The sequence below is a fragment of the Phalacrocorax aristotelis genome, chromosome 13 (assembly GCF_949628215.1).
Source record: "Phalacrocorax aristotelis chromosome 13, bGulAri2.1, whole genome shotgun sequence".
NCBI classification, from domain to species: Eukaryota; Metazoa; Chordata; class Aves; order Suliformes; family Phalacrocoracidae; genus Phalacrocorax; species Phalacrocorax aristotelis.
This window is the reverse complement of record NC_134288.1, coordinates 18,643,602-18,931,959: the sequence shown is the minus strand read 5'-3', so window position 1 is coordinate 18,931,959 and position 288,358 is coordinate 18,643,602. Positions and strand designations below refer to the sequence as shown.

The window sequence follows — 288,358 nt, the reverse complement described above, 5'->3', positions numbered from 1 at the left end:
CAGCAAGGAGCTGGACAGAGAGAGATGAGGACAAACAAATAGCACGGGTCTACGTGACAGAGAACGTGGAATTAGAACACAGAGAGAGGGAGCCGGACAGAGAGAGAGGCCGAGAGAAAAATCTAGACGGGCTACAGCAGGCAGAGGCAGGGATTAAAACCTACGGACAGGGAGCTGGACAGAGAGAGACGGAGGTCACAGGGAACAGCGGCGGGTGCAGGAAGAACAGGAATTCACAAATAGGGCAAGGGAGCTCGACAGAGAAGAACTCAGAAAGGCAAGAACAGTAGCAGGGTGCAGAGCAGAGCAGACGAATGAAAAAGCGCGGGGGGAGCGTTGAGGCAGACAGAGAGAGATTAAGAAAAAAGTCACGGGCTACGTGGCAAAGCAGGAGGAATTCAGAAACGGGGATGGCAACCAAGGGAGAGTGAGCTGGTGAAGGACAACGGGCATTCCAAGTGAGGGACGGGGAGCTGGGAAAAGCGAGGCAGAGAAAAACAGAATCACAGAGAGAATCACACAAAGCCAGAAAAGAAGAAACTGAGCAACAGGAACAGGTGTAACCAAAGCGATGAAATCAACCAACCAGAGACGGTGTTCCATTACGGGAACATGGAGCGTACGAATCAGCACACCTGTTGATCTGCATTTTAGTCCCTAGGCGATCGTTAATGTCAGCAGAACAACAGACAACGTGCTTCTGTCAGAAAAGGATGACAAAACGCGCTTTCGTGGAGCGGACTGAGAGAACTAGCCAAGACTGCCAAGATTAAGAGCCGAGAAGGCAAAAGGCAATTCTGGCAGGGGGAGATCGCGACCACCGACTCACGGACCACCACCGAGCCTGCGCAGCGATTTACATACGGAACGAGCAAGTTTGTACCGATCAGCAGACAGGACAATAATGAATGTGTATGAATACGTAAAATTTTGATCTACAAATTGTACGGGAAAGGTGCGTGAGGTACGCACGCCAGGAGGAGCGATCCCCCGTGCATCCGGCGCCGTGAATAAAGAATGCCCGCTCTTTAATACTAAATTGGCGTTGAGGAGTCGTCTCCGATTTTACCGCCTTTTCCGGTAACGCAGGGAGTCAGACCGAGAGGGCCAGAGAAAGACAAAAATACCGACAGGCTACAGGACAGAGCAGGAGGAGTAAAAAAATAAAAACGGAGCCAGAGCCAGGCAGAGAGAGGCGGAGAAAGAACAAGTAGCCACAGGCTACAGGACAGAGAGAGGGAGGACTGAAAAGACGGGGAGGCAGGGAGCCACTCAGAGCGAGACGGAGAAAGAAGGTGCGGGGCGGGGGGGAACCTTTTGCAGCAGGTAAGGAAAGAGAGGGGGCCGGGGGAGAGACAGGGAGGGCCCAGGACGTACAAGAGAGGCAACGGGGCCCCACTGGCCCAGGACTCACCGCGACTCTCGCTCTCAGCGCTGCTGGCACAATTTAGCCGTTCAGATGCTTCTTTCCCCTCCTCTCCTCCCTGCCTCTTCTGCAGCTCCAGACTCTAGGCCGACCTCCACCTGAAGAGAACGCAGGGGTGTCTTACAGCTCTTACGAGATGAGGCTTCCTAGGCACGTAGCCTAGCTCGCTCGTGCCCTACACGCCCGTACCCAACTCCGGGTTACGCGTACAGACCCTGCGGTGCACGTTGGTGGCCTGTCCCGCTGCGGGCTATGAAGGGGGATCCTTCCTCCCTCACCTGCAGGGACAGGCTCTCTCTTGCCTGCAGCAGGAAAGCAGCTGGCAGCCAGAGCGCCTTCAGTTTCTTCTTCTTTACCTTTCGTTGGTGTCTCCAGCTTCAGCCGAGGCAGCTCCTCTCCACAGCCGGGAAGGGCTCTGTGTGTCCCTTTTCGGCCCTGCGCTGCGAGGACGGCGAGGCCAGGCAGAGAGAAGCCACGCGAGCCTGAGACGGCCGCAGTCAACGGCATCCCCGGGGGAAGGACAGACAACCACGTCCTCAGCACGGTCTCTGGGAGAGGGAAAGAAGAAACAGCGACCGTCATTACCGTCGCTCGACCCTGGCCAAAGCCTCTCCTCGCGCAGGGGCTTCTGGACACGCCGCTCCTTCCCTGCGCTACTGCTAAGGGCCCCTGCGCCGAGGGGGAATCCAGTGCGCTTGAGGGCCGGCTCGCTGCCTTCACGACAGGGCCTGGGGGCGGCCAAGGGCTACGCGGCACGCTGCAGGGGAGGTGCCGGACCTGGGGGCAGGCGCACGGGGCAAGGGGGGCCAGGGGAGGCTGAGCGGGAGCTCCGGTGAGCCGGGGAGGCGGCCATCATCTGCGCCCTGGGCACGGGGAAAAGGTCACCGTCCTCCTCCTCCTTTCCATCTTCCCTTCTGTCAGCTCCCGGGGAACTCACCGCTTCTCGGGGAGCGGCCGCACCCGCAAGCCCCCAGAAATCAACACGAATCCAACCCCAAATACACCGCGCGTACCGTACGCGGCACGGCCGCCCGGCACCCGAGCGCCGGAAGACCGCGCCTCCCGCCACGCCCCGGCGAACCACGTGACGGCGCCGGCAGCCACTGCGCCTGGACTACAGCTCCCGGCATGCTCTGCGACACAACACGGCCGCCCGGCAGCCGCGCGCCACCAGGACTACAGCTCCCGGCATGCTCTGCGACACAACACGGCCGCACGGCCAGCCCGCAGCCACACCACCACAGCTCCCGGAATGCCGCGAGCCCGCCCTCCCGCTCTCTGACCCTGCGGGGCACCGTCCCTCCCGCCGATGCACCCGGAACCCCCACCGAGCCCTCACCACAGCCTCGCTCTCCCCACAGCTCCGCTCCGACCCGGCGCTGCCCCGCCGCAGCCCTCCTCGGGGCTTTACCCGGGACCCAGCGGCCCACCCCCCAGCTCCCGCTCACCTTCTCCCTCGCTACAGTCGCAGCCCGCTGACGCTCGGCCACAGCTCCGCTCCGCCCTCGGCTCTCACTGGCCCCCCGGAGCAGGGCACCACCCCTTTTCCAGGGAGGAGCCGGCACCGTCAGCCCCACTGCCCGCACCTGGGGCTCCTCCAGCCCCCGCGCGCAGCTGAGGCGCAGCAGCAACGGGGGGCCCCTCCCCTCACCCCCACAGTGCACCACCTCCTCCCCTGGGCTCCATCACAGCCCCTTGCCCCACGCAAAGGCAGCACAAACGCAGCCCTGAGGGCAAAGGAGAGGGCAGGTGTTTGTGCAGGCGCACATGCGTAACAAGTCCCAGGAGCGATTCGTGGCTCAGGGTCCCCAACGCTCCCACTGCCCCAAGGCCACCTCGGCCGCCGTTGCCGCAGCCGCACGGAGCTGGTGGTGGCTGGGATAGTGCTCATTTTCTCCAGAGTAGCTAGGAAGGGATAAGTTTTGGATTTATGCTCAAAACAACATTAATAATGTAGAGATGTTTTGGTTCTTGCTGAGCACCGCTTCCACAGTCAGGGCCTCTTCTGGTTCTCTCAGTGCCCCACCAGCAAGTATGCTGGGAGAGGACACAGCTGGGAAAGCTTTCCCAGCTAACTGACCAAAGGGATATTCCATACCATTTGACATCACGCTCAGCACACGCAGCTGGGGGAAGAAGGGGGAGTCCTTGGGGGCTACGGCATTTCTCTTCCTAAGTAACCGTTACACATGACAGAGCCCTGCTTTCCCAGAAACAGCTCAACACCTGCCCGCCGAAAAGGAGGAGCGAATTAATTCCTTGCTTTGCTTCCACGCACAGCTTTTGCTTTACCTATTAAACCGTCTTGATCTCAACCCATGATTTTTCTCACTTTTACCCTTCCAGCTCTCTCCCCCAGCCCACTGAGGGTGGAGCGAGCAAGCAGCTCCCTGGTGCAGAGTTGCCAGCTGAGGCTAAGCCACGGCACGCGCTTGTCCCGGTTTGGCAGGGAACGGACCGTCCGTCGCCTGGCTCCTGGAGCGACGGGCTGCTGGGCAGAGGGGGAGGCCACCAAAGGTGAGGAGCAGGGCACAGGACAGTAGGAGGAGAGAAGACAAGAGCGGCACCCGGCTGGGGGGGGGGGGGGGCGTGTGTGCGTGTAGTGAGAAGGCACGAGGCAGGGAACAGGACGGCCAGAGGAGGACAGGGAGCCTGACGGAGCTGGAGATAAAAGCAGCAGAGAGAGGGGAAGAGCAGGACACAGACCAACAAAGAAGGATGAGGAGCAGGCTGGAGACGCACAAAGAACCTGGGGCAGGCAGCACGACAGCGAGGGAGGAAAGAAGAACAGGGGCAGGAAGCTGGACCGAGCGAGATGGAGACAGACAAGATAAGCGACAAGAACAGGGCAGAAAGGGAAGAATGAAGCCACGGGGACAGGGAGCCGAGACAGCCAACGACGGAGGGAAGGGGCCGGGGAGGGAACACCACAAAACAAACCACGGGGCTACGTGGTACAGAGCACGAGAAGGCAGAGAATTAAGAATCAGGGACAGGGAGCCAGAAAAACAACAACAAAAAAACCACCAAAACAAAGGGAGATGGAGAGCAAAAGGAATCGCAATGCGTACAGAGAGAAGAGAGAAACAATTCTAAAATAGGGTCACGGGGAAGCCAGAGACAGCAAGACGGAGAAAGGACAGAAGCTACAGGCTACAGGGCAGAGAGGGAAGAATTAATGAATAGACGCAGAGAGCTGGGCAGAAAGAGGTGGAGAAAGGCTGAAGATCACACGGCCAACAGGGAAGAGAGAAGAGAGAAGAGAGGGAGGAATTTTAAAAACAGGGGCAAGAAGCCAGAGAGAGGGAGAGGGAGGCAACAATAAATGGGGACAAGCCACAGGGCAGCGAGGAGGGAATCGATGAATAAGAACAGGAGACCAAAGAGAACGCAACGTAGAATGGAAAAAAGGAACAGCGGCCCAACAGGGAAGGAGGAATTAAAGATCAGGCACTGGGAGGCAGACAGAGACACATGAAGAAAAAAGTGGAAAAAAAAAAAAAACAAACAACAACGGCAACGGGCTACAAAGACAGACAGAGAGGGAAGAAATAAAACATCGCAGCAAGGAGCTGGACAGAGAGAGATGAGGACAAACAAATAGCACGGGTCTACGTGACAGAGAACGTGGAATTAGAACACAGAGAGAGGGAGCCGGACAGAGAGAGAGGCCGAGAGAAAAATCTAGACGGGCTACAGCGGGCAGAGGCAGGGATTAAAACCTACGGACAGGGAGCTGGACAGAGAGAGACGGAGGTCACAGGGAACAGCGGCGGGTGCAGGAAGAACAGGAATTCACAAATAGGGCAAGGGAGCTCGACAGAGAAGAACTCAGAAAGGCAAGAACAGTAGCAGGGTGCAGAGCAGAGCAGACGAATGAAAAAGCGCGGGGGGAGCGTTGAGGCAGACAGAGAGAGATTAAGAAAAAAAGTCACGGGCTACGTGGCAAAGCAGGAGGAATTCAGAAACGGGGATGGCAACCAAGGAGAGTGAGCTGGTGAAGGACAACGGGCATTCCAAGTGAGGGACGGGGAGCTGGGAAAAGCGAGGCAGAGAAAAACAGAATCACAGAGAGAATCACACAAAGCCAGAAAAGAAGAAACTGAGCAACAGGAACAGGTGTAACCAAAGCGATGAAATCAACCAACCAGAGACGGTGTTCCATTACGGGAACATGGAGCGTACGAATCAGCGCACCTGTTGATCTGCATTTTAGTCCCTAGGCGATCGTTAATGTCAGCAGAACAACAGACAACGTGCTTCTGTCAGAAAAGGATGACAAAACGCGCTTTCGTGGAGCGGACTGAGAGAACTAGCCAAGACTGCCAAGATTAAGAGCCGAGAAGGCAAAAGGCAATTCTGGCAGGGGGAGATCGCGACCACCGACTCACGGACCACCACCGAGCCTGCGCAGCGATTTACATACGGAACGAGCAAGTTTGTACCGATCAGCAGACAGGACAATAATGAATGTGTATGAATACGTAAAATTTTGATCTACAAATTGTACGGGAAAGGTGCGTGAGGTACGCACGCCAGGAGGAGCGATCCCCCGTGCATCCGGCGCCGTGAATAAAGAATGCCCGCTCTTTAATACTAAATTGGCGTTGAGGAGTCGTCTCCGATTTTACCGCCTTTTCCGGTAACGCAGGGAGTCAGACCGAGAGGGCCAGAGAAAGACAAAAATACGACAGGCTACAGGACAGAGCAGGAGGAGTAAAAAAATAAAAACGGAGCCAGAGCCAGGCAGAGAGAGGCGGAGAAAGAACAAGTAGCCACAGGCTACAGGACAGAGAGAGGGAGGACTGAAAAGACGGGGAGGCAGGGAGCCACTCAGAGCGAGACGGAGAAAGAAGGTGCGGGGCGGGGGGGAACCTTTTGCAGCAGGTAAGGAAAGAGAGGGGGCCGGGGGAGAGACAGGGAGGGCCCAGGACGTACAAGAGAGGCAACGGGGCCCCACTGGCCCAGGACTCACCGCGACTCTCGCTCTCAGCGCTGCTGGCACAATTTAGCCGTTCAGATGCTTCTTTCCCCTCCTCTCCTCCCTGCCTCTTCTGCAGCTCCAGACTCTAGGCCGACCTCCACCTGAAGAGAACGCAGGGGTGTCTTACAGCTCTTACGAGATGAGGCTTCCTAGGCACGTAGCCTAGCTCGCTCGTGCCCTACACGCCCGTACCCAACTCCGGGTTACGCGTACAGACCCTGCGGTGCACGTTGGTGGCCTGTTCCCGCTGCGGGCTATGAAGGGGGATCCTTCCTCCCTCACCTGCAGGGACAGGCTCTCTCTTGCCTGCAGCAGGAAAGCAGCTGGCAGCCAGAGCGCCTTCAGTTTCTTCTTCTTTACCTTTCGTTGGTGTCTCCAGCTTCAGCCGAGGCAGCTCCTCTCCACAGCCGGGAAGGGCTCTGTGTGTCCCTTTTCGGCCCTGCGCTGCGAGGACGGCGAGGCCGGGCAGAGAGAAGCCACGCGAGCCTGAGACGGCCGCAGTCAACAGCATCCCCGGGGAAGGACAGACAACCACGTCCTCAGCACGGTCTCTGGGAGAGGGAAAGAAGAAACAGCGACCGTCATTACCGTCGCTCGACCCTGGCCAAAGCCTCTCCTCGCGCAGGGGCTTCTGGACACGCCGCTCCTTCCCTGCGCTACTGCTAAGGGCCCCTGCGCCGAGGGGGAATCCAGTGCGCTTGAGGGCCGGCTCGCTGCCTTCACGACAGGGCCTGGGGGCGGCCAAGGGCTACGCGGCACGCTGCAGGGGAGGTGCCGGACCTGGGGGCAGGCGCACGGGGCAAGGGGGGCCAGGGGAGGCTGAGCGGGAGCTCCGGTGAGCCGGGGAGGCGGCCATCATCTGCGCCCTGGGCACGGGGAAAAGGTCACCGTCCTCCTCCTCCTTTCCATCTTCCCTTCTGTCAGCTCCCGGGGAACTCACCGCTTCTCGGGGAGCGGCCGCACCCGCAAGCCCCCAGAAATCAACACGAATCCAACCCCAAATACACCGCGCGTACCGTACGCGGCACGGCCGCCCGGCACCCGAGCGCCGGAAGACCGCGCCTCCCGCCACGCCCCGGCGAACCACGTGACGGCGCCGGCAGCCACTGCGCCTGGACTACAGCTCCCGGCATGCTCTGCGACACAACACGGCCGCCCGGCAGCCGCGCGCCACCAGGACTACAGCTCCCGGCATGCTCTGCGACACAACACGGCCGCCCGGCAGCCGCGCGCCACCAGGACTACAGCTCCCGGCATGCTCTGCGACACAACACGGCCGCACGGCCAGCCCGCAGCCACACCACCACAGCTCCCGGAATGCCGCGAGCCCGCCCTCCCGCTCTCTGACCCTGCGGGGCACCGTCCCTCCCGCCGATGCACCCGGAACCCCCACCGAGCCCTCACCACAGCCTCGCTCTCCCCACAGCTCCGCTCCGACCCGGCGCTGCCCCGCCGCAGCCCTCCTCGGGGCTTTACCCGGGACCCAGCGGCCCACCCCCCAGCTCCCGCTCACCTTCTCCCTCGCTACAGTCGCAGCCCGCTGACGCTCGGCCACAGCTCCGCTCCGCCCCTCGGCTCTCACTGGCCCCCCCGGAGCAGGGCACCACCCCTTTTCCAGGAGGAGCCGGCACCGTCAGCCCCACTGCCCGCACCTGGGGCTCCTCCAGCCCCCCGCGCGCAGCTGAGGCGCAGCAGCAACGGGGGGCCCCTCCCCTCACCCCCACAGTGCACCACCTCCTCCCCTGGGCTCCATCACAGCCCCTTGCCCCACGCAAAGGCAGCACAAACGCAGCCCTGAGGGCAAAGGAGAGGGCAGGTGTTTGTGCAGGCGCACATGCGTAACAAGTCCCAGGAGCGATTCGTGGCTCAGGGTCCCCAACGCTCCCACTGCCCCAAGGCCACCTCGGCCGCCGTTGCCGCAGCCGCACGGAGCTGGTGGTGGCTGGGATAGTGCTCATTTTCTCCAGAGTAGCTAGGAAGGGATAAGTTTTGGATTTATGCTCAAAACAACATTAATAATGTAGAGATGTTTTGGTTCTTGCTGAGCACCGCTTCCACAGTCAGGGCCTCTTCTGGTTCTCTCAGTGCCCCACCAGCAAGTATGCTGGGAGAGGACACAGCTGGGAAAGCTTTCCCAGCTAACTGACCAAAGGGATATTCCATACCATTTGACATCACGCTCAGCACACGCAGCTGGGGGAAGAAGGGGGAGTCTTGGGGGCTACGGCATTTCTCTTCCTAAGTAACCGTTACACATGACAGAGCCCTGCTTTCCCAGAAACAGCTCAACACCTGCCCGCCGAAAAGGAGGAGCGAATTAATTCCTTGCTTTGCTTCCACGCACAGCTTTTGCTTTACCTATTAAACCGTCTTGATCTCAACCCATGATTTTTCTCACTTTTACCCTTCCAGCTCTCTCCCCCAGCCCACTGAGGGTGGAGCGAGCAAGCAGCTCCCTGGTGCAGAGTTGCCAGCTGAGGCTAAGCCACGGCACGCGCTTGTCCCGGTTTGGCAGGGAACGGACCGTCCGTCGCCTGGCTCCTGGAGCGACGGGCTGCTGGGCAGAGGGGGAGGCCACCAAAGGTGAGGAGCAGGGCACAGGACAGTAGGAGGAGAGAAGACAAGAGCGGCACCCGGCTGGGGGGGGGGGGGGCGTGTGTGCGTGTAGTGAGAAGGCACGAGGCAGGGAACAGGACGGCCAGAGGAGGACAGGGAGCCTGACGGAGCTGGAGATAAAAGCAGCAGAGAGAGGGGAAGAGCAGGACACAGACCAACAAAGAAGGATGAGGAGCAGGCTGGAGACGCACAAAGAACCTGGGGCAGGCAGCACGACAGCGAGGGAGGAAAGAAGAACAGGGGCAGGAAGCTGGACCGAGCGAGATGGAGACAGACAAGATAAGCGACAAGAACAGGGCAGAAAGGGAAGAATGAAGCCACGGGGACAGGGAGCCGAGACAGCCAACGACGGAGGGAAGGGCCGGGGAGGGAACACCACAAAACAAACCACGGGGCTACGTGGTACAGAGCACGAGAAGGCAGAGAATTAAGAATCAGGGACAGGGAGCCAGAAAAACAACAACAAAAAAACCACCAAAACAAAGGGAGATGGAGAGCAAAAGGAATCGCAATGCGTACAGAGAGAAGAGAGAAACAATTCTAAAATAGGGTCACGGGGAAGCCAGAGACAGCAAGACGGAGAAAGGACAGAAGCTACAGGCTACAGGGCAGAGAGGGAAGAATTAATGAATAGACGCAGAGAGCTGGGCAGAAAGAGGTGGAGAAAGGCTGAAGATCACACGGCCAACAGGGAAGAGAGAAGAGAGAAGAGAGGGAGGAATTTTAAAAACAGGGGCAAGAAGCCAGAGAGAGGGAGAGGGAGGCAACAATAAATGGGGACAAGCCACAGGGCAGCGAGGAGGGAATCGATGAATAAGAACAGGAGACCAAAGAGAACGCAACGTAGAATGGAAAAAAGGAACAGCGGCCCAACAGGGAAGGAGGAATTAAAGATCAGGCACTGGGAGGCAGACAGAGACACATGAAGAAAAAAGTGGAAAAAAAAAAAAAACAAACAACAACGGCAACGGGCTACAAAGACAGACAGAGAGGGAAGAAATAAAACATCGCAGCAAGGAGCTGGACAGAGAGAGATGAGGACAAACAAATAGCACGGGTCTACGTGACAGAGAACGTGGAATTAGAACACAGAGAGAGGGAGCCGGACAGAGAGAGAGGCCGAGAGAAAAATCTAGACGGGCTACAGCGGGCAGAGGCAGGGATTAAAACCTACGGACAGGGAGCTGGACAGAGAGAGACGGAGGTCACAGGGAACAGCGGCGGGTGCAGGAAGAACAGGAATTCACAAATAGGGCAAGGGAGCTCGACAGAGAAGAACTCAGAAAGGCAAGAACAGTAGCAGGGTGCAGAGCAGAGCAGACGAATGAAAAAGCGCGGGGGGAGCGTTGAGGCAGACAGAGAGAGATTAAGAAAAAAGTCACGGGCTACGTGGCAAAGCAGGAGGAATTCAGAAACGGGGATGGCAACCAAGGGAGAGTGAGCTGGTGAAGGACAACGGGCATTCCAAGTGAGGGACGGGGAGCTGGGAAAAGCGAGGCAGAGAAAAACAGAATCACAGAGAGAATCACACAAAGCCAGAAAAGAAGAAACTGAGCAACAGGAACAGGTGTAACCAAAGCGATGAAATCAACCAACCAGAGACGGTGTTCCATTACGGGAACATGGAGCGTACGAATCAGCGCACCTGTTGATCTGCATTTTAGTCCCCTAGGCGATCGTTAATGTCAGCAGAACAACAGACAACGTGCTTCTGTCAGAAAAGGATGACAAAACGCGCTTTCGTGGAGCGGACTGAGAGAACTAGCCAAGACTGCCAAGATTAAGAGCCGAGAAGGCAAAAGGCAATTCTGGCAGGGGGAGATCGCGACCACCGACTCACGGACCACCACCGAGCCTGCGCAGCGATTTACATACGGAACGAGCAAGTTTGTACCGATCAGCAGACAGGACAATAATGAATGTGTATGAATACGTAAAATTTTGATCTACAAATTGTACGGGAAAGGTGCGTGAGGTACGCACGCCAGGAGGAGCGATCCCCCGTGCATCCGGCGCCGTGAATAAAGAATGCCCGCTCTTTAATACTAAATTGGCGTTGAGGAGTCGTCTCCGATTTTACCGCCTTTTCCGGTAACGCAGGGAGTCAGACCGAGAGGGCCAGAGAAAGACAAAAATACCGACAGGCTACAGGACAGAGCAGGAGGAGTAAAAAAATAAAAACGGAGCCAGAGCCAGGCAGAGAGAGGCGGAGAAAGAACAAGTAGCCACAGGCTACAGGACAGAGAGAGGAGGACTGAAAAGACGGGGAGGCAGGGAGCCACTCAGAGCGAGACGGAGAAAGAAGGTGCGGGGCGGGGGGGAACCTTTTGCAGCAGGTAAGGAAAGAGAGGGGGCCGGGGGAGAGACAGGGAGGGCCCAGGACGTACAAGAGAGGCAACGGGGCCCCACTGGCCCAGGACTCACCGCGACTCTCGCTCTCAGCGCTGCTGGCACAATTTAGCCGTTCAGATGCTTCTTTCCCCTCCTCTCCTCCCTGCCTCTTCTGCAGCTCCAGACTCTAGGCCGACCTCCACCTGAAGAGAACGCAGGGGTGTCTTACAGCTCTTACGAGATGAGGCTTCCTAGGCACGTAGCCTAGCTCGCTCGTGCCCTACACGCCCGTACCCAACTCCGGGTTACGCGTACAGACCCTGCGGTGCACGTTGGTGGCCTGTCCCGCTGCGGGCTATGAAGGGGGATCCTTCCTCCCTCACCTGCAGGGACAGGCTCTCTCTTGCCTGCAGCAGGAAAGCAGCTGGCAGCCAGAGCGCCTTCAGTTTCTTCTTCTTTACCTTTCGTTGGTGTCTCCAGCTTCAGCCGAGGCAGCTCCTCTCCACAGCCGGGAAGGGCTCTGTGTGTCCCTTTTCGGCCCTGCGCTGCGAGGACGGCGAGGCCGGGCAGAGAGAAGCCACGCGAGCCTGAGACGGCCGCAGTCAACAGCATCCCCGGGGGAAGGACAGACAACCACGTCCTCAGCACGGTCTCTGGGAGAGGGAAAGAAGAAACAGCGACCGTCATTACCGTCGCTCGACCCTGGCCAAAGCCTCTCCTCGCGCAGGGGCTTCTGGACACGCCGCTCCTTCCCTGCGCTACTGCTAAGGGCCCCTGCGCCGAGGGGGAATCCAGTGCGCTTGAGGGCCGGCTCGCTGCCTTCACGACAGGGCCTGGGGGCGGCCAAGGGCTACGCGGCACGCTGCAGGGGAGGTGCCGGACCTGGGGGCAGGCGCACGGGGCAAGGGGGGCCAGGGGAGGCTGAGCGGGAGCTCCGGTGAGCCGGGGAGGCGGCCATCATCTGCGCCCTGGGCACGGGGAAAAGGTCACCGTCCTCCTCCTCCTTTCCATCTTCCCTTCTGTCAGCTCCCGGGGAACTCACCGCTTCTCGGGGAGCGGCCGCACCCGCAAGCCCCCAGAAATCAACACGAATCCAACCCCAAATACACCGCGCGTACCGTACGCGGCACGGCCGCCCGGCACCCGAGCGCCGGAAGACCGCGCCTCCCGCCACGCCCCGGCGAACCACGTGACGGCGCCGGCAGCCACTGCGCCTGGACTACAGCTCCCGGCATGCTCTGCGACACAACACGGCCGCCCGGCAGCCGCGCGCCACCAGGACTACAGCTCCCGGCATGCTCTGCGACACAACACGGCCGCCCGGCAGCCGCGCGCCACCAGGACTACAGCTCCCGGCATGCTCTGCGACACAACACGGCCGCACGGCCAGCCCGCAGCCACACCACCACAGCTCCCGGAATGCCGCGAGCCCGCCCTCCCGCTCTCTGACCCTGCGGGGCACCGTCCCTCCCGCCGATGCACCCGGAACCCCCACCGAGCCCTCACCACAGCCTCGCTCTCCCCACAGCTCCGCTCCGACCCGGCGCTGCCCCGCCGCAGCCCTCCTCGGGGCTTTACCCGGGACCCAGCGGCCCACCCCCCAGCTCCCGCTCACCTTCTCCCTCGCTACAGTCGCAGCCCGCTGACGCTCGGCCACAGCTCCGCTCCGCCCTCGGCTCTCACTGGCCCCCCGGAGCAGGGCACCACCCCTTTTCCAGGGAGGAGCCGGCACCGTCAGCCCCACTGCCCGCACCTGGGGCTCCTCCAGCCCCCGCGCGCAGCTGAGGCGCAGCAGCAACGGGGGGCCCCTCCCCTCACCCCCACAGTGCACCACCTCCTCCCCTGGGCTCCATCACAGCCCCTTGCCCCACGCAAAGGCAGCACAAACGCAGCCCTGAGGGCAAAGGAGAGGGCAGGTGTTTGTGCAGGCGCACATGCGTAACAAGTCCCAGGAGCGATTCGTGGCTCAGGGTCCCCAACGCTCCCACTGCCCCAAGGCCACCTCGGCCGCCGTTGCCGCAGCCGCACGGAGCTGGTGGTGGCTGGGATAGTGCTCATTTTCTCCAGAGTAGCTAGGAAGGGATAAGTTTTGGATTTATGCTCAAAACAACATTAATAATGTAGAGATGTTTTGGTTCTTGCTGAGCACCGCTTCCACAGTCAGGGCCTCTTCTGGTTCTCTCAGTGCCCCACCAGCAAGTATGCTGGGAGAGGACACAGCTGGGAAAGCTTTCCCAGCTAACTGACCAAAGGGATATTCCATACCATTTGACATCACGCTCAGCACACGCAGCTGGGGGAAGAAGGGGGAGTCCTTGGGGGCTACGGCATTTCTCTTCCTAAGTAACCGTTACACATGACAGAGCCCTGCTTTCCCAGAAACAGCTCAACACCTGCCCGCCGAAAAGGAGGAGCGAATTAATTCCTTGCTTTGCTTCCACGCACAGCTTTTGCTTTACCTATTAAACCGTCTTGATCTCAACCCATGATTTTTCTCACTTTTACCCTTCCAGCTCTCTCCCCCAGCCCACTGAGGGTGGAGCGAGCAAGCAGCTCCCTGGTGCAGAGTTGCCAGCTGAGGCTAAGCCACGGCACGCGCTTGTCCCGGTTTGGCAGGGAACGGACCGTCCGTCGCCTGGCTCCTGGAGCGACGGGCTGCTGGGCAGAGGGGGAGGCCACCAAAGGTGAGGAGCAGGGCACAGGACAGTAGGAGGAGAGAAGACAAGAGCGGCACCCGGCTGGGGGGGGGGGGGGGGCGTGTGTGCGTGTAGTGAGAAGGCACGAGGCAGGGAACAGGACGGCCAGAGGAGGACAGGGAGCCTGACGGAGCTGGAGATAAAAGCAGCAGAGAGAGGGGAAGAGCAGGACACAGACCAACAAAGAAGGATGAGGAGCAGGCTGGAGACGCACAAAGAACCTGGGGCAGGCAGCACGACAGCGAGGGAGGAAAGAAGAACAGGGGCAGGAAGCTGGACCGAGCGAGATGGAGACAGACAAGATAAGCGACAAGAACAGGGCAGAAAGGGAAGAATGAAGCCACGGGGACAGGGAGCCGAGACAGCCAACGACGGAGGGAAGGGGCCGGGGAGGGAACACCACAAAACAAACCACGGGGCTACGTGGTACAGAGCACGAGAAGGCAGAGAATTAAGAATCAGGGACAGGGAGCCAGAAAAACAACAACAAAAAAACCACCAAAACAAAGGGAGATGGAGAGCAAAAGGAATCGCAATGCGTACAGAGAGAAGAGAGAAACAATTCTAAAATAGGGTCACGGGGAAGCCAGAGACAGCAAGACGGAGAAAGGACAGAAGCTACAGGCTACAGGGCAGAGAGGGAAGAATTAATGAATAGACGCAGAGAGCTGGGCAGAAAGAGGTGGAGAAAGGCTGAAGATCACACGGCCAACAGGGAAGAGAGAAGAGAGAAGAGAGGGAGGAATTTTAAAAACAGGGGCAAGAAGCCAGAGAGAGGGAGAGGGAGGCAACAATAAATGGGGACAAGCCACAGGGCAGCGAGGAGGGAATCGATGAATAAGAACAGGAGACCAAAGAGAACGCAACGTAGAATGGAAAAAAGGAACAGCGGCCCAACAGGGAAGGAGGAATTAAAGATCAGGCACTGGGAGGCAGACAGAGACACATGAAGAAAAAAGTGGAAAAAAAAAAAACAAACAACAACGGCAACGGGCTACAAAGACAGACAGAGAGGGAAGAAATAAAACATCGCAGCAAGGAGCTGGACAGAGAGAGATGAGGACAAACAAATAGCACGGGTCTACGTGACAGAGAACGTGGAATTAGAACACAGAGAGAGGGAGCCGGACAGAGAGAGAGGCCGAGAGAAAAATCTAGACGGGCTACAGCGGGCAGAGGCAGGGATTAAAACCTACGGACAGGGAGCTGGACAGAGAGAGACGGAGGTCACAGGGAACAGCGGCGGGTGCAGGAAGAACAGGAATTCACAAATAGGGCAAGGGAGCTCGACAGAGAAGAACTCAGAAAGGCAAGAACAGTAGCAGGGTGCAGAGCAGAGCAGACGAATGAAAAAGCGCGGCGGGAGCGTTGAGGCAGACAGAGAGAGATTAAGAAAAAAGTCACGGGCTACGTGGCAAAGCAGGAGGAATTCAGAAACGGGGATGGCAACCAAGGGAGAGTGAGCTGGTGAAGGACAACGGGCATTCCAAGTGAGGGACGGGGAGCTGGGAAAAGCGAGGCAGAGAAAAACAGAATCACAGAGAGAATCACACAAAGCCAGAAAAGAAGAAACTGAGCAACAGGAACAGGTGTAACCAAAGCGATGAAATCAACCAACCAGAGACGGTGTTCCATTACGGGAACATGGAGCGTACGAATCAGCGCACCTGTTGATCTGCATTTTAGTCCCTAGGCGATCGTTAATGTCAGCAGAACAACAGACAACGTGCTTCTGTCAGAAAAGGATGACAAAACGCGCTTTCGTGGAGCGGACTGAGAGAACTAGCCAAGACTGCCAAGATTAAGAGCCGAGAAGGCAAAAGGCAATTCTGGCAGGGGGAGATCGCGACCACCGACTCACGGACCACCACCGAGCCTGCGCAGCGATTTACATACGGAACGAGCAAGTTTGTACCGATCAGCAGACAGGACAATAATGAATGTGTATGAATACGTAAAATTTTGATCTACAAATTGTACGGGAAAGGTGCGTGAGGTACGCACGCCAGGAGGAGCGATCCCCCGTGCATCCGGCGCCGTGAATAAAGAATGCCCGCTCTTTAATACTAAATTGGCGTTGAGGAGTCGTCTCCGATTTTACCGCCTTTTCCGGTAACGCAGGGAGTCAGACCGAGAGGGCCAGAGAAAGACAAAAATACCGACAGGCTACAGGACAGAGCAGGAGGAGTAAAAAAATAAAAACGGAGCCAGAGCCAGGCAGAGAGAGGCGGAGAAAGAACAAGTAGCCACAGGCTACAGGACAGAGAGAGGGAGGACTGAAAAGACGGGGAGGCAGGGAGCCACTCAGAGCGAGACGGAGAAAGAAGGTGCGGGGCGGGGGGGAACCTTTTGCAGCAGGTAAGGAAAGAGAGGGGGCCGGGGGAGAGACAGGGAGGGCCCCAGGGACGTACAAGAGAGGCAACGGGGCCCCACTGGCCCAGGACTCACCGCGACTCTCGCTCTCAGCGCTGCTGGCACAATTTAGCCGTTCAGATGCTTCTTTCCCCTCCTCTCCTCCCTGCCTCTTCTGCAGCTCCAGACTCTAGGCCGACCTCCACCTGAAGAGAACGCAGGGGTGTCTTACAGCTCTTACGAGATGAGGCTTCCTAGGCACGTAGCCTAGCTCGCTCGTGCCCTACACGCCCGTACCCAACTCCGGGTTACGCGTACAGACCCTGCGGTGCACGTTGGTGGCCTGTCCCGCTGCGGGCTATGAAGGGGGATCCTTCCTCCCTCACCTGCAGGGACAGGCTCTCTCTTGCCTGCAGCAGGAAAGCAGCTGGCAGCCAGAGCGCCTTCAGTTTCTTCTGCTTTACCTTTCGTTGGTGTCTCCAGCTTCAGCCGAGGCAGCTCCTCTCCACAGCCGGGAAGGGCTCTGTGTGTCCCTTTTCGGCCCTGCGCTGCGAGGACGGCGAGGCCAGGCAGAGAGAAGCCACGCGAGCCTGAGACGGCCGCAGTCAACGGCATCCCCGGGGGAAGGACAGACAACCACGTCCTCAGCACGGTCTCTGGGAGAGGGAAAGAAGAAACAGCGACCGTCATTACCGTCGCTCGACCCTGGCCAAAGCCTCTCCTCGCGCAGGGGCTTCTGGACACGCCGCTCCTTCCCTGCGCTACTGCTAAGGGCCCCTGCGCCGAGGGGGAATCCAGTGCGCTTGAGGGCCGGCTCGCTGCCTTCACGACAGGGCCTGGGGGCGGCCAAGGGCTACGCGGCACGCTGCAGGGGAGGTGCCGGACCTGGGGGCAGGCGCACGGGGCAAGGGGGGCCAGGGGAGGCTGAGCGGGAGCTCCGGCGAGCCGGGGAGGCGGCCATCATCTGCGCCCTGGGGCACGGGGAAAAGGTCACCGTCCCTCCTCCTCCTTTCCATCTTCCCTTCTGTCAGCTCCCGGGGGAACTCACCGCTTCTCGGGGAGCGGCCGCACCTGGAAGCCCCCAGAAATCAACACGAATCCAACCCCAAATACACCCGCGCGTTACCGTACGCGGCACGGCCGCCCGGCACCCGAGCGCCGGAAGACCGCGCCTCCCGCCACGCCCCGGCGAACCACGTGACGGCGCCGGCAGCCACTGCGCCTGGACTACAGCTCCCGGCATGCTCTGCGACACAACACGGCCGCCCGGCAGCCACTGCGCCACCAGGACTACAGCTCCCGGCATGCTCTGCGACACAACACGGCCGCCCGGCAGCCCACAGCCACACCACCACAGCTCCCGGAATGCCGCGAGCCCGCCCTCCCGCTCTCTGACCCCTGCGGGGCACCGTCCCTCCCGCCGATGCACCCGGAACCCCCACCGAGCCCTCACCACAGCCTCGCTCTCCCCACAGCTCCGCTCCGACCCGGCGCTGCCCGCCGCAGCCCTCCTCGGGGCTTTACCCGGGACCCAGCGGCCCACCCCCCAGCTCCCGCTCACCTTCTCCCTCGCTACAGTCGCAGCCCGCTGACGCTCGGCCACAGCTCCGCTCCGCCCTCGGCTCTCACTGGCCCCCCGGAGCAGGGCACCACCCCTTTTCCAGGGAGGAGCCGGCACCGTCAGCCCCACTGCCCGCACCTGGGGCTCCTCCAGCCCCCGCGCGCAGCTGAGGCGCAGCAGCAACGGGGGGCCCCTCCCCTCACCCCCACAGTGCACCACCTCCTCCCCTGGGCTCCATCACAGCCCCTTGCCCCACGCAAAGGCAGCACAAACGCAGCCCTGAGGGCAAAGGAGAGGGCAGGTGTTTGTGCAGGCGCACACGCGTAACAAGTCCCAGGAGCGATTCGTGGCTCAGGGTCCCCAACGCTCCCACTGCCCCAAGGCCACCTCGGCCGCCGTTGCCGCAGCCGCACGGAGCTGGTGGTGGCTGGGATAGTGCTCATTTTCTCCAGAGTAGCTAGGAAGGGATAAGTTTTGGATTTATGCTCAAAACAACGTTAATAATGTAGAGATGTTTTGGTTCTTGCTGAGCACCGCTTCCACAGTCAGGGCCTCTTCTGGTTCTCTCAGTGCCCCACCAGCAAGTATGCTGGGAGAGGACACAGCTGGGAAAGCTTTCCCAGCTAACTGACCAAAGGGATATTCCATACCATTTGACATCACGCTCAGCACACGCAGCTGGGGGAAGAAGGGGGAGTCCTTGGGGGCTACGGCATTTCTCTTCCTAAGTAACCGTTACACATGACAGAGCCCTGCTTTCCCAGAAACAGCTCAACACCTGCCCGCCGAAAAGGAGGAGCGAATTAATTCCTTGCTTTGCTTCCACGCACAGCTTTTGCTTTACCTATTAAACCGTCTTGATCTCAACCCATGATTTTTCTCACTTTTACCCTTCCAGCTCTCTCCCCCAGCCCACTGAGGGTGGAGCGAGCAAGCAGCTCCCTGGTGCAGAGTTGCCAGCTGAGGCTAAGCCACGGCACGCGCTTGTCCCGGTTTGGCAGGGAACGGACCGTCCATCACCTGGCTCCTGGGCAGAGGGGGAGGCCACCAAAGGTGAGGAGCAGGGCACAGGACAGTAGGAAGAGAGAAGAGAAGAGCGGCATCCGGCTGGACGGGGGCGGGGGGGCGTGTGTGCGTGTAGCGAGAAGGCACGAGGCAGGGAACAGGACGGCCAGAGAAGGACAGGGAGCCTGACGGAGCTGGAGATAAAAGCAGCAGAGAGAGGGGAAGAGAGGCAGCAGAAAGAGGGAAGAGCAGGACACAGACCAACAAAGAAGGATGAGGAGCAGGCTGGAGACGCACAAAGAACCTGGGGCAGGCAGCACGACAGCGAGGGAGGAAAGAAGAATAGGGGCAGGAAGCTGGACCGAGCGCGATGGAGAAAGACAAGATAAGCGACAAGAACAGGGCAGAAAGGGAAGAATGAAGCCACGGGGACAGGGAGCCGAGACAGCCAACGACGGAGGGAAGGGGCCGGGGAGGGAACACCACAAAACAAACCACGGGGCTACGTGGTACAGAGCACGAGAAGGCAGAGAATTAAGAATCAGGGACAGGGAGCCAGAAAAACAACAACAAAACAACACCCAAAACAAAGGGAGATGGGGAGCAAAAGGAATCGCAATGCGTACAGAAAGAAGAGAGAAACAATTCTAAAAGAGGGTCACGGGGAAGCCAGAGACAGCAAGATGGAGAAAGGACAAAAGCTACAGGCTACAGGGCAGAGAGGGAAGAATTAATGAATAGACACAGAGAGCTGGGCAGAAAGAGATGGAGAAAGGCTGAAGATCACACGGCCGACAGGGAAGAGAGAAGAGAGGGAGGAATTTTAAAAACAGGGGCAAGAAGCCAGAGAGAGGGAGAGGGAGGCAACACTAAAATGGGGACAAGCCACAGGGCGGCGAGGAGGGAACCGATGAATAAGAACAGGAGACCAAAGAGAACACAACGTAGAATGGAAAAAAGGAACAGCGGCCCAACAGGGAAGGAGGAATTAAAGATCAGGCACCGGGAGGCAGACAGAGACAAATGAAGAAACAAGGGGGGGGGGGGGGGGGGGGGGTGGGAACAAAACCACAACAACAGCAATGGGCTACAAAGACAGACAGAGAGGGAAGAAATAAAACATAGCAGCAAGGAGCTGGACAGAGAGAGATGAGGACAAACAAATAGCACGGGTCTACGTGACAGAGAACGTGGAATTAGAACACAGAGAGAGGGAGCCGGACAGAGAGAGAGGCCGAGAGAAAAATCTAGACGGGCTACAGCGGGCAGAGGCAGGAATTAAAACCTAGGGACAGGGAGCTGGACAGAGAGAGACGGAGATCACAGGGAACAGCGGCGGGTGCAGGAAGAACAGGAATTCATGAATAGGGAAAGGGAGCTGGACAGAGAAGAACTCAGAAAGGCAAGAACAGTAGCAGGGTACAGAGCAGAGCAGACGAATTAAAAAGCGCGGCGGGAGCGTTGAGGCAGACAGAGAGAGATTAAGAAAAAAGTCACGGGCTACGTGGCAAAGCAGGAGGAATTCAGAAACGGGGATGGCAACCAAGGGAGAGTGAGCTGGTGAAGGATAACGGGCATTCAAAGTAGAGGGACGGGGAGCTGGGAAAAGCGAGGCAGAGAAAAACAGAATCACAGAGAGAATCAAACAAAGCCAAAAAAGAAGAAACTGAACAACAGGAACAGGTGTAACCAAAGCGATGACATCAACCAACCAGAGACGGTGTTCCGTTACGGGAACATGGAGCGTACGAATCAGTGTATCTGTCGATCTGCATTTTAGTCACTAGGCGATCGTTAACGTCAACAGAACAACAGACAACGTGCTTCTGTCAGAAAAGGACGACAAAACGCGCTTTCGTGTAGCGGACTGAGAAAACTAGCCAAGACTGCCAAGATTAAGAGCCAAGAAGGCAAAAGGCAATTCTGGCAGGGGGAGATCGCGACCACCGACTCACGGACCACCACCGAGCCTGCGCAGTAATTTACATACGGAACGAGCAAGTTTGTACCGATCAGTAGACAGGACAATAATGAATGTGTATGAATACCTACAATTTTGATCTACAAATTGAACGGGAAAGGTGTGTGAGGTACGCACGCCACGAGGAGCGATCCCCCGTGCGTCTGGCACCGTGAATAAACAACGCCTGCTCTTTAATACTAAATTGGCGTTGAGGAGTTGTTTCCGATTTTACCGCCTTTTTCGGTAACGCAGGGAGTCAGACCAAGAGGGCCAGAGAAAGACACAATACCGACAGGCTACAGGACAGAGCAGGAGGAATAAAAAATAAAAACGGAGCCAGAGCCAGGCAGAGAGAGGCGGAGAAAGAAAAAGTAGCCACAGGCTACAGGACAGAGAGAGGGAGGACTGAAAAGACGGGGAGGCAGGGAGCCACTCAGAGCGAGATGGAGAAAGAAGGTGCGGGGAGCGCAAAAAAAAAAAAATAAAAAAAAATTTTGCAGCAGGTAAGGAAAGAGAGGGGGCCAGGGGAGAGACAGGGAGGGCCCAGGATGCACAAGAGAGGCAACGGGGCCCCAGTGGCCCAGGACTCACCGCGACTCTCGCTCTCAGCGCTGCTGGCACAATTTAGCCGTTCAGATGCTTCTTTCCCCTCCTCTCCTCCCTGCCTCTTCTGCAGCTCCAGACTCTAGGCCGACCTCCACCTAAAGAGGATACATGGGTGTCTTACCGCTCTTACGAGATGAGGCTTCCTAGGCACGTAGCCTAGCTCGCTCGTGCCCTACACGCCCGTACCGAACTGCGGGTTACGCGTACAGACCCTGCGGTGCACGTTGGTGGCCTGTCCCGCTGCGGGCTATGAAGGGGGATCCTTCCTCCCTCACCTGCAGGGACAGGCTCTCTCTTGCCTGCAGCAGGAAGGCAGCTGGCAGCCAGAGCGCCTTCAGTTTCTTCTGCTTTACCTTTCGTTGGCGTCTCCAGCTTCAGCCGAGGCAGCTCCTGTCCACAGCCGGGAAGGGCTCTGTGTGTCCCTTTTTGCCCCGGCGCTGCGAGGATGGCAAAGCCGGGCAGAGAGAAGCCACGCAAGCCTGAGACGGCCGCAGTCAACGGCATCCCCGGGGGAAGGACAGACAACCACGTCCTCAGCACGGTCTCTGGGAGAGGGAAAGAAGAAACAGCGACCGTCGTTACCGTCGATCGACCCTGACCAAAGCCTCTCCTTGCGCAGGGGCTTCTGGACACAGCGCCCCTTCCCCGCGCTACTGCTAAGGGCCCCTGCGCCGAGGGGGAATCCAGTGCGCTTGAGGGCCGGCTCGCTGCCTTCACGACAGGGCCTGGGGGCGGCCAAGGGCTACGCAGCACGCTTCAGGGGAGGTGCCGGGGCTGGGGGCAGGCGCACGGGGCAAGGGGGGGCCAGGGGAGGCTGAGCGGGAGCTCCGGCGAGCCGGGGAGGCGGCCATCATCTGCGCCCTGGGCAGGGGGAAAAGGTCCTCCTCCTTTCCCTCTTCCCTTCTGTCAGCTCCCGGGGAACTCACCGCTTCTCGGGGAGCGGCCGCACCTGGAAGCCCCCAGAAATCAACACGAATCCAACCCCAAAAATACACCGCGCGTCCCGTACGCGGCACGGCCGCCCGGCACCCGAGCACCGGAAGACCGCGCCTCCAGCCACGCCCCGGCGAACCACGTGACAGGGCCGGCAGCCACTGCGCCAGGACTACACCTCCCGGCACGCTCTCCGCCACAACACGGCCGCACGGCCAGCCGGCAGGCACACCACCACAGCTCCCGGCACGCCGCCAGCCCGCCCTCCCCGCTCTCGGACCCTGCGGGGCACCGTCCCTCCCGCCGATGCACCCGGAAGCCCCACCGAGCCCTCACCACAGCCTCGCTCTCCCCACCGCCCGCTCCGACCCGGCGCTGCCCCGCCGCAGCCCTCCTCGGGGCTTTACCCGGGACGCAGCGGTCCACCACCCAGCCCCCGCTCACCTCCTCCCTCGCTACAGTCGCAGCCCGCTGACGCTCGGCCACAGCTCCGCTCCGCTCCGCCCTCGGCTCACACTGGCCCCCCGGAGCCGGGCACCACCCCTTTTCCAGGGAGGAGCCGGCACCGTCAGCCCCACTGCCCGCACCTGGGGCCCCTCCATCCAGACCCCGCCCACAGCTGAGGCGCAGCAGCAACGGGGGGCCCCCTCCCCTCACCCCCACAGTGCACCACCTCCTCCCCTGGGCTCCATCACAGCCCCTTGCCCCACGCAAAGGGAGCGCAAACGCAGCCCTGAGGGCAAAGGAGAGGGCAGGTGTTTGTGCAGGCACGCACGTAACAAGTCCCAGGAGCCATTCGTGGCTCAGGGTCCCCAACGCTCCCACTGCCCCAAGGCCACCTCGGCCGCCGTTGCCGCAGCCGCACGGAGCTGGTGGTGGCTGGGATAGTGCTCATTTTCTCCACAGTAGCTAGGAAGGGATACGTTTTGGATTTATGCTCAAAACACCGTTAATAATGTAGAGATGTTTTGGTTCTTGCTGAGCACTGCTTCCACAGTCAGGGCCTCTTCTGGTTCTCTCAGTGCCTCACCAGCAAGTAGGCTGGGAGAGGACACAGCTGGGAAAGCTTTCCCAGCTAACTGACCAAAGGGATATTCCATACCATTTGACATCATGCTCAGCACACGCAGCTGGGGGAAGAAGGGGGAGTCCTTGGGGGGCGGGGGGGGGCGGGGGGGGGGGGCTATGGCATTTCTCTCCCTAAGTAACCATTACACATGACAGAGCCCTGCTTTCCCAGAGGTGGCTCAACACCTGCCCGCCAAAAAGGAGGAGTGAATTAATTCCTTGCTTTGCTTCCACGCACAGCTTTTGCTTTACCTATTAAACAGTCTTGATCTCAACCCATGATTTTTCTCACTCTTACCCTTCCAGCTCTCTCCCCCAGCCCACTGAGGGTGGAGCGAGCAAGCAGCTCCCTGGTGCAGAGTTGCCAGCTGGGGCTAAGCCACGGCACGCGCTTGTCCTGGTTTGGCAGGGAACGGACCGTCCATCACCTGGCTCCTGGGCAGAGGGGGAGGCCACCAAAGGTGAGGAGCAGGGCACAGGACAGTAGGAAGAGAGAAGAGAAGAGCGGCATCCGGCTGGACGGGGGCGGGGGGGCGTGTGTGCGTGTAGCGAGAAGGCACGAGGCAGGGAACAGGACGGCCAGAGAAGGACAGGGAGCCTGACGGAGCTGGAGATAAAAGCAGCAGAGAGAGGGGAAGAGCAGGACACAGACCAACAAAGAAGGAAGAGGAGCAGGCTGGAGACGCACAAAGAACCTGGGGCAGGCAGCACGACAGCGAGGGAGGAAAGAAGAATAGGGGCAGGAAGCTGGACCGAGCGCGATGGAGAAAGACAAGATAAGCGACAAGAACAGGGCAGAAAGGGAAGAATGAAGCCACGGGGACAGGGAGCCGAGACAGCCAACGACGGAGGGAAGGGGCCGGGGAGGGAACACCACAAAACAAACCACGGGGCTACGTGGTACAGAGCACGAGAAGGCAGAGAATTAAGAATCAGGGACAGGGAGCCAGAAAAACAACAACAAAACAACACCCAAAACAAAGGGAGATGGGGAGCAAAAGGAATCGCAATGCGTACAGAAAGAAGAGAGAAACAATTCTAAAAGAGGGTCACGGGGAAGCCAGAGACAGCAAGATGGAGAAAGGACAAAAGCTACAGGCTACAGGGCAGAGAGGGAAGAATTAATGAATAGACACAGAGAGCTGGGCAGAAAGAGATGGAGAAAGGCTGAAGATCACACGGCCGACAGGGAAGAGAGAAGAGAGGGAGGAATTTTAAAAACAGGGGCAAGAAGCCAGAGAGAGGGAGAGGGAGGCAACACTAAAATGGGGACAAGCCACAGGGCGGCGAGGAGGGAACCGATGAATAAGAACAGGAGACCAAAGAGAACACAACGTAGAATGGAAAAAAGGAACAGCGGCCCAACAGGGAAGGAGGAATTAAAGATCAGGCACCGGGAGGCAGACAGAGACAAATGAAGAAACAAGGGGGGGGGGGGGGGAACAAAACCACAACAACAGCAATGGGCTACAAAGACAGACAGAGAGGGAAGAAATAAAACATAGCAGCAAGGAGCTGGACAGAGAGAGATGAGGACAAACAAATAGCACGGGTCTACGTGACAGAGAACGTGGAATTAGAACACAGAGAGAGGGAGCCGGACAGAGAGAGAGGCCGAGAGAAAAATCTAGACGGGCTACAGCGGGCAGAGGCAGGAATTAAAACCTAGGGACAGGGAGCTGGACAGAGAGAGACGGAGATCACAGGGAACAGCGGCGGGTGCAGGAAGAACAGGAATTCATGAATAGGGAAAGGGAGCTGGACAGAGAAGAACTCAGAAAGGCAAGAACAGTAGCAGGGTACAGAGCAGAGCAGACGAATTAAAAAGCGCGGCGGGAGCGTTGAGGCAGACAGAGAGAGATTAAGAAAAAAGTCACGGGCTACGTGGCAAAGCAGGAGGAATTCAGAAACGGGGATGGCAACCAAGGGAGAGTGAGCTGGTGAAGGATAACGGGCATTCAAAGTAGAGGGACGGGGAGCTGGGAAAAGCGAGGCAGAGAAAAACAGAATCACAGAGAGAATCAAACAAAGCCAAAAAAGAAGAAACTGAACAACAGGAACAGGTGTAACCAAAGCGATGACATCAACCAACCAGAGATGGTGTTCCGTTACGGGAACATGGAGCGTACGAATCAGTGTATCTGTCGATCTGCATTTTAGTCACTAGGCGATCGTTAACGTCAACAGAACAACAGACAACGTGCTTCTGTCAGAAAAGGACGACAAAACGCGCTTTCGTGTAGCGGACTGAGAAAACTAGCCAAGACTGCCAAGATTAAGAGCCAAGAAGGCAAAAGGCAATTCTGGCAGGGGGAGATCGCGACCACCGACTCACGGACCACCACCGAGCCTGCGCAGTAATTTACATACGGAACGAGCAAGTTTGTACCGATCAGTAGACAGGACAATAATGAATGTGTATGAATACCTACAATTTTGATCTACAAATTGAACGGGAAAGGTGTGTGAGGTACGCACGCCACGAGGAGCGATCCCCCGTGCGTCTGGCGCCGTGAATAAACAACGCCTGCTCTTTAATACTAAATTGGCGTTGAGGAGTTGTTTCCGATTTTACCGCCTTTTTCGGTAACGCAGGGAGTCAGACCAAGAGGGCCAGAGAAAGACACAATACCGACAGGCTACAGGACAGAGCAGGAGGAATAAAAAGTAAAAACGGAGCCAGAGCCAGGCAGAGAGAGGCGGAGAAAGAAAAAGTAGCCACAGGCTACAGGACAGAGAGAGGGAGGACTGAAAAGACGGGGAGGCAGGGAGCCACTCAGAGCGAGATGGAGAAAGAAGGTGCGGGGAGCGCAAAAAAAAAAAATAAAAAAAAATTTTGCAGCAGGTAAGGAAAGAGAGGGGGCCAGGGGAGAGGCAGGGAGGGCCCAGGATGCACAAGAGAGGCAACGGGGCCCCAGTGGCCCAGGACTCACCGCGACTCTCGCTCTCAGCGCTGCTGGCACAATTTAGCCGTTCAGATGCTTCTTTCCCCTCCTCTCCTCCCTGCCTCTTCTGCAGCTCCAGACTCTAGGCCGTCCTCCACCTAAAGAGAATACATGGGTGTCTTACCGCTCTTACGAGATGAGGCTTCCTAGGCACGTAGCCTAGCTCGCTCGTGCCAGAGCTGGGGGCAGGCGCACGGGGCAAGGGGGGCCAGGGGAGGCTGAGGGGGAAGCTCTGGTGAGCTGGGGAGTCGGCCACCTTCTGTGCCCTGGGCAGGGGGAAGGGGTCATCATCCTCCTCCTCCTTTCCCTCTTCCCTTCTATCAGCTCCTAGGTAACTCCTGGGGCTGCCCTCACCCGCTCGCCTTTAGCATACCAGAAGCCTGCCTCGGTGGGTCGTTTAAAGCTTCCCATCCCACCAGCCCCAGTAGTGCAGGCACACAAGGAGACACCCCTGCACCCACCAAAGGGGCTCACTCACCTCGCCGGCAGCCCTAGGCCTCACCCGACACAGGGAATCGTGTCCGACACACCACCACGCTGCAGCAGGAGCGGAGGAGGCCTTTCCTTACCAGGAAGCAGCAACGAGTACGGCGGCATCACCTCGCAGGCACTGCAGCATCGCAGGGCTGTTACCTGCAGAGAGAGCAATGGGGATCACAGGGATGCCACCGCGCGTGCGCGGCTCCCCAGCTCAGTACCCAATTCTGGTCGCTGGGCAGCAGCATTATCTGAATTACTCTTCTCGATTAATACCATCCAGAAACCGTAACTTGGCTGCATCCACAGAGCTTCTATTCCTCTGCACCTTTCCCCCTCGCAGCCCCAGCAGCACCGTTCATTGCCTCTGCACCAAACAGCAAAGCGTCTCGAGCATTTGTCCTTTCCTCTCGACTGCTTAAAAAAATCTGGTGCTTGCTACTGTCCATGCCACTGCCCCCCTCATGCCCGAGGGAGGAGAAGCAGCACAGCAAACCTGGGGAACAAGGTTGGGTTCCCCACCCCCGCAGAATAAGCCCCAGGAACTGCTTGTAGGCATGTGGCATCAGGGTTGTGATGGGGTTTTGTTTTGGTTTTGTTTTCTTCCCTGCCTTCTTTACATAATGTAATAATTGGGGTTGCTTTTCCAAACTACTGAGTTCTGTGGGGACTTTTTGTGCTTTTACCCTACAAAAAATGGTCATTTTCACTTTCGGTTTTGTGCATGAGAATGGTTGGTGGGTGCTTTTAGGTGGTTGCTCCTTCCCCACCGCCACCCTTTTTTTCCTTTCCAGCTGCACAAATCCAGCTGGAGTTGGCTTTCCCAGAAGCCCCAAGTTGTTTTCTTTCCACCAGAATTCTTTCTGTTTTTTCACCCCCCATTGCAGACCCAGAGTCGGGGGGTTTGGGGTATTTTTGTGCCCAGGCAGCAGCTCCCAGGCTGCATAAGCAGCCCCACAGGGGGAAGTCCCCGTTTGAGGGAATCGGCCCCAAACTGGGATGGGAAAGTGAAGGAGAAAAAACCCTGAATAACCTGAAAAAGAACACCTACTCCAGCCCACCAAGCACCGGTCACCTTGCCTGACTCACCTCCAGGGCCCAGATCATGCTCGGCTCATCGCTTAGCACCCTCGGATCACAAAAGAAAAAAAGAGTAAAACCCATAATGGAGCCCTATAGCCATCAGTCACATCTTCCCTCCAGTACTACACAGACTCACCTTCTTACAGCGCTCCCCTGGGCTCTCCTCTGTTGCCCTGCACGACTCATCCGTCTGCACCTGGAAAAACAGTGTTACTGAACAAGTCACCTGGAGGCACAGCAACAGCTTAACCATTCCACAGCTCTTGTGCCCACGTAGGAATACCATCTAGAGCCCAACTACAGCCTGCCGTTAAAGGAAATGCATTAAATCAAACGTTAAGCCCTCGCACATACAAGCCGGAACAGCAAAAACACGGCATGCTCGCGCACCCAGGGCGCAGCCCGACGGAGGTCCACGCGCACCTCGCCGTTTTGATGCAGAGCCACCTAGCATCCCTGCTAGCACAGCTGCAGGTGCAACAACAGTTTCACCTACACCCACCTCTGCGCGCAGCGCTTCTGAAGCTTTAAACTGAAAGCCCTACCTTGACGCTTGGCCACACTAGAAGCGAGCTGTAGCTAGAACTCCACAGAAACACAGCAACACAAATTGCACACCCACAGCGGCGACAGCTTCGCAGCTATTCAGACCAGGAACAACAGAGAAAAGTAAAACTGCTTCATCACCCGCACAGGAAAAGCGGCAGACGGAGACAAAGGGTCAGCATTCATAGCCCTTACAGAACACAGGCATTCTCTCTCCTTCCATTCCTAAACCCATCCCCACTTAGGTCTAAATATCACAGCCCTGCTGTGGCAATATCGAGAGCGGGGAACAAGAGACCTGCCGCCGGCCGTTTGTGCGGCAGGACACAAAAACAGAGGGACATGTTTTGCCACACACAACCCTGAATCTCCTGAAAATTTATGTTTACTAAAAATAGCCATTGGGAACATATTCCCAAAAACATTTGGCAATGAAACTTTTGTGTGTTTGACACCCGCACATTTTCTGGGAACTTGCTATTTGCTTCCTGGTTTTGCTGGTCTTCCCTCAGAAATTCTACCTGCAGCCAAGTTACTCCCACCCGCCCGACCCGTTCAAGCATTCACCTTCCTGGTATTACCAGCACATTGACACAGGGGAGGAACTTAACTGCTCTTCTAAAACTACCCAAATGACAATTACAGCCCTGAAAGAGGAGTGGAAGAAAAGAAAAGGAGAGATCAGGCAGCAAAAATGCTCTGCAGGCTGCTGCCAGCCAACACTGCACTCTTTTGTTAAAGCTACCCCGCCCCCCCCAAATGCAAACAAAAAAACCCATGACTTAGTGGAGTGCGTTTTTTGTTGTTTTTTTTTTTTTCTTTTCAGCAGTCCTTTTGGAGCTCATCCCTGTCTCAGCATCTTGTCTTGTCAGAGCACGAAGTGCAGATGATCTGTATCCCGATAACATTTGCATGGGATGAATACATTTTCAGAAATAGACCAGATCTGTGAGACTCGTGTCACCTTTGTGGTTTTAATAATCGTAACTCAATTTTATCAACTGACACACTTGTGAGAACTAATTAACTTTGAAACTTAGCCTCTCCTTGGGGAAGAAACGTGTTAGACACCAAATGAAACTGATTCAGAGCTCCGAACCACGATGGAGCCGATAGAGCTGTTGTGACTTAGTTTGTATGATTAATTAATTGGTTAATAACTATCCTAAGCAGCACAGAAAGAAGAGCTGGACCCAAAGAGGGTGCGCTGCGCTGGATCCAAAAAGCACCCTTCCTCCAGAGACACCCACCTCAGGTGGCGAGTTCGCTCTGGTTCATGCTGGCCTCCCGAACTTCGGGGTCCAATATGACCGGACCCCCACCTCCGGGGAGGGTCCTCGTACCCTGCCCAACCCCTGCTTTCCCCTGCAGCCCCCAATGCCCCCACCCCACCCCGCCCCACCAGCCTGCACAAGCAGCCAAACCGGCTTCTGCTTTTGGCCCCCAAACCAGCTCACTTTGGGACCGTTTCTCAGCCAAAAAGCCCAGCTGCTGAGCCTGTTCTCAAGTCCCAAAAATGCAGCACTTGACCTCTGCTCCTCAGCCCAAAACCACACGACTTAGTCCCCTCGCTCAGGCCCTCAAAACGCACGACTCGATCTGTTTCGGGGCCCCGGCGTCAGCCACAGGAGCCTGGTCTCAAGGCCCAGGAACAGAAGAGCTGTGCTCTCCCCGTTCAGGGACCAAACCAGCTGAGCCTGGCTGCATCCCGGCCCCCTCCGCAGTCCCCACGGGCAACGCTCAGGGCCGCGGAGAGCGCAGCCACCCCACAGCCCTGCACCCCCACGGCCCACGCGGGCACTGTCGGGGAGGCCTTGGGAACTGAACTGCACGGGCCCGGCCCCGCACCCCGGTGGGGCAGCCCAGCGCCGGCCCGGCAGCGCTTTCTTCCTGCTCTCGCAGGCCTCGTTTCCCCAGCATCGCCGGGCCCGCACCCCAACCCCACAGGGGGCCGGGCCCAGCCCGCCTCCAGCAAACCGTGGCGGCAGCAGCCGGGGTCCTTGCCTGCCTCGCGGGCAAGGGGGGACCCACGCGGCACCACAGGAGCCCCCGCCGGGGTCGCCGCCGCCGCCCGACCCCAACGAGGAGCAGCCGAGAGCCGGGTGGGGCTGCCCCTACTTCCCCACGGCCGGGCACAGGCTCGGCCCCAAAACCCAACCACCGACCCACGACAGCGCTCGGCCCGGGGCCACTGCTGCCCGCAACCCCCCCACGGGGACTCCGCGGACCGGGAGACCCCACAGCCGAAACCCACCGACCCACAGCGCGCCCGGCCACGCGGCTCCTCACCTGCCCCCCGGCGCGGCTCCGGCTGCCCCACGGCCCGGCACGGAGCCGAACCCGGCCACCGGACCGTCCGCCGCCCCCCCACCCACCCCCCCGGACGCTCCGGGACGGTTTTCGCTCTGACGCCTCGAGCCGAGCCGGCCCCGCTCCTCCGAGCTACCGGCGGTGCCCGCTCTGCTGCTCGGGGCCGGGCCCTGTTCTCGCCCAGCCGCGAGAAGCCGCCCCGGGGTCTCCTCGGTGCGTCCAGCCGCGTGCCGTGCCGGAGCGGGGAGAGCCGGGTACGAGCGCGGAGCCCTGGGGCAGGGGTTGCCCCAGTGCCGCCGACGGTGTGGGGGTCTGTAGTCCCCCCCCCGCCCCACGCGGGGGGCGCACACACGGTACACCCGCGGGCAGGGGCATCCCCGGGGAGCCGTGCGGCTGGGCTGCGCCGTAGGAGGGAAAGGTGATGTTGGTTTCCCATTTTCCCCGCAGACCGATCCTCCCCCCCTCCCCCGTACTGAGTCGCCCCCCCCCCCCGCCCACCCCTTCCCGCGCGTTACAGCCCGCGAAAAAGCTTTTAACAACCCGATCGACAACACTCCCTTTATCCCTCTTCCAGCAGCAGCAGCGAGAGATTAAGCCAACTGCAGCAGAGAGGAAGAAGGCAAGGAGAGCCTTTTCAAGCAAGGGCAGGACAAAAATGCACGGGGTGGACAGGCACAGGAGAGGCTGCATTATCTGGAAAGCACAACACCTACCCAAGGGCAGAAAATAAGGAATGAATCGTTTCCAAGGAGCTGCAGCAGACGAATCACCTTTTCCTTTATTGCTCTCCTGCCCTTTGTTATCCAAAGCGATAGGCTTCACCACCGGGCAGAAAATATCTGCCTAGATTTACACGGACAACCAGAAACAATCAAGCCACCCAGGAAAAAGTTCACAGCAGAGGTATAACACATCAGCAGCTAAAACATTTGTTACGCAGGCACAACTAGGCACTAAACAAAGGCTTTCCAACACTGGAGGTCTAGAACAGGTAGACATTAGCACAGAAGCACAAGGGGCTCTGTCACCTTGCACAAATCTCCCCGTGCCTACACACGCACACGTTCAGAAGTTATTTATCAGAAAACGCCCAACTAGGCCATTTGCCACAGTCACCAAACTCACGACGTGATAACACGACATGACACACGAGGTGGGCTCAGAGTTTTAAGGCAAAAATACCTCCCCCGCCCCCCACCCGAGATCTTTCAGGCTCCAGACCTGCCATCTCCCCGCACCAAACCTACCCGGCCAAAGGGCTTCAGGTGGCCCAAAACACAGTACACAGAAAATAGATGGGGAAAGCCCTACATTGTGCAAAAGCGAACGATGCCCGACCAGGGCTTCTCTGCGGGGCCCGGGCCCGGCGCGGAGCCGCCCCCCCCACCCCGGGGTCGGGGTCGGGCCCGGGCCCGGGCCCGGCGCGGAGCCGCCCCCCCCACCCCGGGGTCGGGGTCGGGCCCGGGCCCGGGCCCGGCGCGGAGCCGCCCCCCCCACCCCGGGGTCGGGGTCGGGCCCGGGCCCGGGCCCGGCGCGGAGCCGCCCCCCCCACCCCGGGGTCGGGGTCGGGCCCGGGCCCGGGCCCGGCGCGGAGCCGCCCCCCCCACCCCGGGGTCGGGGTCGGGCCCGGGCCCGGGCCCGGCGCGGAGCCGCCCCCCCCACCCCGGGGTCGGGGTCGGGCCCGGGCCCGGGCCCGGCGCGGAGCCGCCCCCCCCACCCCGGGGTCGGGGTCGGGCCCGGCACGGAGCCCCCTCCTCCACCCCGGCCCGGCCCGGGCCCGCACGGAGCCTCCACCGCTGCCCGAACTCACCCACCAGCGCTCTCCGGCCCCTGGCCACGGCTGCGCTGCTCTTCCAGGCGGCTGCCGCAGGCGAGGGTCGGGCGCTGCCAGGCCTCCAGGAGTCCCGAGTGGCTGCCGGCCACCGCAGGGGATGGCTGCCTGCGGCCGGACTGCCGCGGCGCTCCCCGCGCAGGTCCGAGCAGTCTCCGCCGGCCACGGGATTCCCACGCCGGGCCGCAGAGGGGCCCCGGCACCGCAAAGAGACACCTCGCGACCCGGCCGCCCCACGCACCCCTCCCACCTCCGCTCCGCCGCGCCGCGCCACCGGAAGCCCGAGCTCCGCGGGGCGGCCCTTAGAGGGCGGCCGGAAGGACCGGCCCCCACCGGCCCCTCCCCCGCGCCGGACCGCCCCCGCGCCCAGCCGTTGAGCGCCACCGCCCCCTGCTGGCCGGGCCGCGCTCAGCTCGCGAGGGCGCCGTGGGCCGGGCGGGGCGGGACGCGCCGGCTCGGGGCCGGCTCCTTTCGGGGCGAGCGGGCGAGCGGGAAACCCCTGCGGGCCCTGGTCACGGCCGGGCAGAGCCGCGCGCCCTCCGAGAGCTGCTGAACGCGGCTGCCGCTCGTGACACATACCGAGCCGTCCGCGACGGGAGCGAGCAGAGGAGGAAGGGGCCGGCGGCCACGGGGCCCTGGCCGCAGGCGGGGGTGGGCTGGGGCCCGTGGGGCCGCCCTGCTGGGTCACTGCCCTGCGCCGCACCGCGCTGGGGGCTGGGGCCCGACCGGCGCCGGGGGACCGGGGGCAGCCACGAGCAGAGGGTCTGAGCTTAGCCACGGCCTGCAAAACACCCCGAAGCGTGAGACGCTGCAAGGCCAAGGTGGTCCTTGGCAATGGGGGGTGCCTGGGCTCGGCCTCCGCCTTACCCGTCCTGGGTCTGCGTGGCGTTCCAGGGAAATGGTGTTTTCCTTGTGCGGAAGGTGGGCTGGCCGTTCGGCCGTGACCCGGCCGTTACCGATGCTGCCAAAGGCACTCGCACGCTCTGGCCCATTACTGCTGTGGTACCGCACTGTAGCAGAAAGAAGAGGTGTTGTGTTTTCTCACAAAAAGCCTCCTATGGTCAGTTGAAGAAATAACCTCCTTCCGTGGCACTGACTCTTTTCGTACAGTCCATAGCCGGCTTTCGGCTTTTGTCTTTACAGCATTCAGTTTGCTTTCTGCCAAGCTTTCTACCTGCTGTGAAACATTTGGATGGTTTTTTCTTGTTGTTTTTTTTTTCCCCTACTTGCTCCACATCTCCCACACCAACCACCCAGCGCAGCTCGCCTTTCAGCCCCAGACCGAGGAGCCTTGCCGTGGGACGGCCCTTACATGTCAGCAGAGTTGTTCCAGCTCTCACCCTGTCCCTACCAGCTGAGGACGTCTGTGTCCGTGGGAGACACCCAGAAACTCCCCTGCAGCGTGGCAGTCCCCTGCCCGTCAGTGAAAACTGCGGCAATATCGGCTAAGTTTAAAAGCGTCGGCAGGAGGTGCAGAATATGTAAATAAAGTGGTGGTTGGCTGCCGGGTATGGGTGCAATATAAATACATTTTGTTTACAGGCCTTCGTGCCTATTCAGCATTGAACGGCACTGCAGCCCACCCACCCCGGGGCTCGGAGAAGGGTCTCTCCAAGGGCACAACCTAAGACAGTGCAGGAAGCCCAGCTGCCACGCTCCCAGTCGCTACGGACGCTTGCTTACAGTTACACCGACGAGGGTACGGATGAGGCTGGAACTAGCAGAAATGCTGATTCTTCTGGCCTTTTATTTGTGGAAGGTACAGCGTGCGAGCCTCGGCGGCTCACAGGAGAAGCGTGCAGTGCTGCCGGACTCTCATTCTCAGCTCACGTACTACTGCCAAAGCTCCTGCCCTGTGCTATGCCAGATGCCGGCTGGCGTGAGCACCTGGGCTCCTGAGGGACCCCCTTGTCCTGAGAGCCAGAAGTACTCACTTCCCTTTGCATGAGGCCTGTAGGAGATATACCCTGCAATTTTAAAAATCTGTATCAAATGTGGCAGACTCAAAAGAGGGCATTTTTAAAAAGGCAGGTTTGTTTTCTTTTTTAACTTTACCATCTACAGCCTAGCAAAGAGCTCCCTTTCAGTGTCAGTCGCTTGGCTTTCTCCCCTAGTGACGAGGTCCCAGCCTCCCACTGAGATCTCGCTGGAGATATTCTCAGTTTCCCTCGAGTACGTGGCTGCCCTGGCCCGAGGCCAGCAAAGAAGCTGACTTTGCCCATGCCTGAATCAGCAACACGTCCAGCAGGCGACTTGCAGAGCCCAGGGAACCGTCGTAAAGAGGTTTGGGGGTGGGGCGCGCCACATCTGTGGCATCGGCCGTGGGAAAGGACCGGCGCAGTAAAACAGGTGGGTGAAACCGCGGTCCGCGCCAATACTTGCTGCTGCCTGGGGCATCGCTTTGCTGCGGGTCAAGTCAGATGCTCTCTGTAAGAGTCAGTCAGAGTAAAGGCAGTAGAAGATTTTTTTTCTGCTCGTTTTAACAAAGGCTGGACGGAGCCCATAGAGGAAGGCACTACGCGTCTTGCTGGGTTTGTTTCCCTGCCTTCTCGTAAGCTGTTGCAGAAACTTGCACGAGCAAAGCCTGTGCAAGCTGATGATGACAGCCACACACGGTTGAAGAGGGAGCAGACGGTGAGAGCAGACGTACGCGCTCAGGCTGTGCGCTGGAAGCTAATGCTAATGCTGCAAAATAAAGAGTGGATTTTCTTTTTCGGGTTTAGGTGAGCGCTAAACATTACATGTGCGTATGTGTGTGTGTCTCTCGCAGGTTTTTGTCATACACCCCGCCCTCCCGCCCCAAAAAAACAACCCACACATGCCACGCGTTAAACAGTGGTTTTCCATTGTACTTAGACATGCTTACATAGGTGTGTTGGTTTGTTATTTTTTTTAATGCAGAAACAGCAATACGATAGATTTAATACAGCTAGCAATTAGATGGGTGTAGCTTTAGAGCGTCGGCTGTTTACAAAGCAACTGCACACCTTCTTTAACTCACAGTTTAAACAAATAAACTTGCAGTGCATCACACGTGCTTTGTACAGTCACGTTCCACACAGCAGGTCAGATGCTTCACCCTGCCTTGTCCTTGTTCCCCCGACTCCGACGGGACCGCCAAGGCCATCCTGGGGACAGCGCCACTTTCTAGCAGCTGGGTTGCTTGCCTGGACGCCCCACAGACAAACAATCATTTCCCCACTGAACCTCTTCTCAAATATTTTCCTACCCCTGCAGGCCCCATGTCCTTTGGTTCATATTTCCTTTTTTCCGGGCTTGATGCACAGGACCGATGATTTCCAGAAACAGAAACAGAGGCTGATTCAGTCCAGGCTAAACATTCTCTGACCTAAACCAAACTGCCTTCGAAGAGATAGCTGTACTGTAGGCACCACCTCGGGAACAGAAGTTGCCCTGTCATAAAAAAAAAAAAAAAAAAAAGAAGGAAAACAAGGCATTTCAGGCTGAGGAGGCTGAACGGTGTGCTGGGGGTGGTGGGGGGTTGGAAAGAAACAGTTCAGACGATTAGAGCGAGCTTAGCGTTGCAAAGCGTGCCATTATTTTTAATTTGGCAGTCAGAAGAAAATAGATTCTGACACTGATTTCCTGTGTGCTGCGGGAGTTCTCTCCTCAGCATTCCTGTGCACCATTTTACTTTTGTGTTCCGTCCGCTTCGCTTTTGCGCTGTAGCTCTCCGGTTCTAGCTACGCTTCCCACCACCCCCATTACTCTTTGACAAGCCCAGCTCTCACTGTGCTTCTCTTCCCGTATGCGCGTGCAGGGAAAAGCCCGCGCGTCTGCCACTACAGGACACACTCTGGGAGGCAGGAGAGATGATGACGCCCCCTGACAGAGGACACAGCTGAGAGGCGGTCCACCGGGGCTGGGGTGATGGCAGCACCTTCCCTCAGCTGCCCCATCCAAGCACGGGTGCAGGTGAGCACTGAGGAGAGACAAGCAGGCAGGAGCCGCAGAGCGAGAGAGAAAATAAAATTCACGGGTGGGTGCTACTTATGTCTCATTTTTAGCGCAAGGGATGAATTCTCAGCACATTCTTGGAGCTGCCCCTTTGGGACTCATGGAGAAGAGGGAGGTTGGCCACGCAGTGCAGCCCAGCTCTGCTTCCCCTAAATGGTTTTACTGTTCAGGTGTTTCCCTAATCTGGCCGGTACCCCTGCAAAGAGTTTGGGATTTCTGCTGCCTCTCCGGGCCAGCCACAGACCCTGACTTCATCGCAGCGAATGACCCTGCACTCCTCAGAGCGGTTGCCGAGTCACATCCCGCTGCCTTCCCTGCAGAACTGGAGACCCTTTTTCAGCCCTTGCCCCCTCTTCTCTCAGCTCGTTGCCCATCCCTTTATCAGTGCCGGCACCGATCCTGCCTCCAGCTCGCCCTGTCTCCACCTGCGAGCGCCCAACACGAGCTAAATGTCTCCTCAAGGACGCACGGAAGAGACGCGCGGGTAACCCAGCACAGACCCCCTGCAAACATCTTCTTTCCATTTTCTTTCCTCTCCTGACACGAAGAGATGACTTAGGAAAAGCGTACTGCTCACATTTCGCCTGCACTGCTTCTACATTCACTTTCGCTCTCCTTGGCAGTAATTAATAGCGGTGGTTGGGGAGGGCTGGGGCATTCCCCCAAAGCGGCTGCAGTTACATCCGGGCGGTTGTGGCACTCCATTAGCTTTGTAATTTTAAATCTAAATCTTCTGGAATTGTTAGTTCTGGTCAGGAACCACCCGCACCTGCAAATTTTCTTAATGCCTACACTTGAACCCAGCCACTGTTTAACAGCTCACCTTTATTTCTCTTCATTTAAGAATCTAAAGCTTCGTTTACTGCTTGGGTTGGAAGCAGGAGCTGTCGCTGCCTCTGAACTTTCTAACAGCCCTGTTACCATTTCAGTATTACCCACTCCCAATTTAGCTTTCCAGTTCAATTTTCATTGTAGATCCTAAAACTTTCCTTATTTTGTTTCTGATCAGGAGTCATTAATGCCTGCAGTTGATTTAATAACGGCTGTATTTAGATTGAGCTATTAATGACTCGCAACTCTATTTATGGCATAAAAAAGGACTGCCTTTATTTTTTTTTAATTACAGATTAGGAATAATGACTGCCTGGTTTGTTCAGTAATAGCTGCGATTAAATTTAGTCACGACTCATCCCTAAATAATATGTGTTTATTTGCACTCTAACAATTTAACCTTCCCCTTACTGGTCAGGGGCACCGACAAGTGCCCGTGCGTACCTCCGCTCCCCCTGCGCCAGCTCCCCAGGGAACAGCCTCTTACCCTGACCAGAGTCTGCAGCGGCCCGTTGTTGTCCCAGCTCCTCGCCCTCGAGCGGCGGATCCGCTGCTGCCCAGAGGGGACGGAAATGCGCGGGGTAAAGCTCTCCGGGCTGCCTGCATCCCGTGCGGAGGCAGTGAGCTCAGCAGCCTGTACGCTGTTGGGGCCGAGCCAACAGCCTGAGGAGGAGTCACAGGGCGTAGCTGTTTCTGCAACAACCACGCTTTCCCGCCTGGCTGGACAAGAAAGTGGGGCCTGCGGGGGCCTGGAGAGGCAGCATCGCTGTAGGTTGTGCCACGGCTGTTGAGAGGCCAAGGCAACACCTGAAACAGTGAACGGCGCAACTAGTGAAAACCCCCAAGGTTCCGGGTTCAGTAAAGACAGGAATTGCAGCAGCACAATAAAATGATCTCACGAGGGGGAAAAAAACCCAGCAAAGCAAAAACCAAACCCCAAACAGAACACCACACCACTAAACCGTCTCACCGCCCCCTCAGCGCCCAAAACAGCATCCTGGGAGAAAAAAAGCAAAGCAGGCCACAAGGGACCTTTCCAGTACAGATGCTGCCAAAGAGTGCCAAGCTCTGAAATCCTTACCTCAGGCAACGCCTCCGCTTCTCTAAACGCCAGAGCACGCCTGCCCGGGGAGCTGAGACAGCCCCAAAGCTGCGACCGCCCGAGGGAACACAGCAGCACCGACGCCAGAGGAGCCCAGGGGCAGCAACAGCTGCCCGAGCCCAGGCTGGGGCTCTTCGACCCCCGGGCCCCGCCCCCGCCCTTCCCACAGCGCCCCGCGAAAGGGGCGGGCCGAGCCGCCCGAGGGGTGAAGGCCCCGGGAGCCGTACGAGAGCCACCTGGAGTTCCCGGCACGGGAGGGAGGGGGGAGAGAAAACACCCAAACCGAGCCCCCCAAGGAAACAAAACAAAGGCTTGGGCTGTTGCCGGGGGGCGGGGCCTGTCGCTAAGGGGAGAGAGCCGGCACCGCCCCCCGGGCCGTTGCCAGGGGGTGTGGCCTGTCATCACGAGGAGCTGCTGGTACCGCCCCCCCGGCCGTTGCCAGAGGGTGGGGCCTGTCACTGGCACCGCCCCCTGACCATCACCAGGGGGCGGTTCCTGTCGCTAAGGGGGTGTGTCCAAAGAGACACTGGCAATGCCCCTGGAACCATCACCACGGGCAGGCCCTGTTGCTATGGAGGGTGGGGCCAGGCAGCACCAGCAACACCCCCAGGCTGTCACCAGAGGGTGGGACCTGTTGCTAATTGGGGGTGCTGGGGAGCACAGAAGCACGGCCCCGCCCACCCAGCCCCTCGCCAGGGGGCGGGGCCTGTCGCAAAGGTGGGTGGGGCCAGGTGGGGCATTAGACCGCCCGCCCGCCCGCCCATTGCCGGGGGCGGGGCCCATTGCTAAGAGCGTGGCTAGGGGTATCAGCACCACCCTCACCGGCCTATCGCAAGGGGTCAGGACCTGTCGCTAAGGGCTGTGCCTACACGGTTCCGGCCCCCACGGTGCCGTCACCAGGTAGCGGGGGGAGGCTGGGGGGGGTGGGGGGGGTGGGTGTCACTAAGTGGCGTGGAGAAGTGAGCGCGGCAAAATGTCTCTACAGCCCGTGCATGGCCGCTGGCTGCAGTACCGCAGTTTGGTCGCACGGTAGCAGCAGAGAGCTAAAAGGTCACCACTGTGCATGTGTGGCAGCCCACCTGCAGTACGAGGGTTTGGGTGCTCGGTGGAAGTAGGGGGCAGAAAATAAAGCGCCACCGTGCACACGGAACTGCCTGGCTGCAGTACCAGAATCTGCTTGGACGGTGGCAACAGCGACCAGAGGAAAACTTCACCTCGGGAACGGGCGGCTTCCCGTCTGCAGTACCCGGTTTTGATCGACCGGTGACTGCCGTGATCAGGTAAGGGGCGGGTGGAAATCTCTACCAGGGTAGAGCAGCTCCCGCCTGCAGTCCCGGGGTGCGGTCGCTCGGTGGAAGCAGTGAGCAGAAAACAAAAGGTGGTCAATGCGCATGCGCGGCCGCCCGCCTGCAGTACCGCGGTTTGATGTCACGGTGGCAGCAGAGAGCAGAAAAAGGCGCCACTGCGCATGCGCGGCCGCCCGCCTGCAGTACACTGGCTTGTTCGCACGGTGGCAGCAGAGAGCAGAAAAAAAGAGCGCCACTGCGCATGCGCGGCCGCCCGCCTGCAGTACACTGGCTTGTTCGCACGGTGGCAGCAGAGAGCAGAAAAAGAGCGCCACTGCGCATGCGCGGCCGCCCGCCTGCAGTACCGCGTTTTGGTCGCACGGTGTCGACAGAGAGCAGGAAAAAAATGGCGCCACTGCGCATGCGCGTCTGCCCGCCTGCAGTACCGATGTTTAGTCGCACGGTGGCAGCAGAGAGCAGGAAAAAAGGGCGCCACTGCGCATGCGCGGCCGCCTGCCTGCAGTACAATGGTTTCGTCGCAGGGTGGCGGCAGAGAGCAGAGAGAGGCGCCACTGAGCATGCTCGGCCGCCCGCCTGCAGTACCGCGTTTTGGTCGCACGGTGTCGGCAGAGAGCAGAAAAGGGCGCCACTGCGCATGCGCGGCCGCCCACATTCAGTACCGATGTTTGGTCGCACGGTGGCAGCAGAGAGCAGAAAAGGGCGCCACTGCGCATGCGCGGCCGCCCGCCTGCAGTACCGCGTTTTGGTCGCACGGTGTCGACAGAGAGCAGAAAAAATGGCGCCACTGCGCATGCGCGTCTGCCCGCCTGCAGTACCGATGTTTAGTCGCACGGTGGCAGCAGAGAGCAGAAAGGGGCGCCACTGCCCATGCGCGGCCGCCCGCCTGCAGTACCGCAGTTTGGTCGCAGGGTGGCGGCAGAGAGCAAAAAAAAAATGAGCGCCACTGCGCATGCGCGGCCGGCCACATGCAGTACCGATGCTTGGTCGCACGGTGGCAGCAGAGAGCAGAAAAGGGCGCCACTGCTCATGCGCGGCCGCCCGCCTGCAGTACCGCGGTTTGGTCGCTCGGTGGCGGCAGAGAGCAGAAAAATAAAGCGCCACCGTGCATACGGAACTGCCTGGCTGCAGTACCGGAACCTGCTTGCACAGTGGCAGCAACGACCAGCGGAAAAAACCTCACCCTGGGGAACGGGCAGATCCCCATCTGCAGTAGCCTGTTTTGCTTGATCCGTGACTGCTGCGAGCGGGTAAAGGGGCGAGCCAGGGCAATCTCTACCAGGGCAGCGCAGCTCCCGCATGCAATACTGCACTGTGGTCGCTCAGTGACAGCAGCGAGCAGAGAAAAGGTGGTCACTGCACATGCGCAGCTGCCCGCCTGCAGTACCGAGTTTTTGTCGCACGGTGGCGGCAGAGAGCAGGAAAAGGGCGCCACTGCGCATGCGCGGCCGCCCGCCTGCAGTACCGATGTTTAGTCGCACGGTGGCAGCAGAGAGCAGAAAAGGGCGCCACTGCGCATGCGCGGCCGCCCGCCTGCAGTACAATGGTTTCGTCGCACGGTGGCAGCAGAGAGCAGAAAAGGGCGCCACTGCCCATGCGCGGCCGCCCGCCTGCAGTACCGCGGTTTGGTCGCTCAGTGACAGCAGCGAGCAGAGAAAAAGGTGGTCACTGCACATGCGCAGCTGCCCACCTGCAGTACCGCAGTTTGGTCGCACGGTGGCAGCGGAGCAGAAAAGGCACCACTGCACATGCACAGCTGCCCACCTGCAGTGCGAGGGTTTGGGCGCTCAGTGGAAGAAGGGGGGCAGAAAATAAAGCGCCACCGCGCATACGGAACGGCCCGGCTGCAGTACCAGAATCTGCTTGCACCGTGGCAGCAGCGACCAGCGGAAAAAACTCACCCTGGGAACGGGCGGCTCCCCGTCTGCAGTACCCGATTATGGTCGATCAGTGACTGCCGCGAGCGGGGGGAATCTTTACCAGGGTAGTGCAGCTCCCCCCTGCTGTTCCGCGGTTCGGTCACTCAGCAGCAGCAGCGAGCAGGGCCACAACATCGCCACTGCGCATGTGTCTGTTCCGAGTGCAGTACCGCAGTTTGGCCGCGCGGCGGCAGCAGGGACAGACCATCGCCACTGCGCATGCGCGATTCCCGGCTGCCGTAGCACAGCACGGTGGCAGCAGCGCAATCTCCATGACTCTTCTCTGAGGCAAGACCCGCGCCGGCTCTGGGTCACGTTCGCCGGGATAATGGAACTGTTACTGCGTGCGCAGAGCTCCTGTTTCTCTGCACCTTCTCCACTCCCGCAGCCCCAGCAGTGCCAGTCGTTGCCTCCGCACCACCCAGCACCAAAGTGCCTCCAGCATTTTAGTCCTTCCATCTCGACTGCTTTAAAAATCAGGTGGCCGTTACTGTCCTCCCTCCTGCCCCACTCACCCCCACCCCACGCCCTAGGGAGGAGAAGCAGCACAAACGACCTGGGGAGAAAGGTCCCCTTTCCCACCCCCACACTCCCCTGGAGTAAGCCCCATCAGTTGCTGTAGGCCTGCGGCATCAGGGCTGTGACAGGGAGAGCAGCAAGTCAACAGGTCCTAGAGGGTTAAAGAAGAAAATCAATCAGGGGAACACAGCTGCCCTTCCGAAGGCAGGCTGCCTGGGGTGAGGGGGGCAGCTGTGCGTCGGGGCACGGGGCAGCCAGGCCGACCAGGTGCCAGTGGCTGACCTGCAAAGGAGTTGTGCACTGCTGATCCTTGGGCTTCCTTGGCTTGTCAGCACCTCGCCTCTGCACTGCCAGGACCCTGCTCTGCTCATCCTGTGTAAGCACAAGGCTTCAGCGAGCACAGAACAGGAGGCCAGGGGAAGCGGGGCGGGGGGGGAGGATGTCACTGGGGAAAAAAAGTCATGCGGGAAGAGACGGACACTGCTGGACAGGGGCATGTCTGGGCAGACACACCATGGAGAACATGCATGGGGATGACTGACACCAGGGGGGTCCCCCCAGGATAATCCACAACGGGCAATTCACCTGGGCTAACCTGCAGCAGATGATCCGCTCCAGATAACTGACCCACTCCAGAGAATCCATTCCAGATAAGCCCCAGCAATGCCCCTCAAACTGCCGGTGTTTCACCCCAAATTTTCCCCAATTTGGGGTTTTTGGGTCATTCGCTTAGTGTTGGTGATTTCTGTTTGGATAGCTTGGCTTTTTTTGTTGTTGGGGTTTTTGGGGGTTTGTTCCTTTGGCTTTTTTTGCTTTTCCATAAGGTAAAAGTTGGGATTGCTTTTCCAAATGGTTCACTTCTGGGTCTCTTTGGCCCTTTCCACAACACAGAAATCGGTGATTTTTGCTCCTGGTTTTGTGCATGAGAATGGTTAGTGGGGTTCCACCCCACCCCCCCCGCTTTTTTTTTCCCCCTCCTTTCCAGCTGCACAAACCCATCAGGAGTGGGCTTTCCCAGGAGCCCCCAATTGTTTTCTTTCCCCCAAACCTGTTTGGGTGTTTTGTCTGTTTGGGGTTTTTCACCCCCCATTGCAGACCCAGACTCGGGGGCTTTGGGGTGTTTGTCTGCCCTGGCAGCAGCTCTCAGGCTGCCTACGCAGCCCCAGAGGGGGAAGTCCCCATTTGGGGGAATCAGCCCCAAATCGGGATGGGAGAAGTAGAACAAGGAAGGGGCAGCATTTGAAAGCGCTTTTGTGTCTTCAGTTGATTGGGGGGTGGGGGTGGGGTGTGTGTCTAGTTTTTAAATCCTCTCCATAAACACCTCTATCAACATGGTTTCTTTGCATTTTAAAACCTTATATAGCATAGACATTTGCACTTGTGTGTCTACTTACACATCCTTACAGAGTACATCTATATTTTATATATACTATCTATTTTACATTTACATACAATACCTGTTTAGACTTAGCTATTAAATTTACACTTACACCTATTTAGGCTATTTACACTTACACAGAATATCTATTTACACATACCTGTTTAGACTTCCATATTAACATGTATATAAACCACCTATTTAGACTAGCTATCTGCTTACTTACCCTTTGACACTTCAATATTTTTCAACTTCTCTATTTAGACATCTACTTACAGTTATACCTAGGCTTATTTCACTCTATATAACCTCTATTTAGATTACACATCTGCTTAGACTATGTAACGCACACTAAGCGTAGATGCTCGCTCTAGTCAGACTTTCTTCTGTTTTGAATTCCTTCATCTATCCTTTTACTTCATTTTAAACTCCTTTTTTTTTTGATTTAGATATATAGAGAGTCGAGTTACTTTTGTGTTTTAAAACCCTGCATCTCGATGTAGAATTTTTGTATCCTGAAATCCGTTATATAATATAGGAGAGATAAGTTCTTATTTTAAAATTCCTTTATACATCTATAAATTAATATTACATGTCAATATATATAAAATAAGAGGTTTTTGTAATAGCCCCCCTGAATTTTCAGGCATTTTGGGGCTGCAACCCCCCTTTTTGGGGGGGAACCCCTACATGACGCCCCCACTCACCTGTTCCTCTGATGCATTATCAGCTCCCCCAGTGACACCGGGGCGCCCCATGTGACATGATCACACCCCCCCCCCCCAATTTTATTCTCCCCCAAGAAGGGCACTAAACAAGGGAATCTACTCCAACCTGCAGCTCATTACTTTAATAGTGCCATTTACAAAGGTACACACACACCCCCCACACCCCCCAGAAAAGGGGGAGCTCTGCTAAAATCTAACAGGTGGGGCAGCCCCCCAAACAGCTGCAGCCCCCCCAGCCCCTGTCCGCAGGCTGGCGGCTGCCCCACGGCAGAGCAGGAGCATGCCAGAGGACGGTGTCACATCTCTCTCGGGCTCTGCTCGGCCATGCTCCCGCACTGGGACAGGCTCCCCGGGGCGCCAAACAGCCCCGGTCCCTGGGGGCCCCGACTCTCCCCACCAGGCAGCCCTCGCGGCCGCACCTGCGGGGCACCCCCTGGAGACAGAGACAGGAGCCCCCAGGCAGAGAGGTGGCCGCTTACCTTCACCACGCTTAATGACAGGCAGGCAAACCCGGGCTGGGGGGCATCTCTTGAGCATCACGAGACACTTAGAAGACATCTGAAAAACAGAAATCCCAAACTATATTTCAGCACGTTAATAAAATAGCACAGAAGAAAATGGAGGAGCTCAGTCAACATAAGGGATAGGAAGGAAATTGAGCCACAGCAAGATTCTAGGCAAACGGGTCATGTCAAAACACAACACATCCTTTAAAAGCTAGAGTGATTGGAACACTTGAAAACAGTATTAAGACTAACTGATACCATTTTGAACAGATTCTTCGCGTAACACTGAACGCTCTGGCTGGTGTTGGAAGGCGTCTCATCCCTTCCTTATGGCACCGCTGCGGGGAGATAACCCCGTGAGGCTGCGGGGCAAAGTTGTACCGTAACCGGAACCTCCGCTTACAGATCCACCGCAGCAGCTACAGCCCTCGCCCTTCCGCCGCACGTCTTGCTGCCTGGCTCCATGAAGCCTAAAGTGAAGCATGTCAAACTTGAAAGAGTAACGTAAAAAATTAAGAATAAGTCTCAGTAATTCACTTTGTGCTGAGAAGGCGGGCGCGTGTTTACGCACATCCAATATGAGCGTCTAGGCTATAAAAGCTTTCCGTTTTCCTTCTGTGTTCATTTAACTCACACAGCCATTCACACCCGCCATAAGATTATCTATCTCCAAAATACACAGCAGCAACGTGACTGGGGGGTTTTGGCGTGTTATGGAGTCGGGAGGGACGTCCGCCCAGCTGCCCCGCCCAAGAGATGCTGCTGAACTGCCAGGGATACGCGCATTGAAAGCGAGACTGAAATAAAATACTTAAGAGCGCTCCCTCAAAATACCGGCAGGAAACACCCCCCCACAACATTCAGTCGCCCCTCATTAAGTATTTACAACAAATACCTACCTGCTTAAGTACACCTAATAAATCGTACCCTACATCTGCTTGGCAGTTACAGCTGAAAGAGCGCAACTCACATCGTAAATCAGACAATGTTAGCTTTTTTTAAACTTTCATTTATGACAGAAGAGTCAGTGAGTGAAGAGATCCCCAATATGGTTTTACTTTTTTTGGGGAGAAAAAATACCACAACAAAAAACCACGCAAATCAAATCCCCAGTGTTGCAATACATAGGGCTACCAAGAAGGACCGGCAGATATGCTAATGCGTTTGGCTGTACCGAAGCATGCAGGGGAACCGTATTTTTATGGTATCTCGACTGTTACAACTGAGAACCCAAGCACTACCAATGCCATCAACCTTTGGAGTATGTGCTGTGCTTGGATCTCCGCAAGGACCATTGATTTTTTAATCTTAAAAAAAAAAAGCAATACTTTGCAAGTCTTGTGCTGATGAGTTCTACTAGCAAAGACATCGTCTCTAAGATGCACTCTGATGGCAAGTTCATAGGATGCAACCTCACTGAATAAGAAATATCTCAATTTTTCAAAATCTCTTCCTAACAAAAGTCACACTGCGGGGCTTTCAGATGGGCCAGATTATGAATCCTTTCACAACAAGAAACACACCAGCTAACCAGGATATTCTTGCAGTGGCCAGGTGCCTCTTCATCACGTGAGAAAAACAAAAAAAAACCAGGGCCAGCAGTAAGTATCACACAGGTCAACACAGATCTCTTCCAGAGCACCCCCCTCATCAAAACGAACATGCCCATCAGCTCACCTGCTCTGCACAGATTCCAGCATCACACCCCACTTCCGTCATCGCTTGTGGCACCAAATGTATCAACACACAGTAAACTACCGTTACGCTCGTGAGAAATCACCGCCCTGTGACTTCCTCATTACTACCCAGCTCACTTCAAATGCTCATACGCTGTTCCAAAGACGGCCCACGTTGTTACCTACAGAACTGAAGAGCTCGACGACGGACCACAGCATTCTCCGATCTTAGATGCTGGCCGCTGCCCCACCTTCTCAGACCTCTCATAGGCATGCGGCAGCAGCACTCCGAGCCTGCCAGCAGCACCTGCAAAAAGCCAAGTGAAAAGGCACCTCCTGAGATGCTGCCCGATGCCACAGCCTGCCCGCACCGATCCCCGTCTCGCACTCCTTTCCCTCAACAGCCTCCCACCCGGCCTACTTCACTTGCAGGTACCGTGTTCAGCTTGCCCACCGTCCGTAACACCCAAACGACACGCGTTGCTTGTAACTTCACCAGCAACACAACACCTCAGAAAAGAACTGCTACTTCAGCCCCACCAGCCACCACTTGCCTTGCTCGACTTGCCTCCGGTGCCCTGATCACGCTTTGCTCATTGCTACGCTACTTCAAACCCAAAACAAAAGAAACGCAAGGAGCAACAGAGTCATAGAGGCATCGGTCACATCTTCCCTCTATATACACCACGCACCACCTCACCCGCTTACATCGGTCCCCTCAGTTCCCCTCCGTCGCCCTGCACGACTCATCCCTCTGCATCTCCAAAACCAATACCAAACAAGTCGCCCGGTTGCACAGCAGTACCTTAATGGTTCCTGAAGACCGACTATAACCTGCCATTAGAACAAACATATGACATCAAACATGAAGCCCTACGCACGTACAAGCTTGAACACCCTGCAGAGGTAATCTGCTCAGCTGAACTCTAGCTGCCTCTCCCAGATAGCTACGGTCACGGCCTCCGAGCCCACAAAATGTCACAGTGATTACAGTCCTCGCCCGCTGAGGAGGGCCACTCAAGCCGAGATGATGGTACAACCTTCCCCCAACAGCCTTAGCATAGCAACAGATGAACCCTAACCTCTCATTGCTGTGCCACCTACCTGACTCTACACGGCCAGCAAGGCGGCTCCGAGCCAAACTCACAAAACGCACACACCAACGCTATGAGAAGCACTACAAACTGCGCGCCTCCGAGACGAGAGAATGCTCTCGGCAAACACAGAGACAACTGGATGGAAGAGGTCGTCCAGCAACAAGACCTGCGGAACCCTGACAGTGACGCAAGGAGGCCCTAACGCGATCCGAAAAGATTAGAAGAGCGTCAAGGCCCGTGATAAGAAGTTCCTCTCAAAACTGAGAGGGAGGGAGAAGGCACAAGAAGCCCAGCTACAAGACCTAAGGATGTAAGGATGCAGGGAAGAAATCACACTCCTTGAAAACGGACAGCGACAGAGAAGAGCTGTTCACGCATCTGGGAACGACACCACAGACGACAGCTGCCCAGAAACTCCTCCAACACCAGAGCGATCCACACTTTAAACTGTAACGCAAAAAAAGAAGCACCCGATGGGCGCCAGCCCCACAATTAGAACCTTGCCAGCCCCTAGGGATAGCGCTGTGCTCCTGAGAGCAAAGAGAACAAAGTCACCAGCCCCATGCGCCTCCTCACTGCGACCCGCCTCGCCTGAAATGCTCCTCAAATAGCCTTCAGTCGCATCTTCCCTTTAATCCTGCACACGGACCCGCTGCCTTAGCGTGCTCTACTCAGCTCTGCTCTATCACCCTGCGCAGCTCCATCTTCATCCTCTGCAAGAACAACATGATAGAACAAGTCACCTGGACGCACAGCAACAGCTTAACCATTCCACAGGTCTTGCTTCCACGTAGGAATACCATCTAGAGCCCAACTACTGCATGCCATTAAAGGAAATAGTTTCAATCAAATGTTAAGCCCCACGCACGTACAAGCTTGAACAGCTGAGAGATGCCCTCTGCTCAGCTAGCACTCTAGCTGCCTCTCCCAGACAGCTACGGTCATCCCCTCGGCACCCACAAAACACCCCGGAAACTACCGTCCTCGCCTGCTGCCAATGGCCACTCACTCCGACAAAGGTTGTATGCATAGACTGTTTTGGCAACACCCATATTAACATTAACCATATACCCTTATTGCTATTCTTTCCCCCGCTCTACCATTGCTACACCCCCAGGCAGAGCAGCTCTGACACAGGCATCGACGTGCACGGACCGACACTGCTCACAGATACTACAAGCGACGTGATCGAGGCACCTAAGAAAATTCTCACCAAGACGACGGATGTCCAGCCCAGAGATGCCACTGGGCAAGAAGATCTGTAGGGCAGCGAGGAAGAAGCTATAGCATCTGCAGAGAAGTCACACACTATCACCTGCGATAAAACCATATACCCACAACTAGGACGATGCACAAGCGCCAAGCCACTCTTAAAGACCTCAGAACGTTCAGGTGCAGGGAACAGGTCCCAGAAAAGGGCTCTGGGTATTCAGACGGCTCTTCAGCAGCAGTACTGAGGCCGCCTTAATCACCACCGCAAAAAGATGACCTTCTATAAAGGTCTAATATTTAAGACACAAGACAAATCTATGCAGTAGACTTAAAATTCGAGAAAGGAAGCTCTTGGTTACCATTATGCCGATGAGCCAGGGCTTGCAAAACCCTCAATATTGCTACCTAGGTGCCTGCTCAGCACAGAGAACAAGAGACACGTCGAGACCCGAGTACAGTAAGGAACAAAGACAGACTACAAAATCCACACAACACCACAAGCACAGGCAGGAACTCCCCTGCCTGGCAGATGCTTATGTTTCACAGAAAGGACACCACAACCTCTCTCGGCCCAAACGTGTCCGGTCTTTGAACAGTACCCTCCACTGATTTTACAACCCCTGCCTGCCCCACCTGCGCTTCCCCCAACCGACCGGCCACCCGCACAAAGACCGCATCGGCCCCTCAGCTTCCCTTCCAAATCCAGGGGCTCAAAAGCCATCCTTTAAAAAGGCCACACAGGCTACGTAGGATGGTGCTGCCGTCACACGGATACTCTTCATCATCTCCAAACGTGCGGTGCCATCACTCAGCGTCACACCACTCAACGCCGACCACTTCCACAACGACAGCCTCCTCGGAAGCGCTGTGAACTTCCGCTCGCCCACGCTCTAATGAGGCTGGATGTCGTGGCCGCCGCCACCTACGGCGCCTACAGAACCAGAGAGACAAGGCGACCCCTGCGCCTGGAAGCGGCCGCCCGCTCACAAACAATTCCACACCTCAAAAATAACCGCTGCTACAGTTTCCTGTTCATCGCTCACCTTGCCCGACGAGCTGGGGGCAGACATCCCGCTTTGCATATAGTTTTGTGAGTCCCTTCATTAACTAGTCACGTAGGTGCTCACACTGCACGACCCCTCCGTTGTCACGTGCTGACCTACCTTCTCACAATGCTCTGTTCGCCCCCTCCCTTCCCTGCATCTGCACCAACAGCCACATTCCAGACTCATCCTTTCCCCTACCGTGCCAACACGGCTCCGCTCACCTCCCGATCCATGCCTCCCGGGTCAGTGGCCAGGTCAGGCGCCTGCTCGCATACTTGGTCCGTCCCTGATGGCTGGGGAACCGTCACCTTCAATGCCGGGCCCACTTCTGGGGAAATACGGAGAGGCACACAGATGTTGGACACTACCTTCCAAAAGCGAGAGCTCACCATGCAAAACAAACTAACAAATCCTTTTGACTGACTTGTTTGGCAACACAGAGACCCCAAAGGCAGAAATCCCAGACGAGTGACCTCACAGCCCGCCCCGTCACAGCACACGACGCTATCTGCTCGCCTTTGCCATCATGCCTCGCTCGACTGTCCTGCTTAACCCTAGACCTATTACTTGAACTGCAAGAAAAAGTCAAACCACGCAACACACAAAAATTACAGTTCGTGTCAGATAACTCAAGCACAGGCGGACACCGATAGGCCAAATGCCAAAAGCAGTACGAGAAGCAAACGGGTGTGGCTGGTGTAGTGACACACTCTCCCTTTGTAGGTAACTCACTCCTGAGCAACTCCATCAACAGCCGCGTGGAGAACCTCTTGGCAGACAACATGCTTGAGTGGCCGCGCTGACACATACAGGGAAGGAGACTGGGCTACCGGAGGCTGCTTGCACACAGAACACGACCATTAGCTAACACTTAAACACCCCTTTCCCAACCATCCCCCGGTACCAAGACTTCGAAAACCCCTCCTCTCCTCCTGAACTGTCAGGGAAGGAACCTCACTCCCTCCCGACAGCTCCTGCCCTATATTTGCACCCCTAAATCCCCTGTCAGCCGCTCCTCGGGAGCCGCCCTTCCCACCTCTGCCCCGCGTTCTGCGAGCACCTCCTACCTTCCAGCTTCCCGCAGACTCTGTGCTCTCTACAGGCCCACAAAATAACGGAAGCCCTGATGCTTATAATCTACGAGGGACCTGCTGCAAGCTGCAAAGGTTCTCGGGACAACGTGGTACTCTGCGGGCGATCGGGAAAGGCGACGAGCAGTTCCGTAACCCGACACACACTATGCGTTACGTCCCTGCTGCTTTCTGAAGGAAGGAAGGCTAGAGCTCCATATACAGACACGTACAACACGCTCACCCTAACCCCTACCGCAGCATCTCAGCATCAGTCCTATTGAGAGATAATGTCAACAACTTGCACAACACACAGGCAAAACTGGTGGAAAAAATATAAGCTTCTACCTTTGGTCAAGTCATAAAATTCCTGGAAAACAAAACAACCAAACAAAAAAAAAACTACCACACACACAAAAAAACAAACCACAAACAAAAAACCCAGACAAAACCATAACACCCCCACAAAACCAAATAATCCAAAACACACTATTAGACCATCTTGCTACCCCTGAACACCCAACACAAACTTACTGACCCAAGGAAAAACAAAAGCTGCATACAAGTGTACTTCCTAATATATATATGCTGCTCAACTTTGACTGCTCCTTAATCTCTTACCTCAACCAGAAACCTCCCCCTCTCTAAATGTCAAAACACACCTACCCAAAGAGCTTAGACAGCTCAAAACCTGCAACCAACTCAAGGAACAGTACCAGAGAAGCCCAGGAGCAGAATGAGCCTCCCGAAAAAAGGCTGGGGCTCATCTACACCAGCGGAATGGCAAAGCAGAATGAAATCTTTTAAGAACCCCTTCTCAAAAAGTATCTCTGGTTATAAAGTAAATCATTTACTGTAAAACCATCAACCATTCGGAGTCACCCCAACGCTCTCTCTCGCTCAGTCCCTTAACAGAACTGGATCAGTCTCAAAGGACAAAAAACATGAAAAGAAACGTGGAAATACACAAGCATATCAGGAACCGTATGAAGCAGCTGAATTAACACCTCAGTAGCTGGGACAAAACTAAATTGTAAAGGACAACAAAAAAACACCCCAGGAGACGCATCGATAAAAACAGATGAAGGCTCTCTCTTCTTGCAGAAGCTCAAGAAGAGACCTGAGCCAACAGTACACAGCTTTGGGGTATCCGATACCGAAAAGAAACATACAAGACAGAAAACAGACTGCTGTGGAGCACAAAGGTGGCTTTGGCAAAGGTTCTGCCAGGACAAGAGTCACAGTTACAGGGAATGGACAGCGGCCGGCAGGGGAAACGCCGTCGGCGTGGAGGGGCCAGCGGGGGAAATGCCGCCCTCAGCTAACGCTGCGCTATCAAGCCTTAAGCCAAATCTGCAGAGTAGTTACAGGAGACGGGCATAAGATGGATGCTGAATATCACTTGATGGTCACAAAATCTCATGGGGATGGGCACCACGTAGCCTCATGGACACCCCTTAGACCCAAACACTTAACGAGAGACGCTTCTTGCCAAAATACAAGGTCGACGAGGAAAAGCCAACGGGGATGTGGGGGCAACTACCAAAATCTCAGTATGTGAGCAGGCATTACTTAAGATGGTGCAGTGGTTCCGCCAGGTCCGTCCAACCTGAGCAACGGGTTCTAATGCCTGTCTAGCAGCATCCGTGATCTCTCTCACGGCCTCCCACGTCACAGACATCTCCCTTGCCTGGGACCGCGTTTTGCATGTCCCACCCCTCCCCATCCCCGCAATGAAAATCAAACACAACAAATAAGCACTCCACTTCATCTTCTTGGCCTCCAAAAGAAGCTTCCTTCCACTGCTGAGCGTCGACACAGACATCCTCATACTGTTCCTCAAAAGCAGGCTGGCCCTCGGGTGCCCGTACTGCCAAAGGAAGATAAAATGATTATGCTCTTAAAACGAGCTCCATCATCCTCTCCTTCAGGAAATCGAATCCTGATTGCTACATACCAGAAGTTTGTGCAGGAGATGGCCGAGTCCAGCCCCGTAAATGAAGCACTCTGTGACCCTGCTTTCTCTTTTGGCCACAGCACCCGCCACCGGGGAGCCCCAAACCCCTTTGTGACTCCCTAGGAAAACCAGATACAACTAGTTCAAAACATATGGCAGGTGAGAAATGACCGACAAACACATATAGCCCACCTCAAACCAGCCAGAAAGCTGACTTCCTCCCCCACTAAACTCTCGTCTTCGACAAATACACCAAACAGAACAATGTTTACACTGAACAGAACAAAACCCTTACCCTCTGACACTCTGAAAAGGATTTGTGCACCCACCAAAATATATATATTCATGCTGTCGACCCACGTACCACACTTCCTCAGGGTCAGCCCCGCAAAGACAGGAGGACGCCCGATGCTCTCTCCACAGATACCCCGATGCTCCGCTCCCTTCTTTGCCGCTTCTGTCACAGGAAAACGCTGGGAATAAAAAAAAGGTTCAGAGAAGCAAAACAATAAACAATAGGGAGAGGGACCAGTGCAAAGGAATAGAGAGAGGAAGAGATGAACAGGAAGGACAGACAACCCCATCCTGAGCACAGCCTGTGGGAGAGGGAAAGAGGAAACAGCAACCATTATTACCGCAGATCGACCCTAACCAAAGCCTCTCCTTCCACAGGAGCTTCTGGACACACCGCTCCTTCCCTGCACTACTGCTAAGGGCCCCTGCGCCGAGGGGGAATCCAGTGCGCTTGAGGGCCGGCTCGCTGCTTTCACGACAGGGCTTGCGGGCGGCCTAGGGCTACGCCGCACGCTTCAGGGGAGGTACCGGAGCTGGGGGCAGGCGCACGGGGCAAGGGGGGGCCAGGGGAGGCTGAGGGGGAGCTCTGGTGAGCCGGGGAGGCGGCCATCATCTGCGCCCTGGGCAGGGGGAAAAGGTCATCATCCTCCTCCTTTCCCTCTTCCCTCCTGTCAGCTCCCGGGGAACTCACCGCTTCTCAGGGAGCGGCCGCACCCGCAAGCCCCCAGAAATCAACACGAATCCAACCCCAAAAATATACCTCGCGTACCGTACGCAGCACAGCCGCCCAGCACCCCAGCGCCGGAAGACCGCGCCTCCCGCCACGCCCCAGCGAACCACGTGACAGGGCCGGCAGCCACTGCGCCAGGACTACAGCTCCCGGCATGCTCTGCGGCACAACACGGCCGCCCGGCAGCCACTGCGCCCCACAAGGACTACACCTCCCGGCACGCTCTGCGGCACAACACGGCCGCCCGGCAGCCACCACCACCACCACCACAGCTCCCGGCATGCCACGAGCCCACCTTCTCCGCTCTCTCACCCTGCGGGGCACTGTCCCTCCCGCCAACGCACCCGGAAGCCCCACCGAGCCCTCAGCACAGCCTCGCTCTCCCCACCGCCCGCTCCGACCCGGCGCTGCCCCGCCGCAGCCCTCCTTGGGGCTTTACCCGGGACCCAGCGGTCCGTCATCCAGCTCCCGCTCACCTTCTCCCTCGCTACAGTCGCAGCCCGCTGACGCTCGGCCACAGCTCCGCTCCGCCCTCGACTCTCACTGGCCCCCCGGAGCAGGGCACCACCCCTTTTCTAGGGAGGAGCCGGCACCGCCAGCCCCACTGCCCGCACCTGGGGCTCCTCCAGCCCCCACCCGCAGCTGAGGCACAGCGGCAACGGGGGGCCCCCTGCCCTCACCCCCACAGTGCACCACCCCCTCCCCTGGGCTCCATCACAGCCCCTTGCCCCACGCAAAGGGAGCGCAAACGCAGCCCTGAGGGCAAAGGAGAGGGCAGGTGTTTGTGCAGGCGCGCACGTAACAAGTCCCAGGAGCCATTCGTGGCTCAGGGTCCCCAACGCTCCCCCCCTGCCCCAAGGCCACCTCGGCCACCGTTGCCGGAGCTGCACGGAGCTGGTGTTGGCTAGGATAGTGCTCATTTTCTCCACAGTAGCTAGGAAGGGGTACGTTTTGGATTTACGCTCAAAACACCGTTAATAATGTAGAGATGTTTTGGTTCTTGCTGAGCACTGCTTCCACAGTCAGGGCCTCTTCTGGTTCTCTCAGTGCCCCACCAGCAAGTAGGCTGGGAGAGGACACAGCTGGGAAAGCTTTCCCAGCTAACTGACCAAAGGGATATTCCATACCATTTGACATCATGCTCAGCACACGCAGCTGGGGGAAGAAGGGGGAGTCCTTAGGGGCTACGGCATTTCTCTCCCTGAGTAACCATTACACATGACAGAGCCCTGCTTTCCCAGAGACAGCTCAACACCTGCCCGCCAAAAAGGAGTGAATTAATTCCTTACTTTGCTTCCACGCACAGCTTTTGCTTTACCTATTAAACAGTCTTGATCTCAACCCATGATTTTTCTCACTTTTACCCTTCCAACTCTCTCCCCCAGCCCACTGAGGGTGGAGCGAGCAAGCAGCTCCCTGGTGCAGAGTTGCCAGCTGGGGCTAAGCCACGGCACGCGCTTGTCCTGGGTTTGGCAGGGAACAGACCATCAGTCACCTGGCTCCTGGAGCGATGGGCTGCTGGGCAGAGGGGGAGGCCACCAAAGGTGAGGAGCAGGGCACAGGACAGTAGGAGGAGAGAAGAGAAGAGCGGCATCCGGCTGGACGGGGGCGGGGGGGGGCGTGTGTGTGTAGTGAGAAGGCACGAGGCAGGGAACAGGACGGCCGGAGAAGGACAGGGAGCCTGATGGAGGTGGAGATAAAAGCAGCAGAGAGAGGGGAAGAGAGGCAGCAGAAAGAGGGAAGAACAGGACACAGACCAACAAAGAAGGATGAGGAGCAGGCTGGAGACGCACAAAGAACCTGGGCCAGGCAGCACAACAGCGAGGGAGGAAAGAAGAATAGGGGCAGAAAGCTGGACCGAGCAAGATGGAGACAGACAAGATAAGCAACAAGAACAGGGCAGAGAGGGAAGAATGAAGCCGCGGGGACAGGGAGCCGAGACAGCCAACGACGGAGGGAAGGGGCCGGGGAGGGAACACCACAAAACAAACCACGGGGCTACGTGGTACAGAGCATGAGAAGGCAGAGAATTAAGAATTAGGGACAGGGAGCCAGAAAAACAAAAAACAAAGCGAGATGGAGAGCAAAAGGAATCGCAATGCGTACAGAAAGAACAGAGAAACAATTCTAGAAGAGGGTCATGGGGAAGCCAGGGACAGCAAGATGGAGAAAGGACAGAAGCTACAGGCTACAGGGCAGAGGGGGAAGAATTAATGAATAGACCCAGAGCTAGGCAGAAAGAGATTGAGAAAGGCTAAAGATCACACAGCCAACAGGGAAGAGAGGGAGGAATTTTAAAAACAGGGGCAAGAAGCCAGAGAGAGGGAGAGAGAGGCAACACTAAAATGGGGACAAGCCACAGGGCAGCAAGGAGGGAATCAATGAATAAGAACAGGAGACCAAAGAGAACACATTGTAGAATGGTAAAAAGGAACAGCTGCCTACAGGGAAGGAGGAATTAAAGATCAGGAACTGGGAGGCAGACAGAGACAAATGAAGAAACAAGTGAAAAAAGAAAACAGCAATGGGTTACAAAGACAGAGAGGGAGGAAATAGAACACAGCAGCAAGGAGCTGGACAGAGAGAGATGAGGACAAACAAATAGCACGGGTCTACGTGACAGAGAACGTGGAATTAGAACACAGAGAGAGGGAGCCGGACAGAGAGAGAGGCTGAGAGAAAAATCTAGACGGGCTACAGTGGGCAGAGGCAGGAATTAAAACCTAGGGACAGGGAGCTGGACAGCGAGAGATGGAGATCACAGGGAACAGCGGTGGCTGCAGGAAGAACAGGAATTCATGAATAGGGAAAGGGAGCTGGACAGAGAAGAACTCAGAAAGGCAAGAACAGTAGCAGGGTGCAGAGCAGAGCAGACAAATTAAAAAGCGCGGCGGGAGCGTTGAGGCAGACAGAGATTAAGAAAAAAGTCACAGGCTACGTGGCAAAGCAGGAGGAATTCAGAAACGGGGATGGGAACCAAGGGAGAGTGAGCTGGTGAAGGATAACGGGCATTAAAAGTGAGGGACGGGGAGCTGGGAAAAGCAAGGCAGAGAAAAACAGAATCACAGAGAGAATCAAACAAAGCCAAAAAAGAAGAAACTGAACAACAGGAACAGGTGTAATCAAAGTGATGAAATCAACCAGAGACGGTGTTATTTTATGGGAACATGGAGCGTACGAATCAGCGCATCTGTTGATCTGCATTTTAGTCCCTAGGCGATCGTTAATGTCAACGGAACAACAGACAACGTGCTTCTGTCAGAAAAGGATGACAAAACGCATTTTTGTGTAGCGGACTGAGAAAACTAGCCAAGACTGCCAAGATTAAGAGCCAAGAAGGTAAAAGGTAGTTCTGGCAGGGGGAGATCGTGACCACCGACTCACAGACCATCACCGAGCCTGCACAGTAATTGACATATGGAACGAGCAAGTTTGTACCAATCAGTAGACAGGACAATAATGATTATGTATGAATACTTCAAGATTTTGATCTATAAATTGTACGGGAAAGGTGTGTGAGGTACGCACACCAGGAGGAGCGATCTCCTGTGCATCCGGCACTGTGAATAAAGAATGCCTGCTCTTTAATACTGAATTGGTGTTGAAGAGTTGTTTCCAATTTTACTGCGTTTTTCGGTAACACAGGGAGTTAGACCAAGAGAGCCAGAGAAAGACAAAGATACCGACAGGCTACAGGACAGAGCAGGAGGAATGAAAAACAAAGCGAGAGCCAGGCATGGAGAGGCTGAGAAAGAAAAAGTAGCCACAGGCTACAGGACAGAGAGAGGGAGGACTGAAAAGACGGGGAGGCAGGGAGCCACTCAGAGCGAGATGGAGAAAGAAAGGGCGGGGCAGGGCGGGCGGGGAATCTTTTGCAGCAGCTAAGGAAAAAACAGAGGGGGCCAGGGGAGAGACGGGGAGGGCCCAGGACACACAAGAGAGGCAACGGGGCCCCAGTGGCCCACGACTCACCGCGACTCTCGCTCTCAGCGCTGCTGGCACAATTTAGCCATTCAGATGCTTCTTTCCCCTTCTCTCCTCCCTGCCTCTTCTGCAGCTCCAGACTCTAGGCCGTCCTCCACCTGAAGAGAACATGTGGGTGTCTTACAGGTCTTATGAGATGAGGCTTCCTAGGCATGTAGCCTAACTCGCTCATGCTGGAGCTGGGGGCAGGCGCACGGCGCAAGGTGGTCCAGGGGAGGCTGAGGGGGAGCTCTGGTGAGCTGGGGAGTCGGCCACCTTCTGCGCCCTGGGCAGGAGGAAAAGGTCATCATCCTCCTCCCCCTCTTCCCTTCTATCAACTCCTAGGTAACTCCTGGGGCTGCCCTCACCCGCTCACCTTTAGCATACCTGAAGCCTGCCTCGGTGGGTCGTTTGAAGCTTCCCATCCCACCAGCCCCAGTAGCGCAGGCACACAAGGAGACACCCCTGCACACACCAAAGGGGCTCGCTCACCTCGCCGGCGGCCCTAGGCCTCACCCAACACAGGGAATCATGTCCAACACCACCACGCTGCAGCAGGAGCGGAGGCGGCCTTTCCTTACCGGGAAGCAGCAACAAGCACGGTGGCATCACCTCGCAGGCACCGCAGCATCGCAGGGCTGTTACCTGCGGAGAGAGCAATGGGGATCACAGGGACGCCACTGCGCGTGCGCGGCTCCCCAGCTCAGTACCCAATTCTGGTCGCTGGGCAGCAGCATTATCTGAATTACTCTCTCCATTAATACCATCCAGAGACCGTAACTTGGCTGCGTTCACAGAGCTTCTACTCCTCTGCACCTTTCCCCCTCGGCAGCCCCAGTAGCACCATTCATTGCCTCTGCACCAAACAGTCAAGTGTCTCGAGCATTTCAGTCCTTTCCTCTCGACTGCTTAAAAAAATCTGGTGCTTGCTACTGTCCATGCCACTGCCCGCCCCCCCCCATGACCGAGGGAGAAGCAGCACAGCTAACCTGGGGAACAAGGCTGGATTCCCCACCCTCGCAGAATAAGCCCCAGGAATTACTTGTAGGCATGTGGTATCAGGGTTGCGATAGGGTTTTGTTTTGGTTTTCCTTTTTTTCCCCGCCTGCTTACCATAATGTAATAATTGGGGTTGCTTTACCAAAATACTAAGTTCTGTGGGGATTTTTTGTGCTTTTGCCCTAAATGGTCATTTTCACTTTTGGTTTTGTGCATGAGAATGGTTGGTGGGTGGTTTTAGGCTGTTGTTCCTTCACCACCACCCTTTTTTTTCCTCCTTTCCAGCTGCACAAATCCAGCTGGAGTTGGCTTTCCCAGAAGCCCCAAGTTGTTTTCTTTCCACCAGAATTCTTTCTGTTTTTTCACCCCCCATTGCAGACCCAGAGTCGGGGGGTTTGGGGTATTTTTGTGCCCAGGCAGCAGCTCCCAGGCTGCATAAGCAGCCCCACAGGGGGAAGTCCCCGTTTGAGGGAATCGGCCCCAAACTGGGATGGGAAAGTGAAGGAGAAAAAACCCTGAATAACCTGAAAAAGAACACCTACTCCAGCCCACCAAGCACCGGTCACCTTGCCTGACTCACCTCCAGGGCCCAGATCATGCTCGGCTCATCGCTTAGCACCCTCGGATCACAAAAAAAAAAAAAAAAAAGAGTAAAACCTATAATGGAGCCCTATAGCCATCAGTCACATCTTCCCTCCAGTACTACACAGACTCACCTTCTTACAGCGCTCCCCTGGGCTCTCCTCTGTTGCCCTGCACGACTCATCCGTCTGCACCTGGAAAAACAGTGTTACTGAACAAGTCACCTGGAGACACAGCAACAGCTTAACCATTCCGCAGCTCTTGCGCCCACGTAGGAATACCATCTAGAGCCCAACTACAGCCTGTCATTAAAGGAAATGCATTAAATCAAACGTTAAGCCCTCGCACATACAAGCCGGAACAGCAAAAACACGGCACACTCGCGCACACAGGGCGCAGCCCGACGGAGGTCCATGCGCACCTCGCCGTTTTGATGCGGAGCCACCCAGCACCCCTGCGAGCACAGCTGCAAGTGCAACAGCAGTTTCACCTACACCCATTTCAGCACACAGCGCTTCTGAAGCTTTAAGCTGAAAGCCCTACCTTGACGCTTGGCCACACTAGAAGCGAGCCGTAGCTAGAACTCCACAGAAACACAGCAACACAAATTGCACACCCACAGCGGCGACAGCTTCGCAGCTATTTAGACCAGGAACAACAGAGAAAAGTAAAACTGCTTCATCACCCGCACAGGAAAAGCGGCAGACGGAGACAAAGGGTCAGCATTCATAGCCCTTACAGAACACAGGCATTCTCTCTCCTTCCATTCCTAAACCCATCCCCACTTAGGTCTAAATATCGCAGCCCTGCTGTGGCAATATCGAGAGCAGGGAACAAGAGACCTGCCGCTGACCGTTTGTGCGGCAGGACACAAAAACAGAGGGACATGTTTTGCCACACACAACCCTGAGAATCTCCTGAAAATTTATGTTTGCCAAAAATAGCCATTGGGAACATATTCCCAAAAACATTCGGCAATGAAACTTATGTGTTTGACACCCGCACATTTTTTGGGAACTTGCTATTTGCTTCCTGGTTTTGCTGGTCTTCCCTCAGAATTTCTACCTGCAGCCAAGTTATTCCCACCCGCCCGACCGGTTCAAGCATTCACCTTCCTGGTATTACCAGCACATTGAGACACAGGCGAGGAACTTAACTGCTCTTCTAAAACTATCCAAATGACAATTACAGCCCTGAAAGAGGAGTGGAAGAGAAGAAAAGGAGAGATCAGGCAGCAAAAATGCTCTGCAGGCTGCTGCCAGCCAACACTGCACTCTTTTGTTAAAGCCACCCCGCCCCCCCCAAATGCAAACAAAAAACCCCCATGACTTCGTGGAGTGCGTTTTTTTTCTTTTCAGTAGTCCTTTTGGAGCTCATCCCTGTCTCAGCATCTTGTCTTGTCAGAGCATGAAGTGCAGATGATCTGTATCCCGATGACATTTGCATGGGATGAATACATTTTCAGAAATAGACCAGATCTGTGAGACTCCTGTCACCTTTGTGGTTTTAATAATACTAACTCAATTTTATCGACTGACACACTTGTGAGAACTAATTAACTTTGAAACTTAGCCTCTCCTTGGGGAAAAAACGTGTTAGACACCAAATGAAACTGGTTCAGAGCTCCGAACCACGATGGAGCCGATAGAGCTGTTGTGACTTAGTTTGTATGATTAATTAATTGGTTAATAACTATCCTAAGCAGCACAGAAAGAAGAGCTGGACCCAAAGAGGGTGCGCTGCGCTGGATCCAAAAAGCACCCTTCCTCCAGAGACCCGCCTCAGGTGGCAAGTTCGCTCTGGTGCATGCCAGCCTCCCGAACTTCGGGGTCCGATGTGACTGGACCCCCACCTCCGGGGAGGGCCCTCGTACCCTGCCCAACCCCTGCTTTCCCCTGCAGCCCCCAATGCCCCCACCCCCCAGCCCGCACAAGCAGCCAAACCGGCTTCTGCTTTTGGCCCCCAAACCAGCTTCACTTTGGGACCATTTCTGAGCCAAAAAGCCCAGCTGCTGAGCCTGTTCAAGTCCCAAAAATGCAGCACTTGACCTCTGCTCCTCAACCCAAAACCACACGACTTAGTCCCCTCGCTCAGGCCCTCAAAACGCACGACTCGATCTGTTTCGGGGCCCCGGCGTCAGCCACAGGAGCCTGGTCTCAAGGCCCAGGAACAGAAGAGCTGTGCTCTCCCCGTTCAGGGACCAAACCAGCTGAGCCTGGCTGCGTCCCGGCCCCCTCCGCAGTCCCACAGGAAACCCTCAGGGGCGCGGAGAGCGCAGCCACCCCACAGCCCTGCACCCCCACGGCCCACGCGGGCACTGTCGGGGAGGCCTTGGGAACTGAGATGCGAGGGCCCGGCCCCGCACCCCGGCGGGGCAGCCCAGCACCGGCCCAGCAGCGCTTTCTTCCTGCTCTCGCAGCCTCGTTTCCCCAGCATCACCAGGCCCGCACCCCAACCCGAGAAGGGGCCGGGCCCAGCCCGCCTCCAGCAAACCATGGCGACAGCAGCCGGGGTCCTTGCCTGCCTCGCGGGCGAGGGGGGGACCCGCCCGGCACCACAGGAGCCCCCGCCAGGGTCGCCGCCACCGCCCAACCCTGACGAGGAGCAGCCGAGAGCCGGGTGGGGCTGCCCCTACTTCCCCACGGCCGGGCACGGGCTCGGCCCCAAAACCCAACCACCGACCCACGACAGCGCTTGGCCCGGGCCGCAGCTGCCCGCACCCACCCCCCCGGGGGCTCTGCGGACTGGAAGACCCCACAGCTGAAACCCACCAACCCACAGCGCGCCCGGCCACACGGCTCCTCACCTGCCCCCCAGCGGGCTCCGGCTGCCCCACAGCCCAGCACGGAGCCAAACCCGGCGCCAAACCCGGCCACCGGACCGTCCGCCGCCCCACCCCCACCCACCCCCGAGCTCGTCCTTCCTCCCGCCGGATGCTCGCTCCGGGCTGGTTCTCATCCCTTTTCGCTCGGACACCTCGAGCCGAGCTGGCCCCGCTCCTCCGAGCTACCGGCGGTGCCCACTCTGCTGCTCGGGGCCAGGCCCTGTTCTCGCCTGGCCACGAGAAGCCGCCCTGGGGTTTCCTCGGTGCGTCCAGCCGCGTGCCGTGCCGGAGCGGGGAGAGCCGGGTACGAGCGCGGAGCCCTGGGGCAGGGGTTGCCCCAGTGCCGCCGACGGTGTGGGGGTCTGTAGTCCCCCCCCCGCCCCACGCGGGGGGCGCACACATGGTACACCCGCGGGCAGGGGCATCCCCGGGGAGCCGTGCGGCCAAGCTGCACTGGGTAGGGGGCTGGCGCCGTACGAGGGGAAGGTGATGTTGGTTTCCCATTTTCCCCACAGCCTGATCCTCCCCCCCGCCCCGTACTGAGTTGCCCCCCCCCCCCCGCCCACCCCTTCCCGCGCGTTACAGCCCGCAAAAAAACTTTTAACAACCCGATCAACAACACTCCCTTTATCCCTCTTCCAGCAGCAGCAGCGAGAGATTAAGCCAACTGCAGCAGAGAGGAGGAAGGCAAGGACAGCCTTTTCAAGCAAGGGCAGGACAAAAATACACGGCGTGGACAGGCACAGGAGAGGCTGCATTATCTGGAAAGCACAACGCCTGCCCAAGGGCAGAAAATAAGGAACAGAGTTGTTTCCAAGGAGCTGCAGCAGACGGATCACCTTTTTCTTTATTGCTCTCCTGCCCTTTGTTATCCAAAGCGATAGGCTTCACCACCGGGCAGAAAATATCTGTCTAGATTTACATGTACAACCAGAAACAGTCAAGCCACCCAGGAAGAAGCTCGCAGCAGAGGTATAACACATCAGCAGCTAAAACATTTCTTACGCAGGCACAACTAGGCACTAAATAAAAGCTTTCCAACACTGGAGGTCTAGAACAGGTAGACATTATCACAGAAGCACAAGGGGCTCTGTCACCCTGCACAAGTCTCCCAGTGCCTACACACGCACACGTTCAGAAGTTATTTATCAGAAAACGCCCGATTGAGCCATTTGCCACAGTCACGAGACTCACTACATGATAACGCGACATGACACACGAGGTGGGCTCAGAGTTTTAAGGCAAGAAATACCTCCCCCGCCCGCTACACGAGATCTTTCAGGCTCCAGACTTGCCATCTCCCCGATCGGGGCTTCTCTGCAGGGCAAGGGGGCCCCCCCCCCCCCCGCTGCCCGGCCCCGGCCCGCAAGGGGGCCCCCCCCCCCCCGCTGCCCGGCCCCGGCCCGCAAGGGGGGCCCCCCCCCCCCCGCTGCCCGGCCCCGGCCCGCAAGCGGGGCCCCCCCCCCCCCCGCTGCCCGGCCCCGGCCCGCAAGCGGGGCCCCCCCCCCCCCCCGCTGCCCGGCCCCGGCCCGCAAGGGGGGCCCCCCCCCCCGCTGCCCGGCCCCGGCCCGCAAGGGGGGCCCCCCCCCCCGCTGCCCGAACTCACCCACCAGCGCTCTCCGGCCCCCGGCCACGGCCGCGCTGTTCTCTCAGGCGGCTGCCGCAGGCGAGGATCGGGCACCGCCAGGCCTCCAGGCGTCCCGAGTGGCTGCCGGCCACCGCAGGGGATGGCTGCCGGCGGCCGGACCGCCGCGGCACTCCCCGCCCAGCACCGAGGAGGCTTCGCCGGCCGCGGGCTTCCCACGCCGGGCCGCAAAGGGACGCCTCGCGACCCGGCCGCCCCACGCGCCGGCGCTTTGGCCTCCACAAGCACCGCTACCTCCTCAGCTCCGCCGCACCGCGCGCCACCGGCAGCCCGAGCCCCGCGGGGCGGCCCTTAAAGGGCGGCCGGAAGGACCGGCCCCCACCGGCCCCTCCCCCGCGCCGGACCGCCCCCGCGCCCAGCCGTTGAGCGCCACCGCCCCCTGCTGGCCGGGCCGCGCTCAGCTCGCGAGGGCGCCGAGGGCCGGGCGGGGCGGGACGCGCCGGCTCGGGGCCGGCTCCTTTCGGGGCGAGCGGGCGAGCGGGAAACCCCTGCGGGCCCCGGTCACGGCCGGGCAGAGCCGCGCGCCCTCCGAGAGCTGCTGAACGGGGCTGCCGCTCGTGACACATACCGAGCCGTCCGCGACGGGAGCGAGCAGAGGAGGAAGGGGCCGGCGGCCACGGGGCCCTGGCCGCAGGCACTGGGGGGGGCTGGGGCCCGTGGGGCCGCCCTGCTGGGTCACTGCCCTGCGCCGCACCGCGCTGGGGGCTGGGGCCCGACCGGCGCCAGGGGACCGGGGGCAGCCACGAGCAGGGGGCCTGAGCTTAGCCACGGCCTGCAAAACACCCCGAAGCGTGAGACGCTGCAAGGCCAAGGTGGACCTTGGCAATGGGGGCACCTGGGCTCGGCCTCCGCCTTACCCGTCCTGGGTCTGCGTGGCATTCCAGGGGAATGGTGTTTTCCTTGTGTGGAAGGTGGGCTGGCCGTTCGGCCGTGCCCCGGCCGTTACCGATCCTGCCAAAGGTGCTCGCACGCTCTGGCCCATTACTGCTGCGGTACCACGCTGTAGCAGAAAGAAGAGGTGTTGTGTTTTCTCACAAAAAGCCTCCTATGGTCAGTTGAAGAAATAACCTTTCCGTGGCACTGACTCTTTTCGTACAGTCCATAGCCGGCTTTCGGCTTTTGTCTTTACAGCATTCAGTTTGCTTTCTGCCAAGCTTTCTACCTGCTGTGAAACATTTGGATGGTTTTTTCTTGTTGGTTTTTTTTTCCCCCCTACTTGCTCCACAACTCCCACACCAACCACCCAGCGCAGCTCGCCTTTCAGCCCCCAGACCGAGGAGCCTTGCCCTTACATGTCAGCAGAGTTGTTCCAGCTCTCACCCTGTCCCTACCCAGCTGAGGACGTCTGTGTCCGTGGGAGACACCCAGAAACTCCCCCTGCAGCGTGGCAGTCCCCTGCCCCGTCAGTGAAAACTGCGGCAATATCGGCTAAGTTTAAAAGCGTTGGCAGGAGGTGCAGAATACGTAAATAAAGCGGCGGTTGGCTGCCAGGTATGGGTGCGATACAAATGCATTTTGTTTACAGGCCTTCGTGCCTATTCAGCATTGAACGGCACCTCAGCCCACCCACCCCGGGGCTCACGGGGTTTGGAGAAGGGTCTCTCCAAGGGCACAACCTAAGACAGTGCAGGAAGCCCAGCTGCCACGCTCCCAGTCGCTACGGGATGCTTGCTTACAGTTACACTGACGAGGGTACGGATGAGGCTGGAACTAGCAGAAATGCTGATTCTTCTGGCCTTTTATTTGTGGAAGGTACAGCGTGCGAGCCTTGGCGGCTCACAGGAGAAGCGTGCAGTGCTGCCTGACTCTCATTCTCAGCTCACGTACTACTGCCAAAGCTCCTGCCCTGTGCTATGCCAGATGCCGGCTGGCGTGAGCACCTGGGCTCCTGAGGGACCCCCTTGTCCTGAGAGCCAGAAGTACTCACTTCCCTTTGCATGAGGCCTGTAGGAGATATACCCTGCAATTTTAAAAATCTGTATCAAATGTGGCAGACTCAAAAGGGGGCATTTTTTAAAAGGCAGGTTTGTTTTCTTTTTTTAACTTTACGATCTACAGCCTAGCAAAGAGCTCCCTTTCAGTGTCAGTCGCTCGGCTTTCTCCCCTAGTGACGAGGTCCCAGCCTCCCAAGTGAGATCTCGCTGGAGAGATTCTCAGTTTCCCCCAAGTACGGGACTGCCCTGGCCCGAGGCCAGCGAAGAAGCTGACTTTGCCCGTGCCTGAATCAGCAACACGTCCAGCAGGCAACTTGCAGAGCCCAGGGAACCCTTGTAAAGAGGTTTGGGGGTGGGGCGCGCCACATCTGCGGCATCGGCCGTGGGAAAGGACCGGCGCAGTAAAACAGGTGGGTGAAACCGCGGTCCGCGCCAATACGTGCTGCTGCCTGGGGCATCACTTTGCTGCGGGTCAAGTCAGATGCTCTCTGTAAGAGTCAGTCAGAGTAAAGGCAGCAGAAGATTTTTTCTGCTCATTTTAACAAAGGCTGGACGGAGCCCATATAGGAAGGCACTACGCGTCTTGCTGGGTTTGTTTCCCTGCCTTCTCGTAAGCTGTTGCAGAAACTTGCACGAGCAAAGCCTGTGCAAGCTGATGACAGCCACACACGGTTGAAGAGGGAGCAGACAGTGAGAGCAGAGGCATGCTCAGGCTGTGCGCTGGAAGCTAATGCTAATGCTGCAAAATAGTGGATTTTCTTTTTTGGGTTTAGGTGAGCGCTAAACATTACATGTGCATATGTGCGTGTGTCTCGCAGGTTTTTGTCATACACCCCACCCCCCCCACCCCAAAAAAACAACCCACACATGCCATGCGTTAAACAGTGGCTTTCCGTTGTACTTAGAAGTGCTTACATAGGTGTGTTGGTTTTGGTTTTTTTTTTTTAAATGCAGAAACAGCAATACGATAGATTTAATATAGCTAGCAATTAGATGGGTGTAGCTTTAGAGCGTCGGCTGTTTACAAAGCAACTGTACACCTTCTTTGACTCACAGTTTAAACAAATGAACTTGCAGTGCATCACACGTGCTCTGTACAATCACGTTCCACACAGCAGGTCAGATGCTTCACCCTGCCTTGTCCTTGTTCCCCCGACTCCGACGGGACCGCCGAGGCCATCCTGGGGACAGCGCCACTTTCTAGCAGCTGGGTTGCTTGCCTGGACGCCCCACAGACAAACAATCATTTCCCCACTGAACCTCTTCTCAAATATTTTCCTACCCCTGCAGGCCCCACGTACGTTGGTTCATATTTCCTTTTTTCTGGGCTTTATACACAGGACCGATGATTTCCAGAAATAGAAACAGAAGCTGATTCAGTCCAGGCTAAACATTCTCTGACCTAAACCAAACTGCCTTCGAAGAGATAGCTGTACTGTAGGCACCACCTCGGGAACAGAAGTTGCCCTGTCATAAAAAAAAAAAAAAAAAAAGAAGGAAAACAAGGCATTTCAGGCTGAGGAGGCTGAACGGTGTGCTGGGGGCGGTGGGGGGTTGGAAAGAAACAGTTCAGACGATTAGAGCGAGCTTAGCGTTGCAAAGCGTGCCATTATTTTTAATTTGGCAGTCAGAAGAAAATAGATTCTGACACTGATTTCCTGTGTGCTGCGGGAGTTCTCTCCTCAGCATTCCTGTGCACCATTTTACTTTTGTGTTCCGTCCGCTTCGCTTTTGCGCTGTAGCTCTCCGGTTCTAGCTACGCTTCCCACCACCCCCATTACTCTTTGACAAGCCCAGCTCTCACTGTGCTTCCCTTCCCTTCCCTTCCCGTATGCGCGTGCAGGGAAAAGCCCGCGCGTCTGCCACTACAGGACACGCTCTGGGAGGCAGGAGAGATGACGACGCTCCCTGACAGAGGACACAGCTGAGGGGCGGTCCGCCGGGGCTGGGGTGATGGCAGCACCTTCCCTCAGCTGCCCCATCCGAGCACAGGTGCAGGTCAGCACTGAGGAGAGACAAGCAGGCAGGAGCCACAGAGCGAGAGAGAAAATAAAATTCACAGGTGGGTGCTACTTACATCTCATTTTTAGCGCAAGGGATGAATTCTCAGCACATTCTTGGAGCTGCCCCTTTGGGACTCACGGAGAAGAGGGAGGTTGGCCACACGGTGCAGCCCAGCTCTGCTTCCCCTAAATGGTTTTACTGTTCAGGTGTTGCCCTAATCTGGCCGGTACCCCTGCAAAGAGTTTGGGATTTCTGCTGCCACTCCAGGCCAGCCACAGACCCTGACTTCATCGCAGCGAATGACCCTGCACTCCTCAGAGCGGTTGCCGAGTCACATCCCGCTGCCTTCCCTGCAGAACTGGAGACCCTTTTTCAGCCCTTGCCCCCTCTTCTCTCAGCTCATTGCCCATCCCTTTATCAGTGCCGGCACCGATCCTGCCTCCAGCTCGCCCTGTCTCCACCTGCGAGCGCCCAACACGAGCTAAATGTCTCCTCAAGGATGCATGGAAGAGACGCGCGGGTAACCCAGCACAGACCCCCTGCAAACATCTTCTTTCCATTTTCTTTCCTCTCCTGACACGAAGAGATGACTTAGGAAAAAGCGTACTGCTCGCATTTCACCTGCACTGCTTCTACATTCACTTTCGCTCTCCTTGGCAGTAATTAATAGCGGTGGTTGGGGAGGGCTGGGGCATTCCCCCAAAGCGGCTGCAGTTACATCCGGGCGGTTGTGGCACTCCATTAGCTTTGTAGTTTTAAATCTAAATCTTCTGGAATTGTTAGTTCTGATCAGGAATCACCCGCACCTGCAAATTTTCTTAATACCTACGCTTGAACCCAGCCACTGTTTAACAGCTCACCTTTATTTCTCTTCATTTAAGAATCTAAAGCTTCGTTTACTGCTTGGGTTGGAAGCAGGAGCTGTCGCTGCCTCTGAACTTTCTAACAGCCCTGTTACAATTTCAGTATTACCTGCTCCCAATTTAGCTTTCCAGTTCAATTTTCATTGTAGATTCTAAAAATTTCCTTATTTTGTTTCCGATCAGGAGTCATTAATGCCTGCAGTTGATTTAATAACGGCTGTATTTAGATTGAGCTATTAATGACTCGCAACTCTATTTATGGCATAAAAAAGGACTGCCTTTATTTTTTTTTAATTACAGATTAGGAATAATGACTGCCTGGTTTGTTCAGTAATAGCTGCGATTAAATTTAGTCACGACTCATCCCTAAATAATATGTATTTATTTGCACTCTAACAATTTAACCTTCCCTTCACTGGTCAGGGGCACCGACAAGTGCCCGTGCGTACCTCCGCTCCCCCTGCGCCGGCTCCCCCGGGAACAGCCTCTTACCCTGACCAGAGTCTGCAGCGGCCCGTTGTCGTCCCAGCTCCTCGCCCTCGAGAAAGCGGCCGCCTGAAGCGGCGGCGGATCCGCTGCTGCCCAGAGGGGACGGAAATGGCGCAGGGTAAAGCTCTCCGGGCTGCCTGCGTCCCGCGCGGAGGCGGTGAGCTCAGCAGCCTGTACGCTGTTGGGGCCGAGCCAACAACCTGAGGAGGAGTCGCAGGGCGTAGCTGTTTCTGCAACAACCACGCTTTCCCGCCTGGCTGGACAAGAAAGTGGGGCCTGCGGGGGCCTGGAGAGGCAGCATCACTGTAGGTTGTACCACGGCTGTTGAGAGGCCAAGGCAACACCTGAAACAGTGAATGGCACAACTAGTGAAAACCCCCAAGGTTCCAGGTTCAGTAAAGACAGGAATTGCAGCAGCACAATAAAATGATCTTATGAGGGGAAAAAAACCAGGAAAGCAAAAAACAAACCCCAGACAGAACACCATACCACTAAACCGTCTCACCACCCCTCAGCGTCCAAAACAACATCCCGGGAGAAAAAAAGCAAAGCAGGCCACAAGGGACCTTTCTAGTACAGATGCTGCCAAAGAGTGCCAAGCTCTGGAATTCTTACCTCAGGCAACGCCTCCGCTTCTCTAAACGCCAGAGCACGCCTGCCCGGGGAGCTGAGACAGCCCCAAAGCTGCGACCGCCCGAGGGAACACAGCAGCACCGACGCCAGAGGAGCCCAGGGGCAGCAACAGCTGCCCGAGCCCAGGCTGGGGCTCTTCGACCCCCGGGCCCCGCCCCCGCCCTTCCCACAGCGCCCCGCGAAAGGGGCGGGCCGAGCCCCCCGAGGGGTGAAGGCCTCGGGAGTCGTACGAGAGGCGCCTGGAGTTCCCGGCACGGGAGGGAGGGGGGAGAGAGAAAACACCCAAACCGAGCCCCCCAAGGAAACAAAACAAAGGCTTGGGCTGTTGCCGGGGGACGGGGCCTGTCGCTAAGGGAAGGGAGCCGGCACCGCCCCTCCGGTCTGTTGCTAAGGTTGGGGGGAGACGGACCAGAGCATACTGAACCTCCCTCCCCTAGCTGCTGCCAGGGGGTGGGGCCTGTTGCTACGGTGGGGGTCCGAGGCACAACCGGCACCCCTGCCCGAGGCCAGGGGGCGGGGCCTGTCGCTACGAGGGGCGCCGGCACCGCCCCCGCGGTGCCGTTGCCGGCGGCGGAGCCTGACCTTAAGTGGAGTGGGGCCAGAGGTGTCCGATGCGGTCCCCACAGCCTGCCACCGGGGGCCGGGACCTGTCGCCAAGCGGCAGTGTGGCCAAAGGGACGCTGGCAGCCCCGCCGGCCGTCACCGGGGGCGGGGCGTTTTCCTAAGAGGGGGTGCTGGCACCGCCCTCCCCGGGTCGTTGCCAAGGGGCGGGGCATGTCGCTACGGTGTCGAGCTGGCATCCCCCCATCGCTTGTGGGCGGGGCTGTCGCTACGGATGGGAGCAGGCACCGCCCCCTGGGCCGTCGCCAGGGGCGAGGCCCGTCGGGACGTGACTTGGTGGCAGAAACTAGCCGGGCAATAAGTCGCCACCGCGCATGTGCGGCTCCCGGCCGCAGTACCGATTTCGGTCGCTCGGTAGCAGCATGATCTTAATTTTTCTTTGCTGAGTATTTACTAGGATGAGACGGGACCGGCATGTCAGCCCCGTTTATACCATCCGAGGACAGTAACTACTCACTGAGTGCACAGAGCTTATATTTCTCTGCCTTTTTCCCCCACTCTCAGCCCCAGCAGTAACATTCTTTACCTCTGTACCAAACACCATCAAAGTGGCTCGAGCATTTTAATCCTTTGCTCTCGACTGCTTTAGAAGTCTGGTGGTTGTTTCTGTCCGTGCCCTCCTCCTCCCCCCCCGGCCTTTCCCTAGGGAGAAGCAGCAAACAGACCCTGTGGCACAAGCGTGGGTTCCCTGTCCCCGAGTAAGCCCCAAGAACTGCTGAATGCATGTGGCATCAGGATTTTGACAGTGGCAGCAGCAAGTCAAGAGATGCTGGAGAGACCGTTTTGGGAAAAAAAAAAAAAAAGGCAACACAGCTGCCCTGCTGAAGGCAATCTGCTTTGTGTGAGAGGGTCAACTCTGTTTATGAGGAAACAGCTTGAAATACAACACGTCTTCTAAAAGCTAGAGTGATTTGAACACTTAAAAACAGCGTTTAGACTAATTGATACCATTTTGAACAGATTCTTCCCATAAATCTAAACACTGTTGCTGGTGTTGGGAAGTGCCTCATCACTTCCTTATGGCACTGCTGCAAGAAGATAACCCTGCGAGGCTGCAGGGCAAGGTTACACCATAATCACCACCTATGCTTACAGATCCACCACAACAGCTACAGCCCTTTCCCTGCTGCTGCGCAATTTGCTTGCTTGCTCAATGAAGCCCAAAGTGAAGTGTCAAACTAAGAGCAAAATAAAAAATCTCAGTAATTCACTTCATGCTAAAAAGGTGTGCGTGTGTTTATGCACATCCAATACAACTACCTAAGCTATCAAAGCGTTCCATTTTCTTTCTGCGTTCAACTCGCACAGCTGTTCATGCGCACCATTAGATTATCTATCTCCAAAATACACAGTAGTAACGTGACTGGGGGGTTTTTGCGTGTTATGGAGTCGGGAGGGACATCTGCCCAGCTGCCCTGCCCAAGAGATGCTGCTGAACTGCTCATCGAAAGCAAAATGGAAATAAAATACTTAAGAGCGCTCCCTCAAAATACTGGGAAAAAACCCGATAACATTCAGTTGCCTCTCTTGTTAAACATTCAGAACAAGGATCTGAAATACACCTTATTATTAAGGGTTTGTTTTGGGTTTCTTTAAGACTTAAGGTTATTTATAAGGCTTAAGGTTAGAAGGCTTAAATACACCTAATACAACTAATAAATCCTATGCTACAGCTATTTGGCAGTTACAGTTTAAACACTGCAAGTCAGTTTGTAAATAATACAATTTCAGCATTTTTCAAAGTTTCTTTTATGTTAGAAAAAATCAATGAGATAAAAGATCACACACACAGTTTTACTGGGGGGGGTGTGTGTGTGTGTGTGTAAAAATCCCCAGTGCTGCAATACTTAAGGCTATCAAAGAGGACTGGCAGATTTGCTAAATTATTTGGCTGTACTGAAGCATGCAGAGGAACACCGTTTCACGGTATCTCAACTATTACATCTGAGAACCCAAAGACCAGCCATGCCATCTTCTTTTGGCAGATGTGCTGTGCTGTGCCTGGATCTTTGGAACGAAGAAGATTTTTTTCCCCCCTTAAAAAAAGCAAAACGTCATGTACTGATGACTTCTTCTGCCAAATACATCATCTCTGAAGACCCACTTTGATGGGAAGTTCATAGAATGTAGCTTATTTGAATGAGAAATAATTCAATTTTTTAAAATATCTTTCCAACTGAAGTTAAAGTTACACACTGTGGGACTTTCAAAGGGCTCAGATTCTGAATCCTTTGTCAGCAAAACCACACATAAGCAAACTACGATGTTCCTTCAGCTGCCAGGTTGCTCTTCCTCATCTGCAAAAAAACCCCACAGCGCCAGCAATAACTATCACATGGGTCAACACAGATCTCTTCCACAACAACCACCTGCTCAAAAGCACTGTGGCCTTCTGCTCACCTGTTCCAAACAGATTCTGGCATCACATACTACAGCCACGACCACTTGTGGCACAGAGATACCAAAAGACAGAAAACTACCATTGCATGCTCAACTGTCGTGTTTAGCCTAGACCTATGTACCTGAACTGCAAGAATAAGTCAAACCACCCACAGACACACAAAAATTACAGTTACTGCCGGATGACTCAAATATAGGCAGAGATCGATAAGGCTCAGAAAGTCAGGCCAGCAAACTCCAAAAAGATATATGGGTAGCAAATGACTGTGGCTGGTATAACAACAGACTCTTTCTTTATGAATAACTAACTCCTGAACTACTCCATGGATGGCACTGAGAACCCCTTGGTAGACAGCAAGCTCAAACAAGAGCACCAACATAAACAGGACGTGAGACTGGGCTGCTGGAAGTTGCTTGCCTACAGAATGCTGCTATTAGCTAACACCACACTATAAAGTCTTAAGCCAAAACTGCACAGTAGTTACAGGAGACCCGAGTGCAGACAGATGCTGAATATAGATTCATAGAATTGTTAAGGTTGAAAAAGACCTCTAAGATCATCAAGTCCAAATGTCAACCCAACACCACCATGCCTCCTAAACCATGCCCTGAAGTGCCGCGTCTACATGCTTTTCGAACAGCTCTGGGGATGGTGTCTCTACCACCTCTCTGCACAGCCTGTTCCAATGCCTGACCACACTTTCAATAACGATATTTTTCCTAACATCCAATCTAAACCTCCCCTGATGCAGCTTGAGGCCACTTCATCTCTTCCTATCGCTAGTAACTTGGGAGAAGAGACCAACCCCCACCTCGCTACAACCTCCTTTCAGGTAGCTGTAGAGAGCAATAAGGTCCCCCCTCAGCCTCCTCTTCTCCAGGCTAAACACCCCCAGCTCCCTCAGCTGCTCCTCAACAGACTTGTGCTCTAGACCCTTCCCCAGCTTCGTTACCCTTCTCTGGACACGTTCCAGCACCTCAGTGTCCTTCTTGCACTGAGGGTCCCAAAAGCGAACACGGTATTTGAGGTGTGGCCTCACCAGTGCCAAGTACAGGGGGACGATACTACCTACATATCACTTGATGGTCACAAAATCTCATGGAGATGGGTACCACTCATAGAGACCCCTCAGACCCAAATGCTTAATGAGAGACCCTTCTTGCCAAAATACAAGCTCGATGAGGAAAAGCCAAAGGTGATGTGGACTGAACTATCAACATCACAGTACAGAAGTATGCTTTACTTCAGGTGCCAGGATGGCTCTGTCAGGTCAGTCTGACCACAGTACGTGGTTCTATTGCCTGTCCAGTTGTGTCCAAGATCTCTCACACAGCCTCCCATGTCATAGACAGCTCCCCTGTCCTGGACGGTGTTCTGCATGTTCCAGCCCCTCCCCAGCCCCCTTGATGAAAATCATACAACAAATAAGGACTCAACTTCCTCTCCTTGACCTCTGGAAGACGCTTTCTTCCTCTGCTGACAGCCAACACAGATATCCTCATGCTGTTCCTCAAATGCAGGCTGGCCCTTGGGTGCCTGTACTGCCAAAGGAAGAGAAAATTATTACGCTCTTATAACGTGCTCCATCATCCTCTCGTTCGTCAAGAAATCAAAAGAAAGCTGTCATCCTGATCGCTATATCAAAGAGGTCTGTGCAGGAGATGGCTGAGCCCATCCCCACAAATGGAAAGCTCTGCTATGATCCTGCTTTGTCTTCTGGCAACAGCACCTGCCATTGGGGAGCCCCAAACCCCTTCATAGAGTCATTAGGAAAACCAGATCCGACTAGTTCAAAACATCTGGCAAGTAAGATATGACCTAAAAACAAGTATACACCACCTTATCCCAAAACTCGCATCTTCAAAAAATACACCAAACAGAACAAAATCCTCACCCTCTGAAAGGGACTAGTGCACCCACAAAATATATACAATCATGCTATCGACCCACGTGCCACACTTCCTCAGGGTCAGCCCTGCAAAGACAGGAGGAAGCCTGATCCTACCTCCTCGGATGCCCCAGTGCCCTGCTCCTGCTCTGCCCCCCTGTCATGGGAAAACACTGGTGGGGATATCTGGGAAAAAAAAGAGGAAAGAGCCGCAGAGACCTGAATGTTAAAAGAAGACCTGACTTTATCTGCAGGAATAAACAAAAGAAATCCTGCCAAAAAAAATTCTAACTGAACCAGAAAACATAAAAACCTAGAAAACTCAAAGAGACAGGACATTGTACCACGCAGCAACTGAGACTGCCTGACAGATGAAGCCGTGAGGATGAGAGGTCTGCCACAGAAGCGGCTCCAGACCCTTGAGCCCCATTCCCTACAAAAAGGCCAAAAGCTTCCTAAGCTGAGGCTGTGGCTCATATACACCGGGCCCACTCACCGCCCTTCCCCCAGTGCCCTGGGAAAGGGGTGGGGTGAACCACCAGAAAGCATAAAAGCGACCAGAGGAGGAAGAGCAGGGAGTCTTATCATCTCACTTAAGTTTACAGTATGTAAAGCACTGAACAGAAACAGCAACCCTTACTGGAAATGACAATACCAGCTCTTCTGCTACAACCACATTTATTGCATCAGCAATACGGCTGGGTAGGGAATTAAATTTCATTTTCCTGGGACGTACATAGAAACAGCCAGATGTTGTAGTAAGCCACATAGAGAAGCAGCTCATTATACATGCGATAACAGTATTATTACCAAAAGCACCCACTGTAAGGGAAGATCAGGTTCATGACCACCTGAGGAACCTGGATATACACAAGTCTACAGGACCTGATGAGATGCATCCAAGAGTCCTGAGGGAATTGGCTGATGTAGTCGCTAAACCACTCTCCAGGATATTGGAAAAGTCGTGGCAGTCAGGTGAAGTCCCTGGGGACTGGAAGAAGGGAAAGATTATGCCCGTCTTTAAAAAGGGTAGAAGGGAGGAACTGGGGAACTACTGTCCCGTCAGCCTCGCCCCTGTGCCGGGGAAGATCATGGAACAGATCCTCCTAAAAACTATGCTAAGGCACATGGAGGACAGGGAGGTGGTTCGAGAGCACGGCTTCACCAAGGGCAAATCCTGCCTGAGCAACCTAGTGGCCTTCTCTGATAGAGTGACTACATAAGTAGACAAAAGAAGAGCAACAGATATAACCTATCTGGACTTCTGTAAAGGCTTCGACACAGTCCTCCTCTCTAAATTGGGGACATGCTTTGTAATTATCTCCTTTTTATAAAAATAAAAAACCTACAGCATTGGTCTAGACTGTTTCTCAAAACCCTAGTGTAATTCTCTAATGAGAAATATTAATAAATGTTGTCCATAAAGCAATGATGGCTAATGACATGATACCAGCTCCTCCTTTTTATCTCCATCTGTTAAACTGCTTTAAAAGGCAATTGCCTTTTAAAGTTAGGTTGCTTTAAAAGGTAAAAATACTTCAACTATTTTCTTGCCTTTCCATTCAGTCAAAGTCTTTTAGATAGTTGAAATGATGATATGCTATTAGTATGGGAATGCATGATAATTTGTGAAATAGTATCCAGATAGGCAGGAATTAGGTGAATGTTTGGACCACACTGTTTCTAAAGGTGAAAACCTGTCTAGGGTTTGAGATATATACCCAAACCTGCCTGTTGTTGCTGGGTTTGGGTTCTACACACCCTATTCCATTGTGACTCCACTGAATTTATGGAATCTATGTTTGATTCGCGTCAGAGTAGGCAAAAGAAATAAGGCCCAAGGTTTGTTATTTCTTGAAGCCAGTCACACTATGTGTTGTACTGGCTATAAAACTACTTATTAATTCAGCAATCTTTAATAAAACCTCCTGAAAAATAAACAGAGCGGAGTTCACATGGGATCAGAGGCAAATGATGCGTCCTTTCCAAAGCACTCTAAGCAATGCATTCAGGCGATAGCTTCATTAACTTTCATGCAATAATTTGCAGATAAATGCCATCAAAAAACCAAGTATTCAAGCACCACTAATATTATGAATTTGACTTTTGCACATTAAAACTCTGACAAAGCCATATTAATTATTTTTTAACTATCTCAGGATGAAAATACATCACTCGTAAGTAATTATGTAAGTAATTTCAAGCTGATTGCCTTCAAAGTGATAATAACCAAATTTAATTTCAAGGAGGATCAAGAGAATAGTCACTTGTTTCAAACATTAATTACTGATTTTAATCCTAATTCATTAAAAACAGACCTATTTTTTTTGCAGACTCAGCAGGGCATAAATTGACATTTTGCAAAATGAGTCATCATTTTGGTGTGGAGAAGTATTTTTTAAAACAGTGACTCATGACTACCAGAAGGGATTGTTAAAGAGCTCTGAGGGAGCTTTCACCTCTTAGAAAAAGCAGCCCTGTTTAGTGGCAGTTCAGCGTCTCCAGGTTGACTGGAAAAGTAGTTGTAACTCTTTGCTATTGACACTAGCCAGGGAGATGCTTTACCTTTAATTACTGGTAATTGGAGAGTGAGCTGAAGAAAACGTATCCTAAAGCAAACAGCTTTATTGAGACAAACTGGAGCAGAATAGGGAACAGTTTAAGTCACTTTAGAAGTGTTAAGGATTGGGAGGTTTATTGCTTCATTTCCAATCAAGTTGGAAATGGATAGAGAATGTGAGCAATTTGTTCTGGATTTGGTTCTGGAATGTATAGCCTTACAACAATAGGACTGGTTTTGGTTTTTTTTTTTCTCTTTTTTTCTTTCTTTTTTTTTTTTTTTTTGTCTAGCTTGCCAGTACTAGCTAGCCTGCTTCGTTAGGAGACTACCAATGCCCTCCAAAAACTTGCCAAACTTTTGGATTGTAAATTCCTTGGGGAAAGGGCTACCTTTTTAGTATGTAACTATAAAGAGTTTAACCCAATGGCTAAGTGGTCCTATATGATATATTAAGAAAAATTATAGTAATATATCAGTAATTTTTCTGAGTAGATCTTAAGCCCCAGTAGGATTATTATAACCATCATGTAACATACTGACTAGTACAACCAACCCATGGATTCTACTTCTTATTCCTGCAGCTAGTTCAACAGCTTGATTTTACTAATTGTGTGCTTTGTAAGTCCCAGGTGATCAGGACTCCATCTAAGGGATTGTACTATCATTTTATCAACAATACTTTTAGAAGATTTCCTGTTCAGCCTGCATTTTTACACTTACCAGTTTCACCCTTCTCATCTTTTTGCTCCTCAGAGAATCCATCTTAATCACAGGAAGAACTGGACACAACTTCTGTGATGGAAAAAATCAACAGAGCTACAGTTTTGACAAGGAATCATTTCAATTGTGAAGAAAAAACAGCAAAAAGGTAATCTGTGCATTTTTTGCTCCATAGAGAAGGTATTATTTTGTACTGACTCAACATGCTGTCACCCATTTGCTATACCTTCGGATACAGAGAACACAACTGAAACTAGAAACTGAGATGTTCAATGCAGCAAACACATTGTCCGAACATCATCTTTTGCAGCAGAAATGTAATGACCTGCAATGGGTGGGGGGAAGGGAAGGTAATTTATTGAAGTGGTATAGATACCAATGGATAAGCCTGGAGTTACTGTTATTTGCTGCTTAATATGGAGGGGGGGGAATCATGATGCATTAGGTAAATTGTCAGTGTAAAACAGAACAATCCATACAAGAGAGAAAGATGTTTACTGTAACAGAAAGCTATCTGTAAGATAAAAACCATCACTGAAGAGTACTCTCAGCCTTTTAATGAGCACAGGACAACAATAAAAAAAGAAAGAAGGTTGGAAATAACACTGAAGATTAAGGCCGTGTGTCAGCTGTAGCAAAAAACTGCCTAGCATAATGTAGTGCACAGGTGGAGACTGGGCAAAGAGGATAAATACTGTGTCTTCCCCTCAAAATTTCCTCCTGTATACTTGTGCTTGCAGGAGGTGGGCGGTGCAGCTCCTGGCAGATTTAAAGTCTAGGTCTCCTTACAGGGAAAATTTGGAAGCAGATGGTCTCTGGGGTACCCTGGTCCTGGTTTGGTTGGCCTGCGGCTGTCTCCCTGCAGATGAGCACAGCAGCTGGTGAGCTGAGAGCAGACAGCAAGCGCAGCATGCAGCATTTGTCAGCAGGTCTTCAGCATTGTCCCTTGGCACCCTCAACAGCAGCAGCAGCATAACAGGGGTGAGCCACTGTCACTGGTAGCTGTACAAGGAAAAAGAGTTGTCAGAGACCTTCTAAAAATAGTTCCTATTGCTCTGAACTGGGATTACTTACTCTTTTGCCCTATTGTTCTAAGGTGGCAGAATTTTACTTCACATCACTTCTATGTAAGCCATGGATGGTGTTAATACTGGGAGTCCTAGTAAAAGTTCTCATTTTGAAGATTCCCTGGTGCTATTTGTTCTTTGTTTAAGACAGCTTATGAGCCCAGTCTATTGAACACACTGTTAAGACTCTAAGACAAAGAACTGACACGGACACAGTCTGCACCCCTCATCTTGCCTCAACAGTAAAATGGGGAAAAAAAAAAAAAAAAGGCAGCTATCTCAATTGATTTCCAATAAGCAAGCAGTTAATTCCTTTTCCAGGGACTAGCTGATTGCCCAGGTGTTAGGATCAAAGGAAAAAGCAGGCTGGAAAGCAAGCCAGTTGAATTTGCCAGTGAAAAGGACAGGAACTTGATAGAAACCAATACTGATAAAGTAAGTGGGAAATGTTGGGCTCTTGGTGGATTGAGAAACATCAGGCTAGGGATCCTAATGCACTCTGTAAGACTACTTCAGTGACCCTTTCATGATCTGCACTACCCTCAGAAGGAAAGCTTACTAGTTGAGGTCTCTGTTTTTTAATTTAAATTTCTTATGCCTATTTACCTTATTTTTCTGATTGTCCTCTTCCTCCTATGTAGGAGAAGTAGCTTCTGAAACAGAACAGCATCTCCTAAAACTTGAGGTGTGACCACACAGCTCTGCATAACTTGTGAGGCAGTTGCTACACACAACTGCCTCATTCTGATTTTTGTCATTTTCTCCAGCACAAAATATTGCTTGGAGACTAGCCCATTATCGCTACTATCTATGGCACGTTGGTTGAGTTTGCTTCTCTTTGGTTTCTGTCCCAGTGTTGTACATTCAACTCTTCTGGGCCTGAAACAGGTCTCTTGGTCAGGAGCTGTCAAACCAGTAGCGCCTCTAAGTTTCTTGGAAGTGAAGTGGAAATTAAACCACTGTCAAAAACTAGAGGCTTGTCCTTGCCTTATAATAATGTTCAGGCTAATAGACTTTGAGGACTTAGGGAATTTGACAGGGTGATTTTGGCTAAGAACCAAAACCTAACATATCTCAACATGCAAAAATGGGACAGAACAGAAGTTCAGTTTTCACCACACAGGAAGCCACAAAAAACACTGTTCTTGAATCTCTCCTTTGACATGTTTCTCTCTATAGCTACAAAGAGAAGGAAGCCCAGATCGTAGTATCTTGATCAGAGGCACGGATGAAGGGATTCAACTCTTATGTTATTCTCTTCTTTCCTGGAAACCCATTGGACCCTTTCAGGTATGCAGATTTAATCTCTTCAGTGGATTACTTCAGTGAATGGAAAGTCTCCCCAAATACAAGCTCTTGGCTGGACAGGAAAATGAAGAGTTCCAATTTTAAAGACAGCTGAGAGCACTGACAACCTGAGTGTGTCATCAAAGGCAAGAGGCATTTATGAGTAGAGTAAGGTGATTAGGTAAGTCTGGCTGGCTGTCCAGAACTTCCTCGTTCTAACTGCTGGACTGCTGCACACTTTATGCAACACATACACCACGGAAGTAATAAATGTTGTAACCAGTTTTGGTATTCTGAATAAGTGTCAGAACATAAAAAGCAGAGTTTAATACCCTGAAGGAGAACTCAAGTTTCAGGGTCAAGGGAAATTTTAGATGCACAGTTGGGGCAATCAAAGGCAGCAATGCATTTTCCTGGCTCCAGTTTTTCTCTTTCTTTTTGCAGAGGAGGGGAGAAAGATCTAGTTCCTTAATTCACACCCTATAAAGACAGAATGCAGTTTTCACATAGTGGGAAAGAGATCTTTTAATTGTCCCTTGTCCTACAAAACAAAAAAGGACTTGATCATCAAATAAGGTTTTCTTTTTACTTTCTCAATCTTCTTGAAGTTCAAAAGGTTCTGCTTTAAGCAATAGCCCGAGTATTTTTAATAACCCAATAGAAATGTTCCCTGTTTCAGAATCCAGTCTGAAAGAAGATGCATCGTTATGGCCATCTGGGCAGTGATTTCTGATTGACTCGATTTCAGCTCTGACAGACACAGAGCATACAGCATACCAAACCCACACATCAGTAATGCTAAAATGACAACATGGATTAGACGATACAACACAAAAGTTGAACAAATTATATCAAGACTTTTATCTTAATGCACAATACACATGCTTAGTTAAAAGTACAGAAACATGAAACAAAATATAATACCAGTAGTACACTAGATTCCCTCAAACTTAAGTGGAAAAACCCTCTCAAATATTAGGTACATTTTTTCTTTTTACAAAACATGTGAAAATGCCAGTCCTAAAAACTGATACAAAAATATCGTCTCTGGAACATTCTCCTAAAACCATGAAAAGTTCTGTGTCATGCAAAAACATACTACATGACTTGTGTCATATCAGAATTGCCCCCCCTGCCCAGATGAGGTAATTGACGTTAGGTGCAAAATGAGCTGTAAATGCAGTGATGCTATAGCAATCTTACTTATGCTCCTGTAGCTGATCATCAGTTAACTTTTAAAGGCCTTTTAGATTTGGCCTAACCTATGATCAGGCTGCTGTGGCCATTCCCGCTCTTTGTAAAAAGGGCAAAAATGAAGGCCTTTTAAAAGTCCTCTGTCCTCTTCAAGGAGTTGTTTGTTCTATGGCATAGCACTAGTGCAGTGATTTTCATCTTGTGGAATTAGCTCACCTAGAAACACCTGTGAAAGGTTAACTACAAAAAAAGCAAACCTATTGTTCTAAGATAATCAGGTTCTTCATCTTTAATCCAGCACTGAAGTCAGCACAGGCTTCAGAATACAAAGGCGTAACCCGTTTAACTGATTGGGGTCCAGGTACCAGCAAATCTTTCTTCTGGTACACTTGATTGCAACAGTGCATCAGAGCCTGATTCTCAGGGTATATGTGCTGGCAATTAGAAGGATCTTAAATAAGCAGTATTATCTTCATGCCAAACTGTGTGATAAAAGAATTATCAATTCTTTAACAAACTAAAAGGTGCAACTCTGAAGTCCAAATTGAATAACCTCTTGCCAAGACCATATTTTAAAAATATTATTCACCTACCATTTACTTATGTTATGAATTCTGATATTCTTAAAATCAAGGAGAGGAACTGCTGAAGGTAAGGGAATCTGAAGAAACTTCACTCATAAATATGGGTTTGTTCCATTTCCCTAACAAAACCAGATGTGTTAAATTTGGTTCCTTGATGGTATTGATGCATAGTACTTCTCAATCCTGAAATGGGGCAGAGCAAGTACATAAAAAAATATACTTGGTCATCTTTCCTTATACTAAGTGCTCTCGAATAATACAGTTATGGGGATTAAAAGCAGAGATTTTTATATGTCTCTCTGCGATGCTTATCCTTTTTTCCATCTAGTTTCCTGTTGTTCAAGTCATTAGTACTACTTATATATGTAAAGCACTGTCACTTTTCAAAACAGTTTACAATTTTTCTCTCTTGAATCTTCACAATACCACTGGTAAGAAAATAGTTTCCCAGTTCCCTCCCCAAACAGCAGCAGGGACTCAGTATAGCAAAGGCAGTTGGGCATGGCGAGACTGAGTGCTCAGAAATTCGTGTCTTAAGGACACTAGAATTTTTTCAGTATATATTAAACAAAGGCTCTTTTAGTGATGTAGTGTAGTGATGCTACAACAGCACCATCAAAACTGCTATTGCATTATGCTGTTTAACACGAAACAGAATGGATTATTTTTGCATGGCAAGGAACAGAAGGATCAGAACCCAATGGCACCACAATGGTTTCTTGGTGCTAATCAAAGCCAGGACTCTCATTATAAAATGTGGGAAAAATACCTTATGCTGTTTGAAAGCTTTTCTTCCCTGTTAAGACAAACAGCTACTGCAGGCTTCTCTGAATGGCAAATTTGAACTTTGTGTTTGAGCACCCTAGTACTACACAAATACTAGTTTTAGATACAGATTGTACTGGGTAATTTAATTAATCAGTATCTTATCAGTAAGTCTATGTGCTATGTCCTTTTGTGAATAAGCTGGTTTCATGAGCCGTCTGTTGGGTTAGGGTGGGGTTTTTTTTGCCCTTTTACCAATGAACAATGACCACGTACTTAGAAGCTGTGTCAGACATGTATAATGCCAAGTGTTATGGCAGATGAAATACTATACATGCTGTTATGGACCAAGGAGCATTTCAAATTGTTTTTATTTTGAAATTCTGAGTGTTAGACCTTAATGTTTTGCATCTTCAAATTGCTTTAGAAACATGGAATAATTTCTGCTCAAAATATTCCCAAAGTAGCACTATTTGCCGATAACAAAATATGACAGAGGAAAAAGGATTTGCCAGAGTCCAAGTGGACTTTTCCCTTCAATGTTTTTTATTCTAAATGGAAATGAGATGCATATTTGTCTAAACTGTGGTTTCTCATCTAAAAACTCATCTAAATATCAGTCTGCAAATGAATACTGGAATACAAAATTGTGTAGTGCTAACAGAGAGCCAAGGCCTGGATTTGAAAAGCAGTTCACACCTTTGCAAATGCCCTGGACAAAACTGGACAAAGCAGGAACTGTTCACACTATCTCCTGTCACGGCCAAATACAGCTTCTGCAGCCAAATGGGGCTGGACTGGGAAGGGCTGCCTTGTCCCACTCAGAGAGGCTCTCCTGTGACTCTACGCACCCCTGCTTCATCTTTTAGAAGCCCCTTTGTAAAAGTGATTTCTTGTTCGCCAGAGCCTGATTGGGAAAAAGTTTCTAGGGTCCAGAGCAATTTGCAGCCAATAGTTATCCTTGATTGCTTGTACGCCTTTTTCTCCTTATGGCTGTATTTGTATTTAGATTGAACTTTCTTTACCTTTCTAATTATTGTTGTCTTATAAAGACATCAGTTGTAATTGTGTCTTAGACTAAATAAAGCAAGCTCTCCCAGTCTTATCTTGCAGAATTGTATCCACTTTATTGATACCATTTTAATATTTTTCCTCAATATCTAGCCACTGCAATGTCACTTAATTATTTGGCCTCTGCACAGTAACTCAAATAGTTCTCCATCCCCAGAGGAAATTTGCCTCCTAGTGCAGGCTGAGCTTTTGTGATTCTATCAAATTGCATCTGAGTCGTCATGTGACAAACTCTATAACCAAGGTCCTTTTATTATCAGTTAACAAGAAATATAGCAAAATACTTTGTTTAACCTTCAAATGCACGAGCTAATATTTGTACTGTAAAATTTCATCCCATTCATTTCATCCTCTTCAGTGTTCAAAGTCTTCTGGGTTTTTTTTGGTCTGTACCTTGGTCCTCCTTTAGATTAGTGCCTCCCAACTTAACATCAACCCCAGCCTCATAGTATTTGTGCTTCAGTGATTAATGAAAATGCTAAGGCAATTCAGTTACAATACGTAAGAAATTCCACTTGCAGATGCCACCCAACCCCCACTTTCTTTTCAGTGTTGCCTTCTTTCCTTTAACCAGCTGCTTACATACCTCATCAGCATGTTGCTAGTTTCCAACTTCTCCATTGTGACTGTGTTTTCCATATTTCCTACACTTCCAGTGTATCAGATGCTCCAGATCTATGAAATCTGCACTCTCTTGGTTGTGGCAGGCCTGATTCTTACTTTGCTTTTAGCCATGGAAATTCTGCAGACCTACTCTCTTTACTTGCAGGTTTGGCTTGTGCATTGCCCTCTTATTTTCCACTTGAACCTGTTCTTTCCAGCACTGGATTCAAACCTTGCAATTTTACACCATCAAAACAGTTGTTTCCTCTTCTACTTTAATAGGAAGCCTGCAGTGAAACCACATCTTGCAGCTGACGCTGCCCAAGCAGGAAGACTTTAGCTCTATGCTGCCAGTTTAGGCTGATATCAAAACCAACTTTTCCATTACAGTTTAAATTTCCGACTCCTCATCGCTCCATACAAATATCAGAATTTAAACTGTTCAACAGAACTTAGAGCTACGGAACTAAAGGGTAAAACAGAAAAATCAGATCATACCTTCTTTCCTTATAATATAAACCATCTTTTAATAATAAAAACTTCTATCGCTTTTTCAAGGAGAATAACACATGCATTTCAATGTAAAACAGTGCACAGTGTAAATGCCCTTAGATACTCTTCCACGCATCTTTAATGTTTACAGTGGCTGCCTAAGTGTGGGCCAGGATCCTCAACAGGTTGTCTAAATTGCTGCAGTTCCGCTGAACAGAGCTGATGTAGACAAAGCGAAGATCTTGGCCTAAGTGTTCTTTCTATTTTTGGGTAATTCCTACAGTTCTTATAATATTAAGCATATTTTATGCTGCAGATTCAGTAAAGAAACATCCATTTCTTCTTGAAACAGCAAAGGGCAAGAATAGCTCTTCTAAAATTAAAAAGAAGTGCATTAAAAAAAAAAAAAGATCTGCTCCTCTGGCTGCAATACAAAATGGATCCTCAGTAACAAACTCCTGTACCTGACAGCTGGCAGATGATGGATTGTCTGTGTTCCGTGCAACAGATTGCTGTAGGTCGGAGGAAACAGTTAAAAGTAAGAGATTAAAACACACACGTTCCTTCCCCAAAATTATTTCAGTCTGTGAGTGAAGAAAAAAAAAATTAAGAGACAAGGTTCAGAACAATCTGCATCCTCAAATTTGTCATAAGCCAGTTTGTGTTGAAGTGTTGAATTTAAGAGACCATCATATCCAAATGGAAAAAGTCTAATTTCAGTTTTTGAGTTGGTTTGGGTGTTAGTAAAATAAAATTAAGCCAGGTAAAAAATGAACAACCTCACAAATAAAAACCCCAAACCTTTATTTCCTGGAATATACATCACTGCAAAGCACTTCTGGATCTCCTAACTGTGAACTGTTTTAAACGAGACTGTGGAGAAACAGAGGAATGGTAAGTTTCCTATACATCCTTCTACTGACACCTGCTACAACTGAAATTCGTTAGTGATTAGGTCGTCATGTTAAGGCACTCACTCCAAAAGATTATTATTTCTGTCCTGAGACTGCCGACATGTTTCAGTTAGTTTCAACCAGTAATTTGGGAAAAAATTACTGTGCTTAGAATAATACTGACAGAATGGAGGACAATATTTCAAACAAGAAAAAATAAAGTACATTATATACCTGATTCCTCTTCTCTTTTAACTTAAAAGCATCCCTAATATATCTTAATAACTGTATTAAAGAGTACTTAAATATTGAAAGATTTTAAATAATGTAGATTTTTTTCAGTAAACTGGGAGTAGCTGTGTAATTGCCAGCATATTGGTCCCATTTTAAACAATATAATTTTTATTTAAATCTTGAATATATAATAGCGTGATTGAAAACACATTCCACTCCACATAAATAACTATAGTTCTTCTGACCTGTTTTAAAAACTACATCTGTTCAAACAATCAGATTATAAGACTGTATTTTTCCTTTGTAAGTTTCCTTTAAAATCCTTCAATCCCAATCTCTTAAATAGTACTGTATATCCAGAGTACATAATAGAGCATTAATAAAAAGAGTTAATCAAAAACCCGAAAGCTACAGTAGGTAAAACGAAGTCATGTTAAGAAGTATTATGGAATGTATACTCTGCAGCATAGAGAGATTGGTTCTCACTGGGCTGAAGTGGAAATTTACTCCAGAAGAAGTTCTTTATGTTCATATTTGAATAAACCATAGATTGTGCTATTTGTTGTTCAAAAGTGCAGGTCAGTTCATGAAATAGTGGTGTTTATGAAGCTACTGCTCAAGGACACTGACCAAAATTATGCTGGCAATTAAATGGATGCCAGATGCAGTACAGGGAGAGAGAGATGCATCATTCTAGGTTTTCTTAACCAATCTGTATCTCGAATTCCACAACTTTTAGGCGGCAGCACAGACAAGTCATTGGTAAAACTGCCCTTTCTTGAAATATTGTCACTTTTCTAGACATCTAGCAAATGGCAGTAACACCCGTCTTAGCTCTGTGGTGTTCGTTGTGAGAATTTCTTCAAGAATTCAAAGAAATACAAGGATCCCTGCACGTGCTGCAGGAGTTCAGAGGCAGATTCTTGGTGCCTGGGTCCAGCAGGTTCATCTCCTACTAAACCAGAGCAATGTCTCTTCCTCTCTTGATTCAGCGCCATCAGTGTCAGTTAGGATGGGTCCTCAGAGCTGTTCATAGTTGAATGCTTTAACGATGCTGCAATGTAGGTGCCTCTCTCACTTTTATAAATCCCCATCTGTAGGTGGCTGGCACAACCTATAGAGCCTTTACGGCAGATAAAGAGTACGGTATTAAATATCATAAGGATGATAACATAAAGTTACTGGTATAGTATACGAGAGTCAACTTCTTTATCATTCTGCAAGCTTTAGAGGTAATCTGATATCAAGAATACCGCTATTTTTAATTTTACTAATTGCAAAATCAGAAGTGCTACTAGTGACTTACTAACTACAGTATATACAATCATTGTATAAATACTATTTGAGACTTTCCATCACTCTCTTAACTTTAGCCCAATTTGGGTCTTCAACAGTCCCTTCTCTCAATTTCTTTTGTTTTAAACCCAGTTCAGCGTTTTTCCTGAACATACAAGTTCACCCCTCATACAAATTGGGGTACCAAACAGATAAAAGAACATATTTACTTGTTGCCATGGTTGAACAAACTTGAAAATTAGTAAGAATGTCTTTGGATAAATTTTTTGCATCACAAGATTAGCAAATTGAGACCAGTGGTTACCCCTAGGTGCATCTTGTCTGTCATTCATATATGACTGCTTGTGGTGTCTTTTTCTACTTTACATTTGAATAAACGCAAATCTTTTATAACTTCTCTTTCAAGCCTGCTACTACAGTGATTGAGAGACCTCAACGCTAGCAAATATAGTCTTGTAGAATTAACATTAATTCACCAGATCTCCTTTTAAGTTGGCTCAGTTTTATTTCACATTATGATGGTGGAACCCAATAGGAACACATGTATCTGAGCTTTATTGCCATGAAATAAGCCAAGTAAATAGTCCTGGAATTTGTCATTGTGATTCAGAGCGCATACGAAAGAAGAGAAATGCCTCAGCTTATGATTTCTTTGTAAAGCTGTTTCTCTTTGAACACAGCATGCTGTTAAGGTCATAAAAATGGAACCAAAGTAATGTACGGCCATTAATGAGGCAAAATAACCATGCTGCTAAGACACTGATTTATGGCACTAGGGACACGGTACAGGAGCCAACACAGACTATTATTTTATTCCTTTTGAGATAATAATTACAAACCAACAGAAGGATAAGGTTCTAAATGCGAATTATCATTCTTTATAAGGTCTCTGAGAAAATAAACCAAGGCCAGACTGTTACAGTAAGCATCATCACAGTCTCTAAAGTTTAAAATGATTTCCTATAAACATTTTGAGGAGGAGCAGATAGGAGAGAAAAAAAAATTAAAAAGAGGTGGGGCTTACTTAGACTAACTCAGAAGTCTTAATGGGTGTATAAGATATCAGTGTTTTAAGGAAGTCTTCCTGACACTGAACAAACATGTTCTTTGTAGGACACTAGCACTAGCAAATACACTCACTCTATCTGAAGGGTTGGCACAGACTTTACTAGATATTTTCTGATGCAGATTCCTTCATGCTAGAACTGTTTTGCCCTCATGTAAACAATGCCACTAACAAGAGTAGAAACAGAAGTTTCTCTGATATTTGTAGAGACTGATTATGTACATATTGTTATCTAATCATGATCATTTGTTACTACCATTGTGGGAAAAGGCTGTGTTACAGTTCATTAAAGAATATTATCTTCTCACCAATATATTAAATTGGAGGAAATTGACCAGAAAGAGATACTTTCCTTAAAAATAAAGGTATTCTTATCATGTAGAGAGATGATGAATGTCTCTAGCTACCATTAGGTGCAGTAGCGTTCACCAATGTACAGTGCTTTCCAAAGCTGTCTTCTAGACAAAAACATACATGTCTGCTGGGCAACCGATCTTCCTTAGAGCTGCGTTACTTGAAGTGCTTGCTCTTAAACCTGCTCTGCCATAACTGAAGAGTCAAGCTCTTCTAAGCACACAATAGCATTAGCCTAGGAATTATCTTTGCACATCTGCAGTCAGATTTGCCATTCAGGAAATTTTCTTTCTAAGCATTCCACAGATGGCTGTCAATCACAAGCTTTGCCAACTCTCAGCAACAGTCCAAAAAAGACCCTTCTTTCTGAGCAGTTATTTTTTATTCAGAAAATGCAGAAACCTTTGAAGTTAATGATGTGCAAACTGTAAGCAGCAAAGCTGATGAATCTACAGTGCTCTTAGTTTAGCACAGTGAGAATGAAAAAAAGGAATTTTTTCTTTTTTTCCACTATTACTACTAAGGAGAACTTTGGTTATAACAGGAACTCCACAATTATTACAGAGGCATAAAACCAGCACTCAGATGAAGTGCATAATACATAATAACCTACCGAGGTGCACACTGTGGCATTTGGTCCATCACTTTCAGATTCTTGGCAGAGATTTCAACCCTTGGTCCCTAAGGAAACAGAGAATTTATGGTACTGACAGTATCGATAAAGCACCTGATCCTTAGGGGAAAGTATTATAATAGGAGTATGGTTTCTATCTAAGAATCCATTAACTACTTTTAGAAGATTTGGAATCCACTAGGGGGATACGTTAGTCATCTGTGTTTACTTAAAAGATGGAATTAGTCCCAAAGCACTTTACAAGCACTGCTGCCTACCACTAGGGAATTTCTACTATTTAACACTGTGATTGAGACTTGGTTTTTTGTATACAGAAATTGTCTAAAATATACTGGATAGTCTCTACTTTCTAACCATCAAGGTACACTCTTTAAATAATGTACACTAAGGCATATATTTTAATTGCTGTAATGGCTGTACATGCAAAAGTAAATTAGTTCCTGTCAAATATATCTGTAACTACTCAGACATTAATAGAAATTTGGCTCTATGGGTTTGTACTGCACAAAATACAGTGCCACATCAAAATAAACTGGTGTTTGTACAATGATGTTACTGGAATGGAAACAGTGGCATGTAGCAGACACACATCCACTTACTTGCTTTCGCATGATGTCTGTAGCTTGCATGATACACTTGGGCAAAAGCCCATGACTTCGAGCCAGTATGGCTGCTTGCTCCAGAGACACACTCAGTGTACTTCTGAACATGGGAAAAAGAGATATGAAATCACAGGCCATATTTAAAAATGTATAAATGGGTATGTACAGCACACTTACCTGTTAAGTATGACTTCTGTTAGTGTTCTTATATTTAGTTTTGGGTTTTTTTTTTTAACTTAAAAAACTATAAAATTACTTCAGTCCTGCAGTTACAGTCTCGTTACACCTAGATACTGCGATTGTTTGAATCTCCAGCATCATTACTACAAGGCCGTGTTTCAGTGCTCTTCTGCACTGATTCATATAAAGTTATCCACAAATGAATCTTTTCTTTAGTCACTGATTTTGAGACACTGGAAGAACAGTGTTGTGTTTAGAATCTGCTTGCACACACCAAGATTCTAAAGCTATTTTTGAGCAACTTCCTACATTTTCAGTCTGTGACAGAAGACAACGTTGACTAAAAGTTATATGCAATGAGATCACTCAGTCAGTTACACTGAAACATAAAAAAGTTTGTGTGTCATCTCAATACTCATTAACAAAAGTATTAGAAGTCACAACCTTCCCTAAAATAAAGATGGCAGTAGATTTAGGTCCTTCTCATATTCCCTTGCCATCTACCTTTCTATTGCTTTGAAAAGAACCAAATATATTGCTCATATTTCTGGAAAGGGCAAAAGTTCTCATCACACAGGTTTCTTAAAGCTCACCTCTGCATCCCAGTGCCACACATAGTAATCTGACAGGCTCCAAGTCGATAACAGAGCTCAGAGGATATGGGCAGCAGGCCAGCTCCTGATGTGTTACTGCTAGAATATCCTGCCTGGGCTGGTTTTGCATTAATGAAAGACTTCATCAGCCTGCAAAGCTCATCCATTGCATTAATGGGGCGAATAAGCTAAACAAAGCAATTAAAAAAAAAGATTAAAAAAGCAAGCATCAGTGGCACACTTGTACCTTCAGTTATAAAGACATCTACAATTCTTTGTCCTATGTCAAAGCACAGTAATCTACACAAGAGTAACTGCCACACAGTAACAACTATTTAAAATATATATGAACTTTGGAAGTGGAAAAATACAAATAATTACTTGGGCTTGGGGCAATTTTTTTGCAACTACCACAAGTCACATAGATTGCTTATGATGTATATTACAATTGCAAAGATAGTATCTGATTTTGTCTTCCCTCCAGCAGTATTTAATGCCTTATATACATATATTCACATATGTCACTGGCTCCGGTTAGACAGACTGTCTTTATATGAGATGCTGGGAAGCACTATTTTCCTGTTGTTTTCTTCTATAACTGTGAACAAAGCATAACTTGCAAACTGAATGTTCGTTCATTTTCATGCATCTGTGGGAGAGGAAATTTAATTCACCCTGTCTATCAGATACTGTATATAGCAGGGGCAGTCAGGGTGATATGGAATCTTATTAGTGCCTAAATTAAGGGTTCTGTCACTACCCCAGTTCTGCACATTTTCTTCTAAACGAAAGAACTGTAGCCAAACTTCAGAGAAATTCACATCACTTCTTTAGGGTAGGAAGCATTTTAAAAATTATGTTTGGGTTTGTACAGGTCTACCGTATGGGTATTCCACAGCTGGGAATTTAGAGATGTAGAAATAGTATTTCTGTGAGACAATTAATTGTAGAAATAAACACAGCAACAATACCTGGTCAATCTTCACTGCAGTAGTATTGGAATCAGTGGGCAAGTTTGATCTCTCTAGGTAAAATGTCCTGCAAAAAGGCAAGGAAGGACTACATTAGTTGGTGTCTCTCATTTCAGGCACATGTATGTATACTATCTTGTATAAAACATTTGAGAAGTCTATGCTAAAAATCTTGTACTTCAAGATCTGCTTTCTTATTGAACCATTTTGACTGCAGTAATTTAAAGAGTCTGTACTAAAATAGTCCAAATCCCCCTTTTAATGTAATTTTAGCTCTGCACAAAATTCTGAAGTCAAATTAGATGGGAATTTCATCCTGTACAGAGCACTACTTCAGAACGAGCTTAACTATGGGAAGAAAATTAACAAGTTTCCCACACAATGAGGATCTCCAAAAATCATATTTGTACAAGGAACGGAGTCTCTTTTTCATTAAAAAAGTATCTTTTTCATTAAACGTTAAGGTCCTTCGCAAGGAGCGCTCTTTTCAATGTCGTTTAAGGCAAAGGAGAAGCATGAAATACCTGAGTTTACGGTAGTATTGCTGCACTTTTTCAAGTGAAATACTGTTCATTTGCTGTGGAAGTTCTTCTAGAGATGAGCCACCTGGTTGTGATTGCCCCTCCATACTCTCCAGAGCTGAAGAAGAAAACATTTTACTAAACTTAGTAGTTTTCTTTTTATTCATTTATTTATCTATCTATCATCTCACTGCCTAGCAAATGACCGTGCGATCACGGCAAGGCTGACTCTGTTACTGCATAAATTTAATGCATTTCCCAGTATGGGAGTATAGTGGTAATATCATAAAAGCTAGCTTCACAGAAAGCAGTTCTATCTAACAGTGATTACTGTCCACTAATATCCCTTTGAAGGAAATTTCCTGTATTGCATTTTGGTGTGAATATCTGCTTATCAAGCCAATATCCAGCCCAGGTGATTCTGTCATGTGTATGCTTTTAAACACACTTATCTGTAGCCTGGGAACACTTCCTGATACCATACTAGATCAGATTGTCCATTTAGTCCAATATGATGCCTCTATGGCCTTTACAGGAAGGCATAAAAAAGCTCCAAATGGGCATATCTTGTTCTCATGACTGTGTCTTATTCCAAAATCTAGCACTCCCCAGGTCCTCCTAGAATAGAAACATCTGCTTCTTAAATATATCTGTAGTTCTCAACAGCATTATGTTAAGAGCTTCATGGTCATTCTTTATTTTCAATCTTTTAACATCATCAAGTTAGCTTATTTCGCTCAAGAAAGCTTTTTATAGATACCTTTTGAAAAGAGCACCGTGTGCAGTTTCAAGCTTCCCCCATTCTGAAACCGAGAAGGCAGCTTGGAGAAGTAGTAGCTGTCAAGATAAAAGATAACCTTCAAGGCCTGACGACTTCCTTCAATGTGGTAGAAAACATGAGCATCTGGAGAAACAAAGATAAAACACTTGCTGCTTTACCACAGTAGAAGAAATGTGAAACCATTGCTCTCTGAGTTTGTTAGATTATCTAATGAGATTTCGTATCTCCACCATTAGATGAACGAGGGAGAGCCTTTACTGAGAGAATGCAGGCTCTGAAATATTATACTTAAAAAGATATACAGTTAACATAACCTAGCATTACGTTTGATGCTAATACAATAAACATGGTTAATAATTAAAATCCCATCTTATTTCATGGCATCTTATAGTCAGTAAACATGGAGAGAGATCTGGCAGGGTGGAACACAGGACACAGAAGAGCTGGGGAGAGACAGTCCTTCTACTTTAGGTAATGTGCAAACATCTGTCAGAAACTGTTCATCATCTGTCATATCTACCTGCATGCGAAATCACACTGGTAAGGTACGCTGTCACAGACCATAGTTACAAATCACAGAACGTGCCAACAGCATCCCACTACATCAGTCCTGCTTTTTATGCTGTGGGTTTGCAGTGGTAGCTGAGGGAATGCAACAGCGCTTCAGAGAAGCTGCTCACTGGTCTGCAGGTGTGACATGGTGTGCTATATTCATAATCATGGAGGATATTAACCCATAAAACAAACAAGAAAAAAGGAGCTTCAAAGAAAGAGAATACTCACTTGCTACGAGACTTTCATCCAGCTGCTTGAAATAGACAGCAACTTTGTCCAGTTCAGTCAGAGTGACCTGGACATCTTCCAGCATGGTACGCTCCTCCTTCTGTAGAGGAAAGGACCAGATATAAATAGGTTATAATCTGCCAGAAAAAGATCAGTGTCAGGAAGGTATAGTTGTTACAGGCATGCTTTGGTTCAAGAGACCTAGAACAGAATGCGGAGCTTTCCAGTAACTCCATCCTAGCCAGGTAATTACTAATGGCTCTTTAACTTTGTGATACAAGTTTAGCTACCCTTTGCTTAGATGTCATTTGATGGGAGTCACAGAGAGTAGAGAGGATTAAGGAGTGAATAAAGTTGAAAGGCTCTCTTTCTCCAAACGTTATACCTACAAATGTGAAGAACAGCCTCTCGGTTGCTGCGAAATAGATGTCCATACATTCCATACAATGTGAAGACATAGTAGTTACATATGCATACAGTTTGGATTGTATTTAAAAAAACCACCCCACACTCAATCCACAATGCTTACAAAGTCCAAAAAAAGGTCATTCCTCTACAGTGTCAGAGCTACTTGTCTTTGTTTATGCTCCTTTTTTCTTAATATTTTTAGAGTTACGGTAGCTTATCTACTGTAGCTGTGGCTTTTCTGTTCATTAGGTGCAGATGAACTGTGCAAGACCAGCTCCTCTCCTCCTTAGACATGGTCCCTCAAATACCAGCACCACGGAAGTGAGACCTGCAGTCTATCGAGTCTATAAAAGCATCTGGTGTTATGAACAAAAGCCTAGATTTTCATGTTGTCCAAACTCTTGAAATACTCAGAACTTTTTCACCTGTTTGTTGAAATGTGTGTTTTCACCAGAAGATGGCAGGCCACGCACGTGTTACCAACAACTGAGTGGTTAAAAACCTCCCTAAATGCAGCAGCATTACTCCAAATACAAAGACAGATTCTTCTAGTGTGACAGCGGGGCTGGTATTTGTGAGGAGATGAAAACGATGGGATATGGAATATTGACACATGGTTGTCAGCAGCGGGAATCCCCAGAGATTGCTGTAGTGAGAGTCTAAACATGCTGCTAGAAAGAAGGGCCCCGACTGTGCTGCGAGTGGCAGAGAAGCATACAGGGAAGTGTGAGCAGACCCAAGGGTGCCACAACTCTTCATCTTACCACAGTGGGGGAGAGAAGAGACTGGTAGTTTAGTAAAACACCAGTGGCTGCTATCTGCTCCAGCCACTTTCTGCTGGCGTCTCTGCTGCTCTCTTCGTATTCCCCGTTGTTGTTGTATCGATAGTTGAGAGCAGCCAGTAACTGCTCTGAAAAGGTGCAAATAGCAGCCACAAGAGACTGACAGAAGATGGAATCACGTCTCAGCTGTAGCTCAGTATCTGCCAGAGAAGGGGAGAGAAGCATGAAGAAGTCATGAGTATACTTATATTTAATCTCACTGCCAAAGAAGCAGTTTGCACGCACGTCTGTGTGCATGACAATTGGTTTCTGCTGTAGCTTTGCACAGACTTAACAGATAACCTCTACTTGCCGTGTGACCTGGGTATATGGCATACACCCAGCATACTCAGCAGACAGCATAGCTGGAGTACACGCATGTTTGAAAATTTTCTAGTCCACTTGACTCTTTATTACTACCTCTGCCATCTGCCTGCTCATTCTTCTGACTGGGAAGAGCTGTAACTCCTTAGCGCCATATCCAGACCGGTTCCCTTCTTTTGGTGTTTACAAACGCAACAGAATTCTTGAAAGAAGGTCTCTGCCATTACTTCTCTCCTGGGCTTTATTAGAGATTCATCTTCCCCCATCTGTCTGTATTTTGTGGTCTTCCCATATGCTTAATGCATTAACTGGGCCTGCCCATACGGTACCAATTGGTTTATGTTTCCTGGGAGAATTTCCCCTGTGTTAACTTTGCTTCCAGTCCACCTGCCAGGCAGCCACATGCTGGTCAAATCAGCCTCGTCACACTTAAGGGGATTGCAGGCCAAAGAGGCACATGAATAAGTGAAGAGCTACTTCCTAGGCACCCGAGGTTCCCTCAGCAGGCACTGCAGTACAGCAGCCTCTCATTATCAAGGCACCGTTACCCAGAGAAAGAAGCAGAAGACATCACCAAGAGGCTATGAAGACCTGGATTATTTTTATAAAGCACTGAACACAACAGACCGACTAATACACTCCAGGCCCTGGGCCATATTCTCAACTTAAGGGCAACCACTCTTCCTAGCAGTACAGAGGTGTACTGCTGGAAGTTAAGGCAAAGAGAGCTTAGGACTGCCCTCAAGGCAAGGGAATCCCTGGTGTCATAAAGCTGCCTTAGCCAGTTCAGTGCCATCTGTTCCTCCATCCTTTCCAGAGGATGTTCATGGAAATGCTGCAGGGGATGGGGCGCAGGAGAGACTTAGGGAGTCACTATGTCTGCTATCAGTAAAAACAGCCTTTATGGGCACTAGACTGATGCCACAGGCTGGTTTGGACAGACTCATGGACCAGCCCTGGCAGGAGCTGAGAATTGACTTAGAGCCATATAAATATCTCATCTTCATTCTATGAAGACTTGAGAATCAAATCTGGGACCGTGAAATAACAACAGTCTATTCCAGCTATTCATTACCTCATTTTCAAACAAAAGTACACCAAGTCAGTGTTTCAATTACAAAAAGACTGCATGTGCACTTCTGGGAAAGGCCTGTCCCTTGATCTGTGAGCACAATATTTTGTGCATGGTAATGGATTAATTAATGATGTCCACAGTGTATTTAGGTTCTGCCTGCACATTAAGGCTCTTAGTCTGCTCCTGGCTATAATTTCAGTATTCACAATCCTAACTCCTCACATGCCTGCTGTGTTTGGAAAGATGACAGAGTCCATGGTCTCACAGAAAGTTGTGCAATAGGTCTCATTTTTGCTGCATGTTCTCACCACAGCAGGAAACAGTAAAGGCCATCTGGGAAGGAGGATTGTACAAAGGAAAAAATGAAGACAGTAAAAAAAGAAAAAACAGTGCTTGTGAAACATCAGCAACCAGCCAGGTAATGCAAGAAGCCTACAGTGAATTGAAATAATGTAAACTGAAGAACAGGTGTTAGATGCATGGAAAAAAGTTGCCCTACATGCAGAGCATGAGAAATGTTAGCATCAAATGCCAGGGAAAAACCTAAATGCTAAGGAAAAACATAACATTCTGATGTATGCACATGCATGCACATAAAACTGCAAGTGTTATGGACTTCTGTATAAATGATGTTTTGCAAAAAATCAACCTCCCTTACCTGTGCATTTTAACAAGGCCAAAAGCAGCTGATTCTTCCCATCTAGAACAGCGAAGAAAAGGAATGCTTTAGTCACCATGATACCAAGGTAGATTTGATTGCATTTGGTTAACAGTCTCCTCATTCCCCGTAATCCCTGACCCCTACGTGGCCATTTCTATTTACTCTAGTAGTCCTTACTCATACAGACACGTTAATGACTGAAAAAGAAACAAGGTGTAAATCAAAGAGTTTTACAGGCTAAATGCTCTTTTAACTATCAGGAATTATTTGAAACAAATTGCACATGTAGGTGAACGCCTAAGGAGGTGATTGCTGCACAGTAAACATCAGATTCAGCTCAACTGGGCTGCAATGGTTTAAGATCTTGTAGTATCTGATTAGACTATTATATTGGAATATACTAAGCATCTGTCTCTTCCTTTTCTAAAAGGGCTGTAAAAAGCACAGGGAAATAGATCAGTCCGATATCAATCTGTCTGAATGGGCTCAAGAAATGAAATAAGGGAGAGAAAGTTCTTTGGAATTGCTGCACAGGTGAGATTTTAACATACAGCACTGGGACTCTGCAAACAATAACCTGTTACCTGTTCTTCTCCAGTGCCCAGTACAGCCCTGTTACAAACTGAGATAAAATGAACTGCTAGACTTGATTAGATCAAGATCTTTTCGCCCTGAGGCTAATAACATAGCTTTCCTTATTTACAGACCTTCCACATGTTTTTGTATGATTTCAACAAGGTTCTTGATGCGCAGTGGAAGGTTCCATGGATCTTCTTGAATGCTGGCTTGAATATTATTCCGGCACCTAACTGTGGTTTCTTCTTTCTGTTTAAATTCTAGAAAAAATGGAGTTTGTTAGCCATTAAGGAAATGCTACAGAGCTGAGAGTGGCTTGTGTGTTATATTGTGTATACAGATGAAAGCAGAGATCTAATACAGAAGGAAAAAAGGCTATTCCTATAATCTCTTGATCAGCAGTCTACTAGCATTGTTTTCAGGATTGTGGACTAAAAATCGTGTACTTGGGTGACATGCACAGTGAAGGAAGCTTTGCACTACTCAGAAAGCACAGAATTCCCTTCTGTTCTCTCTGCCTTCCATAATGTGCAGGCAGCTCTGTTGGGTAGATCTAGAGTCTCTGGCTGTGCGGAATCAGATCAACTTTTTGACTGCAGCTATCACATCCCATAATACTGATGATAAGTTATAAAATATTCTGCTTTTTTTCACATGACAGAAGCTAATTTTTTAATTACAAAGTAGAAGATTTATTTTCCATGCCTTAGCTATATAGCTAAGCCAAATACCCCATTGTTGGTGATAAAATGCATAGGCAGAGAAACACAGAAAAACTGTGCCAAAAAACTGCTCATGAACAGAAATGAGATAGCGTTCAAATTTACATCCATCACTGAAAGATGTCTATGGTAGCTATTAAACAGACACTTTGGTCCAGGATTCCAGCTGAATGTAAGCAGGGCTTGTCTGTTCCTTAGTATAATGAATGTGGGAACATCAGTTAACTAAAAAACTCTCTCAGTGTAAATAATCTAGTTTCAATAAATGAGACTCTGTTTAGGCAAAATAAAGTAAAGGAATCGAACACAGGGTGTCTGTTATTTCTTCATTCAAACAGCACATGGAAAGACTACTGTATTCTACATAAGTGTGAATGCGTTTGTACAGATGAGTTCACGTAAGAGAACTTCATAGGAGTTATTTCTGGAGTGGGGTGGGGGGTGGGGGAACAACAGAAAACAAACAACCCAGAAAAAGCTCTCTTCTAGAGTTTGTGTCTGTAACTTAAAAATAGAGCTTGTCAAAGGTTGGAGGGGAATGGCATGACTGCAGCACCTGAAGTATAGTAGGAATAGTAGCAAACATTTCAGATTTCAAATGGGAAAGGAAATGCAGCAAATGTTCAGAAAATAGAGTTCTGTGTATTTCAGTGAGAGAAGAAACCACATCCTGAGCCCCAAACCCATTAAGACTGAAGTCTCATCATGCTCCCTGAGGAAAAAGAAAACACAGTATCATTTGTTTGCTCTCTGTGGGAATCAGTTTTCAAAATAAGTGTCATGTGAGGATGAATTTACTCTGGCAATTATCCATCTGAAGAAAAGCAAACTCAGGCAGAACCTTTTGGTGCCTCAGATCTACAGTGACCAGCCCCTCATCAGCTTATCAGAGTGCTCATTTACCTTGTATCTGACCTATCTCTACCTCATACATTTTGAGAGACGTATCTGTGTTCGCATCAAAGGATAGATTTGAAGAATTGTGAAAGAGCTTTGAGGATTCAGCAGCGTGTAACAGAAGTGTTCCATCTGTTTCAGAAGGAATTAATGTGAAAATGACCTTTTAAGGATGCAAAATTTTGATGGCCATACACAGTACCTACCATTAATGTATGACTGGGTAGACTGCGTAGTTAGGTAACTCTGTGTGGCTGTATAGCATATGTATATTCATGTTAGGCTCTTAAGTCCTAGCAAATCACATTATTAAATACAATAATCCTTTTTTCTTTACCTTGCAAACTGTGGTCCATTGGAAAGTGCTTGGTTTCTTCAAAGGCCTTAGTTATTACTGGTCCTTTCAGAAGTGCATTGATTGCGTCAACCTACAATTGGAATGTTTTCAATCACTGTTAGTAAGACCTGCAGAAGAAAATCTGAACAGAACTCTTGTGGGAAAACACAAAAGGCATTACACTACTAGTATTTTGGACTGATTTCTCATGGACAAATAGCATGAAGACTTTCTAACCACGAACTGGCCTCAACAGCCTCTCACACTGAATACAGCATTTTGCACAATGATGACCTACATACTGATGACCTATAAGATAATACAAAACAGTTCTCTGGTGCTATACACCTATAAAGATATCTGTTAGCTCAAGTTGCCAGGACTCTCCTGGGATCTGTAAATGTGATCCATTTAGATCATACAAAGCATTAGAATTTTGTTCACCTCTTCATTTTTTTCATGAAAGCTTTTTTTCCATTAGTCTGATGCCTGAGATAAGGCAGGTCAACCTTGCTTAAATGACACAAGGCAACTTGAATTTTGACAGAATTGATTCCTCAAACTGTCCTATAATATACTTGCTTACACTGTACCCCAAAATCTCGATAGTTTGCCTTTGCTCAAAATACTATTTCATTCAACAATTTGATACTTCCAATTTCTTGTATTGACATTGATAAAGAGAAAGCAATTCTGTGTAAGAGTAATGCTTTACATACCTGGTTAAAAAGATGTTCCAGACAGCCATGAAGTTTGTCTTGCTTGTCTAAAGGAATCCTCATATCATTGGGAAGCTCATCCCCTAATAAAAGAAAGATGAAAAGCTTATAACTGTCTTACAAACGTAATTTGTGGTGAGGCCACAGATGACACAAGCACACCTTCACACTGGAGTGGGTGAAAAATGATTGCTGCTTTCTCTCTAACTCACAGATCAAAACACTCATGACTTTCATGCAAAAGGTCCAATAACCAAAGCAGCTTATCCCTGCCTAATACCTCTTCCATATTCCAAATTTACTGTGTTCATTAGAAAAAAACCAAACCAAATCTCTATCTTTATGTTCTTGTGATTAGTTTGGAAGAAACCACATTTGTAACTCAAACATGCAAGTGCTTATAATCAGCAAGGACTTATCATCTCTACTAAGGGGTCTGGTATGAGAAATATGCGCATAACCTATGCATATACTCACCTGATCCCATCTCATCGCTGCCCAAGTAAGAGCTATTACTCCGTACACTGGTGTACGACAACACCGAGTCCCGGTTACTGTTACACTCACTAGAAAGAAAAGCAAAGAAGGCACTGTAAGAGGATGTCTTCTTCCATTTGTAGTGACCCCTCAGTGCTTAATATATAGCCTGGATACTATAAATAATGAAAATGGACCTCATCTGGGTTGCATCATTAAACATGCTCTATGAGCATCGAGTAGGGGAGAATTAATAAAAATCTATGAGATTGAATCTCCACTAAACTCAACATTTGTTGCCAATTCTCAGGATATTACAGCATCCAACTCCAGCATATACTGAAGCTGCAGTAGCACAGATAATGGAGATGGGAGAGGAAATATAAGGAACTGAATCCATCAGAGAAACAGGCACTGCAGATCCTAAAACTATCTCAGGAAGCAGAGGAGTCGCTACAGTTGGCTTCACACCAATGTTGGCTCATGCACACCTGAAGAATTCTAGCATGAATCTCCTCAGTTTAAAGGTCACTTTATACTAACCATAACTTAACAAAAGTAATCAAAAAGGCTATGGATCTCAGTCTGTCCCCATCCAATTAAGTGACGCAGTGTTTTTAATGGTACAACCCCAAAACAAAGCCTACAAAATTCTCCATGTTGTCTCTTCCTCTGTTCTTAGTTTAGACTGAGATGAGAGAAAAATATAAGACCAATTGGAAGAACCCTAATCGGGGTTTTTGCCTGTCCTTTGTTAAACTTATTATTACAGAAATCTATTTTTTTCTGAAGAAGATCAATACTTATGGCAACTACTCTGCTGTACAAACCCTTATGAAATTTGAATTACATAAATGGTCCTGGAGAAAGAAGCATGGCTAATACAAACAAAATAATTTCTTATGTGTAATTTGCTTATTTTTGTAGCTCCTCAGTAGTATTTCAGATCAAAAACCTGTTCCAGTGCCCCATCGCCTTCATAGTGAAGAATTATTTATATATATTTTAATATATACATATCTGCACATGCTTAACTCTCTGCCTCTGTCTAATAAAGAGAAGACAGAATAATCTTTCTCATCTTACATTTATGTATAGAATTTTGGTACAAGTGACAGACCCACAGAGACTGCTTGTGATGTCACTCTGTTACCCAGAATAGATTAGTCTCAATTATAGAAACAGTTAAAACTAAACAGCGTTCATAAATGGGATTCCTATTAACAATGAAAGAAATCCAGCACACTTCCATAAAAAAGCTTCAGAGAACATGCGCAGATTTAAATCTAGCACAATAAATAGATGGCACAGATCTCAACACTGAGTCCTGGTTCTGTTTCTTTACTGACTTCATATTTGCCATCCTTGGAGTAGTTCAATACTCAACTGGACAAGACCCTAAGCCACCAATCTTGTTGGATTTGTTCTGAGGGAGAGATTGGACCATGTGGACTCCAGAGATCCCTTCCAATGTAAACTGTTCTGGCTGTCATTTCTGCAGTGCTGCATGAATGTAATATATTACTCCTTCCACTAGTACAAAACCAAGAGCAAATAAAGAATCAGGCCTGTAGTGTAGAAGTTTCAAAGACATGTCATTCATTCTGGTTTCTCTAATCCTCCCAACTCACTGTAAAGTGTCTTTACTCCTTCGTATAGGCAAAGTCCTATGGCCTTACTATAAATGTAAAAATGGCCTATTAAGGATGTAAAATTGCAATGGTCAGACATGACTGCAACTTGTTGTCCCAATTCTTCTAAAGCTGAGTTTCCAAGTATTTCCTCCCAAGAAAGACAGATTTGGAGTGTGTGATATTTCCTTTGGTAGCAAATATTCCCGGAGAAGCACCAGTCAATCATGTCCCAAAAACAAGGTTTTGAGACACCTGAATAAACATTTGCATTTGTGGTTTCAAAGGCCCATTAAGAATAAATACCTCAAAGTCTATTTCTGTTTCTCAGTGTCTTAGACATTTGGGGAACTTGTTTGCAGAACTGAATGGAAACATTCCCTTATAATAGCAGCTGTTATAAGACCAAGCAGTCTGCAAACTCTGCTGGGCTTCTGTAATTTCTAGCTATACGATATGGAAAGGGAAAGTCACGCTAGACCTATTTTTTTTTTTTTTTTTTTAATTTTATCCTATTTTCTATAAGCAAAGGTATTTTGGCATTTTTACGAGAAAAGGTTTTCTGCTGTGAGCGTCCATGGTAATAAATGTAATGAAATAACTAGTGAATACTTTACTAATGAATACAGAATAACTGACTGACTGGAAAATAATGTTATTTCAAATAATCAAACTCAGAATAAACTAGTTCTAACCATTAAGAGGGTTAGGGCTGGGGTGGTATTTTCAAGGGACTATGGGAGTTAGATGTTTAATTCCTGTATGTTTCTTTGGAAAATAAACTTAGGGGATGCAGAGCTGACACCATGACTGATACTGGATGTAGTCTATCTGGAAAACCTCAACTGAGACTTCCAACAATTGTCAAAAAGCCAATCAGGAGATCTTAAGATTGTTCTGATGGTCGTCAGATCAGCAAAAATCCAGTGTCTACTGAAGGTCTGTCAGGTCTGCTGGGTTTTGGTGCTTTCTACTACTATACTGCTCGTTGTGATGTGAGCAGCACAGTTCAGAACCAGGCAAACCTCAGCCCAGATAGAGAATTCTAGATGTTGTAGTTAAATAAAGCAAGTGCAGCAGCCTCTTATTTGATCTATAATTCTGTTCACATAACCCCAAGAACAGAAGAATTCTTGAGAACAGAGAAGGTCCAAGAAAACACTTGTAACAGGAATGAAGATACACCCTGGGGAAATCTGGACCTCCACTCTGCTAGGAGGACTCACATGGCAATTCATCACTCCTCATCACAGAGCCACACAAAGAGTGTTTATCCTCATGGAACAGCAAAAGATGCACACTTGTGTCAAGACTTACAATCTAGTACTCTTCGATTGCTTCCTTTTCATAGATCTTACTCCACGGACACTGTTCAGATTAAGATCACATGAAGTCCTTCTGGTGAACCATGGAGAAACGCACCATGTTCATTCACACATACCACACTTTGGAAAATTCAGATTGATACCTGGCCATTTTAGTCATGCAAGATGTACCTGCTGGCATATGTAAATAGTGGATAATCTGATCTAGAAAAGAATCCTGATCTATCAATTTGTCATCTACTACTACAATATTGAGAGAAAATGAGACAGACAAAGATGAGGAGAAAAGCTGCAGGTACTACATCATAATTTTAGCAAGGGTTCATGGGGCAAGAAAACCCACACAAGGTCCTCCTCCTTATTAAGTCCATACCTGGATTAGAGCTTTGAAACATTCTGTTAATAAGGTAAAAGCGGCACAAGCTTCAGGCTAACCTGTAGGAGTCTCTGAAACTCATTGTGTCATGTCCAGAGTCTTCCTGGTCCTCCTCAGAAACTTTGAAACAGACCTTCTTGATTCCACCTTGCTCGGCTTTGTCAGGATCACTCTCTTCTGTTCCCAGGGAAGGTGGAGATGTCTCCTCAGTAGATGGTGGCTCACAGGCACCACCTTCTGTAGGTTCTGTTATGGTGGACAGAAGTCTGCAAAAGTAAAACATACAGCTCTCAGGGACTGGTGGGTGGTCTCACAAATTAAATATAATGACTAAGGTTGGAATTCAGCTACGTGAAATCAAAAGCAACCCTGCCAGTATTTTACATGGACTACAGCTATCTAAAATCGCAAGCTCTGAAAGTGGTTCACTGAAATCCGTGAATTTCAGCTCACAAAAGGTCCTGTTTACACAGGTACCCTACCAACATAAGGTACAGCTTAATCACTGTAACTATGGTGGCCTGAAAGGGCTCTGGTTTTGATTCACTGAAGTCCTCACTTTTTCCATCCAAGGCACTGGGTTTCTCCTCTGGGGCAGTGTCTCAGCTTGCTGGTTCTACCCAGCAGGTACCACCCTTTCTTAAATATGTTTGAGCCAAGCCTCCATGTGCTTTACAGTCAGTTGAGGTTTTAGTGTACTTGGCTGTTGTTTTTTGTTACTGGGATTCCTGGAAGTGGCTGTGAGCAGCTTATGGCAGCTTATGGCCTTCTCCCTGCTACCAAAACCCAGTTATGCACAATACACAGACACATTACTCAAATCCTTCATTACTACTACTAGGAGACCCATGATGAAAAAACGAAAAAGACAAAAAAAAGGAAAGGAAAACATAGGTGCTGTAGAGAAAGCTGCCTGAAAACACAAGTGTTGCTTAATCTGTTTTATGACAGACAAAATCTCAAGAGTAGGGACTCTATCTATATGGAATTCCAAAACTGCTGTTGGCACCAGATAGATTCTTATATTGGAATATATAGTAAACAAAACAGTGGCTGTTGAATTCAGGTAAACTTTTTGCAGCAAAGGACAATAACATAACACATTGGTGGATCTGCACAGGAGTAGGTTTGACACAACCAGCAAGGAGCTGTAATGCAAATGCAGGTGTGAATAGGTGAGTATGAGTATGACAGTTGGGGCGGGTAGGCACAATGTGTTTTCTGAGGTTAACGCCTCCTTTTAATGAGAATTGCTCTCTGCAGTGCATATGGGATTCTTTACTCACTTATTTATCTGAATGACATATTGCTTCATTTCCTTCACTGCAATGTCAAGTTTGTTAAAAAGGTGCAAATATGAGTCCTGTATCTCCCGATCTTCCTGTTTCAGCAGAAAACTGAGTCCCCTTTCTTCCTGAATTGTTCCTCCATTCTGCTGGCCAAAGCTACCATTAAGGTCTCCATCTTCTGGGGTCAGACATCTCCAGGATGGTGCAGCCATAGTGGTGATGCAATGTTGAGTGTATGAGACTGGATTTAAGGTACCTACCAAACATTGAGGGGTGTGGTTAGTACAGCTCTCATGACTTTCCCTACTCCATCCCAAGTAATGATAGTTTAGGATAGATGGAACTTTAACATGAAAAAATTAAATTTCATGTAATTATTTTCTATAATTACATTCTATGATAAAAACATTCTTAAAAAAACCCCAAAACCAGAGAAGGTTGTTGGTTTTTTTCCCCCTGGTATGCCAACTAGATGTTTTGAATTTACTGCAGTCCAGAAACAGGCTAAATTATGGACGTAAAGACAGCAAGTGACCACACATATACTCGTATAGACAACTTGGTAAGATGCTAAAAGCATTTGTTGAAATGTTAATGAATTCAGGTTCTCAGGAGTTGGTCTTTGTTACTATTCCAGCTTTACAAACATTTACACACACACACATATATATGTATAATAGAAATAGGATTATGTCCTCACAGAAGACAAATAAAATTCCTTTTCATTTAAAAATGCTGACGTTTTGGTATGGTACTTTGCTAACCACCTTAGCTTGCATTAAAAATACTATGGAATTCTAGTATCTTCAAGCAAGCAGGGCTTCTTTATTGACCTCATTTTGAATACTCAATGCCATTCTTCAGAAGATTGGTTAAGTCTACACTTCCCTCTGTCTCTTCCAAACGTTCCTGCACTCTGACCTTCACAAGACAACGAATCAGAAGCATATTAGGTGAGATCATGACGAAGAAATGTTGGAACTCAGATAATCAGATTGTAGGACAAATGCTATGTAGCAGACATTTAGCAGAAAATAGACAGAGTAGAGGCTTTCAGCTCCAATGCATAGAATTTATTTAGTAAAGACAAAAGAAAAAAGCACTACTATCTGATTGACTCTTGTTTTCCTCTGAATGTAGCCTCTGTTCACAGTACTATCACTAATATTAGCCCCCATTCACTTTTCTTTTAGTCAGTCGCGTCTGCTAAGTGCAAACAATATTCCAGGATGCCTAATTATCATGAGATGACCACACTGCTTAGCTAGTAAAAACGTCTGACCTGAAGCCCTTCTATGCTTAAAGGCATTACTATTTTACAACACAAGGAGGCTGTCATTTTACTGTAAAATTTTAAGGAGGAAAAAAAGGTACTAGCAACATTGTGTTTCTTTGGAACTTATTTTGTCCTTGCTAAGCAGTGAAAAGACACAATTTTTTATGCAGATAAAAATCAGTATGATTTGAAGGTTAATTATCACCTTGCTCTGGATCAAGACCAATGATAGAGGGTTTCCGTCCAATGCGGATGCTGAACGACCTCCCTGCTGAGGTAGAATTTTTGGGGTATGATACCTCCATGAGGTTAACATGGCAGTTGGTGGGGCAGAAATCCATGCTGTTGAGGGAATGTGGTTCCATGATGGCTTGTTTGAAGGCTGGGCTCACCTTTGTTTTCAACTCATCTGCAAACTGGGAGAAATAAAGCAAGCATGTGCTACTTCCCTTGCAAAAAATTTATGATGCAGTACAGGCAATCTTTTTCTTTTCCTGCCTGCTGTTCCAGAATTACATGATTTCTGCTGCAGCTGGAATAACCCATTTTTTTAAAAAAAAAAAAAAGCCCATACAACAACAAATTAAAGTGATTAGTTGTGCCTTCTAGGACTCCTTTTCCAAAGAGCTCAGGTAACTGCACAAAAAAGCACACATAGTTTGTTTGCACTACGATACACTGTACTTACATTCATGTTAAATCAGACACTGATCATTCTGTTGTCATATTTATTCACTGATATGGTGGAAAAGAACTTGCAATAACATGTTTTAAGCCACAGCTCTGACAATCTGAAAGGAGTCATTTATAGATAAGGTCCTTTTTCCTCAAAACTTGCAATTTCAATAACTTGCGGAGCTGTTTTCATGCCTCTAGGACAGCTACCTCTAAAGCTGTTTGGATTCATTAATAAAGAATACTAAGACACAGTTATCACAATGATGTATTGTCTTGAGACTTCACCGATTACTAGTAGTGTTGTACCTCTTGGTAGTTCGTAAGCCTTCTGCTAATGCTTTCCAACTTAGTGTCACAGATTTGCCGGAATTCATACTGGGGCATGGTGGCCACAGCACTGCTTAGGGATATAAGTCTTTTGCAATTCCTTACAAAGTGATAGTCCTCTGCAGCAAAGGCCTCTAAAATCTAAACAAAAAGAGGATGTCAATGCTATGAGACTTGACAGTGAGGGAGAATACAGTTTTCTTCCATTGAATAAGTGGTAAAGCCCCCATGTTGTCATGGTTGCATAAAGCTGCCTTCAGAACAAGCTGCCTTTAGTACTACCCAAGGCTCACTATCATGTCTAATCCACAGAGTCATAAAACATTTCTCACAAATTTTTAGAGTAACTGAAATGGATCAAAACATCCACTGTGCACTGTCAAATTTACCTGCTCTGGCATATTTTCATTGAACACAAAAATAATGTTACTGGGACGTGACAGAAACATTTACTATTAGCTCATTATTGTGATAGACGACCAAAATACTAAGAGCACTGCTGCTTCCCAATAGCAGCAGTTCTACTTGCTTCCTTTAGTGACCCATCCAGCCTATCAGATGGCAAAAAGCTGCTTGATTTTCTTCCAAGGTAGAACAAATTCTTGCCTGAAAAGATTAATCTTGAGTATCAGCAAAGAGTATGTTACCAGACAGATAAAAGCAAGAATTCCACAGCTGAGGGCTCCCCTCCCACTACCTCAACAGCTGAAATCATGGAAGCATTTGCTCACTTGCTCATACCAAACAACCTATTACAACTTGGTGCATTCTAATGAAGAAAACTCCCCATGTGCTACCTCATCCGAAAAGCCAAGCCAAGCTACCAGAGAAATGCATATATTATCAGCTTCCCTGTTCTGTTTTTTAGGAACAAAGCTGGTCGTGTGTGTTTTCTGGTACCTTTGCAGTGAGACTGAAGCAACCTTTTGGTTCCACAATTTTCTCCAGGACTAAGGATTTGATTCCTGCACTGCTGACATATTCGTATACCACTCCATGCTCCAGGTGGGTGTTATCCACAGTCAGGCTAATTAGAGGTGTTTCTTCACCAATGATTAGTGGAGAGCTGATGGCCTGTGGTGTCTGGGCTGGAACCAAAATAACTCATTAGAGGTGTTTGGCAGCACACATGAATACAGGCATGCTTAGGGAAAAGAAACCCGTTGAGAGGTATTATCAAATGCAAAGACACAAAGACACAACCTGTGGCTCAAGGAGTCTCTGAACCATACACTGCTAGAGGCTGGGAGAATATTCTGAGGAAAACATTTGCTGCTGACCACTACTGGAGACAGTGCTAGAGGTTTAGACAATCCACATGCTCCAAACCACATTCCGATGTTCTTCCTGTGTGCATGCACACATCTATGCACAGGACACTACTTTTTAGTTCTGTTCAGCATTCAGACAGACCCCAGGAGAAGCTTTCAAAGGGAAGCGAAGTATGTGTTTATTGTTATTGGTCTTTGCCAACCTTAATGATTCTATGTTATCTCAAAGTCCTGTTTGAAATGACCCTCTAGAAGACTGCCATTTTCCCGTCCAATTTTGGGAAACGCTCCAGATGTATTTTCTGTGCAGCTATAAGACTGAGATGGCAGAGCAGGGGCACGGTGAGGAGATAACATTTTTTACACACAGCAATGGTCTTGTCACCAGAGAACAAATTTAAGTTATTGTCAGATTGAGAGTTGCCAGGGAATTGCTCACATGCCTCTACCAGGGCACTGGTCCAGCTGTTCCACCGCAGAGCTGCACTCTCTCAATCTCAAGATTACCAGGCTCACCAGACCTTAGATGGGATCTACAGCAATGTGCACCTGTTCCTGGAGAAGTTGCCAATGGCATTCAGAGAGTCCAGGCTCAGTCCTTTGGATTGAATCTGGCTTCAGTGCTCTCCTCTAACATATGCTTTCCCAAATAAATTCTCAACAGGAAGGTAAAGCAGTGGTTTTTCTGAGTTCCACTTTTCTTAGTTGGAGGAAATACATCCACAGCTTTTGCTGACACAGTGATAACATGCTCTGAAAACTTGCTCCAGATCAAAGTAATTTAAAATCTTCATCTTTATTCTTAAATCACAGAAAACGTAGATTAGTCTAGGTGGAGTTACTTGCAGACCTTCCCTCTCCAGCTGCTACTGCCCATAAGTTCCTGGTTCGTCGGGGCTACCAAATGATTAAAAAAATGCTGAGCCTTTTCATTCCAGAAACTGTCTCTCTTGTAAAGATCAGAGAGCCACAGGGATATGATTTCCCTGTGTATCTCAATCTTTTCTTCTCCTGAATAAAGTGCAGCATACAAGTCCTTCCTCTGGCAGACCTCATCCTGTTATAAAGCTTTACAAAGACAAGATATATTCTTCAATAATAATTACACTTTATATTTCGACTGCAATTTTCCTTCCTGAAGCCCCTGAATCTTCCCTAGGTTTCCATCCCCCACGAGAATCTTTACCTGATTCCTGTTGGCTATTTTGAAAGGGATCCAGTTCTGCACCTCCTTCCAGTGAAGAGTCTTCTTTGCCAGAATGACTGCCATTCAGATATGCAGTGGATGCTGCTTGCTGAACTCTGTCCTCCTCAGCATCTTCATGTGTTCTGTACACCCACTGGTACAATCCCTTTTTCAAGAGATATAGGCTTCAGCTATGACCTCAGTAAAAATGCCCGATCTCTGTATGTTTAGACCACAGAGGTGAATCTAGCTATCAATTTCATGTATTCTAAGTTGGCTGAAATATCAACATTCCCCCAGCTTTCCTCTGAACTTCAGAGAACATAAAATCTAGATCAATATCTGGGCAAAGCTCTAGTTTTAGCAATAGTTAATAATATTTAGTACTATATGCAATGTATGAATTGGCATACATACTATTTGTAGATGTTTTGCAACTATACGCAACTGTAATCAGCTCTCAGTTATACTAGGACCTTGGCATGGGAGTAAATAAGTCGAGACACACACATGTGTAAGTTGATTTTCTGAGTATTTAGTAAAGCATAAAAGCACAGAAGAAGGGGAGGAGAGAGGGAGGGCAGGAATTAATGTACTTCCTTTGAGGTTTTGTATTCATACCAGTGCTTCCTGCTGTCTAGTCCTGTAGGCTGTAAAGTGCTCCAGAACTTCCATATAATTTCCATGTGTTGCATTATTCCCATTAACTTTCAAAATACACTGCCCTGGATGAAGGCCTACAGCTGCAGCCTCAGAACCTGAAAAATCAACAGGAGACGAGTTAGACAGTAAAGCCATCTGGCTGTGGAAGAGAAAATTGGAAAGTTTGCAAAGGGTTTCTGGTTAAGAAGAGTAAGAAGAATCACCAAATCACAGGTTGGAAGGGACCTCAGGGATCATCTAGCCCAACCTTTCTGGGAAGAGCCCAGCCTAGACAAGATGGCCCAGCACCCTGTCCAGATGCCTCTTGAAGGTGTCCAATGTGGCCGAGTCATCTCCTTCCCCGGGGAGATTATTCCAATGGTGACTGTCCTCACTGTGAAAAATTTTCCTCTTGTGTCCAACCAGAATCTCCCCAAGAGCAACTTGTGTCCATCCCCCTTGTCCTCTCCATGGGACTCCTTGTAAAAAGGGAGCCTCCATCTTCTCTATAGCTGCCCCTTAAGTACTGGTATGTGGGGATGAGATCCCCTCTGAGCCTCCTTTTCTCAAGGCTAAACAACCCCAGTTCTCCCAGCCTATCCTTGTACAGCAGCTGCCCAGTCCTTGGACCATCTTGGTGGCCCTTCTCTGGGCCCCTTCCAGCCTGTCCACATACTTTTTGTATAGAGGGGACCAGAACTGGACACAGCACTCCAGGTGTGGCCTGACAAGCGCTGAGTAGAGTGGGAGAACTAGAAAAAGCTCGTTGAACGTAGTCCTGCTTCTGCTACTAAGTATTCTGAGAGCTTCGTCGTATAAGGCAAACATCATGCATCTATCCTTCATATTTTCAGTGGTGCTGGGTAAAACCGAGATCTCCTAGACCTAAATGTGTTCATGCTAGAAACTGAAATTCCTGTTGGAAATAATTTGGGATTCTTATATGGGCCTTCTAGCCTTATGATTACATTAGCTGAGGTCTTGCTTAAATGTAAACAGTTATATTTGTTTCAGCTTGTTGCACTTGAAAGATACAGAACGCTTGCATGTTACACAATTTGTTATGGTCTAAGAGAAAGACTATGAGGTATTTAAAACTACAGTAAGTCTAGAGTGCAATAACTAACTTCAATGGTTGTATTCCAGGTTCATGTGAACAAGAGTCAGACCCAGATCCAGCTCCTAGAAACCTACCGTTAGGGTGGTTAACTTCTTTAAGTTAATAACTTTATTATTTGTCAGTGTATTGACATTGGCATTGACAATTTCACTGACAAATTCCTACAGTTTTATTCCAAATGCAATTTGTCTTTTGCTAACAAATTCCTGAAAAAGGAGAATCTTTCTAGCTGGCACTTCCAGACTGCTTCAAAGTGGTTATAGGTGCTGTTATGGGAGTGTAATAAATGTGTCTCCCTGAGACCATTGTTGCATTTGAGTGCTGCCTGTTGTCCGTATACTAACTGCACATATTGGATATATGTATTTGTTCTGAAGGAAGGAAGTGGTGCATGTCTGAAAGGTCATATTTTCTGCATCTGCTGAAAATAAAGGTTAGAGCTGTGCTTTATTTGCAGCTCAGTTCACATTTCAGTTACGGAAGTAGTAAATATCTCTGTCAAACTGTGTTTCCTCTTTTTAAAAAGACCAAGGAAAGCAGTTCGCCTCTATCTTATATTGGTAATTTATAGCAGTATAAGCCAATGGAAAGGCAGAAGTAGTCTTCAAGTCTTATATCGTACTTTGTGATGTCCATTAAGAAACATGGTCTGTCTACCACCCTGCAGATCCCACAGCACATTCACAATTGCAGTGATCCAAACTGTGGCTGACCACAGGCAAAAATATTTAGGAAGCAACAGAGAGCATTATACTTCAACTTCTTCTCAGCCACCTTGGTTTTTAATTTTTATTGCCTGTGACTGTAGAGCTGTATCTTAGGAGTCTTAGAAAAAACAAGGTTAGGATATGACTATGCGAGCACAGTTGTAGCTTCTAAGAGCTCAGATGATGCTTTCTGACAAGGCTTTCCACAGTACTGTGGACTGCAGTATCCCCAGGTTTCTTCTACTATAGTATTATGTTATCCCTTGATTTGTGTTGATGGGATTAGTAACCCAACACTCAGCTCACAAAAATGATACCATTTTCTTAGACCGTATTTAGATTATAAGCACTTTGAGACAGGAACAATCTCATTGTTCTATGGTTTTACATATGAGTGCAATCCTTCTTTATGACAGGCGTTCCTAGTCATTATGGTTATTAGAATAATTTGTTAGAACTTGTTTAGGACAAGTTTGACAATGAAACGTGGATCTTTCTTGACTGAGAGATATATATACATACACACACACACTCCCCCTTTACATACACGTATATCTATTTAGCCGTACTCCAAGTTTACCTATACCACAGCCGTTCTACCTACCTCTTCCTACTGCATGAACATACGGTGGTGCTGCTCCCCGTATCTGGAAGCAAAGTGCTTCAGGACAATCTGGGATTTTAATAATCCTGCAGGAAAATCAAGGAGAAGAGAAACCAGCATTCTACGTTAGGCTGCCAGAACTCTGGGCAGTTCTAACAGCATCTTTCCCTGACATTCACAACTGTGTTTTGGATTAAAGATAACACCCACATAGTTTATAAATAAATAACAAATAAGTAGACCTGAAGAAATCATCCACTGCATCTTCATTCTCCAAGGCAGAGAATTAAAGTTTGGCACTTCCGAATTTATTACATCTTTAAGTGAATAACACAGGACAGAAACTTTCTATGGTATTCATATTCCCTTTCATTTCTAGGCAAACTTCAGTGCAGCTCTGCTGACTTATACCAGTTGAGGATCTTTTCCATTAAAAAAAAAATAGGCTGCACAAGACATCCTGGACTAGAAGTTAGCATCAAGTGCTCACTGAGACATTCAATTGTATGGCAAATTCTAGGATTACACAATCTAATAATGCCTAAGACATTAACAGAGCCAAGCTTCACCATAAGATACAACGGACCGAAAAACTGTAAGGGCTGATATTGTTAGAGTAGTCCAAAAATAAGCCAAGCTTTCAAGGGGTGGAAATTGCTTTCCCTTGGACATATAATAGTCTGAGAAGCTTCACACCTGAGACTGACAATCCTTTGATTCAATTCTGTTTGTAAACAAGGAAGCCAAAAGTTAACTGCAGTATAAAGAGTATACATCCTAACTTATTCTAGAAGCACAAGGTTCATCACTGAATGCAACCTGTGACTCTTGTATCACTCATTTATGTAATTTGTTTTCCTATTGAACAGCTTCTGCATAGCGAAGTGTTTAGAGTTTTCACTACAAATTGTAGAAGAAATGCTTAGTAACTGACATTTCTAGATAATCTTCTCTGTCTGACCATCTTGGCACTTACTCTTTTGATTTGGTGGCTACCAGAAGCCTAAGTGGCCTTCGTGAGCAGAAGGACTGGTTTAAGATGGTTTCCACTTCCGAAAATGGGCGTAGAAATATTAAGTCCTCATTGATGGAATAGATTTTTCTTCCTGTCTGCAGGCCAGCCATCTGCAAATTAAATTAACACCACTGAATACTTAGGATCATTGGCAGCATCTCTGACAGTTCAGGCACCAAGGTTCAACTGTTCTCTACTTACGGACGTTCCTAGGATTACTGTCATATGGAACATTGTATATACAGTGTTTGTTCATCAAATCTTTTGGCAGTCACCCTTAAAGCTGTCTGCATTTACAGAAAACAAAGATTTCACCAATATCTGTATAAATATGCCACATTATTTTGCAACGGATATATCTTTGTACTTTTCTGCTCCATTATTTTTTAATAGGAGACTACTGAAAAAGGAGACTATATAAAAAAAGGGGTGGGCTGAGCTAAAAAAATAGGGGACTGTTATAGACTGGCTACGATATCCAGTGAGATACGGAAGTGTGACTTCCCACAACTTACAGCTCAGGCACAGGGAGCCAAGAACAGTTTTCAACCACTAGCCATGCAAAACCCATCTACACCTAGTCATGTAAGTAAATGTAACCTCTTTTTAAGTAGTGTTAAAAATCTATTCCTGCTTTAAGCGAAGTACTGCCCTTCACCAGCCTAAAAAGCCACAAGATTTTAATTTTAATTCCTAGCTTTTGCATGTAACTTTAGTTATTTGGTCATGGCCACAGAGGAAGTCAGAGACCGATCTGATGACAGACTTGAGATCCCCTATTCCGCCCACTGGACAATAATCATAAACGTGCCTCTTGATGACCTGTACCAGTTAAAAGGTGACATAGCAGCATTTAGACTAGGTGTTAGGATATCAAGGAAAAACAAAATTCCCTTTAATGGAGTAAAAAGAAAAAAAAAAACCCACCTCCATTATTAACCCTTCCAGGCTAGAATTACTTCCTAGCACTGCAAGTTACAGCAGATGGGCTTTCTTCTAGATGTGACAAACTGTTTTCCTATTCTGCCTGGAATCCATTGACAAATTTCTAGACTTGGAAAAAGGAGATCTAAACAGTACTACTCCCACATATGAAATCTGACCTGTTGCAAAAATGATTCTGGAAACGTAGGACTGGAAAACCCTGCTGACTGTGTCTACGCCTGGCTTGGCTTTTCTTAAATATATTTAGTGGTCTGAAAGTCAGAGATCAGTTTACCTACAAAAACCTATACTTTTTTTGCTCAAATCAAAGCTATTAAAAGGAAAAACTACAAAGTGCTCTCCTTGATTTAAATTCCCAAGCTCGCTAGAGTTGACAACATCCTCCTGTGTACCTGGAAATAATGTTTTTCATCTTTTTTTAAAAAAATAATCTCTAAAATGGATAATAGGGATAAACAGCAATAGATATTTTAAGGTAGAACTTGACAAACTTTGGTTTATAATTCAATGGAAATGTTTCCGCTATTTGCACTTACTTATACTGATGAATTTATTAAAAATGAATAATTATTATATAAATTATAAAAATGTCTAAATTTATGAAGTCATCATGTTTTAGGTCTGATTCTCTCAAAGTAACTCACGCACTTAATATATGTGCAATTAGCTAAACTCTTTGCATACCAGATGTCATTCTACCTGGGGGTGACCTCTTTATATTCCTAACTTACTGCTTGTGCATACGGGACACCTACCCGCACACATAATCATAGCAAATCCATGAATGTTTGAGGTACAAAGTCACATATTAAACTCTACAAACTAGCAATTTTCAAACAAAAATCTGCTACTCTACTGGGATATAACTAACCAGACCAAAGAAGATTAGACAGCATGTGTCTGAGTAAAGACCTACAGTGTCACTGAGCTTCTGAATAACGGATGCTCCTTATGACAATTCAATGCAGTTGTCTGCATTCAGGCCATGTTTTTTCTGAAACGCCAGCAGCTTGCTATTTGCTGTTCATCTGCATGGTCGTTGGCAGACTGGCTGCTTGTTGAACGCGCCCTGTTCAAACACTAGATCTTGGCTTGTCAGTTGGCTGTTCAGAGTAAGACAGCAACCACACCTCCCAAATGGATAATTTTTCTGACTGTTGCTTCCTTCTGGAAGAGTATCATTCAACCACCAGCTCCATGTTTAAAACTTGTGGGAATAAGCCCAGCTACAATTAACCTGCAAGTGAGCTGGGTTAGAAAGGAACATTGACTTTCTGATTGTCCTTCTGAAGGCATGCAAACTTGGAACAGGCATGGGATGTGCCACAGACCAACTGCTGCTGTATGATTTTTTGGTGACCCTCCGTCTAGGTGAGCTGAGCAAGCGTTAATAGTCACAGGCAGCTGCTGCCAGAAGCATGGGGGCAAAATCTGCAGATGCAAGAGTCTCAGGCTGAGGGCTGCTCGTCATTCAGGATCAGAAAAGGAAGCGCATGAGTAGTGCCCTCTAGGGCACTATTCTATCTAAGGGCCAAAATGGAGAAGATGAACGCACACACACCAGGCAAAGAGTTCCCGAACTGCAGTTCAAGTACCCCAACAGTACAGGAATTTGATGTTCCAGCAATTCTTTTCTTAACAACTTTTAAACACATTTGGGAGCTCCTTCTGGCATAGGCAAATCTAACAGCTCACAAAACAGTTGCTAAAAAACCTTGAGAAGAAAAAAGACACTAATAATAGAAAGAACAATGCTTGGCAACTCTGATTTTGAATGAAGACCCCAAAGACCGTTGTTGCGCATGCGTGAAGTTCAATGCTGTGTGCCGCCACAACCTATGCGTGACAATTTTTTTTCCAGCTATACTAGGAAAAAAGAGATCACAATCCCAAACTCAGACAGAATGTGTTATTCTTGAATAAATCCATGCAAGTAATAGATTTGTTTCCACTTCACTGGTGAACCTGGAATCTTACTCTGGCCTAAAGTCTGACAATCCTTATGAATGCAATGCTCTGTGGTAGGCACTGTGAAGCAAAGCTGCATGTCTGAATTTTTGTCCCTAAAGAGTGTGACAGCAGGCATAGGGTCTCTAAATGGCCTACATCTGCTAAGCCACACAGAACTACATGCGGGATACCTTTCTAGTATCACAAAGCAATTAAAAACAGCCTAAAACGTAATGAAACGTAGTACTGTTGGTCCTCAGGTCTTTCCAGAATGAGCTGACAGCCCTCTGGTTCAGAGATGCACATTTCTTTTTTTTTTTCTGGAGCAATATTTTAAGATCAAGTTGAAAAGACAGGCTCGTGGTCACAGATAGTTTGTCTTGGAAGATCAAGAAAAAGATCCCGTAGAAAATTGTGTGCCTCCGTTGCCTTAAAACACAACGAATTTGCAGGATGTTCCACAGGCATCCAGACAAAGAAAGGACAGAAGGATTATCTGTCAGGCAATGGTTTACAGCAGAGGTTTAGCTTAATAAAACTTTTTGCCAATCTAGAATCTTGATTTTGAGCATGAGGTAGAGCACAGGATTGGTTTCTCTGGTGACCATGAAACAAATGAGAATCAGCAATACTGAAATAATTTGATTCTAAATCTTGAGTTAAAAATTCCTTCCCATTTGACATTCTCAACTTGCCAAAATCAGTCTGTCCACTTCAGCTGCTTGCACTGGGCCAATCACCCAGTAGGTATCTGTAGCCTAACACGGTGACCAACAACTGAACGTGGACATTAAAAAACTCTGTGATGGTTGTCCTGGACTTTTAATTAGAAGTACTGTCTTTGTGCGGCCACAATTTACTGTGAAACCCTAGACAAGTCATTTAGCGCTCTCTTATCTCCATAGGTGCTAACAGGCACCTAAGTAGCTTTTAAAAAAATCGTCTTTCAGTCTGTCTGTGCCTTAATTCTGTAAATAGAGGATCACACTGTGTTATCTACTCAAGGGTTTTGTATGGATAAACAAATAATTATTAAATACCCAGATCCTATGACATTTGGGCCATCTGTGTGCCTCAGAGAAAAAAAGCAAATATATTCTGTAGAGCTCTTGAAAAATACCAGGGAGAAAAATGAGTGCATGCTCTTTAAGGAAAAAATACAAATCTAAAAATATAGATTTCACTCAAATAAACCTGTTTCTCATTGAACATCTTTGCTATCCCTCAACAATGTTACTTTTCCTCCCTTCTCAAATTTATGTTGGTAATGAACCTGAGGTACGCTATCGTCACGCAGAGATACTGCTGTTGTCCCATCACTTATCAAAAATGTTCAGCAAGTCACCCAAAGGTGCGAAAACACTTAGCAATATATGGAAACAGTTTATTGCCACAGGAATTGTAGAAGATACCCCGTTTTCTGCTAGCTGCCTTTAAAATGAAACAGACCTTAAAAGGATGGTTTTGTACCTTTTCAAAGCACCAAAATATTCTTAGGTACCAAAACAAAAATATTTATGAATGTCAGGTCGTACCTCTGCAGAAGACCCTCGTCGAACTGACTTGACCACGATTGCTTTGTTCTTTTCTTCCATGTCAAATCCATAGTCATCCTCTTCTGGTAAAATCTTAAAAAGAGCACAAGGTAATGCCTCACAAATATGGACTTAGCTGAAAAGCCGAAGGATGGAGATGAGAAATTGGACTTTTCATTGCAAGCCACTGTTGACATAGACTTGTACATCTTAAGACTGAAAGGGACTATTAAGTCATTTGGTCTGATCTCCTACATAACATAAGCCATAAAATTTAATCTAGTTATTTCTGCATTGAGCCCTTACTATACTACAGTAGAATTTCCAGACAGTTGTCCAGTTATGATCTGCAGTGTTTAAGAAGTGAAGAATCTACTTCCAACCCTTGCAAGTTTGTTCCAATGGTTAATCAACTCTTCTATTAGAAACTGCATTTGGTTTTAACGTCTAGCCCTTCATTCTTCATTAGATCTTTCACTTTCAGGTTACGGAATTCATCAATATTCAGTATTTTCCATTGGTGAATGTACTTACTTAAATACATCCCACATACCCAATAATGAACAATCTGAGTCCGTCTTAGCTATCAGTTTCAGATAATTTGGGGATCCCAGGCCTATTTCTTATAAATAATACTACATGCTACATCATAATAGCTGGTCTGCTGGCTCAAATTATGGATGACCAGCGAGAGAACAGTTTCTGACATCCATAGGTCCTTCCTCTTAGACAACAGGCACGTAAGCCTTGTGTTAGGAAAAAAATACATGTGCTCAGTTTGCACCTTTCGTGGTTGACAGAAGACTTGGTAGTTCTTGCTTCTGAGAATCTGCTTCCTCTTATCTGCATTGAGGTCACACAGACCTGCCTTATAAATATTTTTAAAAATCATATCAATCATGGCAAATATATGTTTCACTCATCCTTTTCTAGTGGTTTATTCACAATGAAAAAAAAAGCATAACAACTCACTTCCCATTTCAAAAAAGTAAAGCAAGCCTGGCCACTGGTAAATGGACAAGTGGAAATTCTACCAGATGAACATCTCACATTTGAGCAAACACTACACATTTAAGAACCACCTGATAAATTACTGAGAATTAGGTCCTTGATTCTGATGATTCCTGTGCTATTTTAAAATACTGTCCTTTTTTGATTGAAGTCAATGTCATCAGCCCATGCACTTTGACCTTTTACAGCTGTTCACCTCAGAAATATATTAAAGAAATAGAACCATCCTTTCCTGCAGGAGCCATACAACCATGTCAAAATAATGCATGACATAATATACCTTCAGGGAAAAAATCCTCATCAGATGACATTCAGATTAAACGATGGACAGGAAAGTAAAAAGACTGAAAGGTAAGTTTGCCATTCTTAGACATTTCTAACAAAATATCTTCAAAAGCAACTCTATTTATGCACGTTTAATAAAAGGACAGATTAGAAAAATGGGTATATCGCTGGTTAAATTTTTAGCATTGCAGGTGTTTCAGCCCAACACATTATGTACTTTTATCACTTCACATTTGGGATTAAATAGAAAATTTCTAGGATAGCTCTCCCATCCTATTCTCATTTTACATTTGAGGAGACTTCAGTTTCTTTTGTTGGTTTTTGAAATCATATGTAAAAAGATATTTAAAAATCTGGAGGCTTTGATTTGCCAAACTTAAGAAGCCAGCAGCTACACAAACTTACATGACCTCTTGGGTGCAGCCACCACTACTACGTATGAAGATCTTTTATATGCTATAATTTTTAATAACCTACCTTTCTCCGTTCATTAGTACTGCAAAAATGCATTGTTTGAAAGGAAAGAACCAAAATACTTTTAAGAAGCCCCAAGTGCATCAACATTAAGAACTTTATCACCACGTTGTAAAGAAAGAAATCTCACATTCTGAATACTGACGCTCCTGTACTGGGGATACTCGCTTATGAAAAGGTAGGCTATGGATAATACTCCATATGCAATACTTGAAGGCTATGATTCATTCTTTATTACAAAGTAGCAATACCTTGCAATTCCACTGCTGAACACCATTCTTCCCTAAGGAGTCCAATGCAATTAACTAACCTGCCACCTACAAGAATTATTTCTGTGCTCTTGAAATCCAATCAGTTTTTTTAACGTAAGGCAGCAACTGTTTAATATTGAAGGACGACCATGTTAAGAAAATGAGACCGTATGTGAAATAAGCATGTTTAACCAAAACCAGAGGGCAGATGTAGTCAGAACATATGCAAAAAGAATTTTGGCAGAGATGGGGGCAGAGAGCGTGAAGAAGAAAAGCTCTGCACAGAATTGTCTATTACACCTGTACCTGTTACATTAATGAAGCATTTCTGGCATGTGGGTCACAATGCGCATGTGGTACCTCTCCATTTCTCCCCCTTTCTCTATGAGGAGGATTATGGAGTCAGGAAACGCTCGTGGCGTACGGATGCTCAGTGCCTATGAAGGGAGATTTGACAGATTTCCAGCAGAATGAAGATGACAGATGTGAAGCAGCTTGATGCTCAGCTATGGGGTAGCTTCCAGCATTGCATCATGCTAATGTCATAAGAGCATGACTTTAATGCACAGAGTATAGAGTCTGGTTTACCCACCACACTTGCTGATCCCTCAAACTCCATACAAACAAAGGGCATTGGGATGGGCACTAAGATTCCCCCAGTGAAGGTGGTGAAGGAACTGGATCCATTTTACTCTTGGCAGCCTCCCCAGGCTGCTCCTGTTGTTCACGCAGAAGCAGGAACTCTCAGCCGAAACTCCTGGGGACATCAGCAGCAGAAGAGGCAGCATAGCAGATCAACCACCATTTCCTAAACTAGGGTCCAGGATTCGCATCCTTCTCTCACAGCCTTCCCTACAGCTCCCCATCATAAACTCTCCTCTGTTGGACACACTTTAACAGTCTGATTTGGTTAGCAGTTTCTTAAGGAGCAGTGACTTCTCCAATAATGTCAAGTCTGAATGCTTCACAAAACTGATGAGGTTTCTGTGGCCCTTAGCAGCATTCATTTGAAGAGAGCTATCTTCCTGCCACCTCATCTCTTAGGTTGTTCCAGTCTCCCCAGCCTTTCAAAGTCCAAAGCTCTGGGGCACTAAAACCAGATTTGAAAAGACAAAATTTCTTTCCCGTGGGAAGCTCCAGAATCTAAGCCACCCCACCACTATTATCTTTAAAGGTATCTTTTTCCATGTTAGCAAAACAGGCTTAATATATACAATATGACTCAAGGTTTCTTCTGGTTTGTGAGCTTTGCAATTGAGCACTGAAACGGAACTGTTCATTCTGAACAGTGAAAGATTTACAGCCTAAAAGATGTTTTTTCACTTCAGAGTTCACTGTAATTTTTAGTACCCAAATCCACTCAAAGCCCTTATCTGGCCAGATACACCTGGATGATAGATGCCTCTTGTTACTGGCTTGCCAGCCTGTTTCCTTGGGAGATGAGATAAATCCTTAGAGGATGGGCTCTTATAAGTGGCTCTCTTCCCAGCGGTGTTTTCAATGATTTGAATCCTTAAGCTACAACAGACTGTGGTACACTAGTATAATGAAGAACAAAGGGAAACATCTTTTTTGCTCTCTCTCTGCTGAAATTTTGCAGAATTAGGTTGTTTTATATAAGCACAACAAATCATTCTCCTGGAATGATTGAAGATAGAAGAGATTTTTATTAAGCACCAAGCATGGCTTTATTTGAGTAATACAAATTACTATTATTTATTCATAGTTGTAGATGTATTTATTCTAGGTGAAACAGCAGTAGCAAAGCCCTGTGAATAGATGATATTTAGCATTCTAGTTTTCAGATGGTAAACTGAGGTATGGAGTGACTTAAGCTCTTGCTCAGACCACACAGTGAGTTCATGCGAGAAGTTCAATTAAAACCCAGGTAGCCCTGACTTCTGTGGTCAAACCATTGGCTTTCATTGAATATGCTACAGTACTCAGGCCCCTGCATGAGTTGAATTCCAGGACATGCCACAGCCCTGGCTGTGAACTGCACTGGGACATGGCAACTACTGTCTCCTGTAACCACCGCAACACTACTGAGAGTAAGAAATATGGGATACTCTGGAAGAATGCAGGAGATATCAGAGGTCTGGAAAGGTTTAGACTTAGAGTCCAGATCTCCAATCCAGCACAAATCTTTTGAGAATGCTACGTAAAACATACACAGGCATCATCTTCAGAAATCGCTGGAAATGCTTTTCTTTTGAGATCGGTTAAGTGATGCACTAGAGCCTTCTGGGGACTCTAGCACTGTGTGTGCATTAAACCTCTTAGGCAACTTTGATGGAGGTCCATCTCTACAGGCAACTAACCTTGTCTGATATTCAGCTCCAAGCTACCAGCTTTAATTTGTGTTGTGGTTGGCTTGGGCCAGCAAGTAGAGGTGCTTATCAGAAGTTAACAGCAGACTGCAGTAACCAAGTCACAATGCTTGGAGTCAATCCAAAATCCAAATTCTCTTCAACTACGCATGGAATGTTGTGTATTTTTTCAGTTTGTCAAGATTTATGTCCTTCAATGAGGAACAATTGCACAAATACATGAGTATTAAATTTTGTTTGAAGCACTTTTTTTCAGAGTGAAAGCACTTTTTTCTTTGGCATTTCTAATGATGTATTTGTAAAAGCTTCTGTTCTTTTCTGTTTTCAAGGGCAAGCTCTCCTGTGATAGAGCAAACTTAGATGAAGGGGGTGGGGGAAGCAGTGCATTATACGGCTAGGATTTCATGGCCGTAGAAAACATTTCAAAAGCCAGTGCTGAGGAAATCCCATTCAACTTCCTATGGTGGGATCAGGGGATGGGAAGGATCAATGCTCTATCATGAGTGTGAAGAGGCAAGTAGAGACATTCCACAGACAGCAAAGCCTCTGGATTCCAGCTGCTCATAATTGCTAAACACAGAATAACACAGAAGTCAGGAACTTTTTTTTTTTAAATAAGTGTAATGCGTTTACTGTACTGCTATTTGTGGGATCATCTTTACAAACATTCAGGGGACTGCTAATTTATTTGTGAAAACAAGGGCAACTCCTAACTTCAGCCTGAGTACTACTAATTTGACAAAAATCTGTGCCCTCTTAAGTAGGAGGTTTCTTATTCAGCATGTGCTGTTACTTTCAGATTGTTTACTTTTTGAAATGGGACTGTATTTTGATAGAGGCTGATACACTTCAGAACTACAATAATACTACTATTAAAATATATTTTGTCTTGATAATGTAGAAAATTAAAAATACCCGAACAATGGCAGTTCCCACCAACTTACGTGATACTGATCTCCGAGTGCTTTGCAAATCACAATTAAAAAAGCCCACAGTGTGTGCCACTTTTAGCCGCTTCCCTTTATCCAACAACTCTCCATGAGGAGAATCATATTAGCCTGACACTCCAATCTCTCACACTGGACACACAGAGGAATAATTTTGAGGGGCCATGGTGCTTTAAATATTAACTCTGGCCATTCAGACACAGATTGGTCTCCTTGGAGACAAGACAATAGTGAGACAGTGAAGTTTGTGTGACCCACAGGAAAAATTTTCCCATATAATGGGAATGGACCTCTGGTTCTTTTCCAGCAAATCTGCTTTTGTAGTTTCTGACCCAAGTTTTTATCCTGGCCCTACATTCTGCCAGTGTTCAAAGAGAGAAAAAGATGGACCTGGAACCACTGGCAGTAAACAAAGATCTCGGAACAAAGAGTTTGCATCAATCCAACTATCAAGTGCAAACAGCATTAGAATAATGCCAGAACAGTAAGGACTGTGATGGCATTTAGTGATGTGGGAATGTGGAGATAACAGCAATGTTGCAAAAGCACAAATATATTTGAAAATTATTTCCATAAACAAAGTAAAGCTGATACTTGATCCAGTAATGCAGGGCATATTCATATCACTATAGACAATGATGTCCTGAAATATCTGTGTTCTTATCAGTCTTTTAACTTGCATCTGAACCTACCTCACACATAAGGGTGTTTAAACTGTGTTTAAACTGTGTTCAAACTTGATGGCAGACCTCTCCCAAGATAGGAGTGCCCATTACTTTCTCCCTCCACCACACCATCACTGTGGTGCCCGCTCAGCAAACTCGAGAAACATATGGTGCCTGCAAAGACAACATCTCAGCTCCAAGCTCACTTCCAGACTCTCTCAAGGGCTTCATGGGAATAGAAAGAGGTTGGGCTGTGACCTGGATGAAAGAGTCATATGAGTCTCCTCTTTTCTCGAGACCAAGCAGAAATAGGCAGAAATTTACTTGTATTTGCACATGTGTGTATATGTGTGGGTTGTGAAGTCTAAGCTCCCAGGTAGGGCAGGACAGTCACATGCTAGAGAAGGGACCCTGCAACAGTTTTCCCTTGCTACTAGAATAAGCTATGTGGTTTGCCCAGCTAGAAAAGTTGAGCTACAGAAGTTGGAGCTCTACAGCAAAGTAGCTCAAGAATTAGTATTTATGCAGTGAAGAAAAGTCTAGCTACAGGTGCAATTCCCTATTTCAATTCTGCTCTATTATAATTTTCCTTCTCGTTCTCTGGTATAAAACCACACCAGTTTCACAGAAACATCAAGGTTTAAATTAACATATTTCTTACCAGAAGACTCTTTCCCAGGATGTTTTCCACGAGCTTGAAATCATTACGTAATTGTTTGCTCTTGGAACTGGTGCCTTCCATCTCCTCATCAGCATAGAAGCGGAAATACAAGGATTCATCCTTAAATTCACTTTTCTCCAGGACTGGAAACAATATATATGAAATACATACATACATTTACACAGACAAAGAGAGAGAAACAAAAAAGAAAGTTAAAGGAAACCCTAAACATTTCCCCAGTCTCTACAGAACAAAGACCAGATGCATCCCTATCAGTCAGTTGTTCAGTGATCTAATTTTAAGCTCCAACGTATTTTAGGGATATACTTTTCTTCACAGTGCATAATGCTCATGATATATTTGACCTCCCTGGCACGTAGAATGCATATAAAATGCAGAAGATCCTCTCGGAAGAAAGATACTACTCAATATCTTATGTTCCTTTCCCATGTCAAAATTAATATGGTAAAACTAAAAAGGAGCAAAGAGGGGTAAAATGGCTGTTTAAAGGTAAGTGAGATGGCTAAATAAACTAAGGCTTTTCAACGTAAAAAGGAACTGAGAGGGAAATAAGATCTATAAAATTCTGGAAGGTGTGACAAAGTTCTTTACCATGTTTTCAAATACGAGACCTGGGGCTTCAAATAAAAGCAGCAAGTGAAAATTTTAAAACCTGAAGAATTTCATCATTCAACATCTACTTATGCAAAGGAACTCCTTGCCAAAGCACGCTACAGAGGCCAAAAGTTTACATGGGCTGAAAACAGATCAAAACCATTATAGGGAAACAATTATTCTTACAGTCTTACCGAGTACTATGCAAATTCTCTATCAGTTATTTATAATAATCTGCTCTCAAAAACCCTACTCAAAATATGAAGAGCAAATGTTATTTATGACTACAACTGGATGTTCCATTGGACAAAATACGTTCTACTCCTAGGATTTTTTTATGTGCTCTTTGATACTGATACAGATGTGATTTGTTTACTTTCCCAGTTTAGCACCAGCATCACTGAGGATGGATGATGTCTAACTTGGCAATCTGGCACTTCAGATTTGGACACTTCGGAGATTGTGCTTGTTGTCCAAGTGGCAAGAACTAAGCAATTTTACGTTGTAGCTGACATTTCTTGGTGATATTTCAGGACAGTACTTGGCTTGTGCATTGGTCTGATGGCTCTGAGAGAGATGCAGTGAAAAAAACATTCCCCTTCTAGCTTGTCTAATCACTTCAGGGCTCATCATAACTATTGGCAAGGGGATTCACTTGGGAAGGTATTAGGGTTAGACGTTTTGTATAAGCTTGAAGACTACTTTTTAGAAGGACCTGCTGGGATGCCTGCAATTGTATACATGCAAGCATGTATGGCACAGCCTACAGAAAAGGCATTTTTCAGTCAGTCAGCTAATCTGACTTAAGTAAGAGCTCCTTTAATTGGCTGTGGGAAGTAATATTGATGCATTACCATGATGCATGAAGCTGTTATTGCAGAGTCCAACACCCAGTGCGACACCTTCCTCCCGAGTCTGACAGTCTCCCTAGAAACAAGAGGATAAATATTACACCTCAAACAACTTCCTAAGTTGAATTATTCTCCTTCCCCACCACATAGCCTGGGGCTCTGAAATTAGCAGGATGCTTTTGGTAAGGAACAATAGCAAGAAATTAAAATAGCTACCCTGTTGTCCAAATCCCATTCATTCCTATATATAGCATCTCTTGCCTCCTACAGGAACTAGGAGGACAAAGACCAGGATTCTGGAAAGCAGCTGTTTAACCCACAAAGGGACATAATATTATCTCAATGTAAAGACTCTTTATTTGTAGTCATAGTGTCAAACCCATTAGCCACAGACAATAAGACTCAGAGAGAGAAGTTGAAAGATGTTATCTATGTTCAACCAAAGGGAGAAAAACCTGAGTAAACCCAGTGTATGTGATCTCCAAAGGTCAGAATGATTAAAACTGCAGTAGCATTCTTCTCTTACACAGCAGACCTATAAACAGACTTCAGTTTCTCACTACCTGAAGCCTTGAGTGTAGTATTTCAAAACAGGTACCAAAGGTGACTTGCAAATTTACCTAAAACGACAGCATTAAGTTTTGCATCTACAATTCAGCTAAATAAAATAAATGCCTAGTTTTCTCTGTGTATCTGCTAATTTGCATGACTTTACAAACATGCTGGTTATACTTTTTAGGCAGACATGTAAGTTCTAAATAGTGCTGGTAAAAATCATCAGGCACTATTGGTCTTACCCAGATGAAAAACATTGTTAACGCTGGTCACTTGACGCAAGATTACCTGCTTCTCAGTACCTAAACGGGCACAAAAGAACCTGAGGTCTGATATCTCACTAAGAGCAGTCGGTCAGCTCATTCCATCAGGTAGAGGACCCGCTGCTCTGGCAGAGGAGCAATTTCAGTGTATTACTTCTAGTCCTACTGGGTTAGAAGCTGTATGCTACACAAGTATTACACCTTCTTTTTTCCCCTCCATCTGGAAAGCTAGATATCCTGAGGCTCAGGCAGCAACTGCAGAATAGCATACTGACTTTGTTTTAATCAAATCAGCTTGCAGACCAAGAGCGCTCTGATCTTGTCAGCAGATCATCAGTCCTGCTTCAAGTTAAGGAAAGCTGTTAAGCTGTTAAGGAGAGGCGTAGCTATTTGCCAGGCAAATATCGGCAAAGAACATTGTTATGGTGTAAAGATGCTATTTAAATACAGGAGAAAATGGGATCAGCTCTTGCCAATCAGCAGCACTACTGGATCTTGTTGAAGAGACTTTCTCAGAGGAAAAAAAGGCCTGACATTTACAAATTAAGACCTGAATTCTGTTGTCTTGGTAGGAAAAAGGCCAAGGCAATTCTGCAGGAACTGCATGATTATGTAATCACACAAGGAAAGCCTAGAAAAAAGCTTTAATAAACCTGAAGCTTAGCTTTTATTATAAACTAATTTCAAGTCTTCATACATCTTGCCTCATTTTCAACATCCTGTCATGCAACAATTCTCAACATTCACTTTGTGTTAATTTATGAGATAAATGGGTAGTGTGTTTTACAGAGGCTGGGACTTAAAAATCTAATTCATACTTTCAAATGTAAATAAACTGGAGGAGAAATGCCTTCTAACGTTACTCTCTTAGCCTTTAGTAATCTACTTTTGTTTTAGGCAACAAAACCTTTGTGTAGGAAGGCTCTAAAGCAGACTTGGCTACTCCCGATTATGTTAACTTGGCCTCAGAACATTCCCCTAGCAAATCAGCTTTCCCTAATTATAAAATATAACTTAGAATAGATCACTTCAGCTCACCTGTAAGTACTTCTAGATGTTATATAGCAATTTGTACAAATACAATGAAAGCAGTAACAAAAATCTTAAGAAAAAAGAACCACTTACAATCAACAATCTTGGCAGAACTTGTCTCATAACTTTTCATACAGAAATTAGATGTGAAACTAGATACAGTAGTTTTGACAAGATAATTTAGGTTTATTCAAACACAATCACTGAATTTGAATAAGCAGAATTATAGAAACAGTTTACAGTCAGTACCATAGTGACGAATCATGTCCAGAGCACACTATGACTATTACTACTGCCACCATTATTATTATTGTTGTTGTTGCCTAGTTCTGGTAACGATATGATGTCTAAAGCCTGCATCATGCTCCATGGCTGATTGTTTTGAGATGCGTAAGCCCAGTAATTAAGATGGTCTCTGACCTAGATTGTTTACAACCCACATGCAGGAGAAAAGAAAGCAGATAAACACAGGTAAGAACAGCAACCACAGCGCATTTAAATATTTTGTTAATATAATGGAAAAGGAGAGTTTTAAGATTATGAAGAGGGAAGGAAGCCTAAAGTAATACAATGCACAGAGGTGCAATATATACTGCAGTACGAAGAAGAAAGGGATGGCGGGAGGGATGGATGAATTGAAAGAAATAAGAGAGCAACTGGAGCAAAAGAACTTTACCAGTAGGTTTCTACTTTGCATTTGTCCCTTTACTTTCATTCTACCTTTCATGAAATTGCCATTTTAAGATTTTTAGACTTAGAACCAGGGATTCAACTGGTAGTGTGTCATCACAGAATTTCTGGGGGTCTGGATATACATCTTCCGCCAAATGAGAAAAGTACTGTTTTTGTGGCGGTGCAGTCTTTTAGCGCACCCTCAGTAGCACCTAAGATTCTGTGAAGTACAAGAGCTCTGACGTTTATAAGTGAGGCCGGTGTTCCTCTTTGTTCTCAGCCTACTGGCACACATGTACACAATATAAATTGCAGAGTCTTCTATATCTCCATATCTGGCTTTAGTACGTTCTGGTTCAATCTTAACATCAAATTCAGTAAACAGGAGAACTAACAGCAAGATTAACCTACCAGAATGAAGAGAAATGGGGAAGGAAATGAGCTACCTTTTCCAGACCAAGAGATGATGTTTTACCTTGCTATCTGAGTCTTTCTGCTGCCTACAGCTCTATGATTAGCTATTATATTGGCCAGATTAGCCCGATTACATCTCTCTTCTTTGGCCAAAGCAGACTCCCCTCCCCCCCCCCCCATCTTTCCATGAGTAAGACCCCATTAAATCACATATATCTGATATGACAACCTCAGTACTAATATCCTCGCACTCTTCTATGCTCTTAACAGGAAAACAATTGACTACTTCATTCTCATCCAATTATTTGGCACAGAGCAACCTTAAATCGTATCAATCTTATTAACATAGGAAGATGTCAAATGCAATTGCAGGAAACATTTCTGAAGGACAACATCCCTGCTTGTCAGAGGCCTGATTCTCATTCAAACTAGCCTCCCTTTATGTTATTTTGGCAGTGTAGCACTTATTGTGATCGTGAATCAGACCATCATTCAAGACGAAACCAGAATGCGCATTTGAGTCTATGATGGTGAGCAAAATGGCATGCTCTCCCTTTAGACTATCAAAGGTAAATATTTATTTTCCTAAGCTACAGGCTCTTCTCTGTAATTACAAGGTAAATGTGGGGCAACTACCATTTCTGAAGACAACGGTGTAGTTGTTGGTGTAAAACTCTAGATTCATTTTTCAATAAAATTGTACCACATCTGTACAAGATTAAATGCGATCAACATTGCTTTAAATGTCTCAGAAAACCACGAGAAACAGAAAAGATCCCCAAGAACAGCCAGTTCACCACTCCTAGGGCTTACAAAGGACCTTCTTCCTCTTTATGCTGCCAAATAATAAGTTTTCACCAAATGAACAATAAAAGAAAGCGTAAGATTTTAAGTACAAGTACTCAGAATATGATCAGTTGTGTTCTCTAGATAAACGTGTTTTATTTCCTTGTAAATGGAACTGAAAAATTAAGCTACTTGTCAAAGACAGCAGTATCTTAAAATTTTCTTACCTGTGCAATAAGCCAATCCACTAGTTTATTTGCAGGGATGACTGATTTGTAGGTCTTTAGGTGGTAGTCACGGTCTCTAATTAAGAAACAGAATTCAGGGAAAACCAGGACAAAAAGGAAAACATTTCTTTTACACTCTAAACCTACATATACTATTGTGACCTACTATTATGTAGTTGAGAAAAGAAGAATTATAGGTGGAAAAAATACGAGACTCCCAGCCACAAATAAATGAGAGAAAGAATAGGAAGCAGATACCCTTTTTCTCTAGAAGAAAGGACTGATTTTCAAACTTTTCTAACAACTTTAATTAGGAAGATATATTTCAGATCAATACTGAGCAGTGTTATTTGAAATGTCTCTAAATGTTGTTTCAAGCCATCTTCAGAGAGCTCATACTCCTGCCAGAGGCAACCAGGATAGATGTACTGAGTTGCATCTTTAACTCAGGCTAGAATATTACCACCACCAGTCCTGCTGAAAATCACATTCCTCTGGCTGGAAGTCATCTTCTAGTTTCCATCCTCAATCCACTCACATTGTTTACTTTTATTGGCTCAGTGCCAGCCCCATCTATACACTTAAATAGTTCTTACCTAGTCTTTACCCATAATGTATTCATTTACAGTGACCCTACATACTCCCTCTGTGCCCCCTTTCTCTTAGGCTCACTGAATTAACCACCTTTTAGCCTACTCTGTCAAGAGAGATTTTCCTGATTCTCCCCATCTGTTCAGGCTTTACTTCCTTCAGCAAAATACCACAGAGTAGCCAGATACAAATAGAGTACACAGTGTTCTTTCATGGCATTAGATAATTTCAGCCATTGTAAATTTAAAAAAAAAAAGTGTTGTATTTAGGTCTTGTAACACAACTTGCACCATCTCACACACAGTCCTTGTAGAGAGCAGCACTGAAATAAGGAAAAGAAACCCTATTGTAATTTGCTGCATTTAGCAGTTTTCTTCCATTCCTCTTCTCAGAGCCATGGAGATAATAGATGTTTTAAGTATTTCATAAAATATTTCTATGGAATTTTGATACAAATATAAGAGGACTATGCGGCTCAGGACATTGGGCTCTAACACCCTTCACCTCCAGGTCACTGGATTTAATCCAGCTCATGAGAAAATGAAAAGCTCTTTCCATTTTAAGGCTGTTTACTGGCCTGTGTGAAATAAGTTTTGTGGTCTTGATCCAGTTCCTAGCTCCACATCACAAAAGCCATTACCACAATTAATTTGCATTAATTGGCTCCCTCTTGTTGAGAGTCTCAGTAGAGAGGCCAAATGCTGAATGGCTATGAAGAATTAACGCCTTTCTCACTCTTGGAGGTGGTCCTTCTATTTCAAGCTTGAGGTCCACTGGCATGACTGTGGAAGGAAACTTTCACAGCCCCTGTGACTGTTTTACAGTCCAGCTGGATCTATACAGCAGCTCAAGAGAGACTTTATTCTTCAGTTCTGTCAAATCAATCTCTTTCATTAGCAGCACAACTTTTGATATTTCCTTTTTTCTAAAAATCTAAAGTCAAACCGCCATCTAGAACTCATCCTACTGATGTTTTCCTTTTACTAATCATCTATAGATACCAATATCTTGTGACTGGCTTTTGTAAATAGATGCAGCAGAAACGCCTGTGTGTTTCCAGAATGCAAGGTGTGAGAAATTAGAAAGGGAAACAGGACCAACCAACCAAGCAAACAAAAAAACAAACAAACCCCCAAACAAAACAACAACAAAAAATGACAGCATTTCCAGAAATACTCGTCCTCAGAACAAAAGCTTTCTTCATAGTGCTTACATATTTTTCAACTTGTCTTCCAGTAATGTGCTAAAACCAGCACAAAACTGTGGGAGTTTTCTGGGTACAATTTTATCTTGAGAAAATGTGCTTTTGAAACGTCAGAACAACAAAGCAAAGTATTAAAATATTGAGTACTAATGAGCGGGGTTTCCAGATTGTGAGAAGCAACTCCCAACATTTTAATACAGATGCTGACAGAGCTAGAGTTTTGAGTAAGCTGGCATCAGGGTCTTGGTCCAAGGCCCAGGCTTTCACTGCTTGTAGTTAAATGCTTGTCAGGATGAATATTTCAATATTAGTTCACTGACTTTTCCCCCCATTTCAATCTAGCCTGAAAAAGAGTAGAGCATGAATCATAGAATGTTATCCATGAGCTGTAGGTGAACACTCAAATATAGATGTATCTGAAATTTTGCAGAACCTTGCTGCCTCAGAGAAACAAGAGGAATATAATGTTCCTCACAGGGTCTAGCCCATCTACGCACTTAAGTATTGTCCATCACGTGTGTAAGTGTGAGCAAATTCTCCCACCTTCCCAAATTCCCCAAAGTAGATCAGATCAATATTCAGAACCTTCTCTACATCTAAGATTTTTCAAAATGTTTCACTTTTTATGTATCATCTCCCAAAGCAGCATGCTTTGCTTCCAGTGAGGTATGCTAGCATGACTGCCGGGATCAGCAGTCTGAAGGTGCCAGTTAAAGCAGTGGTCCAAAGACACAGCAGAAAGTAACAGGCTTTGCACAACTAACCTGGCTAAAAGCTACCTCCTTTAGGCTAACATTAGGCTTGTCAGAGGCAAAAAGACAGGATAATAAGATATGAAAGGATGACAGCCTAGGAGATTCAGTTTTCTAACAGGGAGATAAAAGGAAGAGCGAGTACGAAAGAGAATGGCAGGAAGAAGAGCCTGAACATACTGAGAATGTTAAGTCTGTCCAAAAGGATCCTAAAACTTCTGACGGTCTGCTATTTTCCACTGGTCATACACAGTTTAGATTCATGCTGTCACTAACACAGATTAATCTTGACATGAGAAGATTCTCCAGCTCAGATTCTATTACAAAAATAGCACACTGATAAAACACCACAAGACAGGCCTATGGTAGTTATTTTGTCCTTGTTGATTCCCTAAATCACAAGACTACATCTCTTTCAGTTTGTGAGTACCCTGAGGTCAGTGAAATTTTTTCAGCTTCACTTATAACTTTTCCTACTCTGCATGTGAACCGCCATCCTAAGGGGTGAAATGTGTATGTGCAAATACACACATGCATATATGAGGCTGTTTTGCTTACTAAGGGGTACATCGTGTTTTCCTGCTCTCTCCGCACCCTTCAGGCTAACTAAATTCTGTACTATTGCAGAATGGCTATTCTGGAAAAAAAACCAGAGATCTAGTTAGGCAAATTTATGACTGATGAACTGTATCTTTGCTGCTCCTTTTAGCATGACAATAACATCTCTCAGTGAAACATCTGTTGTACAATTCAGGAGCAAGAGGTCAGTTTCATTGAATTTGGGGCTCCAGCCACAGCCACCAGAGGTTTTTCTTCTTCCTCGTCAGTTTTTTGTATATATAAATGAAGTTCTCCTAAGTGAAAATGCCTGATTTCCAATTATAAACGCGTAAACAGAACACCTATATGGCTCAGGGTCGTTTCCATCATAGGCCAGAAATGTTCATCTGACGTCACAGTAAGGCAACAACATCTGAAAATCATCTCCTGGGATCTGGGAAGAGAGTTAATCAGCACTTGCAGATTATCTCAGTTCTTTAGCATTTATTTATACAGAGCTAAGTTCCAAAGATTTCCCCAAAAATTTCCAGGGTTTTTTCAATTTACAGATTCAGGTTTTATTCCACTTCAGACTGGATTTTGTTTGTTTATGATGCTTTGAATGGAAGAATCCTAGCACCACGCTGGAATCTGTTTACATTACTTTAGCATCTGTTTAGATTTTCTACAGCCCAAATAATACCGCAGCTACAATCACATTGCACAACCTGCCCTGAATCAGTAGCCGCTTATTAATCACACCCACTTTAACTCACAGAAAATGCCAGAGTACCAAATGAACTTGTGTCGCTAACAGCTCTTATGAACTGATAGAGGAAGCAAATGTCAGGAACCCAATAACACTGCTCGCTCTCTAACTCTCTCTCTCACTCTAACTCCAACTCTCCTCCCTGAACCCAGTTCCAACATCCTCCAGCAGAAGTACAACTACAGATCTAAACTGTGGAGATAGAAGTGCAGTAAAAGAGCCAAGAAAATGCAAAAAAATTACTGTTTATAATAAGAAAGAAGAAAGATTAATAGTTACATGTCATCCTTATAACAAAGCCAGGTAATAAATACAAGGGGATTATGAAGGTGAACTTACTTTACCACTGGAGTATACAGGCAGTGTAGTCGGCAGTAGAGCCTCACACCCTGAAGAAGGAAAGACAAATGGTATTACCATTTTTTCCCTTTTCAAAGAAATACTGGCTAGCTAAAGCTAGCAAAACCTGGACACTGATGTCTCTACTGTGCTGGTTTTGGCTGAGAAGGGGTTAATTCTCCTCACTGTGGGGGCTGGCTACCTTTCCAGCTTCCCGCGCTCTGCCGCGTGGCGGGGTGGGGGGGGGGGGTGGGGGGGGCAGGGCCACGGTGGGGGCGGCTGACCCCGACTGGCCAATGGCAGGTTCATTCCATACCATGTGACACCATGGCCAATATATTGAGGGGGGGCAGTGGCAGCGCGGAGGCGGCGCGGCGTCGGGTCGGCGGGCGGCAAGCAGCAAGGGGCTGCGGCGCGTGCGGTTTGTTCCGGCGGTTCGTTCCCCCTCTCCCCTCCCCTCCCCCCCTCCCCCGGGGCTTTGCGCCTCTCGTTGTTCTCCTTTACATTGCATTTCTACTGTTGTTTCTTTTAATTTTAATTATTAAACTGTTCTTACCCCAACCCACAAGCGTTACCCTTCTGATTCTCTCCCCCATCTACCGGTGGGGGAGTGAGCGAGCGACTGTGTGGGGCTGAGCTGCCGCTAAACCACAACATCTACTCAGCTGGAATTATCTATTGATGAACTTTTTTTCAAACCAGTTCCATTATCCTCTCTGTCAAACATTCTTTCCTCTTTCCCTGCCTCCAGAAAATTAAAAAATCTTTTCTTTTATCTCTAATGACCTCCATTCCAACATTTTCTCCGTTAATCCTTCCTCCTAATTAACCCATGAACTGATCTCCATAAGAGGAAATCTAATTTATTGAAAGGTATATGGGCAGATATGGGATCAACAGAAATCACTTAACATACAATTATCAGGAACGGCAGTTAAATATTGATCTCTTCTATCTCCATGAACCATAATGCCCAGATTTTCAGCAGACATGCTGTATTATGGCCTACTGTTTTCTTTCAAGACCTTTTGTTACTATATTAGGATTGTAATCAGCAGTCTTGGATTTGATTACAACTGTATTGTTATTTATTGAAAGCTTTGCTTCCTCTCCTTATAGTGATGGATAGCTTAATACAACAAAGATAAACAGCATTAGGGATCTCATATAGAACAGGTCAACAACATTCAGAGCTAGAGCAAACTCTTTTGATGCAAATCACAAGGTTCCAACTAAGAATGACAGTACAAACCTTGGACACGATGTCTTCCAATTCACTTCTTGGCTTGTACGTTCCATCATCATAGCGAAATCTGTACATCACCTGCTCATTCTTAAACTGGTGCTTATCTGAAACTAAAACATCAGTATGAAAATTAAAATTCGTCTTTTCTCTCCTTCCATGTTCTTCATAGGCCAGTTGGTACCTCTAAATCTAAGTATTTGCTGGTATCTCATTTTCTGAAGAGGGGACCCAGCTCTTCAAATTTCCCCTTATTGTGTACATAAATGCTTATGTTAACTTCTGAATAGCTCCACCCAGAAAAGCAGTTTTCTAAAATACTGCAGCTCCAATAAAATTGAAATATCTTCCTTGTACACGAGATCAAATTTATGTAAGGCTTTGGAAACAGTCCTTGTGAAGGTGATTGGGACCGTCTGACTTTTTTCAATGAGTTTTGAACAAAGTGCCTGCAAATTCCCACAAGAGTTGTCATAGCACTCAAGTAATTTTTGCAGTTGCCCAAAGTTCTGCAGAAGCGTGCTGGTGGGAGGAACTACAACTGGTAGAGGTATTCTTCTACCATGGTTCTTGTATTTACTAGTGAGTTCCCTCTAAAAATTAAAGAGTACTTTTGACAGACTGCTCTTTCACCCAGAACAGCCATTCTACAGCAAGGCAGTTAAAACCTTATTAGGTAGTGATACATACTGATAGGCTTTAAAGGCAAGGACACAAAAGATGTTTCACTGTGATAAGGAACCTTATCAAAAGAAGTGTTGGCCAAAATCAGAAAAGAGTTAAAAAAACATATCCAGTTTCAAGCAGATCTATCCAATGCACCAGACTGGAAGAGGGTTGAAGTCTATATCCAATTATATGTAGGTTTATCCTGTCTCTGCTCTAAGATAAACTATTTCAATAGAACACGGAGGTAGGGAACCCTCATACTGAAGATAACAAAGTAGTAAGTAGTCGAAATTATTTGTCTCATTGATTAGTAAATAAGTGGTAATTGTAACTAAAAAGTGCCAACTTTCAGTGTTTAAGTGTTCTAATTCAAAATAAGTAATAAAGTATCGTCCAGATTTTACAGTGTGTAGTATAGAAATGCCATTGTTCACAGCTTAATTTAATGGAGGCCATTTAAAACTATGCAGAGGAGAAGGAGGAAATCTGGAGAACAGCAAGCACTGCAGAGAGCAGATAAGGGGGCGTAGCTTAGTCACTTTCACCTTTCCTGCCTTTGCCAATGTAACAAAACCATGGCCAGATCTTTGTGCTGGGGCACCACTGAATATTTTGGATGCAGTATTTCACGGTGCAGACACAGCATTTGATGAACTGAGAGAAAAAAATTGATTTACACTACTTAAGATGCATCTTAGCATGAGTTTCATTAACCCGAAAAACTGATTGCACTGGATGACTAAAGACAATTAGACTGGGTCAGGCAGACTCAGAAGTATCAGGGCTCAGTTTGAGATTCAGTCTGCTCCTTGCAGAGTGGACAGGATAATTGTTTAGAAGGCAGAGATCAGAAATACGTACAGCCTTCCCTCATTACATAGGACACCCTGGTCTATGAATATGTAATTAAGATCCTGCTATTGGCGATATTTTTCCTTAATTTCACAGAGTAAAACAAAATTTGCAGGATCTGATGTATATCCTTTTTGTATACAGTGGAATGTCTAAGCTGTGTAAGCTATTGACTTCTTTGAGTGTCTGCATTCTCTGGATTTTGTATTTAAAAATTCATTTGAGAACTGAGTCTGCAGAAAGCATCTTTTGTGTCTGGCACACAGCAGATCAGGTTCTGCTCTCTGTGACAGGTACCAGAACTTCCACATCAGCAGTCTCAGATAAAATAGCCAGAATTAAAGGAGATACAGAGGAAATTGAGTGATAAAACACACAGAGCTCAGCATTTAGCAATATTCTGTGCCCCTGCTTCTTAGGCAGGCTGAGACATAAGCAGTTTTCACCTGACAGTCATGTTATGCCAAGTGAAAACAAAAGATAAAAGATATTGCCTAATGCAGAACAGGGGTAAGGGCTTCATTACGGTGCTTAAGTTCTTGCTACATTAGGAGACACATGATGGGATACTTTCATTTCTAATGATTTATCAAAATCTCAAGGGATATTTTCTTAAGTAAATGCAGCGCTGCAAATACCTTCCAATGTCTAGCGATAACTGTCATTAGAGACACTAACACCAGGAACTCTAACTAAAGGTAACATTAAAACCAAACCAAACGCATCTCACTCAGGGTGTTTGAAGAAGGGGAGCAGTAGCTACAACAACACAACATTTTTTGAGCTGCACATTGGTATTTGCAGAAAAAGGACACTGCTGAAAGTGTCCAAGTATAAAGTTATGGCAAGGTAAACAGTCATCATGACGTAACAAGTCTCAGGAGAGCTTTTTGCACCAACAGTGCAAGCGTACACATTCAGAACCTAGGGAAGTAAGGGTGTGAGTGCAAAAGAGCATTCTTCATCCAAAGCTGGATCCCTACACACTGAAGCCAGAGTGTTTCAGTTCTCCAAAGCCACAGTTAGGGCCAAGTACTCAAAAGCATTCAATGCTTTTGAGCTCATGCTCAAAGCCTTTCAAAGCCTGAATGTGCCTGAAAGTACGTCTTGGTACCTGGGGGTGGAAGTATATGTGCGTGAAGGATCATAGTAAGGCACATATTAGATTTCTCTATGTGTTAATTAAAAGAAGATAACAGACATCATTTCTTAACAGTGTCATTGTCACCTGAAGATAAGTTTGTGGAGCTGAGTTACCAAGAGATTAAAGCAAGACTAGCCTAATTAAATGGCTCCCCTGTTTAAATTAGTTTCCAAGAGATTGTACAGAAATGTAGACCATCTGTGACTGAAGGCCTATATGCCTTATTCCTCTGATGCGCATTCTGCAGCTAAACTCACCTGAAAGTGGAAATTGGGGTATTTGCTGTTAACTAGAATATGACTATGTTCCTCTGTCTGCATAACATAATATGAAAATAATAGGAAACAGCAAGACAACTCCGGATTTGAAGAACATAAGCTGGAGAAAGACCTTATTTTAGTTGAAACACAGATAGCATGGAAAATTTTCAAGCAAGCATCTTGTCATGCAGCACTTTTGTATGCACTATCTTTCTCTCTAAAATACCCCTCATCACAACACTTCAAGGTCATCTGCTGGGTATGATGAAGGAATATGGTGCATCACTGTTTTAAAGAGAGTCATTCTTGCCAAGTGAGCTGGAAAGAACAAATTCCACAACAAACACTCCATCGCCTCTTTTCTTTAAGACAAGCAGTCACATTAGAAGGAATGACTCATCATCTGGAAACCCTCACTCTGTTCATATCTGTGTTCCATTCTAAAAGAGCGCTGCTCAATTATTCTCTGCATTGCTGACGTTTCATATAGAAAGCTATATTTATTGACAACTACAGATTTTCAAACAAAGTACAAAGGAATATATGCCTGATACAGTCCACAACAAAGATGATGTGGAAAAATCGATCAACTGCAGGCACAAACACTTTCAGGATCACAAAAAGTCCTGTTTTCATGACATAAATTTGCCTACTCATTATTCCCAAAGTCATTAAACATTTTGAGGATTTGACAGGTATGGTACAGGAAAGTATTTTAATATCATGTGAACAGCTGCAGTCAGTTTTCCACCCTCATTTCCAGGCCATTACTGAAATCATAGAATCATAGAACCATTAACGTTGGAAAAGACCTCTAGGATCATCAAGTCCAAACGTCAGCCCAACACCACCATGCCTCCTAAACCATGCCCTGAAGTGCCATGTCTACATGTTTTTTTAACACCTCCGGGGATGGTGACTCCACCACCTCTCTGCGCAGCCTGTTCCAATGCCCAACCACACTTTCAATGAAGATATTTTTCCTAACATCCAATCTAAACCTCCCCTGATGCAGCTTGAGGCCATTTCATCTCATCCTATCGCTAGTAACTACGGAGAAGAGACCAACCCCCACCTCACTACAACCTCCTTTTAGGTAGCTGTAGAGAGCAATAAAGGTCCCCCCTCAGCCTCCTCTTCGCCAGGCTAAACCTCCCCCAGCTCCCTCAGCCGCCCCCCAGCACACTTGTGCTCCAGACCCTGCCCCAGCCCCGCTGCCCTTCTCTGGACACGCTCCAGCCCCTCAAGGGCCTTCTTGTCCCGAGGGGCCCAAACCTGAGCCCAGCATTCAAGGTGGGGCCTCACCAGTGCCGAGCACAGGGGCCCCATCCCTGCCCGGCTCCTGCTGGCCACACCAGTGCTGACACAAGCCCGGGGGCTGGTGGCCTCCTTGGCCACCTGGGCACTGCTGGCTCATGCCCAGCCGGCTGTCAGCCAGCACCCCCAGGGCCTTCTCCACCGGGCACTTTCCAGCCCCTCTGCCCCAGCCTGGAGCGTCGCCTGGGGTTGTTGTGCAGGACCTGGCACTTGGCCTTGTTAAATCTCATACAAATGACTTCAGCCTGTCCAGACCCCTCTGTGGAGCCTTCAGTCTCTGAATCTGAATTGAATCTGACATTTCTTTATGGCATGGCTCACTCACCATGATGAATAATTCCATTTTCCAATAGTGCCTGTCCCAGGTTGACCCCTTCCTCTGGTTTGCTTATCTCTCCAATCTCTGTGAGCCATGATACAAACTCACTGCAAAGGGAAGCAGAACAGAAAGAATTAGCTTTTTCACTCTGAATATAAGCAGACGTATGCCTCTGCAAGTCACCAGCCATTCACAGGAGACTCTCCTTGAACCAAGTGTGAAAACTGTTGTAAGTGATGATACCCCTACTAGGTTGCTTCATTTCCTACATTTCTGAAGGAAACGCTCTGCAAAAGATCTAGATCTCCTATCCATTACTTTTCCCACCGTCCCCCTTAGTTTTATGTAATTAGCATGCACACAAAAGGAAAGACTTGGCTTATCTATAAAGACAATAGAAATCCTTATGTTATTGACCAATCCAGACATCTAAGGGAGAAAAGGAAAGCAAGATTAATTTATGACCTTAAAAACAACAAGCTAGATAGCAGAGAAAACAGCTACTTCTACCCAAGCTATCCCTCCAAGCAGTGTTCATGGTCTGACTTAGTTACATATGCTCACCTTTCGTCACTGGGTCTGATTTCTGCTCACCCGCCCCCCCCAGTGGTGTAATTGCATTGGCTTTAATGGAATCGCAGTAAGACATGGGACAGAAGATTCAACCTACTGAATTCAAGCACAGAGCAGTAAGAGGGAGCACAAGTCCCACTGACAGGTTAATTTAAGGTCATTTACTGGAGTTGACACCTGGCAGATACATAAGCGATGCTTCTAATTTACAGACAAAAGGTGCTAAGTGTGTCTGCTCATGCAGCACAGAATACAAACGTCTCTGTGGTGAGGGGCAGAGCTGCACATATGGGCAGCATAAAAGCCAAAAATGGATAGATATGTAGGATGTTACTCAATCAGAAACAGTACAGAAAAATGGACATTGCAAGCCTCATGAATACAGCACTGCCAAAGCCCTAGGGGGCTGAGTTGTTTGCCAGGTTAATTAGCGATTATACTAGAAATGTGTTAAGTTCACAGCAAAGAACAAAAGGAATATATGAAAGTAGAGCAACATTTGGGAAATCTGAGTTCAATAAACCACTTGGGTGCTTGCCAATGTGCAGAAGGCTGCTGCTTATCAAAACCAGTATCCATGCCTCCACTTGCGGGCTCTAAATGAAATATTTTTAGTCTCTTCATGTTTATCAGAGATGACTCATCCAAGCTGTAGGTAGTATTTGCATTTTGCCTTTAGAACAACTTCAATACTGAAAACTTTGGTTTGCCGAGAGGCAACTCTGTACCCGTCATGGTGTAGAAAAAGAATCTATTCAACTATGCCAGGGGGATCCCATGGAAACCAGCAGTTTTGTAAAAGTCCTAAATCCAGAGTACTGTAGTGATGAGCCAAACTCTCTATCTCCTAAGAAAAGCTCATTCTCAATTTCTCAGTGATTCTGACCTGTTTCTAGAAGTATTTAAAAGCTGAAATAGAATATAAACTCAATAAGTTCAAGTTCAATATACAGCTGTATAAATAAATGCATGGGATATTTCTGAAGATATTAGCATTAGTTCATACTTTTTTCTGAAAACACATTTTATCTCTTGAATTATTAGATGCTATCTGATATCCAAAGGCCAAGAGAAAAAATATTTTTTGCGGCCTTAGCGTTACTCTCAGCTGCATGTAACAGAAAACCACTAAGTACGTCTCAGCACAGTTATTAGTGACTCCCTTAGGCAGGAATATCTGAACAAATGGATAGGTCACAGGCAATATGCATTGTTCAGGGAAGCCCCAGGAATGATACAGAAATTCTGCAAGTCATGACTCGATTGTACTGAGTTTCCTAGGGCTGTACCAACAAGCGACTGTTGAAAAGATATCAGCAGCGTTATTTTCTATGGGGAAGGCTGGAACATCAGCAGAAATAATGCTTTTGTCAGAGATCAGGATACCTGTAGGTATCTCAGTCTGGGCTCAGTTACCCGTTGGCAAAGTTAGGTCAAGTCCTCACGGCTGGAGCGTCAGGTGGCTGTCAAGTAAACTGAGGGCAATGAGCAGGACAGATTGTGGAGCATGTAAGAAAACAGACATTTTAATAGAAAAAGGAGTAGCAGGAAATCCCAGGTAATACTTGAGACTAAGCAAAATATCAGGGAATCCACAACCAACTCATACACATCAGCATTGGAATAACATAAATTTCTGATCTGGTACTTCTCGTTGCATGGAAAATAGGAAATGCTACATCATGCCTCCAAAACCAGAGCTTAAAGGTTTCAATTTGAATCCAGCAAGATCGGGGGGGGGGGGGATAGAAAAAAGCAACCAAATTTCCAAAAACCAATAATTTTTTTTCATAGCTGAAATATCACCAGCCTATGCCACCAGATTGCCTTCTGTCAGGCAGAAAGACAATTTACGGTTTCCTCACCCTGTACACACAAGGAATGCTGCCTGCAAACTGCCCTTACAGAGATCAGGGGAAGGGAAATGAATGGCTAATTTGCCTCTCAGAACTGCTTTCCTCCCACAGCTGATCATTTCAATCATAAACAGCTGGCGCGGAAAAGTCTTCTGAGGCCAACTAAAGTGTCTCCCTGCATGCCATCCAGGACATTTCCCCGCAACAATCTCACTGCTTCTATATCTAATCTCTGATCTGATTCGTCCATGGAGTCTCTCTTCTACTGCCTCATATATGTAATTCTTACGAATTATTTTGTAATATTTAGCCTGCGTGAAAGAGGTTTTTTTCCCAGCCAATAAAGCCCTATACTTCTAAAAAATGCATCAGGTCTCCTGATGCACAAAATTTCATTTGTGTCTGTTACATTCACAAACAGAAGACTTCTAAATTCAACCATGAGATTTGGACAGTTCTGCTGGATTTAAACATCACATGGTAAGCATTTGCTTGTATACAAAAGAGGATACAGGTTAGGCCACCAACAGCCCTGAGCTTGTGGGTGTTAAGGTATTTTTTCTTATTACTTTTGTTGATTTGAAACAGCTGTTACGAGTTACTGTACAATACAATGAGCTGTCGCTGTACAGCCTGTGTATGGCAAAACATTGAAATCAATGATTAATTTTAATAAATCACAACTGTAATGGGGGTTATGGCCTTTTCAATTAAGCTGCATCAAAGCACATCTGATCTGACCTCACAATGCCATGCCCAGAAAAGCCAGAGTCTGTTCTTTTAATTGGTATGAATTTAATTTTCAATTCAAATGCCACTTACTTGCCAAGAAAGCATTTGGGAACAGTACTTAATTTTCTCCTCCTGTCTTTGATAAGGTTCACTTTCTTGCTCATCATCATTTGGTACAGCTTCTCTCCTTTCTCTGCAATCATGACATACGCATCCCTCTCCATTCCCAGTTTCAAACCTGGAATACAAAGCAGAAATTCCTTCTAACATCAGATAAAGTGCTTGCTCTAATCAAAAGCTGAGGCCAAACAGACAAAGTGGTAGAAACACAAAAATTAACTCACTTATTTTCTGAATAAGGGGGAAATTGGGTCATTTATTTATCTGAGTACGAAACTGTCATTAGTGAGTTTAGCACCAACAAAATGCTTGCAGCTTTTCTTCTCCATTTTTACGAGTAGCTTTAAACTTACGGTTACATCACATCACAAAAAGTAGAACGGTTTACAGAACATGGAGAAGTTCCAAACAAAGCAAGATAAAACATATACATTCTGAAACTGGTTTCCTGTTGCAATTTCACTTTTGACCCTGAAAAAACTGCTGGCATAAGACTTGTTCAAGGCAGCTAAATGCTTGACAGAGCAGATGACTTTTTAAGAGTTCTATTACTTGAAGCAAAAAATACAAAACTGCTGAAATCAAATTCACATCCTTAAATAAATCAAACATTATTTTCTTATCTTTTCTTAATTAGCCTAATTACTAATACCTGTAGGCTAAAACCACAGTTTGACAATGGTATTATCCAGTCGATGAAGGAAATACTGAATGATTTAAGGAATGATAGATAATTGGATATAGAGAAAATGTCACATATGCTTTGTATGAGTTTCCACATAGCTCATGTTAACTTGAAAATTGCTATAGTCAGGAGGATGATCTCTGAAAAAAATAGGTGTCTATGTTACAACTATCGTCATAATTGGCATTTTATCGCACTCCTCCCTTCAGATTTTCAAATTATTTTAAGACAGCACATAAGAAAAGCTTTTTTGCTGCTGTAGATGTTTTGTGTCTTCTAGCCTGAATAAATAATTTAGGTTTCTGTCTATGTTATTCTAGAACTTGCAAATCTAGGCAACCCTGGAGTCCAAAACAAAGGCACAGATTTTAGACATCTCTAAGACTAGCTTGAAAACAGGCAGTCTGAATTGGTCCTGTACTTACCTGCCTAAGTTTTACAGAGATTGACATTAGGCAGAATTTAAGGGTAAGGCTAGAAATGAAAACTGTACATTCTTTGGGAAAAGCAGTTCACCCTAACTGGACATAAATCTGTTGCTTTACACTAAGACACTGAAATGGATTAGTAGTCTTCTGTGTCATCAGAGCTTTTTGAAAAAGCTTTCTAGCTTTTTGACAACCCTTAATGCATTTATTTTAGAGGCTTGAAACACACGTTCCAGAAATTAGACTTGCACAATATTTTGTCTTTCAAATACAGTATTTCTTTCATGTCTCCAATATCTGGCTAAATGTTTTTGCTTTGCAAGTCCCCTGGCTTATTGCTGTTGTTCTTCCATCCTCCTCTCCCCCCAATACTGTGATCCAATTCAATGCGAATAGTGACACGTGTAGCTGAGGCTAATCTGCAACGTGAACTTGTGATAGAAAACAGCCTGTGTAATAGTATACATGTTTTCTGCCGGTCTTACATCACTGAATTCCCCAGACTCTGATGTAAATGGCAGACTGGAATGCATATTCTACCTAACTCATCCTACTGAAGTAGGAATCTCACCAAGCTTTCTAATCCAAACACTGATATCTCTGTGACTTTGCAAGTACTCTGATTCAAAGGAGATTTTCCAATAAAGCCTGGAATGTCTGCCAGAATATCTATGCTCATCCCAAGTGCCTGTCATCAGCTGCCACATCATAAAACTATATGACAAAAAGCATCAGAAAAAACCCACTCTTACTAGCCAGTGCTGCATGGAAAACTTTGAGAAACTTTCTATGAAGTAACAGTTCTTTTTCGTTCCCAATATTTATTTCAGTCACCTCCCCATATTCTCAAGCTCCCTGTTTATATATGGTCTGTTTTTCTAGTCCTGTCTTTTTACTACTTATTATTGAAGTTTCCCTCTCCTCACATTTTACCTGATGCACAGGAAATTCCGCAGAGCGCTAGTGACCTCACAAAGTGAAAACTCACTATGAAGTGGAGACTTACTGGATCTTTTAGAGATGTGATTTAGTAAGAGCCAAGAAATGTATTTTATTAAAACAATATATCATGGGGAAGATCAGGATCCTTACAGTAGAGTGGGATGCAGAACGGACCAATGAGCACAGATCGCCAGGTCAGAATGGTAAAACATTTCCTTTTAACAAAACAAACCAACCAAACAAAAAACCAACCCCAAAACAGACCAAAACAAAATATCAAAACTGATTCCCTCTGTTGCCTTCAGGTAGTTCTTCTGAATTTACACTGTGCCTGATCTACATTTTGAAGGTAGTATGCTTGCTATTATCAAAAAGTATATTGGGGTTCATATATGATAAGGTATGTTAGAAATGTTTTATATTCTATGATAGCAAATAACACTGCAATGTGCATTGCGTTTAGCGGATTAGATGCAAAGCATTGTAACATAAAAAATAAGGTTTGGATTTCAAAGGACATTGAAGGATTTAGATTCTCTGCTTTCATTAAACTTCAGTGACAGATCTGTACTGTCTTAAAATACTTTAAAAATCTAAAGCATTATTACTTAGCAAGTACAAGTTGTGCAAACACACTGCTAAAAAGGTTTTCAGACTGACCTCCTTCAATATTAGCATAGATGAGTGATTACTCTTTACTGGGGTTGTGTGTGCACAGAGGGGAACCACTTCTAAAAGTCCGGCACAGAATGTTTTAAAATAGTGTCATTTTCTCTGGCAATGAGCTATTATTTTTCCCATTAAACAAACAGGAAAGCAGGTTCACTTGTGAAAGCCAGTTCTGACTTTTAAAGGAGCTCAGAACTTCTATCACCCACCCCTATTCATGGCTTTGCGAGCTTGCTTCTATTGTACAACACCGTTTCAAGAGAAGCTTAGTTTTTGTTTCTTTCCACAAAGAAGATAAAAGTGACAAGCATCTGCATGCATTTGTCACTGTTCTCAGTCTAAGTGTAATATTTCTACAGTTTTTATCCATGAACTGTTCTGTTTATTTCAAGATCATGGAGGCTGAGCTTGTGAGAACAAGCTTGTGCCATTGCTTCTGGAAAAAGAACGCACGGTGGATTTTCTTCTTTCCTTTTGCCAAATAATACAAATACGATTTTATCTTATTTACAAATTATTTTACCAATAAGTGAAATTGTTTAAATTTAAATGTAGTTTTTTTCACACTATTTCAATGTATCAAAGAAACAGACTCTGGCAAATAAAAATATTTGATAAATAGACCGACATGAGTCCATAAAGACCCCAAGGTATGCATTCAGAAATATTTGGTTTCATCACTTGATTTTCTTTGTCATTAAGGTTAGATTTTAGTTCTGCCTATGGAGGGAGAATGTCAACCTTTTCTCTTCCTTTCAGATGCTTATACATGCATATGCATTTCTCCTTTGTACACAAGTTCATTCAGTGCATTAGAAAATACGTTATCCACTTACTCTCCCTCTGCTCCCTTTCCTTGATTATAGCGTCCAGCCATTTCTGCTTGTCCTCTGCAGTCTTGGCCATACAGACAAACCATTTGTTTTTGGCTGTGTTGTGTATCTTCCAGCCATTTGTCACAGGGTAGCCATTGCTGTGGTAATCTGCTGTAAAATCCCAAAGCACAATGGACACAGTGAATAGAAGGCCTGCTACTTTAATCAAATCAGTGTGGAACACCTTAATTAAAGGTTGTTTCTTTGAAGAGCTTGATTGCTGGAGGTGTTCCTCATGCATCAGTCTTATTGGCTGTCCGTGTGACTTGTTGTTACTTACCACTCTGGAAGCACAAATATTAATAGGAGTATCCATGGCTAGACTGTTCAACTGACTGAACGTTTCAGTCCTAAGAGTGACACTTTGTAATTTCACCTCACAAGAACACTTGAAATATTTTAAATACAATGACATCAGTGAAAATTTCTACAATGTTTGTTCAGGTTATTTGTTCTGAACTTTCTGGGCACATGCTAACTTCTTGCACTGTAAGCATTTTTGTCTACCGGACATGGGAACACTTTAAATGTCAACTGTTTAAAGGACATAACATTAATTCCTGATTTATTACAATAGAAGCAGGGGCTGGTGTAGCCTTTGTGGACGAAATCAGAAACCCATTCAGTCTCCCTGCCTGTGTCAGAACACAAGAATCGTAACACAACTGCATTCCCATATTTCGTTCATGGCCACATTCCATGCTACTGATCTGATGCTAAGACTAATATTTGGTAGCATTCTAAATGAGAAGAAGATCCAGAAGTTCTGTTATTATAGCTGTAATGGCTTAAGATGTAAGAAATGGAAGGATGAAAGAAGATAAAGTATCTTTCACTAAATTAACTTGGATTAGAAGAAAAAATAGACAAGCTTCAGGGTACACAAACTCTTCATAAGGTCATTGCAGAGTGAGGGACTAGTGCCTGAAAGCATGTCCAGTCTTTCCACTTTATAAGTTGGTCTAATAATGAAGGAATCAGAATTTACATTGCTTACTTAAGATTTCATTAAAAGGAGATGGATGAGCAATTTTGTACCAACTTCCAACACAAGATCTGGAGTTACTGTGTTGTTAAAAGACAGTATTTGATCTCTTACCTGTTCCATCTTCCACATTCTCCACCTCCATGACTTCTGTATTTATTCGGCCCCTGAAGATATACAGGGACCCGTTGATTGACTTTGTCCGTTTAGATGTTTTTTTCCCAGTAACTCTGCCATTAGGATTTAGACTGTTAGCAACACATAAGCAAAGAGCGTAACATCTATATGCATGTATCAATCTGAGATATCACTGTTAAAGAAGGATTCCAATATAGTCTTTTCTGGTATTTCACCGTGTGTCTGATTTTACATCACCAGAATACTCAATCAACTCACAAAGATAAGCATACAACAGCATCAGTACAGTGACAAAGAGCTTATTTTGCAAGATTGTGGGAAGATTGGGATGCCTTCAAGTTTTACATTCTTGATGAATAACTGATTAAAATGCTAGTTCAACTGAACTGCACACAGCTTTGGAATGAAAACTGCAATCTCACCTGACAGTGTTACATTTGCCTCCTTTGTTTGCCTAAAGCTTTGATAAATTTGTGGTACATGTACCAAGTTTCAAATATGAAATGAAACATGTAAAGAGGGTAGTGTCACGTGGTCTGTCGTATGTGTGTTAAATGTCTTTGTATGGCAATTTTGCACCAAAGTTTACATCCTTATCCATAAGCCTTATAGTGTCTCTGTTAAAGTGTCTTACAAAATTCTGGAAAGCACTTTTTATTGCTAGTTATGTTCTTATTTTTATGTCCAGAATAGGTTTAAATCTATGCAACTTACATCTGCTGAGCTTTAATATCTAAAAGCAACCCTGATAAGTGAACCATAACACAACTGGTCAAATGATCATCATTTGAGATGGCAGGTGCTCAAACTCTGTACAGTGAAGGGATTGCTGTGGCAACTTGCCTGGAGCTCATAAGATTCAAGGAATATTGCAATAAAAACAGCTGGGGAGAAAATTTCTGTCAAAGTGAAACATCAATGATAAACTGAGGTGAGAGGAGAATCACCAAATTTTTTCTGAACAATTTTTCCTTTTACAACTAGCTTTAGTGACATATATACCTTTAGTGATGACCATATATTTACATCCAATATATATTTACATCCAATCAGACTGACAGGGACTGAGCTCTTGGAGCTATTAGGTCATTTCCTAAAGACGACTGTTGGAGTCAAAGGAAAAGCCGTCCTGGCAGCCTTAGTGAAACCCTTTAAATACTCAGCCCATTTCCCCACATGAAACATATTGTTCCTGACATCAGGATTCAATTTAAACAGCAGTCTATGATCCTTGCTAAAACACGAAACAATACTCAGCCCTGAAAATCTGTGTCATCAGTTTGTCAGACTTCCCTAAGTTTCTGCAACAGATGAGACTGCAGTCTTAGATCTAAAAATCACAGATCTAATTCTGATTCTAAACAAATCTTAAATTGGTCTCAAGAATACTACTCCTAATGTATGCTATTGTGAAAAGATATGATGCCCAAATTCAGATGGATGCATTGTTGACTACTCAGCAGAGATTGAGGCCTGAATTCTGATTGCACTTTTCAATCAAGAAAAATTCCAGTCATTTCTACAAGATAAGCATAGCATAACTGAGATGAGAACCAAGTAATGCAGTTTCAAATTAGGAGCAGACCAAGGCAGTTTTGGCGTTGGTTTGTTTTGTTGTTGGTGTCCCCCCCCACAAATTTGTGTCCCAGTAACATGTCAGTTGTTTGTCAAGCAGCCGGCCAAATGATCACACCAGCACAACTGGATAGACATTTATCTCCATCCTAGACTAATTATAAATAGCAGCTAATTGGGAGAAATATCCAAAATTCCAGTCACTCAGCAATCCCTAAATATATCTTTTACATTAGGCAATTCCCAGCAGACTTATTAAAATATTCTACTTTTTAATGGAAATCAGATTCTGGACATTTCATCAGTTCAAGCTACATTATTAGACAAAGATAAACAATATTGATCCTTTGGGAAAATCAAAGTGTTACAGCAGTCTCCTCCAAAATCAAGCCAAACTACAGGGTAGCTCAGTAAGACCTCCTGTAAAAAAACAGAGAGTTGCTTAAAAGGCAGTAGAACATTTTGTTTTCTAAATCTTAGTATTCCGGGAAAAATGCCTGGACAGAACGGGAGGGGCTAGGCTAACCTGAACTACAAAACAGTTTCTACAGTTTCTAAGAGGTCTGAAGAAGTAAAAGGTTAGATATCAAATCGATTTTTTGTTGTTGTTTTCTTAAGGAACAGTCTTCTGTTAGAAGATACACAAATTATGGAAGTCAGAATGAAATGTTTAATCTTTCTTGCTTCATTTCAGCAGAGTCAAAATGCTTCAGTTAGATAATTTTAAAAGCCATACATGATTGAATTCTGTAAATTTTTTCAATTTAAAGGTTTATATTACATTCTAATAATTTCTAATGTAGATTTCACTGAATAATTTGTACATATGTTGTATAGTATCAGCATTATCCATACAGAAAGTCTGAACATTACTGACATTATTCTTTCCCCAGCTTCATGGTTCCAAAAATTCCATTGAACAAAAAATGGCAAATAAACCCAGATTTTGAGATATGAGAACTTCCTTTGGAGAGAACACTCTGGTGTTTGAGAAGTTCTAATTGGGTTGGCCATCACCAGTAAAGTAGTATAACTTGAAGAAGGGGGAGGCTATTACAGGAAAGGGAATAGAAGTTCAATCTGGAGCATAGAGAATGCATTGTAAATTCAGAAAAGACCAAGACATGAGAATGATACCGGAGCTGTGAAGGTGAAAAGCTTAAGAACTGAAATACAGTATAACTGCTGCAGAAGCAAATTGCCCTCTATACTGCCAATGCTATTTTAGTAATAAGCAGTCGGCGTTACTAATGCTTAAGTTTTGTAAGGTGGAATGATGCAAAAATTGTTACTAGGATAAGAAAGGAAGACAACACACAGAACACATGTGCTGCAAATGGTGAACAGCAACTTGCTAATCTTCATCTCTTCCTCACTCCTTTGTGCCCCGCATCTATTTAATGTTTTGTTAGTCTTCCACTTTCCCCTTTCTTGGCTTGATATCATTTTTCACATCACCCAATTCTGCTTGGAATAACCTCACAATGAAAATTGGCGAGGCCTCCTTCTTCACATCACTCCTGGAGACCCATCTGCTCTGGGAAGCTTTCCAGCTGTAAGACCTCACTGTGTTTTTTTCTGCACTGTATCAACTTCAGTCTTTGGATTGTGCACTTCTCAGGGCGGGGAGCCTGTTACTGTCTAGCATATTTGCCCTACCATATATAGTGACTTCTTTCTCATATAGTCTAATAGCAACAGTCAAGAACAACGGAAAGTCACACATGTGACTCAGCCCTACAGAGCAACAGCAAATACAGTGAGTGATCAGTAATTGATCAGAGTTTCTACTTACAGAACTTCGGAACGGTCCCATTATAAAACCGTAAAGACAGAGGGACTTACCTGGATTTCCTCTTGCAATAGACAAGTAGATTATCAAATAGGAAGAACATTCTCTCCTGGATATTTCCTGCTGAGATTTTTAACAAAGTCCCTTGGAGCAAGAGCTGTGTGCAGATATCTGTCAGATTTGACCCCTGAAACATAGAAAAGATATATTCTTTATTTTTTACTTCCTCTGTGTGTGCAAATGAAGGATTTTTACTAAAACACTTATTTTATCTTCTTGTCATTAAACTTTGAAATAAGTGATGCACTCGTAAGGAAGAAGTCCTCTATTTCTTAACATGGCTAAACACATCATGTTTTTTCTGATTACAAAATTTTTTTGGAGTCCTCATGCACTACAATAAATCTTCCCTGTTAAGCTCCAGGAGACTTGTCCTGAAGGAGTCTTTCACTCTCAAAACAGCTGTATTGTGAGTCTCTCAAGACCATTAGTCTTCCCTTCATACCCTAGGCTATCATTGCAAATATGACAACTGATAGTTTTAGGAATACCTTAGAAAAGAATTATATTTCCTGAATATTGTAGCTCTGATACTGACTTATGTCATTATTAACCATCTCCCTCTCTGCAAAGTCATCTTAGTGGTGATGTCTCTCCAACTCTTTTGGTAGAGTATATGCAGGTGCTCTCCCTTCTGGAGTTCTAATAAACACATGCAAGTTAGAAACATAGCTGTGAAAATCAGAGATTGGGTCCTGTACACTGTGCTATCTGCTATGTGCAAGCCATTATATGCACTAGACAGTCAGAGATTCTCAAGACACTTTAGCCTATGAGGATGTCCAGAAGCTGAAAACCACAGTAGGTCGCTCTAAACCATTCACTCCCCAAACTGGTACTCAGATTATTCCTAGGAAAAGCAATCACATAGTCCTTTAAATGGGGCCCTTTAGGACCAAAGCGGTTGGTCCCAACTGAAAAAGAAGTATAGGCCTGTCCCAGGTTGCTCTCAGGACAGGCAGACTCCAAGTATCCCCACATTCTGAATGCACACAGTTGGGAATCTGCTCCTCAACTGTTCCATTGACCAAGCAAGATGGTTTGGCTAAATCTTAGGCACTAGCCTTAAATTCCTTGATGTCATATTACTTCAAAGGTACAAGAGCATCCTATCAATAAAGGTCCCTTTTCAGAAAAACACCACTTTATCTGAGACACTGGAAACATTACCACCCAGTTCTGGATCACATATTAGTTTTTGCATTTCTCTTTGAGTTGGAGGGAAGTTGTGAATGAAGCTCTGATTACACCATTTTCTAAATCAAGTGTTGCCAGCTGTGCTTTCCATGTCTTGCTTTTAGTTAACAAGGAAGCAGCTATTTTTTGAAAGGTGCCAAGTATGCAGCACTGATTCATGTGTTCCACATATATGTTTCTATACATTCTGGATAGAATGATGCTAGAACTAGCTAGATGCAATAGTTCCATCTGCTGTCCTGGTATGTTTTTATTTTCTTAATCATTCTATAGAAAGAGTTAATACATGTCCAGAAATGAGCACTTGTGATTTTGAAAATGACCAATTACCACCTACAGGAGAAATCACTGCATGTCAGAATTATGACCCCAGGGGCCTACTAGCACATACACAAATAGGAACAGAAACCAACTGACTGTATCACATAAAAGCATACTCCTCATGTGGTTTGCCCATGGAGAAATCAAGGCTTCAGAGCACCTCAATGTCAAGTACTTAATTTTCCAAAAGACACCCAAAGACAGCAAAAGTTATGAACACAGTGACGTCAATAATTGGGGGTCAATCTTCTACGAACACAGAAATCACTGGATAAAATTATCTGGCCTGTTTTGTGCAGGAAGTGAAAGCAAATGATTGCAACTGTTGCTTCTCACCCTAAAATCTAAGAATCTTTATTTTTCCATCAGACTCATCATGATGGTATCTAAACACTGTCGATGCATTTCCTGTTTGCTGTTAACCTAGCCACTTTCCATTTATACTGATTTGGGAGGTTTTTCAATAGTAAGAAACAGAGGAAGAATATTTACTTGATGTTTTCAGAGACAACACGAGATTTCTCACCCAAGTGGGTTTAAGCTGCAGGGACGGGGGAAAGATAAAGAAAACATCATAGCTGGTGGAACTGCAAATTACAGCCATTTATAAAATCAGTGATCTGCCTGAGCACTAACATGTATCTTACCACTCATCCTATTCTGTGATGGAGTTTTGCTTCCCTATGCATTTCAGACTGGAAGAATCTGGGGACATGTAGCAATTGTTCAGTAAAAATAATTTGCAAGTACTCACGAGGAGGAGCTCTTCCCACAGAAAAATCGATATAGAATACAGACAGCATATTAACTTGTTCTTCACTAAGCAAACAAAAACACTGTATACAAAAGTCGGTCTTCTCATGCATCCTCTACTTTTCTTTCCCCCTTTTTTAAACTAATCTTTGTTTCCCAGGATTAACCAGAACCAAATTGACCTGCCTGAGACTAATCCATAACATACATCTACAAGGATTCTGTGCATTCCGAAAGAATGAATCTGAGCAGAGTTCATTTTGACGAATAGACCTCTGATTAAGCTGCAGGCCTTCAGCGGCTTCCCGGACTTGGCCTACTTTAACATGTCCCCTCGTTATAATCTGTCTCCGAAAGAGACTGACAGGACGATGCCAGTATATGCTCTGTGTATGATAGTGGTAGTTGTATTTCAGAGGGAGACGCAGATTGGTGGGTGCAGATGTTGAAGAAAAATGTTGAACTATGGAAAATGCTCTAAAAAACAACTACTGCTCATAGTGAAGTTACAGATGACTCTCAAGAGCAAGAAGAGACACTGCAGAAGGAAAACGATGTTCCATTGTTCTTCATGTTGGAGATATTGAGGGTGGCATTGACAACTACAGGATGAAGATCAGATCAGGTATGGCCCATTAGCACAACTCGAAGGAAGTGCAAAGTCACAGAAACCAGTGAAATTGCTTGTTTGGTTAAACAGAAACATTAGACGAGGGAGGAAGAGCCTGTTCCAAATTATGTGAACAAATTAATGTCAAACTTCATGTTGGGCTGCTCACACACTCCCCACATTCAGGCTGCATCCCTTATCATTGTAAAATACTTGGTAAGCTGATCCTCACTTCTTTTTGACAATTTACATGCCTTGGATTAAAACAGTTGGAAGCTGTAGGCCCTGTCAAATTAGTGTGTATGGTATGTAACCATACATACAGGGTACCAGTGTTTCAGAATCCATATCCATGCTAACGGAAAAGGGAAATTTTCTATTTGATAGGAGAGATTGCCATCAGATAAAATAAAAATAGGCATAAATTTGCCATATAGACTTCCTCCTACAGCCAGCTCTGTGGCTTATATCACTGCATTGTTAAGCTAAAAAAATTATTTAACTCAGCAATTGCAGCTTTCCATAGAAAGAAGTTAGGAGCCCTTTTCATTAGGAATAAACTGTGAAATACATCTGAAAAAATAAAACCAGTTATTTACAAACATAGCACTTTGCTCTAGAGTCATAATTTGTAAGACCTCTAGCACTGTGCAAACCCGAGATAGGAAACTGTCAATCAGTTTCAAACTTCTTTACATAAACAGAAGAAGAAAATGCCATCATGTTGAGCATTGGCATGTATATATGACGTATAAAGCTAGTTTTCCTCCTTTTAAATATGCCGCTAAAAGTATTCAGAAATGTTCCACAGCTTACTGGGAGGGAAAAACACTTCTTCATTTTTGAAATTGAGCTAAGTGACCTAGGTGACTTTGTTACCAAATAGTGTATATAAACAAATCTGAAAGGGTTTTCAGCCCCAGAATGTCGCTGTAGATAAGCTAAACCCTTAAAAAAAAAAGTAAAGCAGTAACTTTGGATACCACTTCACTTATGGCATCACGGACACTTCAATAGTCGTGCCTCAGGCTCCAGAGTTCAGACCTCTTGCCTAGATGACCCATGAGTTGCATTGAACTTGAAATGGTTTTAACTGTTGCTAGAAGTCTTGCTGTATAGAACATTATATGACTTTGTTTGCTGAGCTTGCTATCCAAAAAATACACAGCTGGATATCGGGGTTGTTCTCACATCTTTAGCTGGATGCCAAGAACATCCTTCGGGGAAAAAAATGAACAAGGTTTAAAACATACACAAGAGAGAAAAAACAACCCGAAAGAGAGTCATGGAGAGCACCCAAGAGTCTGACCATGAGGAAGTTTACACGACCTCTAACAAAATGTGCTCAGCTAAGAAATCCTCAGCTGGCAATGATTAGCCTTGACATTTAAAATGTCAGCCTCACTAAATGCCGACGCCATTCTCTCCATGAGACCATTTAACACCACTGACTCCCTGTGGTGCACCTCCCAGAGGCTTCTAACTCCACTGATTCAAGGACCTCAACTAAAGTAATCACAAGATAAACTGCCAACCCTTTGCACACCATCCTAACTATCTAGTATTTCTACTGAGTGCCACCTCTTCCAGATTTCCTCTTCCCCCAGGCTTTACATTCAGGTTTTCTCTCTCTCTTATTTTTCCTCCCTTCCACAGTAAATGCTTCTAGCTACACAGATCCACCTACTGATAAACACATCCCTAGAAATGCATCCATGAGTAACTTAACTAGAGCAAAGACAAATATACCAGTTGCTTTCTTATCTAATGCTTGCTAATCTAACTTTTATCCTTTATACAGAAAATCTGTATGAAGCTAAGTGAGCTATCTTTCAAAGCTCCTGGCAAAATTAAAGGCTTGTAGGAATGGAAAGAGAGACTTCTGTTATTTATACCACTCCTGATTTCATCTTCCAGAACTATTTGTCTTTCAAATGAGTTCTGCCCATTTGAAATTTCCCTTCCTTCCTTCCTTGTTTGTTTTGCTACCATTTAGCAGCAACCTGAACACCCAAAATAAACACTAAATTCTAAACTCAAAGTAATGCCTCCCACACCTTCAAGAGAATGTATGCATCATGTAAGAAACAAAAATCCCTGTACACAGTAGGGCTCACTAAATTTCAGCCCATTAAACTGTGTAGCAAACTGCCTCCAGGAAGCTTGCTAGTCCTACATCATACCTCCCATCCTTCAATGTGGGACTGCAACTGTTCAAGGGCTTCCAGTTTCTCCATCTGCCTCTTGGTCTCGTTGATATTTGTGCAGACTGTCTTCATTGCCTGCAATGCGTTCTGGACAGCTGGGTGATCAGGATGCTTAGAGGGGGTCCTCTTAGCTAATTCCTTCAAATAAAAGGAAAGAAAACATCCAATGTAAACTTAGAAGCGGCTCATGGAAAGGCACTAGCATTAGTGTGCAATCCCACAGGAAAATGCCGGAACCACTGTAATATTAAACAGAAGTTCTGGGCACGTTCCTGTAGGTGTTCTCTGTTCTTCACCTGTGCAGGGCTTCCATTTTATATGAATGCTGCTAAATAAATGAAACAATCACTCACATTAAATATGCCAAATTAAGAGAGCTCAAGCCAAATGTTTTGCTATGTCACATATGTTTGCTTCTAGTGTGAACCAAAGCCAAATAAGTTAAAAGATTACATAAAATCATACTGTCTGCTTCAAAGACATGCGATGGACTGTTGATCTAGCCACGGTGTACCATGCTACACCAGCCCCAGTGATGTGCATCTAGTATTTCAGTGACACTGATTGGGCCCCTTCAATCACATAAAATTTATGCCCCTAGGAGGTCTTATCAGGAACCACTAGAGCTATAGAATTGGCATCTTCCATGAACTATGGCCTCACAGGAATAACGCTAGGCTGTATAGTCCACCCACAGTACTTACAGAAATGATCAGATGTGTAGATTAATCCCAACCCACTTGAAGCTTTAGGACCTAGGTTGTTTAGATCTATAACCAGTAGAAAAATGCAACCAAAGTGCAAATCAGCTTTACCTAAGAGTGGAACTGCCCCCATGAGAAGCCTGTCTCTTTCCACTGACCAAAGAGGGATACCAGTGAGACACCTCTCCTAACTCAGATACCTCAGTGTATTGGGTATCTGTACCCAGGTGCTGGCAGCGGAGGCTGCAGGGGCCTCCCTGAGGACAGGTAAGGGGCTGCCCCATGCTGGTTCCAGCCGTCTCCACAACAGACCCACAGCAGGACCCAGCTGAGTCCATCAGAGAAGCTAGTGGTGCCTCCGTGAAAAACATGTTCAAGAAAGGGCAAAACATGGCCGGGCAGAGAGGAAAAACACATGAAAAGCAGCCCTGTGAGCACCAAGGCCTGCAGAAAGGCAGGAAGAGGAGGTGCTCCAGGTGCCAGGCCAGAGATTTCCCTGCAGCCCCTGGAGAGACCAGGCTGGAGCAGGTATCTGTATCTCCCCTGCAGCCCATGGATGGAGCAGCTATCCATGCTGCAGCCTGTGGAGGACGCCATGGTACAGCAGGTGGATATTCCCTGAAAACTGTGGCAGGTGGAGACCCCACACAGGAGCAGGTTCTCCTGACAGGAACCGCAGCCCATAAAGGACCCACACAGGACCACATTTATCCTGAAGAACAGCAGCCCCAGGAGAGGAAAGCGTGACGATGAAGGAGCAGCAGAGAGGAAGTGTTACATAATGTGTGCAGTCCCCCGCTCCCCATTCCCCCCGCACCGCTTGGGGCTGGGGATAAAAGAGAGCAGTTGGGAATGCAAGAGTGAAGCTGAGCCTGGGGAAAACAGTGGTGGCTGGGGGGAAGGTGTTTTTGTTTCCCACCATCCAAATGTATTTTAACTGGCAATAAATCAAGTTGAGTCTGTTTTGCCTGTGATGGTAATAAGTGATCTCCCTATCTTTATCTTGATCCACAAGTATTTTTTAATCTTATTTGCTCCCCTACCGCGTCAAATAGTAAGAGTGAGAGAGCGCCTACATAGGCAAACAGCAGCTGGCCAAGGTCAACACATCACATGTGGATAAGCGCCTACAGCTCCGTGCATGACGAGTCTGTGTATCCAGAAATTGCAGGGAAACATACTAGCCACAGCTGTCCCACGTTTTTGTGTATCAGAAAGTATAATTATAATTTTATGAAGGAGGAAGTTCATTTACAGGAGAGTAACTTGTCCAATGGTAAACCACTTGCAAAACACACACTTTCTGGCACTCAGTTCAGTGTTTTAACCTCCAAGACAGGCCCATGGAAATGGAGAGGGGTCCCCGAAAGGCAAAGTGGGAAAAAGTGTTGGAGTTGGAAGGAGAGAGGCCAAGAGAGCAGCAGGAGTTTAGCAGAGACTCTTCCCCAGATTATGTTTAGGAGGTTAGGGTACATGTTTTGACTGGAGAGATTAACATAGAGATGAACAACATGTCTGCTCTGAAGGAGTTTAAGAGGCACTGCTTCACTTGATTAAATGCACAACAGCCTAGTTAAACACTACCCACTGAAGAACAGCAGTGGGAAGACTTGGGGCCTAACAATATCAACCAGTTTGGCAGAAGGGGTAAGCACTGTCAATCCACAACTAATCATTTTTTAGACCAATAGTATTTTATATTCAGCCACAATTGGATAAAAATACATTAAAGAAACCTCAACTAAGACTGGTAATTTCAACTTGATATATAATATGATGTTTAAGACCCACTTTTTTAGATTGCCTGGAATATTTAACTTTCTCACTATGTTTTGTTTTGCCTCAATATGTTATTTGGTTGTTTTAAAGTCCTGTGTCTAAATGGCAAACTGCTACTGAATTGCATCATTTTGCATGACACAGGAATGAGTTTGAATATAGCCAGAGAGCCTGCACAGCACTGTGGTCTGAACATAGCTAAACTGCTACAATCCATAGTTCCCACAGCTAAGGGCAAAGACAGCCCGTTACAGTTGTTGTTCATGCAAAATAACTGATTGCAAACCCCAAATGCCTGTCATGGGCACCAACTAGGCTTAATCTGTCGTTTGATTTGTCTTTTGCTTCTCCACATCAACATCTTAACCTAAGCGAGTGTCTCTTCACCATACAAAATTTTTCCATATTGACATTAATATGGAAATTAATATGGCATTAAGACCTTTGTGCCACGCTGTCTTGCTTGGCACTGACATACCCTGATTTCAGGTATGATCCTGAGTATTACTGGGGCTTGCCTTGCCTGAGTTGGTGACGCAACCTGTAACACAAGCACTGCTCCTAAACTGACACATGCAACCTCTAGATGAAATTAATTGGTACAAAGCCTGTCAGAGAGTGGAGGGATGTGGGCTGAAGTTCAAGTTCTGCTGAAGCTTGCATTAACTTCTAGTAACTATAGTAGCTGCTAATCCAACCATTTTGATAAGCCAGACACTCCGAGCTGCTAAATCAAGGAAGCTTTCCTGTGCTATTGTTGATTCATAGAGCTGCTCTACAAAGTTCTTTAGACAGGATTCACCTTTAGCATGTGAAAGGTCTGTGCATACCTAGCTGGACTTTTCTACTAGCAGGAGGTAACTGTAGAATAGACAGACTGAGGTGGTCAGATACCAGCAAATTTGGAAGGCGTATTTGAAAGGAGGAAGCTAGAGTTCAAAGTAGTACAGGTTTGTTTCTGCCTTTACACAGACCCTCTCAGTGCTTCCTCTCTGCTTCCCCACAGTGGTTGGAACAAGACTTAATTCACTAGCACTAGTAAACTACCTTGAGACCCAGTGTTACGGAAGTGCAAAGTTATTTATTTATTAGTGTCTCAGTTTGCAGAGCCTTTTAAAGTGAAATCTGCATCTTGAAATTAAACTGCTTGGCCACTGAGACTCCTTTGAGTAATGCAAGAGACAGATCTCGTGAGAATCAAAATATGGCAATGGGAGGTGCTCTCACTTCCACATAGGCAGATGCTGGAGACAGAAAGGCCCAACTGAATGGATGGGAATGTCAGATGTTTGTCCAATGAATTCTAACTATACAGTTCTTTGCATAGATTTGGTATTTTGAGATTTAACTCATAGCTACATTTTCTTTTTTCAGAAAATTATAAATGGAAATTGACAATGGCTCTTGTCAGATGGATGACAGAGATGGGTAATATGCTGACAGCTGGGAATCCCATTGAGAGAGAGGAGTTAATGATCTTAAACTCTTGGATGATTTACAGAGAAAAAGTAACACATGCACAGGAAAAAGAGGTTGGCTGCTACAAATGTCAGCTGATATCATAAATGAAATTCCCTATGGAAGTTTCTACCCAACTTTTGCTGAAGATAAGGCCAAGGAAAGTAAGTGTTCAAAAAGAAAAGGCAAGAGAGAGGTGTTGCACCTTGGTGACACTAGCCTCTGTTCCATGCTTCCAAAAGAGTATAGAATTTTGCTGTGACTCTTACTAAAAATCCATGAAGTTCTGCAGCTCAAGTGTCACCCACACTGCTTTGGAAACAGATATGTATACACCAGCACTGCCTAAACATCCCTTTCTGAAATATCAGCAAGACACAGAGAAAGAACCCTTCATCCCCAGCAGGCCTCTGCTGCAACTTCCCCACTCCTGCTACCTGCCTGCAGTTCTGCCCAAGGAGCAGGAGAGAAGGCTGGAAGCGGCAGGGAGGGTGCAGGCTGGGGCAGTCAGTTGCTTCAATAGCATAAGCAGCATAGACAGTGGGAGAACTTGTCCCACCGCTGCCTAGTCTTAAACCATCTGAGGAAGAGCCATGCTGCTCTGACACTGTCATTCCCCAAAAGAGCAAAGCCTAGCACTTCTGAAATACAGACAGGGAGCTATGCGTCCTCATTTATTTTAGTGGCAGATTTATGATGTGTAAACTCTGAGAGCATTTGAAAACATTTTGAAAGGCAGCTGAGAGACAGACCAGATGGCAAACCTTGGGTATGACTGTCTTGTCCTCCATAAAGCTCATATATATTATTGTCTGGAATTACTATCTTACATATTACAACTTGTGTACTAATAGGCCCAGGAAATGAGGTTGCTGCCACTTGCAGAAAACTATTCCTTGCAAGGAATATCTTAAACTAATTCATAAAACACATCTACTTTCTCGTTACAGACTTGTTAATCCTTCAGACTAACCAGCAGTAGAGAACAGAAAAAAAAATGGTATTTTTCACAGCCTTTATCATCTTCACCATTATCCTCTGACCTTCCTCTTTTTTTTCTTTTTTTTTTTTTTTTTTGGGGGGTGGGGGGTGGGGGGGGTGGGGGGGGGCATTGCAACAGTATTCCATATCATAAGCTGGGACCCTCCTCGTGCCCCCCCCCATTCTCTAAAGAACTAAGACAGAAATGGGAACCGCATCCTCTGGGTGCACAATTTTCCTTTTATTTCACCCTTTCATAGCTGCAAAGGTTGAGGTTGATCCACTCATATAACACCTACACATAGAACACAACTCATTTTACAAAGGGAGTAACAGAGCACTCCAAGACATCTACATCCAGCTGCAGTGTCCTCCTGAACAGTACACAGAAAGGAAGGAAAGAATGTCTACATCTGATCTACTCAGAAATGTCCTACTCCAAATGCAATGGAGTAAAAGGATTTCCATCTTAAGTATTTCAATCTCAGATGCAGCTTTAAATAGCTTAAAGCTGAAAGAGTCCTAAACTTGATAGAATCTAAATATAAGAATGAAATCACAAAAGAATACATATCAGCTGCTCATACGTTTGTCTATTCATTAATTGTGCTTAAACATACCCCCCCCAAAAAATCTGCAATCAACCAAAAAAATCTACAAGGAGATAACTCAGCACAAAGAACATTACACAGGAAGATGCAAAGAGGTGGCAGGAGGGACGATGAGCAAGCAACGCAGAGGAAACTAGAGGGTTTTTTAAATGTAAATGCAGTTTTAATATTTCCTAGAAAAAAGGATGTTATTCAGCTTAACTGACCTTTTTTTAAAAAAAGAAGCCTCTGTCATCCTTCCCCATGTCATCCCTTGCCACACAAAAATGACTGTTTATGTACTTTACACTGACAACCAAACACGTTTTACATCTGACACTTACAAGTGTCTATTTTTCAAAAATTCCTCCCTCCTATCTTTATACTCTTGAGGACACTCAGACATGGCTTAACATGGATTTTGTGTAATGAATGTTAACACTGTGCATTGACTGGTGTAAATCATTGCTTGCCAGGCTGTCGTGCTTTGCACTACAAATCAGTGCATGCATAACATACGGTTTCAGAGATACATCCATTGGTTACTTACTGAACATCGCAGGATTACAGAGATAACAAAGACAACATATTTCTTTGCTTATCAGTTCAAAATGTTGTGTTAATAAAGAGTTCAGCTTCAAAATGTGCTTAAAAAAACCAACCAAAAAACCAACCAAAAAACCCCACCCAAACAAAAAACCAACCAAAAAAACCCCACCCAAACAAAGAAAACCAAACAACCACCAAACACCTTTCTGGGAACATAAATGTTTCCAGGAGTTTTATATTTGTATGTCAGTTTTTAATATTTGCTTGTATTAAAATACATTTTCCGCTTGAACTAACCAGCAAATAAATGTTACACCAGGTTCCATCTGTGTACCTGCCAAGCAGGTTTTTTTAGTCTGTATTTGTTAAGAATTTGTAATTGATGCCAATGTTTCTGCAGGGTAAAGACCAGACAAGCAATGATAAATCATTAAAACTGATTATATTCAATGTGCCATCAAATTTACGACATATGCTAACTTAAAATGTAATAAAAAACATGTTTCCAGTTTTATAAATATTACCAGTTATTTGTGATTATATATAAAAAGTGTGGAAGACAGAAGTATGATTTATAAATTGGCAGCATTCCTTGCAGCTCTGTAGGGTATATATAATTCTTAATGTTGTGCTACATAGAGTTGGATTTCAACCAGACAATGTAATGAATCTAAGTGCAATATCACTTTTCTTTGGGGAAAAAAAGGAAGGAAAAAAACCCCGACCACAAAAACAAACCCCAAAAGATTACATATATTCCATTATGGCCAATTAGAAGGTTTTGTTCCTTAAACAGCTCTGAGAAAAATGGAGAGGGAGAAGAGGGGAGACAGTGAGTTACCCTTTCTTCATCCTGTTCTGTATCCACACCACTAGCTTCCCATCGTTCCCTTTCAAAGTCCAGGCACTACAGTTATTAAAGCCTGTATCTCTGCCTCACTCTTGGGCTTTCCCTTTCAAGACGATTCTTGATCTGGTCACTCAGTATTTTGCACCCAGGTTTTTCTTTCCCGCCTAGGACCAAGAAGTCCTCCATCACATGAAGCAATACATAATTACTGCCCTAAATCGTCCATGGAGTTGCATACGTTATGAGATATTTTTAAAGGATCAGAGGTGGAATGTGCATTTCTGGCTGGAGTCTGAGCAATTCCTTAAGATAACAGACATCAAACAAGAAACAATCTCTATGACATGCAGTGGGCTATCAGGAGCCTGTAAGGGCTATGGCTATCATGTGCTAAGCATTCCTCCTGGGTTGGGAGGAAGGGGACAGAAATGAGTGCTCCTAATCCCCACCCACAATGGCGTGATTATCTCATGATCACCACTCCCCTAGGGTTTTCTTCTTGCTGACATAAATGCTCTTTATAAAGGGAAAAAGGCTATTCTTGTTCAGAGATTGGTTTACACAACAGCTGCGTCTACTCTTAAGTAGTATAGTTCACACTAATTAATACAGAATCATACAATCGTTATCAGTGAGACAGAGCTGCCTTAATCCAAAACGTTCTGCTAGAAATATTTACTTGGCAAGCTTTCCAGTGTACATACACGCACTGGAGTTTTAGGTCACTCACACAGTTTTTGCTCTGAAGGTCTGTGCATCTGTTTGCCTTTGCTTTTTCTTCTTACCAAATCATAACGCCCATCACAGAAAGCACAGGTTTGTTTTGTTCGAGCCTAGTCCAAGCCCCTTTCTCACTTTTAAGGAAATTTTGTAATGAAGCTCATTGCTAACAAATATTCAGAACTCCTAAATCCCAAAACAGACTTCAAATCATTTGATGAACTTTGACAGCAAGGAAAAGAAGTGGAAGTCACATTAGGAAGGTTTTGGTCTGGGGATAAAACTAATTTACTGAACAACAAATTCTGTGTTAATTTTCTCGCATGCTGTCTGAAGCAGACAAAAACTATCCGGGACAAATATATTAATATCATTGCTGCTCTATTTGCACAGAGATTATGAAAGACCATGGTTAGGTTTGAGTCTCACCCTTCAAAACATATGTAAGGCTTGCAAATTAGACAGACTTCCAGAGAAAGCAACCAACCAACCAAAGAAAAAACCTCACAATAACCCAAACCCAACCAAAAACCCTGTTTACAATCAGCTGCTCCAAAGCTGCAATGTTTGGTTCTCGAAATTTTGAAATGGAAATTTATCAATCCCCCAAATAGTTTCATCAGAGGATGAGAAAACATAAGATCACCAATTGCTGGATGCCATACGTTATATTGGAAAATATTGGTAATGTATGCTTAAGGTGTATCTGCACTTGGATATATTGCAGTATACTATTCCTAATTAAGTAACCAACCCAAATTAACTCCATGATGGATACTATTATTCTGAAGAAGAATACTGACATATGGTATATAAAAACCAGTTATAGTATTTTAAATACTTGCCTTACCGTACTATTTAGGTTGACTTTCAAACACAGCCAAGTCTGAATTACTGTGTTCATTCTATCTTTATCACACCTAACTACTTAGCTATACTAAATACTTATTCTGTAACAAGGTCATATAAAAATTATCAGAAAATCTGGTCACAAACTCTTGCTAAAAACAAATAAAAGAGGAAAGTAGGATAGCTCTAGTCTGTGACTTTTCCCATCAGAATTATATCCATTTGCCCAGGGAATTAAGTAAATTAAGATCCAATCTCCATTAATACGAACCAGCTATTTCAGGAGCCATAACTGCAGTTCAGCAGCAAAGGGAGACCAAACATTTGAGAGTTGTGTTATTTTTAAATCTACTTTTTTTCTTTGCTTGCTAAGAGAGTGTAATTTTGCTAGTCCACACTAACAGAATCAGCCTGCATTTTTCCCTCAGCTGTTCTGATGTGTGACACAGTTGTGTCCACTCAGGTAATTTTGTGCTAGCAAGTATCAAACAAGTCTTGAATGGGATACTATTTATTCACTATGAATTCACTACCTTTGAGAATCACCATCAAGTACACTTTCTAATGATCACAGGAATTTTCTGAGCTGAACAACCCCTAGTAGTGGCATAATCTCACAGACTAAGGCAGATCTGTTGCCTAACCAAAATGAAATTCCCCTCAGCTTTTTCTTAAAACTTATTTCCTGTCTAGGAAATTTCAAGTAGTGAACTGCGGGTGATTTGTATCAGCCTGTATACAAAAAGAAATCCATAGAAAAAATGAAATGCAACATCACAAGGTGCCTCGTCACGGCTCCCCCCATTCGTTCCCTTCAGGGCTATTTATTCAGTAAGTAAGCATGGGTCTGGGTGAACCACGCCAAAGCCAAACACCAGAGCCCTCATCCCAGAAGACGGGCACAGTTGTTGGCGTAGAGGACAAATTTATCTTTATTCTACTCCACTGTGGCTTAAAGCCAAAAAACACTGTTTCAGTCTTAGCCTTGCTAGTCCTGGGTTTGGCTTTCATGTGCCAGCAGGCCTTTTGACATACGCAACCGTGTACTTGTGAGAAAGCGGAAACCACCAGTTTATTTCCACAAGCCAATATTTGATCACGAAAGCACAATGCCTTCAGTTGCCAATTAATCTGAAAAGATTTGAATTATGGTTTAGGCATATTTATTTTGTTCTACCCTTTTGTTTACTACCCTTTGCAAAACAAATACTTAAAGAAAACCAAGATAAACTGGTCCATTCATAGCTCTTCCAATCCCTGACACAGAACCCCTTACTTTCCGCATGACCCACCCTAGAATGGTACAGAGGAGGGGGAAAATTTAAGCTGAAGAATGCCAAAATGCCATTGCATTGATGATGCTACTACCTGGTAATCAAAGGTCTGCGTTTCTTTTAGGTGTGTCTCTGTAGCCAGCATCCTCATGGCATTTGAGTAAAAGCCCTGAGATTTCAGGAAGTTTTGTAGTATTGGCAGGTGCTGCCATTCTAATATTTTGAAGAACTTTTAAAACAGAATAAACATTTTGATTTGAAAGTCAAGCTCCTGTCAGTAAATAAAAAGTCTACAGGTTATCCAAACTGATAGGAATCTACCACTCATAATTATGTTTTCCAAAAGGCTTAGAAATTAAGGAGCTCTGATTAGTAATGGGTGATTCAGCAACCAATTCATACTAAAAAGAAAAAGAAGAGGCACTGAGGTGCAGAAGAAATGTAGGGACTTCCCTAAGACAGTCATGCGCGTGGTTTAGAGCTGAGAACCCCCAACTGTGCTCCAGAGATTACTGGTGGTCCACATATTGAGTGGCCAGATCTGATACATGAAAACACACTGACTTCAGAGTTACTTCAAGCTTATCAAGGACACAGAAAAATAGAGAAATACAGAGTGCTAGCACAGGGATCTTTTGGTCCGGAAAGTTTGGAAAACACTGGGATAAAACTGGTTAAAGATCACTTTTAGGTAAGCATAGCAAGGGTACACCAGATATTGACCACTCTGGCTGGATTAAGATGTTTCCAGCATGGAACAAATAGATTAAGGAACCTCGGCTTCAGGCTCTGTACCAGTTAATGACTCCATTCATACAAAGGGTTACCATGATAGGAAATCTGCAGGAGATTAATGCTTCATCTTTTAGTAACAGCACAAACATAGAGATCAGTTCAAAAGTAAGAACCCAGCCACTATTTCCTCAGGTTGAAGTTTCTTGGAAAATAGAAAAGGAATCTCTCTAAAGAATCAAAACAATCCATGATTTTCAGTCTTGAACACACAGCTAGGTAACAATCACACAACACACCACAGAGTGAAAACAAGAGAACATAAACACTACCGAAATACTTGCTCAGGAATGCACATTTTAAGGTCCCCACATCTCCTGGTCTGTTTACCACACTGGATGCCATAGGAACTTCCTTCCTCTGCACATGGATGCTGCTCACAGCCATCATGCAGATCCACAGACTGAATAGGCACCAAATTCTCTCCAAGCTAAGCCCAAATAAACACAGTGGACTTAAACTGAGGCATCATTAGGTTTTCAATTATCTCTACACAACTAGTCCTCTCCAAAGACAAATCAGAGCTGGACTCATTTACATTCTTTCCTGATCTAGGCATCCTTGCCCTGTCTTTCTCGACTACTATTAATATTGTGGAAGAAATGTTTGTAGCAGTATCACACATTAGCTTCTCCTGTTATGCACCTAAACTGTGTGCGCTTTTGTTTGTTCAAACTGTAAGTGGAATCGTGGACAGATTGACTGGACTGACAAACTGGCTACATACATGTAACTCCGAGTAGCTAAGTCCATAAGGAACAGTGCATGAACACCTGCTGTAAGATGGGTTTGTGCACAGCTCCATAGAGAACAGAATGATTCCACCTGTAGGAAAGATATATTTTGGAAATTCAGCTCTGAAAGCTCCAGTTGAATGGAAAGAAATAATTTAAAGATTTATCAGAAGAAACAAACATGTTTAAATGGAACAACAGATCAGTATTGGGGTAACCAGCTTGTACCTATGAAAACCCTTATTCATGCTGAATATATGGCCACAGCCCTGCAACAGTTTTACATGACATATATCCAATTCATGTGGTCAGCCTGTGGCCAAGAGCATCAGTTCATCACAGAATTCTTACTTTCTTCCACAACTCAGGAAGGGACCTTTCTTTCAAAATATGAGGCAATTTCTTAATATATTTTTTATTAATTTTCTTTTAGTAAATATAACGTTACTCTGATTGAGAAAGAGACTGACATCGCTGAAGATTGATGGCTGTTAGCCACAGAGTAGCTACAAGGCCACCGGCAACACAAGCTCTCCCAGAAACCGCTTCCTTTATTTCCCCTCTGTTTGTCCCCACCAGGCATGTGACCCAGCCCTGACCTGGAGGGATGAGAGGCCTTTTATTCTTTAGCTCCTACAGTAAGAATACTAGCAAGGGGGCCAATTAGTGCCAACTGCAGTAGTCATTTCTGCAACGACACCTGTCCATTGGGAACTCATCTGAAACAACCAGTTTTCAAACAAGCTATCAAACAGCTGCCAGACGATACAGGATTTTGATCATTACTGACCTGAACACACTCAAACTAGACACCTCATGATGAAAGACGTATCCCCTTTCTGTCCCCAGAGCCACCCTCTCCCTCAGAACACTGACACAATTCTATCTGAACACAGCTTTTCAGGAAGCGGCTGAAATAGCACCCGCAAGCCTTAGTAAATTTGTGAAGAGAACTGAAGTCAAAAGGCATTTGTCAGCCAGTAAGTTACCCTGTCTGGTCTACCCACACCATCACAAGATTTAGCAGCCTTTCAGCATCAGCCAGCTTTTTGACTGTACCCATAAAGAGCCATTTTCTTCAGGATCCAACTTTTAGAAGTGCAAACCAGGAAGGTAGTAGCAACAACAAAAATCAGGGCTAAAAAAACCTGCAGAATCACTCCAAGAATAAAACAACCATCTGGAGAAATACCTTCTTTGGTTTACCTTAAGCAGAAGTGGATATTTGCAAATTCTCTGAATTGGAGTCAGCAGATAACCCTCTAGTGGAATGTCTGTTGTTTTTCTGCCTCCCAAAAGCATGCAACCCTATAATCAAAAAAATGAAACAAATGTTACCTCAGACACAAAGCCTTCCGATGCTCTTTGACATTGTATACAATACGTTGTATTCCCATACCACGTATAACGGTCAGAAAGCACTTTGCCACACTTAAAATAGCGGAAATGGGACTTCAATCACCACTGAAATACAGCCATCAAGCCTGCAAAGTTCTTTGTGCATCAGCAAAAGAAAGTCTGCTGTGGATAACTGGCTGTGTAGAAAATTCTCTTCTCCAAAGAAATATTATACAGCTGGTAACTCAAAAAATGTCGTAACAATAGGATGAAAATCAGCAAATCTAGGTGTACCATTACCTAAGAGAATCCAGCCTACTCCCACAATTGATATGACCATTTGTCTTCGTTCATTACAGAAAGTTTGCACTGTTGGTCCAGAAAACTACTGAAGGCTAAAACAAAGCCTACTACCTAGGAATCATGTAATTAACTCTAGTCCAATCCTTATGTCTGAAGCAAATCGAAGTGGGATTGAAATATGAGTCATCTGCATAACATCCACCAATTCTCTGGCAAAACATTATGTCTAAGCACAGCTGGACAAACAGCATGGGCACACTGGCTGGCTAACCAGCACACATGTAGCTCTCAACCAGTCACAGCACACGTTGCTGCTTGCCCAGCAAAAAAAGCTAAGGGACATGCAAGCAAGGCTACCTTGTAGGTAGGAGGTGCAAGAGGCAATGAAATTTAGGGAAATCAGGTTTCATTAATTCTGATGCTCATTAGCAACAACAAAGGAAAAAAAAATTTTTAAAAAATGTGTGTCAGCATTAGTTTTGTGAAGCTGTGTGACTTCCAAACAGAAAGAAGGTGAAGGGCATATCTTTACCTAGAAAAATTACTACTCTCCCAGTGTTGTTTAAATATAGTAAGGAAGGGGACAAGTATTGGACCAATACACCAAAGCAGTCAAAGTCCAAATAGATTTTAGGTTGACGAACAGAAGCAGCAACTGATCAACCTTTGCAATACTCACACAGTAAGTTCACGCAAATTTGGAGGGGCCCTGCATTCCAGAAGAATCATTTCAGATAAATTTGCACACACTACCTCAAAACAAGTGATGCTCAACTTCTCAGTAGATTACGGAAACTTATTTCTCATGATTGACATGAAAGGGGTGTAAAAGAATTGAATATGGTATTGAAAAAAAAAACAAACCAACCAATCAATCTACAGACCTTGACCTGTCCTTAATTTGCCACAAGAATCTGTAATCTGTGTGACAAACACATAGTGACTTACTGTAAGCTTTTTATACATTTCATGTACATTTTTATACATTACAGACTCTGTTATTGGCTGCTGCAAGAGACAGGTAGTGGGCTCAGGTGAACTTAAAATCTATTTCAGATAAACTAGTCTACATTCCTATATTTGACCATGAATCTGGACAACTTTGTTCCAAAAATCACCCCAGTTGCAAACCTGTCCTGTCAACAGAAGCTGAAGTCTAAATTCAGCTCAGCCAAGACATGTTTGCTTTGGGGTATCACTGATAACATTTTCCCCTGTAGAATGTGTGCTGTGGCTAGGACACACTGAAATTTAGTGGTGTTTTGGCTGAAGTTCAACAATCCTCCTCTTCAAGGAATGTTCACGGACATCATACATAGATCTCATTAGTCCTAACTGGTATTTTTACAGACAAACGTCTGTAAAATAACCCTTCCCCAGGCTATTCTAGATCTGTGGTGTTGGCTACCAGCTCACAATGCTCCCTGTCCAATTTTCCAAGTCTCGAGTGATTCAGTCCTTCCATCTCTTCTTTCAGCTCTCTCTCTAGCTCTGGGCTGAAAACTGCCCTTTAACACTTACTGATTTTCAAACACATTCCCACATTCTGTATTCCAGCAGCTGTGAGGGGGCAATCGGGCCAAATCCATCCTCACAAGCAAAGCTTTGTATTTTAATGCAGCTTTCTCTGCACGATGGCATAATAGCATTGACTTTAGGAGGCAGTGGAGAAGAGAGGCCTGGAAGACATTACAGCAGCCACAACAAAGTAGGCACTTCAGTGTAGCCTCTCTTCCCATACTTAATGCTATTTTAAGATTCTCTTGGATTCAGGTGCCGCAGCAAGCCACAGCAGTGTGACATCTTTTATGTGCCTCTTAATCAGTTTGCCAGCTGCTGCCGGTAACACAGACAGGCTTTTGCCAATTTAGTGGAAGTGGAGAACACTCAATGTTGGGAAAGATGGTGTGTTCACATGCACTTTTGTCTCTCCTTTTTCACATTAGTGTCCCTCAACAGAAGCACCCAGAGGAACTCACAAACAAGGAAAGTTCATTTGGTGACTCAAAGTAATGGTTTAACAAGGTTCATTAAAATTCAGACATGACAAAGAGATTCTGACTACCCAACAGCATGAGTACTTGTCCCTGCTGCTTCCTCCGAGGCCTATATTTTGTGGCTAAAAGAATGCTCTGGCCCTGCTTGTGACAAATATTTATGCAGAAGTTTTCTTTTGCTGTACTATATTGGGAAAGGGCAGAGCTTTGGCAGAAGGGAAAAAATAAGAGCAGAAAGAAGAGCAGGTCCTTTGCAAGACAACAGCCTTTCTTTTACCTCATAGCACTTACTATGAAAAAAACCCTAATGTGCTGATTTAGTCCCTCACCTACATGCCAACCCCATTCCAAATGCCATGCATCCATGGCCAGGAAAAAAAGACACCCAAAAATCAAGCAGAATTTGGGTGACGGATAGGAGGAGAAACATCCAAGAAAAATAAGGAATGTTGGGCAGGGGGCACTGTCTACAGGTTGTTGCTCCTCACCAGCCCAGCCTCTATAGAGGCGTTTGAAGGATGTATGCCGCAGACTCTCCCAGCATAGATACTAATACATCACAGGTTGGATGGGGAGTTGGCTCATTTTTGATGCAGGCAGCAATGACGCAGCCAAAACAATTCATCCAGACTACATTTCTTGCCCACAACTGGACTCGTGGGGAAAAGGGTGTCAGAAGCAGGCCATGTTTTTCTGGTGGGTCTGCAGATGGTGAATTGGTCAGAAAACTAAGCAGGGAATCAGATCCTCTGGGAAATAGTCACATCCCTGCTGCTGAGCTATGGCATTACTCCTTTCAAAATCTTTGCCCAAGTCTTCTGTTGCTTCTTTAATAAAAAAAGAAAAAACGTCTTGCCTGTTTCCACTGAAATCACTCATACCAGAGCTGTGCTTAGTTCTGTGCCTGACCTCATCAGTGATTTCAGGATTTCAATACCTATCCATCCTGAGTGCTGCATACCTGGAATGGGTAATATCTGCAAAATGTCCAGTGTTCCTGGGATAACAAAAGGTTATTACAAGTATAGTGCAAAGTTAGATCATCAAGTCAAGAGTGCTAGGAAAAGTGCTTACCAGAAGGAATGCTCTCACTGTTGGGATCTTGTTCAATTCCATCAGCAGTCTGAGTGCTTTCTCGTGGTTGCTACAGTACTCTTCATACACAAAGAATTTGTCTTTCTGCAAGGAAAAAATAGTAACTTACTGACTCAGACAAAACTGGAGTGAGTATTCTGTCACAGTCTGATACCAAATTATTTACAAAGGGGTGTGAACTCCAAAGGAGTGGCGTTAGGGTTGCAGTTTGCATGAAGTGCATGATACTACTCTAATGTGAATAATGTATAGAGATGCTCCACTAATTCCTAATTTACTCTGTTGTAAGTTAACATCAGCTTTCCGAGCACAGAGACTTCCAGAACTTTTTGTCTTAATGCATCACTGAAATAATGTATTCTTTGGTGAAAGAATGGATTTTGCTGTCTCAGGGATAGTTGCATGTGTGTCAGGATATTCCAGCAGAGTAGCCAGGAGAGAGAAAAGCCAGGAGCAAGTGGGCTGACACGTCTGAGCTGTGCTGACCTCTCTTGAAGGAGGAAGAAACAGAGGTGGCTGGGAAGAACCAAGGCCTTGAAAAAGCTCAGGGGAACTATAACACAAAGCAACTAGCTGGAAATCCCCTGTCTTTCAGGGCTGAGGGGGAACCCCCAGTGAGTTGACTGGTTCATTTTATGTTCTGAAACAAGCAGCAGACTTCACTCTTTTGATGCAACACTAAACAGGGGGTCAGCTGTCCCTAACTGTTTCCCTAAATGGAAGAATTTCATCAAATACACACAAAATAACCAACATATTACAGAAATTAGAGGAAGGGAAAGGTAGGTTCACAACTAGATTAAGGTACTTACACCAGAACATGTCACACCCACTGGCACATGCAGTGGAATGAAATCCCCTGTTAAGAAACAAGGGTCAACTGGTACCCACAAGTTCTGCTTTACTCATCTCCAGAATCAAAGACAGTGCAACTTCTTCTAACTAAAATGACCAGAGATGCTGAACCCGTTGCAAACATTGGACATCTGGAAACACTGAAATGATTCACAGAAGAGGCAGTAACAACTATTTCCATGCCTGAGCAGGTCAGGCAAGGAGCGAGTTGATCCTTTCAAGGCTGTTGGGAAGGGCTGAACTTTCCTCTGCTATGTTACGATCAAGGGGGATCAAGAGACTGTATTAGTTATTAGTCAGGTTAAATTATTCAGAAGCCAGAAAGACCCATCATTTTTTCTGTGCTTCTCACAATAGTATGTTCTTTCCTGGGTTCAGGTTGGCTTCTATGCCACAACACAGTGCCATGCAGAGGTACTCAGACAACCTACTTCGCATATCAGAAGTGATTTAGATGCATTAGCGTGGCACTCTGCCAGGGGTAATATGTGAGGCCTTCCAGAGCTGGCATCTCAGGGCACCACGCCAGGCAGACAATGCCCTCCAGAGTTTGTTGTGGCATTCACATCACTAATTTTCTGTTTAGGATCCTGGCCTGAAAACATTCCATCTGAACTTTTTCATCTCCCCGGAACTAGGAAGTTAAATTTTTTTTTGAGTCTTGATTGGGCTCCTAGCACTCTGCAGAGATGTAGAGCTTCCTGTGTTGGCTGAAGATTTCTGCTGCATCTAGCTGCTTTTAAGACAGTTCATAGAGACCTAAATAAAAAACTACTGCCAACTGAAGGAGTTAAATAACATGAATCCATGGGAATACAGCTGCACTCACTATGCATTCCCTTCACCACTGTCACATGGAAAAGAACTTGTGTTAACATTTCTTTAGGAGAATTTGACATTCTGGTCAAATGCTGAATGGCTAGATGTACATGCTCAGAGACTGTAAAATGCTTTTGGGTTTGGTTTGTCACTAACCTGATGAAATTCCCCCTCCTTGTACTTCCAGAGGAAGAGGTCCGAATAAAGAGATGCATGCCCAAACACAACAACAATGGTATGAAGCAAATAAAACAAAAGCCACAGAGAGTATGGTGCAAAGAGCTGGAATGCAGATGTTTGAGACTTTTATCCTGCATCTACAGCTGTTCATATTAGTACTGGGGTTTAATACTGGGAAGCTGAAAAGAAACAAAGGCTTTTGACCACCAGATGCAGGAAAAGGCAGGGCTGGGTCCATAGCACAATAGAAAAGAGGCAATTGAGAGGCTTGGGATTGTTTTCAACCATAAAAACTAGAGAGTTACAGAATGAGAAGACATATATGAGTCTCTCCTACACTTCCTCCTCTCACCTCTCAACTACCTGGATGCACACAAGCAGCATGCTTGAAACTAAAAATAGTAACCATTAACACAACAGCATCTGTTACATCAGAGCACACAAAATGCAATTAGTCAGGTTTCTGACTGCAGCTTTGAGTGCCTAGAGTTTTGGAGGTTATATTTAGATCATGACAAGATCCCTTTGCTAAAGCTCAAGTCAGTACAATAATTATACACACACCAGAGTGCTTTCATCAAGTCTTTTCCAGCTGTCCTTCATGCACGAGACCCACAAATATGAGAACTATGCTTTAAATTACTCGGTGTCTGAAGTGTTTAATTTCCTCTCTGGGTGACATTCAGTCCTGGACTCTCCCATCTCTTGGTGAGGAAATCATCAGTTATGTAATTACAGATGTTAGCCCAGGAATTCTGAGCCTGCAGTTACTCTATATTAAAGTGCAATTATGGTCCACGTAAAAGTGGCACCTTCTTACTCAGCAAATCTGCTGGATACACAGCTAGACCTTCTGGTTTTGGTGACAGAAATAAGTCTACACTACTCTTAGTTTTGTGAAAATAAATCTTTAACCAATAGTCTATTCTTCAAATATGTTATTCTGGGTCTGTTAGAACTGGCCACAAATTAGTGCAAATTTGAAAATATTTTTGACTAGAAAAAGCAAGTAAGAAATTTGGAAACTTATTTATTTGGACATATTTTTAACAAGGCATAGAATTTTCTTGTTTCAAAGCAGACTTAAACCAATTATGTCAACATGAAAAACCTAAACAAAACAAAAGAGGTAATTCTCAATAAAACAAGGTCCCTGATGACTTAGACAGTAAAACTAATCACTCATGCAACATTGCTCCTAAAAATGAGAACGCCACCACATTTCCCTCAAACAAGTTTCTAGCCATGATGTTACCAAACCTCTAGCAATAAGCAATATCAGAAATGAAGCATCTGTCAATTCTCTACCCTTCTGCTCCACAGACGTGTTTTCATGACCTGCACAAAAGAGCCTATGCTGATGAGGTGTGATTACTCCAAGTGCAGTGTATGTGTTCTCTTTGATGTTAAAGACTTGTTCTACATGCCGTGTTTTTTTAAGGCTGCAGATTTGATTTTGAAAGAATGTTTAAGTATGTTCTTTACTGTCTGTTATAGTCATACTGAACTACAACTCCTGAAGAAATTTTAGCACCTAGCATGAGACAATGAACTTCTCATGATCATCTGATCAAAAGGAGTACACTAGGGGAAACAATATCTGTATTCTGAAGTCAAACAAATTTTAACACCTAAATATCAGAGCAAGTGTATTTCATCATCTGTTAAAATACTTCCAAAAGTCAATGTGCAATAATTGCTCTTTTGGAACCCTTGCAAAATCTGCTTGCTTGCTTCAGGTGTTACTCAAGATCTGAAGCCTTCTGGACTGGAGTTCCAGGTAAGAATGTCCTAGCATAATTATAATTGATCCTAGAGGCTCATAACAACTGAAAGCAGCATCCTGTTTCTGAAGATCAGTGGACTGCTATTGAGTGAGGCTCTTCTTGGCCAAGGTAAACCAGGAAAAGAGTCAGGCCTACATAGATTAGAGGAAATTGAGGATCCATAGGTCTCATGAAGAGGACGAAAAACACTATGGTCTGGTGGAACTCCACGTGGGGAATCTGGGGATCTCTATCAAGGACATATGACACAGGGAAACTTATGGAAAACATGCACCACTAAGAAACGCAGTATCTGGAAGAAACAGTGCTTCAAGAATTCTCAAGCTATTCACCAAATTTATGAGCATTTTTAACACTGAGCTTCTGAAGAAAAGCACCTGTGCTAACATGTGGCTGCTGACAGGGACTGGGTTCATAACCAGGACTAAGAACGAACTTGCCAGGTGATCATGATAGAAGATACAATGACACTGTCAAGATTCACAGGCTTTATGTCACTCCCTCACTGCAAACTCCCCTGAGGATACACCATGATTTGATGATAATGAAAAGGCAGCACTAAGGATGTTCTTCCTAGCACTTCTGTGTATTGCAACCACAAGAGAACCTTACCCAGAATGAAAGACCAAAGAAATATGTTACCCTGGGTAAACTGGCTAGCAACACAAACTCTAAAAAAAACCTCTTCAGCCATGCTGCAGGAGTGCATCACTGGAAGAGAACGGCTGGCTTTTTCTCCAGGAAACCTAAAGTCCTGCAAGGGCTTCTTGTGGTGGCAAAATAATGTACACCATTTAAAAAATAAAAAAAAAGCCAACAAAAACCAAAAACCAAACAACTGGTTTCAGCACCATGGAAACACTTTCAGGAGTACTGTTTCTGAGGCACAGGGTTCTTCATGAGTGCTTCTGTTTCATCAGAACAATTTCATTTAGGGAAATGGAGCTTTGAAAGCCTGAGCAGAAGGGAACAGAGGACTCAGCCTGAACCACAGTTGCCACTGGCATCTCCCTGTCACTTGCTGGAGACTCACTATGGAAGCCTTTACTCTGACAGGGCACAATTCCCAACTCCCTCACTCCCAAACGCCCACACTGAAGCTTTTCTTCTAAAACCTAGGCACAATCGGCATGCAGGCACCTTATTTTCTTCTCTCTTGATAATCTTATGTTGACTATTCCTTACTCAGGCTTGAGGTACAACAATGCTCCTAATGGTATTCCTACACTTCACTAAGGTAATTATGGATGAGATCAGCTTTTTCTATATATTTTGAATCAAATATATGTTTTACTTCCCTCTGCAAAAGCTGCTTCTTCCCTAGGGGATCATGAAACTGTTGATGTATACATTATTTGCAGTGCCCTTCACAGAGAGCAATGTAAGCTACTCTCGGTCAAACTGTCTATGAGAAGGCAAATTCTCACCAACACTCATCCCTGTGCTTTACAATTTCATAATCCCTGTATTGTTGCATGTTTGATAAAGAAGGGACACAATTATTAAATTCAACAGCAATAAAGTTACAGAATTATACGTTCATATACAAGAGAACACTACCAATGACTACATATACCAGGCTTGAAATCAGTCACACGACAGGTTAACATTTCTGGTTACACAGCGCCACTCAAACGCAGTAGACAATTTGACAGCATCACTCAAACGCCCTCTAATTTCAATACCCTTGCTAATGAATACTAATATATTAGTACAGCACATCTTGTTGGTAGGCAACAATATGTTTTTCAGCAGCTGACAGTCAGTTCTCACATCTGATAGAATTTTTGGGCATGGTCTCAATATAACACTTTTTTGACACTATTTTAGCAATGGTCACGTCAAATAAAAACTAAACAAGGTGCAGTAGCTGGTAAGGCTCCATGAGTAACAAATGGCTGTATAATTGCTGTCCATTCAAACCTGATGAACTGTGAAAGCAAGAATTTTGATTATGAAAGCATAATAGAACACATTTTTATAGGAAGTTGGCCTGTGGCTTAATGCAGTTAATAAGAATTTGAAGAAATGGTTATTATATATGTGCTTTCTAATTTTCAAACATCTCCAGAGGGCTGCTCCAAGTGAAAAAGATGTGCAGCTTCAAAATATTATACATGTAAATTAGGTAAGTTTGCATTTAAATTACTCCAGCTTGTAACTAGGTGTACATAATAACTGATCTTGCCTATACAGTATGCTGTCTCTCTCTCTCTCTCTATATATATATATATATAATCTTAGTCAGAGGATAGTACACATATGTGACTGAAAATTGGGCCAAGTTAAAGACAAAAAGAAACAAAAATCTACCACAGGAAGATAATCAAAAGCTGTAATTACATGGTCCTTAAGCATGGGTCTGTGCTTTCCTGAATCACCTAGCAGACCAATCTGACTGGATCAGGTTGGCACATACGATCATATTATGAATGGAGTAGGAGAACAAATAATACAGCTATCAGGCATAAAGTTAGATGACACAAAAGTAACTAGTCAAAATGTTCTAAACCACCTGGAACTGGCAGAGTAAATTTGCATCATATGACAACCATGCATTTCATATCTCTGGCATTCTTGAGCAAGCATTATGAGTCCAAAAGCCAAATTTTATTTACTTTTGAGCTACGGAATGCAGGTACTCATTTATTCTGTGGTAAAAGGCTGCATGTTGTAACTTGTGCTGTATTTCAGCAAGATAAGCTGTCTGACGCTACCCTTCATTTACTGAAGGAAAAATGTATGCACAGACGCTAACTACTCTAAATGATGCATTGCCCTTTGTTTTTAAGTTTGGTCTTTGAGGGTTTCAAGTTTTTTAAATTTTAAAACACACACATATTATTCATTTACGTGACATTATGCTGCTTTTTTGAAACATTTGGAACCAAAGCAGGCAAATTCTCAGCAATAAAATGTGATCATCTGGGTAGAGGCTGCCATGGTTTTAGCTAGGCTAGATTTAATTTTCTTCACTGTAGCTGGTACAGTGTTGTGTTTTGGGTTTAGTATGAAAACAAGGTTGATAACACACTGATGTTTTAGTTGTTGCTAAGTAGCGCGTACGCTAGTCAAGGACTTTTCCAGCTTCCCATGCTCTGCCAGGTGCACAAGGGTCTGGGAGGGGAGGGGGCACAGCCAAGACAGCTGATCCAAACTGGCCAAAGGGATATTCCATATCATATGATGTCATGCCCTGTATATTAACAGTGGGGAGTTGGCCGGGGGAAGCAGCAATCACGGCTTGGGGACTAGCAGCATCAGTTGGCGGGTGGTGAGGGGTTGCATCACTTGTTTGTTTGGTTCTTTCCCCCCCTCCCAAGGTTTTATATCTCTCTATCTCTATTTTCCTTTTCATTATATTACTATAATTATTATTATTATTACTATTGCTGCTTTATTTTATTTATTAAATTGTTCTTATCTGAAGCCACAAGTTTTCTTACTTTTGCCTTTCCAATTCTCTCCCCATCCCACAGGGGTGGGGGCAGTGAGCGAGCAGCTGCGTGGTGCTTAGTTGCTGACTGGGGCTAAATCACGACAAGGGAAAAAAATGAAAAAAAAAATTCAATGGGAAAAGAAAGAGTTTCTAAAAATACCTCATTGTTTAGCTGAATTTTATGTGGTTTCCATTGTTCCAACCTCATTCACAAGTTTTTTCCCACCCTACCTACAACTTTCATACAAGACACATTGACATAGTATTGTCACAAGCCTTAGAGATTAGGGCTAGCTAGGGGGCATGGGAGCTTATGACAGGAAACTGCATTTTCAGATAGTGTTAAGTCATTGTACTTACAAATTTTAAGAAAACATTTCCCAGTTCATGCTGAGACTGAGGTTCTGGTTGTAAACAAAATTCCAGGGCAGCCAGGAACTCCTTGTGAACACCAAGAATGTCTTCGATGTTAGAAAATAAGATCTGAAATATAGAGAAAAACATTGCTAGCTGTGAATATATCTGAGAGCATTTTGTTAAAGTAGTAGCACCAAAATATTGTGGCTCTAGACTTGCTATGATAGGATCTAAAGCACAGACAGGGACTCATACAGAATTAATTATACTTTATTTACCCCTTTCCGGGCCCCCTATAGAAACCTTTATTGCTACTGAAGTACCTGCTGTAAATGAAAGTTATCTTTCCAGATACCTGAGCGTGATGAAAGTGCGCAACCTCTTTCCAGTCTAGAAAAGATTTCCTCTGAGACCAACCAGGTGAATGGAATCACAAGGACCAAACTCACTTGGCAGGAGATAGAAGCAGGAAGTCATTTGCCTTTCCTTCCCATGCATTAGAAATCACTTTCTGGAAGAAAGGGACTTGAAGCTATCACACACAAAGATGTACCTGTAAACAAGAGACCAAATCTCTGCCACGTGGGATCTAGCATTTCACTGACAGGAGTACAGAATAGTGTAAAATGCTTACAGACCACAAAAGCAGTATTTTAGTTCCCTTTCAGTGGTTCTAAAAGGCGTATGTAATGGGATAGATGCGCCTAGTTTAGATGTGTGCTAAAAGGTAATTGTGCAATCTCACAGCTAAATGATCCCTAGTGAATTGAATATACGCGTGCTAAGGGGAATAAACTGCCGGGGTGAAAGCTGCTATAAACACATAAGCATTTGTTCTGGGATTGCGTGCCAAGGTTTTGGTACTGGGGATGCCACAGGGGTGGCTTCTGCGAGAAGCTGCAAGAAGCTTCCTCCGTGCCTGACACAGCCAGTGCCAGCCGGCTCCAAGAGGGACCCGCTGCTGGCCAAGGCCCAGCCCGTCAGCGACGGTGGTAGCACCTCCGGGACAGCATATTAAGAGGGAGGGGAGGGGAAAATGGAGCAATGGCAACTGCTGCCAGAGAGAGGAGTGAGAATAAGTGAAAGAAACAAATCTGTGGACACTAGGGTCAGTAAAGGAGGAAGTGCTCCAGGTACCGAAGCAGAGATTGCCCTGCAGCTGTGGGGACCCAAGCTGGAGCAGTCTGTTCCTGAAGGACTGCACCTGGTAGAAAGGGCCCACACCAGAGAAGTTCATAAAGAACTGTAGCCTACGGGAAGGACTCACATTAGAGAAGTTAGTGGAGAACTGTCTCCTATGGGAGGAAACCCATGCTGGAGCCAGGGAAGAATGTGAGGAGTCCTCCCACTGCGGAGGAAAGAGCAGCAGAGACAACGTGCGATGAACTGGCTGCAACCCCCAATCCCCGTGCCCCTGTGCCACTGGGGAGGAGGAGATAGACAACTCGAGAGTAAAGCTGAGCCTGGGAAGAAGGGAGAGGTGGGAGAAAGGTGTTTTTAAGATTTGGCTTTATTTCTCGTTATTCTACTCTGATTTGATTGGTAGTAAATTACAGAATCATAGAATCATTAAGGCTGAAAAAGACCTCTAAGATCATCAAGTCCAAACGTCAACCCAACACCACCATGCCTCCTAAACCATGCCCTGAAGTGCCATGTCTACATGTTTTTTTAACACCTCCGGGGATGGTGACTCCACCACCTCTCTGCGCAGCCTGTTCCAATGCCCAACCACACTTTCAATGAAGATATTTTTCCTAACATCCAATCTAAACCTCCCCTGATGCAGCTTGAGGCCATTTCATCTCATCCTATCGCTAGTAACTACGGAGAAGAGACCAACCCCCACCTCACTACAACCTCCTTTTAGGTAGCTGTAGAGAGCAATAAAGGTCCCCCCTCAGCCTCCTCTTCGCCAGGCTAAACCTCCCCCAGCTCCCTCAGCCGCCCCCCAGCACACTTGTGCTCCAGACCCTGCCCCAGCTCCGCTGCCCTTCTCTGGACACGCTCCAGCCCCTCAAGGGCCTTCTTGTCCCGAGGGGCCCAAACCTGAGCCCAGCATTCAAGGTGGGGCCTCACCAGTGTCGAGCACAGGGGCCCCATCCCTGCCCGGCTCCTGCTGGCCACACCAGTGCTGACACAAGCCCGGGGGCTGGTGGCCTCCTTGGCCACCTGGGCACTGCTGGCTCATGCCCAGCCGGCTGTCAGCCAGCACCCCCAGGGCCTTCTCCACCGGGCACTTTCCAGCCCCTCTGCCCCAAGTCTGGAGCGTCGCCTGGGGTTGTTGTGCAGGACCTGGCACTTGGCTTTGTTAACCCTCACACAGCTGACCTCAGGCTATAGGTCCAGCCTGTCTAAGTCCCTCTGCAGAGCCTTCCTGCCCTCGAGCAGATAGACACTCCTGCCCAATTTGGTGTCATCTGCAACTTACTGAGGGTGCACTCGATCCTCTCGTCCAGATCATTGATAAAGATATTAAACAAGACTGGCCCTAAAACTGAGCCCTGGAGAATCCCACTTGTGACTGGCCACCAACTGCGTTTAGCTCCACTCACCACAACTCTTGGGTTCACCCATCCAGCCATTTTTTTCCCAGCGAAGAGTACACCTGTTTAAGCCATGTGCCTCCAGCTTCTCTAGGAGGATTCTGTGGGAGACAGTGTCAAAGGCTTTGCTAAAGTCCAGGTAGACAAAGACCACAGCCTTTCCCTCACCCACCAGGTGGGTCACCCTGTCATAGAAGGAGATCAGGTTGGTCATGCAGGACCTGTCTTTCATGAAGCCATGCTGACTGGGCCTGACCCCCTGGTTGTCCTGCATGTGCTTGGTGAGCTCACTCAAGATGAGCCGCTCCATAATCTTCCCCAGTACCGAGGTCAGGCAGATAGCCCTGTAGTTCCCTGGATCCTCTTTACAGCCCTTCTTGTAGATGGGCATCACATTGGCTAGCCTCCAGTCATGTGGGCCCTCCCCTGTTAACCAAGACTGCTGATAAATGATGGAGAGTGGCTTGACGAACTCCTCTGCCAGCTCCCTCAGTGGTCTTAGGTGGATCCCATCAGGCCCCATAGATTTATGAGTGTCCAGGTGGAGCAGCAGCTTGTAAACTGCTTCCTCCTGGATTTTGGGGTGTTTGTTCTGCTCTCTGTCCCTGCCTTCCAGCTCAGGGGGGTGAATACCCTGGGGATAACTGGTCTGACTATTAAAGACTGAGGCAAAGATGGCATTTAGTACCTCTGCCTTTTCCTCATCCTCAGTGGCGATGTTCCCCTCTCCTTCCAATAGAGGATGGAGATTCAATTTGGCTCTCTTTTTGTTGTTAATGTATTTGTAAATACGTTTTTTATTATCCCGTACAACAGTGGCCAGACTGAGTTCTAGCTGGGCTTTTGCCTAATTTTCTCTCAGCATGACCTAACGAGATCCCTGATTTCTTCTTGAGTTGCCTGCGCCTTCTTCCAAAAGTGGCAAAATCTTGTTTTTTTCCTGAATGCCAGCAAAAGCTCCCTGTTCAGCCAGGCTGGTCATCTTCCCCGTCAGCTCGTCTTGTGGCACTTGGGGACAGCCTGCTCCTGCACCTTTAAGACTTCCTTCTTGAAGAAAGCCCAGCCTTCCTGGGCACCTTTGCCCTTCAGGACTGCATCCCAACAGACTCTCCCAACCAGTGACCTAAACAGGCCAAAGTCTGCCCTCTGGAAGTCCACGGTAGTGGTTTTCCTGGCCCCCGCTTCTTTCTTCGCCAAGAATCGAGAACTCTATCATATCATGGTTGCTAAACCCAAGATGGCGTCCAACCACCACATCTCCCACCAGTCCTTTTTGTTTGTAAACTAATTTCCTCAAGTCGAGTCTGTGTCACCTGTTACAGTAATTGGTGAGCGATCTCTCCCTGTCCTTATCTCAAAGCCATGAGCCTTTTGTTATATTTTCTCCCCTGTCCAGCTGTGGGAATGATAGAGCAGCTTTGGTGGGCACCTGGCATCCAGCCAGGGTCAACCCAACACAGCTTTGTAAGTCTTAATCATTTTCATATAAAACATGAGAATAAAGTGTGAATACACATATAGGACATGGAATGCTACCTACACAGGGGGAGAAGTCCTGATGCATGGTGACACAGCTATCAGTATTGAGAGCCACCAGAGGAAAGCCTGAATGGGCAGAGTAAATGCCGGAGTCTGCAGTGATATACATATCGCAGACAACATTTTCTATCACTTTGGTTTAACTATGCCACTTGCAAAGAGAAGATCTGCAGTGCAGTCAAAACAGTTTTCACACTGCAAGCAACCTCCCAGGTCTTGCACCGTGAGTGGGTGACACTCCTCTGAACCCCAAAGTGTACAGCCTGACAGAGTCAGCCCTCATCTTCCTGGTATTCGGTGTGGGAAGTGGCCAAGCCTAACATCTTCCAACACTTCCCAAAGCACCTGATCGTAACACTAAGCTTTTCAACTTCATGCAGTAGAATTAATTCACCAGATGTGACACTGATTCAGACTGGTGGCTGGTGATGTGGCAGTAATTCAGGAAAACAATCTGTAGATTAAGTCTAGTCATTAAAGACAGGAATGAAATCTCAATTCCTGGTTTAAAACCAGTTTCTCTGGTTTTGCAGGAGTAGACAAGATCAGGAAGTCAAAGAGCCTTCCTCTCTGCATGTAGCCAGGTTCAACTCTATACCTTCTGTTACTCAAGGACGGGCAGAGTATTTCTCTCAAACTCCTCCTGCAAGCTGGCTGTGTGTGCAGAGCAGAGCCTGTTGCATCTTCCTTGTCTTTGCTCCCCTCACACTTCAGAAATACTGAGATATGGTAGCATGTCCCATCATCAATGCATACTTGTGCCTCATAGCTCTTTTCTAGCTCTGAATAAACTGGAAGATTCAAGCACACTGAATTTGCAAGTATGGGCTCTGAACCAAAATAAAGGACAGGGATCTAGGACCACCTGATTGCTCCCAGAAAACTTCCCGTGCTAGTTAAGCAGAGCATACGATGGTTCTGTGACATGGCTGACAATGATGTGACGGCATGGTAGTCTCTGTCTGCATGGCTTGGCCAAAAGCTGTGCCAAAAGGGGATTAACAAGGAAGAGAGAAACACCTGTCAGGGATGGTTTTATCCTTCAGAAGCAGTCTTCAGGGGGTACTTTTTGATCCAAGGAATATCTGTGTAATCTAATGAATTCCATGGTGGTCAGTAGAGCTCTGCTTGCATCAAGGCAGCAGATAGACCTTGACTGCACAGGCTTCCATATCTAAGACACAGTTACCATTTACAATCCCCATGTGAGTATCTATGTCTGGCAGCTTGTGTACACCCTCAAGTTGTACTGCCTTCAATTTACCGTATCAGTCAAATGACATCAGTGCCCTGCTGTTAGCATAATACTAACATATCAATGGAGTTACTACCACATGAGGCAGTGAATAAACTGAAAACATTTTTCATGATGTTGTTGCAGCTGTTAGTCACTGGAGTACTTGTAAAATCTGGGCCTGGCACAGAACCCCATGTGGCCTTTCTGGAAGGGGATACAGTGGCCAAAGGTTACTGCAATCTCCAGTGCTTCGCGCCAGCTGTAGGAGAAACCTGCAACAGTAATACTGGGAGCAATAATGCAAATTATCCTAAAAAGCACTTTCTCCTTTTGCTCAGAGGCGAGTGACTGCCAGAATACCCTGTATTTTCCTCTAGACATTTCTGCTGCATGAAGACAGAGAGGAAAAGGCAGGCTTCTCCTTACATAAGCTGCCAAACCATTTATACAGTCTCTGCTACCATCCTTGCTACTGCCAGCTACCTCACAGCTCTCTGGTGACCGGTGACTCAAGGTACGTAATATTAGCAAGGAGAGTTATCAGAAGTCCCAACACGACCTTGCTTGTCCTGCCTCTACCAGCAAGGAGGGAGAAAGGAGAGGGAAAGAAAGAACAAATACCTTTCAACTGCAGGAAAGACAATGAAATTATTTGGGGTAGGAGAGGAAGGGGGGCAGGAGGGGGACAAGGGAGGTAATGTTGACTCTGATCAGGAAAACTGTGCCTTTGTGATTCTATTTCACCAGCAATAGGCGTAGGCCCTTTATTACTGAAGAGAAGCTCTGTTATTGAAAGCTGGGTACTGTAATAATAAGACTAAATGAGGTCTCAACTGCGGCCTCAAAAAGACACCCCCCCCAGGCACTTCAAGAATGACACAAATATGAAGTGGTATTTCCCTAAAGGAATGTGATGAAACTTCAAATACAAATACATTTAAATCAGCAGAGAAAAATACAGATTCTCCTGCACAGGCTTTGTGGACACTGCATCTGATTATCTGGCAGTCATAATTAATATTCATTTGATGAATAATGATGGAATAATAACTTTTGCCAACATCTGTGGCTGTTCATCAAATTGACAAATGGTTGTGTAGGTTTATTTCCCATGCAGAGCTTACTTTTTGCACACTTCTCTGCACAGTAGATCTATTGTCACTAATCACTTGTCTACTACTTTTTCTTCAGCCACCCCCAAACTTACTTTAGAGTCTAGACGGTGAGCTTCTAGGAAACAGGGACTTCCAAATTTGAAGCCAACAAAAGGCTTAGTGCCACAAAGCTCCCAAGCTGTCTTGCTGACGTTAGTCAATACTACAGTACTGCTAGCCCGTAGAATGAATAGCGAAACAGGGGCTGAGCCCTGATAGGATCTCTACACATTCAGTTAGTACTAGCATGTGAAATGAAGGAACCAGCCTTGGGGAAACACATGCCAGCTGCGGTAGCACCAACTGGTGCAATACACGTATTATTGCTGTGTCCTTCTCCCACAAGTGTGAAGAGCAAAGTTTCTGCTGATTTAGGAGCTGCAGGATCAAACGCAAGCCAAATAAGTAAGCCTCTAATGGCAAACAAGCTGCACCCTGTCCCACTAATCACCAGGTTTCACTTGTACACGTGTACAAAGAGGGTTTTGGTTTCATGTGCGTATGTGTACAAGGAGGGTTTTAAAGCCAAATTACTACAAGAAAGTGTTGCTTATATCTATGAAAATAGCCAGCGAGACCTCCTGCAACCATAGGCACTAGAGAAGCTAGTACCTCACAGATCTGTGTTCTATGTCCCATATCTCTATCCAGTGCACAATTCATTCAGGAACCTCCTCATGCAAGGGTTTCCCATTACTTAGTCCTCCACAAGAACCCAAATTCCCTCCCACTATAACACAAAGAAATATTCCTGCTTCCTTCTCAGAAGCCCTGTAAATTTCAAATTTGTAAAAGTCAGCAGATGCAAACTGGCTGACTGAATACTGTCAAGCAAAATAGACAAGGGCTGCGCATTCCCTGCCTTTCCTCTCAAAGACACTGAAAAGGCCTCTCTGTCCTCTACCCACCATTTCACGGATCTTGCCAGAAGTTTGTATGTCTGACAACACTACACTGTTGTCAAGTTTTACTGCAATTATCTGGCAGGATGAAAATTTGCTGGAAGATGACAGCTATATGAATGGGCAAACAGATTGACAGATAAACTGTCAACATGAGCCTCTTTTCCTTAGGGAAACAGTTTAATCATAAGCATCAATATGACATGAGGATATTTGATATCCATACCCCTGAATCTAACCTTTCATTACATATCATTTTCCCTACCAAGAAAATGAGAAAGATTGAAGAAATACCTTAACATTCTCCTCTGTTATATACTTCTCAGCTTTGTCCACAGCATTCTGGCGGATCCGGTGAAGAAATGCCTGCAGAGATAAAAAAGATAATGTTCAAATGGGTTGATGCAGTTTGATTTCGCTCTTTTGTATCTTTTATTTCCCATCAACACAGTGCAGCTGATCACCTTTAAGACTGAAAGAATTTAAACATTTACCAAGTCACCACCACAGTTCTTAGGCTCAGAGTTGCATTCAGGGTAACACAAAAGACATTTCCTACAATGTTGCTGGGTTTTGCCTGGCCATAAATGTCTTCCCTCTGTTGAAACTTTTAGACTTAATTATCTGTTACTACCAATAGACCACAGCGAGGGTCTGTTTGTTTTTTCTTTGAAGGTTTTCTCTCTCTCCAAGATGCAGCTGTTTTGACTTTGGAAGACAGCATGCCCGATGCACATCAATATATAGGTCAGTAAAAAGGACTGTAAGAAATTACAAAAGGACATTCGCGCTGCTGAAGCTGAGGCATGTCAGAGATATGAGCTAGGGTTATGGACAAGCTCAACAGACTCAATGCTTGGGAAAGGGAAATGGAAATCACCAGACAGCACCTGGGACACACTATCCTCTTCACTGTATTTCATTGGGTTAAAACCAGACAAAACAATGCTGGAACTTTACACCTAAGCCAGGTTTCCCCTTCCCTCAGCTCTGCAAAACTTTGGCTTCAACAGGCACATCAACAAAAAGCTCCAGGCCAGAGACAAATGGACAGTGAGATCCAAGTATCAGCCTTCAAAGCGTAATTCTGGCTACTGGGAGTCAAGACCGACTTGCATTTGGACTGAACATACCCACAACATATTTGATCCAGTGGGAAGGGTTTAGCAAAACACACTGTGTGGGATTTCTACCTCAAATCTCCACTGTTTTAGCAACTATTGGCTAAAGAGCACTTCTGAACTAAGAGTAGGGAATTTTACCTTCCACAGGCATCAGCAAAGAGAGATGCAAATACCCACAGGTGAGACTGAGGGGAAGCTAGTGAGGACAGAATCTGCTATGATAAACTACATGACCCATGCACAGAAGGGTAGAGAGCTTTCCTCTCTGCCCTTCTTAGTGGTATCTAACTTGCCACCCACACAAAGGAGTGAGCCCTGGGGAGCGCACAGGGAAGAATGGAGCTTTACTTACCCACCTGAGACAGAGAGGGGAAGCAGGTAATTTCTTTGCATTTATGGTAAAAGCAGCTTTGTTACAGCTTGATAATAAGGCTTTAAAAAGTTGAACTGTTCCTGAGGAATGCCCATGTCAGCTGATGCACATTCAGCTTTTTCTTTTTTCCCTTTTGCCTGTTGGGATTGGCAGCAGCTTACAATGTGATCAGAAGCAATGTCACTGAACCAAACTCAGAGCTTATAGAATGCCTTTGCTTTTGGTATTTTGGTTGGAAGACAGTGAACATGCCCCTTTCTCTGACTTCCAGCACTAAAAGGGGCACACCTCTATTTCTGCTTAGCCATGACTCTCTGTCACTTGTCAGCCATTCACACTTTACAGGACAGACACCAATAAAAAAAAGAAAAAAAAAGATTAATTAATGAGGCACACAGACCCTACACTTGTTTTTGGCCCTTGGATTCTCAACCTGCTTTTGAACAAATTTCAAGGACTATAATCACATTGCTCCTCTTGTATTGCTGAACAGGAAGGCGATCCTGGCTAGATTCCAGCTAGACTTGGAGAGCTTGGACCAGGTTGCGTGGACTAAGAAGCCTGAAGAACAGACTCCTGCATTAAAGAAAGAGGACATGTGTGCCAGCAGCAGAAGAGGCATTTTGTAAGAACCAGCCAGTCCACCTTGCCAATAATCTGGCCAGGAACTGCTGCAATGTTAATGTACTGCCCAGCACCTTGGCAACAGTCAGGGAACTGTCTGAGATGAAGTGTTCAGCATGATGACTAACGGCAGGAGGATTGACAGGAATAGATGTTGCCCTCCTACTTCAATGCTGGGTGTGATATCTGAGCATTAATAATCAGTCATATGGTTTATATGAAGTAGCACATCATATTAAAGTCACTCATTCCCAGAAGATAAGCCTGGCAGAGACTTTTCCTTACTTTAATCACACCTCTGTTTGGAGACAACAAATCCAATTGGAACAATTAATTAATCTACACAATTAGCAGCTCCACTGGTGACTAACAGTTACCAGCATATTAAGCCAAGTGTGGCGGCTCTAATATTAGAAAGCTGGTAAACAGAAGTGCAAATCACATTAGCTGTTACAGGCTAGTCAGTAAAAAGGCAGAGTCTGTGTTAATCTAAAAAACCAGCTTTTCTGTGACACCTGTCTGAAAAGATAATTTAATGTAAGCATGAGAAAGGCAGAAAAAAAAGGAGAAAAAAACCAAAGAATGAGAAAGGCACAGAAGCAGGGAGAGAGTAGAAAGGATGAAAGACGTAAGAGGGAAAGAGGCAGTCAACTTTGTAGATAGTTTGTCAAATCTCCTACAGCCTCTGATTTGTCTTGATGTGCATGAACAGCAGTCTCTCCAATAATAATAAAACAAGACAGTTACAAGAGATTTTGGTCTTAGAAATTCAGTAGTCTACTTTCCAAAATGCAACCCCCCAAAATATCAGAACCTAGTGGATTCAGTACTACTTGTTCCCCACTTTTCAATATCTTCTCACATGTGCAAGCAGAATCTTTTGCAACAGTCATTCAAATTAAAAAGCATGATAAACACAAGCTATTAAACAGCAGCTCATAGAGCTAACTTTGCATGCTCTGTTCACATGACACCACTTTCCTTCCAAACCACACTTAGCCTGGAAAAGGCAGCCCTTTTCCCAGAGACGTTCAGATATTCACGCCAGTGTTTTCCAACCTTCTCAAGTGAGTTTTTGTGCTACCGGTTTTATGAGGCTCTACGCGCATCTGTAGCAACACCATCTCTCTATTCACCTGGTGACACAGACTCTAAGATCCATTACAGGAGTGGAATGCAACTCTCTTTGGGAAACATAGCTACAGGGAGTGATATGGTCTTTTATTAGACCAATTGATTTACCTGGAAAATCAGACATGTATTTGGGCCAGGACATGACAAATGTGACGAAAAGAGAGACAGTGGTGGCGGTGGTGAATATTGGAAAACCTGCCATGCCCACGTCTTTTAATATTCCAAAACATACTGTTAAAGAGGAAACCGCTGAAGTGGTCATAGGTTTTGTGGCCACCTAAAAAGTTACTGAGGCAAATGCTCTCTCTGGCTGCTCCAACCTCTTCATACTCTACATAGCTCATATGAATTCAAGGGGTCTAGTCCTTGACGTTTTCCATGAGGAACTTCAGGGACCCCTCAGTATAACCTTCTTTACCTGCCACACTTCCAATGTCTGCAAAAATGAACTCACTATTCTGCAGGAATACGTGGAAGCGTAGGGGTCACCTTCCTTGGGAGCTCTTGAAAAACATTCCTAGGACTTAGGGACTCTGAAAATAATTTCTAGGACACAAGAGAATAATCATGATCACCTCTCCACCACAATCAAAAGTGTAACTCTCTACTGTGGCATGTTGGTTTTTTCCTACACTTAAAAACTATCAGGGAATTCAGGGAAGAACAGCAGCTTATGATACACACTATACTGAAACAGCAATCACGCATCAGATCAGAGAGACACTGTTGAAGAGCTAGAGAGATATGACCAGACAACAGAAGTAGACTCTGTTACCTTCTATGTGCTTGTTGTATGCTGGTCAGGACCGATACAAGGTTAAAAATGTCACTAGAAACAGAGATAAAAAGATGGCAAATGACATGACATCTTTCATTCTTATCCCCACAGATGCTGCGTTTGCTTTCTTGCCATTCACAGTATTTTGCTGTGCTCACACTGGGCCAGGCCTCTGAGCAACCCAGGCTGTATGGTGGACTACTGCTTGCACAATAGAAGAGGGGAGAGGGACTGGTAGAATCCATGGGTCCGGAACCTAAACAGGTCACAGCACAATGTAGGGAAAATACCTGAAACCAGACCAATAAATTTGCATTCTCCTCATAAAGGTCTGCGAAGGTCTCGTCTTCCATGCGTGTGCACTAGTCATTAGGAAAACAGCCCACAAAGGATTTGCTTTTGTTCAGAATTCTGCTGCTGCATCAACATAACATTTATTTGTGCACTGTGACTTGTTGCCTTAGAGGTCTGCCTCTTCCAAACTCAGCAGGCCACATGCCATGCCTGATGCTCGTGATACGCATAAACACAGCTTATAGTTTGTCTTATGGTACAAATGACTTGCAGGATTCAAGAAAATCTGTGACAAATTACAATGAGCAGAATGAAATGCTTCCTTTCTGCACCATGTCACACTGGGTGAGTTTCTTCCAATAAACACTAAGACAAACACGTTACAAATCTAGAATGCAATTTAGGTATAAAGTTCATTTCAGTAAAAAGTACCTTTTAATGGCTCCTTTTTCAGGAAGACGCTTTGTTCTACAGTTCACTATCCTTACAATCTACTGTTGCAATGAAACCTTGTTGCCTTGAGTGTCTTTGCTGCACCTCTGAACCACAAAAGCACGAAGCACGCTTTAAGGAAAAGATCTGCTAACGTTGAGTTTTTCTCACATGAAACAGACTGAAGCAACTGGGATTTCTCTCAATTGCTTTTCAAATGGACCTTGTTGAACTTTGACTTGTAGCCTTAATTTCATTAGGGAAAATCAGTGTCTACCACCTTCCATGCAGCATAAGTAACACATGGCAAATACTAGGGACAAGGCAGCGATAGTTGGCTCATGCCCCTTCTCAAAATTCACATCTAAGGCAGATACTTCCTCAAATGTTCAGAAATAGCAAGAGGTTTCTGATTAAACAGCAAGGCAGACAAACTGTGCATAACCCTGAGGGAAACGAAAGGGAGAACAGAAACAGATAAACAACCATGAGGCAACTGGCTACCTTCTCCAGAAGGGGCAATATCTGAAAGCACAATCCTGTGAAACCTGTTTTCTGAACAGGTGATTGGAATTTCATATTATGCTTAAGAGACAAGTGAGACAATTTGGTTAAACTCATCAGTGATCAGGACTGATTCAGAACAATGCAGAGACCCAGATGAGCCTACCATTTTTGGTGTTAAACTGCTTTACACGTGTGCAATAAATTGTTTAAAGCTTCTCGCAAGTGCAGACATTTTGATTCCAAGAAAATATGCTCACAGTGAAAAAGGAATAGGTGACGTGGACAATGAATTTCATCATTTGACCATCACTAGCACATTCACCTTGAGACTACAGCACAGGACCTATGCATTAATCTGTCTCTGACAATACACAGTAAAACTTGTCATAAAGATTTGAACAAGAACTTGCAGGTGTATCTTTTTTTTTCCATTACTCGAATAAGCATTGCCACTAAGTGTGGCTGTCAGATAAGCCTTTGCCTCCACTGCAGTAAAAGTGAGATACCAAAAAACTCCATTGTCCTTAGCAAAGCCACTTAAAGTCCTGTGGGAACACGGCTCTACTGAAATAGTTCTATGATTTAAAATGAACGTTTGCTGAAGTTTGTGTTTTAAGAGCAGGTGCATCCTTGCTCATGTTACTCAATTGTTAGCTTTGAACCTTGTCATCCCGATCATGTTTTTTTGCTTTCTATCAGATATGCAGTTTATAAGCTAAAGCTCCACACAGATGACAGGAAACATCCTGCATCCTACATGTGAACTGCAGTTCTCACCTGCACTGAAGTATGAAAGACAAATAGACTCAAAATAATGTAACAGTGACTGCACAGGGATATTTATACAAAATAAATCCCATTACAACTATTTCCCCCCCCCCCTTCATAACAACTAAGCATGCATTTCTATGAAAAACTAAGTCTTTCAGCATTTGCCTTTAAGCATACCGTAAATACCTGAATGCTAGCATAGTTTAGGTTTACCAACAAATGGGGAATCAAGTAATTTTAATTGGAGGTGAACTTACTTCAGTTCTACTGTTCCTAGAGTGGTCTGCAGCACTGTGCACTGTTAACCAAGATCATCTGACTTCTATCCTACAGAGAGCCAGATTTTTAAGACAGATTAAGTCATTCTTGTGTAAATTCAGGCAATTGGTTTTCAAACATCTCTCACCTTCCTGGACAAAAGCCAGCATATACATGTGGAATACTGGGCCTGATTCAGGTTTTTCAGTTGTGAAATTTCAGATAGAATATTGGAAATCAGAAGCAACTCCTTTGACATCACTGGCAATACACATGTAAAATGGAGCAAGACTGAAGCAACTCTAGTACTTTTAAGGAGTATTACTGTACCTCTTACACTGTAAACTGGCAATCACGTATTCACCCATTGCTCAATTACCTGCTGCTATATTAAGATTTCTATAAAAACACATTAAGTTATCGGTGTCTGGTAAAGGAAGAAAAAACTTAAGCATCAGGTGAGTGCATTATACTGAAATTCCTGCATAGTATTTCACCTATGAAGAATATTTTTCTCCAGATCCTCTTAAAACAATAAAGAGCCATAGCTGTGAGACAGAGCAACTCTGCAAAGAGTAGCTCAGATCTACTGCCAAATTAATTCACCAGCAAACAGCTGAACAGGGACTTCCCGGGTAGGCAGAGGTGTTTAGTAAGAGGAAATAGCATCAGAAATGTCTCTTATTGCCCTAATTTCAGGCTTCCTGTGTATCAAATTGGCTTTAAAGCCTCGAAGCTTATTGGTACATACTTATTTTTTGATCTATCCCCTGAAAAGGAACTAAACTATTAGCTAACAAAGATTATTTAAAAAAATGTCATGTATATTATGGAATATCAAAACACATTCTCTGCAAACACTTCAGGCAGTCTGAGCTGTAAGCTTGCATCATTGTCTACTGCTAAGCAGAAGGTCAAATAAGAATCTTCTGTGCAGCTTTTAAAATGACACTACTTTTCCAAAGGTTACAGCCCTTGCGTAATCTTGGATTATGTTAGACAAAATGAGGTAAACTTCTTATACTGAGTCACCTATGCTCTACGATACTCATTTCACTATTTTTGAAAGCAAATATGGAGATCTCTGTCTTCAGAACTATTACTCCCATATCCCTGGGGACAACGTCTTTCTTGCTCAAATGCCCCAGCTGTACCCCCCACACTCACACTTCCTTCTTTTAAGAACATATTTTTCATTCCAGTGTTGTCATTTAGAATAACAATCATTTAACACACACAAAAGCATGGACGTTACAGCATGAATCATCTCTTCCCACAGAAGACTGCATGACCATTTGCAAAAAAAGTAGACTCCATCTCAGGTGAAACTGCAAAGACCATCAGAAAACAAATGCAGCTTCAGTTGAAAAATCCAGATGTATCACAGGGGAGAGATCTTTTTACCTGAAGCATACTTTCAACAGGTATTTTTTATAATTGTATAGATATGCAAACAATAAATACATCTATACATATTACAAAACCTCCACTGGTACCGACAATTTAATAAACATCAACTAAGCACTGATCATGGCAATCTGAAACCTCTTCCCTACTACTTAGTCTAACATATGGTGAATCCTTACAAATACCAAATGAAATACAGGGAACCACTCAGAAACTCAGCTGTTTAAAATTATGCAAGTGTATGTATGAATAAAATACTTGAATAAACTGGATTATTTCTTTATATACTATATAAAAGAAATAACCACTGCTTATGTAAGCTATATGGCTGAGATATTTCCAAAAAGTCAAACTGATTTGTCTTTAACCAAGCCTGCATTAAGTCCCATGTAGTTATGAGCACGCTTGGCTGGTTCATCTTATATCTGTCTTGCCATTGAGTGTTATACTGTCTATAACATCAGAAATAATGATCAGCTGCAAAATACTGGCATTGGGATTTGCAATGGGATTTCCAGTGGTGCTTGAGGGAGTCAGACATTCCAGTTCCTTTTTACTTACTTTGACTCTCTTGACATGGGTCCACCACAAAATGGTTTCTGTGAGCAAACCACTGTGGCTAGGATTCACTCCCTCTAACTGCACCCACCTAAAAGTTGAAGCCTACCCTAAGTTAGTGATACACATTCCCTCTACAAAAGAAAGCAATGGGCAGGCAACTTCAGAGGATGAGTCACTGCACTCTAGGAGTGATGTTTAAGAAGAAATGCCGAGTTACAGCTCTAGAAATGCCTTTCACTTTCCATCAAGAGAGTACCTGGGTGACAAGTCTACATTAGACCACCCTCCTTGCCTGTAACAGTTTCACAGCATCTGCAAGTACAAAGTTCCAGGGCAATGAGTGTTACTGAGTCGTTTCTAAAAGTGAACCAGTGACTATGTCTCTCAACATGGATGCTACAATCATGGGGGCATTGCAAGTTGACACAGGCAGAATTAGTGTGCACAGACATTCTAAGCACAGTAGTGCTCTGGGACTCGTAACAAGTGAATTAGTCTAGCAGCACTTCCCAAAAAAAGTAATTCACAAGGAAAGCTCCAAAAAGATCCCAGACTATATCTGTATCTCCAGTGTACTGATGTTTACATCAGAATTCTGCAACAACAAACCGTCAGACCAAATTCACTCATGCATTGACTGATGAAGGAAGGTGAAACCAAAGGGAAGTGAGAGTGAAATATGTTGCAGTCTTTCTCACTCCAAAGAGAGATCCCTTTCTTAAGGGGGGGTTGTTTTCATTTGAATTACAAAAAACTTTTTGTGAAGTGAGAGAGAGGCTGGTGCTGCAGAGGGGCCCATTGACTCTTCTCTACCATTTCCCTGACCTCTGCTATCCCCTCCTCCCCTCAGTCACTAATATTGTCATCCTCAGGCTGGTCAGAAGATCCCAGTTCATTTCAGGACCTAGCAAAAGCTGCATTTTTTTCACCTTGGAAATCCTTCAGGACTCATTCCTACCAATTTCTTCATATCTCCCAAACCCTGTCTCTCGACTCCTTTTCATGCTCTCCCTCCTCTCCAACACTACCCCTAAATCCCTTTGAATATTCCCATTACTGCAGATTTTTAAAAAACACCCTCTTCTCCTTTGCAGACCCACAGTTTAAGCACGCCCTTCTGTGTATATCTATCCCTATGTGACTCCAGCCCATTTTTAATACCAACAGAAAATGTATTTGTTTGGATTTTTAAAGGAGCTTAAGAAAGTTATGTGACTAATTCTACCAAGCCTTTGCAATATTCTCCCTTTAATTGGCCTCTTCATGTCTTCCTCCCTGTTGTACAATCATAAGATGATTTTGAACATCTTACTGCAATATGGAACTCTTCAAAATGCTTTCAGGACGTAGTTTGTTTTAATGGTGTGTTTTACTTCATTCCTTTTTTATGTAGAGGAATAAATCCTGACAAGTCTGTGTCTGCTTAACCTTTATGTACTGTAACAAGGAATAAGGGCCCAAAAATACTGCAGGATTTGACCCATAATACTTACATTCACTATGCCCATAACAGAGAGAAGCCAGCAGACTACACCAGGTCTAGATTAGTGATGTCTCCAACTATTAACATCTTACCAGTACCAGGGAGTGTTTAATTACGTTTCAGGCTCTACACAGCTATTCCTTTTTCAAGAGGGAGAGAAGCATCAGAGTGACTAGAAATACCAAGTATACCCCCAACACAGTAAAGTCTATATGTTGAATGTAATTGTAGCAAAAATAGGAATGTCTTCAATTAATATTCCAAGATTCCAATTTAAATGAAAGGACTTTGATATCAGAAAGAAATTACCTCCCTTTTCTATTCTTTCTCCTTCCAGTAATGGTGTCTTAATACATTAGATGGTGTCTAATTACATTAGATGGTGTCTAATACACTAGACAAGACAGATAAAAACTTTAAAATGAAACCCAGGAGCATTAAAAACCATGGAATGTTTTACATTAGTGGCAACGTGGTCCAGGACTTCACCAGTGTTACCCCCTCAGCAGGTAAGAATCATAGAGAATAAAGCTTTGAATATTCTCTTGCATACTCAGTTTCTGAATATGTGTAACAAGCTAGTAATTTCAGAGCCACAGTGTTAGCAATTTTACTTCAAGTGAATCATAGAATGGTTTGGGTTGGAAGGGACCTTTAGAGGCCATCTAGTCCAACCCTCCTGCAGTGAGCAGGAACATCTTCAACTAGATCAGGTGCCTCAGAGCCCTGTTCAGCCTGGCCTTGAATGGTCCTAGGGATGGGGCATCTACCACCTCTCTGGGCAACCTGTGCCAGGGTTTCTCCACCCTCATAGTAAAAACTTTTTTCCTTATATCCAGTCTAAATCTGCCCTCCTTTAGTTTAAAACCATCACCCCTTGTCCTGTCACAACAGGCCTGGCTAAAGAGGTTGCCCCCATCTTTTCTATTGTCCCCCTTTAAGCACTGAAAGGCTGCAAGAAGGTCTCCCCGCAGCCTTCTCTTCCCCAGGCTGAACAACCCCAGCCCTCCCAGCCTGGCCTCGCAGCAGAGGGGCTCCAGCCCTCGGAGCATTTCTGTGCCCCCTCTGGCCCCGCTCCAACAGCCCCGTGTCTGTCCCGTGCTGAGGAGCCCAGAGCTGGACGCGGCGCTGCAGCGGGGTCTCCCCAGAGCAGAGCAGAGGGGCAGGACCCCCTCCCTCGCCCTGCTGCCCACGGCTGCTGGGGATGCAGCCCAGGGCATTGTTGGCTTTCTGGGCTGCCAGCGCACATTGTTGGCTCATGTGTAGCATTTTGTCCACTGGTATGCCCAAGTCCTTCTCAGCAGGGCTGCTCTCAATCCTTTTATCCCCCAGCCTGTATTGATGTTGGGGGTTGCCCCGACCCACGTGTAGGACCTTGCGCTTGGCCTTGTTGAACCTCATGAGGTTCTCACAGGCCCGCCTCTCCAGCTTGTCCAGGTCTCTTTGGATGACATCCCGTCCTTCTGGTGCGTCAGCTGCACTGCTCAGCTTGGTGTCATCTGCAAACTTGCTGAGGGTGCACTTGATCCCGCTGCCTATGTCATTGATGAAGATATTAAACAGCACTGGTCCCGGTATGGGACCCCTGAGGGACACTACTCATCACCGGTTAGTCTCCATCTGGACATAGAGCCGTTGACCACTACCCTCTGGAAGCAACCATCCAACCAATTCCTTATCCACCGAACAGTCCACCCATCAAATCCGTATCTCCCCAGTTTAGAGAGAAGGATGCTGTGGGGACCGTGTCAAAGAGTTTACAGAATTCCAGACAGATGATATCCGTTGCTCTTCCCTTGTCCACTGATGGCAGTCACTCTATCAGAGAAGGCCACTAGGTTGCTCAGGCAGGACTTGCCCCTAGTGAAATCCACATAAACTTAGAATCATAGAATGTCCTGAGCTGGAAGGGACCCACAAGCATCGAGTCCAACTCCCATCCCTGCACAGGACAACCCTAAAATTCACACCATGTCTCTGAGGGCCTTGTCCAAGTGCTTCTTGAATACCGCCAGGCTGGTGCCGCAATGCCTCCCTGGGGAACCTGTTCCAGTTCTCCACCACCCTCTGGGGAAGAACCTTTTTCTATTATCCAACCTAAACCTCCCCTGGCACATGTCCCTGCCATTCCCTCGGATCCTGGCGTTGGTCACCAGAGAAAAGAGATCAGCGCCTGCCTCTCCTCCTCCCCTTGTGAGGAAGCTACAGACCACAATGAGATCTCTTCTCAGCCTCCTCTTCTCCAGGCTGAACAAACCAAGTGACTTTAGTCCCTCCCAATACAGTTTCTCCTCTAAACCCTTCACCAACTCCATGGCGCTCCTCTAGACACTCTCCAGTAGCTTTATACCCTCAATATCCTGTGGCGCCCAACACTGCCCACAGCGCTCGAGGTGAGGCTGCCCCAGCGCGGGGCAGAGCCGGACAATCCCCTCCCTCGCCCGGCTGCGACGCAGGCCTTGATGCCCCCCAGGGCACGGTTGGCCCTCTTGGCTGCCAGGGCATGCTGTTGGCTTGTGTTCAACGTGCCATTGGCCAGAACCCCCAGGTCCCTCTGCAGAGCTGCTCCCCAGGCTGTCCGTACAGCCAGGGTTGCTGTGGCCCAGGGGCAAAATCTGGCACTTGCCATTGTTAAACTTCATATGGTTGGTGATTGCCCAGCTCTCCAGTCTGTCCAGATCTCTCTGCAGGGTCTCTCTGGCCTTGAGAGTGTCAACAGGTCCTCCCAATTTTCTGTCATCAGCAAACTTAATTAGTATTCCTGAGAATTTCACCAATTTGCATGTGAGTAGACCCACCTGACAACCTGGCCCTTAGTCTTCCACCTAAGTTTATGTGATGATATTGAATAATGTCCATTTTCAAGCTTAGACTGAATCTTTGAGCTAACTGAAGCAGCCCAGTTCAGCCTACTGCCATCAGATTTGCTGACACTTGTTCTAAATTACATTGTGGAGCTACACTGAGTCCAAGTACCATGATCTCAGGTGACCCACAGACTTGATCTGCAAACGTATAACAAAATCCCAGGATTCTTTTTCACTAGGAACATTTTGTCTATGTCCAGCTGATATGTACTTAGAGTCTTATAAGCCAGTTTAGCATCAGACTTTGAATCTAAATATTGAGATTGCTTCTACGCGTATCTTCTCAAGGACTTGTCTATCTGACCTCATTTCATGTGTATACAAGTGGCTAACAAGCTGAAGGAAGAGTATTCCATGCACTGACTTATACATGCTGCATTTCTATGAGGTTGCGTATTGAATCAAACTCTCAAACGCACGTATAATGTATAAATATTTGTGCTTCATTCTTAAGTTTAAAAGGACCCAAGAGCGCAAGCTGACTGAACAGAACTGTATCTTCTCAACTGATAAAACTCAGAGCTACAAACAAACCAATCAAAATGTCAAAGCTAGATATTTCACCTTAGAGAGGTCCTCAGAAAGATCTGATGCAAATACGTTCATGCACTCACAGGTTTCCTATTAATCAGTCTTCATAGCTGAAGTAAAATGGGAAGCATTGAAATCTGTAGGTGCCTCATCCAGAAAACTAGTATTGGAATTGGCAGCAACTATGAGAAATCTCAGTGAAACTGTCCTGATTTCAGGTATATTGGTCAGCAGATTTTAGGCAGCAACTATGTTTGAGAATCTCCACGCAGGTATACTAGACACAGGTGCAGTCATGGGTCAAGGCACTTAAATTCCAGAGTTATTTCTAGTTCAGGAGACTCTCTTGGTATTTGCTGGTGCAGCAACTGCAGTCAGCTCCCCTCCGGCTTCTTACAAGCAGCCGTGTCCTTATGGGCTTCCTGGCTGGGGCTGTGAATCCTTCTGGAACTTTTCCTCCTTCATAACCAGCAACTGGGGCTCTGGTGCAGCACACAAGCGTTAGCATTCCTGGCCCTTGGAGCTTGAAATTTCCTGCTGGGAAAAATCTGCTTAAGTGCCTGTGGTGTGACAATGAGGAACACAGCTTTCTGTGGAGGCAGTACGAACTCCAGAAAAGGCCACGACATTCTGGGATTCTCACCACTGGAGCCTAAGGAGAGCGGCTGTTTCTCTGTAGCCTGTGAAAGGTTTCCAAGAACTTTAATGCATGGAAAATATGTGATCTGGTGAAAAGGAGTAGAATCCCAGAAGGGGAAAAAAAGACAGAACTCAGACTGCCCCAAGCCTCTTCTGTTAAAGGCAGGATGGGTTTGGCTCTCTCCCCTCCAACCAGAGCACACCGGATAATGTGTGGTTCACGTAGCTTGGGCTGCTTTCAAGAAGCTAACAGCATGTCAAGCTCTGCTATGAATTCTCCCACCTCATAAAAACAGTAGTTAGGGTGCGTGTGTTTGTGAGCTAAAGGATTAACCTTCTGCAGGTAAATGGAAAGGAAAATCAATCTCAAGAAGGATGCTGATCTGAATTTTCATCTTCCCCATGCAAAGGCCACAAGGCAATGTGACACATCACACCCCCCAAAATCAATGAAAGCAAAGTTTAGTCTCCAATTTATTGTCTTTATACAAGCTGCTGGTTAGGCCCTGCTATGTGTCTTCTGAGAAAAGAAAGTGTTTACAAAGATATCAATTTCTCTATTTTGACTACATAGTAAATGCTTGTCTGTATTACAATTTCATAATGCAGTAAAGAATAATGTTGTAAATAACAATGAAAGGTGCTTGGTCTCTGATCAGACCACCAACCCCTCTGTAAGTAGGTACAAAGTGCTGGGTAGTTTTTGCAAACTTAACACACCTTTTCTATCCAAGCACTCAGGCTTTGTAACTTTTTTTTAATCAAAAAGCAACCCAAAAACCAAACAAACAAAAAAAACCCCACACCACAGGGAGTTTTGTCTGGTTTCAGCTACACCATGATTTCACCTCAGGAGAGGTATTTCCAGGCAACATGGCAGGAAATGTTTCAACATTTGACTAAATCTAACTAGTCAAAAAAGCTGTTAATTTAGAGTTAGGGGTTGGTTGGTTTTTTTTTTAAAGAAACACAATGCAGTTATACTTCCTACCACAGAAAAGAAACAAACATAGCTTCAGAGCTGCCGCTTTGCATGTGCTTTACCCTCAGTCGGTACTCACACACAACTGCTGATTATGTTTGCACCAGAGAAAGATGGGTTGCACACGGAACAGCACCTTGCAAAATCTGCTTTGATATATTTGCAATTATTTACACATAAAAAAAAAAAAGAGGAAAAAAGAGAAAGCATGTTTCACATGTTGGTTTAAAAGAGGAATTAGAAAAATTAACCTCACAAGCACATTTTTCATCACTAGCCCTGAGCAGGAACAAATAGTTTAGCTGATGACAAGCTGCTTGCTGAAAGTACAGTAGCTGATCTGAGCTAGTTTTCCTAACTGAGCCCAATCTAACAATGTCTGCATGGTTTTCAAGTGTGCACCATCTGACTGCAGCTCTTCATGGTGATTGCACACAGTGTTTTCCAGCTATCTTTCCTATGCTGGAGTAAAGTAGTAAAGTAAGCAAAGACTGAACTGAACATGCAGGAGAAAATCCTCAATTAGTTATTAAATATGATGCCAAAATTTTAACCAAACCAGATATCTCCCTGAAGGCACATAATCTCATTTATGGGCCTTGCTCTTTTTTTTTTTTCCCCTTCTCTTTCCCAAATAGCACTACACCCCTAACCTCTACAGAGAGGCACAAGCCCACTGCAGAGTGTTCTGGAGCCAACCTCTGTCCACAGAGCACCTCAGAAACATCCTCAGAGTGCTTATTCATGTCAGGGTTCTTGCCCAGTTCTACAGACTTAAAATATGTAGGCTATTCAAGAAAGCACCATTCTGGGGTGCCTAGGCAGACCTAAATTCCTCACTGCATCCAATATTCAACAGTAACCTGTCCCATTCCTTCTCAAACAAGGGAAAAATTATGCCATTTTGCCAGGTCAAAGAGCTAGGCAAGAGCACAGTCTAAAAACATAGCCTGTTCTACTGCCCCAAGCCAGCCAAAGAGCTGGGTTTCATAGTTCCCTTTCATGTACACTTATTTTGCTGTGACAGACTAAAGAAAAGCTCCTTCTCATTGTGGCATTTCTTCTCTGCACACATGTTCTTGCAGAACAAAAATCATGTCACACACAGTCTTAAAACCCAGCTTCCTCTGAATCAGAGCAAAGAATTAGACCATTATATTTTAAACATAAACGGGAAGTTGAGAGAGAGAGAGAGCGAGCAGCTTGCTAGCAGACCCTGAACTGAATGGCTCCAGCAAGCAGACTGCCCTCCCCAGCATTCCCATGGCCTCTGACTTGTTTTGAAACATTGCAAGGACATACTGGTACTGCCTGGGTACTATGAGGATGCTCAGGGCTCCCTTAACCATAGGCTATATTAAAAGGTCATCTTCACTTGGAACTATTTAGAAGTGACAGGTCAAATATTTTATGCTGTGTTAGGAGGGCGGTGTCAAAAGTAAGGTAGCAGTCGTGTTTCTAGTTTATGTATATTCTAGAGCAAAGCTAAAAATGTAGCTTTTGTATCCATTTGCTCTTTCTTTACAGAGGTGCAAATAGATGGAATAACTTAAAAGGAATTATGAAAATTTTAATTTTACTATAAGTAGCTTTGTGATCAAAAACCTGTTTGTTCAAAGTATTCTGGTGTTTCTAAATGAAAAACATAAAATTTGAGTTCCCTTCATCTGAAGTCAACCAAGTTACATTGGTGGCAGATGAGAAGCACACCTCTCCAATCCAACTTATGTTTCTGCAGCCTGCCCTTTTCTCAGTAACACCACAGGTTTCTCCCTTGCATTGTGAAAAGAACGATTAAAGCAGCTCAGGTACATATCACGAGGAAAGTCCTCTGAAAATTGGAGCAACCATTTTTAATGCAGGTACTTCATATCTGCAGACCTGGAGCTAGGATTAGATACAGCTTTGCCCGCCACTCCCATCCAGCCATAGGAATTGTCCCTGCTAAGAAAAGGACATTGACCACACCACCTATGCACCAGTGCGCTGACTGGTGCATTTAGCAGTCCATTCATTCAGGCTGCCATTTTCTCTTCCCAAATATTTTCCCCTCAGCTGCATTTTCATTAGAGGCTTAATAGTAGCACCTACTGTCTAGCCAAGAAATTCACACAAGGAGTTCCTTTTGGAGCCGAGATTCCAGCCATTCATCCTATCCATCAGTGCAGTGGCTCCCCATCCAAGTCCATCGTCAGTCACCTCTGGCACTACTTCCCCCAATGACCCATCTCTACCAGTCCAAAGAACAAACCTCTAAATATGCTGCCAAAGCTCAGGTCCATGCTGGGCCAAAGCAAATAGCTTATTTAACACTTCATCCACCATGTTTACACACCGGATTGAATTTAGCTTTTGCAAGAGTCCTAACTGCATCTGTGAGCCCAACTGATTGCCAGTTACTGAGTGCTCACATATAGCAAGGCTTTTATTTGTAATAAAATATTTAGAGTGGAAAAACACCCCAGAATTTAATAAAGGCAACAGTCTCAGATTGCCAATGACTTGTGGTGTATCTATTCAGATGCTCAGAATTCCCTACATAAATAAAGCTGGACTTTCAAGTTCTGCCAATTAAACAAATGCCTGTTTTAACTCAGTTTTGTATTAAAACAGTAACCAATTTTACTTATACAAAATAAAGTGTGAGGTCCTGAATTGCAAATAGGCTCCATTTGTGGATGTATTTTCACACAGTCACTTCGCCTAAATAGCTGACTGTTCAGAGGAAAAAACACATCCAATTTGCATACCTAAGCACAACTGCATAAGCCAACTTAAAGGCAAAACGCACATACAAAATTGTATCTAGACATTTGAGTTCTAAAGTGTTGGTCACTCCCAAAGAAAATACAATAGATATAAAACCTTTTTAGGAATAAGTCTATATAAAAATTACCCTGAAAGCTTAGAAAGGCAACATCTTTTCTAGAGAGTTTGTTTCAGCCTCCTTGTCAGTGAAGACCCCACGAAAAGAGTTCTGGATGCTCCACAGCTAACACCTCAATACAGGATCCTTTATTAAAACCTTCTTTGTTTTTATTTGAGCCACGTAGCAAGTTAAGGAACTGTGTTTAAATGGACTACAGATGGTGGATAAAGCAGAGACAGGAGGAAAAGTGGGACTGCAATTCTTCCTTCTCTGCTAACAGCCTGAGCAGAGTTGCCTGCTCTCTGTACTCTGGGGAAATCACTCTTCTCTGACATGGAAAGAGCCCATCTTCCCATTTCAATCTACTGACACTGAAAGCTGTCCTGTGGTTTTCTCCAGCCTAGGTATTAAAGACGCAATACAAGATGGAAAAAGGGTGTGATTCCACAGGCAATTACAACAAACAACCCCGCTTTGCAACCAGTCCTTGGCTGCACGTTCCTATCCTCTGCCTTGTACCAACATTGCTGTTTGTGCAATTAGGCAATTGGAGCCTGACTGCAGCGGCTGAGGTAACTCAAACAGCCAAACATTAACCACACAAAAATTAAGTCAGTCCCTTACAGCCACCTTAGCTTCCTGAACTGCCTTGTCGCCCACTCACCTGAGCATTACTGCTAATATACATAAGCAAGTTAGACACAAATTAGAGCTGTTTAAGCTACTGCACCCACAGCTCTCTTCATGTGTTCTACTACTTACCCTGGAGAGCACACCCATCGTCCACCAGGACATACTAAGCTACTCAAGTTAAACTGGGGAGACAGTGAGGACGGGGCTGCAATGCTTGGTCTAAACTGGAGTTTAGATTTGCATTTTGTCTTTGAAGCCCAGTAGAGCAGGACAGTTGACCATTCTGCATGCATCAAGCCCAAATTGACAGGAGAATTTGCTACACTATTCTACTATTGTGTACACTTTCAGACTATAGAGTAAATTACAGAGGCTTAAGGGTTTCACTGTAACATCCTGTGGCTAACCCTCTGCTTGTGTGTACATAAGAAGAAATGGTAATTCAGTGGCAAGTACATGTAAAGAGCAGCATGGCTTGACATTCAGGCAGGGGGAGGGCACAGGGTTTTCTCAAAAATTTTCAAAAGCAAAGATGTGTGCCTTCAGTGTCAAGCCTTCTCCATCCATCCACTCAAGTACAAGGAGCACCTTTCATTTCAACACTGTGGCTTTCTTCCTGTTAAAATGGCAGCCTGCTTGTCCTTAAACTAAAACAAGTAACAGGCAGTTCAGCAGTGATGAAGCTACGAACAAAACACAGTATCTGCCTCTCAGCAATCTAAGGACCTTCCCTGTACCTAATAAAATTTCTCCATTTTATTTTATAAAGCGCTATCTGTTTCATTTTCCCTGTTGTTTTTTGGTTTGGGTTCCCCCCCCTTCCCCCCCTCCAATAGTACATTAGGCTTCTCGACTTTGGGACATGCCTCACTTTGTCTGTTAAGCTGGAGCACAAAGCAATGGGCAAAGAGCAGAGACAGGAGGGAACTGCCCCACAACTCCTGATGCATGGCTCCTGCTTTCCACAATTAAGCACAGGAAAGACTTGGAGACATAACTCAGGTCTTGCCTACGCTGAGGGATTGGTTTTGATCATGACCATCAGCAGTGAGACCCAAGTCATTCTTCTTGCTTTATCCTAACATGTACACGACAAACTGCTGGCAGCCCCAGTTGGCACTGGAGCTGCTTACGCTGGTTTTGTTAGGGAAGCCAGTGCAGATATGAACTTGTCCCACTCTGCAAAAGGTTTGCACTTACGCAGCTTTGTGTCTGCTCAACAAGGGCTATGAGCTAGGCAAAGTCAGGGCCTTGGTGTGGCCAAAGGCATAACTTCTGCTGGATATCTTGGGAGGAAAGCTCAGCCAGAGGGAAAATATTCCCTGCTAGTCTCCCAGATAGAAAGCAGAAGGGAAACAAATCAAGAAATAACCAAAATAATCTTCAGGGCTCTCAACTGAACCTTGAAAAACCAATGCACAGCTCTGACACCAACACTTCTGACAACATAAAAACAGCCATGCCAAAGAACAGGGGCTTGCCCTTGCTGTCAGCCACCAACTAAAGACAGAAAGTAGGTGATAGAAAACACCTGTGTAAAACACCAAGAAACCACAGCAGGAAGTAATAAGCGTAGGATGTACACGAAGTCTTGATATTTATTTTACTTATTCTTTAATTCCCCTCCAAAAAACCTAAAACCTCCTTCAGGGCAATGCACATGCCTGGATGCTGTACTGAAAAAGTCTCACAACTGGAAACACACCACCATTATAGCTAGTTGCCTCAGTACAATCTGATTCTGATCCTTGCTATCTTTTCAGTTTTGATGGAAAATATGGCCTGTCATGCTATGAGTGCCTCTAGATTTGAGTGGAACCCATAAGAAGTCAGCATTGCAATTGCTTTGTATACACCTGGCAAGGTGGCTGGTTTTTTTCCCTTTGACTTCCCCTCCAGCCCAGTAGTACTGTCCTCAAGGCCATGCAAGACACCTCAACAGGAAAAGGCTGCTGCCTGCTCTCATACTTTTCCAGTGACTCTAGGCTCGGTCCAGCTAGGAATCACTTACTGCTCTGGAAAGCAACATAAGGCAAGATGTGACTACCCACAAAAGTCTATATGGTTATTTCTTGTGTTATGACTTCTAGCAATTGGAGCAGAAAACAGTAAAAGCAAAGGATTTTGCTATTGCTTGCTAGATATAGAAACTGTATAGAGCCTCTTTATTTATTAAATACTACTGTAAATATATGCATTACCATATAGTTTCAAAGGTCAGTGCGGGTGGACTGGTTGCGCTGGGGGATCTTCAGCAAGTGTCCATCCCACAAGTTTGGGTGAGCTACAAACAAGAAAACTGGGTGACATGAAGAAGACGCTGTTACTTCCACGTAACTCCATCAGAATGAGAGACCTTCCTGAGTGAAAGACAAGGAGAGATCACCCATCATATTGGTCAAAAGTGAACACTCTCCCTCAAAGAAAGACTCTATAATTCCTCAGCATGCCAGCACTGTATCTCAGCCATGCTGCTTGAGCCCTTCAGCACTGCAAACAGATTAAGAGGGCAGCGCATCACTTCCTACATAGGCATTTCTCTCCAGTAACATAAAAACAAGGCTCAGCCTGTGATGTACATATTCAAGAGATCCTAAGACAAGAGGAAGAGTCTTCCAGCTTCCCTCTCCTTCCCCTTCTGGTTTACTTCCTCTCCCTGTTCTGACAAAGGGCTTGGTGCTCTCCTAACTCTGCTGTGTCTAAATGCCAGTAGCACAAAAACACAGGTCTGAAATGCCATTTGGGCATGCAAAAGTGTCACCAAAATATTTTCAAACTAACTATTTGTTACTTTGAAAAGCTGCATTGGTCACATGGAAGGACACATTAAGGGTAATTTTCAATACAGACACACAGAGTGAGACACCACAGACAAGGTGAATTACTCTACGCTCACTGTATTGACTCTCACTTAATTGGTTGCTCTTCCCTCCTTGGCACCGCGTAGCAAAGGATCAGTCTGTTTCAAATGCACACGCTGACTGAACTTGCATAATTCTACAGAATTAAGAAGTGTTGACCTCAGCCTTAAAGGTGACAGGCCCTTTCCTACTGATGGGATTTCTGGCTCGTTATCCTAGTGCTAGTTTACCTAGCACCTTCATCATATCACTCCTGATGCCTTGTCAATTACTGAATGTAGAGGCAGGCTGGTACCTCATCTTTATCTTACACCTTGCCCTGGAGCTGCCAGCAACGCTTCTAATTACAGAAGAACTGTCACAAGCCAAACTTTATCTTCAGGGCAGAACTCAAAGGAATGAACCATGCATGCGAGGATGCTAGAAATCTTCTGAGATGTAACCCATGGCCCTGGATCCAAGGTCCTCCTGTGCATTATAGTGCTGCTGGCACTTTATAAAGAAGGCAGGAAGCTAATGACTGTTCAGAATCGAGACGATTAATTATAATCCCATACTTACAAAATCTCCCCATTATCCTAGCATTCCCTTCAAAATCCATTGCTTTTAATTAAATAACATTATAACTTTAAGGGTAGCATTATAACAAATATTATTAAGCCTTATTCCCCAAATGAAGTAGATGAATTTCTAGGAAATGCCTTTCTTCCATCACAGAAGATGCTGACATTTATTTTCTAAGTATTTTATTTAATAAACATTTCCATTTAGTTCAACGATTTAATTTTTGAGATCTGAATGCTGAAGCCACAAAACAACCACAGGGTTATTATAGGAAAATCTGTTTTAAGTGCTTCTTGGTTTTATCATCTTTCCTACAAAAGCTTAATAAATCACCATTAATTTGCAAGTGAGGGATAGTGTGCTTCAAGCAAACTCTATGCAAAATATCTGTAAAACAAATAGAACATTGTTCATATTAAAATAGGTGGAAACTAAATCTTTTCAGGTAATTGAGAGGAACTTTCATCCAAAAGTAGATAAAGGTAAAAGAAAAAAAAAATCATAGCACAGCATGTACACAGACATGTTATAGATACTGAAGCCCACTGTTCTCATCAAAATAGCTTCATGATACCTGTATGTGTTTCACACTGAAATCACAATTATCCAGAAGGGCCTGTTAAAAGGAGGTACAGCACAAGTGACAATTTCCTTCCCAGAATTCAAACTTCTTTCCTTCAGCCTTTTCTAGAAACAGCAGAAGGAACAATAGAGAATATGGGTGAAGGAGAAAGGCAGACCTGTAAGGAAGTGAGGGACACGAATAGAAGGCCAACTCTTCCTGAAAGTTTCACATACTGCCCCGGCATGAGACGGCACTGGAGTTTGAACTACTGAGTCCACATCTCAGAGGGTGACTCCAGAGAACCTTTGCTTAAAATTTTGAACATGCCTAAACGTTTTCCCAGAAATTATTAATTAATTTTGTCCTAAGCCAGAATTAAATGCTGTCTTTGACATGATAAAAAAGTTATGGTGGCAATATGAGCACTGTCCAGGAACATACTCACATACCCTGCCAAGATTCCTATGCTCCATTGTTTCTTTTCTCGCTCTTTGATAAACCCAGTTATAACATCCTTACTTTTGGGTTTACAATATGTGATAGGATGTTTTGTTCTAGTTTAGTGGCAAGAGGAAAGCAAATGCATCACTTCTATATCAGAAGATAGCTGCTCTCCTGATGGGACCGTCTCCTCCCAGGCCTCATGACGACGGGAAACACAACCCACGCTGGCTCCATGTGGTCAGTTCATGGAGGTCTCTTTAAAGACAGCAGACGCACTTGACTGCTCTATGCCTTTTGGTTCACATTACTCCAAGATATGCTCTTGGATTTAAGATCTGGCAGGATGTGTTCCTCTTGCTTCATTCTCTGCATTTGAATCTCCAAATTTCAAGCTAAGCATTCACCACCTACCTCTTTCTCAGAAGGACATTTAACATGGGAACTCCCTGTCAGTAAGACATCATGAGACATGACTTTCATGTCAGACCATCAATGCAACTTACAACTGGTTAAAAAGGATGTTGACTTAACAGAAACCAGAATACTTATGGCTTGTATGAAGGCTTACGGGTTTTTGTACTAACAAGTATACAAACAGATATACATCTTCAGTTCCTCTAACCCACTCTACACTTTCCCTCTCTCCAGTTGTCCGAGACTGTTGTTCGGGTATAGAATTTCACAGGAAGCCTCAAGAGACTTTTTTCTCATTTGCTTCTCTCCTGAGAGTCCAGCTTATTCTTACCCTTTGTTTTTACTTCAGCTTCTTAAATCAACATGACTAGCACAATAGAAGGGAATTACTTCACCCTCTGCCAGAATACATAGGATTGTTCAGAGAAAAATATTTTTGCACTGATGAAAAAGTCACCGTCCTTCAGTGTCAAGGGTTAATTTTTACTGTTCTCTAGTCACAATCTATTCAGTACTGTTAAATTTAAATACAGAATGACAAACTAGTAATGCCTAAATTTAAATCCCACCAATAAAATGTTGCCACTTATAACCTGGAAAAAGCCACCTACAACCTGCAGTAAATCACTTCAACTACTCCATTTGTATTTCCTCATTTCTAAAATGGAAATGGCATAATTTCTCTGCACCCACAGTGACAGCATTTACACGTTACACAGATTTAGACAAAGCCTATCCATCCTATCTCTTACAGTAGCAAGGAGCAGTTGCTGAAGGAAGAAGTTTAAGACAGGAAGTACAAACTGCTCATTCCACCAGTATACTCTCCTAGTTTCTGGTAATTTCCAGATATGACATTCACATCGTAATGTTTAACAAACACCAGGGCGCCTCTTCTCCATGTACTCGGCATCCAATTTTGGGTGGTAGAGTAGTTGCTTTCATGTGTGAAATATAGGTGAAATCCTACCTAGTGCTCCATTGACTTGATATGTTACTGAAGTGAAAAATTAATCCAAAGAAAGCCTAAACTCTAAGTCTCTATTATTCTGTTTCCATTACCCATTGCATCTATGTCCTGGTCCCCATTGGGGTCTTTACATGTTTTCTTTTCTAATGAATATTAGAAAACTGTCCATGGAAATCTGTTTACTGCATTACCATCTTGTTTTTCCACATTTGACCCATTTTGTATATACAAATTTTAAAAGAACACATACTTGGATATCTGCTTTTAAACTATGTCAAAGTTGTAGGAACTACACTATATGGTAAGCTGAGAGTCATTAGAGAAACAGGATATGAATAAGGTAAAGCCTTCACAGAAACCATCCTGACAGAAACATCCTTGTGCAGAGCTGCCCTTAAATCATGATCAATAGGGAAACAAAGCACAAGAGACACCAATCTTGTGACAAAAGTCATACTGCCTTGAACACAAGCCATAACAGTGACCACCTGTGAAAACTGGACACTGGCTATAAAGGCTGGACAATTAAAAGCAGAAGCAAGCTTGTCATGGAATGCAGGCTACTGACAGGATTACAAAGTCAAACTACAATCAAGCAGCAAGACTGGAATTACAGTCCAGCCACTCTAATCACAGAGCCATTCCAGTCTCCAGTTAGTAGCTTTTGTTTTCAGTTACTTATAGTCTTAAGGGACTGGTTTAAGACACAGATTTTGGAGTAAATATAAATAGAGGTCCCTCTAGTTTTAATATCTTCCGGCACCCAGGCATAAAGGAAACCCGGTAAGGGAACACGAAAAAAGGATCCAAGAAGAAAGAATAGAAAACTCACATCCTAGCAATGGATTAAGCATCAGATTTGAGTTAGGGGGCGGGGTTCAAAAAATGTGCTTCCAGGATAACACAAGGGAACCAAATCAAGGGCAACACAGAGCTACTCTTAACTTCACAAATGGACACAAAAATATACATCCCCTACTAATGAAGCTGTCTTGCACGTGAAGTACCTTCTATTCATGACAGTCACCATCAATTTTTCATGGAGTAGCTTAAGTAGTCCTTAAGAAAGCAGGTTCCAGAAAGCTGCTTGATCACAATGTGGAAGTTGAGCTCCTCAAAACTCTTCCACAATCAGCAGAAGATTAAATCAATCAGCTTATCCCTTATGATATATCACTGAGGTATATACCACAGAAGCATCTGAAGACACTGGCAAATACACTTAAATACTTTCTTCTTCTCCTCATTCTGCTCACCAAGAACAATTAAGTTAAGTGCATTATAATTTTTCCATTGTAGTATCTTCAGGCTAGAAACCAAAGCTCTTAAAGGTAAAAATGATATGACTGAACAAGATAGAGTTAGAAGCTGCTCTGGCTGAACTGCAAGGCAATGGAAGTTATCTGCCCAAAATGTGCAGGGAAACGCTGCTTTCCTTAAGGGGAACCTTTGCTGACTCGCACCTGGCATTCAAGAACTAAAAGGACAGTTTATAAAAAAAAAAATCTCCCATGTGCCACTTTCTTTTGAGTCATCACAACAGCTACTGATACCGTTCAAATTCAGCAAAAAAGTAGTAATGTAGGAATAACATTTTTCAGCCCTTTTCCTTCAAAAAAACCTTAATGTTAATATATTTTAAAAGATTCATTCACATATACTAGCCTCAATCACATATACCACAGAATAAATGGTTAAAAGACATACTCTGTTGTCCAAAGGCTCATTACGGTGACCATTAACTATCGGAAGGTTTATGGCAGGCAGTACCAGTGAGTCATGCAAGGATGTTTTAAATGCTCAGGCTCACCAGATAAAACTTCAATTACCATGGAATCTCCTGTCCCATCTAAGCATGTGCCAGAGACAATTCTGTGACTGGCTGAGTATCTCACAAGTTATTCCTTCCATGTCCTGTACTCTATCATGGTGTGGTTTTGATAGTTTTTGTAGGACATGCACTCACAATTGGCTCTTGTAAATCATCCTTCAGGAATGACAGGTTGCTTCTGAACTGGCTGCACAGACAAGGAAGTGGCATTTTTTCCTGCGGAACAGCCAAACCCTCTACACAATGTACACCAGAAATGATAAGCCTCTCGCAGAGATTTACAGCTTCTCTGTATAAAGCAGGTGCTCTTAAAATCCCTTGTCCTACAATATCTCTGGGCTCTTATTGATACAATCAACGTGCTGGTTGCTAAAACCGTGAGCCAACTATATTCTTTTCTCCATAAAGTGTACCAGTGGTAGGATAATGCAGTACTGAGCTGCGTTCGTGTCTTGTTCCACTGTAATGAAGATGGAAATATTTATCTATGAACAGAAGAGATAAAAGCAGGTATTATTACTCAGAAGTAATACCAGCTGCTGGAATGATTCTGTGCTTTGTATTGAATTTGTATGGAATTAAATTCCATGACAATAGGAAAAAACAAAAATGTTCCTTTTCTTTTGAGTCTGTCCTCAGAGGTACTCATAGCATTTTATAAAAGCAGTGATCATATTTTTTACAGCCCCCAGCCCTCTGCAAAGAGTTTTCAAAGCAAAAACACAATAATAAAAACAAAATAATAACAATAGAAACATGTTGCTCTTCACATAAGGTATAGAAAATTAAAACAGTTTGCCAACGTGAACACGATTAAGTCAATTACAGAGATCAGCATGGACACTATTGGCCTGACAATTACAAAATATGTAAGAGGAATAAGCGATAACCTCCTAGCCTATTCTTTCCATAATTGGTCCTGTGCAGAAAACCAGTGAAAATATTTTCTTTGTTAAGAACTCAGACCCTCTAGTCTGAATAGTTGCAAGACATTTTATTGATTAGCACATCACTGAACTATCAGCTCTTCTGGGCTGCTATTTCTGTTATTCATCCTTCATGGCTTTACTATAGGAGTTGGGTTTTTTTGCTGCAAGTGGTTCCATACTAAGTTTGTTACGGGAAAACACAGGGCCTGCTCTCCAATGGTGAAATCTATCCTCAGTACGATGTTCTGCAACACAATACTCTGGTATACCTGGGATTATGTGTTCGTGTTAAGGGGAAATGATTCTTCTAAGAGAGATTTATTTTGCTCCTCAATAAATTGGCAGAATCCTGATTCAGCATTTATTACAATTCTTTATTATGTTAATAAATTTAACATTTATTATTAAGCTTATGTAGATATCTGTATGAATTCTGGTCCACCACCACCAGCCTTGCAGCTTACTAACATTTCCCTTTAAATCAAATACAGCAAAATGCTTAGTTATTTGACAAAAACAAAACCTCAAGGAAAGTATCAAATGTCCCTTCAGGCAGAAAGGGAGAGAAGGGGGTGAACATGAACTTTAGCATTTCCAGAATGAAGCAAAAGTAGCTGAAATAATTTGATCAAAATTCTGCTCAGAGAAATGCATCTCCTGTAGGAAGATCTGATGGACAGATAAAATCGCCAACAAAAGTTCTAAATAGAAGTTACTTTTTAAAAAGAAAGAAGAATCAGACACAGAACACAATTTTGCACCCTCTGCAGTGTATTTTCCTCCAGCAGTGAATTTTCATAGTATCTCTGTGAATAAGGTTTTTAAGTAATACAAATCCAGAAAAAATTACACTAACAATGCCAGAGAGGAACTTGCATCCCAGTGAAGCCAGTTTTGTGAACAGCTGCACCTTCAACAAGCAGATACAGGACAGCTTGCTCAGGAGCCAAAAGCAGTGAGAGAATTAATTTAAGGCCTGATGACCAAAAAAGCCACCAGACGTAATCCTCAAGATGGAGACTGTGGTCAATAATATTTTTGATTGCATGATGTTCAGTTATTTTTTCCCTCTTTACTCCTTAAGTTCACATATCTGAGCTCCAGTGCTGAAAATGTAACTACAGAAACATGGCAACATCACAAAAAGCCAAATAATAATTCATGCAACTTCTAGCCAAATTTTAAAACTGAGAAATGTCCAAAGAGGCTTTAGCTAGAAGCCACTGAACTCTTGCGTACTTATCAAAACCCTAAACCTCCTTAGCTCATCCAGTACATGTAAAGAATTGTATGTACACAAGTCTACACTGGTTTAATTAAATTAGTAAGAGTCCTTCACAGAGCCAAAACTAGCGTTTCACTGCTCAGGTTGCTGAGGAAGCTAAGGCTAATGGTTGGCAAAGATGCAACAATCAACTGATACATTGACCTGACTTTGGCAAATACTGGACAATTGACAGAAAATAACATAGTTATCACTGAGGCCAGAAATGAGGCAGCTACAATAACTGAGCCGAAGCATTCACTCATACCTAGACATTAAATGGCAATGAAGTAGTATGATATTTTTCAGATGTGGAGAAAGGCCAGTATTTTGTTCTTGTTGATTTAAAGGAATTTAGTTAAGCAGGTGCAAACATCTACGTAGATGCTTTGATTTCTGTGGAAGTATCTTACATCAGATTAAACCATTCCCAGTTGGTCTAAGCTAAACTGCAAACAACCGCTGCTAAGAGAGGTTTGCGTAAGAGTAGTGGTTTGGTTTAAAATCACTTCTCATGTTACAGGAACACATCTGCTTGTGTAAACAAGGATTCAAGTGACAGTCTGTACGTAAGGAGAAAGAGTGGCAGAGGTTGGGAGAAAAAGGAAGAAATTAATACTTTTTCATAAGGGTTATGTGAAAATAATACAAGAAGTCACAGTTCAGCTCTATTCAGCCTTTCAATATCTGCTTCAAGTCACAATGAGAGCACCAAAAAGCATGAGCCTCTGTCCGGCTGACATTTGCATAACACTGCCAACCGTTCCTTTGATTCAAGGTCCTGCTCAAGGCCCAGTTGCATAGCTTGAGGTAACCTACTAGCATGTGCTGATTGCAATGGTGCTAGCTCCTGAGGAGTTCCAATTATGAAAGGCTCCTTAAAGGTTCTATTTATGGGGTGGAATCTGGAAAGCCGTTTTGAATAGAATATGCGACTTTACTGCTTGGGTGTCGTGTGACACTTGTCACATAGCAACACAGAGATGGATTCCAGCCCTCAGTCTCACATAGCAACCATTATAATTTACGCTACCTACAAACCCTCTCACAAAAGATACATCTCTTTGTTCCAAAGCTCTTCTGTTATTCATTAAGGACCACATATACAGATGGTGAAAAAGGATGTTATTTCTAAAATTTGAGGATTCGTGAAGTTCATTAAGCTCTCCCTCCTGAATCTCCGGCACTCCCAGGATTCGGGGCATGTAACTAACAAAAATGAAAGCATCAGACGTGCCTGACTGGCTTTGGACATTTATCTGGGAGCAGAATATACCGAAGTTAACGTCTCGACAGTGCACTTGGTAGTTCAGCAACTCTCCCTTCTGGGAGCTAGAGGAATTGTGACATGATCAGACTGTAACTTCAGGATTCCCTAGAGTCTCCAAAGTTGTTGCCACATTAAGCAGTGCGATGAAAACTTACTTCCTCAGTGCTCTCTTCAGTATTCACCCACTAAGAAGAAATATGAGGAGCTGAAAGCCTCCCTCACAAAGAAAGACAGGCTCAGTTACCAAAGTGTCACATGGCAACATAAGCTGTCACTGACCCAGAAGCATCAGTTTTACATTGCAGTAACTACAGAAAACTGAGGTAAGTCTCCCAATTGCCAGTGATATTCCTAGTAGTAGGAATTAATAGATATTCCACAGCAGACTTTTTCACTGATGGGTTGCATTTCTTGCTATTTCTGAAGTCTTATCAACAAAAATGCACTTACAACTTCAGTACCCACAAAAGAAGCCACAGGAAATCTGACTATTAAATGCAAGCAAAATTACCAGTGCTCAGAGTACTTAAAAGGAGAAGTGTGCATACTATTTAAATTTTGTTATAAGTAAGATCAGCACAGGTGTCCCTAGAAAAATCAATTCTACTTTCAAGAAGCAGCATTATAAATTGTTCTGATAATCAAACTGAGACGTTCAAAACAATCCAGGGATTTTTAATCATAACATACATCAGATGACAGAACATTAGTCAAATGCTCACAAATCTCTTTACTGCAGTACAGTGAATGCAAAAGAATCCTGAAATCAATATAAAATGTTACAGGCAACCAAGACAAGAATGCAGAATGGGAATGATTAAAGCCTTTGTGTTCCTAAGGAAACCAGCCGCCTCTCACCCCCTTCCTTTCATTTCCATCTCCCAGAGAAATGTCAGCTCTGAGTTCTTACCAAAGCATTCAGTAACACTTGAGTCTTGGAAACATGCCTAGAAAGTTGAATCCATCTCTGATGTGAGGGGTCTCCTTCCCCAGAGATTTTAGATTGGCTTGTACGTGAGAAATTCCAGTGCACTGGTAGTATATGGTACCAGAAGGAGAGGACCGGTGAAATTATATCACCCCTCTCCGCAGTGGGCAAGAAGCAAAGTTCCTTTGACCCAGAAGGATGGTGTAATAGCAAGACACTTTAGGCTTTCCCCTCAACACAACAATTAACTGTCCCGGACTGAGACCAAGGTCTTACATTGCATTGCTTACTTCTCACATTCTGTTGTCCTAGTTACTACGTAAGCATTAAAAGGTATTAGTTCTGTCCATCAATTACCTGTAGCAATAACTCTGATTTCGCAAAATATAAATTCTATGATTAAAAAAGAAGCGGTGGCCTAAACAGATATGGAATCGTGTTGCAAAAGCCAGTCTGTCATTAAGAGCTGTAGCTCCTGTACAGCTCCAACTTGTAACCCATCTCCACAACAAGCAAAAGAAATGTGGGTTCATCCTCCATGTTAGAACCCACTACTCTCATAATTAGAGCTAGCCAATTAGTCCTGATTTGGGACTTCTAATATTTCTGAAATATTAGAAATTAACATAAAAGGATCTATGTGAATTGCAGGATCTGAGTTTCAACTAGCTCTGCATGTAGGACACTCAGTCTGCTTCATAGCAATGTACTAGAATATTTGAGACACACGCAAATTTCCACAGAGGTAGGATTCTCAGTTTTATCCATTCATCTTGAATATAAATAAGATCTGATTTGTCAAGTCAAAAGTCTATGTATTGTTCCACCTAGTAGAGAAGCCAATTGTGGGGGAAAACCAATTTAAAATATATATAAGTAGCAGCCCTTAGGGTAAAAGCATCTGTATTGTGTTTGCATGGCAAGATTGCTTGGCAAGCAGTGGGGCTACAGGGGTGGCTTCTGCGAGAAGCCTCCCCCTTGCCCGACACAGCCAGTGCCAGCCGGCTCCAAGAGGGACCCGCTGCTGGCCAAGGCCCAGCCCATCAGCAACGGTGGTAGCCCCTCTGGGACAGCATATTTAAGAAGGGAACACAAAAACAAAACCCCGCACAACTGGAGCCGAAGACGAGCGAGAACGTGTGAAAGAAACAGCCCTGCAGACACCAAGGTCAGCGAGGGAGGGGAGGAGGTGCTCCAGGCGCCGGAGCAGAGGTTCCCCTGCAGCCCGTGGGGAAGCCCACGGTGAGGCAGGCTGTGCCCCTGCAGCCCAGGGAGGTCGGCGGTGGAGCAGGTATCCCCCGGCAGCCCGTGGGGGACCCCACGCCAGAGCAGGCAGGTGTCCCTGAAGGAGGCTGTGACCCCGCGGGGACCCGCGCCGGAGCAGGCTCCTGGCAGGACCTGCGGCCCCGTGCAGAGAGGAGCCCACGCTGGGGCAGGCTGCCGGCAGGGCTCCGACCCCGCGGGGACCCGCGCCGGAGCAGCCCGCTGTTGAAGGGCTGCACCCACTGGAAGGGGCCCACTCTGGAGCAGTTCGTGAGGAGCTGTAGCCCGTGGGAAGGACTCACATTGGAGAAGTTCGTGGAGGACTGTCTCCCATATAGTCCCACCCACCACAGCATCCAAAGCTATATATTGCTACTGCACTTCCAAAAGAAACTTGGATTGATTTATAATTGTAAACTGGGGTTCTATTAAGAGCTTTGCTTTGGATTGATACTACTAATGACAGAGGTTCTTGTAATTAGCAAATGCAGCTGCCCTTGACAATGGACAGGTCTCTCGGGAAGAGATGAGGATTGCATAATGAAGTTAATGAGGTTAGTGTAGAATTAAACTTGAATTCTGTAAAACAAGCAGTGGAGGACACAGCGTTTTGTAGAGGATCCGCATGAAAGCATATACAGTCTCTCATCTCTCAGTAAATACTATATTCTATAGTATTGCTTTCATAATTAAAAACATTGTCAGGCCCTAATGTATACACGTTTCACAAGATGATACATTTTTTAATAAATATGAAACTGGTACAGACTTTTCTATTACATATTTTTTACACTAAAAGGGACTTCACTGGACAACGATGAGACTCCACTCTTCAATAGATACATATTCACTACACACTTAGGAAGTGAAGACTGTTTTCAAGATGCAAACCTTTTTCCCATGGTAACAAAAATACTGAAAGTCAGTATTAATGATGACCTGTAAATTGAGTATTAAAGAATAAAAAGTTGTACTAATAAAGAAACAAATAACAACATAGAAGCAAGGGTTTAGGCCAGCAGTTTCCAAAATAGAAAACTAACTTTCACTTGCTCCAATCAACTTCAGAAATCCATCTAATTTTCCAACATCCTGAGTATGCATTTGCTCAGTGACACCAGCGATACCTGCTGGACACCAAACTGCTCTGAAACTCAGGTAGCTACTTGGATGTTTCTCCTTTCTAATACAGAACACTTTGTATGACTGCTTTCAATGACCTTGGTTATACAACCTATCCCCACTGTCCACTGCCTCCTGAACAGCTGTGGCTCTAGGGACATGTTTGCTGGGAGGGCGAGGAAACCAGTGCAAAACATCAGCTACCTTCACCACCTCCTACTGCCTGGGGAGTGAAAGCATGCTTCTCTCTCTTAAAGGGCTACATTGGAATACACCATCCAAATAACTGGACCATACTTTGTTTAGAAACAAATAGTGGCATCTCCACATGTCATCTACTCATGGTACCAAGGAGATGTTGCTCACAAAAAACTTTGCAGATTAGTCCTCCCCTTCTTTCACATCTCAGGGAACATGTTAACGCAGTTGCCATTATCAACAGCGTCCCCACAGTTAGTGCAGCACTTCTCATCCTCAGATCTACCCTTTCAGGCTCTCTGCAGACTCAGTAGTACATCTATGCTGCGTTTAGCAATGTATGAGTACCTGTGCAAGCTGAACTAACTAGTGCATTCATCAGCAGTCTAGTTGCAATATATAATAGCTTATAAACTATTTTTTGCGCTACTCAATTAAGTTGATCACACTCTAGGCAGACTCTCATACAGACATCTCCAAACTATATGCTGTGATGTTCTTTTTTTTTTTCGTCCTACAGAAGACAAGTTGTGGCTTATTTTTAAACAAAATGGAAGCAGATGCTGCCTTGGACAGGACAGAATGGTGAGGGCTGTGGTGAGATCCAGACTCTCGCAGCCAGTACAGATTCATACGGCTTCATCCAATGTTACGTTAGTTCTTAGAAGGGCCCTTGGGGTCTGACTGACTGAGCTAAACCTCCTTCTTTCTTTGCTTGTCTTTTCTGTTCAGATGGCTCCTCTGGCTTACAAGTGAAGGATCCATGCATTTCTCGTGATCAGCTTTAAGTTCCTTAATTCACTGGTTTAAACATATATTTATTTAACATCTTTGTCATTTGTAGCTGCTAATTAAATTTTGTTTATAGAATTGGCTTTTGAGTAACAGATCCATTGTTTCTAGCAAAGAACTGACCTCAGAATCTGCTGGTAAATACAACACCAAATCATCCTTTGATGAAGAGAGACATGCCTATGTCAATTTACCATTTTCCTTTGTTCATGTTGTACCTGTACAAAAGCTCCCATTCAAGAGGCTCCCTGTTGCAAGCATTCTCTCTGCTTTACTAAAATCCATCTCAGCTCATGGGAAATCACTTCCAGAGGAAATTAGAGAGGCCCAGAGATCCTATTATGTGCATAATCACACATTCGCAAGGGCTGCACATACAGAACTGCTCAAACTGACTTCATACTCCTAAGAAAATGAGACTTCCCTTTTCTTTAGCTGGAAGGAAAAAAAATCAAGGTTATCTATAAAAAAAGTAAGATGACATCATGAGTTGCCTCAGTGAGGATTAGAATTCCATTAATACCATGGGCAAAATAATTTCAAGATTTTCCTGTAAAACTAATGGCCTTCATACCTCAGAAGTGCCATCTTTTCTCAATGACTGCCACGTTCTGGTAGCCAAGACAAGAAGCTTTGTACCAGAACAATGAGCTGATCACCTCGGCATTATCCGAGTACAGTAAACCTTCAGTGATACTTTTTAGGATCATTTGTCCAACATTTTACTTTGATCTCCCTACTCCTTTTGGAATAGGGGACTCGTTCTGTAATTTGGTTATTTACCGTCTCAGCAGCAAAGCAGTTGTAGTTCTCACCTGGGACAAGACACGTGTGAATAGAAGACACAAGCTGCTACATCCTGCTGCTGTGTATGGCTGTTAATCAAATACAATACAGGGAAGAGAAGACTGGGTACTTCAAGGGCTTGGAGCAGGTAAAGAATATTTAAAATCTGTTCATCTACATATTTTTATATTATTATATAAAAATTTGCTCATCAAGTTGAATTTAGCTCACTCTATTAATGCCCTAATGTTTTTCTCATTTGGCAACTGCGTGAAAGAAGTTTCATGGATCACAAATTAGTTCTTCCAAAACCACTACTGCTGTAGGCACTCATCTGCAATCTTGTTGGTGGTCAAACTAGAGAGAAATTTAACTTTCCTTTCAAATGCAGGTGTACTCACTCAAGGTTAAAGCTCATCAGCCTCACTAAAACTGCATGGAAGCGAAACAAATAAGATACCAACAACAACGTCTGATTGGAGGTGTACTTTTCAGACACTTCTAAAACATTACTATGGAAGGAAGTGAGAGAGTTACTATCTACCTGACTTGTTAAGTCCTCTACAATTCCTAATGGCATCATAATGTGTTGTTTGCTTTCCAGACTTACACAAGCAGCCATGTGAAGCTCAAGCTTCATGATGCTGTAGAGGTTAACGTTCTTGGCTTGGCTTGGATTACAGTATTTTGTGGAATTTAACACTTCAGGAGAAGATGACACTCCAGTGATGCCTGTAAAAACCAAGCCAGATGTTCAGCCTGTAATGCATCACAGCCCTAAATGCATTAGCAGAGAACAGCGAGTCTAAAGGCCTCCCAAAATGAGTAACATGCATGCACTCACTGCAACACGCCTCAACTTTCTTCACTGCAGCCACAATCGTTCCTCTGAACCAAGCAAGACAGGGAGCATTCAATTTTCACGTAATATTCAGCAAATCACAAGGCCTGATTCTTCTCTATGTCACTCCATTCTGCCCATGGAGTCTTCAAGGATCCCAAGGGGGTTCCACAGGAAAAAAAATTATGGTCTATCCTGCCCACTGTGTGTGCATCTGCCGGCAGAGACACAAACAAATGGCAGTCATGTCAGCTTCTCTTTTGCCCAAGTACAGAATGCAATAGTAACCTGGATTTGCCCCTACAGGGGGGCGGGGGGGTGATCAAATCTCTCTGGGCAAAACATTGAGCTAACTTCTGCTCTTGACTTCCCTGAAGATAATTTCTACCCAGTCAGTATAACTACTCTGGATTTTTCCACAACACACTAGAGGAATTGATCTGGGCTCTTTAAAGTTTAGCTTCTTTCGCAAAAGGATACAGCATTGCTTCAGTCCGACTCCTTTCAAAGATGCCCAAGCCATGCAGTCAGTTGTACACCCCAGGAGATAGCACTGTGCTGTTCCTTTCACCTTCATAAGTGGAGACTACAGATAGCTGTGATCTATAGACCACTGATCAATGTCATCTAAGTCTTTCTCTTTTCCTCCTCACTGAGGTTACTAAATTACTTTAACTCTGCACTCTATTTCCTCCAGTGTAACACAGTAACCAGTAGTGTTGGGGTTAAACAGGAATCTACATGTTATGCGAGTCTCTCCTTCCCCTATCTTTTCCATCCACGGGAACAGCTTCAGAACCACACCTCTAATTTAGGGTTAGCTTCTCAGGATACTCCAGCATCACAACTCTTATTTACACCACAGTCTACGATGTGGCTTTGAATCTACACATGTAGGTCTAAAGGCTGGCACTCAGAGGCCAGTTCCACCCAGACATCTGCTTCAGCAATTAGGTGCTGTGATATCTCCTACAGGATAACGGAAGGAAAAAGAGGCAAAGGTACCAAGCTGTCTGATGGGCACTCCTCCTGTCGTTGGACCACACACACACACACCCCCCACCTACTCCTCCCCCTGCTGAAGTGATGTACAAGCCTCAGTAGCAAATCTGCAATGCCAATGAAGTGATAAGTATTTACAAGGACGTTTGAATCTACCAGCAGAGGTGACAGAGAGCTAGACTGCGAGACACTGCCTAGACACCAATTCAGAGATAATGTTATTCTCTGTATGCAGAGTCTGGCCAAGCTGTGAATAATTTCAGATACAGAGCTCAGTGGGGGAGACCTAGTACTTACCTGATAGGTGTGGGGGCCCCGGATTTCAGGCCTCTTTCCATTTGAATTGAGTTACTAGTTGTAAGAAATCACTAGGAAGGACTCCTCCAAGCAGAGATGTGGTACAAAGCACTTCTTGAGAAATCACTTTTAACCCTTCAGGGTGAGAGGATTTAGATTTACCACAGTAATCAGTCACACAAAACAGGAGGAAACGGTATGGGAAACCGGTTCCAAGACTGTTGTGGCAACAGAAAAAACTCCAGCTGGTCAGTAGCTGGGAGCAGGTCCTGAGGGGGTTGGCTGGAAAAGTCTTGCACTTTTTGATGCCCTAAGCCAGACATAGCCTACCTATCCATCAGGTTGAATATCTTCTTTCTGTATTTGGAAGCATCTGATTTCCTTTACAAAGCCAAATTGGAATAGCATGCAAGAGTTTTACTTCCTGGGAAGTAATGACTACGTTGCCTGTGTACAGAAAACCTGATGCTTCTGGGTAGCCACATTTCTTGGCTTGCATGTTAAGAAAGGCTAGTTCAGAAGAAAAGGCAAAAATATGTAGGCCATGAGCAAAAGTCAAGGCTGTGTGTGTATTCCCTTCAGCTCCTTTCCTTTTCTGTCACTTCCAGTATTCCTAACAGTGTGTATGAAAAGGGGAGAGTGTTCCCACTCCATTTCCCACTGGTTTGCCTTCTCTATTGCTTCATTCCTGACTTGCTTCTTCCTCCTAATACCTCAGTGCAGTTTCACCATCATTCCAGCCCTTTGCAAGCACGTATCTGTGCTGCAGAGGGGAACATTGAAAGTCAGTCAGTACTATAAAGCAGACCATTTGATTACACACAATGTGCTGAATTTTGCCTCAAGACTGCTGCTCGAAGCTCCTTCTAAAGGAATTACTTGCAGTCTTCCTGGGAACCCACTCTGATCCAATGAAAGGAATATAGAAAAATGGGGAAAAATAAGCTTTTATGCAGAAATTATGAAACCCCAAGGAGTGCAAAAAACCCTTTTCTGCACAGAAAAGTGATCCAAACTACAGCATAATTCTCTTGCTGAACTACAGAGCACAGGAAGTCCAGCTTCTTCTGTTGCAGTAACTACAAGATCACATCCCCTTTCCAGTAACTGATAGCTCTCTGCTAAAGCTCACAGATGAGAAGGGCCTGTCTCTGTCTCCCTCTCTCCTGGCTACTAGGCTGCAAAGAACACCTCTTACTCATCTCTAGCAGCAACATACAGCGGTCAACTGAGTGCTGAACATCACCACATGTGAAATCAAAGCTATCTAACAAAAGCAGCCTGCTGGCCACAATATGATTTAGAATTCAAAGCACCTTTTTTAATTTTTCCCCTGGAAACACACAGTTGATCCAGAAGTTATTCTAGCAAGATACATGGATGGAGGAAAAGGGGATAAGGGAAGACTGAAGAAGGCTCCAAAATGTCTGTGGGCAGCATCCTATTTGTTTGATTTCATTTGACCCAGTGAAATGACATTCACTGGAATTAATTCAATTGCAAGCAATAAAAATGTAAAATATAGGGCTCATAATAAAATAACAATGATACAGGTTAGATCTGTTTGCATATGCCAATGTTATCATTACAGTAAATACTCAGCACCTATGCTGTCTTGGATGCAGAACAAGGCTGCAGATATGAAACCATCCTCCAGCCCAAGTGACTCCAAGAGAAAGCAGTATACCTGGGGAATGTTAGCTAAAGGTCAGAGCCAGTCTATTATGCAAAATATCCCCATCAGTACTAGTGGCTGTTAGATGAGATCTTTAGGTCACTGACTCGACTCAGGTGCCATATTCCTTTTACAGACAGGGCTAATTATGAAATTTTATTTAATTCAATACTTGACAAAGCTTCTTCAGGAAGACTACTAAGCCAAAATTATCTCTTTTTTTTTCCCCAGAAAAATAGTTGCTGGCGAGGCTGTGGCTCCTTGCCAAAAAAAACCCCCACAACCCAAAAGTATTAGCGAAGACAATGCACTAAAAAAATACTGAAACAACATCACATAAGGAGATACATTCCACCCGTGATGTTTTCAGACCAGGTTGTAACTTACATATCACCTTAAGACTTCCTCTGGCTGCCCTTAGAATCAGTGCCAAAACTTCATGGTGATCTATCTCAGGTTGTGATCAGGGTTAACTCTCTAGTTTTTCCCTTTCTTCTCTAGACTTAGACACTTCTTTAGACTTTAGATAGATAAATCCTGTGAGCAGCTGTGATTCAGTTCCAAACCCTGGGGTCTTGCTAAGTATTTTTATTATTTATCATTACCTTTGCAGACACAATTTTAAACCTTGTAAATACTGCATTAGAACAACGACAAAAAGTCTTTAAGATGCAAGGAATATATGAGGGTTTAAAAACTTCTCTGCATTATTCTTGAGCTAACTTTGATTTGGTGTCCTTTAACAAGTAACTTATGAGAAGGAAATGCAATCATTTTGAGCAGCTCTTCTCTGCAGTGGTCTCATCTGGGAGAACTTAGTATCAGCCAGAACCATCTCCTGGAGATTTGCCCTCATTTTCTTCCTGTGAACTTGTATAAAACTGTCTCCACTCGACTGCCTCTGAATAATGTACAACAACAGATGAGCGACAGTGAATGCCAAGGGAGCTCCAGCCAACAGCAGCTAAGTGAGCCCATTGCTGTGCTTCAGCTTTCAAAGGCATTATAGGGGTATCAAAACAACACAGATTTAATCAAGAAAGAATCAGATTGTTAAAAAATACATGTGCCACAAGAACAAAGAACACCTGATAGTTCGCTCAGGACTTAAACAAAATTATCAAATCACATTCTGCTCAGAGTTTTCCCAGCTAAAACCCAGGTGACTCCAGAACTTGTACCAGACATTACAAAGTGAAAAATGTGTTTTCTTGACCCTTTATATCCCACTCTACTGCCCTAGTTACTTAATCCTTAGAGAAAAGTCTGTTTGGCAACAGATTTCATAGATCTATTAAATTTTTTTTGAGAGGATTCAAATGTTGATAAAAAAGATCATTCACACTTTAGAAAATTAAATCCATCAAAAGGGGAACACATGATTCATTCCACTTACACCTGAGATCTCACGACTACCCAGCCAATACACAGCAGCCCTGTATTCTTCAGGCAGAGATAAAGATGGATGTATCTGTTCTCACAGTAGCCTGAATTTTTTGTACAAATGCCAACAGGACTACTAAGTCAGGGCCATTTTGAGGAATCACTGAAGGCGATCACCTTTCCAGAGAGAATTGGGGTAAGGTGTTTCAACTGGAAGATTTTATTCACACATCCCATACACGTGAGGCTGGTCAGGTCTACATATTCAAAAGGATGCAAACTCCCAGGAGAAAATGAGGGAGTTGCTACAGTCATGAAACAAAGAATGCAGGAAAGATAACGTGCACTATGGTGCGACATTACTAAGCTCCACTGAATCTGCACTTGAGCTACACGCAAAGTCTATCACGTACCCTATCCCACCTAGATACGCTGAGTTAGGATGCAGATGCGCCCCTTACTCAGTGTTCCATGAACAGGCAACATTTCCTCTTTAACACTGCCTGTCCAGGCTACAGAACACTCAGTCCCACTAACTTGCAGTGCTGGATCTCTCTCCTTGTATACTATGACTGTGCTTTGGCCTCTGACAGAAATAGTTCCTTCCTGAAAAGCGTGGGCCAAAATCATCTCTCTGCACTGAATCCAACAGAGAATTCAGCCAATTTACAGTAGAGGACAATCTGTATCCATTACACCACTTCACTCAGCCCAACTCTGAGAGCTTGCCCTAGCCTCTACCAAGATGTCAGCTGATACTAATCAGCTTTCCTTGCCATCTTTCCCTACTTCCCCATTTAAACATGCCTACGTGTATATGTTTTTAAAATGCTGGTGCTGTTACCAGGGGTGTTTTAGATAATGCATCTGTTTGTATTCTACACTATGTTACACAGTCCTGCTAGGACACAATGCAAGTCGTTACTGTGATACTATTTTTCTTTACACTGGGCTCTTACCAGCTTTATTGTCTACAAAGAAAAAGAAATATTACCCAAACCAAGAAAAGAATTCCTGTCTCCTTATTTTGACATCCCAGTGAAACAATAATAAAAGTGGAAAGGGCATCTGTTTACATTAGTGTAAAAGACAGAGTCCAACTGAAGGTAGGAGAGCTGGAATTTGTCTGATTTGTAACTCCTTTACAGTGCTACCATGTGGCTGTTGGTGCGGGACTGCCACAAGAGAGATCTTTGTCACATGTCAACTCCAGTTGCCAATGTGCAATCAATCTTGCTAGGAAAAAAAATGGTTTTTTCCTCTACCTGTCTTTGATTCCCACCTGAATCTAAAGTCTTGTCCTTTTTCCCGTTTTTTGTCCTGTCTTCACATGAATCCGCTGTCCGTTCCCACCAGTCTCTTTCTGCTCAGAGAATCGCAGGTTACGTGCTGGCCAGTTGGTCACAGTACCAGAACTAGAACTAGCCACTGGAATTGAATGTTTCGAGAAACAGTAAAATGGCTGCCTACCATGGGGCAATAATCCTTTCCAGGGATTTGGTTTAGGCAGCAAACTCATGCAGGAGCCTGAAAGGCCTCATGGGATAAAACATTCGTGCCAGCAAAGCACAATGCAGCCCCAGTAGTTCATGATTAAATCATAGAGATGACAGTGCAGAGTAAATTTATTCAACATTATTTATTCCACATTCTTTCCATATGCTTGAAAACAAAAAAAGGAATAAACATTATAAACAGACACTTCTTCCCTTGAACAGGAATCTTTGCACAAGGGCCAAATCACCAAATTATCCAGGAGTACTGAGAGCTGGAAATGATGGGAGAGATGAACTACTCTAAGATTCCCAGCAATGCTTCCCCTAACCAGAAACAAAAGTTTGGGAGACACAAGCAGTCTCAATGTCAGGAGCTGCTTTATTTCACATTCCATCCAAGTCTAACAGTGTTGACTACAAGCAATAGGCATATATTGATAGCAATAATGATTTAAAACACAGTGTTCTGTGATTATTGATCCAGTTCTGCAGACCTGAAATGTTCCATAAAACTTTTAGGGGCACCTCCAATCCAAAGAAAATGTCACACCACGCTTAATACTGCACATCATTCCCAGGCTTCAAATCATTTCATAGTTTGCGATTAAAGCTCATATTGATCCAAGAGGTGAAGTTTTCAACAGGTTTTCCCAGTCATGCCTGCGTGTACCTTGCTGGTGTGAGAGAGCATGTTATAATGCACAGCAAGGTATGTTGGGCACATAACCAGAAACTCAAAAAAGCTGGTCCCACCAAACGTTTGAAATTACTAGGAATCTATATGTGATAGTGCGTAGTGCAGTATGTTATCCAGTGCCAGTATACTTGACTGGGAGAAGTTATAAATGCAGAGTTACCAGCTCCATTCGCATTGTAGAGACAATTTGCAGACAACTGGTGTCAGGCAGCCAAATATCTCCTTTACAACAATGCCTAATCCACACATCACTGTAGTAACAGAAAGAACTACTAGCTTTGCACCAGCTTTCTGGATCCCTTCCCTGCCAAATGATAGCAGGAAAAACTGCTTGTGGTCCCTTCCACAGCAGGACCAACACAGGTCAGCCTCTCGAATCCAACCCTGTACATGTGAAAGAAATAAAATAACCTTCTAAACAATTCCAAACCACCAAACAGATACAACCTTGGGAAGAGAACCAAGTTAAAAGGAACTGGCAGAATGTTATCACAGTACCAGTCAGAGAGGCTATCAAAATAACCACCCCATTCAAGAGCTCTCCTCAGCCCAGTTTTAGATGCTCAGGCAAATTGGTGTTGGAGCTGTAATGCTACAGCGGAGTCAGAACGACCTACTTTCACACTCTGCAAGCTGGGACTCATCCTAGTCCCCATTAATAATACACACACTTCCGTTTAAATCATGCTATAATCTGAATATTGCTTTAATCCTTAGAGTAATAAAAAACCCCAGAAATATAGTTTACAGAAACATCTTTAATACATGAGCATTTCAGATGCCTGCCACAGATTAGTGAGATAATGTTTGATCCCAAGGAATGCGTGTGCTTTCTGTTGAGTCCTTATTGAACTTAAATCTCCTTTACTTCGGTGAGTTTAGCAGATCATGGCATGAGAAGCCTCACTCTGCTCTCACAGGTTACGAATTTTGTAGATTAGATGTTGTTAAAGTCAGCAAAGCATCCTCTGTGTTCCACTAAGGTCTTCATAAACATTAAGAAAACCTTTTCCCATTCTAGTACTCAAAAGGTACGCGATGGGAATAAATGTGATCGCTTTATCCCATCCTGTCAAAACACACTCTGCCCCTGGTTCCCAGGAACCTCACACACACAGCATCTTTCAGCCTAAAGAATTCCAAAATGCTTTCAAAGCTTTAACTGATGTTTCGACTAAAATAATTTACCTTCTGGCCAGAATCAACAGGTAAAATGGGCTTACAGGAATGATTGGGGATTACCTCTCAACAGCCAGCAGAGGTTACTAGAAACACACAACTACGTGCAAACTGTCACTGGGAGAGTAGGTAAGCTTTTACCCTGTAACCCAAAAGAAAACGGAAACACTTTAGCACCTTATGGCCAGCCCACAAAGTAACAAGTCCTGACTCCTTTTGGGCATCTCCATACTGTAAAATAATCCAGGAAAAACTGATCAGGCACATGTAATTTTCCAAAGCAAAATAGGAACCAGTTGAGGTTATCTGGGCAAATGATCAAGAAAAATTCAATCAGCAAACAATGTACTTCCAAGCCAAACAACAATCGAGGTTTGCAGAGCCTTTCTGCAAAGCCCTCAGATCTTGGCCTGGGGAAGAAACCCTTCGCTTAGTAGAAAGAGGCCTGTCGACTCAGAACCATGAAATTGAATAAAACCTCTTTTTGTGGCAGCATCCAGGGGAGAAGGACAAAGGGCCTCTGCCACTGCAGTGTTTCTGAATGACAGAGGCCTCCAGCACTCCTCCCACCAGCAACAGAAACCCAGGAAACCGAGTGCTTATTCATGACTTGGGCTCTGCCCATTTTCTGAGTTTTCCCTGCATCTTCCAATGCCCAGTATTAAACAATATCTTCTTTCAGCTTGCCTCTTGTCTGCCACTTCCGCATTTAATTGCGAGTTCATGGGTATTAAGAGGCCTGCACAGCTGAACTAAGTCATCCTGATCTGAAGGCTCCCTTTCCTCATAAAAGGGGAAACAGTTCTTTCTCTGTCTTTCTGTCTCTCTCCATTTCCCTTTCCTTGGCCACTTCTCCCCTTTTCCCTCCCCTCCTCTCCAATTTTTCTCTTTCCTGTTCCCTTTCCCATCTTGCATTTCTTTCTCTGTCTCCTACAAATCAAATTCACACTTCTCAGAGGTTAAGATGTGTGTAGGGAAGGGAAGGCAAAGCTCTCAAATGCTGGCACCTGTTCTTAAAATGGCTCCCAGGCTTCCACAGAAATTTCTACTCTGCATCAAAGTCCGTGCCAGAACACAACAAAACAACCCACTGCTATCCCTCATGCTAAACGTGTGGGCACACTGCTTTGTGTTAACACACCCGAACAACAGTTCACTGGTAACTAAACCTTTGCGAAGGTGGGATAGCCTTTGTGTTGTACAGCAAGTTTCAAAGAAAAATATATAAACTCAAGTTGTAATTTCTGCAACAGTTAACTATGGAGAAGTAGCAGTAAGGATAAACAACACGCTGCAAATCCCTATTGCAACATGAATTCTGACTGCAGTGATGTCACTTTCTGCTCTCTCACTGTACAAAACTAGTTTATTAACACTGTCTGTAGTGTGTAACAAAAATAAAAAACAGGAAGTTAATATGGCAACAGGTGTCAGCTTGAAAGGACCTAGAGTCCACACTGGACTCTTTTTCGACAGTTGCTACGTCAAAAAGGAGAAAATCTGTTGCTAAAATGAAGAGCCATAGCAAAACAACCATTGTCCAGTGAAACCCGAGACACAAACCCCCAGAAATAATTTGTTAATTGTGCCATACAATAACCAAAATTTTACTTCTTCCATCTCCCCTCTTTCCAAGTTCTCCAAACACCTACAATGCCATGATTTTATGTGAAAATGGAAATCCTTACTAAAGGATCCACCCAAAAACATCATAAAAGGCAAATTCATGGTGTACATACATTTACCATTGTAGTGCTCTTTTCTACTGTCATTCTGCTCACAATGATCCTTGTTCACTGCATCTCTGGCTCACAAAACTCAACACTAATATTGAAACTTACCCTCCTGCAGGAGTTCCAAAGATACAAAAGTATATTACAGATAATGGTTAAGTAGGCTTCATAACCACTCTGTATAATAGTTATTATCTAGTTTTACAGAAGCAGGCACAGAAGAGTAAGCTGCCTAGCCTAATTAATCCACTGAACCACTGCAAGGGCAGGAAGAGAATCTGATCATGAAACTCAGTCTGCTAAGTCAGTGACAAAACTGCTTTTAACCTCTATAAGATCGGGAGGCACAGCCCGCCCACCCTAGCTCCCAGCATCTGAAACTCTAGGCTCCTGCCTCAGCTGTTGTTGAGAGGACATTCAACAGCAGCATCAGCTATTGGAAAGGACTTCCAAATCATCACCTGCCAGTGTTCGAGACAGTCACTTGACACAAGAGTTGTCTCACAAATTTGGGATTAAACACTTTCCCCACTGAGAACACTGGATTTACTGAAGTTTAAAAATTCACCAAGAAAATGCTGTCTTCTACTCACAATATACTTTCAACACAAAAATGTAAAAAACCAAAGCTTTGAACCAGAAGTCTGAAATTAAATGAATTGTGTTGTAGGAAATTCCTGGGGTTTGGATGAAAATTTTCGTATAAAGAAAGGAATGTTATGATCTGCAGGAAAAAAAAAAAAATCAGGAAACAACTTAGTTTTCAACCAAGCTATACATATGATGAAAGGATGTTTCCTTTCAAATATCTTACTTGGAAGGAACAATTGAAGAATCCACTTCATGGGCATATGGATGAATATTTGCCCAAAAGAAAATCTAAAGGGGGGAGGAAGGGAAGGGAAGCAGAGAAAATTAATCCATTTTTTCTTTCAGGACCTTCAGAAAGTTTTTAAAAATATTAATGAAATCAAGACAACTTATCCTTTCAAATCAGCTAAAATAGGGCAAGCTGGGCACCTCTCTCTGACCCCCTTCTTTCTTTCATGTCCTCAAGACCCCAGAAACCCAGCCCTTGCCCAAGCAGCTTGATAAGAAAAGACACAGCATGTGGAAGCTGGTTATGGACTTCCCTGGTAATAGCAACAAAAATTATACAAGCTATATGCAAATCTGATTTGAGGACATAACAAAAAGTTGTATTTTATTCCAATTAGGCAAAAAACAGTGCAGAAGGAAGGGGGCCTTCTCAGCAGGGGTTAACACAATACTAAGCATTCCGCAGTGAGAAAACATAGCTGTCTATATTTTTAATGTGGCTATTTGAGCCAATATTGACGTGGAATTAGAAAACTCTCCCCAGTTTTGGTGATCTATGTGATTTAAAACAAGCATTTACAAAGTTTGCTCTGCAGTACACTGTACGAGGTGTAAAGAAAAGACAAGTCCATATTCCAAACAAGCTGCCTCAGCACTCCACTAACATGAAGATGACTTGGAGCAGTAGAGGGGTCTCTTTGCAGAGCTGTAAGAATAACAGGGTAACACCAGAAGGCAGCCTAACCAGTTTGCATCTTTGTTCATATGCTCTCTCTCCCTGTGCTATACACTCACCTCTCTGACTGGGAGTGTTCATGATGTGTGTATGACTCTTCGTAATGCTTCCAGAGGTGCACACAGAGGGGCAGTGACAACAGCGAAGTCAAACTACTCTAAGGAACAAACTTCAAGACTGTCCTCAGTTAACATTATTTTCCTGTTGGAAGAGTGAATTTTGCAGTTTGTCACTGCTGGGATGGTGACTCTTGGTAAGATAGAGGAGGGAGAAGTAACTCTTCTCCCAGTCCTACATGCCAATTTTGCCAAATAATCAAGTGGCGGTCCAAACACCAATGGTTTCTGGTGTCACTACTTCTTCCAGAGGCTAGTCTTTTTAACATGTTGTGTAAGGATCTATGCATTGTTTCTGTTTTGGAAGGTTATGGAAACAGATCTATCAAAAAACTGCAATGCCAATGCCAGGCAACAGAACAACTGCCCTTCTGCTGCAGGAGAGACCTCCAGCCTCTCTTTTATCAAGCACTTAACACACTGTTGAGGTTTTATATCCATTGAAACAGAGAAGTCAAATTGCTTCAACAATTCTACACATCAAAGCATGTATCTGTTCCATAGTTGTCAACAGCAGCTAGAGGTTGCCCTGAAAGAGGCTTTGTGTCACCGTCTTACATGTTTTGCGCATGTGACACTAACACTCAAAAGCAGGTTTTGCCAAGTTCCCTGACCCTGAATTTGTGGAAGGTGATGGTAGAACATTTCCGTTTTGCAAGTCTCTTTTTCCACAATGCAACCACTGTGATCCGAAAGCTCAGGACAAAAGCCATTTGCATTATTCCCCGCACCCCCCACCGTCGTCCCCGTCCCCCCCCCCACCCGTCCCGATCCCCGTCCCGTCCCATCATTAGTTATTCAGTCTCCTCACAAACCAGCTACTAATGAACTTAAACATGTGGACAAACCAGAGCTTTGTCCCATGAAGAGGCGCAGTTCAGGCCTACCATGGAAGAAGACAATGCCACCCACGCTCTTCCTGCTGAACTGCCAACATGATTTCTACCTAGAGGAAGAAGGAGCTGAATGTGTAAACTGACAATTACTGACTTGCAAAAGAACTACATGGCAAATGATACAGAGCAGAGGCTAACCAACCACAAAAGTTTAGACAACTTTAAAATCAAAAGGGTTTTTTGGTAGGTTTTGTTTTTTTTTTTTTTTTGGAGTAGGGGGTGGGGAGAGTTGTATTTTAATTCTTTGCCTACTGAGTTCTGAGCCTTTCAGTGCTGGTACACCCTTATTCCACAAGTTGGTCTCAATTTGACTGAAGCACAGACTTTACCATACTTCATTATACACCTCTGCTGTACAGCTGTGGGGTTTTTTTTTATTCTGTTCTCCAGAGATACAGCTTTGTAAAACTAAAGCTATCGGGCCTCAAGGCCTTTTGTGATAATTTGCGTACTTAACAATAATTGCTAAGGCACACTACATTCCAAAGATGGGTTTGGGGTTGGGTGGTGGGTTCTTTTGTTGGTGGTGTTTGGGGTTTTTTTTTCCAGTTTTGAGAACAAAGGAATGTAAGTGCATAAAGAGATAACAGAAGGAGAGAAAAGAAAAAGAGGCAACATGAATTGTATGAGATTAAGTCCACAAGAGAAACCAAGAAGGACAGTGTGCAAGCCCTGAATAGTCTTGGGTAGCTTGGGCACACCCAGTCAATGTACCATTAAGTGTGACTGGCACTCTGCTACGCATTCTGAGAAGCCCTATTATAGCTAGAGCTACTGTCAAATGTCTCCTGATACAGAGTTAGTAATTATTACTAACAGTATCATTAATCATAATTTTACTACATATCAAAATAATATTTTGTTCTCTAAGTTCAAAGAGCACAAAGTCTCTTGGAAATTATTAAAACAAAATAACAATTAGGTCTAAGCGGCTTTTAGACACCACCTGTACTGCTGTGGCAAAAAAAAAAAGGGATCCAATCCCACTGACTCAAGGCATTTAAGGAAGCACAACTTTGCAGCTACAAAAATAACCAGGAGTCCTGAAGGGAGATCTCTTGAAACCAGCCAATCAGGCATATGCTCAGGCAGATCGTATCCTGCGAACAGATTTCAGAAGCAGACTTTAGAAACACCACCATCTGGATCAAATTTGCAATTCTACCCATAAATAAGGAGGGACAGCTTATAGCACCACTGCAAGCATATTTATAAAGTGTGGAAATACTGGGCTGAGAGGCAAGAGTGCTAAGGGCAAAATGCTGTCTACAAGAGTGAAAAATGCAGCTGTACCACTAAGGAAGTGGTGTGAGGAAGCCACTACACAGGAACACAAAACTAGGCAGGACAAAGATGACTGGAGATGAGGCAGCTGGATGCCAAGAACATTCAAAAGAGGTGAAACCAGCCAGGTTCCGGCGCTAAACTGTGACTTAGGAACAATGGGCAGAATTCTTTCATCTGCACAGCCAACCTCCATTCTACTATGGTGCTCCTCTGTGCAGAGATAGCCGAGCCAGGCGTGTAGGGAAAGCTGACAGGCAGTGCCTAGTTTTCCCAGGAGAACCTGGAAAGAGAATTTCAGCGTACAATTGAAAATGGTCTGGTGATTTATACCTTTGAGAATCCAGGCAGAAAAAACATGCTGTTATTCTTTTGACCCAAGTGACTAGCCAGAAACATGAGGGGTTGCACATTGTTCTCATTAGAAGGAGAAAATTCTTAATCAAGTTAGGTGATTTTGCATATCTACAATATACAAAGAGGTGAAAAAACCCCTGTGTTCCTCGTATATATCAGGTATCAGTAGTCTGACAGTCATGTCACAAATTTATGTTGCTGTCTTTTGGATACTAAGATGGTTTAAATCCAGCTGGTTTTTTTTCAGGTAAGAATGAAATAGAAAAAGGGAGGGAGTTTTAGGAAACATTCTGAATTTAATATGTAAGCCAGCTCAATTAAAGAGATTTTGGCTAATGATATACAAGGTGAGAGTTTCAAAACATGATATATGGGTTGCCACAACATCTTCTGGTCACCGTATTTGCAGGACATATTTGAAATCAGAAAGAAAAAAAATTACCTGGCAAAAGGGATGATCTAGGCAATAATTCCACATGATTAATCTAGCCGAATGTGAAACATCCACCCAGTGTCACAGGATGTCGTCTATGGTACCCCTTCATACCCCTGGTAACAGCATCATAGAACTGGATTCCACGTTCTGACTTTGGGTAAATTTGCAGTTCCGAGATTACTTTTGTTTCACTTGTTTTACTATTTTTAAAAAAAATCCACACTTTTTATGTGTCTTTTGGGATTTGTTCCGCTTTTAAGTATGGTTGGCTTTTGGAGACGTTAGCTTAGTAAGCCACTCTAAACAAGTTACCCTAAGTCACATTTACCTTGCTAAGGACTGGAGTGATTTAGGACTGCACTACCCCTTCTGCTTGGTTACCACTTCGCTGCTGGAAGTTACTGTGCCTGCTCTTAGCCAGTGGGAGGTACCCCTTCGATTCAGCATAGCATCAGCCAGGTTCATTCGAGGCACCAAACGAACACTTCAAACTAAACTCCCTAACTTTTCACTAAGATATATTAAAGAGCCCTAACAAATTTCAGTAAAACCAAAAGGATAAGGGTTATGAATAGACAAAGTAAGGTTAGAGGAAATAATCAGACAGGAAAGTTGCCCCAAAGTAACTTAAAAAGCCTTTGACTAATTCTTCTCCACTACTTAAAGTCAAAGCATGAAGGAAATCAGGACTACGAGAGACCGGAATTCCATCCTGCACACCAAGGCAGGCGCACAGTATCTTTTACACCTCTGACAGCTGTCTCATTCATTCTCAACAAGAACTAGTTTCAGACATTTCACAACATTCCCTTTATCTATTCCACTGCTTCATTATCCTGACTTTTTGAAAGCGTCTCCTAATTTTCTCAGTTGCTGCAATTTAAACCTGTTACTATTTCTCCTATCAACTATGGATACAGAGAAGAGTTTACTCCTTTCTTCTCAGCAACCGTTTCAGCCCAAGCAATCCAAATTCATTCAAATTTTGATTTAGAACATTCCTGTTGTTCTTTTCTGGATAACAACAACTTGGGAAGCTTGTACACAAAACTAGACATTGTCCTGTTAAGGAAAGAACTTCAATAATAAAATGAATAATTTAAAATTTCTTTAAATTTTTAGCCATACATTTATTAGTTATGCCTGATTTTTAACAGTATCAGATTAATTCAAAGAGCTTTCAAGAATTTGGTCGTTCTTGCTTTATAGCCCATTAATCTTTTTCCCATGTCCACACTGCCCCTCATAGCCTTCCTCATCCTCATATGACAATGACTGTCACGAATACAGATAAACAAAAAACAGAGTATGTTACTCAGCTGTTTATTCAGTAAGCATTATGATCACCATGCTAATTTTCTAAGGAGCAGAGCCAAGGCTGCATACCCCAACTAGCACAACGTCCAAGCAGTACATTCTGGGTGGCAAATCCAGACAGGGAAACACAGATTGGCTCCCTGCTCTTGTATACGAACACTTGGGGTTTGCACACAGGAAAGGGTATGAAGTAGTATGTCGGACAAATGGCATTTCAGTTTCTTCTCATGCTAACGGCTCTTCAGTTGCTTTTTAAGGAAAAAAGTAGATCTCAGTTCCTGAGTCTTCTGATCAGATTTTTTAGTCTTTTCTGTCCCTTTTCAAAAAATCCTTTCTTCTACTTCTCTTCCAGGACATGCCTACTCTTGGCTTTGCTGTAAGCTCATCTGTTCTTCAACAAAGCAAGCTATCACCCAGAAATGAAGAGAAACGCTTTCTTGTTGCTCCCTCATACCCAGCCCTTGGAGCAATCATGTTATTCTGTTTGAGTGATTTCTGCATCTGAAGAACTGCTGGCCTCCGTTTCCTCCACCCATTTGTAGATTCCATTTTTTCATTTTAAAATTCAGAGCAGCAGGGATTGAAGTGATTCTGTACCTCTCTGACCTTTTATTTAATGGAAGATTTACATAGTCATATATGAAAGAATAGCTAATTTTTTTTTTTTAATTTTCATTTGTTTTGTTGAAGAAACAGCCACTGCAACCGGAGAATTCAAGACCTGGAAAGAAGATATGAGCTGCTGAGGAGAAGCATCATCATCTAATATTTAGCACCACACTCTTTATGCATGAATATCCTCCATAACTCACTCCAGACTCTGCCAAGATTGCCAGCTCATGCATGCTTTAACAGTTGGTCCCACACATCAATAGGTTATACATTTGGAGTTATGACTGCTGCGTAAACTCGTCAAGACTCCACTTGAAACAGTAATAGCCAAGAATTCACCACCAAGAAACAAGTATTCCATAATTCTGCTATAGTCTAGAAGGTACATCCCATAATAAATAGGCAAAGTGTGTATGTGGTGTGGGAGGAACTATCCTGACACACATTTTAGAAACTAAAACCAAAACCGTATAGGAAGTAGGAAACTGCTCCAAACTAGCAGCAGTTTACTGCCAAATGAGATGTTTAGGCGGGATGGTACTAGTATTCCAGCCAGATCCCATCTTTCACTCTTCCTAGGTAGTAAGCAGGTTGCAGTACCTTCATGCTGCCGGGTGTGCAGACCCCAGGCCCTGGGACTTGCACACAACACCTCATTTTGTGCAGGTACAAACCTTACTGAACCTAACAATCTCTTCCCTCTTCTGTTGTGTATTCACTGCTTACTGCACAGAAAACCAATTTCAGAGGTGTTTTATAAATATTACCACTCCTATTTTTGTAATACTGCCTGCGAAATTAAGTTTTTACACATACACACAGACTATGAATTCAGCTGAATCTGAAATACGTCAGAGACATTTTTCTAATCTGTTCTCTTACCATCTTTACATCTTCGCGTATGTAGTTCCTTTATGAGTAAAAGGACTGAGAACATTTACATGAAGGAAGAAAAATGATACTTTATTTCTCAGCAGTTCACACCCTTCTGTATATCATCTTGAAGGTTAACGTAAAGTACTAAAGTCACTTTGAAAATAATTATTTTGTACTATCATCGCCATAAGGACACCTCCAAGGAGAGCTGGCAAGTGAACAGTAAAGGCAGAAGAACCCAAGAAAAAGCAGGGGTTTGTGCAAATAACACCAAAAATAACAAAACACCTGCCCCATAGCTCTGAAAATTAAGTTAACTTTTCAGCATTATCCCATGATCTTGAATCAGGAGACCTCTATACAGTTACTTTCCTCAAGTTCTGGACCCATGAAAACTTTCCTAATTGATGGTATCTGAGATTGAAAACTTTTCTATCTTTGTCTTATACTAAGCCTCCCCTGCCCATACCCATATCTCTACAAGAAGAGATAGAACACGTGAAGAACTGGCATGGCATGGTTACTCTCCATCTCTCTCCTGAAATATGTTCTGCCTGAAACCAATGAGAACTTCTTCATTGGATATGAAATTCTGGTACGCACAACATGCGCTCCTCACATAGACCTCACTTCAGTGCTGATTAAAGGAAGGCGTGGAGAGAGAACTTGCTATACGATTTCATTGCATATTGGGACTTCGCTCTACATTTGAAACTAATCTGAAATTGATATACACTCCTGCAAACTCCACCACCAAGGGCAAAGTGTGAGAAAAGGAGTGCCTCACTGGGCACAAAGTCCCATTTTTAGAAGAGTGCTGTTAAGAAGATCCACATATCATGGAGCATCAAACCTTTTTCTTCCAGGTACTCTTAAGTCAGTCACCCCTGTGGAGAGGCATCCCAGAATCCTGACAGCATCACAGCACCTCATATGAAGTAGTTTGTGCTAGAAATAATGCTGGATGTCTCTAAATCGGAGGGACATTCCTGGTGGATGGTGTTGTGCATCCTATCCAAAAGCTTCTTAGGGCAGCAGAGTTGCCCCAGAAAAACAGGGAGGTTTGACAACTGAATGTCATGTTACCAAGACACACAACATACAGGGAGATTTGTAAGTAGTTCATGTCACTGCCTGGTGTTTAGACTGCTGGGAAAGAGAGACTTTTTTTCCTTTACAAAAAGATTTTTATAATGATGAGTGAAGACAGAAATTATTAATTTAGCCAAATTCCACTTAAATGCACATTAGAACAGACAGGTCATACATCTCTAAATGAGAAGCTTTGCAATGAAAAGATCGTGAGGTTTCTGTCACTAGTGCCACAGCTGGTGTATTGTTAGTCAGAAAGAAGTACACTCAAGCCCAAACTACTCCCCACATACAAAAAAGGAAAAACCCAACCCCTAGGGAATTTGTTTTCACTTCAACTGAAAGTCTCAATCCTTTTGTCCAATTCCACCAGCTCAGCTGAAACTTGCTTACACAGCAAATATAAGAAAATAACCTAAGCCTAGAAAACAGAAGCAGATTAAGACAGCACATGTTTCTCTTCCTCCTCTGAAACTGTCACTTGGATATCATCTGTATTTAACACTTTTTTACTCCAAAAATCAAACTCTAGTCTTATGGTGGAGGTTTATTGCAGATGACTTAGGTGACCAGCAAAGGGTTGGAAGAGCCATCAGAGGTCAGCCTAGATGCAAGCAGTTCTACACAGCAAGGCCATGCCTGAGCTCTTCTACCCTCACACAGTTCAAATAAAACCAATATCCATAGCGTACTGTCAGCCAGCCCAGGTACACAGCACCAGCTCATACCTCCAACAGAGGAGCTCTGGCAAATACTGTGTTTGAAAGCACCCAGGTATCTCCCCCACCACTTTCCTAGTGTTCACTATGTCTAAAGCATATGTGGCAAAACAGGCAAATGCCTAATCCTCAGCCACTCCAGCTGCCATCTATAAACTGTTAATTAACATGCATTTGAGCTAAGGACCATGACCCTCATTTGCAAACTGATTTAAATGAGACAGCCAAAGCAATTATTGTCCTCTACACTCTGTTCCTTCCTCTCCTGAAGTTTACACCTCTATCTCAGACAAGGCCACACAGAATGTGCATTTCTTGCTTAAGCACTGCCTTCCACAACTCAACATTTAAGCATTTTAACAAGCCACTGCAGCCTTTTGTCTGCATCTATTCATTAGGCTGTAAACTATAGCAGCTGAGGACAGAAACCCCAGACGTCCATTCATACCATGGGGCTTCAACTTCTACCAATGTGACAGAGTGAACAGACATGCTGATAACTGTCAAGGTCACCCCACTTAAACATGCTTACAAACATAAATCAAAGCCCTAAGCAGCAAATCTGACTGATTCCCACCAATTGGTGGGATTATGAAGCAGGGATTCCAAGACAATGGCATATCATATACAGTGGTGTTTCAAATTGTTTGCAATGGCCAGAAAATACTGAAATTATAATCCCAAAGTATCCACAGTATTAATGTTGTGTTCTGCTCTGCATCAGCCAGTGCCAGTGAACCTTCGTGTGTCCACCTCCTTTGAGCGATGCAACAGTGTCACTTCCCTGCTCCAGCAGTAGGTCTAAGGAGGCTGAAAACACTACGTTCTTTCCTCTCCTTCCCCTTGGACATATGTACCTCCACCCCATCTCAAACTGCTGGAGTGGGGCAGAATAGAAATATATGTGGGGACAACCAAGAATTTGTGATGTGGGAAACAGGAGGTGCAGGAGGTTAAGGGACACTGAAATGAGTGGAATGGAAAAAAACAGTCTAACACCACCTTGGACTACAGTACCCATCATTCTAGGTGTCTCAAGCATAAGTCTTGGCTTTCTAGAAAGATCACATCAGCTGGGGTGAGAGAAAAGGAAAGTAGTGTTCCTATGAGGGCATTACTCCACCTCTCCCCAAACCACTCTCCCTCAAAATCTCACCACTCTCTTATTCAAAAGGTTCAACAGTATCATGATTTGCAGAGATATGCTACTGTTTTTATTTCGATACTGTGTTAGTTTGAACAAGTCAGTAGCGGTCTCTGACAGTCAAAACTAGTGAACAAAAGTTTTTATGTGAAAATAAGGAGAATAAGGACAACACTCAACAAGGGTGCTGACTGGAGATACATCTTCAAAATTAATGATGAGCAGGCAGCTGAAGCCTTGGAAGATCGGAAGTGCGCCGAGAGGTGGAAAACAAAAATAAACCCTCCTGTCCCAAAGGACAGGTTTGTGCAGTGAATTTCAGGATTCAACTACTTCCTTAATTTGCCTTCAAACTTCAAGTCTGAATCTTGGAGCTAAAAAATTACAGAGGAATAAACTTCCCTTCTGTGTCACCTCCAAAGTTACAGCTCCTCACCAAAAATCAAGAAGTGCAGGGAAGCCACACAAGTGACACGTTCTATATACTGACTTTTGTAACCAAACTTTTTCTAAATCATTCCTTGGATTCAGTTTGGCCTTAGTTTTATGTCACTGGAACAGACTGGCTTTTCCTAGTGAACACAGGGGCAGCACCAGCAGTAGGTTCAAACCACTGGCATTTTCATTTCTGTCTTTTACACCCTTTGTGTTCAATGTGTGCTTGACTGCGGAACTCAGGCTTGTACTTGCTGCTTTAAAAAGTACTTCTGCATAGTGTTGAGAAGAGTTAGTTTCAGCAGCTAACACATACACAAGCAGACTAGGCAAGTGTGAAACAACCAGATGTCTGAGTGTTTGCACTTGCACTTGCTGAGATTCTAGCATAAGCACAACTGTTCAGACAACTGACACTGAGTAATTCCGAGACATAACATAGCTTCTTTATTTACATTTTTATTACTCACTGAGAGAAATGGGAAGCTGCTGACTAGCAATTCCCGAAGAGCCAAGACTTACATGCTACACCGTATGTTCATATAGGACTACAGCAGGAAAAAACTCTCATACCGTAGGCTCTTGCATCCAGTAGAGGTACTCCCAGAATGGAAAGGTGTTAATGTCTCCCATCCCCATTGATTCTTGGTCTGTGCACAGAGATTGTCAATACTGCTTCTGGCTATGCCCAGGAGTCCCCCTGGAACTGATCTAAGACCACCCATTCATCAAGCACTCACTGCCAAGCATCTATCAGCTGGCTTCCAGAGACTGAACTAAAGAATTAAATTTTTTGTTGCACTTTCTCCACAAAAAAAGATGTAGCGCTTGTATGACATCTTTTATTCTGCTTTTTCTCCTAAAAGAGGTAAGGAAGGAAGAGCAGATATTTAGCTTCAGTTGCTGGCTCTATTAGTTACTTCCCCTGCAATGTTTGGACAAGTCATTTTGCCTTTCTTTGCCTCAGTTTCTTCATCTGCTAAATATAGATAAAAGTTTGTTTTGAGATAATACAACCAAAACAAGTGCTGCATAAACACAGACTAGTACCTTTATTCTTAATGCACTTCAAAGCAAAATTTTATTTTCTAAGTAAAACAGCCTGACACTTTTCTTTCCACTGGGTTAAGATGGTTTTTGTTACTGTGCTACTCCAGCAGCTCACCCAGAACCACATTAAAAGAGAACTGATGTCATGCAGCCTTGCCTCCAAACACACACCACCTGGACATAGCAACTGCTGCCACTGCAATTTAATTCTTGCTTGCTGATTGCAAATTTCAGTTCCTCTGGTTGTGTGCTGTCAAAATTTTGATTCATACTTTACTTTCCAAATATTGTGGCTTTTCTTGTGCAACTGCTTAGGAAAGATGCATTGGCCTCTATTGTGCAAAAGGATCTCTTATGACACATGCATATACACTGCAGACACAGTATAACAGATGAAACCAATCAAGAAGCTGGCTGTTCCTCCTAGCTTTATTTTATGTCAAAATGCATATTAAGCTGTTTTTAAATGGGGAAGGAAACAGAGGTCAGAGTAAAATTCCCAGATGTACCTTACTGTTTATGATGTTCATGTTCTATACAGAGAAAATGCTGATACTGCAAGGTGATAGGCACCTGCTAGAACAGGCTGAACTTTCCCAGCTCCTCCTGGTTTCAACAGCCCGCAGGATAAAGTCCATAGATACAGCAGAATCCTCACAAGGCACTCTAGCAGACGTAATGCAAAACAGAATATCATCCCAAGTAATTTTTCATTTTCCCTTTTCCTCTGCTACCCAGTATAACTATAAAAAAAACTTCCAGCACCCTTCACCAGCCAGTCCATCCATAAAGCAAAGTTTTATCAGCTTGATCTGCTCACCACATCAGAATCAAGATGCAGCTGAGTACATTAAATATTTAAAGAAAGAGAGGCTTACCACTTGAAATAAAGAGGGAAATACGCATTTCTCCAGGGAATGTTTTGCTCACTGAGTAAAAAGTAAGAACGCTTTGCCCCATTTGGCAAACATACAAAAAACCCAAACCCAATCAACAATGAAAACCAAAGCAAAGTAATAAAAGCGGTGCAGTTTTTCATCTATAACAGGAACTGCCCCCAGCTGATTTTTTCAGAGAACCACCATAGTTGGTAAATAGTGAAAGACTATGTAGCCATGTAATATGTCTGCAATGACCTGTTCTAATTCCAGGAGTACTGATATGTCATTCTTTTTTACTTCTTCCATTCATCTAGAACCAACACTCTTTCCAATTGCATCTAGTTCAAAAGCCTTGACTATACCTTAAATTTATTGGTACATTTTTATTTCTAAATGCTTTTTACTCTTGTTCCCTAACTTTTAAGTGCAGTTACTCTGGCAAATACCACTTGTAAGTACTGAACAGAGGAAGAGGAATGCGCAGAAGTAAAAAAAAAAGCAAGTCATGCATGCAGCAGGATTCTGTCCTTGTGCAATGGCTTTGCCATCCACTGCAAGGGAAAGCAATGGTAAATCAAGAATGTGGGTGCAATGCAAAGGCCAGAGGACTGAATGCAGCAGAATTCTAGAAATTCAGCCGTGGCAAAGCTGGAGGTCTGACTCGGCAAAAAGCCCAACAAAACAGACCACAACGCTAGATGCACTGGATTTTGTGCGCCCTGTACCATTTAATGACTCAGTTAAAAACTCCAGTGGTGCTTTTGTCTTGTATGAATAGCTTAATTGGTAAATCTCACTTTTCAACTGTACCACCCAAAACAATACTCTTTGGTCCATGTAGCCTGAAGATTATTCTTTACTGACAAGTTCTCAGAACACATTCTCCTCCCATGTGAGCGAAACACTTGTGCCAACGCAAAGAAGGAGGCATGCATTTTCAACAGGGATAGTTTCACATGTAAAGCTTTAAGAGCTGACAAAGGAGCCAAACTCTGGGAAACGTGTCTTCCCAATATCTCTCTCTCTTTTTCCTGTTGAGGGATCATGCCTCTGACAAGTGAATGCTCATAGCCAACTCACTTCTGCACCTCCCTTTGGAAGTCTTCCCCCGCTGCTCTCCCCTTTTCTGTGTCTTGTCAACACCTTCTCCTCACAAACAGATGCTTCCCATCTAAGCCAGCAACACAACAGACACAGAACCTCCAGCACCCAGAGGGATACGAGCTAAAAAATTACATGCAAGTGTCCAGTGATTATCATTTGAAGCCTTTGATTTTCCACAATAAAAAGAGAAGTAAAACAGAAATGAGCAAGCAGCACTTCACGTAAAGGACCAAAGGGCTTTCAGTCTACAATATCTCAGCTCACAACTGTTAGCAATGACACTCAGAATTAGGTAATTAACATCCGGTTCCTTTCACACTGTCATCAAATAGTCCCCACCCATTCAAACTGTGTTTCCTTTCTGTCTCCTCCTCCACAGATCAAGAAACTAGACAACTTCAAGTAATGAGGACAACAGAGTCAGTAATAACAAAAATCGAAGGAAGGCTGACAAAACGTTTCCAACAGTCTGGCCTGGCACCTAGAAATTTCACATAAAGCATTGCAAAGAAACCCATCTGCACCAGCCACCAACACAGGAAAGCTAGCACTGGGTCTGGGTGCCCGCTCTGCCACAGGCATCGCTGTTCTACCAGAGCCAGATCCTGGCGTGTGCCACAGCCTGGGGTGCGACCTCAGGCTATGCCTACATTAGTAAGCTAACAGTGCCAGGACACAGGCCTGAGCCTTGCAAGTCTGTTAGAGAACTGTTAGAATATTGCCTGGCACCCTTTGGCCCAGGCCTACTACCATTCTCCTAAACTATTCTTAGACAAGGTGGCAGAGTTAGGATGGGCCAAGGACCATTCCCAACAGGCAGCCACAACGCAGCCACCCTACTCGGAGACTCAAGAGTTCAGCGGCACAAGACAAGACCAGCTCATGCCGATTGGCCGCGGGGCCAGAGAATGAAGCCTGGCACTGTTTTGCTTACAGCATTTGTAGCCTAAGTCTCTTGCTTAGCAATACAGGGCATTAAACACTGATCAGACCTAAAACGACAAACTTTTGCCTCCATGCCTTCTCCTCTGTGACCTACATATTAAATAGCACACAGCCTACTCACATATACCTACATTAGGCTTCTCCATTGTTCCCACAACCACCTGGATTCTGTTTAAGAATCAGGTTTCAGAGTCTGAAACATTTTAACAGGTCAAAAGTTTTACAACCTTCTGTTATTGCCCCTTCAAACAAAATGAAAGGGGCTTCTTTAGCCACCTAGTGATGAGGTTAACAGCAAATGGCTCCCCGCGAGGTGATGAATTCAAAGCAGTCATCAGATTAGACAGAAAGTCCCATGGGACCAGAAACTTTGCTGTGTAGCTAAAACCCGCCCACCTATCTGAGATAAGAACTCACTAAAATGCAAGTTCTTATCAGGATTCTGTCCCCAAAGCAGAGCCCTCCACCAGTGACACAGGACACTTTGAATATCAGGGAACTTGTCTCATTGTCAGCTTCCTCAGCCTCCAGAATAATCCCCAAACGCAACCTTTTATGTTCTCCCCTCTTTCCTGACATGTATTTCCCCCATGTATCCCATGCTGGGTTGACCCAAGTTACTCAAACCACGCTAAGATGCCAGAAGCATGAGCAGGCAAAACTTTCAAGACAAAAGTGTTATCACTGAAGTGATTTACTGTAGATAAGAAAATGCATAAGATGTGGATGATGTTGTTAGGCTTTTTAAAATCTAAGCCCATTCTATCACATACAAAGGCGGTTAACATCTGACAGCTATCCAGTAAAATGAGTCTCCCCGGTTCAAAGCTGTTTAATAAATTGCTCAGATCACAAAGACAAGCAGCACTCCTTGGTGGCAACCTCAGCAGCCAGGGTCACCAGTTGCAAAGGACTAGGCTAGCCTCTCTCTTTAAAAGTGGTCCACTCAGGGGTGAGCAGTATGACCTTTCCGCAATCAATATTTGCTCATTCTGACACATCAGGAAAAGACACATTAGCAGAAAGAACGTAGTTCTGGTTATCACTGGTAGTGACACTGCTTCACAATTAGATCAGCAGCCTAATTTGTGCAAGTTGAACTCCTAGCCCAATCAAATCAAGTTTCACACCCAAAACAGAGCCAAGCAGTTCCTAATATATGCTTGAAGGAACCCTGAAAATGTTGGCCCTAACACTTAGGCAATGACAACTAAACAACTGACAAATCCACAGGGAATATATAATTAGCATCCTGCATCTTAGTGTGTTTGCTACTTCTTTTTTTTTAAGAAAAAAAACCTGGAAGTGTATTACTGGACCAACTAAATTATGACTAGTCTACAAAGATTTTTACTGACTAAAAGACAGTGCTTGTTAAAAAAAAGTGGTTTGGGAACCAACAGATTAACCTGTTGGCACAAGAACTGACCACAAGCAAAACCAGAAGTATGAAATGAAAGTCAGGCTGAGAATGGTCACAAAATTTACCCCATGAGTCATGACACATCAGATAAGTTGCAGCAAGGTATTACTGTATGGCTGATATGCTTCAATAAAAATAATTATGGCAATGGAATAGTAATGAGATTTATCCAATATCTTTACATGAACATAAAGGTACCCTTACCTCAGTTCCACAGTCCCATCACCTCAGTAATCACCCTAATCTTTAAATAATCAAGGTGTCAAAATCTATTGCCCTCTCTGCAACTCAAAGATATCTGACATGAAATTGCAGCTCTTACCAGAACTGTAGGAAGTCATATTTCCAGCCAGTTTGTGACAAATTCTCGTGCTAACAGCACTGGGTGAAAAAGCAGGTGGGCTTTCATACATAAGCACCATGATACCCATAATGGTCAATACCTGTCTTTCTGTCACTAGGTTTCAAGAAGCCTCTCAGAGCTCCCATTCAGCTTTGGGCAATCACTACCTCATGGCTTGACATATGGCTATCAGCTGTGTAAGCAAAGAGTTATTCTTCTAAGGAGGAGGGCTCATTAGGAAGAGTGAAGGAATTGTTTTCTCACCACAGAGCTGGTTTTTCTTACTCTGGTCTCGAGATCTGCAGTTCAAAGGGAGCCAAGGCCTCTTCAGATGTTCAGACGAGTGGCTTCTACAGAAGGGTGAAGGAGAGCGCATATACAGGAGTCAGGCATTTCAGTCCAGATAACTACCCTGAGGTTCTCTTCCAGTACAGATCTACTTCAGTTCTGAATATCTGCTACAGCTTGACTCAATCGTATGTGCAGAAAGCAGTGTTAAAGCTTTAACCAGGTTTGGCTAGGCAATCAAACAGAAGTCTTCATCTACAACAACATTTAAATCCAAGACTTTGCTCAGGTCTCAGGCACTCTGTTGGTGCAAACCTCAGTCCAAGGCGCAGTTTGTGATCCAGCAGGGAAAAGCAGTGAAAGGTAGCATTCAATCTCTGTATGAGAGATGGCTTTGCATGAATTGCGTTGCTCCACAACGAAGTCTCTGTAGCTGACTAAGAAATTACATTGTTGCATATTTCAAATCTTTCTCTTGCCTCTAGCTGTTAAAGGCTGAGAATGCTGCAGTCATTCCCACTGCTAAATGGGAACTCTTCAAAATAGGTAAGAAACATGATAAGACAGTGATGCTTCCAGTCCATCCTTCAAAGAGACAGGACCGGCCGCTTCAGCACAAGTTGAAAACAGAACGCAAAATATTGAGACAGAAACGGAGACAAAAAGGGAGGCAAGGGAGGAGTGGATTGAAGCCACCCTAACAAAGGAGGAAACAGCAGCCTCCCTACGCCACAAGTCCGACCCTACTTTTTATGTCCTTAATTCAAACAGCCTTAATGCACTTTGAAACAGCATCACCTTTGGTTGCACTAATCAAGGGATCATCTGTCAATTCAGAGCATTTAATGGAAATACTGCTGCGTAAACATGGATTAAGTGTTCCACCACAATACAAAGACAATGGTAATAAGCAGCAGCATTAGTGAACAACACATGGTTTCATGCCGTCTAAAGCACAAAACAAAAGGGCCTGGCTGCAAGACATCTGCAAAGAAACCTTGCCATGTAGCCAGACAAATGGGGAGATAACCATTCAGGACCATTTCGAAGATTTCATCCACAAACAGGTTTCTGCAATCATGGAAATTGCTATTTGCAAATGAAGAAAAATGTCCACAAACTAGATGAGTCTACAGAATATATTTCTATTTCCTAATTTCAAGAGTATCTCAAAAAAGGAGATTAAATGCAAGAGACTTGAAAATCTTGCCACAGGGAAGGCCTGGTCCAACATGATCTGAGAGGTCAAAGAAGGTTTCTGCAAAGCTTTATCATTAAATCCTCATTTTGTGCAAGAAAACTGACAGTAGTCTTTGCAGATAATGAAGGCTTAGGGGATAAGCAGATATATGCTGGTCAGCAGTACTTTCTCTGGTGGTGACCAGTGTAGACTACCACTGCACAGTAATTTCAAGCATCACCAAAGTTAAAACATACATTACCATTTACATCCTAAAACACACTACAACTGTGCAAGGCCTTTACCAAGAAAACACCCATTGCAGGCTGAAAACAAAAACAACAGAGAAGGGATTCTACAGCTGGAAAGAAGAGGGAATTCCACACATAGCCCCTTATATTTTCTTGCAGGTGCCTGAAGGAAACAATAGGCAGGCAACAGAAATAAGTAATTTCTCAAAAACTTCATCTGCCATGGGCTCATCTGGATGCCTGCAGGCAGACACTGCACTTGGGAGATGCTGCTTTTTCAGGGCTCAGCTACCCTCTCAGAGCGGGATGCCTCTGGGACTGCCAGGATCCGAACACAGGAAAGCTGGCTTGAAAACACGTCACTCTTCCCCTTACGGAGGGTTCAGTGTTGCCCTTCCAAGGTGCATCCCAGAAGTCTAAATACTAGGTTGCTTTCTTAAGGCTCCCGTGCTATGATAATACTTCTTACAATGTAAGAAAACAAAAAAAAAAAAGAAAAAAGGGTGAAGTAATCATTCCCTCACTGTCCTGCTAAAGCCTTGGGAGCGTCTCATGCCTGCGTTTTGGGCACAAGGTTCCAGAAACGGATAGATTTAAGAATTCAGATAATAGCACAGGAATTATCAGAGGTAAACTTAAATAGTTTTTGAGGAAAAAGTTAACTAATTTGACAATTTAGTCTGAAACAAAATGTGAAAACATGCATAAAATACTTAAGGGACTGATGCAAAGAGAAAGAGATCACCTCTGTGCTTGCCACAAAAAAGATTAGATGTTATGTTAGGCATTAGTAAGACACTTCCAATAATAAGGACATCTAAACATCAGGATAAACCATCAGAAATTAACTCCTTTCAGATCAGAACACGATGGGACGGTTCGTCAAGATCCTCTCCAAGACTATTTTTCATGATCCTATGATACAATGTAAAATTGCAGAACCACACTTCCTATTCCTACAAAGCAGTACTCCTGCCTACGGCACAAACACTGTGCGACCTAGGAAGTGAAAAGTTAGCAAAGCTTTCAAACTTTTTCTCTTCCTATATTTAGGGACGAAGGAGCTCCCGCAATGGGTATCAGTCTGATTCCTGCAAAAAACAGCCAAAAATTGTAATATCAAACATCCATTCAGCTGTGGGTGGAGCAACTCACTCAATTTCTGCTGTGACACTTATTTCACTTTTTGATCCACTTGCCCTTTCCCAATAAAGCCCAGCATCTCTGCCCCTCCCGTATACTTACTCAGCTCCCAGACTGCTATTGCAAGTGAGTTTTGTTGCAGAGGCACCAGCGTGGCTCTGGGAAAGCACAGGGCAGCCAACCTCTCCCCCCGCCCCAGAGATCATGACACATGCTCAGACAACAACTGGCATCCCTGAAGTGAGAGGGAGGGACAAATGGCAAAAGGGCTGATTGATGATATCAGTGCAATTGAGAGGAGGGAGAGATGCAGAGCCAGAGTCAGGTCAAACACCTCATCCTGAAGGGTGTAATAAGACCAAAGTAGGTCTGAGATGAAGGATAACAAGGGTTGGATGCACACCAAGCTGGAACAAGCTAAGGGAAGCATGGAGAAAGGAGTTTTAGATCTCACCTGTGTGGCAATAAACTGGTGAAATTACATAGGGGATTTATTGATATTTTCTCATTGTGGAGAATCTGTGAGAGTGCAAAAAGAACTACACAGCTTCACTCATATGAAAAATCTGCTGTACTCCTCTATACCTTTGATTTGTAAAGCCTCACTGCAAAAGGCATGGGCTGGTCACACAATCTTCCAAGTGAAAAATTAAGCTCAGACATGCATCTCAGAGCAGAAGAGAATCTGGCAATTCTGTATCCTCCATCCCTGCTCTTAGACCTGTAGCTTGTAAACAGGGCTCTGCAGACCACAGGCTCATATGAATACATATTTTCAGAGCCTTCACTTTGTTTTGCTTTACTGTTTTTCACTTCTGCTTCACTTTTTACATCCAGACTGTTTTCTTCACATTCTCTCTTTGTATCCAGAGCAAAAGAACTTTTTAATCTGTTTGCATTTCAGCCTTTAGCAGCTAATTTTGCACTACATTTAGTTGGAATAGAAAACTCTACTGGCAGAATTGCCAGCCCCAAATATTTAAGAGTCATAACACAAGCCCCTAAGAACTCATAAGCATTTATGTTTTGCTCATGTTATATCTTCAAACTTTGCTTTACAACCAGGAGGGCTACAAACATGCTATTTAAAATGAAAGCTGTGATCTTCCTCAGTGTCAGGAACTTGGCTTTTAAGAAAAATGCCCCATGTTTTTAAGACTTAACAGTCAAAAATCTTGATCATTCGCAATCATACAACCGGCTATAGGTGAGCGCATGTGACTAATTGACCAAAACAACAGAACAGCAAAGCTAATTTAGATTACTTCCAAACAAATTTCCTTTTCCATCTCCTTCCTCTCCCTAATTGCTCTTTTCGCTGTCTCATAATAAAGAAGCAACATTACCCAAACCATATGGTTCACCTTCCAGAATCAGAGTTTACCTGTATCTACTGAAGATGAAACATGCAGAAAACAGGGTAGGACAGGAAACCACACCTCACAGCTGAGACAAATGGTCTGTTTGCTACTCTATCTGAGCACCAGAGCCCTAATCTTAGATGCAAACAAGATTGTGAAATATGAAAAGGAAAAAAAAAAGGTCTGTGATGCTTATCATATTTCAAGTTGGGTGGAGTGCAAAATCCAGAGATACTAGATCAATTACAGCTACAAAGCAAGCAAGAAAAGGGAGCATAACATAAATATTTTCAGTCTGTAGGATGTGGGTTAATTTATCTGATGGCATGTGTCCTAACGTAATGTATTTATACATTTGATGTCTTCATATAAAAATAAAGGATGGCATAATATTAAAACCTAAAAATAGTCCTGGTACAACTACTTATCCAACTTGATACCTATCTGATAAGGACAGTTCAACTTCCATACTGTTTGCATGCCTACACAGAGAACACAGCAATTGCTCAAGCTAAAAGTACATCCTGTCATTCTGACGCTAAAATTTACAAGTTAGTGGTTTGTCTTTGGAAAGATGAGAACACAATGCGGAGAACAATTTGGCTTTATATACTCGCCATTACCTAAGTTATGGGAGCAGCATGTGCACGTTAGAGCTACGCATTCAGTAAAATGAACTGGATGCAAAATCAGGATGGCAAAAAAAACCCCACGTATGCAAGAAAACACATATCTTTGCAATCTAGTATATTGGATAATTACTACACTTTCACATGTAATTTGTATGATTATATCTACAAACTGGTAAACCAAACCTTTAAATACTGACATCTAACTGTTGTGTACCCAACAGTCAATCTATTTTTAGAATGAGTATGTCCGAAATTGCTCAGGGCTCCTGTGTCTCCTTACCTGATGGGTTGTCTTCACCTACTGCAGTATTAGTATCACAGATTTGACTGGGATTCTGTGGAATGACCATGCAGCATTCAAACAAACCACAACGTTTTTCTCAATGAATTCTCTGTGACTTTTCCTTACAGATTGGCAACACAGGCAAGAACAGATACATAGAGAATGGGTAAGCCTAAGGGCTGCAACGTGCAGGTATTGCATCTCAGTACCCAAAGACTCTGCTGTCAGCCACATGTTCGTGTGCAAGACCGCATGCCACCAGACGGATGCTTCGAATTTACCTGACTGGTCACTCAAAATAAATTATCACCTGGTTTAATTTTGTCACATAGAAAATAAATATTTACAAGATCACATATAAAATGTAAACATTTCTGCATATGTTGCAGAGAGTTAAAAGAGGCCAAAGGCAGGCAAAGGATTAATTGAATCTTGAAGTCTGGAGGCTGAAAATCCTTATGGTTTATGATCTCAACAGAGACTTACAACAGAATTATCTGCCTTTATCTCTTTGAAGTTTATCTTACTCCATCAGTAACTTTTAGTAAAGTTCAATTAGCTTCTGACAATTTTCCACTTTGCTTCTTATTTGAGCAGTAGTTCTTTAATGACGTTGGCAGCAGTGTATTTTCATCCATTCCCTGTAGTTCTCCGTGCTGCTTAAAAGGTTTGGTGGTGTAATGAGCCTTTATTACTAAAGTTATTAATATAACTGCATAACTGCAGTATTTTCTATTAATGCTCCTGATTTACACAGCATTTCTTCAAGGAGGATTCCATATTTTGCAACATCATACCTGCTTAATAAAACGTCAGATAAGATAGGACACAATACAGCATGTGCATATTCATAATTAAATCAATAACGTCAGATCATCAGCTGTGAGCTGGTAGAAAAGAGTTTGCCCTCTCTCAGCATGGTAACTCCTCATTTTGAGTCTTAATCTAGGAAAAGTATGACTATCAAAATAATTATATGGGTATCATATCTGTATTGTATTACCACTTAATATAAAATCCAGACTGTTAAAAAAAAAAAATTGGCTATATCCCTTGGAATTGATCATCTCTTCTTGTGAGACCTGGAACAAACCACAGAAAAGCTACTGGGTTTCATTCTCTCCCCAGTTCTGATACATAATACTGTAACACGACCTATCAGCCAGATTACCAGAAACTAAACAGGAGCAAAACTGACTAGGAATGCCTTCTTGTGTCCAAAATTCAATGGAACGAAAATGTTACAAACACCCACAGTGAAAAATTAACTGTATGTATTGAACCTAACAGACTAATTGAGCTGTAGTGGCACGGGACACCTAAGTTAAATTTGCAGATATAACTCTTGTTGTCAGAATTACTTGAGGTATGAAACATAACAGATTATGGAGACTGAATTTTATTTAAATAGGTAAACACCTGGAGCATTTTTATTAAGTGAGTACAAAACTCACAGCCAGATGTTGTTCTTCACGGTGACTAACACAGTTTTTATTGTGAGAAAAGAGTACTCCATGTTCTATAACTTTAATGATACCCACTTTGTTCATCTATGGAAGCAAAATAAGGACCACAATCTTTTAGGCAAAGCAAATTAGGATTGAGTTCTTATGTTTATACCAAACCTACTTTCCCTGCAGCTTAATGAGAGATGGTTTCTAAGCATACAGTAAAGAAAAGGAAACCTTTCCGTTAACATGGTCACCTCTTAGCCTTCTAAAGAGGACCAAAATACTCTTAATAAATCAAAGTTAGTTTGATTTATTTGCAAATCTATAACACCAAATACTGAATTCTTTTACTTTACCAGGCAACACAGGAAGCTGCTGCTAGCAAGCAACCTCAGTGCTGTGAATAAACCCATAGAATTCAGTTGTTTGCTTTTTATAACACTGTTTATTGAGAATACTTAATGAGGACTAGGGCTTCAATGGCTAATATTTAACAAAGAGCACAAATTTCCTAACCTTTTTCTAAAGTACAACTGTCCCATTCTTCTTCGAGAAAACTCACTCTGACAATAGAGATGAGATTTCGCGTTCCTTTATTTACCAAAGCTACTGAAATTTCTTAAGCAAAGGAACTCGTACCCTGCAGATCTCTCCTCTCATGTTTGACAGGAACAAGTTTCCATAAGATCTGGCAACTGCAGCTGCCCTGCACAGAGGAACTGCAGTCTTTTCTCCACTACAGTCAAAATTGCTTCTGCAACATATGGATGTATAATCAATTTCAGTACGATTCACAATATAAAACCGCCCCCCTAACATCACCCAACCACATTTGAGTGTTAACTAGCTGCCTTACCCCAGAAAGTGTAATAGTTCACATTTATTTTGCACTGGCTAAGTGCTACTCACACAGAACGTGAGATGGTAAGAAAGAGACCCATGGGGCAGGAGGAGCAGCTCCTACGCAGTAACATCAGAGCACTCAAAAACAGATTAATGGGAGTGAAGTGGACTTCACTTGTGAGACCCAAGTAGATTTGAGAATACAGGGTCCCAGTGCTACAGCATTCCTTTTATTAGTGTCATAAGGCAAAGCTTTTACCCTATGACTGCCTGTAATTCCATGACCATATAGATGATACTATCCTTGCATGTCATGTCAGCTGTCCAACATGGGAAGCAGGGCAGAATTCTTTCCTTTGTGATATCTTATTAGAAGGTATTAAGTTATGGCCATCCACCAAATTTAGGCAGAAAGTATTTCTTACTCCAAATTTTATTTTTAAAAATTTCAACCCACTACTGCTCTTTTTACTCTCACATACTGCAGTAGATCCTCATTCTCCTTTCTTTGGTGCTAACACCATTCAGCTATCTGAATGCAGTTGTATAGAGGTTCAGCCCGTGAGAACTAGGTCAATAATTGCAGAAACTGTCATTATGTTAGGACACCACTTGAACATTTGACACATGCTTACAGTTAAGCCTATGTGTGAATGCTCTTCTAGACCAAGGCCTAGAGATAGGAAAGATCCTACCTATCCCTCAGTGCTTTATTCAGATGTAATTACCAAAACACAAACTCCGGGGTGGGGGGGGAAGCTGCACTGTCAGAATCAACCCCCGAAGATAACACTACAGGCAATCTACACCTAGCATCTAGTAACAAACTTGACTGAGAAGGGCTTTCTCACTGGCTGCAGTGCCATCCTGAGACCACAGCCAAGCGTACTCTGTCAGTATCTTCTCCTGCCACTACATAAAGCATATTACTCTCTACCGCTCTCATGAAAACTGCCAAGCTAATGAATACAAATAAAGATTTGTTTGGGTTTTTTTTAATATATGAAATTCCCATTAGTTAACACTGTGAACGTATTTAGCTGTAAGAACTGAAGCTAAAAATACATGCAGCTTGAATCTGCATTCCAGCCTGCAGCTGACAAAATCTCAAATTCAGTACTTAGGACAGAGGAGTTTTCTGAGGGTTTTTTGTTTTGTTTTGTCTGTAGGGTGGGGCACTTCTACCACTTATAGCTTTTTTAAGAATCTCCTCACACTGAGACAGAATCCCAGTTCTAAAGGAAGCTAACTGGTACTTCAGTCAGAAGCCTGAAATTAAAGACTCTGAGGTCAACTATTTGAGAGAGAAAAGGAAGATTTAAGTAGAAACAAGTTCAGAAGGAAACCACATCCTTTTCATTCATCTTTTATGCTAGAGAGTTTGCCACTTGGGTGAATCTGAAAAACACTAAAGACAAACTGATTTTAAAAAACAAACACACACTTTGCCAGAAAGACAAGTCAAAAAGAGTCCAGAATCTAAGTCAATTTAGATGAAATCAGAGTTTAGTACTCATCTAGCAAAACACCAGAAGGAACTTCTGCCCTGTCCACTCTTTTGGAAATCTCTGCAGAGACTTCCCTTGCTTTGATTCTTGATCTCTGTGTGATCAAACAGTTTATTCTTCTTCTTTTTTATGGCATGTCTGTTATCTAGTAACTTTTACTGCAGGCTCTTCTAGTTATTCGCAGGAGTGTGGTGGTATGCTGATGAATTCCACATCTAGAGGCCTTATAGGAAAAAAGGAAATATCCAGATGGAGTTTTACTTCTGAACTAGTCCGTGGATAATTTCAGAGGGCGGGTATAATTGTCTCCACATGCACAGACACACCCGACCCAATCACATATTTATGTTTACCACTAAAGCAAAACACATATAATATTTATTTATAAATAACAGACAGTAAAGGTAGTTTCCAAGTGGGCGGAACAGCAAGTTCTGAACGGCAACAACTGAAGGGACGAGTCATTTCTGGACCGGTCCCCGTCACCTCCCGGCGAGCCGGAGACACTCGCGTTCCCGCCCCGGCGGCCGGGGCACGGCCGGACGCAGCGAGAGCCGCCCTCCGCCGCCCCGGCGAACCGCGTCCCCCTCGCCAGAGGCGAGAGCGCGGTCGCTGGCGGGCCCACGGCGGACCCTCGCCCATCCTCCCCCTCCGCCTCTCGGGCACAAGAGACCCCCCCTCCGAGGAGCGGGCCCGCTCTGACCACGGCGGACCCTCGCCCATCCTCCCCCTCCGCCTCTCGGGCACAAGAGACCCCCCCTCCGAGGAGCGGGCCCGCTCTGACCACGGCGGACCCTCGCCCATCCTCCCCCTCCGCCTCTCGGGCACAAGAGATCCCCCTCCGAGGAGCGGGCCCGCTCTGACCACGGCGGACCCTCGCCCATCCTCCCCCTCCGCCCCTCGGGCACAAGAGACCCCCCTCCGCGGAGCGGGCCCGGCCCCACGCACTTCCCACAAGTTGTGCCAAGGGCTGCCGCGGCGCCGAGACGCGCTCGCAGCCCCCGGCCCGCCGGGAGGAGCCGCTCGGCGCCGCCCGCTCGGCCCCACCGGTGCCCCTGAGGGGGCTTCGCTCGCGCCCCCGGCGCCGCTCACCGACTGCAGGAAGCGGAGGGTCCCCACATAGTCCCGCTCGGTGCTGAGGATCTCGTTGAGGACGCAGAGGCGGAGCCGCAGTTGGCGGTCGGTGTCCTTGGGGCAGCCGGCGGGCTCCGCGGCGCTCGGGGCGCCGGGCGGCGGCGGCGCCTCCATGGTGGCGGCCACGGGGCGAGGCGTTCCGCTTCCCCGCCGCTCTCCCCGGCCGCCTCAGGAGCCCCCCATGGCCGCGCAGCGCCCGGCGCGGCTGGGCGACGGCACCGCCTGGCGCCCCCTCGGCCCTGCTTCGCCCGCGGCTGGAGACGCTACAGGGGCCAGTCACTGAGGGGAGCCTGGCCGCGGGACATGCCGCGGGAGGGGAGCGGCGCAACGGGCGCGAGGCGGCGCTGAATGAGGAGGGGAGGGAAGGGAAGGGAAGCCCCGGCGGTGGGGAAGAGGCGGAGGGGAGCGAGAGGCGGGCGGAGGGGGCGGGACGGGGAGGGGCGAAAGCGGCGGAGCCCGGCCCCGGGGGTCTGGCCGGGCCGGCGGCGGGCAGCGGCCTGGCGGGAGGGCGCCGGGGAGGGCGCCGGGGAGGGCGCGGCCCCGACCCTCCGCGCACCCCACACACACCTCACAGTCTGCACACTCGCGCTGTCCCACGCCACGCACCCGCACCCCCCCATCCCACACACGTCCCCGCCCCCCGCTCCCTCGCACGGCCCCGTCGCGCCCCGCACTCACACGTGCCTCACACGGACCCCACGCGCCCCGCACTCACGTGCCCCGTTCCCACGCGCTTCACACGCCATGCGTGCGCACCCGACGCCGCAGCACGGGGAGATAACACGCGCCGCGGCTCCCTGCACCTACACGGCTCGCGCCCCGATCCGCGGCCCTGCCTCCCCGGTGCTCAGGGGGCCGCACAGACGCCGCTCGTACTCGCAGGGACCTACGGGACGGCGCACACCACGGTGCAGACCGTGTGCAGAAACAAACTACCGCAGGCTTCTGTGGCAGCAGAGAATATATACGGCAAACGTAAGTGCTTCAGGGCGGTGAATCTAAAATGTGGTGTTCTTTACGTCGGTTGTAACTGCTCGTGCCAAGAGGGTGCCAGGCGTAAATAAGGGCAGGGGTGAACGGGGCAAACTGCACACAAAAACAGACCGAGTCCTGCAATTCCGCGCTGCTCCCACTGACTTCCAATAAGCTAACTTGGTTCATACCAGTGGAGATTCTTTCCAAACATCTTCATTATGGCATAAGAAAGCTGCCAGGCTTTTGTCAGACTACCAGTACGTATTTATTTATTTATTTATTTTAAGAAAAGAAGTTTCAAGAGGAAATTCTAAAAACATTAATAATGCGAGCTTTTAAGTGGCATAAAGATAGAGACAATTATTGAATCTATTACCTTAAACACACAAATAATGTAATAAATCATCATATTCCTCAGGCTAAACCAAAATACCTCTTTGGATATTTTACCTTAACGGTGACTCTTCTGTCTTGACTGATCTTTATTCTAGTTGTTAAGTTTTCTATTCAGGAGAAAATTATGGCAGTCTAGCATACACGATTGTCATCCTAAAATCTGATTGAGGCTTCATGGATATCATACTATATGAAATGAGAAAACAGCTTTTTAGTCAAGATACAGTTGCTGCAGGTCTGCAATACAAAGAAAATATCTAAGATACTTTCAGAGCTAGGTGCGGGAATTGCCGTTATCAAGTAACAACAGTATATTACTTTGTCATATCTCCTGATGTAGCCTTGGGTCAAGGTGTGCAGCATGCGCCTTCACAAACATGACCCTCGTGACGTGCTGTAATGCCACTTTCTGCGACCTCATCAATGAGAAACGTTTCCTTTGCTCTTAAATCAGTCTGAAACGTGATTGCTCGAAATGGGAAGAAAAATGTGGGACAGCTCTTGTCTCCCTAAAAATGGGGGGTCTGAGGGAAAAGCACCGAGGGGAAGGGAATGGCGAGGGGTAATTCTGGGTTTTATACAGATCTCGGCTGTACTGAGGAGCGCTATGGGAGATGGAAGAGCACCACGGCGCAGGCCTGAGACAAGGACCGGGAAGCAGAGTCTTCAGAAGGTCAAGTTAGACTCTAAATTCACTGGTTTTCTTTCAAGCTGATTATGTTTAAATTCTTGTTTCCTTCTGAAAGTCACTACGGCATTTTCCTTTATTTTGTTAGTATGTCTCCAGCTGATGTTTTTTTTAAGAATCATCAAACTTTTTTTCAGTTTGGGGCAAGTGGCAAAACTCTCTTCTGAAAGATCCTAACGGTTTAAATAACAATACACTGCAGGGAAAAATCAGCATCCCCAAAGCTATGCCCCCACCCTGTGGCCAAATGAGAAAGTTGTTAGCTTTAAAGTTGTTAATTTGTTAACTCTGTCTGCTGTGTTTGGCTCAGAAGTCTTACACTAATTTCATTTCCATAGCAAATGCTGAGGCGGGGGAAGAACACAGGCTCAGTAGGACGCTGGCTGAGCAACGCCTGAACCTCTGCGGTGTGCGTGCCTTTTCGGTGGCGTTGTGTATGAGCGCATTGCTTCAAAACACTTTTCTAGCTTTATTGTCAGCATTAGAAGCATCGCTATGTAAGGATTTTTAAAAGGATGTTACTTGTAACTGGAAAGATTGAAATGGTAAGAAAAAAGTTTAAAATAAAATTAAAGGGAGAGTCTCCACTCTTTTTAGAAATGGTTTTCATTTAGCTGTAGGATAATTTTGATGAAGTGTGGAGTTTTTTTTCAATTACCATTTACGTCCTTCCAAATTATCTCAGACATACACATAATCTTACTTCAGAATGGATATTTTCTTAGTTGCTAGCATGTCTTTTCACTTTAAAGGCAAAAATCTGTAATTAGCCAGCAAGCTTTTTTATTTTGAAAGGATATTTTGTGTTAACTGAATGAAGCTTCAGCTGAATATATGTTCCTTCTAGCTTGTTTTCTTTTTGCTTCTTTTCCATTTTCTATATTTTTAAAAAGGATGTAGTTTACTACTACTGTTCAGTTTTGGAGAGAATCTTCACTGCCACCATTTTTTCAAGTGAGCACTTCAAAAGCAAAATATGCTGCTACTTTGTAAAGCAGTCAGAGAGTCAATTATCAGGAGGCTGACATATCAATTACAATGAAATTCACCATCTTTCCTGAAGATGTAATTAATTTACACGTGCTTGTGAGTTGTTTGGAGCTGTTATATTTGTACGTTGTCTACCTCAGTAACACCAAGGTGGTAAGGTCTCTACATGGTATCACAATACCAAAGAAAATAGACATCACTTACGTGCTTGTCTGCGTACTAGCTGTATCCGCTCATATAGGAGAAAACGTGATTCACTGTTGCCTGCAGAAGGCTCTAGGAAAGCTGCCAGGCAGTTGTGTGGAATGTGATTGGGGTCCTATTTGCAGTAGAATAAGATTTAGAAATGCAGAATGATTGTAGAATTTGTTAGTATATACTTGTATACACTTTAGCCTCAGCAAGGGAGATGTGATTAACTACCCACCTGCCTCTTCCCCACTGTCTTTTTTTTTTATTATTATTATTATTTTCCTTTAACCATTGTTATTCCCTTCTGAAAGGAACGTCCGTCTGTCAGGCTTCCCAAAAGCCGTTCTGAAGTTTGATGAAGTTAACAGGTGTTCTTTTTCCTAACTTTAGGAAATTTTGGATCAAATCCCTATTTTGGGTTTATCAAAAAATCACCACACGTGCTTAGTGTCAAAGTGACTTGATGACAAAGGCAGATGCTCAAGTACATCACACGGTCTGCACGGCCCCTTGTCTGTGCACACACTGTGTAGATAATTCACATGAACCAATCCGATTTATTTATTTATTTCTGTGGTGCTAAATAAACTCCAGCCTCACATGCTTTGATTTATGACAATGTTTATACAGCTTTTCAGAGGAATTTAGTACACCACAATTTCACAGTTTATTGAACCTCTCTGTGGTGAAAAGCATGTGAACAATAAGGAGTGTTGGGTACAGCGTGCATCTAAGACATGAGGTATCTGAACATTACTTTCCCGTATTGATCTCCCTGGGTCTTTGAGTGAATGTTCTTATTGTTGTGTTAAAAGAGCCACTGAATTATAGGTTCCTGTACGTTAGTGTACAAGGTGGTTTGTCTGGGTCTCTCAGTGAATATGGCTCTCGAACAGTCCACGTATGGCAAGATGATAACTTTAAGAGAAGCTTAAAGCTGGGAGTGAGCTTTATGCGGAGCTGCATACGAGCAAGTAAGTGCTGCAGAAAGGCAGGTGCCACAGAGCTGTTGCTCACATGATCACAGTTACACTGTCTCCAGATCTGGTACGTGATGTTCATGGGGCACCCTGAATTTACCATCTCAGTTCAGCATTTACTAATCCACAGCCCATTTCACTGAGCAGTCTAGAAATGCCCAAGGACTCATGGGAAATCGATAGGTCTGTTGAAATGCGGTACCTCAAAACAATTTTGATGCTGATGCCCTGTGTATGACATACCTGGCTCGAGGCAGTTTAAGGATTTCCTGAGCTAGAGGTTGTCCCTGGACCGTTGTTTGTAATACCACCAATAGGCCTATTTCCCAGTGAATGCTCCTAAAGCCTTTTGCACACATTTAAACTTCTGGCTTTTCCAGCACTCTTTAGCAACTGGTTTCACATTAATGATGCACTGTATGAAAATAGTATTTTCTTTAGCTTCAGACCTGGTAATTTAATTGGTTGCACCTTAACTTTAGTATTGCAAGAGATAGAGCTTAATCCCTGTCCACGCTTTAATCACCATTTAAGATTTTGCAGACCTTGAGTACATTTCCTTTCAGTGGTATCCACATAAAGGTAAAATGCCTTCATCTGTCAGACCCTTCTCATATTGAAGCCATTTTATAAATAAAGATGGTTCACCATCTTTATTGCCCTTCTCTCTACCTATAGCTGTTCTACTATATCCTTTTAGAGATAGTAGTAGTGGATTTCTGCAATACGTAATACATCCAAGATGTATGTGTCTCAGGGGTTTGCTCAGTGGTACCATGATGTTCGGTGTGCTGTTTCCATAAAGGTTCTGAAATGCTGCTTGTTTTCATGGCTGCTACTGAGCAGAGAATAAACCCTGACTCCAGGAACTGTTCAGTGAATGGCAGTAGCTGATTTAAAAACCTGTCATTTTACTTGTAGATATGCAGTGTAATTCTAGAAACTTCCGCCAAAATAGTGTCATTAATAGAGATTTCCATCAGCGTAATTGAAATCAGATTCGGGCTTGTGTGTAGTGGGCATGAATCACCTTTCACCTATCCCTGTATAATGCATTGCAGCTTACTGGTTCACTAAAGCCACTACTGATTTATTCTAGCTAAGAATTAATCCCTTTTATTTCTACAAATAATTTATCTTCAAGCAAGATAGATAGCGATTGTTCGCAGTGAGCTTTGCAGAAATAATTTCTCAGGTTCTTACTCTGCGGGAACCTAGACTGCTAGTGGAGCATTTGCATTTCCTTTTCAACATCAGCATAAAAATAATTTTAGAATAAAAACGCTCAGGTAACTTGACTGCAGAGTGACTTGGAACAAATACAGAGAGGCTTAGAGTGAGCATGGAGAACAAAGAAACAGAATTGCTTGATAGGGTTGGGTAGAATTCTCTTTGATTAGAGGATAATATTGTACACACATTCAGTTAAACTCTGAAAGCACTTAATTAGGCTCATGGTGTGTGGCAGAAGGAGGTAAGTATTATTATGTCCATTTGAAAATGGGGAAACTGAGATAGAGACAGCTGAAGTGGCTGCCCAAGAACACAGTATCAATGTGTGCAAAACTGGAATTCAGGAATTCACGGTTCCCAGCTTTGACTTACAGAGCCCACGCCAAGGGGCCCCCACAATGTCAGACAGGTTTCCAGTCAACAGCTCAGATTTTAACCATGGTATTATTCAGGCCATCGGTGAGTGCGATGAGACAGCACTGCCTGAAGCTTGTGCTTCTCATTGGCTTCCCAGTGTACTTACTTACTTGATAATTCTAATATCGCAGAGAAAACCGAAGAGTAACACAACTTCATGACAAGAAGGATTCAGGATTTGAGAATAAAGAGGGAGACACTATAAACTCTATCATGGGACCTGCACACAGCATTTTGTAAAACGTTGTATCGCAGTTTCACTTAGCAGAGGGACAGCGCAGTGAGAGCGGACAGTTGTTTCCATCATAAGGTCAGGTGAGATGGATAAAATGTTTTTAACATATGCTGCTAATGAACTCACTAATTAATTGGAAATGCAGGCTATTCCCTTTTCGGTGAGCTTTGGTCAAATCCTAAATGCATATTATTGAGGAGAAGCATGTCTTACTTCATATATTCTATAATCAAGTGAAGACATACAATTTTTGAAGACACACCGGGAGGAGGTTGTATTTATTATTCGCTTCTCTGATAGCTCTTTTCTTTACACTGCCTGATTTACCTTTTATCATATTTCTCCTCTTTTGCTCTTCCTCAATCATCCCCACCCACTTAAAGCTAATCATGTACTAAAAAGTGCATAATTAGATTTTCATGGTGCTCTTTCCTGACATAATTTTTGATTATGTAATTAAGTGTTCTCATTGGGCTCTTGAACTGAGAGAAGATTTTTATTTAAATTAATCAAAGGTCTTGCTCAATTCAGGGTATTTTTAAGCAGTTTTGGTTTTAAGCAATATGCAGAAAGCATTTTTGTAGCTCCAGACATATAATGTTATGTGATATGCCCTTTACCCTCTAAAGTCAACAATAGAGAAACATTGTCTTGAGAGCAGGCTTAGGTACTTTTATCTAAAGCACCAGAACTAGGGGTGGGGAAAAGAAGATGCATCAAAATTCAGTATGCTTGAAGTAGGATGATTTTTTTTAAAAAAATTCTGCAAATTGGAAGTTTGTCAGATTTTGGTGAAATAGCCAATAAAACTGGGGTTGTTCAAAGTGATTTTTTTTTTCCCCCCCATATGAGACCACCGACAAGTTTGCAATTCCTTACATTTTTTGCTGACAAATTAACATTCTTATGAAATTTATTGTTTTGGAAGAGTACTGAGAGAAGCTGATGGAAGTTTTGCAGATTGTATTGCAATAAGTATCTGCCCTGAGCTAACACAACCAAGCAAATGTCAGATTTTGTATTTTTTTCCCCTGTAAGTACATGAAGAAAAAATAACACAAATGATGGTGCTTAATTTTCTTTATAAATTCTTCCTAACTGCATGTGTATTATTTTCTGACATCTACATCTTACAGGAAAAGCCACCTACCTTCGTGTCAGCACAACCAACGTGTATAAAAAAAAAAAGTAGAGAGACTAGAATTATGCAGCCACTTCTAAACTCATGTGGTTTTCATAACTAGAGCCAGAAAAAGTCTCCCTCATGCAACACAGATTTGAAGATCAGAGAAAACATATTTTATGAAGTACATGCTATCCAGCAGGCATCTGTCCGTCCTTCCATCCATCCTCTTCTCCAGTTCTATTCTCTGCTTTCTTCCCTGTGCCTCACTGGTTTGGAGGATGTAGATCTTGATTTGGGGGGCTAGGGATTGGCAATAGCTCAGCAATCTCTAGTCTGCTGGCTTTCAGCTGCAACATGTGTGTAAGACGTTTGATGGATCACTCAGATCATGCTTAAGTGATTGACTCCGCTGGGGCCTACTCCCTGTGCTGGTGTGAGGGAAAAGAGCAAGACATCACATAACATGATGCTGCAACAGCTGCTTCTTTGGCACTCAGTGCTCCAGATGTATTTGGACAGAGATGTAATTTCTGTTTTTTATTGCCTGCACCTGCAATTTTGGTCAGGTAGAAATTTTTTTTTAAATACCGGGGGACATGAGTAACCTAATATGCTTTTGTGAGATGATGTATGAAGTCTTCTCCAGTAAATACTAAGGGTAAGGGAGGTCTGCGTTTGATAAACTTAAGATCTTTTACTGAGGATGGGCTGAACCAGTTAGATACCACATTAGCACAAAGTAGATAGCTTTGTCATAATACATAACTTTGCCATTTACAGTCTCCTGGCCATCTTGTATTTGGGGTAGAACTCTCTCCATGGATATTGTAGTGCACGAATTTTATATCCATAGGGCTGAATTAATATAATTGGGAAAAACTTAGTCCTGTACGTAGCTCAGGCTGTGGATTTATGGTTGGACTTGAGTCAGTCAGTGTGAGCTACCCTTTTTCCCCTTTCTACATTGCTTCATGTTTTCACCACCTCCTTTGTGACACTGTGGTGAACAGGATCAGGAACTGATCAGCTGCTTCAGCTGAAAATTAACCGGAAGGCAAACAAAGGTCCTTTTTTAGTCAGATTTGCTCGCTGAGTGGGTCAGTGTGCAACCCGCAAGAGCTACTGCTGGCAAGAGAGGAGGCATCAGGTCTTGTGGTAAGGGCAGGGCTGGGAGATGGGACTGCGTCCTTTGGCAGTAACTCACATGTAGGTCAGTTTAAAGCTCTTTGTGAAACTATAGCCTTACACTGCTGCATGCATCAATGCCGGATGCAATCCATGGCGTTATAACCACTTATACAAGATCAGTGCATGGGCTGTGAGCTCACAGTGTAGGAGTAGAAAGACATTCTGGGAAATCATCACCCAGCTCTAACAGAATGCTGAGTACAGCAGTCCCGCTAGAGAACGGACTTTTTTTGCCTTATTGATCTTTTCAAAGGAGGCATTTTTTTTCTCTTGCTGATTTTGTGCAGAAACACTAGAAGTAGGTGTAGCAATTAAAATGCTGTTAAACTGACAATATCGCTCATGAAATCACAGAACACTTTCATTTGAATTACAGGGTAAATGCTGTACGAGTCATAACAGGAAGCCAGTGATAGCAGATTAAAGTTAGGAGGAGGCCTATATGCTTTGCCACAGAAGATGGAACTTGGTGTAAACACTAATGGCCCAGAACACAGCATGCAGAAGGTCTTAGGCTGAAGATGGAAGGAAATGAGGTAGGTCTGTATTTCTTGCAGCTTTTCTTAACAACCAAATTGCTTTAATGATGGCAAACGTGTCAATTATAACTCCTTTGCTTTCAGAAGCTCGGTACTTTTGAGAAATCCTCATTTTGGCCTAAACCTTCTAGTCTAAGCTCAGAGGTAAAAAATATAAAGTTTTTTTCAGAATGCTTGACTGGAGCAGAAGTGAAAAAATACTCTTTCCTTCTCAAAACTGAAGAAAAAATATCACCATGTAGGCACAATGCTATGCTGGAATTGCTTTTCAGGGGAAGAAAAAAGTTATTTTGAACTGAGTGTAGCTAACGTACTACAGAATGCTTTGTTTAAACAAAAAGTACTTACCGAAGTCTATGCTGTTTGTCTTCAGCATGCACAGTGTTTGGATTTTACTTCTCATAGGTGCACCCTGGTGTTAAGTGACTATGAAGTATAAAATGCTAAGCATGTTTTCTCTTTCCCTTTCTCAGGATGTTGACTTGAACTAGATTGTGCAGCCAATTTTGCGCCTTCACACGCATTGCAGATCTCCTTGATTTACTAGTGTAAGTACTACCAAGCCCTGAAATGGACATCCATAATCCAGGCTTTTCTGGAAGTCCTTGCAGTCTTCAGACAGCAGCCCTGAGCTCTGCCAGTCCCTGGGGAAGAAGGCGAAACGCCTTTTATGTTTGCTTTCTCCTAAGCACAAGGAGAGGAAGCACCTTGTGTGCAGACAAAGCTTTCTCTTTCAATGGCTGGTGCTTTGGGCATGGCTTGCACTAGAGCTATATTGTAATTGTTCCAGCACCAAAATCCCCGCAGAGCCCCATTTTCCTTGTGCTCCTCTAGAGGGGTAGAAGTCAGTGTTTTGCTTGTGAATTTTAGGCTTTGGCTAGATTGGTGTTTGGTATGCACCAGGTTACAGCAACAAACAAAGCTTGTGCAAGGTAATCAGACAAATAGGCCAGCTGAAGTCATTGACAACACCCATATGCATAAGGGTGGAGGAGGGTGGGTTCAGTAAATCTGAGTCTCCACATGTCATTTGAATGACCTCTGATATGGAAATTATTTTTCCGCTCTACTAGCTGACAAAATTATAGAACCATTTCAGTTTCAACTTGAGCATGCTTCCTAATAACACCAGACCAAGACAGTTAACAGCTTCTCTCTTCTGTGTAAGTACAACTATTGCAACTAAAATTTGTATAGGAAGTTTCCTTAAAATGGTAGCCATAATTTAAGTAATGAAGCACAGAGATACAGGAGAAAACTAGAGCACTAAAATACTGGTTTTAAAAAGAAGGTCAAAAGAGCCAACAAAATGATGAGACAGAGACTTCCAAGAAGGTTGTGGAAAAGTTTCCAGTGACAACAGCATAGAAAAATTATTTTGCACTTTATAACGGAACCAGTCCGGCAGGAAAGTGAAAGACTCAGTCCCATACCCCCAGTTTCTACACACACACACACTCTTCAGTTTTGTCAATATGTTTCTTTTGTTCCAGTAATATTTAGTCTCATAAAGTATTTGGGAAACACTGAAAGGACAGAGCAAATGAAGCTTAAATAATTAAGGGTCACTGGAGAGCTCCCTAGACCTGTTGGGTTACTACACGTGTTAATTCTGGCCCAGGAGGCAGAAGATACGAGAGAGGAAACCAGAACAAAGCTCCTTTTGTCTAAATGAAGATTCCTCTAAAGAATACCTAAAAGCAAATTGAGAATAAATGAATACAGTAATGAGCAGAGAGGGGAAGTCTTTCCTGCTGAGAGAAAGGAAACAAGTCTTCTTAAATCTGAATCAAGGAGCCAAGGAACTGTCTTGAACTGGCTTTGTGGAAAACATGAAGAGTTCTGCACATGCATGAATAAAAGCCATACTGTATGCTAAAAGCCAGGGACATTTCTTGATGACTCTGAGTTTCTTACAAGAAATTATGAGATATAAAGGTCAGATAAAAGGTCAGAGAGAGGGTAATTTATCAACTTAATTCCTGGCACTACTAATAGCTCTCAGTGTGACTGAAGTCACCCCACTAGTAAGAAAAATCAGGGCTGATACACAGACGTGTGTGTCAGAGGTGGAGAGCAATTGCTAAAACCCTATAAATCTGCATTGTCCAAGCCCTTTCAGTTTAAGAAATTCTGACAGGATTTTGTTACATGGTAAACCAGGATCTTAGGTAGCTTAGCTTTCTGTTTCCTTCATTTTTACTGAATACAAGGTTTCTGCCAACAACATCTGAATAGTTACACTATTACCTATGTGAAGAGCAAAATACAATGCAAAAGGGGCTTTTCTGTGCACAAGATAAAATGCATAACGAGTCAGCCTGTGGCATTCAGATAAATGCAAGCCTAACTAGCGCTTCCGTGGCAAATAAAGTCTCATTATCACCTCTCAGACAGGAAAAATTGCGAGTGATTACCCAGCCCTGTGTCTTCCACCTCTCAGGCACGTCAGGCTGTGGGAGCTACTCAATTTTATTTGCGTCTTTCCACTTAATTAGACTTCTCACTCTGTAGTCAAAAGCAGTGACTGCCAAAAATATTTTTCCCATCTGATCTCTCACTTTGGCTGCTGGTTTTTAAAAATAAATACGCTCACTTTTTTTTAATTTTTCTTTTTTTTTTTTTTAAAAGACAAGTAATTTCTAATGTTTATATATATTTACGTAATTGTAGGCTTTTCTGGCCTAGATATGGTTCTAAAGACTATAAAAGGAAAATAGTCTCAAATTTTCAAGCCTGAGTATGTTAAGCTTCCTAAAATGACTGGTTTTAAGGCTGCTATCTCTGATAGCACACACTGACGTCGGTCAGTGGGAGCAGTGGGTGTTCAGTAAAACAGGTCATGAAGATAATCGTATTTGGATACATGAAAAATTAGATTTAAAATCTGATCTTCAGATTCTATTGCATCTTTGGTTGTCTGAACACTGTTATGTTCCTAGCAGATGCTATTGTTGTTACGTATTATTTGTTATTATAGCATAATAACAAATATGTTATTGAGCCAAATAACAATATGTTATTGCTATATGTAATGAAAAGAGACTGCAGTTCAGGACTGAGGGGTCTTTATCTGCTTCTGTATATCACACCTGAAGACGTAGTTTACAATACTAAGTCACGTGAGTCTTGTGTTCCACTCAATAGGTACCAAACCACTACTGATTTCAGTAAGAAGCTCCTTCTGCCAGGACTACTGTTAAAAAAATATATATATCTCTAACTTTGTTTTGATTGAAATGTGGGATTTTAACAAAATTGTTCTGTGGGAGAAGTGTCTACTTTCTTCGGACGCGTTGCTGATCCTTTGAAATGTGAAAAATATGAAAACTGCAGGGTTTGGGTTTAGCCAAAGTATTAGTTTTTCAGATCTTTTTATTAAAAAGTCCAAGTTCCCTTGTGAGAGAGACAGCTGAAAATCTGTGCAGTCCTGTTGGCTTTATAAGGAAGGAAGAATTTAATTTTTATTGACTTAGAATTGTATAAATCTCACATATTCCATACATTGCTAATATCCTTGGTAAATTACCTCAAGGTAAAATATTAAGGTAAAAGGTAAAATATCAGCACTGTACAGAAATACGGATGTAATTTTCAGAGGCCAGACTGTGGAGGTAGAAGAGTGTCATTGCATTAGGGGAGTGCTGTATGTGGACTTATTACAGAAACAGCTGGCCTGATTTCCCTGGCACAGCACTGTGTAAATACAGCTATATTGCCTCTCCTGCCAAAGGATTTTTTTTCGTGTCACGGCATTGCCCAGTGCTGTTTATACATATTGTCAGTGTCCTTTTCTCAGATTACAGAGCGTTCTTGGGTAGGGATGCAAGTTCATGTGACGCTGCTGGTAGTAAGTTGGTCAGAAAGATACAGAAGGTCTGAGATCTGGATTTGAAGAAAATAGTGGGAATGAGAGGGAGAGAATTGTATATAAACATCATGATGAAATGTCTTGCTAATACCACCTGAATACTCATATAAATACCCACTTAATAATTTCTTTTAGTAATCCTTCTGTTACCTCAATTTTCTGTTAGCAGTGGGAGAACTTTTTACCATCTGGATTTATTGATTTTAGGGCATGCAGTGTTGAACTTGAAAAAATTTAAAGAGCTGAGATAGTGAATCAAATGTGGAATCCCCTGGGAAATCCACTAGTAAGTACATTACTAGACAGCAAAGAAAACAGCTGGAAGCCAAGCAGAATAAATATAACCAGTCCCTATGGAAATTATTAAAAATGGGCAGCAGAAGGGAAAAGATGATCTACAAGGAACTGCTGCTTATGCTGGACTGGGAACTGAGCTGCTGTACAGACCAGTGCTGTTTTCCCAAGAATTTTCCTGTCCATTCTGCATCTTTTTTTAGGGTGAGGTTTCCTTCCTAATGCAAAATATGTAGGAATATGCCAGTGGGGGAAGTGCTGTGAGGTTAGCCCTGTCAATCAGTGAGGAGCACCTGGCCCCTGGGCAGAAATCCAGAGAAGCTTCTTGCCAAGGAAGTAGCTTATACAAACTGTGAACTGTGTTCACCTGTTAGGCATTGTATGCTCTTGATTTATGTCTTGCACTACAGACGTATTTGCTACAACTAGCTCTTTACATCAGTTTAATAGTAATTCTTGTAATTGGCACTGAATTTACTTGCAAACACACGCATACAGATAACATGCATTCCTTCCTGGTTCCTCTACCTTCTGTTCTATTTGAAAGCCTTTCCTTCCTTGTGTGCCTCCAACCATGAATACACACCATGCAATTAAACTCTGTATGCAGCACAGTGCTATATTCAGTCATAACGTTGAGCTAGTCTGTGTTGCTATTGAATTAGCTAAATAACTCACATTCTCCCCTCAGAAAATGAGCTAATGCGATCTTACAATATTTTGAGAATTTTAAAACCTAGAAAATAGTTCTGAAAATGATACCAAACCCATTATTCTTTCACTTCACAGTTGCAAATTCTCATTTCAGTGTGGTGACAGCACTGTTTGCTGAGTGTGCCTAATTTGACATTAGAACTGTGTGTCTTGGGAGATTAAGACATTATGTGAGCTGGAAGACATTAAGACATTATGCCGTATGCTGGAAAGTGCAGGTGCATTTGGTGCTCAGGTGAAAGAAGCCCTCAGTGAGGCACTGTTCGAATGCGGACTAAAACTTTTTTTTATGACATATCAAGCAGGTAGAGACTTATCAGGATGGCAAAGCTGCTCCACTAATACCATGTCAAAACACCATCAAAAAGCACCCCTAAACATGTAAAGGGCAGAGCTTTTAGTCTCTTCCACCATTATTGTGTTAATGGCTATTCTTTGACAACCCAACTTCGTGTCCCAATTTTGACGTTTTTGCTTTTACTGTAGATGACTGTAAAGCAGACATACTGCACTCATGCAAATATATGTGTATCTGCCATATTCACAGTACTGTTCCTAGCAGTTTGATTACCTGGTTGGTAGCTACTAAGTTTGAAGGCTGCATATTATTTCTTCCGCATTTTGGGATCATAAATGGTTATTTGTGAAGAAGATTGATGTATTGTCATGCTTGTTCTGAAGTTCCATGGAGTTTAACTCTGGAAATCCTAACACTGTCCTATCTGTCCAGGTCATTTAAAAATTAAATGTGTTTCCTGTTTTCTTACCAAAGTACAGAGGTGTTGGAAGAGTGGAGGAAAAAGAGTATGTGATCACATTTTTATGAGATCTCTGGATTAAATCATTCTAATTCAGTCTCCCTAGACAGAGCTATTTTGAGTGACATTCTGGTTAGAAACAAGCAATTTCTAGGCTCGACTTCACATATCCTGTCATTGAAGATACGCCACTACTGTTTTAGGAAAGTAGCCATGATTTCTGAGAGCATTTCTTTCATTTTCAAGGGGATGCATAGCTTTTGAGATTGGAGAGAAAATCTCCCAAGCATGAACCCTTACAATCAGAAGGCTAATACAGAACATACTAGTTTTAAAATCTGTAAAATCCCGTGCCTTTGAAGGCAACCTGATAGTCTGGGAAGCTGTGTTCCTGCTTCACAAATGCTTGGCTTTAGCACTGTAGAAAAAGTTAACCAGTGAACAAGGCTGCCAGGTTCTCACCATAGAAAAGTACCTTCTTCAGCTGCCACAGTAATCTTACCAGGACATATTGACTCAATCTCACATTGGCACAGAAAGCAAAACCCTGGGACATATTTAATGTTTGTCTTTGTATATTGTGTTAAACTTCCACATGTGTTAAAATGTTAAAATAAGAAAGAGATTCTGATCCTATTTTCTGCTTTCTGTATCTTTAAATGAACAACTTGCTGTCTGCTGACAGAAGCTGTAGTTTGTTCTCCACATAAATTACAGGTATGTGTTAGAGAAGGGGTCACATAAGAGACCTGTGTTTGTTCTCTGTTTCCTTCTTCAATCCGGAGTAAAATACTTTGTAGACTGACATATCAGTGTGAGTTTGTAGCATATGGAAAACACACCCAAACCACCAAGGGCTGAAAAAGATAATCTTATAGGGTGGGCAGTGACATATAAAGATAAGCCATAATCAAAGTCATCTAAGCCATGTGATCAACAAATGTTGAGGTTCCAGACAAAATATGAGCCAGATCTAAACCAGCCCTGGCCAACAAATTCTTTGGCATAAATCATTCTCCCATTCTGCCTCACTCTGAGCTCACTCCATGGTTGAATAGCACTACAGTGTGTGCAGTGTTCCAGCAGAGCCTAGAAATGGTTGTACTGGGCTGAGGCAAACCCACTTTACATGGCAGTGGGTCCTTATTAACTCAAGACCAGCTGTACTGTTCCTTGTAATTCTCTTTGGCTAGCTGGATTGCTAGCAAAACATAACATCTTGCAACTGGTATAGGAGACAAAGCAGATTTGTGGGAATGCTGTGAGATCCCCCAACTTCCTCGCCTTCTGAATGCATGCAACAAAATTACAGGGGATTTCACTGCTTACGAAACCAGTGTGCGCATTATTTTCTTGTCACTGTGGATCCCTTTCTGCTCAGAGCTCACAGCTCTCTGAGTGATTAACACTGTGACCTGGCTTGTGGCCTCTTCACAAAGCAATGGCAACGTACCCATGCTTTCTGAGCAGGTGAAAATCAGGTTACTTGAGGTCTTTCCCATGTGATTGACCATACTGAAAAGCATAATGCAATGAATTTGATTACCTCCAAATGTCTTCGTTGTGTTTTGGCTTTGTTTGAATTAGCTGGTGCAGAAAGGAAGTGATGCTTCTATTTTTTTAATCGTTTACTCCTGTTTTTTATTACTTAGAGTAAAATATTACTTAACCATATACCTGTGCTAAATGGATTTCTAAATTCCCAGTGCAGCATCTAATAACAAGCATATGAAGCCATTGTAAGCATTTAACATTTTCTGTAAGGTAACACATAGAACATCATAAATACATAGTGGTCTGAAAGAGGTGGGGACAAGATACCACCAAAAGTTAAGTGTCTGTCTGATATTGTGAGAACAAGTATCTCTTTATCTGGGAACTGTTAAAACTTTTAGAAACAGAAAGACGTATCATACTGTATACTAAGAACAGGGCAGCGTTTTATCATGCAGGTGTTTATATAATTTACTGTAAGAAAGCAGCCATATTACACTCATACGGGATCACAGTTTTTATTACACACCTCTGTACCTGGAGGCAGAGTCTGTTTTTTGTTGTATAGTGCCTGGCACGGAGCACAGTGTAATTTGGGTACAGAGTTGCAACACTTATTTTTTCCAAGTCGTTCCTCGCTCTCCCAGGCAAGATATCTAATAGGTGTTTGGCACTCCCATGCTATTTGGTTAGCAAACGTGCCACAAGTAGCCAGTGATGGTAAATTTTTATGATTTACATGTGCTGCCTCCATAACCATGTATGTAAGTCAGATATACGCTCTTCTGAAAATCTTCTCTTTTTTCATACATGTAAACACAAGTGTCAATGAAAACAGCCCAGTTGCTTTAAAATTACTGGGTGGATACAAGTCAGTGATCAATAGTGGAGTTAAAATGAATGTTGATTAGATGGACCCACTGTAGACAGTGTCCGGTATATTACGGGTTTAAGGGAATGTAGCTGTGTTTTTGTCCTCATTTATTGTGGTGTGATTTCCATGTCATGTAATAGGGACAAGGTTGTGGTTCTGCTTATGTTCCCCACTGGGATCAGTATCATAGACACAGCCACTGTTGACAGTGCTGTCCTAATTTCCCTGTGAGCAGTTCAGGAGGATATATTCACTGAGTATCTAACTTTTCCCAGGACAGCCAAGGCAGTTCAGGATCTTCAGGTGATTTAGCTCATTCCCTTTCTTGACACTTTCCCTTACAGTTTTTTTCTTCACCATCCATAATCACAAACATTCTGGAAATGCCTTGCTTAGTCACGAGCGGGGTTCCCCAGGGCTCAGTGTTGGGGCCAGTTCTGTTTAATACGTTTATCAATGATCTGGGCAAGAGGATCGAGGGTACCCTCAGTAAGTTTGCAGATGACACCAAGTTGTGTGCAGGGGGACCTGGACAGGCTGGATCGATGGGCCGAGGCCAGTTATGTGAGGTTTAACAAGGCCAAGTGCCAGGTCCTGCCCTTGGGTCACACCAACCCCAGGCAACGCCCCAGGCCTGGGGCAGAGGGGCTGGGAAGTGGCCAGCGGAGAAGGCCCTGGGGGTGCTGGCTGACAGCCGGCTGGGCATGAGCCAGCAGTGCCCGGGTGGCCAAGGAGGCCACCAGCCCCCGGGCTTGTGTCAGCACTGGTGTGGCCAGCAGGAGCCGGGCAGGGATGGGGCCCCTGTGCTCGGCCCTGGTGAGGCCCCACCTCGAATGCTGGGCTCAGGTTTGGGCCCCTGGGGACAAGAAGGGCCTGGAGGGGCTGGAGCGTGTCCAGAGAAGGGCAGCGGGGCTGGGGCAGGGTCTGGAGCACAAGTGTGCTGGGGGGCGGCTGAGGGAGCTGGGGGGGTTTAGCCTGGAGAAGAGGGGGCTGAGGGGAGCCCTTCTCGCTCTCTGCAGCTGCCTGAGAGGGGCTGGAGTGAGGGGGGGGTTGGTCTCTGCTCCCAAGTCACCAGTGATGGGACGAGAGGAAACGGCCTCAAGCTGCGTCAGGGGAGGTTTGGGTTGGAGATGAGGGGAAATGTCTTCCCTGCCAGAGTGGTCAGGCACTGGCACGGACTGCACAGAGAGGTGGGGGAGTCACCGTCCCTGGGGGTATTTAAAAGACGTGTAGACATGGCACTTCAGGGCATGGTTTAGGAAGCATGGTAGCGCTGAGTTAACGGTTGGACTTGATGACCCTAGAGGTCTTTTCCTACCTTAATGATTTTATGATTCTATGATTAGTAAAAAATGCAGAAAGCCCTCCCACCTGTCAAAGGGCATATAAGCACATTTAGAAGGGGCCTTCATGCTTCTCAGTTTGGACAGTTTTTGTGCTCATGTTCTCCTGCCAGCTTTCTGTGTTCACTTCAGTAAAACCTGGGAATTCAGGTGACCACACAGAGCTCATTGTTTCGTAGCTAGTGGGTGGGAAGCTAGCGTCTCTAAGACGCTGTCTTTTCCATAGACAGACAGTAGGACGGGCAGCTGGGTGAGCCCCACAGCAAGGGAGGGAGGCTTACTCTTCCACATGCTCACCTCAGTGTTTGTGCTTGACTGCATGGGCACTTGAGCCATCTAATTTTTAACAGCATAAATTAGTAGAGGGGGGGTTATCTGGGACCCCAGGAAGGGGGCCTAAAGTGCTATGATCAGAAGCAGAAAAATGTTAGCAATTAAATCAACATTGAAAGGACCCACAGTTTACAGCAGCCCTTCACTCAGGCTCTGATTTCACATGTGTAGTAATTAACACATCCTGTCTCGTTGCATTCTCATTTGCGTGGTACTGCAAGCAAAATCAAGCTACAGCTGAAGGAGGACAGAGTGGTTTAAAATATCTGAACCCATGGTGGGAAGTAGTCTTCTCGCTCAGACAGACTCTAAATGTTTCAAAATAACTGCTAGACTATTCTTAAGCAGTAGTCATATAAATAGTTACAGAACATCACTAGGAACATTTAAACCACAACCCGGCACATCAGCATGACCAATATATTAGTCATATGTGATTTAGGTATGCAAGTGGCTTTGGTTATGACATCAATGGAATATCGCTTTTGTTACCTCTTGAGTTTAGCTAGTACTTTACAGCTTGAATTCAATTGTGAAGGAGTGACAGAAAGCGGATGCTCTGCTTATAGATCTTAAAAAAAAAAAGACTGCTGTGTAGATTAATGCCATAAAAAGCTCTTCGAAAAGGAGAAGCCAGGGGGAAGAGGAAGATAATCTGAATGAACTGAACTGTGAATGAAGTCTGTGAGAGGACCAGATCTGCTGCTGAATTAGCTCCTGGAACTAAAACGAGCAGAATGGTACCTGTGAATTTGGACATATATGGACTGGGGGGACTAGGATCACATCTGATGGAGGCAAATACAAACAAAATCTTCAGGTCCCTGTTTAGCTTAATGGGCTAACTCTGGCATGCATCTGTCTGCTTACCTGTGTGGAAAAGGTATTGATCACAGAGAAGCAGATATGACACTTTTCTCGTGGATGAGCTTCCAGTCATCTTCTGATCCAAGGCAGACAGCAGCATGTGGCCATCTGTTATGATCTGTATAACAATAGTTTCTTCCCACCTCTAGTATGCAAGATTTAATCATTATAATATGTGTAAATAAAAATCATTATTTACACTGTAGTGATATCACACATACACCCCTGGTTTTTTTTTGTGTTGTGATACTTCTGAGCAGCATTGCTCGTGAACTCAAGCCGTGATTCCCTTTCCGGAGCTAGGCTTTTAGCGCCCTCAAGTGAAGAAAACTGGTTTAAACAAGTGCTGAGATTGGAAAAAGCGTCAACCAACCTAAGAACACAGTTCCGAAGGAGAACAACCATATAATCGGAAACAGCGCACCTTACTCAGCATGGGCGTCTAGCTCTCTCGGCTTTCTCAGATTAGTAAGTCCAGTGCAGATGTGCTCCCAGCTACTAACAGTACTTCAAATGCAACAATACTTCAAATGCTGACATCTAACTATTAGGATAAATTCAAATAGCATTTATGACCACCTAAATAACAGGCTTGATATTTCAAAGAGCCAGATAGTTGTAACCTTACACTGACATCAGTAGGAGCTATGAGCAAAGGTTGGCAAGTAAGTCAGAGGGAATGCTTTGCTCATCGGTGCTGCCTGTTTTTTCTTTCCATAAAATGCTCCCTAGTAGATGTGATTTTAGGCAATTTTTCAAATTCTTTTATTTGTTTTCTGCAGGTTTGTGGGTTGGCTTTCATTCCATGTATTGATTCTATAATGTGGGTTTTTTTTCTCTATGGTGCCTGAAGAATTGGGATTTATAAGTGAAGCATGGTTTTCATGATGATACACTTGTGAGAGGAAATAATATATATATTCTGTCTATGGATCATTTTCCATCTATCACTTTCAATCATTGACTCCATCTGTCAACTGACATTTGCAATTCAAGCTGATCACGCTAGTTGGTTATGTAAATCACACGGAAATGTTTCTATTCCCTAGCTGGATTAATAGATTGCACTCAGCAAGAGTGGTTTGAAAACCTGTAAGGACAGTTCAGGCACAAGTAGCAAATAAAAAGGACAAAGTGTTTTAGAAAACGTGAAAGCTTTTCCTTTCTGCACTGTGCAATCCCTGTGGACCCTAGAGAATCAGACCATGCTGTGAATTGTTGGCTTGTCACAACGTTGAATGGAATTTTTTCTCATTTCATACCCTTTTGTAGTGTTACTTGCAAAGGTGCAGGCAGATCTCTCCCTGTACCACTGAATTTCCCCTGTTGAAGCATTCTAGTCAAGAAGCTGTAGAGAAACTTTGTTAGCTGTGTGAAGCAATGGTTTCTCCAATAAAATGCGTACTACTCCCAGTATGAATATTGAAAAAGAGTTATGAGTGATTTGTGCAAATAAAACTACACGGTTTAATCTGTGTGGCCTCTGAATAGGAGCCACAAGACTGGCAGTGGCCTTTCAATTACACACCTGCCTCACAACACCTGATCACAGGTTGTTTAAGGACATGTTAAATGACCCAGTCTGCCTGGGTAACTGTGTAATCTGCAGCATACCCCCAGCTGACTTTTGGATCAGTCCTGCTGACTTGCTGCAGCACGAACTCTTTTGAAAGAAGACATGAAGTGGCCGATAAAATACAAACTAGAGACACCCACGGATTCCAGTTGGGCAAAGTAAAACTATCTAAATACGTGAGCAAGAACGACTTTTTTTAGCAATAGATGATGCTTCAGGCAGGGGAGAGAAGAGAGATCTGAGCCTTTTCAAAGGCCAATGTTGCATGCACACACCATTTTATATTAGTAGCAGTTTGGCTGTGTGAGCTCATAGTCTTAAATTTCTGATGCTCTGTCAAGGTCTCACCCAGAACTGACCCATCTTTCTGCAGCTGTTGTCCTTTTATTAAGTGAACATGGAAAATGCTCAGTGGGAATTAATTGTCTCCAGTTATGTTTGCCTGGAATATTACCCAGGGAGAGCAGACTGCCTCAGGGAACACCTCTGAATACTCCTCAGCCTAACCTTTTTTTGCATGTAACTAATGGAAAATGGTCATAATCTCTCACAAATTAGTGCTCCTGCACTAATTGCAGTTTCCTGAACATTTAAGAGATCCCCTTACTGATATTTAAACTAAGGTCCATCCTCCTTTTTGATAACTCTGAGCAAGCAGTCCTTCTCCTCCACAAAATTAAGGCTACTTCTCCAATCATCTCTTATGTTATCCCAGTAAATGATCTTAGCTCATCTTTCCAAGCAGATTTATTATTTAACCCTAATCCTAGCCCTAACTTCATTGTTTGCTCTCAGCTGGTGACCTACAGTAGTCAAAAAAACAATTGTTCATCAACACCTGAGGATATCAACAGTAAACTTTTCTCATCTGCTTCTTGAATACCTTTCTGAACAATTCCTTGTATACTGAAGGGAATCAGAACCCTACCCAAAACGTTAACCCCAGTCCTAACTTTGACTGTTATGTTAATCCTAAGAAGGAAACCCATCTCCCACCCCCTCTAAAACTGAACACAGTCTGCATCATCCCAATAGATCTTGCTGTAGATTTCATGTAGCCACCCCTTTCAGGCTCAGGCCTAACCTTAATTGACTTCCCTTGATAAATCCAGACTCTAACCCTAATTCTACCTTGACCGTAATTCTAATGTTAAGAAAAGACCTTTATCACCTCCAAAGATGAATGCAATTGGCAAGCCTTGGTGGTATGGGTGCTACTGTGAGCCCAGAGACGTATTATAAACTCTAGCTTAACATCCCTTAAGGAGTCAGAACCTAAAGCTTAACCTGTATCCTAATCCTAAACTTATTGTCTATTCTCTTGCTAACTTGAAGAAAGCAACTGCTTTCAGCCTGACAAACATATGTCTGTAGCCACTGATGATAGTAGCCCTCAATTAATGCAGATTTGTTCTTGTAAAATAGGCCTAGCAAAAAACCCAGTGAGTTTCAGTCCTAAGACAAATCCTCACCAAAACTCAACCCTTGACAAAGCTCAAAACTAAAGTTACTTCAGCACCTACTGACATTTCCTGCCCTAAATTTAGCCAAATAGATACTTGGAGAACAGGTCCAACACTAGCTCTTCTCTCTTACAAGAGCCTAACCCTTTCCCTAACTCTGAACCTCAACTTATTATTCATACAAAGCACTACACTCAAGTGGCTTCTCTAGATCTAACTTTAGCTCCACAACCCTAATTCTGATCACAGTAATGATTCCGTTGCAAATCACACGGGGAGCTGAAAGTAGTCTGAAAACTAAATAGACTCCATCTCCCAGTATGAGCACTTGTTACTTGGTGAAAGTCCATAGATAACTGTTCTTTAATCTCAGTAAGTCTCAAACTCAAGCCTCCCTATAACTCAGACTTCAAATAGGAGAGCCTGCCATTCACCAACTTCATGTTCTTCACATGCCACTGCAGTCAGAGCTCATTGTAACTGAAATCTAGTATTGACTCTTGACTCTTTTAACTCCAAAACATAACCTCAGTTGTAACCCTACACCTAGGAATTCAGATAATACATGATTTGAAAGGCAAATTTTTTGCTTGCTATACAAGTTTAAAAAAATCTCTGTGAAACTGTATGTTCAATCCATTTCCTAAAAACTAGCCTGTATCCATTTTGCTTCTCCCATGAAAACTAATTCTGTCCCACAATAAAAATCCTAAAATCAGAACTGATAATTTGGCTGACAATACATTAAGAGCTTCTGCTGCTTAATGAGTTCTGCAATGCTGCTGACAGTAATTACAGCTTTTTTTGTGTCAATAACTAAGTCAGCATCCCTCAGAAAAGATTCAGGGCCTTATTTGCCTTTAAGTTATGTCACTTCTGCATCACTGTAATTTCACTGATAACAGTAGAATTACCCTTGATTTACACTAATGTAAGCGAAAGAAGAATCAGATGTATAGATGGCAATAGCAAATGCAGGCAGTTCTTGGGGGATTGTTTTTGCAGTCACATTTCTGACTGTGAGCATATTTGAAAAATATGCATCTAGAAATACCAGCACGTGGAGGTGTAATGTACTAGTACAACAAAACAAACAGTGGATCCCTATACAGCATTAAGCAGAATCCTGTATAAACTACACAACTGGCTTCAGAACGTGTCTAACAGTCAGCAACGGACCTCCAGAGGAATACACTTGCTCTTTACTGCCGATACTGGAGGTGAACAAACAGATTTGTACAAGGGACACCAAACCCTCTCTTTATATGTTTACTTCAGTTGATGGTCTGTCCCAGTTCCTTTAAAATAAAACAAAGCAAAATAAAATAAATACATACAAATTAATGAATTCTAGAAAACATTTAGAGAACTGGAGGGGAATCAACTATTTGAATCTTTTAGCAGATACATCAGTTATAAGAAAGCTCAAAATGGATCTCCTTGGGCTATATTTGACTCTGACTCATATTGCTGTAAATCCAAAGTCCACTGAATTAAATGTAATTTACAACGGGTCGGTCAGTGAAGATGTCATACAGCAGTCTTATTGTTAAATAGTTCGGTTCTATGCTTAACAAAACTTGTGATGTGGTATGATCTCTGATTAATATAGCTATGCTGGCAAAATTTCTTATTGTGGTTAACATTATAAAGACAAAACTATACTTTACAGGTAGCTAGAAAGAATTGCCAGCAAAGCAGTTCTAGTGGTTCATCCTAGGAGTGCTGTGCTGGTACCACACGGGTGTGAATGTATCAGGGAGGGGGATGATAGACACCTCATGTCATGGAGCCGTACCTCTAAGCTGTTTGGGCAAATTCAGCAGATTCATTGCTTCAGACCTTCACCATTAACATCACTGCTAGATTTATCCCCACAGTATCCTGATATGTTTGTACTGCCAAAGCACTTCTTGTATAGACTTGGCCCTGCACTTGGCCAAGTACCATGTGAATTCTAACAGCATGGGGGTAGGTTTGCTAAATTCCACTCACTTTAAAAGTCTGTTTATTAATTTGTCTTATATCTGATATTCCAGCTAAATAATTCCAGAAGAGGCTAAAAATTTGTGGGCAAAACTAAGAAAATATTTTAAGGAATTATAACAAATTATGTTATGTTATGTACTTATAATGCCTTAAACGGTCTTTCCAACCTATTAATTTTCTTTCCTTTGCAATGTTGCTTATTATGATTTACATCAACTTTGTTCCATTTCATTGTTTTGCAATGTAATGCTATGCTGTTTGAGTTTCAAGTACTGAAGGAGAAAATGTAGACTACTCCTTTCCTTATCATTAGCTCTTTAAAGTTTGTTTTATTAATTCATTAAAGTAAGTTTTGAAATGTTATAGGATCATTTCCGTTGCCCATTAGATATGATAAAACCTAGAAAACAAAATAAGAACCCCAATGTGTACTTCACCCAAGTATACCTCACTTCATCCCACCTATCATTAAGCACTTAACTGATATGCCTAAATGAGGAACCTATACCATTTTGAACCAGGCTTTGGATTTAGGGACTTCAGTCACTAAGCTCCTGCGTTTAGGTAAGAATTCTGAACTCTGATAACAAAGGCTCCAAACATGAGCACTTTAAAGGAGGTAGAATCCAAAATTAATGTCTTACCCCTGTCTATTTTGCTACTGTCTGCACACAGAAAGGCTTCCTTAGCAGAACTGGATTAGTTTTGTTGAGACAGAAGTAGCATCTGAGTAAAACTCTGTAGGGGTGGGAGGACCTAATCAGTTTACATCCCAGAGCACTAGCCCTGGGGGTAAATGAAAAGAGAAACAGCAAAGTTTCTTTGAGGAGCTGTCCTGAGAATGATCTAGCTACTTGCACTGGTACATTTCAGAAAGGTCTCTTGTATGTAATTCTCATGAAATCTAGTCTTAGCTACACAGCATCCATTCAGCTGTTGATGGGTTAACTATTTTGCTGGAAAAATATGTTAGAAGTACTGCTATCACATATGCAACACCAGAGAACAGGCAGATCCAACATGATTGGAACTTTACATTTTGATAATAACAGCTGATCACTTCAGCCAAGAGAAATGGATCAGCGTGGTATGTTAAGCCCCACTGCAGAAATTTGAACTCCAGGATATCAGTTTAATGCTGCTGGTCTGCAAATAAACTGTCCTGGCATTCACTGCTTCTCATATTAACCTTTCCATTCTTACATGAAGTCATGCCTATCGGTTCATTTACTGCCAACTGATAGACAAGAATTGGTATCATTGCACTTGGAGTGAGCTGAACATGCTGCAGCACCTCAAGTTATTGTGATCAAAGTATATTTTGACACTTTGGTAGAAGTCCTTGACTAGAGGCATTAAACACAGATGCAGAGTTGCTGGCAATTCCTCAAGCCACTGGACCAGCCTGTAAAACTGAAAACTAAAAAAATCATTAAAAGCCCTTATTTTGGTTTCTATAGACTATACCATGGACATAATTTTCTTCGTCATTCCCAAGGCCCATCTGCATCTTAGCATGATTCACAGAAAACATCTTAATAGGTTTTGGTTTTTTTCTAGTTTTCACTTCTCTGAGAAAGATGGGGGGGTTTTTTCTTTTGTTTTGTTTTCTCATGGATATTACATCCCGCGTCGCCTTCCAAGACTCCGTTGGTTTGGGGATATCAGGATATTTCTGGGTGGGCTGCACCTACAAGAAAGAAGGATCATGATACGTTTCCAACTCCTGTTGCAAATAACAAGACAGATGCCGCAGGTGAGGTATTCCACCCTCTTTTTCTTCACAGCTTTTGTACATTTACTGGTGTCCTTTCTGCCTGCTCACCCAAATGGAGCAGAGTATCGCTGTGTCCTGCCCCTCAACCTGTCCAAAAACTGCAGTGCATCATTACATTTCAAGAATGGAAAAAGGCCTCTCACCAGCGTTCAGAGAAGGAAAATAAAGATTCTGTCTGTACTCCAGGCCTCCTGGGCAGTGTAAGTTCATCAGTGTTGGCAAGGAGGCAGTTTAGCATAGATGACAAGCTATCTGTTTACTGCATGTGGATTACACATGATCATACAAAAATCAAAGGCAGACATTAAGCCTAATCAAGGGAAAAAGTATATTTCTGCAATTAGAACCATCTGCCACTGTGCCTGGGAGCCAGTGTGGATGAGGGAAGGATGGAGGCTGTTCCTTGGGCAGCCTCTTCAGAAGCTAGTAGTAGTGGATCAAGAAGCAGTCTATAGCCAGCTAACTGATGATATATCTTGCATATATGCATTTCTCAAGCTGTGTTGGACAAACTTGTATGTGTGAAACAACAGTGTGGTCAACTGTAGCAACTGTGCACACTTTGTGCATGATCAGTCTGTATCTGTCCCGTGGTTTAACGTGGCAGGCAACTAAACATCGCACCCAGTGGGATGGGGAGAGAAACAGAAGAGTAAAAGTAGGAAAACTCCTGGGTTGAGATAAAGACAGGTGAAGAGGTAAAGCAAAAGCTGCATGTGCCAGCAAAGCAAAACAAGGAATTCATTCACTCCTTCCTACAGGCAGGCAGGTGCTCAGCCATCTCCAGGAAAGCAGGGCCCCATCACGCATAAAGATCCCTTGGGAAGACAAACGCCATCACTCCAAATGTCACCCCCTTCCCCCTCCTCCCCCAGCTCTATGTGCTGAGCATGATGCCATGTGGTGTGTGACAGCCCCGGGGTCAGCTGGGGTCACTGTCCCGGCCGTGTCCCCTCCCAGCCCCTTGTGCCCCCCAGCTGCTCGCTGGTGGGGTGGGGTGAGGGGCAGGAAAGGCCTTGGCTCTGTGTAAGCCCTGCTTAGCAGGAACAAAAACATCCCTGGGTTATCAGCACTGTTTCCAGCACAGATCCAAAATGTAGCCCCGTACTAGCTTCTATGAAGAAAATTAGCTCTATCCCAGCCAAAACCAGCACAGTCAGGAATCTGCTTCCTTTTGCGTCAAATCCTGCAATAATAACAGGCAGGCAAGGCAAGGCAGCCATAGATGCTAACAAAAGTCGCCAAAGGCTTACCTGAATATTTTCTGTAACAATAAAGGATGAGGTTCTTTGGGAGCTTCAGAGTATAAAAAGGATCCATCCATAAGAATGTAAATAATCATAATAACCCTTAGCGTAAACGAGCATGAAAGCCCCCCTTTTTGAATAATTATCCCTTAATTCTTGGGCTCTCTGCTCCTTTTCTTATTCTAATAACCACACGTTTTATCTTATCATGGCTGAACTCAGAGCTTTTCAAGAGATAGGTCTTATTTCCTTCACATGACTACTTAGAATGAAAACTTGGTATAAGCAATAACATTCTTTCACGTTCCCAACACTACTATTTTTCACTGAGGTCTGACTACCTGTTAACCTGTTTCAGCCAAATCTTCCCTTCTAACTTGGTCATCGTGTTCTCCGAGGCATATTCTTACCTATACAGAGACTGTAGATTTCAGCACTGGAATGAAATGACTCTTGAGTCCAAGCACAATCAGTAAGTTTTTGACTGCTGAGCTGTCAATGTCAGTGCTTGATTCTGTGACAGATGATCCTGTTCTCTCTTTTTTGTGTACTATTTCTCCATCTCTCCGTTCTAATAGACAGGCATTATTAGGAAGACATATTAAACCTTTTCATATTTTGGATGTGCTAAATTAAAGTAGCCAGAAGTTGCTTGACATTTTTCCTTTTTGTTATTTTTTTGGTCAGTAGTGAGGCTCTTAAAGTTTATACTGAAATTCTTGTCATTCAGAACAGAGCAAAATAAACTAGATGTTGCCTGGCCAGTAAAATAGTCAGTGAGATACCCTGTGGAGAGGATTTGAGAGCCTGCCGTATAGCAGAGCTACAGTGGAGCTGGGAGTAGGGATTAAAGGAGGCAGCTGAATCATGAGATGCGCAAGAAGCCACCTTCCTAATTCCCTCCCAGCGACACA

General features: G+C 45.0%; 2 protein-coding genes and 5 long non-coding RNA genes across 13 annotated transcripts; 2 read left to right on the top strand and 5 right to left on the bottom strand.

Moving 5' to 3' along the window:
* Positions 1–14,087: 14,087 nt before the first annotated feature.
* On the bottom strand, positions 14,088–16,960 carry LOC142064359 (uncharacterized). The gene is made up of 3 exons (XR_012663071.1): positions 16,728–16,960; positions 16,502–16,611; positions 14,088–15,785 (listed from the first exon to the last, which is right to left on the bottom strand). It is a non-coding gene; the product is annotated as an uncharacterized LOC142064359 (long non-coding RNA).
* Positions 16,961–20,042: 3,082 nt separating this feature from the next.
* LOC142064310 (uncharacterized) lies at positions 20,043–33,725 on the bottom strand. Its single transcript, XM_075109074.1, has 6 exons — positions 33,679–33,725; positions 32,713–33,034; positions 28,183–28,242; positions 27,056–27,119; positions 21,894–22,085; positions 20,043–21,635 (listed from the first exon to the last, which is right to left on the bottom strand). Exons 1-6 carry the CDS (start codon positions 33,723–33,725, stop codon positions 21,559–21,561), a joined length of 762 nt encoding a protein of 253 aa, XP_074965175.1. The 3' UTR covers positions 20,043–21,558.
* Positions 33,726–35,564: 1,839 nt separating this feature from the next.
* LOC142064358 (uncharacterized) lies at positions 35,565–41,842 on the bottom strand. The gene is made up of 3 exons (XR_012663070.1): positions 38,624–41,842; positions 38,030–38,349; positions 35,565–36,147 (listed from the first exon to the last, which is right to left on the bottom strand). It is a non-coding gene; the product is annotated as an uncharacterized LOC142064358 (long non-coding RNA).
* Positions 41,843–66,955: 25,113 nt separating this feature from the next.
* On the bottom strand, positions 66,956–70,731 carry LOC142064357 (uncharacterized). 6 transcript variants are annotated; one of them, XR_012663069.1, is made up of 4 exons: positions 70,599–70,731; positions 69,387–69,727; positions 68,105–68,216; positions 66,956–67,494 (listed from the first exon to the last, which is right to left on the bottom strand). It is a non-coding gene; the product is annotated as an uncharacterized LOC142064357 (long non-coding RNA). The 6 variants fall into 6 exon arrangements; XR_012663066.1 differs by having other exon boundaries at positions 68,105–68,263; positions 70,599–70,726; XR_012663067.1 differs by having other exon boundaries at positions 68,105–68,263; positions 69,344–69,727; positions 70,599–70,718.
* A 15,320-nt stretch (positions 70,732–86,051) lies between these two features.
* On the bottom strand, positions 86,052–260,142 carry PREX1 (phosphatidylinositol-3,4,5-trisphosphate dependent Rac exchange factor 1). 2 transcript variants are annotated; one of them, XM_075109194.1, is made up of 40 exons: positions 259,844–260,142; positions 188,750–188,821; positions 181,081–181,203; positions 173,620–173,724; positions 170,114–170,215; positions 157,604–157,765; positions 152,533–152,666; positions 149,089–149,222; positions 147,951–148,100; positions 144,361–144,508; positions 141,116–141,216; positions 136,558–136,661; positions 135,306–135,355; positions 131,111–131,186; positions 127,165–127,237; positions 125,696–125,838; positions 119,072–119,164; positions 114,603–114,751; positions 113,627–113,712; positions 111,175–111,311; positions 110,554–110,719; positions 108,997–109,184; positions 108,076–108,237; positions 107,297–107,507; positions 105,813–106,071; positions 104,586–104,792; positions 101,195–101,283; positions 100,718–100,800; positions 99,999–100,089; positions 98,174–98,302; positions 97,464–97,505; positions 95,350–95,567; positions 94,178–94,277; positions 93,374–93,517; positions 92,617–92,731; positions 92,093–92,159; positions 91,122–91,309; positions 90,346–90,448; positions 89,726–89,793; positions 86,052–87,519 (listed from the first exon to the last, which is right to left on the bottom strand). In XM_075109194.1, the coding sequence occupies exons 1-40, from the start codon at positions 259,997–259,999 to the stop codon at positions 87,477–87,479; spliced, it is 4,971 nt and encodes a 1,656-aa protein (XP_074965295.1). In that variant the 5' UTR covers positions 260,000–260,142; the 3' UTR covers positions 86,052–87,476. The 2 variants fall into 2 exon arrangements, with proteins under 2 accessions (XP_074965295.1, XP_074965296.1); XM_075109195.1 differs by having other exon boundaries at positions 149,089–149,204.
* A 306-nt stretch (positions 260,143–260,448) lies between these two features.
* LOC142064171 (uncharacterized) lies at positions 260,449–263,039 on the top strand. Its single transcript, XR_012663021.1, has 3 exons — positions 260,449–260,860; positions 261,840–261,934; positions 262,283–263,039. It is a non-coding gene; the product is annotated as an uncharacterized LOC142064171 (long non-coding RNA).
* Positions 263,040–268,217: 5,178 nt separating this feature from the next.
* On the top strand, positions 268,218–269,396 carry LOC142064170 (uncharacterized). Its single transcript, XR_012663020.1, has 3 exons — positions 268,218–268,272; positions 268,682–268,841; positions 269,318–269,396. It is a non-coding gene; the product is annotated as an uncharacterized LOC142064170 (long non-coding RNA).
* The last annotated feature ends 18,962 nt before the right edge of the window (positions 269,397–288,358 follow it).

What these genes read in the sequence shown, in the direction of transcription:
- PREX1 (XM_075109194.1), bottom strand. Translation starts at nt 259,999, where the DNA reads ATGGAGGCGCCGCCGCCGCCCGGCGCCCCGAGCGCCGCGGAGCCCGCC. An exon ending in TAACAGCTTCATGCATCATG is followed by an intron (nt 125,839 to 127,164) that starts GTAATGCATCAA and finishes TATTGTTTCCAG; the next exon opens with TCCTGGAGAAAAGTGAATTT. An exon ending in TGGTCTTGATCCAGAGCAAG is followed by an intron (nt 106,072 to 107,296) that starts GTGATAATTAAC and finishes AATGTTTGGTAG; the next exon opens with GTACCTTAAATCCAGTCTCA.
- LOC142064310 (XM_075109074.1), bottom strand. Translation starts at nt 33,725, where the DNA reads ATGGGCCAGAGCGTGCGAGTGCCTTTGGCAGCATCGGTAACGGCCGG. An exon ending in GCAGCATCGGTAACGGCCGG is followed by an intron (nt 33,035 to 33,678) that starts GTCACGGCCGAA and finishes CCGCCCTCTAAG; the next exon opens with GGCCGCCCCGCGGAGCTCGG. An exon ending in CAGGGGAGCGCTGTAAGAAG is followed by an intron (nt 27,120 to 28,182) that starts GTGAGTCTGTGT and finishes CTCTCTCTGCAG; the next exon opens with GTAACAGCCCTGCGATGCTG.